The 285878-nt window shown below is 39.4% G+C and overlaps 2 protein-coding genes and 2 long non-coding RNA genes across 11 annotated transcripts; 1 reads left to right on the top strand and 3 right to left on the bottom strand.

Moving 5' to 3' along the window:
- Nucleotides 1-43411: 43411 nt before the first annotated feature.
- Nucleotides 43412-219735, top strand: LOC117238359 (mucin-5AC-like). The gene is made up of 11 exons (XM_033503216.1): nt 43412-43445; nt 121016-121131; nt 207570-211685; nt 212232-212546; nt 212668-212737; nt 213691-214106; nt 215040-217004; nt 217252-217374; nt 217485-217651; nt 217745-217959; nt 218348-219735. The coding sequence occupies exons 3-11, from the start codon at nt 207588-207590 to the stop codon at nt 218767-218769; spliced, it is 7791 nt and encodes a 2596-aa protein (XP_033359107.1). The 5' UTR covers nt 43412-43445; nt 121016-121131; nt 207570-207587; the 3' UTR covers nt 218770-219735.
- Nucleotides 178787-181464, bottom strand: LOC117238360. The gene is made up of 3 exons (XR_004494191.1): nt 180826-181464; nt 180171-180369; nt 178787-180100 (listed from the first exon to the last, which is right to left on the bottom strand). It is a non-coding gene; the product is annotated as an uncharacterized LOC117238360 (long non-coding RNA).
- LOC117238362 lies at nt 182291-190986 on the bottom strand. The gene is made up of 3 exons (XR_004494192.1): nt 190975-190986; nt 187603-187608; nt 182291-182668 (listed from the first exon to the last, which is right to left on the bottom strand). It is a non-coding gene; the product is annotated as an uncharacterized LOC117238362 (long non-coding RNA).
- A 4922-nt stretch (nt 219736-224657) lies between the features above and the next one.
- On the bottom strand, nt 224658-248700 carry LOC117238358 (disks large 1 tumor suppressor protein). 8 transcript variants are annotated; one of them, XM_033503213.1, is made up of 13 exons: nt 248600-248700; nt 232993-233206; nt 232631-232788; nt 231957-232206; nt 231641-231743; nt 230902-230940; nt 229740-229781; nt 228546-228644; nt 227308-227457; nt 226613-226785; nt 226400-226509; nt 226234-226325; nt 224658-226080 (listed from the first exon to the last, which is right to left on the bottom strand). In XM_033503213.1, the coding sequence occupies exons 1-13, from the start codon at nt 248689-248691 to the stop codon at nt 225971-225973; spliced, it is 1632 nt and encodes a 543-aa protein (XP_033359104.1). In that variant the 5' UTR covers nt 248692-248700; the 3' UTR covers nt 224658-225970. The 8 variants fall into 8 exon arrangements, with proteins under 8 accessions (XP_033359104.1, XP_033359098.1, XP_033359106.1 ...); XM_033503207.1 differs by lacking the exon at nt 248600-248700 and adding an exon at nt 241517-241782; XM_033503215.1 differs by lacking the exon at nt 248600-248700 and adding an exon at nt 241223-241242.
- Nucleotides 248701-285878: the final 37178 nt, after the last annotated feature.

The raw sequence follows: 285878 nt of genomic DNA, 5'->3' as shown, positions 1-285878 counted from the left end.
TTTCGTATGTTTAAGCCGGCCAGTTGAAGTAAATTGGTGAGTTCTGTTCTGAGCGTGGGGGCTTCGTCCTTCGTTTCAGCTCCGGTGAGAGCGTCGTCGACGTAGAAATCCCGCTGCAGTACCTGTGCTGCACGTGGAAATCGATGTCCTTCGTCCTCTGCCAGTTGCTTGAGGCACCGAATAGCTAGATACGGGGCTGCGGATAAACCGAACGTTACAGTGTTAAGCTCATATGTTTCTGTTTCTCCACTCGCGCTGCGCCATAATATCCTTTGATATTTCCGATCCTCTGGTCGTACGAGGAATTGCCGATACCTTTTCTCGATGTCGCCGGTGAGTACGTATTGATGAGCGCGGAATCTAATTAATATATAAAATAAATCTTCCTGTAACTTGGGTCCTGTGTGAAGTGTATCGTTTAAGGAGGTTCCGGTAGTGCTTGGTGCCGATCCGTCGAAAACTACACGGAGTTTGGTGGTTTGACTCGATACTTTGGTCACGCCATGATGGGGTAAATAGTATCCGTTGTCGTCGGAGTGGTTGTCATTGACCTTCGTCATGTGTCCCAACGCCAGGTATTCCTGTATTACCGTTCGATATTCTGATTCGAAGCGTTTGTCGTGCTGGAATCGGCGATTGAGTGAGGCGAGTCGTTTCCTCGCCAGCGTTTTAGAGGATCCGAGTGACTGAAGCTGATCGTTGAAAGGTAGAGCGACGATGTATCGTCCTTCGCTGGTGCGTCGGGTGTGGGCTTGGAAGTGTTCTTCGCATCGTCGATCTGCGTCTGAGATATGTTTAATTGAGGGTCCTTCATCGATTTCCCAAAACCGCGCGAGGTCTGCTTGTAAAGTCGTCGTGGATGTGTGAAATATGTTTGTAGCGGTTTGGGAAGTTGGACTCCCCCCGATTACCCATCCGAATCGCGTCTTTTGCAAACGCAGTCCAGGCTCGTCTGGCTGCGTGAGGTTGACTTGTCCCACACACATCGACGCGAGTGTTGAACCTGAGCTTAATAGTACATCTATCGGAGCTGGTAAATGAAATCGTGGATCGGCCAATTTGAGATTTTTTGGTATCTCAAGTGTCGAACGATCGATGGGTTCGCTGGGAATTAAGGTTGATATGATTGGAATGATAAGGAACGTTAATGTCCGCGTGTATGTACCGTCAGTGGAAGTGATCGTGGCCGTGATGTGTCGCTTAGAGGTCGTTGTCAAGGTATCTAGAGCTCCGATCGGGACCGAACATTTGTTTTGCCTTATCCTTAACGATTTTGCTAATTCCTCGGTAATGAAGTTCATACTGGATCCGGTGTCGAGCAACGCTCGACAACGGATTGGTTGCTGTTTATCATTCAAAATATTAATCTGCGCTGTGATGACTAGATCATTGGACAGTAATTCGGATGCTATTGGTTTGATATGTTCGGTCATGAACGGAGTCGTCGATCGTCGGCGTCATTGGTTGTGTGTTCGTTTGTCACTGGGCGGTGGACTTGCAGACGCGGCTGTTCGTGGTGTTTCCGATCTGTGGTCTGTTGTGTGCCTTTTGCGACGAGTGGGTGATACGTAGGGTGGCGAAGAAGGTGTTGTGGATCGGCTATTTGATGGGGAAGATTTCGGGCTGGACGTGCTGGAACGAGACCCTGAATGGCGTTTTGTCCTATGCAGCATTGTATGATGTCGTTCTCCGCATACGCGACATGATCCTACGAAACAATGCTTCGTTGTGTGCCCTTTCCCGAGGCAGTTGAGGCATAGTGATGCCCTCTTGACCTCCCGAATGCGTTCGCGAAGGGATTTGGTTTTGAAGGTGTCACATCTCCAAATGGGGTGTGGTCCTTGACAGGTGGGGCATGCTGGAGTAACCTGTGTCGCCGTAAGTGCATGCCCTCGTTATGCGCGTTGACGGACAGGAGTAGTTTGTTCCGGTGATTCTCTTGTTTGTCTGACTGTGGTGATCGGTTTGGAGCTTCGTGCTAATCTCTCTAGGAAGTTTAGTAAATGAATGTACGGAGGCACCTCGTTATTGGGCAGCGTCATTTCCCATTGCTTTTGGATACTTAGTGGTATTTTCGAGAGGATGAGGCTGTTGAGCATAGCACTGGTATCGGGGTAGGATTCTCCTAATTTGTTCAATGCATATATGTGTTGTTTAAATGTGTGGACTAAGCGCCTTAATTCCGTTGGAGATTCCTTGGTTATCCTTGGATAATCAATTATTGCCATGCAGTGGCTGAAAGCTGTGTATCGTGGACATTCGAAACTTTCCTTGAGAACGGCAATAGCCTGACTGTAGTTTACATTACTAAGGGGTAACGCGTTTAAACAATCGGCTGCTTCTCCTTGCAGGGCGGACTGCAGGTAATGGAATTTCTGTATGTCAGTGAGACTAGGATTTTTATCGATTATGGAGGAAAAGGTATCATAAAACGTGTTCCATTTTTCTAAGCTTCCGTCAAAGGTAGGGAGCCGAAGATCTGGTAATTTAATGGATATCGGATTTAAACTTGCGGATGATGCACAGGTTGGAGGGTTTATGGATGTCGACGGCGAAGCTGTTTGCGCGTTCCTCAGAAGATTTTGTAGCCTTGTGTCTACCGCGACGTACTGATCCCTTATTTCGAAGCCGCGCGCTTGTTCCTCCTCGTCCAATACTTCTAATTCGAGTTGAATCGCTTCGAATTGACTCGCAACTTCGGTCAGTTGTTTCTCGTAATTCTTTAATAAGGAATTTTGCTGACTCTCAGATTGCTCGTACTCGTCCAGTCGATTCGATAAATATGTGAATCGGCCGCTACAATAGCCTCGTCTCCGACGCAGAGAGATGAGTTGGTCTTCGCTCGTCATCGTTGCCGAGGATAGGAGATGGTTGAAATAAGGAACGAGCTTACCTTACTGTCGTGCGGCGTGAGGTCGCGTGTATGTTAAGTTGTGAAATTCGTTGCGTTGATGATTGTCCAGCTGCGACGGAAGGCTGCGTGGTTGCGTTCCCTTGCCAATGGGATGTGCTTCTTCGAAGATGACGCGCCTGACGTCACTGGTTTTGATAAAGTCACGTGGCACTGTGTGGTCACTGGTAAGTGCACTCTTCACTGGCACGTGATCCGGCTCGAAGGACCAAAATGTTTCGATCATTCGCGGAGAGACGCGATCGCGAGATATCACGTCAACGAGAGTTGTAAGTCCTCGTTACGATTGAACAATCGACGCCACGAACTGATCGATTCCCTTATTTCGATTATGATAATAAGGGTGGTTCAATGAAATCTCACAGAATCAACACAACTAAATTAATGTTTATTGCACAACTTATTAACTATAAAATATAAATGGGACAACAAAGGAAATGTTACTATGGAATGCGCGATACAAAAGATGTGTAGACAGTTTGGCTTCTCGAAACGTTCTGATTCTTTCTGGAAGGCGACCCCCACTACCTTCGGATCACGCCACCGTCTTTTACGCCAGATCAAATAACGGCCACGAATCGACGTTTCTGGAGGTCGCTCTGCTTAATGAACCATGCGCTTGCCACTACAATGTTTATTTTGCCGGGCAGCCGCGACGATCCGTCTGTGACATTATAGTGCCGCGACCGACAGTGAAGAATATGATCTATGGCAAGCCGCATGGCGTAACACATACGGTACAGTAGAATCCTGCTGATATGAAATAAATTGTAATAACTGTTCTAATACTTAAATTTTACAAATAATTGAATAACTTTGGCTTCGTATGGAAAGAGATTTTTCATTTTCAACTACTTCGTTCATGTTAACATACAGAAACATCTCAAACGGAAACAAAATTAATTTATAGTAATTTACCAATTTTTCTTACAAAGAATCATCTCCAAATTCTCATGTTAATGATCGTTTATTTTAAATTGTACACAGAGAAATAATAACTTTTGAATAAAATCGTAACGGGTTCCTAATCTCTATCACGAAAAATCATCGCCAAACAGTTCAATAATCTATAACTGCATTAATCAGATTTCACATTCGACCCGAACGATGTAATATCGATCTTGTTTTGCATCGCATGATTATTGGCCTAGAATGAGCATTCGATCGCTCGACGTGGATGTTCGGCGAGGATCTTGGATGGGGATCTTCGACGAGGATTTTCGACGAGACTCCAACGGCTGCGCTGTCGTTCACCTTATTACCCAGTGCTTTAATAACGCGGCTGTTTTCGCCATTGTGTCGGGCCATTGTTTCCCGCGATACGGCGGCTTCTATGCGATCGCAGTTGCATAACGAGTACCGGCGATTCACGACTTCGCCACCCCCGCAGCCCGGGCCCGTCTCGATGGATTGTTGTCCGGGAGACTACCAATTACCGACGAGTTTCCTCTCATCTGGCTCGATCGATAGCTTTTTGTCTCGGGAATTCGTCGAGTTGCGTTTCCCCCCTGGTGGCCAGCCGCGCCGGTATGCGCCAATCCATAAATTTGCGAAATGACGAACGCCCGGCTCGCATTGCCTCGACTTTTATCGCTTCGTTCCGCGTCGCTTCGAGTTTATTCCCGTGCTCTGTATGGCGATTTGTTACGTTCCAGGTTGCAGAAGTCTCGTTGAAACGGAAAAGGTCGAATGGTCCAGTGGAGAGTATTGTTTTTTCGTTTTGGTTTTCGAGAGGGATGTATTTTAACACTAGAACTAGCAGAGTGTCCTCATAAATTTCTAACACCTCATAGAAATTTCAGAGATTTACCACCGTTCATTTTGGATCGGGGATTTCAATGGCTTTTTTCTTTTCTTTTTAAATATACATATGGATAAAAGCTGGTTTTTCTTTTTACATTATACATTTTTTCATTTAAATTTTTGGAAATTTCATGCTGTACTTTAATCGTTGATACTTAGAGCATTAGAGGATTCCGGATATCTCTCTTCTTCCTTCTTCGTTCAAAATAATTGTCAAAATCTTGTATCCTTATTTGGTTTCTTTATATACTTTTCATCTACATTTCTTTGGTGCTAGTTTTACAGTTCAGCCATAGATAGTTCTAGCGTTACATCTTTTCAAGCATCTTTTTTTCCTTTACTCGGAATAATTGACTTTCGACCTCGTATATTTCTGTCGCTTTTGTCGGTGGCGTTGGCTGAATTAGACTTTTAGAGTCCGACTATACTTTTCTAGGCACCGGTAATGCCCGTTATATTCCACTAAATATTATCGTTATGAAATATTACGCTCATAACTCAGGTAAATAATAGGTTTCAAGATAGATACATGTAATTATATGGGGCAACAAAGGTTAAAAATAAATTCGTCTGGACTTATTGGGACGCAAGACGTTAAAGCGCAGACAAGCAGAACGATATTTGAGGCTGAAAACCCATCAATTTTATTTAATACCGGTATTCCCTGTCGATTAATTTCTTTGCTGGAAATATGCTTCCACTGAGTAGACGAGTCCTCTTGAACCGTATAATACCCGAAGATTTTTAATGATTCCATCTTGAATAGACTGGAGCATTGGTCGCAACCTTAGTCAGGGTTTCCCTTGTTCTCTCGAGCGCGACAAGGAGTAGGGAGTACAATTAAGCTGTGTAATTTATGCGACGGTATTGTCGCTTTGATCGACGCTTAATGAGACGCTGTAGCTATAGAACCAACGTCTAAACTTAGATTTGGGTCGTCGGTTTTATTGGCGCGATTGAACTTGAACGTGTTCTCGATTTGAGAATCTACCCTTACCAACCATTCGACAAACGATCATTAATTTATGGAAATGTTCGTGACACTGGCAGTTTGTACTACTAAGAATAGTATTATATGGACTTTATATTTAAGATTTATAAAGTTTATAAAGATTAATGAACAGAATGGACGACTACGGTCTTCGCGTCATTGCAAAGAAGCTAATTTTCAAAGTATTATACCAATGAAACTCGAGTTATCGTTAGGAATTATCGATCAACAAGCGAAGTGGCAGATATTATCTGCACTCGTGCCGCGATAAAGTACCACAATATCGGAAATCGATCGAAAGTGCCTGACGATTTGTTCACAATCGATCAACGTGATTAACGTTTCGCTTGGAACGTATTACAGATCTTAAATAAGTAGTTTTTTTTACAAATATGAATAAAAAGTGGCAATAATCTGCAGTAAAAGTTATCTAGGAATCTCTCCGTTAATTTCGTCGATTTCCAAAAAGTCTTACAAATCAAAATTATCAAAATTATAACATGCATCCACTTGAATCCTTGTGTCTTAACTTTGCTAACATTTCTATATTTCCAGTTCTTCTTTATTATATTATATTACTTTTCTTGTCTATGTATTGTATTACTTTGGAAACTTTAAACATTCTGAAGTATTGAGATTTCAAATTGCTGTCCACACAAGGGTTAACCGGCACCTTAGCCGCGTTTCCAACTGACAGCGATCTCTCCTCGAAAACGTTGAAGAATGAGAGGCGCGTCGTAAGAAATAACAAAATGCCTGGTTGGTGAACGTAGCGACGGGCTGGCCGTAACGGACATCTAATGGAAGCCAGCACCGGGAAAATTAATACGGACGGGTACAATAAGTAAGAGTTTGCTCGACGTTTCAATCTTTCACGTGGTAGAGGGTTCCGCACGGAGGATGGAGAACTGCCGCCGGCGACGCTCGATGTCCGACGAAAAGCGCGGGCTTAACGTACTTTTCTCCCCCGTTATCCCGCCGCCGACAACAGGAACATGAAAATAATCTCATTCTCTATTCACGCGCGCGCGCTCTCTTCGTTCCATTGACTCGTCGACGCGAGAGCACGTTGATGAAACTCGGCGAGAGGCGAAGGAGAGGAGAGATTGTAACTGCGCGTGCACGCGGAAGAGATCGTTTATTACTCGAAGCTTTTCAGTTCACTGCTTCGTCGACTGGCTGTTGATTGTGACATCTGATTCTAGCGTCTTTTAGAACCTAACGTGGATTTGGAGTTGATCTTTTGTTTTATTTGTATTTCAGTTTTCATTCATTCATTTTACTTGTTTCTTTTTTTTACTTTTCCGAAGGGTCGATCAGATTGATATTTATTTTATTTGTTTCTTGAATCCTCTGAAGAACTGATATTTAGATGGTTATGTGTAATTTATGTGGAAACTAATCGAAAAGGTGTATAGCTTTACGTTTGATGCTCGATCTGGTGCAATTTATGTGGTTTTCTATAGCACAGAATCAGACCTCCTCTTTGTATAGAGATTACCCTATCTGTATAATAAAAGGTAGAAATTTTCGCTTGAAAATTTAAAAGGTCAAAGCCGTCATCTGAAAATATAAATAATTATTGTAAGTAGAATAAAATTTGTAAAATAAACTATTTGATGTCGTAGTTCAGCTAAAAAATTCATCGTCTGATGAAATTTGATCTATTATTCAAACTTTCTACTTTTATTATGTAAATATCAAACTTATTCGATCTGTTAGGACTTTCATTATTCCAATATTGAAATTTTCTCTAAAAGTTCAGGATCACGGGTAAATATCAACGTAACAAATTTTTATCTCTGTTCGACGATATCGTTGATTCAAGCGACTGCTGGATGGGGATTACGATAGCAGGTTGGACAGGTCGTCGGAAGACATTTTTACTGGGACGAGAGATTTCAATTACGCGACACGGTGTAACCGATCGATCGGCGCGGGTGACACACGCGCGTGAATAGAATCGGTTAACACGATAGTGCGCGATCAATGATACACGAGCCGGCATTCGGGGGATATTAATCGACGTTACGTATGCTCTCCCTTACATCCGTCTCTGCTCGCCTTTCCGGTGGTTCCGTTGTTGTCCGTATACTAATCAGGTTATGAGGAAACCTGTACTCATCCTGAATATCTGCGCGAATCAACAATCGCTTTTCGTTTATACATACACACTACCAGTGAAAAGTTTGATTTAAAGAAAACATTAGTTTAGAATTCTGTTATTTTACAAAAGTTTTTAATTAAGAATCTGTCGAAATAAGGACAGTTGAAAGATTTGCAGCAATAAAGTTGACTATATGTTGATTATAAATTTGTAACACGTTTGAGAAAATGAGATGGTTATATATGATTTTGAGTTGGTTTTTGAGATTCTTTCAAATAACCTTCTACTAATTAGAAATATGATCTTTGACCTTTGACTTTTACTTGACGTAGTTTAGGTTTTATGTGATCTCTCTGTTATTTAAAAGTTAATTGTCTGCAGTTGTGTGTCATCTATGATTGCACTTCTTTAATTTTTAGATGCATGGTCAGGGTCGCAGTAATTATTTCCTCAATTATCTCTACTTATATGTCATTGACGATATTATCATTAACGCTGTATCATTAATTTCTATTTTATCTGTGTTTTAAGAAATGCGTGTCGTAAATATAGGGTAGATAAAAACAGATATTCATATTTAAGAGATAAATACCAAGTTAATTTTAAAAGCACAAGCATGTACGTGTTATTTACAAGCAAATTATCCAATCGTATTTATTCTCTGCGTAAAATACGCCTCGTTTACATGGAAATACAACCACTCCAATATCGCTATTCGCATCTGGCACCCATTATCAGATGAAAGTTCTTTTACCCCCATGAAACCCCAAAAACTCCCAAAAGGCACACATGTTTCAAATTTCAATGCCGAGCAACCTCTCCGTCTCTCTCTTTTATGCATCAAAATAGATCTCGGCGTATAACAAAAGTATGCTTAACCTTGCTGTGGTCCTCGAACTTTTTCGTTTCAATGTCACTCTTGCTTTAGCAAGCAACACTTCAAACATATTAAGCGTTATACAGTTAGGTTTACAATATTATACGGTATTATACACGTTATAAGTACCATTAGTATACTACGTTATAAGTATACTTTTACAAACTTCATGGATTTCGATCGATCCCTTTTTCCACTATTTCAAGTAAAGATGTAAAAAAATCGACGATTCTCCAGTGCTTTTCTGAAACTTCGGAAATTTGTTAACAACACAAGAGATGCGATTGGCTCTATGTAAAATGATCCGAAAAACGCAGCAGGTCTAAGAACGATATCAAGAAAGAGAAATTCTGTCACTTTTCATATTAATCTTCTTTTTCTCTCATCACAATTTGTGGTATATACATTTCTGTTGAAGCAGGCGTAAACTGGTTCGAAGAGTGGAGCATTAAGTAGCGAGAAGGAAGCTTATAGAGCATAATGACCTGCGTTTTCCTTGGTATCACTATCACCGACATCATCGGAACAGTTATTATATAATTTAAGGAGGGAAGGATGATAACGCGGGACCGATCGCTTTCTTCCGTGTTTCGTATCGATCTTCTCGGTTAGCCGTTGCCCAGACTCGCTTTTCTGCTCGGCGTTCGTCCGTTCACGGAAATCCGGCTTTCGTTCCAATTAAAAGTTTCGCGAGACTTAGCCACGTGTGCGCGCAATTTGAAGCGATCCGTCGTTTTCGATCGTTATCTTTCCAATTCGCTACCTTTTTCCTTCTCTCTTTTTTTGTTAGTGCGTTAAATCGCGCACAGTGTTGCACTAGCCGATGCGAGTTAGTCCAATTTGCCCGCGATCGAACGTACTTTTTTCACACGACACTTGTTCAAATTCCTGACGCGTTAACTAGTATACACATGCCACTGATTTCTCTCTGTGTCTATGTGTAACAATTGGAATAAATCCATTGGTAATTGGTAGAATATTTTTACCCCCTTTTTTACGCAATTAGATGAAGGTATGAGATTAAGCGTAAGTGATGTTGTAGATTGCATTTCAATCATACAGAAGTTGAATTGATCGACTTCGTTGCAAATATCTCCAGGGAAAGCCAAAATTTTTATTTTATTTCGAACTAGGTACATTATATAATTCGCATAATACAGTGATTTAATACATGAATTTGCCAAAGTGTAATTTCGAAAATTATACGTCTAGCAAAGATACGGATACTTGTTCATATCGTTTGTTTTACGAATTAAGCTATAATTATTGTACGTATTATAAACATTTCAAAAAAAAAAAAGAATAAAAAATGATAAAGTTAATCAGTTTGACTTCCGAATGGTTTACGTATCCATACTAAACAAAAGGTACGACGTTCCATTGGACGCAGGCAGCGATATGTTTCGTAAGGTTGTTTCGAATCAGGGCCGTAAATTGGTCTCCGACAAGGTGAGGCGGGATGAGGCAAACACTTTTAGAACCCGGTGCTCATTAACAAAGTGGAACGAATCCAGCGTTCCGCGTGAACGCGTCGAGCAAAAGTTAATCAGCGTTGGCTAATCGAGTCTGTTCGCGATAACCTTGTACTGATTCGACGCTTCGTCACTAGACCGTCGGAGCGGCGACGGTCGAACAAGCTAGGAACTCTTTCGTCTCTCGTGTCGAGGATATTGTCCGATTCTCTCTCCATCCACCGATCTCTTCAGTTCCACTGCAGAAAACGTATCCTGTTATACCAACTGTCCCTCTCTCTCTCTTTCTCTCTCTCTCTCTCTCTCTCAATCTCTCTCTCCCTCCCTCTGCACGCTCGATCCGTTGTGCAACACCTGTTGAATCGTTAGCCCGCCTAGCTTTAACGAGGATACAGGTAAGTCGGCGAATGACACGAATATAACGCGATTTTAACAGCTTTAATTGGCAGTCTCTTTCGAATCTTCCGCGTATACATTGTGTCACGAAAATCATCGTCCAAGCGGTACTGATAAGCGACACTACCTGATTCAAGATAAGACGAAAAAATGGAGGGTAATAAAATTTCATCTGCAGTTTCGTTTTTATAAAAAAATTCATCGAGAAAAAAATGAATTGAGTACGTTTGTAACTGATTCATAATTGATTTTATATTGTCAGAGCCTACTTGCTATTAATACTTAGCTCTTAATTCGTTCTTAAAATTCGTGAATGAGAAATGTACTGTTCTTTTACTATTTGTTATCAGAGTTCACTATTTCAATCGAGGTAACGTGACCGTATTACGATCGAGATCAGCGATTCCCATTTTCAACAAATTTCAATTGCAGCTCAACCTAAACGTATTTTCCTAGAGACGAAACCTCGAACAGTTTTATTTTTGATTTTCGTTTCGTTTTTGAATTTTTCTCATTGCGTTTGTATTATAATTTATAGCATATATATGTACATATGCATTTTAGTTTCCCTATATTTCGTAGCGTTTACATCTTCCTCTGATTTGACAAACGAGAGAAGAAAGACGAGTTCGAGAAAATGAAGCCGTGACAAAGCACGGCTTATCTGTCGTTGAACGTTATCAGGCGTCGTTAAAGCCTAACTGGCTGCTACTTCGCCTACGTAACTCGACACGTGCGCCAGCAGGCGGGAGTAATTATCGAACAATAAAGCGCAAGGTGAACGGGAATCGAGCGCTCGTGACCGTGCGTTGTCGGCCGCGAATGCAAACCCGTGGCTGTTTAACGAGCCGCCGCGCATTGTACGGTGAGCTAAGGTCGTGCTTAGATGTTTCGATCGGTCGTCGAGGGAACCATGTTGAGGAAAAACGCAACTGTCGCGTACATCTACACGCTCCCGTCAACTTGTTCGTTGCCGTTTTGCCGTGTTTCCTTTCCTGTTGATCTTTCATATTAAAATTGAAGACTACACGCAGAAAACATGATAAGTAATTTGAAATTTAATTAAACAATTTCATATGGCCAGAACTGTTGTTTTATTTGGGCGTGGAAATCATTCTTTATTTGACTATTCATCAAATTTCATAGATTTATCGGTTATTATTTTCAAGGAAGTATTTTACTTAACAGGTTTTCATTTTTGAGATCGTTAAATTCTTTTAGACATCAAAATGAGGAAATCAACAGAAACGTAGTTACTTATCATGTTTTCATGTCGTGACTTTCATATAGTAATAATCTAGAAATAATATTATATAAGCATATATGAAGTGATGGTGAATTGTATTTTTACATTTGAATCAAGTTCAAAATTTGTTATTTCTATTGCGAACAGTACGTGGTATTTCACGTCTTTTTACTGGCAATAAAATTTACTCGGAACGAGGTTTATTCGTCGTTGGTAATCAGCTTCCAACGCGCGACCACAGAGTCCACTTGGTCGTCGTTTGGATCTCAGAGACAGAAACAGGGAGAGAAAGAGAGAGAGAGAGAAAGAGAGAGAGAACGAGAGAGAGTTCGAAACTCAACGAAACCTGATTTAGAATTGTAACGAGCATTCATTCGAAACTCGATTGAATCGCTTTTAGAATACCGTGCAAAGTAGCCAATTAAATTTGAATAGCCTGCTCAGAGCTTCTACAATTCTATCATAACTTATAGTCTGTGTCGACGTTAAACACGCAATACAAATTAATGACGATGTTTTTCATTTATTACAAACCAACTCTATCGAGGAAACGAAGTACGTATATTTTTTATTTCACTTGTTTGCAACCAAGAGGAATTCAACGTAACAACGGTATAAATTTTCCGATTCCGTAACCGCGCGGAGAGGCGAGAATTTTTACGTAACCAACGGATTATCCGACAATGTGCCGCGGAATTTGTTGTCGGAGATCTCATCGTTCATTTTCTCTGTCGTATCCGGCCGCGAAACTTCGTTCACTTGAATTCTCTAACAAGCCTCGGGCGGCTGCTGAACTTTCGGCAAACATTACGATCAAACGTGGCGAGAACGTCACAGAGTCTCGAATAAACTGTTGATTCGTGCCAGCCACAGCTCTCTATCTTTCTCTTTCTCCTTACGACATCAACGAAACGTTCTAAATTTCTTTCGCGGATTTTTATACGTTTGTCGGAAATTTGAAACTACAAAAATGCACCGAATATACACGGAAAAATACATAAAATATCCAAGGTATAATATTAAAACAATTCTCTACCGAAGTTTACGCCCACGTAAATATGAATTTGCGTAAGTATCCGCCGTACATTAGGACAAGGCTCAAACGTCTGAAAGGCTTAAAAATCTTCGATCGAACATGTCGCAGTGTGCAATTCTGAAATTCACAGTTTCACTTAGACGCGCTATTCAACACCGCATGACTCATCCAAATCATCGTAACCAGCATTGGAAAACAGATACCTGTTGAGGAAACCAATGGAAACCGAGACACGTTAACTGGACTAAATTCTTTCACGTGACGCAAGCCACTCCTACCCTGCAATGCAGCTAAACCGAATGAAGACGCGTAACGACGCGTTTGACACCCGTGGAGGATCGCATGTTGCTGGTCTACCGACACCTCGAAACTATGTTTACCAGTTACCGTGGCCAGTTGTTGGATACGTTTCTGCCGAGACCATAGTCTATCGTCGTCGTTGTCCTCGTCGGCGTCGGTAATTTTTCCCCCGGACACGAAGATTCGTGTGGAAGATAAACGTTGGGGCGACATTGGAGAAACCAGAAGAAAGGAGCGAGGAGAAGAAGCCGGCGAGATGCAGCCCGCAGATAAAATCACATGGCACGCACGAGCCAACGTAGCTCGTCCACGCGAAATCACATTCGTGGAAACGAAAACGAGCCGCTTGTCACTGACAGTCTTGTAATTTTCTCGAGAGAACGGCCACCGCGCGGTGTCTTCGTCTGTTCGCTTCGTTCGCACCAAATATCGCTATTCTGAACGCAACCGCTTATTCGAGGAAACTCTATATGAATGTGGACGTTATGCCACGTCCACATTGAACGGAATTATTATTCAGAAATGGTTCGCTGGCTGTTTGTACGCCGATTGTAGAACAAAAGTGGCATAGTATGTTCATACTTGGAGCTTAGAAACAGAACGAAAACACGCCTGTCGTGAAGTAGGATTGTACGTTTAATGGTTTGTTGGTTGCAGCCTGATCGTACTTGTAGGTGGAAGAAACACCACGAGATTGTAAAATTGGTCGTATTCAAAATTTCATCTATTATCAAAGTACACCTTTCGTGGACCAAAGCAAATAATTTTAAATACTTTAGGAGACAGGCGGCCCTAGACTCTCAGTTTTGGAACTTTGTTTACAGCCTTACGATGTCAACACAGTTTTAAATTTGAATGTAAAAACACTTGTTTTTTGTAAAAGACAGTTACAATTCGTTTTCATTTTTTATTCTGGAAGCTCCGTTTTTTATGACATGTCGTTGAACTGCAAAGCATTATAAAAATTGATTTCGAAGAACTGATGGAGGTTGTTGCGTTCATGTGCACCACGCACTTATACGATCAGTCGATATTACCACTTAAAACATAACCAAACCTTTCAAGCTTTTCAAAATGACAGCTTTAAATTCTTTGTTTTTACAATTGCCAAAAACACACCGCTCCTACATCGTTATAGTATCACTTCCCTAAAATTACCCTAAATAAACAATATTCGTTATTCAACACGACTTCTCTACTAGCCATTCGTGAAATTATTTATGAAATTAATTCGTGAAATTTCCCTGTAGCAGCCTACTTTTCAAAAATCTATCCTTGCAAATCCCAGTGTGAACGCAGCATTATTTAACGAACCGCCGCGGAGAAGGAAACGAGAGAATTCCGGTGGTCGTTTTCGTGGTCGTCGCGCGAACAATATACGACGATGCGCCGTCGAATTTATTCGTATCGTCGAAAGGGGGTTGAAAGAAGAGGCACTGGGACTGTTAGCGTGTGTTTTCCGTGGCATGGTCCGAGCCGCATAACGACGACGTCGACGCGCACTCGACGTTCTCCCGCGTCGCGTTCCGTCCGACGCAACAAGTCCTCCTTGTCTGGCACGGCAGTTTCTCTTTGAGAGTTACTTTCCACCGTTGCCTTTCGAATACATGTGCCACCTCCGAGAAGGATCGAGCATTAAGCAACGTTGAACGAGTTCGTTAAAATTAATTTATCCGCGTATGTAACACCGGGGTAGTTGATGCGGTTGTTTCGGGCCTCATCGAGATTTCTTCTCGAGAACGTTCTCGTTTTGTGGATTGATTTTTGCGTATCGGGTTACCAGTCACTATTTATCAGTTAGATAAATAGTGATAAATAGTGATAGCCTGATACTGCGAAGAGTATCGTTGTATCTTTTTATTATTTTCAAGTCATCGTTTCGTCGTACACTTGTCCTCGCTTTAATTGAAACGAGTACCATTCGAGTAGGTCTCATTCTATTTGTGAAAACTAGTATGATATGCTGTGAAAATAGTTGAAGAGAAAATATCCAGGGCAAGAAGAAATTTAACCTAAATACATAATTGGATCATTTAGAAATCATATTGATTAATGGATTAATTTGTTATTACTTTTTAAAATTTACCTTCGATAAATTGTTTATTTATCTTATGATAAACAAATTTATGGAAGTAAATGGTTTAGTTTTCAAAAATTGATCATTAATCGTGTAATAGGTAATGTAATTGAGTTATCAAAAACGAGGCTAATCAGGTTCCCTTCTTAAGAGTTCAATTAAAAAATCGAAGAGTAGGTAACAAATCAATTGCATTTCAAAATCGATGTTTTAGTACGAGTTCAATCGGAGCGTCGATGATTGGGATGGGAATAAGATTCTATTCGAATTCTATTGCGGTGATCAATGCGCATTGACTTTGTAATTTCCCATAATTTCCGGTCGACACGTAAAGTTCGTAGTACGTTCACGCATTGGTTTAGAGGAATGTTTGCGAGATTCCCGTCGTTCCATTTTAAAGGCGAGGCCACCGGGAGGACTGCGAAATGGGTGCGTGATCACGTAGCCAGCGAGTTATGCGCTTGCTTCTTCGGTCGATCGGTATGTAAACGAGCCGTGCTCCATAATTCGCCCGTATCCGTTTACCTAATGACACCTGTCGTCGTCGACCGATTCAACTCGAGCCTTTATAGTCTTCCTGCTTCCGTCCATTAAGTGATTCCAACCGATTTGATCGATTTGTTCTGTTTCTTATTGTAAAACTTGCATTCGATTTAAGTTTCGGAAAAATCGATGGAGGAATTTAACGTTCAATTAACTCTTGAAGGCCATTGTAAATGGAATATGACTCTATCCTAATTTTTATTTATAATTACTGCGAACGGTAATTTTTGCTACTCTTCATCTGTTCTGGTGCTGAATAATATTAAAGTATCTAATTTCACTTGTTTCAGATAATTAATTTTTTTATCCATGGTAAAACGAATTTTTATCCATGGTAACCTGTCAGGAATAATATTGTTTGGTTAGGGGTGATTATAAAGTTTGAGATAAATCACGAAATTTTGAATTATTTAATTCTATTTCGTATTCTATATTTTATACGATAAAGAAACTAATAATATTCAAATGATGTTTTAAATAAATAATTATGTGTATAATTAATTAATTAATTAATAATATTAAATAGTATTTGAAACATTTTTGAAATTTGCGAGGCGTACAGAAATTAGTAAATTTTCATTAAGAGTACCATATTCAATTAGGGTATATTTTGTATATGACAAGAAGACGTTATACATAGTTAACGTTCTTGCATTATGGTAATGGAGACAGAATAGAGGAAGCTTCTCAAGTTGTACACTCTAATTAAGATGCTGCAGTCTTGCGTGATACACCTAATCCACCAACGCTATACAAGCAACCTGTAATATTTCACAATTTCTTGCAAACGTTATTTACAGCAAACACGGAATACCTATTTTTCATTCACTACAACACAAATATTATACAGGAGCACGTTACGCTACGTTTAACGATTTTCCAAATTATTTGACGATTATTTGATGTCAAATTTTCTAGAAACGGACGACTTACTACCACAGGTCCCAATTACGACACGAAAGTGGCATAAACGACAGTACGGTCCAAAATCGACATAAAAAAATAAAAATGTAATCATCGTTCTCTACATCTCGATTTATAAAGCTGATCAGTACGGCTTCTGAATGTTTCACTTACATATATCTCGAATGTTCACCGCGAAATTCTTCGCAACTCTTTGAACTCCATTGTACCATCAGAACAGACTAAAGCCTCACGGTTTTCCGGTGTCTCGTCGATCTCTCTCGAAACAATGCCACAGCCGCGTCGCCTCGGTGCGATAATCCAATTACGAGCGACGCCGTCGAGGGGCCGCCCGGACGGTCGAATTAATCGCGAGAGATAAATCGCGCGAAACGTCCCGACCGGCTGGTGAATCGCTTTTCCCCCTTTTGTCGCGGCTTAACAGCCTGGTCGTTGCCTGTTCAGAGGGGTGTCGGATTTTCGCGAGACAGACGGAAGAACAGAGGCCGCCGTTAGTTCGGTCGCGATAGTAATTGCCGAGGCGGGCCTGGAGAAAAGACGGTTAAATGGAAACTATGGCAGGGTCGAAGGGAAGGCTTTGCAAGCCTCGATGCTGCTCGTTACCGGCACCGATGACTCTTCGAACGTACGGTGGCTTCGTGAACGAGCTCGTTTCACTTGCACACGCGCGCCTCTCCCTTATTTTGCATCGGTGCTTGCTTACGTGTTCTCTCTTTGCTTCGATGTCGATGTATGTACACTTCGTGTTACTGTGTGTGCCAACGGTGTGTGCATGCAGCTCGTACGTATCGCATGGTAGATATACGTTGTTGCGAGCGCATCGCAAAATCCCAGCGGGATCGACGACATTAGAGCTCGGGTCACGACAATGCTCGTGCGGTTCAGCGGCACCAACGATGATGCGGTACACGTGTTCAAGGACGCTGATTTCGTTGGAATCCGTGCCGGTTCGGTCGGTGCACGGTCACGGTTGCGACCTTGGCAACTTTCGACACCTCCATTTTTCCACCCGCAAGCCTGCGCACATTCGTTCCGTTATTTCAGGTGATCTTGATTCTGTTTCATTTCTTTTTTTCTTTTTTTGTTTTTATCTTGGAATATCGTGGCTTTTTTCTATCGTGGCGATTGTCCTGCCTCCGCCGCGTCTTATCGCTAACAAAACAATTGAGTCAAGCGATTATTCGTCATGGTTTGCGATCTTGGAAATCTCGGACGCTGCCGTTTCTACCCGCAAGTCTGTACACATTCGTTTCGTTGTTTTAAATGACGTAATATTTTTTGTTCTCTTTCATGGAGATTTTTCTATTTATTTTCTGACGCGTCTCGTCGTTAATAAAACAATTGAGTTATGTTATTATCTAATGGTTCAACACGTTTAGTTCAGGGAAAGTTCGTGGTAGGGAAGAGCTAGGATAGACGGAGTTTCCTGGCTTATAGAAAGTTTGATAAGTAGGGAGCAAGTAGTGCGAGCGACATTTTTTCTCTCGAGGTAGTACCTTGTGAAACCTGCCAGACGATATCCGGATCAGGTGGTGATACGCAATTTACAGGACATAAAGGAACGGTCGAGTACAAGACTCGATTTCTTGATCGAAAGAAAAACGAAATAGGGTCGCGCTCCTTTCTAGCAGCCGACGAAATGAAAGGAACAAGTGGAACGGTCCCGCGTACACCACGATCCGTCTAGTTGATGCGAAATTTGGATCTGGAAAAATCGTCCAAGTTTCATGGTTCCATTCATTCCAAGGTTCAAAGATGATGCAAAGTGATTATGTTCGCTATCCGTTACCAGTAGAATTGTGTCTACTTCCACCAGACTAATTCGAAGATTCGTGTGATAAGTTTCCAGCTCCCAAACCTTAAAATTATCAAAAATCGCTGAATCTTAGATATTCACATTTTAAAATACAAATTTTAAATTTCCGTCAAACATTTGCTGGCAAGAATTTTCTGTCAGACGTACAATTTCTGCCACTGTTATCACTTCTTTTCACATTCTTCACGTTCAAGGCTCGCGTCACCATTTCCACAACCGCGAGTACCGCTGCAAATCCTCAAGAAGCGGCAAGTCCCCTCGAAGCTTGCTCAAAAATCCCGCGAACCTGCTCGGTATTCTCGTCTGGGTCCCGTGGAAACACGATTTCGTGCGTTCACCCTCGGCGCCCGTTACGGTGCTCGCCTTCCCCGCAATCGGCGTAGCAAAAGATTGCGGGAGGGTCGACGGTGTACAGGGTACGATTGCGTGAGTGTGCGTGTCCGGAGCGTGTGCCTGCTATGTGGGGGTGGGCTATGGAGGAGAATTTTCTCTCTCTCTCTCTCTCTTTCTCTGGAGGAAGAGAAGGGAAGAGAGAACGCGTGAGTGGGGCGCACGTGCGTGTGCGTGCGGCAAGAGGACGGGCGAGGGGACTACGCAAGGGTGAACGCACTCGATGCACCGCGTGCAACGAAGAGGGAGAAGCTAGCGATGTGAAGTGGAGAGAGAAAGGAAGGAAGAACGTGTGCGAGAGCCGGTGATCGTGAAAGTGAGGCGCAGCCATCGATCCGGCTGCGCTCGTGCGCCGAAACGGTAAATGGCCGTTCGGCAACTCCACTCCACCCTCTGGTTTCGGCTTTCGACTTCTCGATTCCCCCGCGTTTCGCCGATTTCCCGGAAACTTGGTCGCGCGAGCGTTTCGAGCGATCGCGCGTTGCGTAGCATGCCTGGATTAAGCGGTTCTTTGTTCGGCCCGATAGTATTGTTTCGCATCTTTCGGTCGGAGTCAAGATTCGTTTGCCTACTTCGTTGTTTTAACCGAATTAGTTCTTCCATAATGTAACATGACGGAAGTACGGGAAAATTGAACGCAAATCGTTCATAAGCATATTCACTAACTTTGACAATCGACAAGTGAAGTTACAGATATAATCTTTTTTTTATTTACTTTGGCATTTGGTATTGTTTATAGCATGCTTCTACAAAAAGCGAACTTATGGAATCAAGTCATTTATTTCAGAGAAATTAGACGCTGATTGTGTATCTCTGTTGAGGGCTTGTTGTTGATACGCGTAATTCCTTGCTTCAGTTTTATGCTAAGTACATTCTATGCAAGTATTTTCTAAAGCGCTAACAGTTGCTTCGTTCGAAAAATAGGACATAAAAATACAGGTTCAGAGACAGGTTGGTTAGGAAGAACATAAGTAGGAGAGATGTTTCGATATGTGGTTGGAGAATTGTATATTGTTATACATTGTTAGGAGGAGCTTGTAATTGGTTGTGGACTGGCGTTTGTCGCCGAGCGTATCTCGCCTTGGCCATGCATTAAATTCACGACAGGTGTCATTTACATTGGTTGCGACACTTATAATTTCATTACACCGAAGCTTAGTCTGTTGTCACGCGTATACGGATATGTATTCGCGTAACTGGAACACCTTGTTCGCCGACGCGGATGCTTCGCTGTAATAAGCATTCAACGAGCCCGGTTAGATAAATCAGCCACCGAACAAAAGTTTCGCCAGATAAATAGGGTGCAGTTAAACAGATCTCGCTCTGTAATTACCAGCTTGGTGTTTCTCGTTTGTAAGAACACCGGTTGCTCCGTTTAAGTTGAATCGAACCTTCTTTTCAAAGAATAGTCTCTGTAAATACACTTTGAAATAACATAAATCTTGACGAATACTTTGAAAAAAGTGGTTAAAATATTCGAGTTGCTGAAAAAGTTCTTATTTTCAGAGCTAATTTCTTTTAAGAATAAATTATAATTAATTACAGATTTTTAATAATAGTTACTTATTACGTTTATTTGTAGATAACGGACAAGAGGTAAGAGACTGGAAACAATTTACTTCCTGATTTTTCTTAACGCGTTATTACATCGAACGGGATGGCGTTCGAAAATAGAGCTTGCGGCACGCGCTTTCTACGGTAAATATTTGCTCAATGAAATGACAGTTATCGCTCTGGTTCCCGTTAGCGTAGAATAGATGGTATGAATAAAGTGAAATATTTACTCTCGCCTGGACTAGAAGAGCACGCGCGCTTAGAACGCTTATTGCTTCTCGTATAACGCGATCAGAAGTCGATCCGCGTGAAGCACGTGTTCCAACCGCTGCACGCCGCTTTTGTTGCTTTAATCGAATCACTTTGAATATCGATTTCTCCGCTTGGGTAATTATTTTCAAAAGATGAAAAGGGACATGAAAAAAAGGAATGGACGGTTCGTTTGTTACGAGAGATTACGAGAATCGTAATTACATGGCTAATAACGTTGCGTTGGTGCGTTATTCCGTTACAAATATCTGTCTGCGATTATTTAGCATAAAGGTCGAATTAACGTGTCACGGCCGGTTAAAGGATCAAAGCTATGCAACATTTTTGATCGTTCACCGTACAGTGAAGCGTGTGTTATGGAACAAAGCATCCAGTATTTAAAATGTTCGATAACCATAATTATCGTTAGCGTCGTCGGAACAAAATTTCGAAAACGATTCTCATTTTCGCTAATCCCCATTGTTAGTGTTGAAACGTTTCATTAGGTATTCGACAAACCGGAGGCCCGAGAAAAATAAATTTCGCACGGTCGCGTACAGAGCGTCGCGAATTGCTTGTATCTTTGCGTTTCATGCAGGTAGACTTACATACGATACATTCAATAACATTACAAAGCGAAGAATAGATATATTTTGAACTGCACAAAATGGTACACAAGCATATTACTTTATAAAAAATACGATCCTACCATATTTAATGGAAGATCACGATTCACGTTTAAAATAACCGAGAAAAGTTGTAAAGACGAATAAAAGTCGGACAAAGCTTTTATTTAAAATATAACCACCTTTCGATTCGTGGAATAACGAATATAAAGAAGCTACCTTATAATACCGCTGCGAACGATTCGCGCAATCGGACTAATTGCAAGATTACTTCAATTCATCCCGAACAAGTATAATATACAAATACAACGCTTCATTCCAATTTAAAACCACAGACCGCAGAAAAATTTCAATAGCCATCGAGTGTAAATACGTTTGAAATAGACCATCTACGCTTAAAACCACAACGTTTAAATTCAACGTTTAATCCGCACCTATCCGCAACTGCCGAGGGGTTAAACGGAAGAAAGTGTAGCGCGGTAAAACAATTTGCGGCGGAGAACGTTAACGGAAACGCGCGAGACCAACGCTCACGGCTGACGCAATAAACAGAAACGCTGACGGTCGTTGGAGAGCGTTGTACCGGTGGTGAACAGCAAAAGAGGGAAGGGGGAGAGGGAACGCGCGCGCGCGCGAGAGAGAGAGAGAGAGAGAGAGAGAAAGAGAGAAAGAGAAAGAGCATAGGGCTCGTTATTATTCCGTCGGTATCTCGCGGACGATAAATCTCGTCCCAGGGATCGTCGTCGTTAGCGGTGGGATAAAAAGCGTTTTTCGCGTTTGCCCGGCGCAAACGGTCCGGTGGACGGGACAAAGGAACGCTCTCTCGGGTCCAGTCGCTGCTGCGTCCAGTCTCGAAACGTAAACGGCTGTTTGCTCGGGCCGGCCGTGGAGGGTGATTAAAGGGAATGGCATCGAGAAACGGCCCCCGTGTAAGTTTCGAGTTCGAAAGCCGCCGTCGTTCGCTCTCGTCCACTCTTCCCCACTCCGGACCACGCTTCTCTTTTGATTCCCGGTGCTCGAGTTCCTGCTGGTAATTAAATCCCGAGCTCCATCACGGGTGCTCGCTCGTACAACCTCTGTACAGAGAGAAAGAGAGAGAGAGAGAGAGAGGAGAGAGAGAGAGAGAGAACTCTCCGAGCTTTGAGCTTGCAAAGTCTGCGAACTATCGAACGCGAACCAATTACCGTAACTAATTAGCCATTCGAGCTCTCTCTAGCTTTCGAGTTCGCTAAGCCCTGTTAAAGTTGCCGGAAAACGCGTGCCTCGAGCTGTGCACGAGAAGGTACGCGCGCATCGCACTTGGAAAAAGATGTGAATCGAGCGAAAGCGTAACCTTGCAGCTTTTCGCGACCTTGATTCACACCGCCGATCAACGTTCTATGATGGCAGGTTTCGTTCGTTCATTGTTGTTGGTATAGCCATTGGAGGATACGTAGACAAATGAAAGCATTAAGTGGTAATACTTATTAATTTAGTTGTATCTAGGGCTGTGTACTTATTGTGTAGAGATGTTTTGTATCGCAAATTGCAAAGCATAGTATTAAGCGATTAACGTATTACGTATATTATATATATGTTTCCGTGTAAAGCATGTCCAATTATAATCGGTGATTCTGACGATTAGGCCGTTTATTCACCAGCTTTGTCAATGACGTTAAAACACACAGGTATGTAGTTTGAAAGCGTAAAGTGAAAGAAATCTTTCACGAAGAGAAGGTCGCATGTAATTTAATATTTCTTTCTAGACGCAGATTAAAAATCTTTCTAGCTCATGCTTACACGGCGCTGTGAATTACGAGTGGTGTTCACGTGTATGAAAATGAGGTCCTTAAAGAATAAAGAGTATAAGTACAGTGAATAAAAATTTCAGCGTAACCAGAAGTTTTCAAGTAGACTAGTTAACTGTTTCTTTCGCTTCAATCAAACGCTCACACCTCCCTAATTAAAAACAAAGATGAAGGATTTTTACAAGCAAATCATATCAAAAAATATTCACCACAAGCTTCTTTAAAATACTCTGGCCCAAAGTTTGAAAGTTCAAAAACACGGGTATTCCGTAGATCCCAAAAATTTAAGAAGAACATCAACTTTCGTTTCTATTAGCTTGGAAAATTTTGTAGTCAAAAATCTATTGTAAAAAAAGAATTATCACTGGTATTAGATTACCGTTGGCAGCATCGACTTCGATTTGGCAAGAAAATTAGCACAAAATTCAGCATAAAATTGTAGCTACCAATAGAAAAGTAATAGCAAATTTTCGACCGGTAGCGTATCTTCCTCGATTGCTATGATTCTCTATACACGTACATTAGATTATATGCAATCGTTGAAATCGATGTTGGTCGAGCGTGTCGCGAAGTTTCTCCTCGAAGCGGTACACGACGTTTACCGTTGACCGCGTACATAGCATCATCGATACGATCGATCGGACCGGGTAATCGTCCCGGTGGAATAACCTTCTTTTCGTTTTCGTTTGTGTCGAGTAAGTCGGATTCACTCGCCGATCAATTTGTTACCGATTTCTCTGGTTCGACGTGCTCGTGGGAATATCGATTCCGTAGTCCAGCCGTGCGATCCGTCAAGGTATTTGGCAAGTTAATACCACGCGGTCTGTTCAAATTAACCAAGACAACGTTAAGCCCGTATTTGACTAGCCGACAACGGGGAATATTCGTTTGAATTAATCTGTGGCCGGAAGCGAAACTTTGCCATTCGCGCTCACTGTTGTTGCCCAGCTACGAATCCTCCAAATCGTTTGTAGAGAAATGACACGCGATTACGGGGTATCTCGAAAGTTGGTTGATCCACAATTACTCGATTCGTCGGTTGAATTCCCTCGATCGTGATACATTCGCAACTGGGGAATCAAAGCTATCTGATCGACCTCGAATGAGTTTTGCCACGGACGAATGTTTCGCAAAAGTTTAAGCTCGCTGAACAGTTTACAAGGTAACGTGGCAGCCTGCAACTTACGAGGTTTGTATAAAGTTTCGAACAGAAACGTATTTGCTGTAGTCCGTAAGCTTCCTGAACATCGAGTGTCGCAGCGGTTAAAGAGTGACAGAGATCGGTCTGTTAAACCTTATCCCATTCGACTTACGTACCTTTGTTAATGTGACAGAGTATCTTAAAATTTGCTATTGTAAGAATTATTGCGAAATGCTCATATAAATTCTATTTTATTGGCTATAGCTATGTATTACAAAGTGAACACGAGTTGTATTCAACTTCTGGATTGCCGACTGACAAAGCGTGTATTATCCTGTCTGAGACAAGGAAACAAGAAAGGATCGTTTCGTGATTCAGGAAATTCTGGTATACATCAGACGTGTAGCATTCTATGCTTGAACAGGCGATAACCCATCGTATACATTCTTCTAATATGAAATGTAACTAAAAACTATATTCATCTATGCCCTTGCAATGCGAAATCTTTATTCCTACATTTAAACGTGAGTTGAACGACGTCAATCCTCTATAAGTGAATTTCTCTTTGTTCGAGGAAATAGGAATTAATGATAGTTATCAATAGGTTATCTAATATCGATGCGATAATACACAATACTAAACGCGCAAAATAAATAAAAATGCGCAATTTTCAAAGTTACGTACTGTCATAGAGAATTAATATCTCGTTTCGCCTTTTCTTTTTTTTCTCAAATTACCGTTCCATTTTATATTGTCGATCGAAGAGAGAGAGAGAGAGAGAGAGAACGTAGAAGGTGGTAATCGTAATGCAGAGGCCGGTAAATCTCGCAACACACGGCGGGTATTACTCGAAAAACTTATGCGAGTGCCCATGGCGAATGACTAGAGGTTTTCGAGCGTATATCGCGCGTACAGAGGCAAGGTGGTGCGAGTTCGTGCACGAAAAAGAAGCAGTTCCGCGAGAATGGAAGCTGCCGGCTGCATAAAGAAGCGGTAGAAGCGGAGCGCGTGCGTCTATTGCAACGGGAACGAGGCAAAGATGAAGAGGAAGGAAGAGAACGAGAAGGCAGAGGTGAACACCGACGAAGCCGTAGCAATAAAGTGTGTCAGAACTCGGTAGCGTTCCACCTTCTCTTCTCTTCTCTTCTCTTCCTTTCCGTGCAGCTATAAAGTCGCCCGCATGCCTCGGGGATACGCCTTCGGCAAACGCTGTGCGAGTAGTCGTCTGCGATCAACTTATCCGAGATGAAAGAATTGCATTATGTTCGGGCTCTTGGTTCCACGTATTCTATGAATTTTACGCATTTTGGTTGCTTATTGAATACGAGTCACGAAAGAGATCGAGTCTATCGAAGTTAAACGGTTGGTTTCTGAAAAATTAACCTCTTTAAGGACGAATTTGTCAAGGCTAAAATATAATTAGCTTTTGTTTTTTCGAGGTAAGATTACGTACGAGGTAAGATATCTATGTAGTTAAAAGTTGAAAAGTTGAAAGTTCGGTATCTCGTTTCCATGTATTCGATGAATTTTGTGTTTCTCGCGTTTCGATTGTTTGCTGGATGCGAGCTACGGAGAAACTCGAGTTTATTGAAATTAATCAATCACTCGAATCAACATGATTTTGATCACAGAAAACTATAAATCAATCCACTGCTAATTTTCATGAAAAATGTTTCGTGTTCATTATTAGAATATGAATGTTACTTGCTTCGTTATAAAACTAGACTCACGATACCTTCTTGATATACTACTTTATGTACCTTTATGATATCTAAAGTGAAAAAATATGAACCTCTTATATTGTTAAAATTACTTATGGCAGCAAGGTAGTATGATTTTAAGAACGATTGGGTGAAACGTCCATTTGCGAAGATTTAGATAATTCTAAGCAATCTCTGTTCTAAATTGTTACCGTCCTTTCGTGTCATCGATCTTCAATCTACACGACCTATCAAGCAACACAGTCGCGTCCCATTTCTGTACTCCGCATTCGCTATATGTACATACGTATATATCCAAGTACGATCTTGTCGTATCGAAGGAACGTGTTCGGAGAATTCGATACCGATGTATCAATCGCTTCCATCGCGTCTAAACGGATATTTAGCCGGTACGATACCCCTTGCCGAATAATAACTAAGTTGTATATCCATAATCGATCGTGACTGATTGGGACGAACTAGTTTCGAGACCGAACAGTGTTGCTCCGCCTCGAATCAAGTCTGGATAAAGCAGTAATTATCCAATTTGTGTAACATGGAAGATTACGGAGCTGCGCGATCCATACTCATTTCGCGCTACGAACTTACTCTTTGTTAACCCTTGATCGCGCAAAAAGTCGGAATTAATTTCATATTGAATAATACAGTTAATTTGTTGTCGTTCTCGAAATTTGCCAGAGTACAGTTGGCCATTGGCGAATGTTTCTCTTCTTTTGATACCGTATTCGATGGTATGCGTTCGATGATAATTAATTTTCTCCCGAAATGGCAGATCACAATCGGTAGGGACGATGCAAATATCAAGAGGCATAATCGTTTAATCGAAACCATTTTGATGGTAGTTGATAAAATTGCTAGTTTTATCACGTGTCTAATCACCGAACGGTGATTCTTTCTTTCACGCTTTCTGTTTCTTCTATTTCCTTGTTTCGTCATACGTGCATACAACGACTCGCGGAAGTGTTTGACTACTTGCATAGGAAATTGTTATATCTATATCGTATGTATTGTATGAAAGAGTGATTTCAGAGATCAATTTAGTTTCAAACCATACCAGTATAATCGTGACAATCGTGTTTCACTACAGTGCTAACAAAATTCCAAAATGTTTCACATAACTCACATAATCTCTATATTCGTAAGAGATCTCAATAATTTGTATACCTTTGTGCACATATATCACCTTCGCTGTTCGCATTCTTTTTGCTTCCGTTTCGCTTGTTTCTTCACTCGAAGCTTCTAGCTTCCTTTCTCGTTCTCTCCATTAGCGTGCAAAATATACGTTTGTGCGGAGTCAGACGTAGCGTAGTCTAACCAAGCGTCAGTGTGTAACGTCTATGGCCTATGGTATGGTGCAGCCGGGCGAACCATAAGATCTATTCGACCAGACGATATTTTTCGTTGTAAACGCGATGCTACCTTCGCCTGCCTCCTACGTTCCGTATCCTCCGCTCTTTTCCAATGGCGGCCGCGGCGATGTAGCTGCTGCTGGAATTTGCCGACAAATTATTAACGTTCCCATCGGGAGCCCGCTCTTCCCAGTTGCTACCTTCGACTACGTAAAATTCCCCGCGTTGAATGCGATTTAAAAAAGACGACAAGTTTGCAGTTCCCCTCGGGATAGGGTTTAATCTTCCAGGAAGTTTCGTGGATTAAAGCGCCGGATCCTCTCTGCTCCGGTTACTTCCTACCGTGGAAAACGGCCTCCAAACTGCTGGAATTCCTGCGTGGATCGTTCCCTACAAGTTTTTAACACAATAACACTATCGTCGAAGCTTCTCCCCCGGAGATCGGAGCAATCTGTTGTTTTATCCTATCTGTCGCGTGGCCGGGCTAACCCTCGGGGGTTGCGGTTGTTTGTTTTTGGGTTGAAGGTCAAAGGAATAATTAACACTGAAATTCTCGAACAGAGTAGAGAGCATCGTGGGAAGTATTTATGTTTGTTTGGCAAGAAATATTTGGTTCAAAGAATCTGGTCTTATCTGGTATAACTCAATTCTTCCTCTTTCCGTGACCCTGAAACAACTTTTACAAAACCAGGGTTCTTTCCAAGTCCCAACTATTTGACTTTTACCGCGCCTATCGATTTTTTTACGACCTCTTCGCGTCGCTTGCAGCGATCTGATCGCTTACGGTTTGCAACTGGACTACTGAAAATGTTACGTATCTACGAGATTCGCTAATAGAGAGCTCGCCAGTTGGAGATAAGCCAGTAAACGACCTTTGACCTGTCGGTTACGGTACTCGATAGTCTAGAGTGACGTGAAAACGTAGTAAGTACAGAACTGTTACGGCAACTCACCGCGAACATATTGCTCGATGTTTCTAATAAGCAATAATCCCGAGTGTGAAACATCTGGTACCACTAGCCGGCTGGAAATCGTTTTAGAAAGTCACATACTAATTCCGTCGCTCTTATCCTGTCAGTGCAGGGACATAAATAATCCGTTTCTATACCGCGGTGCAACATGTTCTAACAATAAATAAACTCGTGTTTTTCGATCGATAGAAGGGAGGAAAGAATCGTGCTTGAGAATTGTGGGTTTTATGCCGCACAAGGAGATGGTCGCGACTGATGTTCCGGCCAGTTGGAAAATTTCTTGGCTGCTGGTTAAAGCCAGGATCGAGGCAATTCTTCAAGATATGTTCCAGGGAAGAAAAATGCGGTTCGAGCGGTGTTATAACGTGCGCCGCGTTGTAACCGACTTATACGATCTATCGTAGCAGCCGGCGGCCGCAATGGTGCTTACGCATCGATTTTCCGTCAGAAACTTACTTACTGTACGTCGGTGTTGGCTGACTGCGACGACTAAGGGCAGGCCACGACTGTGAGACACGACGACAACGACGACGCGGTAGTCGAGGAAAAGAAAATCGCCGTAAACAAAGTCTAGTGCCACGTAGTCGGAGTATTTAAGAGTAAAACGTGCTTCGACCTTAAAGAGGCTAACGACTGTTTTATATAATAATAATTATTATTTTTATGGACAAGCGAGAGAGGTAGTACATTTTTTATATCAAGCTTGTGTTTGTCATTTTTCTACATAGTGGTTTTTTTGATTCGTGAAAAAGATTCATTTGTTTATATATAAAATATGTTCATACGTAAAAACATTTGTTCATATGTTGAATAATACTATGTAGAGAGGAGCAGCTAGAGGGATTATGGTTTAAATTGGCGGAGTTTGTCGACTGCGAGTTTAAATCGTCGTATTTCATATAGAATATTTGGAAACACAGCCGTTTATATTCATTTATATTCGCTTATATTTGCTTTTATTTGCATCCTGGTTCATGGGCAAGATATTACGTAATGAATTTCCAGCGAATTCGGCCGTTCTTACCGGCGACACGTAATGAAAACAATCCCATTGGGAATGCGTTTACGTAATGGTTTTACTGAGTCAAAGTCGGTCAGCGTGGATTAGAGATGTAGCCGAATGCTAATGATATTGATAACTATCGATAATGTCGAAATTTTATCGATAATTTGGTATTTGGATGATATAATGCCGATAATGGGATTATAAGACAGAAGCAGATAGATTTGGATACATTCGAGGGTAGAAATTCAAAGCATAGAAAATTATATTCAGCTTCTGTAATAATTTATTCCTCCAAAATTGATATTTCAATTCTTGTCTCATGACGTTACGTTCATTTCATTATCGATATCTTAACCGTAATATCAATACCCGAGCCATCGATTTCGGTTGCATGATACAGGAATTAAGAAAGCCATTTGAAACGGGAACGATGACGAAGCTGCAATAAACGTACATATAGAACCTTTATATGCAAACAGGCTATATCGCACGATGGTAACAACATTATTGACTTCCCATTTCACCGTCTCGATTAATATCGCGTTGCAGTTAAATATCCTTTCACACAACGAGGCATCTACGCTCTTAAAATCACGTTTATCGATGCGTCGTAAGTAAGATTACGCTGAAAGACATGCAACGATTTGCATACTCGTATCAGAGCTCCCTGTTTTATCTCAGTTCACTCGCGATGATTCGTCGCGTGTACATTAATCGGCACGTCGACTTCACCTTTACGAAGACACGCACGAAGAAACGATCCAACTAATCGACTACAGTATTCAGCCGTCGCTGGTACTCGATACCCCTCTTTCAGTTAATTATCATTGAATACCAGTAAGGATGGCATTAATTACTGCGAATGACCATGTGGAAATCGGCGATGTCAACGGCAAGGAACGCGTAGGCGATGAGTTTACATACTACTTAACGCGTTTATTACGTTAAACGAGATGCGTCTGGATTATAATTTCCGTTTCTTTAATTATTCTTCGTTCCTCGTCCTCTCGTAAATATCATATGTCCCCTATTTTGGAGTTTTATTACGTTGAAACAGTTGCGGGATCTTATTAGATCGTCTAATGAGTTCGTATTACAGATACATGCCGACTTATTATAAAAGATACTTGTGTATATATAAAGAAAGAGTTTCATCGACATATACCTATATGAATTGATGTGACCCTTTGAAAATGTTCGTTTTGAAAAGGAAGATCCCGCACATCAGTCATGATATTTACGCCCATCCGATATAGATAAAGACAAAACGTGATCTGCTGGACGAACCAAAATCTTATCGGTTTAAGAGAAATCTAAAGACTTTGTTAAATGTTTCAAACTTAACCATTCATTGATATTTAAAGAGAACGAAACCAAAACTGGGTGCAGAGAAACAAATAGCATAAACCTCTCCGACGATTTAATAGCGATCGTGTTATGATTCACTTGGTTTGAAATCAATTTGGCTGAACTCCAAAGAGAAATTTCCACGAAGAAATTTCCAGTCGACCGAAAATAAAATACAAAAGAATTGGATGCATATCTGTGCCTATTCGACGATTTATCGAGTTTCGTGCTACTTCGCGGGTGATTTAACATCGCCGGCTTTTGAAGCCGATAAGCACCGAAGAACAATGACTTTGACGATTTGAAGGCCGAAAAGGATTGCAAGAGACGCACGAAAGTTAATTAACGATAGAGAAAGAACGTGGCGGCCTAGAGCGGGCGCCATATGCTTTCGAGCGGAACTGTCTCAACGCTCTTAGCAAAATTAATGAAAAATCGATGAAGACCACGGCACGTCGTAGCTGGGTTACCAACGCGAATTCCGTCGACGATCAGATGCGTCTTTTCTTTCCACTTTTCTCGGTTTACGTCGAAAAATTTCATTGTTACGTCCGGTGACTCTTTACATAAACCAGAATTCATCCCTCGCTTGAGGCAGCTACTAGCTGTGTAAATATAATTAGTCGGATCGCAATAATCGTAAGGAACTGTTATAAAATTAAGCATTTTTATTCTACCGTCAAGGCCCTTAATTGTTATGAGATATCTTCAAGTCAAGACGTTCCTTATGGTTATTGTTCAATCAGGTAAAAAATGGGAAGGTCGGGTTTTCCCATGTTCGACGGTCATTTCCACCCGCAAGCTACCGTTGGTGGGGCGACCAACACCCATCAATAGTTTTCCTCTGCGACAGCATCATTACCAAACTTCACTGGTTTTTCATCCGTTGACCAGTCAATATCTTGATTGGTTTTTCGTTCACCGATCAGTCATCAGTTTTAACTTACTATTTACACGACTCTGAGAATACGTATTTATATCTACAAAGTTGTTGGAATAAAATATATATTATAATCTGTTACTTCAGTGTTATAATCAGTTCAACCATCTCTATTATCCTAACCAAAATAGAGGATCGATTGATTCGTGGTGTCGATTATCAAATCGTAACCAGAATTTACGACTTTTGTTGACGCGCTTCTTCGCGATCGCGTCTCTCCGCCAACAATCGAACAATCATTTATAATAGATGAAAGATTATTTCTCTTTAAGTTACTTATGTTGTTGGAAGGGTAGTTTCGTTGTTTCTATCAATTGATGTATATTATATAGATTCTTTTATTATCAAGAAGCAAGAGGAAGAGCATAAAAAGCAACTTTTCTAATATTTCATGATTTCGACGCGTTATTAGCATGCTTTCAACACGACCTCGCACGTCTGCGAATTTATAGCTGCTTTAATGCTTCAATTTGTTGCTATTAATGAGTAATTAATGCTCATCGGGGTTTATAGGTCGAGCAGGCATCGCCCGGCAATAATCTCTGTTTGAATAATTCTATTGTTTTTATTACTGCAACTATCTGGACTTTTGAATGGTCACATGGACTTGGGAATGGTCACAAATTACACGATCACAACTCCCTGAAATTTTGTCTTATATTTGATGTAATTCTTTGACAGTAATTTATGTCAATCACTGTCGGAAATGAAACGGATTAACTTCATTTCTCAGAAATTTCTTGTAGTATCGGAATAATTAAAACATTCGACTTGATTTCAGGGTCACTTTACAATCTTATACATAGTCTCCTATATTTCTATCTTATAAAATTACCTAAGAATCGGATATTTCAAAGACATTTCGACAAATATTTACCGAGGAAACGAATAAATGGCTCGTTGGTGTAATTATTCAACAGCTTGCACGACAATAAAAGCGATTCGTTTCGCAGAGGAAAGTTAGTTAACGGAAGAGTTTCGACGCGTAGTTTCGAATAGAGCAGTAGGTCAGATCGCTTTCTATAGAAGGTGCGCGCGTGTATCGTTACAAGGTATTCAGGATCGATAATGGTTGGAAACACACGGCGCACATCGATAACAATGTGTGGTCGGGACTCGAATTATTTATTGAATCGTGACGGATTTTTAATGCTTGCAAAATTCACGTATGTCGCTTGCCTACCTCTTTGTTTTATTTATCGGAGTCTCGGATGGCTAGAAATCGGTGAATAACGAACACGCTTTTTTCTCTCTCGTTTCCCCGTCCCCTATTTTTTTTTTATTATGCCCAGAGAGTTCGTTTGGCAGCAGGTTTTTTCATCGTTCGTCAGCGATTAAACTTTTTGGTTTGATTTTGTGGCTTTTGAATCTCGTCGCGCAGTAATACGGCCAAGCTCTCTTGTTGGCGCACGTTTATCGTTGATTTAATATTTCCATTGAAAATCATTAGTCGCGGCCCCAGGCTCGATCGGCCTTTTACCACGCCCATGCTTGCATGTATTACGTTTTTACTTTGGTCGATTTAAATATGAAATCTCGTGACGCGATTGACAATGATTTTAACCATTAACTTCATAATCTCTTTTAAACGCCTTTTAATAATTATCAATGAATTATTCTCATTAGATTGGATGAATAAAACATAAGAAAGACTGAGCTTTCATGTATCAATGCGTTATTTATTACCATATTATATATTATTATTATGTTATATATTACTATATTATCGTATTAACATACTATAATGTTTACTACAATTGGCGACCATGGGACAACGCGGGACGTGAAGAAGACAACGATGATACGTCACAAATATGACGCGAAACACTTTTATCGATTATTTGTGTGATACTTGTATAAGAAATACTGCAAATGTCCGAGCAATTTCATTGTAATCTTTCGAATGTACTTACTACGAAGTACACAAGAACTAATTTATTACGAATTTCACGATTCTAAAATGCAACATCGACATTTCCATTTTCTCAAACCATCATAGAGAGAAAGCACGCTAGTCGAGGCAACAGTGCTCGCCTTATAATTCCTCGTATTAAATTCACGGGACTCTAGAAAGATGTCTCCTCAAATCGGTTTCCGTCGATAATCATGAATTTCTCGGTTCACTAGCGAAGATCGGTGATGGTTTTCTATCGACCGTGTCGCCTACCAACCAAATGGAAACGAAATCGAAACGTACGTCATCGGGGGAACGAATATAAAGTATACGAAACTTGGATACGTTCGCATATAAGTAGCCGATGGCTTGAATGTCCGAGGATGAAGACCCAAATTGACAGAATTTCATGATTTCGAGAACAGATTCGTCGTGGTTCGTGTTACAAGAAGAAACAAGGCCGGGATAAATTGCTCGACTTCCGGTTCGACGTGGTCGGAAAGAAGGGCGGAGGGAGGTAGTAGGCAGAGAACGAGGTCGAAAGGGAGAAGGAGGCGGAGGGAGGCGGGAGGACGAAGGCAATTGAGACTGGCGACCGCTAATAGGGAGATTAATTCGCTGTCTTCTCGCTTCTCCTCTCTCCCTGCTTCTCTCCTCGTCTTCCACCTTCCGTATTCTTCTTCAGTCTCCGCTCCTCCCCGTGTCGCTTTCCCATTTGCCTGACTGGCGATGCAGTTCGTTGAATGCATTCGACGAAAATCTCTTTTCTCTTACTTCGCTGCTCGGTTCACTCGGTTGTTCGTCTCTGTTACTCTCTCTCTCTCTCTCTTTCTTATTGTTTCTTTCTTTGTCCGTTTTTTTTCGCTGTCTCGTTCGTTTCCCACAGGATGCGGTCAGATTGCGAGAGCGGGGAGAAACCGATTTATCGGCCATTAAGAATCGAAGAGGTTTCGCGTTTAAATTGGAGAGGTTAACTGCAGTCTCTCGACGTCGCGGCATTCATCCCCCTATTTGCGAAATAGGAAGCGAAGTCTGGACGAGTCGAGGGGGAGCATTTGACGATCGACCTTTGTCCTTTTGCGCTCCCCGTGCTTTATTGCGCGACGCTCCCTCCCTCTCCCTCTCTCTCTCTCTCTCTCTCTCTTGCTCTCTTTCTCTCTGTTTGTCTCTATTTTTCTGTCCCCTTCTCTTTCCTTCTCTCATTCTCCCTTTCTCCCTTTCTCTCGTTTCTCTCCCGTGTCACGTTCTTCCTTTTCTTTGGTCTCGTTCTCTTTATCGGTTGTCGTCGTGATTGCTCTCGCGTTACCAATAATTGCATATTATGTATTATCTCTGTCCTGCTTTGTTACGACTACGGGTCACGACGATTTCGCGACTCCTTACAGTTAATTGATTCTCTGCCATACGTCATATCGATCCGACGATATAGTTGGAAAGGTTAGACTCGATCTCGGCGAAGTATCGTCGGTGTTGTTCTTCTATTGTCTGGCCAAGAAGAAAAGTTTGATGGAGAATGTACGCGTGTCTTATAACACGTATTCCGTTTCGCTTTAACGAGGTTGTTTCACGTATCTGATGGATACTAGGGTAATTAGTAACTATACGTATGCTTATCGTAATTAGTAGAACCCAGCAATTTGACAAATTAATGGCGATAGGAGTTCTTTGTGTAGAAGTCTTTTTTAATGATTTTTCTGTAGCGAACGTGCATTTGAAATTCCTATCTAACTTTCTCTATAGGCAGGTACACGTTAGTTATGCAGACTCAAATTTCTGCGAACATAACCTATAGATCCTAAGCAGAAATCTAAGCAAAAGTTTCTCTCATCCATTAAATATTATACCGAGTATTCTATTCTACTTAGATATTTTAAGTTATTACGTGCAATATATCTGTATATTTTTACACGTGAATTCTTGCGTATTGGAAGAAGCAATGTAGAAACAGGCAACTCGTGGACTATCGTCAGAATGAGAATTTAAACCGCTCGATGGCATACGGATTCCGGAAAATAATTTCCGTAAGGGCTCGTAACTCGTGTGGAATCCTCGGAATTGGATTCGAGAGGACGACGGCGAGAGGAAACGAGCAACGGGCGAGGTTCGATTTCACCTTCGAGACGATTTGTATCTCGCCGATTTCTGGCGCTCGAGTAAGAGAACACAGCAACGGTGTTCGATAACAGTCGTCCGTTCTCTTCTTCGTGCTCGTCCAGAGAATCAAATCGCTTTAATCGCCTGCACATCGATTCCACCTTCACTCGTAGTCACACTATTGATTCTCTTAAATTCATTTAAACTTTATCCCGGATCCTTAAGCTACGTCGACGTTCCGGTGGAAATGTTTTTCGTAATTCTTTTCGAGCCAATTTCACCCCCTCTATTCTATTATCATACTTCCACGTCATCGCCGACCAGCCGAGGAAACTTTTGCTGCGCGACAGCCGTAAAAATCACTGTGTCGAGGAGAAGTTGTTTTTGTCGAGCAAGACTCTCTGGACTCTTCTTCCCGGGGGTCTCCCTCGGCTGAGTTTGCTCCAGTTTCCCGCCGACATGGCTGCGGCACTTCGTCCCGTGTTTCCTTCTCGTTTGCCACGCCGCGAAGTACGTCGTTAGACTCGAACCCCTTGGTGGGTTCGTTCCGCGGGAAATTCACCTCTATTCACTGACAAACCGGTTCTTCGTCTCGATTTTGTTCTGCGTCTCAACGAGCGCAGATTATAAGGTTGAAGAGCAATACAGTTATTTTTTGACCATGATGATTTTAATCGTAGAAGTGTTGTCGTAATACGAGCACCCTTATGCGAATTGTTTTGCTTACTTCCATTTGAACCGTTGTCAATAACGTCAGTTCTCGAACGACACTGACTTTACAGTATATGTACACATAGGATGCATCAGGATACGTGGTAGAATTAAATAGTAAGTGATTCTGCGCACAAAAGTAAGTGGAAAATTTACAATAAAATCGTTTCGTTCGAAGCTTTGTTTTTGAGATGGTCGAACTTGAAACTTTGTCAATTAACGCATAAAGATAATAAAAAATATCGGCAAAATTAGAACAAGATTAGAATAAAGACAAAATTATTTTAATTAGCATTCTATATCCTGACACATGTATTGAGAAATCTGCATTAGATGTAGGTTAGTTATCTGCAGCCAAACCTTATGTAGCATTTACTGACAAGTACCAGTAATCGCCAAGCCATTCATTAAAACGTTCATTCATTGAAAACTCTCGATTTCTTTAAACAACTTCATCTCGACTTTCTTACCTAACCGCTCATAACCTAAACCACTGTCATCACATTTTACAACTCGTCGACCACCGACATTTAACAGATTTATATTACACCTGGCTATGAACGACGCTTCTCAAATGGCTGCGGAATGAGCTGGCAGAGATGAGTTTTGTCCATTTTGATCGGTTCCATTCTAGCATCCATCCGTTGAGTGAAAGTTCGAAGGGGTCGTTCAGTTCGAATGGAAATCTCGGTTCGATGCTTGTTCACTCGTTGAAATACGTGTAATATCCGGTACAGGTGTCGGCTGAGTGGGTATTAACACGACGGCAGTCTGTTCGCAGAGCAGAGGGTGAAATGGATTCGTAGAATCTACGCGGGGAATCTCGAGACGCCTCGTTTAGGAACGAGTTATTCGAGAGGCGCGACCGCAAGGGTACGAGAGATACCGCCTCCCTTGTAAGACGCTCGTTTTCCTCATTATCATACAACTGCATTCCGGTTATTGTGTTGCCGTAATTACGGTCAGTTACGCGCGACCAGCCGGAGCGCGTAAATAATTGCGCAATTACGTGGCCTGCAACTCTCTCGCACCCGCGCGAGCGTGGATCACGCTGCTTTTATGAATGCCCTTTCTTTCTGCTGCTCAATTGAAACGATTTCCAACGCGTGAACAATTAAGAGAGATCAGAGTTACGACTACCGATACACGCGTATGTAGAATGTACGCAAGATACGATCACAGTTGTGAAACAATAAGAAAGTAATATATACGTATCGTGAAATTTGTCTCCCCCGTATCGACGTTTAAATTGTTCTCTTTTAACCTTAAAACGTTCTTTAAGGTTTCGTTTGTGGAACGATAGATTAATCGCGATATAAATTTAGTAGATTGTAAGGAAACATATGATTTGCCGTTGCTTGAAGAAAGTAGTTATAGATTTTTATGACTACATAGTATGAGCGTTCATAGGTTACGGGTACAGAATTGTTCTCGTCAATTGTGCGAACAGTTAATACATTTTCTTACATCTTACGAATAGTCCACTTTCATTATAATAAAATCCTACAAGGATTCAATATGAATTTAGTATGCTCCAAGATAAGACAATATAAATTATACAATTTGTACTGCATCCAAATAAAGATATTTTTCGACGAATGCCTGTATGCCTGCATGTATGTGATCAGAGACCAATAGAGTGAATTTTTATCAACACGCATGATATATACACAGCATGCTCGGCAAAGGAATTAGTTATCTGCATTCAACAAGAAAATCTTTTGTCTAATCATAAAATTTCGCCCATTTAAACTACAAGTTGTAACAAGAACCAACCATCCATACATTAAAATTCACATTCTGCAAAAACAAGCAATAAGACCCGATAACAACTCGTGAACATCATCAAGAATCATTTCCAGGATAGTCAGTCGGTTCGCAATTTCTCAGTGTTCCGTGGAGCGTGTCGTATCCCCGGAAGCATCTATCGGAATTTCTCTCTTTTCATCCATCATTGAACGGTGGAGCGACGATATCGATAATGTTAGCCGATGGATCGGCTCGTTTCCGGTTGCGTCACGGAGCCGGAATATCGCGGGAAGACGGACCGGGCCGATGTCCCGTGGTAGAGCGAGCGCGATAAAGAGCGGTTTGGCTACGAGGCCTTAATTAGCGTTCCCGACAGGTAGGTACCTAACTGTAGATTTAAAGGCAAACCCGTTGATCCCAGTCGGTGGGTAATGAACTCCGTTGAGCTCGCCGGACGAAGCGTGAGAAGAAAGGAAACGAACCAAGAACGAAAGAGTAAAGGGGACGGAGAAGATGAAGAAGAAGAAGCCGTGGAGGACAAGGGAGAAGGAAATAGACAAAGAGATTGTGCGAGAGAGAGAGAGAGAGAGAGAAAGAGAGAGGGAGTACGAGAAGGTTGAGACGATAGTGGGGAAATGGAGAGAATCTCAACGTGGGTGGAGCAAAGGCGGGAAGAGGAAGTTGCCGGAAGCGGATCTTGCGATAGGGTTAACGGCATTAAGTCGTCGCTCAGTGTCGTCGCGTGACCCGCTTAACGACCCAGCCATACGTCGAACGACTCATTTCGACCACCCTTCCCGTTGACGTTGATCCTTCGTCCCGTTCGAGATGTCGACAGTGTTATTGGGTCAAGGTCTCAATGTCCTCTCGCCCGTGACTCCTTTGGTCGAACGTGTGTCGGGAAACCTGCCACCATCGTCGACTCGCCTATATGCTTGTATTACTCCGTACGTTAGGATTGCGGTCGGGAGAATGAATTCGAGTGGGCAACCAGTTTTTGCTGCTTAGTGCTGGTCTCTGGCAAGAAAATCCAGTACAGCGATCCTCTGATGGACGTTTACTTAGTGCACCAAGAGAGAGGTACACTTGTCGATTTACGGATATAATGAGTGTAAAATATTTAAGTTTAATTAATGTAGCGGATGATTGATTGTTGAAATGCCTTTCTGACTTCCGCGAAATATGTACCTATTTTGTACAAAATACCTTGATATTATGTATATAATACATGTACCATAATATATTTATGAAAGAAATGTTCGATGCTTACAAGTGTTCAAATGCTTCCGTGAATCTCTGTAGTTTTCTTTGGGACGTTTTGTTACATGGTCGTTGAAATAACGTTTTTGTATTTCGAATAGGAAGGGGATTTGGCTTTAAGCGATGCCCAAGTGGAGTTTGTACGGTGAACTGAAACGGTAAAACGTTGATAATGCAGGAAAGGATTAAATGTGTTCTGAGAAAGAGTATGTAAAAAGAAAAATGAACGCGACACGGAAAGTGTTTCAATACGTTGCTACGTGGACCACGTTCGTTTGGAAGCTAGGTCGAACACGGATCGCGTGATCGTTGATAAATATAAAAACGTTAACCGTCTCTCCGTGAAACGGTTATTTCACGGATTAAACAGCACGACGTTGGCCACTGTAAGCAGACCTTTAATTTAGATCAACGATCTCACGGGAGGCTTTCCCGAAAGTTTGAAAAGTTGTCCGTGGAACTTTTTTGGTCGTCAAACTTTTCGACTAGCCGAATCGACCGGTAACGAACGTATATGCGATTGATGTTACAGCGAGGAACACGCTACGAACAATTCTGAATTCGCGGGAACTGGCGTGGACTATTCCGAAATTGCATAGAAATTTGACTCGGACGAGATGGACATTGACGGGTTACAAAATGTAGGTTCGTGAGATTCAAAGTAAACAGCTTCGAGTTCATGAATTTACGGATCGTTACTAGTTCATGGCATTCCATGCAGATGAGTTTCGATCTTTGGAAGACAATACAGACATCGTATAGTTTCTGAGACAAACATTCCTGCGACTCAAAAGATTTCAAGATCCTTCACGAACTCCAAACACGTGGATCTTAGGGATTCAGAGAACTCTGTGGAATCTAGAACTCGACGATTCTAAAATTAAATACTGTTTGGCGAACTCAGAGCTGTTCTTAGTGGGAAAATTAACATCAAGATTCTTTGCGTCGAATTTTATGAACTTCAGAATCGTTTAATACAGTAGTTTACTAAGTAACAATATTAATGAATTGGCAAGTGACAAGTTGTAAATTATAGTCTCTTTTGTAACTTTACTCGTAAAGTTTCATTTCCTTCATTATTAAACTTCTTTCAGTTATGTAGGAGAATCAAGTGGTATTAGTAATTTATCAAAATATACAATCTTCCCAATGATATTAGTTCGACCGTGCGAAACGGTCCAGATCTTCTGTAATAAATTTTATAAAATACAGTATTTTCGTACTATCAATAAGTTCAGTAGAGCTAAATGTGTCTAAATTGATCAAGACCATCTATATGTACAGATCCACAATTCCGTAATCGTCTGGATCAGAATCCAATTAACCTGAGCTTGTTTACATCATGTCCTATTATATCTGGAATAATGTTCTACGTTAAATGCAATATCTCTGACGTTTCCGTTGATGAAATTGCGAGCGTGTTTTATCACATATCGGCCGGCTTGTTTTTGTACGTCAATTAATCAGACCGCTTTGTCGACAATTCGATAACATACATACCAAGGAAGGCGAGTTGCTTTGAAATTGAAGTTGCGAAGTATGTTGATCACGCAGGAAGCTTGTCGCGCCTGCTGAAGTCAGGGACGATTCTTAGTTGCGATAAACTCTGGCGAACGAACAGGCAAGAGTGCATTCGTGTTGCCGAAGAAATACGAGGGACAAGATTGTTTCGGTGCACGGAATAACGCCACAATTTCGGCCAGAATTAAGGACGAGACCGTTACGAGAGTTGGAAAGGTTTCCTTCTTATTATTTCGGTTATTCGACTAAATGGTGGTCACAGCAATGAGAGCAAGGTGACAGTAATAAAACTTATAGTTCAAACTGTAACGAAATTAAAAGTTAAAATTTGTTGTGTTTAAATTGTTTGTTAAATAATAATTGTGTTTTTAATGGTCAAAGCGAACTAGTAAACAGAGAATGTAATGCTAAATCATTTGTAGCCAATTAGATTACAAAATATCGTAAAATATGACTTTAAAGCACCAAATAAGACAAATTAAGATTTTATTAAGAAATTATTGTAAAAGATTAGAAAGTACTGATAAGTCCGTTGTGCTAATTACGTTGTAAAACGTTTGAAGTTTAAATCCATGCGGCAGTAAATATAATATAACGAAATAACTAATGTACGAAATAACGAATGTAATGGATAGCGTGTCAGACACACAGTGACTGTCCCTTTCTTCTAGTACATTATCTTCACTGTGTCATTAGGTCAAAAAATATCTATATCTTTCATAAATAACTTTAACTCCCTTCCTCGATATTTTATTCGTGCATCTCAACAAAATTAAACTTAATATGGATAAAATATTGTAAAAAATTCTGTGACAATTTGGTTGTGAGCAATAAACCGAATACAGATTTCCATAAAATTGGAAACGCTATTTACAAATTAATGGAATAAACGTAGCTGTACATGGCACGAGAACAAGTCAAGGCGACAGAAATAGTAAACGTACGAAGAAGAATGTCCCGTTCCGTGAAAGTATTTTCACGATCCGGAAAAGGAACAAATAAAACAGGTCTAGGTGATTGTATTGCATTTCTCTGTCTCTTTCGTTGCTGCTAAGGGGTAATAAATCCTGCGGAAAGTTGCACATGCACTCTGCTGAATTCGTATTCTCGTAAAACAAGGTCAAGCGAGGTGTAATTATTAACAGGTCGAGGTACAAATTTTCCGGACTTTCATCTGTTCAATCAGTAACTTCGATATACTCTGTGTAATGCGATAGAAATCTGCTTTTAAATATTAACACACAATAATAAGCTGTGCACAAGCTAAATTAACCAACACCATACCTGAACATTTTTAAAATTTTAGTATACTTATATATATAATATAAGTATATCAAAATTAAAATAGAATTTCAAATTTTTTAAATAAAATCCACTTGTGTCATATTCCTCTGCCCTTCAATAATAAATCACCATGTTCCATAAATAATTTCCTTCTCCGAGAATAAGCCCGTTAATCTAAAACCAACCTCAGAGATCGTTCTTCGTTCTACCCAATTCTTACTTAACCTGAAAAGAGTATGGTCGAGCAGAGGGATGGAGATATCTTTCCGAGACAGTTCAGCCAGCGGAGAATCTCGGGAACTTCTTACCCATGGGCTATCGGGGTTAAAAGTCGATCGACTTCACCGGGTTCGCTCAACTTATCGGGAAATTTCGTCGCGACGTGTACGCGTCCATTGAATCAAAGGGGTGAGAATTTGAGGGTTCTGTCGAAGACAGGGATCATACGGGAGGTGGAGAAGAAGAATTCGAAGTTACTTTGGCCAGCATGCAGGCATGTAAGGTAATAACGCGAGCAGTAGCAGCAGTTTCACCACTGTATTATGGCGACAAGTAAAGTCGTCGATGCTGGTGGTGGTTGTTGGCTATGCCGGTGATGGCGGTGTCGAGCGTTCCCTTAGTCGGGACAACTCGAGCCAAACCCCATACCATCGGTGTTTCTCGACTCTACGCTAAAATACCGCGATATGGTAGCGTTCTACCGCGTCATTTTCTTCCACTTTCCGCCCTTCGATCCCATCTCCCGCTTCCCTTTCAACCTGTCTCCTCTCATCTCGACTAGAGCTCGCCCCTTCGAAACTGTTCTCATCACGTCACCGCGTTCTTCCTTCCTTCTCGTCGCTTTATTTTTATCCCTTCGTCCGCTTTGTTCGGCTTTGTCGGATTATTGTGGTCACGGAAATACCAAGGGTAAGAAGCACCCTTCTTCCGTCTTCGCGCTTTTCCTTTCCGCCCTCCAGGAACTGCTCTGTCTTCCATCGTCTTCCCGACGTGTAGCGTCTGTTACGATATCCGGACCCTACATACGGACAATTTGAATGTGACAAGTTGTCATTTTTATCGTATATATTGTTCATCAATATCTCTGATTACGTTTGATTACAGTGGACTTTTATCTATCTGAACCTATCGGGGGACAAACACTGAACTGTAATATAAGTTCATTAATTTTTCTTAATACCTATTATTTTTTGTTGGCGTTAACTAAACGTTCGTTCCAATAAACGTAGTTCTACTTGGAATATATTTAAATCCGATATCGTGTCAGATATATTAATACATTTTATTCTGTCTGTTACAGGTAAGTGTTTCATCAGTGAAGATTAATGGGGCTGGCATCGAGCAAGTAATTCGTAAGTCAGTCACGAACGACATTGCTTTTTTATTCCGTCCGCTTAATCGTGCCACGGTCTTGGTTTTCCTTATATAAATCACGAATGAAACAAATACAGCTACAGATATAAATATAGAAGCCATGAAATATTTATGAACGACTCATTATAACGGGGTTAATGGTCTTGTTATTTAAAAGTTCCTCGTGTAATTCAAGCTTTAAGTACGACTTAAAACTCGAAGTAATAAAAGAGACGTTACTATTAGACATTATAATTAGCGAAGAATCGCTGGTAATTATCTACAGGAATCGAACCCTCGTCTTCTCAACGAGAACAAGGAAGCGAAATAATGGTGCGTGATTCTATTGACAACGAAGAGTAGGAGAGATGAGCGCCGAGGTGAAAGTCAAGCGAAAGCGAGTACGGGGCGTAAACGTTACACGAGGTCGTACAAGACTCCGTTAATCTTCCGAGACGGGGGCGTAACACGTGCGTGAGAAATAATAATATACGCCACGAAACGGCATTACGACTCTGGCGTGTTTAACTCACGAATACCGCCTGTCTGATGTAACAACAAACAAAGTGCTCTGCACTTTCAGCTCGCGTTCCCACCGTGTGTCTCGTTGTTTCGTTTAATTGCCACGTTTGTTAGAAATTTTTAGTGTCTTTTAAATGTACGAAGTTTCTTTTTTTTACAATCGACTTTAAGCGATTAAAAGAGGCTCTTTTAAATTAATAACCTTAATCACTAATTAACTTCTTGGAACGTTGTGCCATCACTATCGCATTAAGCACTCTATTTAGGCTAATTATTGGTTATTATTTCTTCCATAAGAACGGGGAATGATAATCAGTAGATTGCGAATGTTTATGCACATTTCTGGTTTTATGAATGTAGCTAGTGAAGTAGAATTTAAAGGCAGAGATTTGTTATTATTACTGAAAGAGTACTTACTGGGAATATTTTATTTATTTCATATATCCTCGAAAATTTCTTATAAATGCATGAACATCCGCGATTTAATAGATTACAAGTCTTGTTCTAATGAAAAAAAAAAAAAAATGAAAAATATGACAAAATGAAAAAGAAGTCTGATAACAAAGGGTTAAGTTTAGTTGTAACACGATACTCCAACAAAAAATCTTCAAGTAAAAGTATTAGGGTTGAAATCAATTTGCTGGAATCGATGGCTAGAAGAAAAACTGTCAAAGGCGTTTTTTAAATACGATCTAAAATCTGAAGTAATAGCTTACAACGCCGAGACTCCATTATATCCGATCGAACGGGCCGAATGATACAGAAGAGAGACGGTTACATCTCGATCGGCGGAACCTGACGCCGTTTTTGTTCGTGCCGTCGACAATCTTCGATTTCGGATAACCATTAGACCGCGTCCGTTCAGGTTTCTTTCATCGAGTGTCTTTCGACAATATATCTGCCGCGTTTCAGTTTTTGTCGGTTTGCTTGTTCGATAGGCGAGGAACAGCGAGAAATCGCGACGACACGCGAAGAGAATGACGGAGTTTCGTGCCGAAAATCACGTTCCAGACGCGATAGTTCGAACGAGCCTCGCGACGTGTACGTGTATATATTCTCATTCATTGGCCGTGTCTCGGTTCCACGATCGTCCTTCGTGAACGATAAGGATCGTGAACGCGCGCGCGCGCGCGCGTGAGCGAGCACGAGGTCTCGACCGCGGATGCACGAGAACCACCAGGACTGCCAGGATGACGACCGTTAAGGACGAGGACATTGAACCTCGCGGCGTACGGTGCTCCCTCTTTCGTAGCAGCCGCGGTTCTCATTCTTTTCTTTCGCTTTCTGATCACTCCACCGTCTGCTGGTTTTCCCGAAACGTTCCCAAGCCATCTCGAGCGTTCTTTCTTGAAGAATTATCCTTCTTGAAAATTCTCTTAGATTATTTCGATAGATCGTTCATATTCAAAATAGGTATTTGATAAATATTAAAAAATTCATGAACTCTTGTACAATTAAACTAATATTATTATATAGCGAAATTTTACTAATCACGTGTCGAATGCTTCGAATACTAATAAATCTCCTTTTATAACAGTACAAGGTTTGTTTAATCGTTTTGTATAATAATAAAGAATTATTTAAAATTTTCCAATGAAATTTTATATATCGCAAATCATCGTACATTATGTCCTATTGGACATAAAATTATGAAATTATAAAAAGCAAGTCTATAACCTGTAATTTACTACTTGCTGATTCGTTAACATTACTAGTTAGTATATTATTATGACGTTATACCAACTAATAATGTTCAAGCAACTCGGCCCCTTGATAATTATAATAGATAATTTTGCCTGGAGAAATTCGAAACACCGAGGAAATGTTCATTTTCACGTTCAAAGCTCAACAAGTAAACGGTCCTGCGATAATTTCAGTCGTATGATATTTCCGAGGATACAAATTACGTCGTCGAGAACGGGAAGAAAAGAAGGGAGGTTGAAAGTTAGAGCGAGGGGGTTAGAGTCGAAGAAGGGTGTGAACGAAGTGAGAAGCTCTGCCCTCGAGACACGTATCGTGTTCAAATACACGCGTCCCGAGCATTCACGTTCGTGTCTCTGGTTATTGTGTCGCGTGAACCCTTGGCAACTATAGTCTGATGGGGTTTCAGGCGCCCCACGATCCATTCGACGCTCGTGTATCCCGCTTTCTCGTCGAGGGTCATTTCTTCGTCTTCTTCCCGACGTCCATAGCCTTGTCCCGACGATCGATGCGCGACAGGTTTCCGTCACGTGCTCGAACATTAATGCCTTTCTCGTCGATGTATGGATGTACGGCACACGTTGTGGCTCTTTACACTTGTTCGTTATTGTACAGTGTCACGGGACGAATGATTAAGCGATTTTTTCGATACACTTTTTTAGTTCGAACATTCGATCAATCTATGAAATTTTTAACTCGATCTTTCGCTCGTTACGTAATTATTTAACGAGTTAACGCGTGCAAGAATGAGATTTTCTATATTATTTTCTAGCTTTCATAGAGTATGATTTTGAGAATTTAATACACTGTCATCGAATCCAATATTACCACGTTCACGTTGAGATATACAATTCGATAAAATGACTTGGAAAATTGAAGAAAGTAATGGACACTCTGTTTTGTAGAATTTCAGAGATAATATAATTGTACTTTAGTAATAGCGAATGTATTGCCAAGCCTGTGCAGTTATTTGCTTTTGGAATTATCTACGTTTACCACCCTCTTGAATATTCTAGAAATATTGATTATCATAAGACTAACTATGTCACTGATCTTCTGCAAGACTTCGTGCACATATTTCTATTCCAAGAACCTTCATACTCTTTGGGCCCAAAACAGTACAGATAACAAGTCGCTTCCTTTCTCACCTCTGTCATGCTAAACTACTTCCTCTCAACGATAATGGTCTTCATTATTCTCTTCTTTCACATCTGAACTACTAAATGAAAACATACAGAGAAAAGGAAGAATAGAAAGACAAAATAGATTTGTATTTTGGTCGAAGCAAGAACATCGATTGAGCTCGCCCGGGAATTTCGGGAACGCCCACGCGAGGAAGATTTAATCGAGTGTTCAATTTTCCCCGTCGGGGCAAGGACCGAATCAATAGCCTTATCGCGCAGGCATTGTCAGCGGGAAGAAGGCTTCGTGCGGCCGGATGTTGGAGCGTCGTCAAAATTTCAAAGTTTATCGGGCCATGAACGTCAGCCCGAGCGGAGCGCGTGAAGACACGCTCCCGCTTTGTCATCGGCATCTAATTAATCTTGCTTCTCTCCGGTTGGGGCCGCCCCGCGGGTTTCGCTTCTCGTTCCGTTCGACGTCGAGTTTCAAGCTGCTTGTAAACTACTTCAAGGCGTCCCATAATGCTCGCGCGACGACGAGCGATGCCGTCGACCGTGCCAACGGCGAGACGCGACGCCGGGTCTCTTCGAAGGTTTCCTTTCGTCTGCCTACGACGTTTCGTCGTTGCGCATTTTCATTCTCACTTCCGTAAAGGATTACGAGTATTTTCGATAAGCAGATAAATCGAGTCGAAATGGCAAATGATGTAGGCGTTAAAGAAACGAGTAAAAGACTTTTTCTTAGTGAAAAGAGATGTAAATTCACTATATAGCGGATAAAAAATATTTGTACATGTGTACCATTATTTTAGAATAAAGCGTTTTTTTTATCAGTGATAATCATTGAATGTTCATAGCGTTCAAGTGATGAATGAAGTATCAGAAATAAGTTAGAATTAGTAGAAACGCAGTACTTGTTTCTGCTGTAAATCTTCGCTTCCGGCACTTACATACACCATTTATCATTCTGACTCCTAGAGTGGTTTTTTTAGATAATTTATTTAAAATTTTACTAAGTTTTTTCGACGTTTTGAGGGCAATTGTTTATCGTTCGAACGTTTCCCTTAGCTTCTTGTAGATTGAATCTTCGTGTTTGAGGGCGTCGTGTTACTGTTGCAGCGTTCTATTTTTGATGGATCATTCTTACATTTTATAATCGATAGCCACATGGTCGAGGAAGCATTACAAGGTTCCCTCCGTCATTATGGAACGTCAGCTCGTCACAAGTTTGATACTCAACCATCGATTTATCCGAGTAGATCGTTTTCGCTAATATCAAGTTTCCTCAGAATTCGAAAAATAGGTCATTCAGATATTTGTCTCACTGTACCAGCTACTTTTGAATCTACGAAAATAAAGTAATATACACATGTTACTGAATTACGATAATTACAACTAACAATATTAAGATTAGTTACTTTTCGTTTTGATAAATAGAAGTTTCTCGATAAATATGAGCATACGATATATTTCACTGTGTTTGTCACGTCAATCAGTAACATCGTATTTTCAAATGTAGATTTCTTAAAAATTATTTATAATCGTATTTTGCTCGATTAAAGTATTCCTCTGACTTAAAGAACCCTGCTTACCCTATAACCTAATCGAATTAAGAAAAGAAAAGAACAGAAACGTTGATTACAAAAACAATCGTGTATATCGAATAGAAGGTCCCTTCCAAAATAAAGAAATAGAAAATATAGTGGAAGACGATGAAAAAACCTGTTCGTTTTAGAAATTCTTTGAAGCTAGACAATTTGAGAACGATGCAGCCGAACGGGAGTGATCGTGATGGTGAAATAGCTTTCTCCCTTGTCCGTGGCACGAGGAGAGAAGAGGATGCCGCGCGAACTAACGAAATTACTCGGTCTGAAAGCAGGAGAAACCGGTTTCAATCGTCTACTCTCACTAGATACACTGTGCTCCCACGTGAATCCGTGCAGATGATTGCTGGTGTGCACTAGTGTGCAGTTTAGATTGCGAATTAGCCGGTGTGTCGGTCAGATATGCGAGAAATTTGTCAGCGGCAACGAATGCCTACGACTCGATCGAGTTCGACACGATGCAACAATAATATGTAGTCCATTTTCCGAACATGGACGGAATAAATTGAACTCTGTCGAGTCATTATTTAAACATGCTGGATGAATAAAACATGAAACGAGAATAGTTTTTACGTACTTCTTTCCGAAACTTCGTGTTTACACGATTTACCTTTTCTTAATTGCATGTATTTACTTTCACTCGTTGGTTTAGAAACGACATAATTCGACTATTTTAACCGTTATACGTGATTGTAATATCTGGGAAATTTGAAAGAGAAATTCCAACAACGTCACTTAGTCTGGAACCATAAAAAAAGATATTTCTAAATAAAAATGAACTGAATTGTAAAATCAACTGAATCTTTTAATCTTCTACTATACAGTTTAATTCATTTTATTTCTTCATCACTCGACTCTGTTATATTACGATACTATGTTATTCTATGAATACTAGAGAACAGATGGACAATCCAGTTATGTCAATCATTAACTCATAAACTCTTATGAAAAACCATAGTCAACTGGAACTTCTTTTCTCATAAACAAATAAGATTCCAGTAAGAGAAGACTAAATATCTCGCTCAAAATAGCTAATTATAGAAGTTATATTAAAATATCGAGTCCTTGCCACGTAACAAAGACGCGCGATTGTCAATTCTGACGACAACATACGCGATTACTTCAAAAATGTTTCCCTCGTTTCAGCGCTCGGCCGGAAACCACGAGCTCCCGTAACGAGCGTTAATTCGTACCGAACAATGAGAGGGAATATTCGAATAACGAGTATTTATTGGAACAAAGGGGACACTTTTAAATGGATCCCTAATGGATCCGTGGTTCCATCGTGTTCGTGAAACTTTCTGGCTATGGTTTGAGAGCAACCAGAATCAGAGGCAGAGGCTCGTTTCTCATTCAGAGTAGAACTGTTACGGAGCCATCATGGTCGTGGCCGATTTTAGAGCTGCCTAATCGAATGCAGCAACCTTGGAAAGGCTCGAAAAGAAGGTCCGTAGCAAACCTCGAAGTACATATCTCGCTGTAATAGGGTCGTGGGCGCACGCGAACACGTACAATGTCGTTCTCAAGTTTCCGGACAACTTGCTTAGTCTGCGGTAATAGTGCTCGTATTGGATTCAAATGAATAAATTAATTGATAAATTAGTAATTGGTTTTAGCATAAGTGACGAATAAAAGGAAGTTTAAAATTGGTATTTGCGTGCCCGAGTGTTATTAATTTTTATATTAGATATTTTTTACCACGTTGATATAACTTGTTTATTGTAGGTTACATACAGTATTTATTTTTTGTTCTTGTCTATTATAATTCAATTTTATAAAATTATGGTGTTTTTCCTCTCTACCCTTCAGCTTTTGTTTTTTTCGCAAATGTACTATCTTCTTTTTGCAATCAGTAGACTATAAATTGAAGTTTCGAAAAATAAGATATTATTGTCTTCCAAAAGATTTGGAAATATATATATATATATATATATATATATATATATATATATATATAGAAAATATATATATATATATATATATAGAAATATATATATATATATATATATATATATATATATATATATATATATATATATATATATATATATATATATATATATATATACACAATAATATAGACAATAATATCTTATTTTTCGAAACTTCAATTTATAGTCTACTGATTGCAAAAAAAAATATATATATATATTAGCGAGCAGTAATATATAATTATGTGTATACGGTAATATATTTATCATGTATGACAAACATAGATAAACATGACAAGTACATTTCTCTCAGCCCTCGTCTATTCCACGCGTGCGTTCGCTGGTATTCCACGAGGAATCCTTCTATAGCGTTCACCAAGAAAAAGAGGTTCGTTAAAATTGCAGGGATCCTGGTATTTTTATCGTTCGCAGGCATAGTACGTAGCTCCGTTCGAACGTGGACGGGAGCGGCTCGAAGGTTGCTCAAATTTCACTCGGTATCCCCGTGCCATCCGAAAAAAAAACGTATCCGATGGTGAATTTTACTCGTAATTCGAGCTATTGCGGTCGCTATCGATTGTCCAATTTCCGCGGCACGGAATGGCGAATATTGGGTTATAGATGAAATATGTCCAACGTAGGGTCAAAACAGAGCAAATTGCCTGGATAGCGAAATTGTGGCTCCGATTTAAGGACAGGAAAATTGTCAAAGTGAGAAACCAGCAAACAGCTGGTAAAAATAATAAAAAGGTTGGTTACGGTAATTGAGCTGAAATTGAGCTCGGAACGTACTGGGACGCTGAAAGTCCCGAGGACTCATTCGTTTGACTGTCCGTATTCGAGACGTGGAAAAACTCGGCTGGTGTTTTCTTCGTCTTTCGTATCTGTCGACCGTTGCACGAACCGCGAACATTAACTTCAATCTCTGGGAGAATTTCTCATTTCTAAAAAAAGCGTGTAATTATTCTCAATGATGAGAAATTTTCATCAACGTTATTGTAACTTCGTTAAAATGTACGATGTTTAGGTAGCTATATAGCATAATTGGCCTTGATACAACATAACACGGGGATACGTTCCGTGCTATAGGAAGTTACGTTTTACGAACCACATTTTTGTACCGATTATATTTTATATCATTTGCAACTAGCCTGTATATATGAAAAATTTAAATGTGTTAAAATGCCACATTGCATATAATACAAAGAAATGAATATCGCATTTGCAGAATAAAAGATTAAAAGTTGTGTTAGCTTGATCTACATATATACGCTATACTGTTTATCGCGTTTTACAAATACCGTCGCAATATTTTGTCAGCCCGTGTAAATGCGTATTATAGAGGAACGCGTTATACGATTCGTTGAATAGTATTAGTACACGTAGTTAAATTAGCCAGAGAGTTTGTTGGAAAATGTCCATCGTGGGAGGGAAATAGGACAAAAGGATCCTGGTGAGATATCGTAGGGATCGGATGGGATACGATAGGAAGCAATCGAAGTACGGACAGCGGGAGGGTGAACGTTGATTGTATTCCGCTTGTAAATAAAAGTCGACGTAATTGGATTCATGCCCTCGCGCTCGAAGATGTCCGTTCGATCGCCCTTGGCTTCTACGACGCTGCTCGCCCTAATTTCGTCGAGTAAATATCTCTTGCAAACTATAAGCCGTGAAGGCATCATCGTCAACCCCCTTGAATCCCGTGCCTCTGTATTTTAATCTCATTTGCATGTCGTTTCCTAAATGCTGCTTCATTTATTCGGATACCTTTTATCTGGTTCTTACAAAGGAAGATAAAAGCTAAAACGAGAAAAATATGGCGTTGCTTGGATAAATACGAATCTCTCGTTATTGAAAAAGGTGATTACAGGAATTGTGAATCACAAGAAATCCTCGTCTCTTTCACTTGGGGCATGGTTGGCAGAAAAGTTTAATTCGCTAATTGGTTGGCCTAATTAGAGGCGAGTCGATATTAATTTAATAGGGACGCGAAAGTTGTTGTTTTGCGGATATTATGTGCATCGTCGCAGCTCAGGCTCGAGCGGAATTCAGGAATAAGAAGCAGAAGAAGCGGACTATTCACTATGGTATGCGTGGAACGGGCAGCGGCTGCCTTAGTTTACCGTTATATTTCCGTGAGAGACTTTGCTTCGTAGAAGACCCTCTGCAACGCGCGCGCTCTTTTGATTCCTTTCCAGATATTCGACTTTTGCAATTTTCTAAAAAAAGGATAGCAAAATTGTCGAGCTACAAGATTCTCAAGTACATCTGTATATTGTCAATTTGCTAGCAGTTAAGAGAAGGAGAGAGAAAAAAAACAGATTTGTCCAGAAAATCGGTTTGAGATAGAAAATTTGAAGTTGATCATACGTAATTACTCTCTGAGAATATCTGTTTCCTTTCATAATTTAGTTAATAATACTCTTTAGCTTCCAAGTCTGCCAGGGAATGTCGTTTATTTATATTGCTTACTTTGCTTCTAAGATAATGAGTTAAAATAAGCCTATTTTGAATTGTGAAATTGTGCGCAATATAAAAAATTAATATAAACGTTAAATTGTATAATTCTAATTTTGTCTTCCATTCTATTAAATAGCTCATATTTAAAGTAAACTGCACATATTTCAAAACAGGTAATTTTTTAGACCTGTCACTGTCGTAGCAAACCGACAATATAAATTTTCGTATACACATAAATCTTTTAATTCAGACCTGTCACAAACGTCGAACAATTACGTTTCATTTCAAGCCCTATTCCACATTTGTCATTTACGAAGATTTATTACGCGGGAAAACTTGTTTTATTTTTTCGCTCAATGTACAATATACAGTATAATATTTCGTGAACTACGGTCAACACTAGTATAAACGATAGAACAGTTCGATACTTGCTTTTTATCGGATTTCTTTCAACGATCCCCTCTTCCCACTGTGCCGTATCTCTTTTTTTTCAGCGTCTCCGTAGCTGTGCCGCGATTCATGAATATTCTAGCGACGATTACCGCGGAGTAGTGTCTACTATTGTCGTTTATCGGAGTATAGCGATGTCGTTGCATCATTCGCATCGAAACCGTTTCCCCGTGTGTCGCGGGTATCCGATGCACGAGTCTCAAAAAGATTCGTGGGAAATGTAAAACGTGCTTCGTTGTCCGACAAGAGCAGCAAGATTGTTCCACGTTAAACTACCGATTAATGCAAGTTAGGATGGAACGAAAGATTGTCATGTGAAACGTGTTACGTTTGAACTATGTCTCTAAAGACGTCTTGTGTGGTTTATTTCGTTCGATTTGGTGTATATTGATTCGATTTAATATGATTTGAGATAAGGTTTGAATTCTCTTTAAATGTGAATTAAATCGTAGACTATCGTTTTGTTGGCTCGGCTTGGTTTCGTTTAATTTGGTTTGGATCGACCTGATTTCGTACGATTTGAGTTAGGTTTGGAATTTTGTCCATATCTGAATGACATTTTACACAATTTTTTAGCCATGTCACTCTTGTAGCAAACTAGTTTGGTTTTATCCGGATATAGAATGGTTGGATTTAATAGAGTTTAATAGAGTTAAAATTGGATTTGGAATTCTTACCAGAGTTAAGGATTTTGGTGAGGTTTGAAATACTGATCAAGCTACATCTGAAATAAAAATGCTTGAATCATAAGAAAAGTGAACTGAGACTCAGCTTTTATTTATTCAGATTTTAATTCTCTTTTGATTCAACTGGTTGTAGGTTCATTGGATTCAGTTTGGTTTCAATTCTATTCGGTACAGTTTGGTGAATCGACCACGATAGGTTTAGTCGGACTCACTTTATTTCGAATTGCTTTCTCGTGTGTTTCCATTTGTTTATCGTATTTTGGTTCCACTAGTTCCAGTTTGATTTCATTTAATCACAATTCTTCCTTTTGATATAGTTCATTAGTATTCGTTTTAATTCGAGCCTGCTCAGCATGATGTATTCAATTTAGTACAATGTAATTTCATTTAATCAACCTTCAGTCGAAGGTAGATTACTTCTGAAATATTTCATTCGCATTTTTATTTATTTATTATTTGTAATAAGTAAAATACCGGTTTTACGGCTACCAGTGCTAACTCTTGATGCAATTTTATAGAAAACAATTCTCCACGGTAAAAGTACAATTTTGCTGACGTACAATTTAATGAGACGTATTTTCCTAAACAACAACTTACGCTTTTTGTACGTCAATCGTTTGGATTCAATCGTACGAATTTTTATTCATTAATAACATGCGCCAACAACGTTTAATTAGCCTCGTTGCATATCTGTATGCGAAACATTCACCAGTAATACGATGAAAAAGCTTTTCCCAAAAAATGAATTATTGCATTTCTACATTACGACTGAAACGCACAATTATTCAATCTTTTTCTTTGTAAAAATGAATGTCGAACTTTCTAGATTTTTACACCTCTGAATACCAAATCGAAAGATTTGGCAATCACCATTCCACAAATTAATTTCAATGATCGCAAGATTTTGGAACTCACGTAATATCAGCGATTACGAAATTTCACAAGTTAAAATTCCATACATTACAAAATTTGACAAATCACAAACTTTCGCAAATAAAAGATTTTACAAATCAGAAAATGTCATTCGAAGAATTCAAAAACATTGCTTACAAATGCCACTGTAAAAATGTAAAATACTCACATACTCGTTTTAAATCGCGAAAAACGTCAGCAGGATTCCAAAATCCAAAGTTAATCCTCCGAAATCGTTTGAATTTCAAGGATCCGAAATCCGCAGCCAATTAAGCGCGATCGTAGACACAGGGACGAGTTACGGGTGCGTTTCCGCATGCAAGCTCTCGGAGAAGCAGCAGCTCGCCTCGTATGACGTAAACGTTATACGACCGACTCCCATATAAACTGTACCCGTAGACTACGTGGTGTAGTTGTCACGGTATATACTGCAGCGCGATATAGTTACCCGCGTAGTTACAACCGGGGATTATCATTGCCGTCGTACATAATTGCTTCTCGGCCGTGTACTGTTGCACGCACGGCTACGTGACGCGTCTACGTGCACGCGCTTCGTGTATTATGCACAAACATGCTCACGCGGACCGTGTGTGCATCTTGTACACGCGTTATCAAAGGTAGGATACAGTTAGATCATCGTCGACGTCGACATTTTGTTTAACCTGTTCTGTTCCGCGAGTCAACTTTGACATAAAGTCGAAAGTATAGGACATACGGAAAATTTCAAAGTCGTTTTTTTTATTTCTACTTTCTTTTGCGAAAGTTTGAAAATGTCGGAGTACCAGAAATAATTAAAATAATCGCGACACATATGGTTGTTGTTTGTACGCTTTGAATTGTTTTTTGACAGTCCTCCTAGTTAGGACATCTGAGGAAATTTTATCGTCCAACTACAGTTTGTTAGGTGGTATCACAAAGAAAATTTTCATACGAATTATTTTGTGAAAGGAGGAAGAGAAGTTGAAGAATGCCGGTTGTCACTGAATCTCTTACGTTTGCGAAAAATAATCGAACGATTGGGCAATGTTTGACAATATTTGTATGAGACGTCAAGGAAACAGATAGCAGTTCAGTTAGTTCTGAGAATTTTAGTCCGAGCTCCAACCAACTTGGGTATAGTGGTTTAAACGTATTTGCTTGCGGTGCTTGCTTACAGTACACTCTTGGCACGCGTTCGAGTTGGAAATCTGGTTTTGTCGGTTTTAATGGTAGATTGTAGGGACAAATGTAAGGATCAAAACTTGTAACGCGAATATAATATTATCTTTCTTACACGACCCCGCTGTCAATTTCTTTAAATAAACTAGTAATTAAAATGAAATCTGTGATCGTGGGTATTAATAACTTCTTTCAATGAGATCTTCTAATGATTCTTGGCCTTGAGCGAAAACGTTCATAAGAGGGAAATTAACATAAAAATCAAGGAATGACTAAACATATTTGCTGAATTGATATGATCGTATTAGAAGTCGCGAAAGTTATCGGTGTTTACAGTTTAAATGTTTACGAACATTTGCAGTTTCAGTTCAAAGAAACAGAAATGCGCGCATTAAGACGTTTCACGTTCGTTCGCGTTGATGTCATCGCGCTTTCGAAACGAACGATTTTCTTTTCCCTCAGCGTTTATCCCGTGGCATAGGAAGCGCCTCGTATAGCCGCACAAGATGTTCGACTTAAGTGGGACATCCTGTGCAGTAATTCCAGCAAAGCGTACGAACCACCTTTCTCTTTTTCCACGGATCTCGACATAGCATAGATAATCTTGTTGGACGACCGACCTTCCGTTAGCCTTAAGGTAATGTAAAAGCTACTCCACTTCGTTGTAACTTCGTTGTAACAATTACGTCCGAAAGTATTATTCATCACTATGCTCGCTCAGGGATTCTTCCTTCGTCAGAAACGATACCGCGATGACCTAATTATCTTATGACCGTCCTGCGAATGATGAGAAAACTAAATTGTAATATTGACGTTTTCTCGTGTCTAGACTGCGAATGTTTATGTAAATTTGTGTTTTTATGAATGTAACTAAAGAAGCTTAAATTAAATGGAGATTAGTTTCACCTTTCGATATTAGAACGAATACTCTGCTTTGAGTATTTTATATATTTTTATGTATTAGGTGTATTCTGTACATTTCTGCATTTCTAAGTTTCTCATAAATATATATACATCTGTGGTTTATTTATGGCATAATATGTTATAATCGCAGGAGTGAGAATTTGATGCAAGTGTTTACGGCAGGTAACTAAGTTTCGAAAGTTAGGAATTTCGAGAGGGACGGATTGAATACTTGAAAGGAGCGTGACAGAAGAACGCATGGCCATCCAAGGTTTTCGATGAACGTGACTGAATGTGTCCTGGGAATTTCTGTCTAGTTTACCTGAATCGAATGGAAGGGACTCCAGAATAGAAAAAGAAAGAACATATATTGTATGGAAAACGTGTAGGCAAGGTAATATTTTGTGCGAAGAGAGATAAGAATTCCATATTGTTGAGTAAGAGCAAAAATTTGTATTTGCCGACAATTGTCTTACAACAACACCTTTTACATCTAGATGAGTTAAACAAAATTCAGATAAATTACACAGAAACGAATCCATAAAGTTTCTCCATACCGTAACACAACATAGCATAGTATAAACCCGATCGTTCAAGCGATATGTTAAAAATCATTTTACTCTCGATATATTATTCAATTTGCACGACACACTTATCAAGTGGACGGAACAATATCTAAACTTCGCGACATTTCGTTTTATTTTAAAGAAACTGTCGCTCAACTGTTATTTGTCTTGGAGTTTCTCGGCCAGATTCCAACAGTGCCGGACAGAAATTATCGTTGCCCCGTTATCCGTGACACCGTCTACTTGTGTACGATTTAACGTTGCCGCAAGAGCGGACTGCTTCCTTCGCGTGAATGGTTTCATGCGCAATCGGCCATGTACACGGCACGTAGCTACGCAAGATACTTGGGTACAACATACACCTACGTCGAGAATACGACGTCGTTACTTAGCAGACAAGGGTGAGCGTGGTAACGACCTTCCATGGTTCGCGTTACCGCGAACCTTTGTAAGGTCGACTCCTATCTGACTGATTTGTTCATTGCATAAAACATTTTAATTCGCACGTGGAATATCTCTGAATTGAAAAGTTTATGACCATATGGCGGATTACGCGTCTTCCATCTTGATTCGTTGCTATTAATTTTACCGCTGTCATCATAGAAACTTTTCCGATTACGAGGTTCATTTCGATTGGTGATGATCGTGGCATAATTCGAGAAACTCGAGTTCAGTTATCTGGTCATCGTAAACTAGCTCGATTTCTCTCATCCACGGATAAATTTTCATCACGTTTCATCATGGGACTCGCTGACACTTAACAACCCGCATTTAAATCCCTTAGCTTTGTTTTCTGACTATCAAATTCGTTCATAATTGTAATTAGGATTAAGAATCGACACGCGAATAGTTGGGATTCCGACTATCGAGATCACATGTTAATATTATCATGAAGACATATCAATTTTTGTTGTCTTGACCTCAACCCCTTTGAGAGGTATGAATGTTAATATACGTTTTGAATTTTGCACCAACGTATCGCAGTTCTTCTTTTATGCGGATTCTTTCAGTATATCACAATTCAGTATATTTAAACAATTGCACTCTGAAGACCTACAATCGCAAATACGTAAAACAGATTCATTATTCTAAAATACAGATATAGGAAGAAACTCGCCATACCAGAAACTAATATGGAATCTATTCTTTCAGAAGAATAAAAAAGTAAAAAAAGTTGCTTTTGTTGAAGCCATACGAAAAAAGCATTAATTTTAAGTTCAATGATTGTTATTTGCAACACAGAATTTTTATGGTTTCGCAGACGCACTTGTATAAATATTAGCGTTAAAAGAGATAAACGGAAAAACGGGAATTGGAGCGCGTTTCGTCGGAAATTTCGTTTCATGTTTAACGCAGGAGTAATTTTGTTTCTGGGTCTGTGAAGCGTTTTCACGTTGGTTTTTCGGCGCCCGGAAAAACCGTGCCGCGATTCCGCTAAATATCCGACTAATTCGTATGTAAACTTATGTGAATCCATTCCCGTCCCACGTGTACAAGCCGAAACCATGAACGTTTAATTTGCGTTTTTACTTTCTGTCTGTCTGTCTGTCTCTCTCTGTACCATTTGTCGAAAAGCGGTTTCCCACTCATTATAGTGGCGATAACGAAAACTTCTACAGCAAGAGACGATGTTGTTCACGGATCCTTGAAAATCCTTCGCGCAGCCTGTTATCGAATAGGGCGTGCTCGTTGGAGATTAATCGACCTGTTGGCTTAGTGCACCGAGTGCTCACATATCCAGTCGAACGATGTTCGCGCGAGTATATTTGAAATTTAAACGATCGCGTTTTGAATACCGTGAAAAAACATCTATCGTGGTGTATGTATTTTTTATTGAGTACCATAGCATACGGTAGAGTAAATACGCGGCTATATCGCGTCTAAATTTTAGTCACGTAATGAAATTACCATTCAGAGATTGCGAAATCCTATGATTCTGGTCTTATCATCGAATTTCACTCCATAGAACGCTAATTTCTGATACACGCGATAACCATTTTCAAATATTAGATTCTTCGAGGAAGTACCTGTTGAAGATCTGGATAGCTGGATTGGTAGAGCAAATAGAATATTCGGATTGAAATCTCCAGTGAGTTTGTTCTTTTCCTTCTTAGGATAGTTCTTTACCAATAGGTTTTCGAAGATTTTGAAACGAGGTCACGAAACGTTCATTGTTCACGGTGAATAATCAAATTCTCAATAATATTGAACGACAAACTTATACTCGGAAAATGTGAAAATGTCAAAGAGTATACATAAATCATACACAACCAGCGTAGTGAATATACCGACATTACGACCAATAGAATGAGAGTAATGAATCGAATTGGAATGAAGTGGTTAGGTGCAAGTGGAACGAGGATAATAGAAGAGGGAAGCGTGTTATAGCTGGGATTGAAGAGTGGTCGTTCGAGGTCGCATCCCCCACTACAAATTATACTAGTCCCCCACTTTCATGACCTTGTCATAATATGACATAACATAATATATATAAACTTTCTTACTGAAAATGTAAAATTCTTTTTATTTCACTTCCAGTATATTTTAATCCCTCATTCTTTGCGTATAATATAATCTTTTCTGAAATAATATATCGCTGCAGTTTATCAATTTCTTCCTTCTCTTCCTTCCTTTTCCAATAAAATGGAAGAAACTTTTCACCTATGCTTAAATCATATTACTCGAATAACAACGCTTTTCACAAACATGAGATAGAATCATGATGCTCTCATACCATTGGCTCCCACGTCAGCCACCCTCAGTTTTCCTCGAAACACTTCCTACACAGATTTAATCTCTTCCTACACAGAATTCCGTGTACCACCTGTACACGATACATATAATTCTCTGCGTGCACACGCGCGTGACGTAAAGCAACCTGTAACCGCGGGCGTGCACACATGCGCACCTATCGCAAATTCGTCGGGGTGCGATGCACTTGGCGCGTGTATATCGCAACCGAGAGATCCATGCGTCACTCGGCCTGTGCGTAGTTTCTATTTATGCGCCCATCTATGCTAACGAAGCATCAAGGGGAACACGACGACGTTGTGGAATGCGCCTGGGATGCTTCTCCGCTCCCATTGTCGCAATAATCGCGTGAAATCATACACCTCGAACGTTTTCATCTTGGTTAACTCTTATATATATAAGCAACCAAAATTTTGGGGTTATCTCATTGTTACGTCCGGTGACTCTCTACGATCGAGGTGTCCATCAGCTGTATACATATAATTAACCCATTTGTATCCAAGCGCGGATTATTACGCGCGCTGCGACTGCTTTTTATTTCAGTTGCTAAGTATTCTTGAGATGTGAAAGTTCACGTTTAACCCGGTTGTCAACATCTCGCCTATATCAGTTTATTGTATTGACCATTTTGAAGAACTTCACGAGAAATAATATGATTTAATTTCTTATTTCTTATTTTTTTTAAATAAATAATTTTTTCTTTTTTCTCTGTTATAAAGAATGTAAGATGCGATGTTTGCGAAGTAACATTGTCTACCAATCGTTTTGAACAGTAAATTGTCGATAAACTCCATGAAGAATTCGGATGTCATTTATTGTACCTACGACTGATCGCGCGCGGTGATAGAGACCAGTCCTCTTAAGTAGGGCCATGATGCAAATGGGTTAAGCTGGTCGCAATAATCCTAAGGAACGATAATAAAACGAGGCTTTTTGGATTTACCGTTAAAACCATTAAGTGGCTTAAAACACCTTCAAATCGAGACGTTCCTTATGGTCATTGTTCCATTGGGGGAACGTGGGTTTTCCCATGTTTCCCGGAATTCCATTCGTAAGCGACCAGTAGTAGGCGATCACCACCGAACAAGAGTTTTCCTTTGCGACAGTATTGTCGCCGATTCTCACTTGATCTCCGCCTATATATATATCTATAGATTAGTCATCATCTTTACACTGAATCTACGACTACAGATCAGTCGACAGCTCTGCACTGGGTTCACTATTTTAAATCAGTCAACATATATTAATTAACATATATATATACACGCAATGAGCGTAATCATCGTGTTGTTGGAAATATATAATATCTTTGAACTGTTAATCAAGTGCTACTCATTAAAACCACCTCTAATCGTAATCGGGAATTTACGACTCCCGTTGACGCGCTTCCTCGCGATCGCGTCTCCCCGCGACTGGTCGATAAAACGCTCATAAAAATACAAATAACAGAAGTTCGAAGATTTAACATTTTAAATTTTTCTATAAACTTCGATATAAAACTACATAATGCATATTAGGATCAGGATCGGTTTTAAGATATATTCACTAGGAAGTACAAAAGAAACATAGAAATGCGTACAAATTGCTGCGATTTCCCACGAAGTGTATAAGTAAATTTGGTAATTTGACATTGCAAAGATTTGTATAAATTTCGACGTAAGTACATATACTCAAAGAACAATAATCCAGAACTATATTCAAATATTTTCGCTAAGCTTCTCAACGCGAGAATTGATTGTAATTTTAATGAATATTAAAAAAAAAAATTTTTTTCGCTAAGCGAACGAAAAGTTGTTAGAAGAAATATAAAAATAGATACCTAGGTAATTTGAATAAACCTGGTGTAAAATCACGGTAACATAATACTTGTAAGTGCGTTTCTGAGCACTTCCCAAAATTTCTAAACGTTTGTGAAAATATTAGGGGACGTTTTACGACCATGGAAATTGAATGGAAGTTCGAAGTATTATTTTATAGACGATCGAGCTATTCGAAGTGTTAGGCCCATGATGAAGGATGAGTTGCTGAAAGCTCGAGCGTGTCAGGTAGCATGGACAGGTTAGTCGAAGTAGTATCCGTGTAAACGAAGGGTTTGGAGTGAAATGCGAGGTAGAAAATGGCCTTAGTACCTTAGAGCTCTCGTTTTGTGTTAATGAGTTGTGTCAATGGCTTCGATGAAGTGAATGGTTTGAGCTTTTTAGATGTTTTATTTTGTATATACACATATTTGTATTCACAACAGATGTTGTAAGTAAGAGATTCTGTATATTTGAGAGGAAGGTCTAATTAATTGTTCCACTACTACGAGATCTGATAAAGAGATAGTGATAATAGATAAAGTGTACGAGTATTTATAGATAACCTAATTAGCCGTGAAATTACATAATACGTAAACACTGTTAACTCTCTACTTAAACTACAGACATGTATTTAAAATGAGCTTCAAAATTATTGTCTGAATAGCGGAAAATTATTCGCCAGTCGCTAGAAAATTAACGATCTTCTATAAGTTTTCTACGTATGGTAAAATGAAATTCTGCTTCGTTGCAATATTATCTCGAGTTCGTATTATTGCGATTCTTTAGGTACGCTCATTCTTCCGAAGAACCTTCTAACAATATTTCTGCACCTGACAGCCAAAGTAATCAAGGTCGTTTGTTATTTCTTTATAAGAAAATAACAGTATTCACATGTAGTTTCGTATAGTATAATTTATTGTATTGTAATTATTTCTTCAAATTATTTGCACACACAAAAGGGAAGGAGATACGATAGAAACGAGGTCAAGGAAGAAAAGGAAGAAAGGGGAATAATCTCCTTTATTTATAACGCAACATAAATAGATCTCTATTATTGTGATAAAATAAAGAAAGAGCACCACGTAAGATAACACACATGCCTATAATTTCTAAAGAGATAGACCTGGCTCTTCAATACAAATTCGTAGCCGCTACACCCATCGTTGTATAGAGACAATTCAATTACACACACGAGACAAAGGATCGATTTCTCTTTACTGTTACATTGGTTGCCATTTCAAACGAGACACGAAAGATAGAACCTCTAGTACATATTCGCAACTTCTGTCGTGTATCCCACAAGGTGCAATCTTAATCAACAACTGCTGGTGGTAATTCCCTGTAAAATCGCGAGTGCCGTTTCGCGAAGCGGTTTAAGATCTCAGGATACAATTGTAGGATGCGCAATGGTTGCGGACACCGCTTCAGATAGCAACAACGGAAGCCTTTGTTAACTCGACCGCCGCCTTTATCTTCCGTTGTCGTCGTTGTAACGAGTTATGACGTAGCGTCGCTTTTTCTTCTGCACCTTCATTTTTTCTTTTCCTCTTGCCTCCCTCGCCACGTGCAAGTGTTCCGCTTCTTGCCTGACGATGTAACAGCACGTTATTCCAGGCAGAGCATCTTTTTTTTGCTACAATCCGACCGTTTTATCGTGACTTTTCATTTGTTTTGTGATACGATTTAGCTGAAAGTGCCTTGGTCCATCCGGATGTAATTCTCGTTGCAGAACCTTCTCTCTCGCAATTTCTGCCTCGTCTGGTTTAATCTCTCCCGATAGCAGTTGAAGGGAATTGAATGTTTCGAGCTTAACGTGTTACGTGATGTACGAGGATCATCGAAAGGATAGTTTTTATCAAGAGAAAATTCTTCGAGTTGATATAAACTCGTTCAAGAGTAAGGAAATCGAGCAGTTTTTTTACAATTAATTATTACCAGTACCCTTAAAATATAACGTGCAATCGTTTTTCCCATCATTTTTAATATACCAAATCAATAATATAATTTAATATACCAAATCAAATATTGTACTTGGTAGATGCGTGTATATCTGATTTATTTAATATATATTTTCTAGATAAGTAACAATAAGCTAAATAATGCTGGAATTTTACGAAAGTCACTTTCCTTTCGCATGTGACTTTCCTTTCGCCGGTTTCTTAACAACTATTTTGCGTTGAACACGAAAGAGACGATCGGTAACGATGTTTACACGGAGACTGTGGTCGAAAAGTTCGTCGATTCCAAAAATGGCTGAGTCGTGGCAAACGATTGATCTCATACGGTGTGGCATAGAGGATCGAATAGGCTATGGAACGAAGGGTGGGAAAGGGGTTTGACGGTAGCGTGGACGGCAGAAATTGAAACGTCGCGCGGAAATTGAACGGTACGGTCGAAACCTTTTCTGTTGCGCGCGCGTGTGTATTCGCTTTCGTGGCCGCGGAAATGGGAACGTTGCTCGTAAACGTGAATCCTTGCGAATCTACTCAACGATTTTTCGTCCTGGTGGCACGCAACTGTGAGCGCTTAATACGTCCACGAGTTCTAGAAACTCTTTCTTCCGGAACGAGACGTGCACGATTGTTGTCGAAATTGAAAGAAACTCGAAGATTCTTTCCTTTGGTACTTTGGTAATTTGTGGAGGATGAAAGAATAGAAGGATTTAATTAAATTCGATACAGATTCTTTCCTTTGATACTTTGGTAATTTGTGGACGATAAAAGTATAGGATTTAATTAAATTCGACACAGACGTGCCATGCCGCATTCTGCTGCTATTGTACGAAGGTTAGGTTAGGATTCAGAAAATACTACCTGTTTATGTATAGAAGCCATATAAAACGATGGAATGTATTTATAGAAGGTCATCTAGTTTCATTCATGTATTGACGTAAGTCGTACCAAATTTGTTTAATGTGTTTAAATATTTAATATTATCGTCATATCATACGTTTAAAATGGCGATGCGATTTGAAAATCTCGATGCTCGCGCTTTTATACTTTTCGAACACTGAAAACGTTCTTCCAAAAGGAATTCACCATCTAAATACAGCAGTTTACAGTAATAAAATAAAATTATGGACGTAGTATCATTGACACGACGATGGGTGTGGGAATTCAATAGGGATAGAGAAACTGTATAATTGATCGTAAGTGTTCGGGTCGCCCGTCTCTCGTTACAGAGAAGCTGCAGAACGTGTCTGCAACTTCATTGCAAATACTAGACGCATCAAACGATCCAGATTATCACGTTTTCCCAAAACTCAAAGAGTTGTTTGGTCGATAACGCTTCATAAGAAATGATGATGTAAAGGACTGCGTAAGACGATGCTTATGTAAACTGATGGCGGAAGTTCATGACGAAGGTATACAAAAAACCGTATAACGTTACGACGAGCGTTCAAATAGAGCTGGTAGCTGTATCAAAAAATAACTTAGTTATTTAATTATACTAAATATTTAATACATAATTACACTAAAGTTACAAATAAAGAAAATCTTTGAAAATGCATTTATATTGTTGTTATTTCAAAACGGGTGTTATTTTCTGGGCGACCCTCGTATTTAACCGTTTGAGTCCCAAGCAGCGCAATTGCTTAGAGTTGGTGTCAAAAAGTCCCAGTACATTTGAAGTTCAGCGTCTCCGTTGTGAAAAATTGTATATGTGGAAATATGATCAACGAATAAACGACCTCGTGATATTTATATTAAACGAAGTAAGACCTGTTTGCGAAGGTCGTATGGGTATATTCCGAGGAAGTGACGTTCTTTTATAAAGCATGTACAGAATGTGCGCAGGAATCAAGGCGAGACGTGTTTATCAGATGAGGAAACGTGTATGAACATTCGCAGGCGATTGATTTAGGATGAATGTGGCATTTGTTTTTTGTAAGTACAGCCCTAACCATTTATGGATGATACATATAAATATGTATGGATAGATTATATACATAGCTAGAAAAATCATATACGTATCAGACGGAAATTGAAGTAGTTAATATACTTTCGACGTAAATTAAAATTATACGTATTTGCAATAAATTCATAATTTAAATCTGTTTTTACTTCACCAATCCAAAGAATGTACGTATAACCTGTATTTGATTTCTAAATTAAATCATTATTCCACAGAAACTACCTACACTATGCATAACTTATACATTGAATAAATAATCAAAGAAGAAAATGCCCTAAATCATCTGTTTTTGTATCTCTTCTAAAAAGTCCCTACGAAAAGTGTTTATCTTCAAACTTCTTCGTTCGTAAAGTACCTTCTCTAAAATTAGAAAAGCTTCTTCAAGTGAGATCTCTTTTCCTCAAAGATAAAGACTAAACATTCCCATAAACAAGAAACAGCTCGCATGGCTCACGTTTCACAACGTGGTTTGGTTTACGAACGAGTACAGAAACTCTACACTTCAATCACCATTCAATCAGATAAGAATCACCTGGCGCTTACTACCTGGCTTCGCGTCGACCTTCGACATCTCGATCAAACAGGTTGCAGCGGTCGGGGCGGTTGCCGAACGAAAGAACAGTGAAAGGAGCTGTCTGTCGTCGCGGAATCGACGAAATCGCGTGCGAAACGGCGAATGTTAACGAGAGTAAGTCGAATCGGGCGAATATGTCGCAAGAGGCAAACTGTTGCGGAACCGTGAGCGATGAAGAATGGGTAGAACGGACGCAACGTCGTTGCCACTAACGACGGGCATTATATTCAAACGAGCTTCTCTCGCTGGTTAACTCGCCTCGATAATCCACTAACCGAAACGAATGAATAGGGAGGTTGAAGTGAAACTGGACAAAGTAGAACCTAAGAAGAGGATCGACGAGAGATGACTCTCGGACAAAATGAGGTGTTTGATGGAATGGAAAGATGGAAATAGAGGAATCTGATGGAGAATAAGTGTTTAGATGTGTGTGTACAACGCGTGTATACGGGGTGTTTCAGATCTTTGATATGTTATGCTACTAGGTTAATTTGTAAATAAGAAAAATGTGTCATACAAATGTAGGTCTATAAATACTTTTTTAAAAAGTTGTAACAAAAATGGAACAAGAGGGGATGACTCTTTCTTTAAGCGTAGAAATAGATGGACAATATTTAGTAGTTTAGTATTTAGTAGTAAATTAGATAGATCTTTTACATACAGGATTTACATTTACAAAAGATTGAATTTATTATCTTATGAAATGCTCGTTGATTTCTTTTAAGTTCAGCGAATATATTAAGAATTCTTCGTGATTATTAATTCGTAATACGTATTGTTTCTTGCTTAGGTAGATATTTACTGATCATTTTGAGGGCCAAAGTGACCTGTTCGGCGTTAATACTCGTTTAATCGTTACATCAGATAAGAAATCAATCCACGTTATTGTTCTATATATTTGTCATAACATTTTTATAAATCATTTATCGTATAGCTTTGTTTACAAAAAAAGAGAAAAAATAGGAGACACTTTGTATACGCGTGTGTGTATATGTAGCGAAGAGAGCGAGAAACTGTGGGAACTGAGAGGATAACCGGGAACTCTGGCTCCTCGTTTTCCGGGAAACGCAGTGGCGCTTAATTGGTTTCTGCTCTCGAGACTCGCTAGTCGAATGCGCTCCTCCCACCAGAAGCACCTTGATAGGAATCGCATTGAGCCGCGTCACACGAAAAGCTTTCCAGTTAGAGATCTTTGTCTCATGACCTTTACATCCCTTGCTGTTCTTCCAGTACGGTCGTATTTATGGGTTTACTTGTTTTGAAAAGCTTCATTCTTGTTCTCTATTTACCGGTACTTCTCCATTTTGGTAGTCCAAAGCCTGTGAGCGTCTTTTCTCCACAAATGGGAAATACAAAGGGGTCGTTTACCGGAACGCGTTGACAGACAGGACGATGAGAAGCGTTTAAACCCGTGAAAGTTTCGGTTGATGAAAGAGATCGTGGAGAAAGTTGGTGAAAAGTCTCTTTTAACAAAATGTTCTCTGTCAGATCATGACGTTGGATGTTTATTTAAATTATAATAGTCGGTGTACATAAATCAGTGCAGATAATGTATCTCGCGAAGAAGTTTGTCGAAACATTCATTAGACATCCGTTTAACGTTGAATACGAAAAGAGAGTCATTTACAACCGAATGTCTGCAAGCAAAGAGCCAAAGGTCCCGTCTTCCGAATCGATATATGTGTACCTGTGTAGAAGTGACGATCGAACATCGACGATTCGCTCGGTGCAGCTGCAACTCCGTAATCGTCGATGCATCGGCTTTCGTGCGTTGCACCTGCGTGCTGCGCTAGAGCAGACTGCCTTTCTTAGTGGGCCGCCGTTCTACGATCGATATGTTCACCTTGTTCAGACGCTCGATTCGCCCCAGTGACCTAGCGTCGTTTGCCAAGTAGGAGGATGCACTTGCTCTGAAAACCGTGCACCATTTCCTCCTTCGATCGATTTACAAATATGCCGATCGTATATACATTGTCATTGACAATGTCATTTGAATTTCACGATCATGATATATATTATAGGTGTGTTAATCGCTTATTCTAACATTCCCACATCTATAAATTCTTAATCGCTCAACCGTGATTTCGAAATATATAATGACCATGAATGTGAATAAATATACCTAAGTTCATAAGATCGTCTCATTAACATTAAAACATACAAATTGTACACTAAGGATATCAAAATGAAAGCTACGTGGAAGAATACATAATACGTAATGCAAGAGAGAAAACAACTCTTTATTTATATAGTTTACTATAAATCATGAGTCTCGAAAGTGCACCGTTGCAAATCTGCAAATTTACTATGAAAAAATTACAAATTGGACATTTTAACCACTCTGGGATTTCTGGCATAAATAATAAACCTTCGCGCCCAATGGCTGCACAAATACATATGTCGGGTTAATGTTGGAATTTTGGGCGTTTGACAAACCTTCACTCGAATTTGCCATCGTGGTTATAGCTGATATTTATTGGTACAAATGTGATTATTACAAGAGGCTACGAGTAATAGCAGCGATCGAATGGTCGAGATGTCGATGACAATGAATTCAGGTTCGATAACGAATCCACGGCCAACAGGACGACGAATGCGATGTGATACACGATCCTGGTGTCGCTCCACGTGCAAGTGGATGTTATGTCACTTCGAGCCCAAACCCATCGTCATTGAGCAGCCATAATCGAATTAGAACATTACAACTATTTCTTAGTTTTATTACTTAAGTGTAACTATAGTAAAAGTCTGGACTAGGGTATTAGGGTTTCCCCAACATTCCAAAAGGCAGGCCCCGATGTCCTTTCATCTCCGACACATATAGATTAATTTCTCCAGAAAAATATAAAATAACGATCTCTCTCAGTGCCTCGATAAATTTATTTCTGAAGAGATTTAACGTCAAAGTTCCTACTCCTCCACTGAATGAAACTCAGTTACGTCAGTGTCATAGATCTCAAAGCCGATACTTGGCAACGTGTTAGCAAATTCACTGGTTCCATCAAAGTACGGTTGGCTAGTCGGTTGTTCTCTTATTATCCGCAATTATACGGTGTCCGCAAACAGAGATTCGCAGCGGTGGCCATTAGAGCGGGCGTTCGCTCGATCGGGCAATTCGCTCGTTCCTATAAACGAGGTCTGCGATGGTAGGTGCTTCGGTTCAGCATCGGTAATCGACCTCTAAACCGGTACCAAATTACGATGTAACCGTACGGGACGCGACGTCTCGCGGTAGACCGCAACTACATACCAAAGCGTCCCGGAAGTGGGACGCGGTCGAACGTGGAACTGTTGTGTACGAATGGTTGTTGCCCGATGTCTTGGGCTCGTGCCCGACAGCTGGGCGATAGCCGATCCTCCAACGATGAAGCGACACGATCGCGACGATGATTCCAGCAGACGGCTCGTTAACCGCTTTGACAACGCGATCGCGGCCTGTGGTTAAGAACGATACGCTCACGAGGCGGATCATCGTTGACGACACGCTAGAATTTGTTTCCGCATTGCGGACACACCAAGCGGATCTTCAAGAAATGAGAGGCGCGGTTCGCTTCGTTCGCTATAAATGTAATTGGACATTCATGGTAGATACGATCGAAAGAAAAAGGGGAGTTGATGCGAAGACCACAGGAGGAAGATATGATAAATCACGATAAATATATTTTTGTTCGTTTTCTGATTTGAATGACATTTTATATGACTATGAATAAAGAAAGGATCGTGTTTTAATACGATGTACCTAGTAAAGAATAGGAACAATCTGTTAGGTGGCGTAAGTTTCTTAAAAATAGCTCATAAGCTGACGAAGGTTTATAAAAACCAGTAGTACGAGTATCGAGGCAAGCAACATTTTAATATCTTCGATATTTTAAGTAATATGACAAGCTTTTTCTAAATATACGAGGTATATTATATATAACCTCGAAACCACATAATAAGACAATTTTGATAATATTTACAACAACGTATTGGATTTTTGGATTATACTCCCGTAGAAAATAAAAAGTACGATTTATTGCGTTTTCCCGTAGTTTTCATGTGTAAGAGACACTTGAATTTGTTACTTTTTATCTGGAAAAGGTCCTTTTTGAAAAAACCTTGTGTTGCGGATATTATGCTGTTTTGATTAATTGGAATTATTAGACCCGACAGAATGACAAGTTTTATATAATTTGTTTTTGTAATTAGTACAAATATAAAGTACTGATAAAATTAATGTTGTCTTTTATTAAGATAGGAATATCGCTATACTGTACTGTCTGTTTGTTTTCATAATGTATAATATATTTAAACATATGCAAATTATAAGTCTGTAATTCTAGTATTAGAATGTTATTCTAATTCTCAGAATGCGTTTTCTTATAGCCTTCGTGAATTTGCATTTGACAATAATGAATTACAAATTCCTGGGAACAAGCAGCGATTTGCAAACTCGTCAATAGTGTTGCGTAAAAGCTCGATCAATTAAAATTACGTTCGATGATATGTAATTTGCATCGATTTCCATTTCTTTTAAAGCGAGACAAATCCGGAAAATGGGAAATGTGAAATATTGTTTTCGACTCTTCGGAGTTTCTCGAGCGTGCGAGCTCGTCGATGCCAGATTTTACGAAGTGAAAAACTGTGACGGGACGAACCCGACGTATTTTTGGAAATTGCGTTTGATCCGTGATGACAAACTGCAGGACGGCCGATGGAGGAGGAAACTATCCATTTTTCAAAGCGAAAAAATGTATCGGAAACTCGTGCCGTTAACGCGGAATCGATGACATCCGCGAAACTTTATTTTTCCACTTAGCGAGTCGTGCATCACTGTCCTCGTGGATAATATATTCGCCAGATTCCACGCTAACATTTTCTTCGAACGTTTCACCAAGTTCATTCCTCCACTGCCAGGTACATAATTCAGAAAACGTCGACATGATTTCTCTTAGGAACTTTATAAGACGTCTACCTTACAGAAATTTATATCGAAATAGTGGAAATTCCGTGTATTGCATATTTCATTCGTGTTTGTTCTTTTAAAAAGTCAGTACATCGTCAGTTTTCATAAAATAATTTACTGCATCCATCGTTTTAAAAAGGATCATTATACTTTTTTCAAATCATGAAACGTATCACAACAGAGAATCTAATTTAATTATAAAACCAAGGAGATGATACTTTTAAAAATTGTAACACGCGAGTAGATTCAAATTCTAAAAATCTTGATCAACGCCATTATGATTTTCAATCTGCCGTATGATCTTCCCTCCACATAATTCTTTTACATTTTCTTTGAAGCTATGACAAAAGAAACGACCAAAATCAAGTAACCAATAAGCTCAACAACTTCTAACCATAGCGTTGCGCTTGCTGTTACAGTAATTGCACCTAGGATTTCATCGGCTCGAAAATATTCTTCGCGAGAAACGCTCTTCTCGAGAAAATGAGTAAAATTAAAACGATCTGTCGCCATATCGTTCTTGTTGGAGACAGCATGTTTCCACAGAAGGTTCGCGGAACAGTGGCAAAGTTTGATTAAGGGTAGCGGTAAGAGTTAACGTGACATCGATCGTAGGGTTAGCCTCGTTCGTTTCGGCTCCTCTGGTTCCCCCTGTCCCGATTTTCTATATGCTATGAACGGAGCGAACTGTTCGAGACCCGTCACGAAGTTCTACCGGTTTACCTACATTATTGAATACTCTTTACCACAGTTATCCACGGATAATTTGTATCCGGTAAGATTGCGCGTGAATATTGAACCATCGGTTATCGAGCAATACTTGTAATACTTGTTCTCTCAAAAAATCATGAATATAGATATGCATATGCGATGAATTCTGTGAAACTTGAGCGGTGAATAGCAGTAAATCAATGTGTCCTTCGAAAGAGGCACTCGTAGTTTCTGAGAGATATCGAAAATTACGAGGTCATTCGATAAACCATTCAAATCTTTGTAGTCTGACTGAATTACATTCAGTATCTTATCGCGACTAGTTCATATTCAACAGGTTAAATCCAAAGACCGTTCACAATTTGGTTATATCTAAAAATAGGCTTCGAGTGTTACGCAAATTCTTATTTTTAAAATCACGATTAAGGCGCTAGATCTTAAAAATAGAGACATGTTTGCAACGTTGCTAAGTATTATCCCATTTAGATATCTCATATCTTTTTGCATCTTACGTGCAGTTTTGTATATTCGATAAATTTATAAAAAAATCCACGATCTAGTAATAAATTATCTTAAGTAATAACGTGTTTACTTTGATATTTTCGTACTGTTCTATATCTTTAACTCTGATACTTTTCTATTTAGGTACAAAATACACGATTTTACATACTAAAAGTAAAAAGATATACAATAAAATACAATGTTCAGAACCGCAAAAGATTAACGGGGCTTGTATTCTTTGAACATTCTCTTCTTACGTCGATTCAGCTTTAAAACGTACCACGTCCCGAAACGGTAAACAAAGACGTAAAACATTGTTCGATCGGCTTTAAACTACTTATTAGACATGCACGATACTTAGCGTTCGATCGTTGTTGATGCGACGGTCGAGATGTAAATCACTTTTATGCCAGCGATTTACATATAATTCAGTCGAATTCGGGTCTGTTCAGTTTTACGAGATGGTGGGCGCGCGCGCGACCGCGAAGCTTGCTTTAGACGCGCAATTATAGGGAGGCGAATAGAGCGAAATTATAGGGACCCGCGAACCTTACGGACGAAATAAGGGATTTAAGAAATTACCGTTTTCATCTAACCCCCTCGGCGCCACTCACTTTAAACACTGTGTCAAAGAGAATCGTATTTCAAAACGATCGTTCCTCTTTCGACCATGCGACACGATTCTCCTCGCGGCGTTGTTTACAATCTTTCTTTTGTTCATCAGACATCTCACGACCGTCGTTTGATTTAACGAGTCATTTTCCGCGACCCATTATTCTTGACGATTTAATCGGTTCGCTGAGTTCGTAACGAAAATTCGATTTCTAAAAATACCTTTGATTGACGTCAACTCGGTACACGGACGACGTCGAGTGTCATGCGAGCCAATTAAGTCGAACGTCCCGTTTTGCTTTTTATGCCGGGCCACGTAGAATTTTAGCAAAAATTTGTCAGATTTGAAATATATTATGTTCTCGTTACTTTTAATATTTCAACGTAAATAATAAGATGAATTGTATTCCACATCAATGTGGGACTTATTGTAGCGAATAATGACAGAGAAGCTTCGAACTAAGTATAATTGTTCGTAGTTTTAAGAGTGATTGATTTATACTTATATGGGACAGTAAATACGATGAATATGCCATTCCATGTTATGAATATATGTCCATCAAGTGAAGTTTATAATTCATAAGAAATTCGCATAACGTTGTAATTAGTCCAAATTCACAGTACAGATTGAAAATCGATTGACCCAGATCCACGGAATTGTGATCGCGATATAGACGCGTTGAGCACGAATCGGTGTTGGGAAAACCATTCTCGTTTATTAATTTATCGTGTAAGGCTGCGCGCCATCGGCCGAGGGACCGCAATTCGGTTTCGAACGAAAGTCAATTAAGAGGCGGGCTACTCGCGACCGTGGTCGATCGACCTGGAAAATTTCACTTGGCCGCGTGTGGCCGTATTATCAATGCTTTCGATCGATCGAGCCGCTGTTCCACCTGTGTGCGAAGAAGAAAATTTGATAGAAGGAATGATATAGACTTTTTCTGACTCTCGTTTCTTCCCGCGCAATACATCAATATGGAATAATTCAACTCATGGAGTAAGAACAGGCTGATTAGAAAGTTACGCTGAGGGTTTGTTGAATGTATGTTGCTTAACGTTTCATGATTTTCCGGCTGGCCGCAGAATATCCCGGCGAATCTGCTCGTAAACTCTGCTTGAACCACTGAAAGGAGGATAGTGATGTTCGTCGAACGGATCAAGCAGCGATTCGCGAGGTTTGTTGTACGCGATAAAGTGTGTATAAAGCGCTCGGTGGAACGGCGTAACGAAAGGTAAACGTTGCGGGAGAACGCGGCCTGTTCGCCGCGATATCGGATCGCAAGCGCTTAATTGATCGCCACGTTTTTAACTCTGGTTCCCTCTTTATTTCCTCCGTTCTCTGTTTCCTTTCGCGGCAAGCGTTATCGAACGCGAGAGATTAAACTGGACGAAAGAGTACAAGGATTAATTCGATAACATCGGTAAGTGCGTTTCTACGTTCCAATATCGTGTTGGCGAGACACCGTTGGCGAAGTATTGTTCACGAAGTATCGTATACCAGGCATTCTTCGCGAGATTATGCATCCGCGTGACAGATAATTAAAAGCACTTTAATTAACAACGAGGTATCGAGGCGATCGAAAGGCAAAACTGACTTCTGGAGACGAGCCAATTCATCGGGAATTCCATATTCATCGCGCGCTCCATTAAGCCGCTACTCTGTCGCGGCTGGGACGGGTCAGACTGCTGGTTACGGCCAATTCCAGCCGCAAACTTTGAAAAACTGACGCTTCGTTCCCGCGCCGCACCACGTCGTCCCATTTATTTCAATGCCAGCCGTGATTATCGATGTTCGATTTCGGCTCTCGCTAGTCATTAATATTTACGCGTCCGATATTTATGACTGCGACCATGCTTCTTCTCCGTCTTTCGTTCCTCCTTTCGTTCTCTCTTGTCCCTCCCTCTTGTAGTCAATAGTGAACGGATCCGCTCTCGATTTTCGCCAGTAACTTTCTTCACCGCCGTGCATCATTTCGCGCTGCTGAACTCTCGTTACGGTAGATGGATATTTATTGGTCGACTCGTTTAGGAATGAAACCGCTGTAATTGGAAATATGTCTTTAAATAATTTCAGCGCGGACGTACTCGTTGCCGCGCGACGGTAAATAAAGTTGAAAAGAATCGACCAAATTCATTTCGTCCATCTACAGTGAAATGTAGATAGCACTGTTTTATACAAATCGGAATATTTTTTTCCAGCGTTACCACGCTAGGAATCAATGCAAAAGATATTTCCGTGAGAACGAGCGTACTCGATTTCCCCGATAATTCGGTCGACAGGCCACGCTCACTCAATGACGCCACTGTCGCCACCAAGAATTTTCATCGGTATCGCATTGAATTTTTTATTTCGCCGAATTTACGATCGTACGCGTATCACCACCTGTGGAACGCTCTAAACAAGCCACCCGTTGTTTCCTTCTCGCTCAACCGAATATCATCACATCGATCGTTGCAGCAGCGAAAAAATAATTACGTACCTCGCTCCATGTTCGCCGTGTGTAAGTCGCTTTTTCTCGACGACCTCGTGGGAGTGCCGTTACGTGGAATTTTACGACTAATCGATGAAGCTCCGGGCAGAACGAAGCGAAAAGAGGAGAACGATGGAGAAGGGCGGAGATAGACGACGCTTAAGGAGGATCCGAGTAATTGGCGAAGTCATATTTTCCTTCGTAGCATCGAGAAACGCTGCCTCGGCTCCGGCCCGGAAAACTTGCTCGCCAGTTTTACAGGGCAAACTTCCCATCCTCTGCCGGTTTGAAAGTCGAATTGCGGAAACGGCGTTCGACTTTTCGCCAGGGCCGAGAGGAGACGAAGACTCTCTTTTACTTCCCCTTACCTTTTTGGTAACGATTCATCCTTTCTAACTCGCGGAAGCTAACGGGTGGAGATCCCGCTTGTAGCTGCTTGCCGACAGATTCACGTACAACTTTTATTGCCTGTCGAATTTATGGGGTGTTTGCCTCGCTACGGAAACTCGCGGCAAGTATAAATTCGTTCCGCACTGGCCGAGATTTCTGCCCCGCGAATTCCGTGAAATTTGTCCCTGCTCACGATTTGTTGCCGTTTTTGTCTCCTTCTATCTTCATGAGATAATCTCACTTAATCGTATTTGGTTGTTGTTCTTCTCGCAGTTAAGATCTTTAAGATTCTTAAGTGAAAAATCGTAATTGGAAATGTTGGAATATTTTTGAAACTTGTAACATAAAACAGATCATGACATATCGAATTTTTAAATTGTTCGTCTGTAAATTCGGAAAAATATGGCTTATTCCGTTTTTCTCCTGTGATCTTTCATCTTCCGCTTCCACTTCATGTACTTAAGCTTCTTTCATATTAGACGATGCAAGCATTTCGAAAAAAAAGAGAAAAAATATTCGAGTTACGTAAATTCAGTTAATTTCGTCATTCTAAATAAGGATTTAGTGTATTTTGTTCCACAGAATTTTTCGTTAAATCACAGAAATCTTTCCGATATTTCCGTGCGAATCTTTGATTTTATTCTAATCGAAAGAAAACATTTCAAAGTTTCCAAAGTCATTTCTTTAAAATGCGATGGACGTCGAGTGGATGGCGTGACGAAACTCTGTATAGATAAGTTAAATTGAGTGGAGTATCGACGCCGTGGCCGAGCTACTAATAGTTAGGTGCGATTTCCAGCTTAATTCGATCTGTACGGTTTTCCGTCATGGTCGGTGTCCCAGAAACCAAGCAAACTGCAAACACGGCAAGGTTGGCGGACCAATTAGCTTCGACCTTCACAGCGTCTCGAAACGAAGCTGGAGGCCCGGCATATACCGGCAGGCCGATTTACAAACGTTTCCTGTTTGCCCCGACTGAAATTTCCCTGAAATTGAGATCATGGCAGACATCGACCTCGCGTTCGCCCCGTTTGCTTCGAAAACGCACGGAAACATCGACGGTTCGCTGGATCGTTAAGTGCTCGCAGCCAATTAATACTGTACGCATTTGCTTCGATTCGAAGCTTCATCAAGGTGAATGAATATAGAATATCATCGTTTACAAATCGAATTATCATATTTATTAAAGACCACGTTCTTTCGCTTTTCATTCTTATTTTGTAGGAAATTGTCTTTACTAGTAGAAAACACTTTTTTTAAGTTGGTTTTGGATGATATTTTTACTGATCAGATGGCTCATTGTTTGGGAAGGAAATGTGAATACGTAGTTCGAGTCTTAATAACTGTTCACAAGCTTCGTCTGTGGTTAATTATACGGAAGAGGTCTATTAGCATTGTCCGTGATAAGAAGCACGAGAGTAGCGTGAAGTTGATTAGGCGATTAAGTTTCCGCTTTTCCAAACTCAATTATACGTCACGATGAACATCCTTATTCGAAGTATATAATACTGCGTCGCTATTGAATTCATTAATTCTCTAATAGAATAAAAATATTTGAAACTTCTGAAAAAGAAAAAAAAAGATATATAAAATTATAATAGAATAACCGATATAAACGATCACAGATTGATAGCTAAATCGACGGGAAGCTCCGAGTCTTTTTTCCTTTTTACTATTTTATTCTTCGAAAATGTCCCGACTTTCGCATTTTATTGATGTCACGTGCATCCATCATGTTACGAGGTTCATGGGAAATCGGATAGAGGATCGACGATCTTTATTTTACGCGCCTGGGTTGGAAAGACGTAGCCGATTAACCCGATACACGAGGCATTCTCATCGAGGGATGCTCGTAAAAGTTTCTCGACGGCTGAGAGTGCGCACGGGTATTTGCAATATCCCGTGTAGAACGTGTCATCCGTGTTGGCGTCAAAGTGGCTTCATCGATCTTACACAACCTCTTACCACCTCCTCGAGGGCTGAACGAGCCGCGTGCGCTCTGCTTCATAGCTTGCCTCGAACTGCTTATAAAAGCCTGCCGTCTCTACCTCCGTTCTCTGTCTTTCTTTCACTCTGCTAGTTTTATGCTCTTATTTGCTGAACAGAGTCAGCTATGGATCGACTAATCTCTTCCATCGAACCGGATAGGCCTCTTCTTTTTCAGCTTCCTCCACGTAAAGCAGGAACCGATTATCCCTCGTGAAATTTAGAGTACATTTTTATCCTCTTTAACGTAACAGTTAACACTTTACGGACTGCAGACGCGAATTCGCATCCTGTATACTTCGTGCGGTATCCTATGAAAATATTAACTACTGTTAAATAAAACAGCGAAACAGGCAATGGATGCTGTAAACAAAATGTTATAAATGTAAAAAATTAATTTTTACATTACATGCTTGAATAATACGCAACCGTTATCAGTATATTAGATATAATGTTTTTGATATATAATGATATATAATGATCTTTAAGGAATTTAATAAAATAATTTTGCTTAGAACCTCTCCATCGGGCAAATTGTTTTCAAGCACATCGCATTAAAAACCGTTATCAGAAATATTTTTAAATATGATCATTGGTTTTTAATAAAATATTACATATGTTAAATGCTGCTTGGAAAGTGTGTTCCGATTTTTAACTCTTTGGACAACATAAAGAATCATAGTGAAAAGTTCTTCGCCGAAAAACCTGAGAGGTTGTGGAAGGATGGACTATCCAAGTTGCGTGAAAGATGGACAAACGTCGTGGAACAAAGTGGCATCTATACAATTCAATAAATGTATATCGAATGGAATTGTAGATCGGAACGAATTTCCCGAACGAACTTTTGTATCTTTTCAATTACTTCAAAAATATACGGGAATTCACGCTATATGCTTATCAGAGCATACGGTCCTCAAAGTGTTAACAAGTCTTTTGGTTTTGTAACCTAATATCTATTGATGTGTCAATTAGTTATCGAATTAGTTGTTTATATTTGGTAGTTTTTTTTTTTAATTCTGATTATTTGAAAGTTGGGAAATATCGACGTACAATTGAATTTGAAAAAGCGGAAGCTTAATTTGACTTTGGCAAAACAGAATGTTCTTGGATTTACGTTTTTTTGAAAGAGAATTACAAATGATACGCGAGTGAATGACGTACAATCATTTATTTTCGTCCGTTAGATTTGAGTTTTCTCAATCGCGTTTGAATACCCGCAGCTCGTGCAGCGGTACGATTTGCAACGCAGAATAATTTTACGGTGACGCGTTGATAGCGTCATCTGGCCACGTTAAATTACACCTGTCCCTATGTGCCGGCGTAATAAGCCGTCAACGTTCGTCTCGCAACGTTCATTAAACACGGTTAACAGAATGTTTCACGTGAGCGGCGTGGAGCGACGGTGAATTAAATCCGTCGCTCGTTTGTGGCCCGGAAGTCGCATGATGAGGTCGTCGAAATTCTTCGAATCGCTATTTTCTCATCATTAAATCGTCAAAGATCGATCACGTCGTATTTTTTCCTTTCCATTGGATATTTCATAATCGTTTATAAATTATACAATCCGCAGTGGGATAAGCATATTTGCGAACAACAGAAACGCAATTCGTAATTCTTTGAATAAATTAAACAATATATTAGAAATATTTAATATAACCTTAATTTTAAAAAATGGTTACTAAATAATTTGAATGCATTGCACTCGATTTGTAATCCATTGAATGCACCATGCACCTGACGCACCATCGTCAGTGTACATTCTCTTGCTTGATGATCGAAATGTCCTTCTGTGTATTATTAGATTCGGGGTGAAAAAATATTCTTGTCTTTAACCTATTGAAAGTCGAGCAGTGAAGTGATACGTAAAAATTACGCAACGTTATTAAATAAATATGAAAAAATAAATTGTTTGCAAGGAATTTTCAAGGAAAAAAAAAGCATGTGACCGACGTCGGGGATCTTTCAATATTTTTTTCTCATTAAACTGTGAAACGTTAATCACTTTATGTTTCGCATGCTTGTTCTTCTATTTCTATCTAACAAAGTAACAATTTGTTGAAAATTTCACGAATGGAAGAAAAAAGAGAAAACGTTCACGAGAAAACATCGACGTCGAAAAGCTTCCGATATTTTTTCGTGGCGAAGCTCTGCTCATCGGTGAACGAACGGTATTATAGGACGAGGATGCTAATCGTACGGAAGTGGAATCGCGTGGAAAATCGCGAGCTGACATTGCCGAGGCAATTCCATTACCGTTGGCACGTCAATTCGACGCGTGCCGTCTCTTTCCATTCCTCCCCTTCCGGTTCTCGTCGTTTTTGCATGCTCTCTCGCGCGTATTCCTGAATTTTATGAATAGCCAATAAATGAGCCCGCTAATCGAAACGTAATCAACGGCCGAGCACGCTCGACGGGAGTAGGGGAAGCAATTTTTTAAAGTTTCGACCCCATCGGTGTTCGGTCTTTGCCCTCTGGTCAACTTGTCTTTCGCCTCGTCGAGGCAAATTGGCCGAATTATTCTATCGGTGTTATCCGGCTGGCTCGTTGAAAACGAATCGTCTCTGAAAGGATCAGCCGAGCACGGACGTGGAGAATTCGTTGCACGATTACTGGAAGTGATCTGCTTGGATCGACGTGATCGTTTCCTGGATCACGGTACGAATATCTCCTTCTGAGATGATTATTTTCTTGTCTCTACTTGTAAATTTATCGACATGGTTCAGAATAATTAAATATGATTTTGTTGACATTTTTATGGACGTCGAGTAGATTTCATACGGATCCGCAATATTAAAAATTGATAGGTAGAGGAAGGTTGTTCCACATCAACCAGCTACATTAATTTAATTTGGCTGTCAATCTATACAATTGTAATTATGAGATTGCGGATGTTTATGCATTCGGAAAACTTGGAGATTTCTCCATTACTTAAAGATACAAAATTGTATAAATATTACATATACGATATTCAAGGAGAAGTTTTTGCGAAACTTAACAGATTAAACAAATTTCTACTTAAGATTTATCCTTTCAATAATTTTCATAAAAATACGAATTTACATAAATATCCGTAAATTTATTAATTACACCTATAATCTATAAAACGGTTAGTTTTCAATGTCAATGAAATGACTATTCTAACAATGTTCAAAAACCAAACCCAACCCAAAAGCTAAGCTAAAGAAAGGCATAAGCTCTTCGGTTCTAAAATAGATCGTAAACGAGGTCTGTTGTATCGTCTATCCGACGATAACCGAAATTAAAACTTATCGTGGCAGTAATCTGGATCCCCTGTGTGTTACGGCTGGAAAATCCGTTCCGAGTTGCTCGCCGTTAAATTAGACGGAACTCCCCGGGATAAGTCTGTAGTTAATTTTATTCAGGCTATCGGACGAAAAGCGCCGCGAAAATCCGATATTTCGGCATCGGGCATCGTTACGTTCCGGTTTATACGGTGAACGATGACGGCGACGGCGACAGCGACGGCAGAGGCAGGGGGCGGCCGTAGAAAGCCGGAGCTTGCGCGAGGCAGTTTCACCCGGTGGTTGTAATTTATGGGCAACCTCGATCGTCACGATCGTCGAGATGGATATTTTCCAATATTAATAAACGTTCACCGGCAAAGTGCTCAACGTAATATACCGCTTATTCCGTGCATTATTAGCCGTGTGTACGCGTTCCACATATATGTGTGTGTATGTACGCGGGGCCGTGCATCGTGCAACTGGCCTCTAAAAGAGGAAACCTTCCGGGTTTTGCCTTTAATGCACGCGTCTGCTTCGCTCCGTACGGCAATTTTCAACCAGGTCCCGCTCCAACATGGGAAAAATTGCCTCGAAGGTGAGTTTAGGGAGTCGCTATATCTGGCCGATTCAAGCTGAATGGGTGATCGTGATTACCTGCACCGGCTGAATTTTCGATTAGCTTTTAAAAATAGCGTTGCTCGCTGATCGATTTTCTTTAAACGAGAGACTTATACGCGTAAAGCTATGGTGGATGCGTGTTTTGTCATTCCGATGAATAGGTCAGATATGTGAGAAGAAGCAAATGACAAAAGAAAAAAATGATATGTATATCTTTATTGCTTTGCCGATTCGATATTATGACAAATAATATTTTCAAACTTACGAAGAGAATAGAAATCAAATGGAAAGAAGATTTGGTAATATGGAAATCATTAACAATGTACTGAATTTTAAAGCTGCTCTCCCATAGAAAATGGAGGATGTGACTTATCGTGTTCTTTGCCTATAATCTTCTTATTATGTGTATAGATTATTATAAGTGTATGTACATTATTCCTCAGGACACCTATCCACTGTAACCATAGCCTCATGCGAGTTTTCCAACATTTTGTAAAATCTTCGTTCCTCAAATATTTGCTCAACGTCATTAAAATTGTTACTACCAAGTATGTGTCGAGCCTCGTTCCTCGCGGTCTCCTTATACAAAGAATCTATATTTTTTTCTCAGAAAATTCTTCCGCGAGCCATGTAAGTTTGCTCGACGGCGTGGGGGACGAAAGGGGATGGATAGAGGTTTCCTCGAAATCACGAGTTGCGCGATTCTCGAGAAGGAGCTCGCAGCGAAGGGAAAACTGGGAAACCGTGGGGGCGTGCTTCGCTTCATCGAGAACGAACGAGCTCCAGTGTCTCGTAACTTCGAAGCGCGGAGGTGTTATACTACTTTATCCTTTAACCCGTGACGTATAAAACGAGGCTTGATTGCGATAATTCATCGAATCGGGCCGTCTCATAAGTTACCAATTAGCGCTCCTTTTTGCTCGATATTGCTTCGAGAAACGATGTTATACACCGAATCGTAAAACTTCGTATACCGTCCTGTGTTGTTTATTTATTCCGTCCGTTGCATCTTCTTGCCTTAGCCAGGCGTTCTCGAGCACGGCCATTTATCGGGCAATTTATAAACGTCCGCGGCATCATCAATCACTTTCTCAAGCGCTCGAACAATATTTAAACTTTCGTAATATCGACGCCCGTGGCTCCGATAGCAGAGGCGCATGTTTTCTCGATCGTCCGCGCCCGAACGATCTTTGCACAGCCGTAAAACCTATCGGCTAATAAACGCCGGTATCCCTTTGCTCGTTCGCGGCCGAATTACAATCGAGGCTTGTTTTCAGGGCGAGCATCAACGATCTCGCGAGCGCCTTTTCACGACTTAATTCGAGAGTGATTTACGTCGCTTAATAAAAAGCGTTTGCCCTACATTCCGTCGACGACGTAGTCACCGAGTACGTTTTCTCGTTGACCTACGACCTTCTTTTTTCCCCTATCGTTCTCTGTCTCTTTCTCTTTATTTCTCTCGTTTTCGCCCTTTCTGTCTCCCTTGCTCTTTCATTAAAAAACGATACGCGAGGGAACAAGAGGGAAAGGAAAGCAGCGGAAACGACGTTGACGGGCTTATTAAAATACCGATCCGTAGAAACGCGGCTGGCCGCGATCCAATCCTCGAAATAATGTCGATTTGTAACGACGGTAACCTACCATCGCGTTCCTTCTAACAACTACCAACGACATTAACCCCTTAACCTACAACTACGAGCATAGCCCGTAGTACGATGATCGGACCAAACGTAAATATTACGGGCATAGCCCGTAATTGATGATCGGACCAAACGTAAATATTACGGGCATAACATGTAGTACGATGATCGGGCCAAACGTAAATATTACGGGCATAACCCGTAGTAGATGATCGGACCAAACATAAATCGGCCCGAAATTCTCGAATGTAAATCGTAGGTTAAGGGGTTAACAGCGATCCAACCGGTGGAAAATCAAACTGCCTTGTTAGTCGACGTGACGTGAGCGTGTCGCGTCGTGGTGTGCCGCCGGTGATACCCGTTGTCGCGATGAAACGAAATGCCAAAAATATTGAATCCAGTTCCGCTCGATGGATTTCGTATCGTGCTTGCTTTGAGTTGTCTTCAATTTTAGGAAATATACGTGAGGAATACTTTACTTATTGGTTTTTCTTTTTTCTAGCGATTATGTGATATGCTATATCACGTGTGTATGATGTTGTAAATACAAGTGATTCGTTAATAGCTGTTCAAGTATCATTAATCACTCTTGCAGATGCATTTTCGTTTTCGTCAGAAATGTCTTTTTATTAAACAATAATGTGCGTTCGAAACGCAAAAAGCTAAAACGAAACGTCAGAAATTACTTAAATAATTGAACCAACGCACCATGTACGTTTGTAGTAGCGAATATGTGAATTTATCATGAAACGTTAGACTGAATATTCGTGTAGTAATAAACACACTTTTGTAATAATGTTCTAACAATAAACGCTTAATGTAAGAATAAAAACTAGCCAATCTTATGTAAGATGTCGTATCCTAATTACAATTAATTTGAAAAAAACGTTTTCTCAATTATACCGAGAAACTACACTGGTAGACCTCTGTCAAATCATCTGTATCCAAAGCTGGTTCGCTTCAATAACCATGCACGAGACAAGCCATTGGCCACGCTATATCCTAATTAAAGTCTGAAACGTGACCGTCTGGAAATGATGCTCGAGCGGTGCAAAATACGAAGGCAGAATGTGAGAAACCAGAACCGGTGGGCCGCGTTGTTCGGTTTGCTTGGTTACCAGCAACGTTCACCGCAAAACGACCGCCGTGGAATGAGAGTCTTGCTCGTGATTTGATTGGATGTCGTGTGTTCCGCAAGATTACAAGGTTAAGTTCGCCGTTACGCGTGCTGGTGACCAGATACGATAAATGCCGGACTTCGCCAACGTTGCAGAGCTCCAAGCTTGGAACGCTCGTTGTTTCGGTACTCAAAGTGTTGTGAGAAGACGAACTTTGAACATCGTAAAATATTATAGAAATACGATATTCCTAAATATTGTTTCTCTATATATACAGTGTATCATAAATGCAGTTATAGTGTCCGTTTTAGATAACAAAAGGGTGATCACACGCTTATACAAGAGCAGAAATTCTATATTCTTATAATTTTATTATAGAGTAAGAAACGTAATGTGCAAAACATGGTCAATGAATGTTTTTCACTTTTTTGATGTTTAAAATCGACTGTATAAATATCACGTACATATTTTGTGATGTGCTGTATAAAGTTACGTGATCAAAGTCAACAAGTATGGTTACTTACCGTATCCTTTTGCACGATATTTATATACGTTACGTGTCTTATACAAATTCAATCTTCTACAGTAGCCAGCTCACGAGCTCTTTAATTGAAATAATACATATATCGTTTCATTCATATGTTACATAATATTGATCTGACGAGAGCAAATATTAAATATTAAATATTAAATATTATATTACACATAATAATATAGTAATTACGAAATTCCAAAGACTGATGCAGGCCATTTTGCAGCGTCATTATTCCCATCATTTTCATTTTTCTAACACTCCACGGGACATTCTGCTATATTTATTTCGATGAGCAGTGTTCCTTATGCCGAAGCTCAGGGTCGTTCATTTCCCACGAATATTCGTTTTTAAATAGATTCTAGAAGTAGCAGTCGATTTGCTGGCCGATCGAGCATTCTGATCGCGGTGACCGCGAAAAATAACGGATAGAAAGAGGAATATTTGTAATCAAAGAGCTGTATTGCAGGGAAAGCTCGTAAGTCAGAGTCGATTTCTGGTAAACTGCCGGAGGGTAGGAACTAGCGCTCGGTCTCGTGCTTTCGTCTCGAATGAGATCGTCTCGTCGTCGCGTTGAAAATGGTCGGAACGAGGAGAAAAGTGGGGAAAAAGAGGAGCGGATGTGCCGGTGAACGAGACAGCTGAAGAAGAGTCGGAGGAAATACGTTCAAATAGAGCATTTACATCGTGGAAATTCCAGAATCTATGTTGATAAAGAGAAAAAAGAGAGGACGACGAACACATTCTCGAACGGGATATCGATCGATCAGCTGAAGAAATTGTCGATGGAGTAACATTGGAATTTGTGAAAGCTCGCGTATTTCCGGCTGTCTCATCGAAGGAATAATTATAGCGCCATCGAGACCTACACTGACTCAAATTGCACGAGGATTCGACACGATTAAACGAACTCCTCTGTATGCGCGTGCGAGGCTTTTTGCCCGAAAATAGTTAAATTCGTCACACGTGCATCGAGTATCGTACCGAGCTTTAAGAACCGTTTCAACCGCGATGGCGGATGGCATGCGTGTTTATTATCCGGCGATTACGCTCGGGCATTGCTGCATCCCTTCGTCGTTAACGACTGATTTCACGGCTCGATTTATAGTGCGCAATGAAGTGGTCGCATTCGATAATTGTTTTCCAGCGTTGCTAATGAATTTCATCGCAACGGTGCAAACTAAGCACGGCCAGGGTTCGTTTTATTCCACTGGTACGTGTAGTACTCGCTTTGCACGTTGTTTTGTTAATGGAATTAACGAGTTTGAACTTTGATTATAGATTTAGATGTTTGGAAAGTGCACGTCAGCAATAATAAATACATTGTTCTTTTAAAAGCGAACGAGAATCAATAATATTTATATTGTTCGTCCAGCAATAATTATATTAACGATATTAACTGTATTATTGCTTGAAAATAAAGTTAATAAACATCCCGCAATCAACTTGCTCGCTCCATCAGCCATATATCATATGACAAAGCACATTCTCGTATTTGAAAAAGAGAGGAAAGAAATCGAGAGAAAAAAACTACAATTTTCACACAACGACAAACTAAAATGACAGAACGAGGTAGCTCGCGTGCAGGGACGGGTAGAGCGGACACTTTTTCGTCCGTTACTCCCCGACAATCGCAGATCGAATCGTTGTGTTGCGCGTTACCGTTAACCGTTCGGTGCACCGATTTCCAGGGATCGCGTGCAGTGTCACGCGCGAATGTTAATGACTCTCGTTATTGACACATCGCGTGTCGACTGTGACGCTTCCACCTGCGAAACACACGAGACACCATGGCGTGTTATTTTGTTTCACGTTTGCACCGCGTTTGCGGCAATTACGCGATCAGCTTTCCTTTCGCGGGCTGAATAAAACATCATCGTGTTTCGTCGTCTAGCGGTTCGCTAGTTTCAAGTCAGTCCACCCTATCGTCGGTAATTACCGCGATAATCATCAGCCGGTAATCGTAAAGAAAACGTTGCGAGGGGATCCATTAATCCGCTATTGTTCGAGAAGTTATTAAAGACGCCGGCAAAGTGTGTCGAGTTGGTGGATCCTTTCAAACAGTCCCTATTCGTCCGTTTTAACCTTTCGCATTTACGCGGTTTTCTTGCCGAGTAGCGTGATCGGTTACGTAATCATGTTCCACCAGCTTTCTAATCGAACTACATAGAACATACAGCGTGAAAACGGATCATTTCCGGTGTACGCGCGCTAACGAACGCGTTAATGACGTTAATAGAAGGTTAAAATACATTGGCGAGGCATTATGCCGGGCGATAGTGGGTCAGGATATTCCCACCGATTGTATTTATCGTAAAAACGAAATTAAATTTCACTGGAATTGATGGCCGCCGTTACAAAGACAATTACGATTAACCACATATATGATAACAATGGATACGCTATTGTCAACGGGGTTTTTATTAATTTAAATTCCCTTTCGCTGGTGTATCGAATAAATCACACTTTGTCTTCCCCATTTGGTGGATCGTTATGGTGCAATTCATTTCGAAAAGTTGCCGAGACTCTTCCGCGGAGTTAAATTGCACCACTCGTCGAAGCGTGAGCTTCGTTCTGGCGAGTCTCGTCTCTTCGACGAAGGAGTCTCTCGACTTTCGAAAGTCGTGTTCGAGAGTCGTTCTGGTTTCGAGTAAGTCGAACAAAGCCGGTAGAAACAATCGTCCTTGAGGCGAAGAACGCTCGTCGCCGATTAAAAGGCGGCTGAAGCGAAGACACCGGCGATGACGATGGCAGCGCTTCTATAGGAAAAAGAGGGATGATCTCTGTCGATTGGCGGCACCGTGATCGTCCTTGGGCGACGATCAGACGATTAACCGTGGAATTCGCGAAGAGTATCTGAGGCCTAGCTGCGTTAATTGAGATCCGGACGCGCTTTCCACTCGGCGATTTCAATTTGTTCGACACGGATAAACGGCATGCCGAATCGTCCGCAGGAAACGAGAAATGGCCACGGGGGACAAGGATGCGTTGTCCGACACATACGACGGATACACGTGCGCGCGCGCAATACGCTCGAAGGCGCATCCGAGCTATTTATGCAACGATCCTTGGTGAGATCCTAGCCCTGGAGACTTAATGGCCAGAACAGTTCCGGTAACTCAACGACGTCGAATAAATCTCGTGGGTAACTCGACGAGTTAAACGAAGTTAAGTATGATCCTGAACCGAGCGTATCATTTGCGAGAGAGATATTAACGAGTGTTCTTAGTATTGGAAACTCATTCGAACATGTAGAAATGTCCCATCGGAGGATACGCTTTTACGATCTTGATTTCTATTTTGGTTAATCATCAAGCGAGCGCGGTCGAAAATCGAAATTTGATCGTCGTACACTCGTTTCGATGCTTCGTACACTCATTTGGTACATATCGCAAAACGTATTATGCAGTTCTTTAGAAATCGTTATTTATAAACTTACAGCTTCGTTCTTATTTTCCCTAGAGATCAATGGACTTTGAAATATTTGAAGTTTTATATAGATACTTCGTAAACCTAAACTTCTTGTTTGGTGAATCACGAACTCGTTTGTAAGTAAGATAGATGTCCGACACGTGGTTAATCTTCGAGATTGTGAAATTTCCTTTCTAAAAGCAGTCAAATCACCATATACAAACACATTACGATATAAAGTAAACACTTTCTTCTAACAAACTTTATGGAATTCATATATACACGAAACCTCGAAAACAAATACACATTTCACTCGCGGCTCACGACTTTCCAGCATATATATATATGTAAAATTTAAAGAACCTACCATTTACTAGCTTTCTTTCTTCAAACATCACTTCCAGACTTACCAAGATCATGTAAGATTATATAGTCATTTCGATGGGTTATCTCCCTACGTTCATAAAACACGTCATAAACAGTATAATTGCATCACGATACGAGCTTCTTTAACGATTTAACAGCTATTAAACCGCCTACCTTCGTTCAATCTGAAACTATATTTATTCATCCTCTGCTCCCGCGATAAAAAAAAAACTTTTCTGGCAATATACACGAGATTAAAACAAGTTTTCAGTGACCTGTTCGCGGTCCATCGTGCCGCGTGTATCGCGCCGGTATCACGGGTATCGATCTCTCGGTGCGGGCACGACGCGACGTGCCGCGACTTCGAAGGCTGCGTTTATCGTGGCCGCGCGCGTCACACGGCCGTTCGACACGCTTGCCTTGCTCGACCTCGACAGAGGAAAAGAGAGAACGCGGTCGAGCACGATATCGATTGTGCGCCTCGCTCCGCGAGAGACCAGCCACGCTACGCAATACACTCACGCAATCTGTAGATCCGCGGCCAAACATTTCCTACTCCTATCCGCTGTGTCACGCGTTCTATCCTGAACTTCATGCACCATTTTCATCGTTCCACGCACAGACTCAACGAACGCAAGTATGTAAGTACATAAGAATTATATCAAAGTGTATAAATTAATAGCAAACTAATAATTAGAAGTGCTTATTGCGTTGCGTATGAAATTATCAGACTATAAATGTAAGTCACTTGTTAGATAAATATATCGTATATTTATAAATGTACTGTTTAACCTTTTAAGTATTTAGTGCGTACTATGAGCAACATAAATATTCAAAAAGAATGCGTTCTTACTTAATAAAGCAATAGCATTCTGCGCTTGATCCTTTCACTGTGCATTAAAATGATTATGTGTCGCAAAAACTATGTTGCAGAACTTGAGGAAAAGTTATTTTACGTATATTTTGTGTATGTAATCATGTACTTATATTCAACATGCAGGTTTCATTCTAAAACATGTAGGTAGATTTTAAAACAAGGAATACGTAATTGTTCATCGAAACAATTACAAGTTTTAGCATAGCTTGTACTCAGCGGCCGCACGACGTGCGGATTCAACAGTAAATGGATTAAAGAGCGGAAATATATTTTATAGAAACTTTGCCACTAAGATGATTTTATGGAATAAAATCTCTACAGTTCTATGTATCCGTAATTTTGTAATTAAGGTATATTTAGTCAAAAATAAGCAAGTGTCTGGATATGTAAATGGCGTGTCGAATCATTTACTCATGCACAAGCCAAAAAACAGCGGAGGCGTACGCGTATTTGATCGGCGCGTTTTTCGCTTCGATAAACACGCGTAACAACGGGACGCGTAAGCAACGTCGTACTCGGTGTTTCGTGCTCGTGGAATTTGTTGCGCGGGCAGAAGGTGCTTTTTTCTTCCTCCTGACTTACGGCCTTGATAAATGAAAACGAGGGATTTCTCTTGCATACCGATTCGATTCGGTTGAGTGACTCCTCGGAATCACTTGGGTCGGATCACATTAGGTACATGCAAGGAAATTTTTCCGGAGTTTAAGTCATATAGAAAAGTGTAAGGTTGGCATTCGAGTGTTAAACATGCATAGCTTGTTGTTACTTCCTTGATTCATTGACTCGGATAGACTGGTTGAATCATCCAACCTGTTCTTCATTCTCGGTAGTGAATAGGTGATTCTCAGGGTTATTGACACTTTGTGTGACCTTGATCGACGAATGATGTGATCTCGATGACCTTGTGTAATCTTCAAATGACCTTAATTATCGAAATGAAACAACTCTGATGATCGAAACAACCTTGACCCTATATGACATTCAGGCAGCCTTGATCGCCACTAATGTCATCTTGATGACCTTCTCGTGATCTTTAAACGACCTTGATTACCAACAACTCAATAATATTTTTTAGTTTTTACATGACAGAACATACGTACATCAGTTTGATTATATGATATATACGCGGAGGAACGTAAGTATTCGAACATCTATTGATAATATTTCATGTAAATTGAATACTATTCACCGTTTATATTTTCTACTTTTCTCATAAATCAGTCATTTTATTCGCAAAATATGTGACAGTAATACGCAACTTTAAATATCATAATTCACTTTAGAAATCATGAATTATGCTTCTCTTAAGTAAAAGTATAAGTAGAGATATTTATGGGAAAAATATTCTTCCAAACGACTGGTTAAAAACTGTGTGTTTTTTAAGATGACCAGTTGATCAAGGTTCCGCCGCCGAGTCCTTCTAAAATTCATTGCCGCTAATCAGTGGCAGAGGCTGGTGTTGGTCTTGCCCGTATGAAAATTACTTCGTAGCACGAAAATTGGGTTCACTGTTTGCCCGCGAAAGAAATGCCAAACCTCGTTTTCGCTGGAACTTGTCGATTTCTTGGAAAATTTCGGGGAACTTTCCGCCAGAGTCTGCCTCGATTAAAATACAAATCGATTGTGAAAGTTTTGTGTCGATGTGGTCAGTTGCGCGAGGAAGAATGGCACCATCCGGAGAATAAATTTATCCAATGTCACACAGCTGGTTTCTCCTTTCGATTTTACATGACAGGTTAACTAGCTCGATCGATCGAAAATCACGCGACTTGCCTATCCTTCGTGATTGGTATCTCGCGCGCATTAGCGCGTCGCATTTCGCGAACCAATTGTCCGGTTACGACGCGAGTCGTTTTATCATTCTGAACATTCGAATCGATTGTTATCGAAGTAAATTTATTACGTGTCATATGATTTTGCCACAGCTTTTGATAGGAAGAACGGCACTGTTGGAGGATGACGTTATTAGATTGACGAGAAAGTGCAAATGAATAGATTCTTTTCCTCCCAATGGGTAGGTCGAGGAACGAGAATATTAACGGTGAAGGTCTTTTAGAGTGATCTGCAAGTTTTGATACTTGAAAACAAATATAAGAATCATCGATAATCTAGTGTCTATTCGAATCGACATAATCTATTAAAAATTAAGATACACGATGCTTATCAGAGATTAGAAACCTCAATCATGTACAATCTATTATACAAAATATTATACTTGAAATATTAAGACTTTTATTATATTCTAGGATTTGAAGGTTTAATTTTCTATGCGTGTTTATTATGAAAACAAAAATTGACATAAAAGAGAACAAACGATAAGGTCTTGGAACTTTTTGATATCGTTACAAGAATGTAAAAATTCCTTAGAGTACATAACTGAAATCTCAGGTTATCGGTAGCCTTAAAAGGGCAGAATTAACTTAATCTGATAGAAAATGTCTTTGTGATTCATAAATCACAGTACCCTCAGACCTGAAATTTAATCTTATCTACCTTTTCCACTTTATTACTGAAACACGAACGAGGAGAATGGAGAATTCATTACAAAAATTAAATGTAAAATCCTCGAAACAATAAACTCGATGCCAGAACGCATTCCCCTCGCCGACGAAGCAACAATGAGATGCACGCCAGTTTGTTTTTCACGGGAACGGAATAAATAGGATGTCTCGTTGAAACGGTAGGCTGAAAGTTTCACAAAGCGGGTTACGGGTGTTTTAGAGTTCATGCGACGCTTACGCCGTTCTGGCTTATACTTAAATATCTGTAACTTTTCTGTGGAGCGTGCTACGTACCGCGGCCGGAATTCCAAAGGTAAAAAGCCAAGGGAATATTTTTAGTCGGTTAAACGGAGCCGACGAACGGACACCGCCTCCCGTTGCCTAAATAACCGATGACGTCAGGAGCCCGGTAGACGATGGCCTTTGTGTTCCCCGGCCTCGAGAAATCGGAGAAGATTTTCTCTTCCTCCAGATTCTCTACCAGTATAGTAAGTCAGAGATGGCTGGGAAAATCTTCTCGCCGAACTTGAACTTTTCTCCGAAACCTCGTTGGATAAATTTACACGATCTGGTCTTTATTCGATGGTCAACTGTTCCAGAATTGAATTTTCTTGAGTTTGTCAGAAAAATTATTTTTTATCAATTAAAGGGTCCATAATAAGAACGGCACTTGTCTTGCTTCAGTATTTAATTTTTGTTTACATTCCAAACTTTTTAAACAAAATGTTCATTATGTTACTTAATATTTATTATATCTGATTGGATCGTGAATTTGTGAATCTTGTGACACAACTTTTATAGAACCAATTAACTTTTATTTGACAATAAGTCATGATTACAGATCATCTTTTACAGTATCAACTCCATCATGTTATGAATGTAGCTGTTCATTAGTGCACAGCATTATCTAAAAAATTAAAGGATTTGACACAAAAAAATTCGTTTTTTTATGAGTCTTTCGGTTCTTAATTAATTTACTAACAACATTTTTTCGAATGTTTTTATAAAAAGACACGTTGTATCAAAATACACCATTTTTACCGAGAACAAATATATTTGTCATTCAGTTAATCAGCAATACGTGATAATGTTGTGTATCGAGCACGAAAGATTTCAATTGATTCTTTTTGTTCTTTAAACAAAAGATAACGATATTTTTATCAACACGGTGGCACGATCATTTCTTCCAGATTAAAGCACGCAACTGACTTGAAATCTCGGATTCCACGAGAATGCGTATGTTTGAGAGGTTGAATGGGACTTTAGAGTGTGTACGTTCGGATGTTTGTAAAGAAAGGATGCTTTAGAGTGAACGGTGCGTGGTAAGCGAAAGTTTAAGAGAGGAGGGTTTTTTTCGAGAAGTCGGCAAGTGATGTTTAAAGGGTTTAAGAAAACAAGCTTTAGCATGGAACAAAATTTGTTACGAGTTTTTTCCTTTTAACCACGCAATATCAACAGAATAAAGAGAACATTTAAAACGTTTAAAATGAAAGATTTACCTACTGAAGCCTACCTAATAAACTTTCAAAAGAACAATTGCACTTTTGTGATTTGTAACAACACTGTTTATATTTAATGTTATTTTATGTTTAATCGGTTGTTTAATAGTATCTTGGAAAATTAGTTGATGATAATACAAAACTTCAATTAATCCTTGGAACCTTATTATCAAGGAAATCATATTTACCATATTATAGTTAGTATTTTCTGCTCCAGTAAACTATATTCTTTCGACACACACCACAAAAAGAAATTGTGTATCTTTTAAAAGTAAAATGCATATACAATTTACACAACTTTATTCCGTTTTTATTGTCATTCGTTATTTTACATGACACTGATCTATACCATGGGAACAAAGAAACAGCACGAACAAACTCCACAATTCGACTCGAAAGCACCATCATTCGAAACCTTTGCGCACCGATCCTTCTACGAACGATTCTTACACGCGATCGCCGTAAATATTGTCAAAAAGTCCAGGTGCGAAGGCACGGTTCACAACATTATTCGTATTCCTCGAGTACACGGAACTCACCCCTTCCACTATCTTTCCCCTTTCAGACGATAAGATTTATACGCAAAAGTTGCACGCGAAATCGGCGCAGCCGCGAGCGAGAACACGTATGCGAGCGAATCGATGGAAGTTTTCGAGAACGCAGTTTGCTTCCTCGTGAACGTTTCGCGGTTCCAGATTGTCAAACGAAACACCGGATACGCTACGGTATACGGCATACAGTACAGCTTTGTGCTATCGGCAATTCGGTTTGGCTTCTTGTAAGCCAACCCGGCTACGTTCCGGGGATGCTAGTCGAGAAGCTTCCCGCTTTGGAAAATTGAACTCTCTAGAGCGCTCTCACCGGTCGAATTTCAAAACGAAGATCGCAAGTTCTTTTTGGTTTAGCTTGGGAATGGTTCGTAAAGACTAGAATAGTTTGCATAAAATGTGCAGTTTGTACATACATAAAGGTACTCAAATATATTTGCAACTTTTAATAGGGATTGTAAATGTTATTTAAAGTAAAATATTTAATCCTTTCACGGACAATGTGAAAACATGTTTCACTTTCCAGTACGCACTTCCATATACAACAGCTGTGGAAAAAGAAGATTTGAATTTATTAAGTGCTAATTTAAAAATTTAGTTGTCAAAACGACGAAATAAATTCTGTATCAAAAGGAAGATTAATTTTCCACGGCTTGATATCTTGTTGATACAATACAAGAGCAGGAAACGACCGAATTTCATGGAATATGAAAATTAACGGCATCGGTTCCACTTTTCTCGACTTCCGAATGAGAGATGGATATTCCGGTCTTAAAAATCTCTAGAATTTCCACGCGTTTCTTGCTATATCGCGCTCCGGATCTCGGTTACCGCGGCAACCAATCCAATTTTCTTTTGCGTCATCCTACCGTGTATTCATCAATTCATTCTCTTCGTTACCTGTTTTTGTACTTCGTAAGCTGTTGTACCGATTATTAATTTGCACATGTTTGTTTTTCTAATGTGTGCTTTCCACTTTAACGCGAGTTTGTTGGAGAAAAAGCAGATTTCTTGGTAAGACATAAAAAGAGACGCTTATATATACGATCACGAGACGTGGATCATCGGCAAAAATATCATCGTATATCGATTTATTTCGTTGAAGATAACGCAGTTGAATGCATTCGACGTGGCGTGAACGCGCCTTTGTTGAGTTTTAAAAGTAGGATGAGGGTTGCTGTAGCGTTTAAACAACGAGATATTTAATCCTGTCGCTGTGACCATCTCTCATGAAAAGCAGGTCCATGATATTAGACCATATGGCTATACGAAGATTTTGTTATACGCAGTTACGCTGAGAGCATTTTTATCATTTTTATCTTAATATACGAATAGTGAGGCAATCACGATTATTCCTGGAGACTATAGTCGGTCGTAGTAATAAGAAGATTAAAGAACACATTTTGCGTTATAAATTTTAAACTTTATCAAAACTCGAATCGTTAAATCATATCTTTGTTTCTCTCTTAACACGTTGATTGCCACGCGTGCTTTCAAAGAAATCTCCGTCAGGCCATGCGTACAGCAGTACCAAGCGTTCTCTGCTAGGTGCTCCCATTGATATTTTAGTAATGCTAGTCGCTCATGTGGTGGTCTCAAGAATACTCTTTCGTTTCGTTTGTTCGCAACATTAAGAACACTAGCTGTTGTTGAATATAATGAAGGAAAGTGTGGTATAGATTATTCCGACCAAATGGTTTCTTATGCCACCACAATTAGAAAAGGAATCAAATGGTACAGAAAACTTGGCATTCAATTCCTTTTGGGAATTTCTGTTGTAAACACTTTGACGATTTACAAAATTGCAACAAGGAAGAATATAAATATTAGAATATTTAGACAATTATTAGTTGCAAAATTATTAGGGTTGTCTGAAAATACAAAAAATCCTCGTCTTCGACGGAATCAGCATAATATCGCCGTTCGGAAAAACGATTCCGGAAGAAGCATTAGACGCGCAAGCAAACTATGTTATGCAAATAAAAGACGTCGAATGGGCCGAACAAAGGCACAAAAGAATTTGAAGAAAACAACAACTTATTGTCCAAATTATCCCGACCAACCTCAGCTATGTATAGAATGCTTTAAAGTTTTACATTCTAAATAATTTTTTTAATAAACCATTTCCGTATTTTTATTTTATAACAGTTCAACAGTTTTATTATTATGGAATATTTTTCAAATACCTACGACGATCCTTAGCAAGTAGTCAAATAAGCGACACCCGAATATGGGTTACGTGGCCCGACTAGAAACTTTGCTGACACCCGAATACGGGTGTCGTGGCAGTCAACGTGTTAATCCTTTAAGTACGAGTATATTTTCGCGAGTAGTTACATTCCCGAACTCAACGAACGACGAAGCTTTACAATTATCAATACGATACGTCGTCGTATATCAAATATGAGGAACGCCAGGACGCGAAGAAATTTTAATTCATTAATTGTTAGAGCGTGGACGCGCGATAAGCAGTTCCTTCGGAACGTCGACAAACTACTGACTAGGATAAAAGACGGTTTAATAGGTGTGGGAAGGCAGCCAGGGTTTTAAGGAAGGGAGGGATTAAAGCAGTTTAACAAGTATTCGCGCAAGTTTCGTTCTGGCAAGATGCAGACTGCGATTTATCTGCGAACAAGTTGCCTTTATTACCGCAATAGCCGCGTGGCGCATGAACGACGGTGCGATAATACGTTTATGGCGGCATTAAACTTGCCACCGTGCTAACGTTTACCAACTTTCTTACGCGAAACTTCGCTGAACTCAGACGACGAAGATTTGCAGGCTCGTTAATAATGTTTGGACGATCGCCTCGTGCCGAGAGAGAGCCGACGTTTCCCGTATTTGATCGCGTCAAAGTCGCTTTTGGATCGCGCGAAACGAACCGGCAATCCTGAAACGCCTAACAGGCTTTATTTGCCGAATCGAACGACTCGATTCCTTAACTGAAATTCGATATTCCGCTCTGTGGCGGAGCGTAAGCGCCTCCAGCAACCAAATTGGATGCAACAACTTTCCGATATCATAGGCAACTGAGGTTGCTCGTTTACCGGACGATTCGCTATTCGTCGTTTGCCAGGATTCCTATCGTTCCAGATTGCCAGCCAATTTTGTGGACAGGAAATAACGTGTCTTTGTGTATTCTGTTAACTATAATCTTTTTGCGCCTTGTTAATGCACGTCACGAAGGATCGTTTGTTTCGGATAATAGTAAAACAATTGTTGAGTGTTCTTAGCACGTTTATGAAAGGTATGTTCTTTTTATTTAATGGATAATGTAAGCAAAAGTTATTTTTTAGTAAGAAATGTTGTACCAAATAAGATCTAGGTAATAATTTTATTCCTCTGTTCGGAATTTTGAGCGATCGTCCGTTTATGGCACGGACAGGCCCATTTCCTTCTTTAGGAAATTCCAGATTATATGTCCTCCCCGAGCTGTAAACCTAATGACTTCAAGGTCAGGTTAAAAAGCCCCGGGAAAGGACCAGCCGGAAGGGCACGATGGACAGACAAAACACAACGGCTGGTAGCGAGAAACAGCAACGTAGGAGGACAGTTCATCATCAGAACATCGTACCGTACGGGTGAAATACTTCACTCCCAACGAGATCTTACCACCGCCGTGTTCCTAACATCACACTTTACGTTTATACAACAAGTGCAAATGCAGTGTTGGATTACTCTAACACTCGATCTATTAAACGTCCTCCACCTTAAACGTTAATTTATTCGAGGTACGCGATATCGACCGATCGGTTCGACCTGACCGGTTGCTCTTTAGTCGATAATTCGCAACATCCTCCAAAGTGCGTAGAGATCGTGTATTTTGATCTTGAGAAACGTAGAAGTTTGATATGACGCGCTGAACCAGTTAGTAGAATAAGTCCGTCTGCATCAGACACAAGTAAGAGACTCGAAAGAGATGGTCGAGTTTATCAACTTCGCTCATCGTTCTATGACCATAAATCACGTTTGGTCTCTTTCTGGGCTATCTTGTACTTTATTTGAAGCATTAGATTTCACACTTAATTACACTGTTTCTCGAAAATATCACATCAGTTGTGTTATTTAATAATACACATGCATACGTATATTTTTTCTTAATAATTATAATAGTATCGTTATCTAATTTTTAAATATACATATATATGTTACCAGATGCGTCAATAAATACTTCGACGATGAAGAATAAAGCTTTCAACGTGTCACGGAACATAATAGAAACTTACGCTCACCTAACAATCCTGGGACAGAGAGTACGAAGCGATTTGTCTTTCCGCTCGAGTGGTTGATTTTCATTCGTTCTCCTCTCGCGAGCGATCGTAATTACTAAAATGGACGAGAGTCATTTCTCCCTCGGGGACAGGTTTGATAAAATCGGCTGGTAAAGGGAGAGGAACAAAGAGACAAAAAAGGTAGAGAACGGCGGTGCGTTGAAACGCGATGGTTCCGCGAGGGAAAGGAGGCGGAAGCGGCCGGAAAAAGCGGCAAAGCGAGAGTTGAACGATGGCTGGCTCTATTATCGAAAGGACCATATAATATTTTCGTGTCCCTTTGTACGTGTGCTCGATACGATTTCGAACCCCTCGCGTCCCTTCGCCAACATTTCCGTCAGCCTGGTCATCGTTTGCAAACATTTTGCATCGATACCGTGCTTTGAGTCGCCTGTTTTTCCTCGTTTCCCCACTAAGTTCTCGCGCAATTACCGCCCAGCGTTCCTCCGCCCCCGCCGACGCCCGCCACTCGAGGAATTAAACTTTCTTCTCATCGGACGCTCGCGTAATGAATCATCCGACGCGACCGAGAGTGGTCCCTGAGACGAGCTTCAACGTCGCGGAATCGTTATCAGTGGGTGTTTAGTACGGTCGTAGGTGTGCTTCGTCCTTTTTTGGCTATGTAAGTTATTGCTAGTTTCGAAACTTTTCTCGGGAATCTGTTTTTTCTTGGCACCTTAGGAACTGAAGATCTCCATCCTGCGTATCAGGAACTACTAGAGCTCTTCAATATTTTTTTTTAAACGAGCTATTGGAATGCCTCGTCTAATGTTGGGTTAGCTTTGAATTTCTATGTCGCGCGTAAGATCAGTTTACGTACACTAATTTCGAATGTGGTTGAACATTTTTTATAGTGATATTCTATACAAATCTATTTATTAAAGGAAACACAGAATACAGGAGATTAAAGTTGAGATTTGGCCAACCTCGACCTCGATTTTGGAAACTTAGAAGATTAACGCGAGCCTCCTCATTCATGAAATGTTCTTCTTCCTCGTAAATTACAATTCATGTAAGTAGCAGCGGACGGTCGCTGACAGGCTGACCGCGCAAAAACCACTGTACCAGCCATTCGAAAGCAATTCGATCAATTTCCTAAATTAAAAACTACAGAAAAGTAACGAAGATAAAAACACTATTTTTTAAATTTACGTCATTCTTGATGAATGAACTTATGGAAGTAGGTAATTGGTTTCTTGAGAACACGCTGGATGTTAATCAAGTACTTATGAAACGAAATTATGAAATTAATAAGAAGTGGAATGTTGTTCAATTTCGCTTCTGAGAAGCTTATATTAAGCACATTTTTGCATATTATTTTCATTCTTCTCAAAACCAGAGCAATTCAAAAGGGGACAATGACTCGTTGTTTCAAGATACTTTGGTGTAATCGCGCAAGTAACTCCCGATCATTCTATCTCGTAGCACGTGATCGTGTTAAACGATCGAGTTTATCGAAGATCGTGGATCGTTCAGATCCACCGTCACGAACTGAATTTTTCCATGATCCAAGCAGCGTGTCCGATCTGTTCCCGCCAGATCGCGGCCGATCGATTCGCCATCCCTTTAACCTTTAATCCACCGACTCGGCGTTATCGAGTCGATCGTTAATTACGTCTTCTTGCTCGATCGGAAAAAAGGGAACGGTACCTATTCGTTGATTATTAAGCACTTAACGCGAACAATGTCGACACGGTGGATCGAGATGGAGATAAGAAAAAGTGTAAATCGTATCTTCAGAGGTTTCCGGCGCAATTCGCATCCACGATCGTTTTTCACAGCAACCGTGAAATATTTATATTCCTGCTCGTGAAACGAAAGTTTCAACAAGCAGAAGCTTGGAAAATTATTTCTGTCGTTGCTCCACGTTTCCGACGTGGCTCATGATTCTGCGTCGCACGAGGTTTTCTGTGATCGATCGCGCAAAGTAGTCGCTGATATAGTTACAAACGTCGCGTTCACCATGATTTCTCAAGAAAAATCTACTCGAAAACAAGTTTCCTTGTGGGAATTTGAAACGACAATAGAAAGCAAATATAGTGGAATTTCATTTATCCGAACTGTATCTGTTGGTAAGAAATTTTAGTCAGTGAAGTTAAATTATAAAGTTCTGCGGGCTGATTTTTATTATTCCGATATGAAATTTTATGATATGAATGAAAAATTGGTCGATTATGGACGTTCATGCATCCATAACAAATTTATATGTTGAAAAATGTGTGGAAAAATATCCAAAATATTGGAAGTAGATTTTATTTAGATTGTGAAACAAATGTTTCGTTGGCCGTGTTCATAAAAATACGAGCTTGCATAAAAACCAGAATCAATAAATTCCTATTATATGAGCTATTTGTGCACGGGTTCGGCTAAATAAATTTCCACTGTGGTGTAACAAAAATTGAAAGTTGAGCGATTTCGGTCTTTTGGAATTTGTATTCGCTAATACTACACACAAGAAGCGAAGTAGAATACAGTGATCGATGTAGCTAGGACGAGCAAGAAGCGTGCCACGATTCACAAGGTGTTTACACGAGAACTCGTGCCTCACAATCTACGATTTCTTCCCGTACACTGATTGTAATCCCTTCTCTCCCTTCTTCTTCGTTGGAGAGAGAATATAAGAACGGGCGCTCGTGAATTTCCAGGCCAGCAACACCGTTCACCGAGAAACGCATTGTCGTCCGTGGGATCGAAGGTAAAAACCATAATCCACGCGGAACAAGAGTCAACGAGTCAACGTGGGTGGCTCGAACCGGGTCTTTATACGGGAGGTCGTTTACTCGCGGATTCAGTCGTGGATTATCCCCTGGCTGGCGCATACTAGACAGAAAGCTCTTCCGTTTTGCTCTGCTCTCTTCCCTTTTCCATCGAATTCTCTCTTTTTTTCTCGGTGGAAAGAATAAAAGTGAACAGAAGTTAGTAGAAGTTTTGCATGTTGATAATTAATGGAAGTTGGAGAAAATTGAAGATATTGTTAGGGTGGCTGCTCTCTTCCAATTCCAAAGAATATATTATTTATTTACACGAATATACAGAGGCTCACGAAAGTATTTGAACACTTTCTATACATTTCTGTTTATATTATATGTGTTATTATACCAAACATTTCGAAATTTTATCAGCGTTTTTATGAGACTATCTTGATTATACCGATAAAGTTTGAAACAAACTTGACGATGTTAATGTTAATAAATGAAAATGTTTGCATTAAAGTTGAAAGAAAACTATAAGATACTTAGTGCAACACATGATTTGTTCATAACAGTTTTCTTTGATAAATATTCAAATATCTTCATTGTATGTAATAACGATTAGAGGCAACTTATGAGTCGTAATAATCAGTAAATCTCTTTAGATTATGAGAAAGTCGATTGCTTGCTTAAATCAATTTTGCTGATCAGCAAAAGCTAGTGCTTCTTTTCAATTGAAACTATCTTCTACGTGAAATCCACTTGATTTTATTTAGTGAATTTTTTAGTTTGCAATAGAAATGACTTTAAAAATTACGCTTGACGCAAAACTAGCTTTCAGAGAAAAGTTCTTTCGAAGAGATAAAGCATCCGTTATACGGCTACCAGTGGTTTCAAAGTGACTCACACTGGTCTTTCGAAGCGTCGTGGAACGTTCGTTCTCTCTAAAACAAATATTTGCGAGGCTACTTCATCTATCGAGGTTCCTGGTTACTTCCTTTGAGGCTTGAGTACCTAATTTCACGCTAAAATCCTCCAACTTCGGTCACATTCAAAGCGATCCAAATTCTGTATTAGCCTTCAATTTCATTAAAGAGAAATCTTCGTGAAGAACGGATCCTTCATTCGAGTACCATTAGAGAACGAAAAAGAACATAAAGAGAGAATGGAATCGGACGTTGGCAATTTTTTACAACGCGATAGAGTCGCGGATTAGTAAATCGATATTCGATTTACGGGGAAAATTATGACCACGCAAAGAAACGAAATTACCGAACGAGTATGACTCGATCACTGTTCTCCTTATTTCTACTACACGCTCAAAGAATTCTATAAACTTTTCTTAGCTTTCACAATCCTGATTTTCCATGTTTTACCGCAACAGAAACGCCATTAAAAGCCGAAGCTGATCGATTTTGTGGCTTTCCACGAAACAAGTCGTTCTCTCGACTGCATCGTCGTCAAACGAGAATATCGACGGTTGATGCTTATTGTATCTGACTTCCTTCGAATACAAGCTCGGTCTGTCGATGTCTATCTTATCGCGCCTGTCGGAATCTATTTTCGGATTTCAGTCAGTCCATTTTGAACCGCTGTTGTAAAGCTGTTTTACGAAATCGCTGTTGCGAAACGACTCGTCGACATTTTTACAATTCTTTTGCGGATAAACATGAACCAATACTTTTAGATATTTTTGGTATTTCTGTTACCATGTATCTATACCTGTCATTCTGTGTACATATTTATCGCCTGATCACATTCACTGCGAAAACGATTTTCGCTGTTATTAACATTATTCATTCGTCCCTATTTACGGGTCCTGCAATGTTGTATGTTAACAAATAGTTTTCACACAATACTTTTCTGTACATTGCGAAATTTCACCTGTGTATTTAATATAAATTAATATGACACTTTTCTACAATTTCGTGACTTTTAGTTCTTCGTTCCACAATGAATTCGATACCAAATGCAACACCTAAAAGTATGTGCTAATTCGTGTTCATATCATACATACATATGTATATAGCGAATATGTTAACCTATTGGTTTGCACTGTATATCGAGTTGATTCAATAAAAACAGTTCATACTTTTAGCAAAAAGATTCTAGATTCTATTCTAATTTCGCTTTAAGTTAGTCAGACTGAGGACTATTAAGCACAAATTACATAGAACATCTCAATGTTACATAATCTACTACGTTGTTGCAATAACGAACATTTAACGTTCGCTGAAGTTTCTCTAAAGAAATCAAAAGGCAAACGGCGAAACCTTCTCGAACATCGAGAATTAGTATATCACATTACCTTCGATTTGCCTTATGAGAAATGTTGCTAACGTTTAAGAATAGGCGTCAGTGATCCTTCGATTGTAAAATAGCGCAGACGATGATTAACGAGCACCGATCGTTGAAGTCCTTGGCTTTGCGGTGCCATTCGAAATCAACGTTCTCGAAGCTCACTATAGTTGCTCGGATACAATTTATGGCGATCACCTGGTGAACCATCTGCCCCGCACGCACTGTTGGGAACCTGCGGCTTTTCTCGGACATTGCGCCATCGTGTATTTTCCTATTACGAAGAAGTAGATTCATATATGTATCACGTTCCTCGATTTTGAACGAATTTACAAGGCAATTGTCATTGTCAATAAAGGTAATGCTTCAACCGGTGAAATCTATTTCACATATTCCGTTAATTTCGATAATTTCACGTTGTTTGCAAGTTGTACGTTAATAAACAAAAATATTTCCTTCTCCTTCACTTTTCCGATTTTTTTTATATCGCATTGAATACCCCCTAGTGATGGACTTATACAAGATATTTTCAAACTTATACAAGATATATTTCGTCCGCAATTTTGTAGAAAGTAGAAAAACATGAAAATCGCCCGCGGCTGAAGAGTTAAATCCATTTTATGTCTGCTAGAATATAGAAGATGGAGGAGATTGGAATAGAATACTATTTATAGATGGTATTTGATATAGATTTATCGATTAAAATAGTTTCCATTAAATAGAAATTTCTAAGAACATAGAATCCAAAGAGAGATACTCCTCTGTGAAAAATACTAACGAAAATTCCTGTGCATATAACTTTTCTCGGTATATGGTATCGATGAAAATCGATTTTAAAAATAACAGGCAAGCTTGAATAGAAGTTTGACTGAAGCTCGATGGATCTGGTGCGTATCTGTCATGTTTGTATATGATACAGGTACAAGCTTTTTGTCAAAAATAACGAAAAACGCTTTTCAAACTATTCGAGCCGATGGAAATACCAATGATGTTAACTCGATAACACATCGGCTAACAGAACAAAGAAATTACGTTTAATCAATACCATCGTAACTCCCGGAAATGTTTCTATGCATACATATATTGCATGTGTTATTTAAAGCAGTTTGAAATTTCATCGGCACTATATTGAAACGCAATAATCACGACTATATTAGTAAAATTTGAAGTGAATCTGAAAATCTATATAAAAGTTACCAGATACTTGTTGCAAGCGTATACTTCGCAAAAATCATCGAAGTATTGGAACAGTCGATTATTCAATATCATTACTAGAAGGATACAATATTTAATGAAACCATCGTTAAGCGTTACTGGCATGTTTACGTACATTCTTTATGCTGTAATTTTTTATCAACAATACGTGCATAATACGTACACTACAGACACTTTCAGGTTCGTTTTATAGATTGCCAATATAACCACGATAATTGTATCTCATTACAGTGTCAATGAAATTCAAAAAAAAATTCCATAACGCATACAGCGTATTCATAAACATTTCCTCTGGTAACTAGTCGAATGTTCACTTTCCACTGAACATGACTTGTAGAAGACGAAGAAACGTTAATTATTTCGAAGGTTTTGTAACTTATGGTACGGTAATATATTATTTACCGGAGATGGAGAACGATCGTTGCAATTATTGGCAAGGAAACCTTTCCCGAAGTTTGAAACGCCTACGCGTGGAACTCGAACGGACATGGCGTATTCGTGAGGAATCCTTCGCGAATAAATTCATTGACTGGCATACGAAAGGGCAGAAACGTGCACCGTCAGCGCCGTATTTATCGCGTTGAACGTTCGCTTCGCCGCTTCGTCGTTGCACAAGTCCCGAGGAAAGAATAGATCCGCGTGCCCACGAACTTGATGGAACATCGAACGAGTGACGTCATTCGACCTCGCACCCACCGCTCTATTCTCGACTTCTCCACGCGTGTGCGTGCGTATACACACGAACACGGTTGCCATACATTCGCGTGGTTAGGTAATATGTACCTAATGGCATACGTGTTAGCGAGCAGCCGCGCAGAGAGGGTGACGAGAACGATTCACGAGACTCAAGTGTTCGTTTCTACGTCGATTAATCGCTTCCGAGGCGGCAGCCGCATCGCGATGCGCGAAATAACAGCATCGTTAACGCTTGATTCGAAGAAATTTTTCATGCTGACTGTTCTGTTGGAATGGTTGCAGTTTCATGTTATTTAATTACACGGATTCCAGCGTGAAATATGTAGCTCGATTTTTATATTATTCGAAATGATGTTCTTTCCTTTGTTTGAAAAGGTTGAATATGTTAATTAAATTTGTGTATTATGCGTCAATTTTTTCATATACATTATTTATTTGCTATTCGATTTTTCCAAATTAAAAGATTACATTAAATATGAACAATGCTGGTAAAATTCGCGAGATGATCTTTCTGGAAGAATGAGAGGAATATTCACTAGTTTATTAATTTGTTTGATATAAACAGCATCTTTGGTTCAATTCTATTATCTTTCCAACCATTAAGTTTTTATGCTTTATGAAATTATGAATGGAAATTTATAATAGAAGAAGGGACAGATGTAAATATCTGTTGGAATATTTAACGAGACAGGACGGATTCACACCGCAAATGTAACAATAAATAACCATAACCAGAGTATCCCAAATTCAGTTACAGGCATCCTTCACCGCAATCAAATTCCAGTCATCCCATCTCTCCGTTTTCCAAAATATTGTACGTTACTGTATTATTACTAAACTGTGGATATTTATAGAAATTCTTATTTTGAAGAAATGCAATTACGATGATTACTATATTTTGGACGTTTTGTCTGTTTATATCCTTTTGCATTAAACTCCTAAAATCCCATAGTAGTGATTGTAGAATAACAAACGCTACAAATAATATCACAATAACAATTTCTACAATTATACACCTTAACACTGATGCGTTAATCGTTATGATCATCAGTGTGGCGAGCTGCGTCGCATAATCAAAAGATTTATACTATAAAACTGCAAGCAAAATAAAATACACGATAATTATAATTCGCAGTTTAATTATGCTGTGTCACTGACGATGTTTTGTCCCAGACGAGCATGGTTTCGCAATGTACGATAGATTATCGGTCCGAGTAAAATAAAATGACATTATCGCGTACCGGTCGATGAGTCGAGACGAATAAATCCAGTGATACGAAGCTCGACCTCGATCGCGGCCCTCTAGCCGGCGTCGGCCGAGCTTTATTTATTGACAAGGCACAGACGTTATACATCGAGCGTTAATTAACCGTTGGAAATTACCGATTAAAGGCCGATCGCTGGCACGCGCGACCGCTTTGAAACGTGGCGCTATTGCTCGCCAGGCAAAACGCCATCTAGCTTTTGTGAAGTCGCTTTTAACCATTGTAATTCAATTTCGTAGCCCGACCATATCGCGGCCTTTGAATTGCCCAGTTGGGAAAGAGTTTGATTTTTCTCGTGTGCCGATAGTTAATTAATTCGAAACGAGACTCGGCAATTTTCTCTGATAAGTCGAAATCTAGAGCTCTTCAAGATTTTTTTTAAACGAGCTATTGGAATGTCTCGTCTAATGTTGGGTTAGCTTTGAATTTCTATGTCGAGTGTAAGATCAGTTTACGTGAGGAGTACACTAATTTCGAATGTGTTTGGAAATCTTTTATGGTGATATTCTATACAAATCTTTTTATTAAAGGAAGCACAGAATACAGGAGGTTAAAGACGAGATTTGGCCAACCTCGTCCTCGATTTTGGAAACTTAGAAGATTAACGCGATTTCTTTATTCGTGAAATTTTCTTTTCCCTCGTAAATTACGATTCATGTAAGTAGTAGTGGGCAGTCGCTGACAGGCTGATCGCGCAAAAACCACTATACCAGCCATTCGAAAACGATTTGATCAATTTCCTAAATTAAAAACTACAGGAAAGTGACGATGTTAAAAACACTGTTTTTCAAATTTACGTCATCTTCGATGAATGGATTTATGAACGTAAGTAATTATTGATTTCTTGAAAACACGCTGAATATTAATCAAATACTTATGAAATGAAATGAAATTAAAGAAATTAAAGGGAAAAGGTTTGACTTTCTTCGTGTGCCAATCGTTAATTAATTCGAAATAAGACTCGGTAATTTTCTTCGATAAATCGGTTGATGAATACTGTCGAGAAAATAATTTCTATCGGTTATTTTAGTTTTATATCGAATTTTCTCTCATTCATGATTCAATCGATTAATTTCTTTGTGTAGTTCCTTGCATAGTTTTAGTTTTCCATACTTTGCTTCGTTTACCTGCACTAAAATAATGTACTTATAAATGTTCATGCAATAAAAACATTTATCCATCCTTACGATTGTCTACGTGGGTACTCGAATATACTTACTAATTTATACTATTTATACAATGAAAACTATGCTATAATACATATTAATATAATTATAATAATAATATACCTACTAAACGAAGTTACTAATATTCATACAATAACAATTATATTTTGAAATTTAAAAGCTGGATAAAAACTTCATATAGACACAAAATCAAACATTACTCTACTCATATTAAATCAACGTTCTCAAGCTTTCAATGAAATATAAAATATGAAACATCGTCTAGTGCGTGCAAATTATCCCTCAGCAACCTTATACATAAATTAATCTTTCGCCCCACGAAACACAGTTAGTACACTGAACCTCCACAAAGAACTCAATACCTAAAAAGCAATTTTTCCCTTTATCTCCAACTCACCTTTCTCGAGCATGTCCCATGGGTCAAAAAAGTATTGACACGCTCTCCTGTTTTAAATATCTTTACATATTAAAGTGATGCAAAGATATATTAAATATGTAAAGATCATAATATGTAAAGATATTCTAAAAAAGAAGAGAGTGTGTCGATATATTTTTCATCCATTGTACTAAAAACTTATCGAGCTCGTGCAAAGGTATTATCCCATACCGGCATGGTATCACGTATACATTATCGCCGCAATTGTACGTGGAGGAGGATCAACGGTACCAGATTGAGCGGGACCAATAAATAACGCTTAACATACCATTAATAAAATGATTTTTAGCCCGGCGCGCGGTCTCTGGACAGCGGGATTTACCGGGGCCTTTGTACGCGGCCGGATCGGGATGATAATTTCTAGTATAATTTTGGAGCATCGTTGAACAGCGATCGCAAGCGCGGTGGTTTCTGGCATGGATTGGCTCCGGCGTGGTTCCATCGACGGGTATTTTGATATATGGTCCGGCCAAATCGTATTCAACATTAACGTCGAACGCCGTTTCACCACGGCTCACGAGCACCGTCGCGGCGGCCGGCGTCGCTCTCGTGGATGAGCGCGCGTGCCCGTCCCGTTAATTCCGCATTACGCGTGATTAGCGCGACGTTAACATCCACGTCGGAACACGGCCAGCGTTTGGCGACCCTCCGACGCGATTCAATGTTGGGACAACGAGTTGTTCCTTCGTTGTTTCCGTTTTAACGATATTTTTGTCTGCTCGAAAACTTTTCTATTTTCTGGATAGTTAGAATGATGTTTACGAGCACAATAAATTTACTCTGGTATTATTAATCTATATTATGGTTTATTAAAATATAGATAGTTTCTAAATATTTCATTTTAGTACTATTGAAGATACAAGATTATCCTCGATTTACGATACGGACAGCTCATTTGGTATCTTTGAGAAGTTTCCACATTGCGCATTATAAGGTCTACAACTTGGACCACGACGACAACTTGATTAGCATCTTAAGCGCTCGACGGGTCCGCTCAATAGCGAACGACTTGTCATAAACTTCGACTACATCGAACTACAGACCATCGGACAATGTCGCTAATGGGACGTTACCCTACGCACCCTCGACCAGGTACGCACCAGACGCACCACTTGCGAGACATTTAGACAGTCACAGGATTGGATAGACACACAGATTCCCATCTCATAGGAAACGTTGATGAAAACCCATCCCCTAGACCGACACCTAGAATGTAAGCATCGGCCGCTTCGAGAAAGGATTTATGTTCAACACGCTGTCGCTTACGCTTAACCTGTCTTACTTACGTTTCATACTTCTGACGTTTCATACTCTTACGTTTATACTGAATACTTTAAACAAACGTTCAAAGCACAAGCATGCTTGAAATCTTGAACCTCCATTCACCTTGAGCGTTAATATCGTTGAAGATTCGCAACCGAACAGTTGCAATTTAACTGATCGCCACCTAGTTGAGAGATCGAAACAAATATTCAATTCATTCTTTGCGGAATAATCTTCTCGCGGAAGTTAAAATTGCGTTAATGAAAAAGGTCGTTCTTTGCTTCTATTTTTCACTCGAAAAGTTACTATGAAGTGTTAGACATGTTAGAATCATTATATCAATTACACGATTACAATTGTAAGAAGCGCTGAAGATTTCAAACGCGGAAATGTTACGATTTTTCCGTGATAGTTCCCGGATCAAATTTCTCTATCCGGTTATCAAATCGATTTGATCACAGGAGCTCTGCAAGAATAGACACGATCCCGGAAGATGGAATTTTCGGATCGGAGTCGAATCAGCGCGAGAATCCAATTCCATCGATGGAACGAGGTGTGCAAGAATAATATTCTTTATTTCGACTATTTCTCGACGGGAGAATTATAGCGGTGGATCACGAATGCTATTATACAACGAGGGAAACGGCTATGTAAATCGAACGAAGAAACGCCTCCGTTTCGTTCACGACGAGGAAACGAAGCGGAGGAGTTTTCAAGGCTGCCTCGGAGATTTATCGAGCGTCTTGATCGATCGACAAGTTGCTGCTCGAGGTATCGTCGAGCACGGACTTCACGCAACGACAGAAACGTCGCCACCTTTCCAATATACATGGTCGCACATAAATCATGAAAACGTGCACGTTTGATGTTTAAATTTTCAACGACCGTTTGTATATATACAATTACCGTATGTATACTGTTAACCTTCGACTAGTGGGTCTTTATCCTCTGGCACGTGAAAACATACGTTCAACCGTTAAATTAAAATTCGAGTAGATGCACGATCAAAAACCGTTTTTCAAAGCATTGTGCCGCAGACAAGTTTTTATCCAGTAAACGTAAGGTAAAATAATAAAACTGTGTTTGCACGTATTGTCACTACAATAACACTGATTTTTACTCTTTTAAGAATACACTTCTTTTCTTAACTCTAAGATTGCATCGACCCTTTCATTTCAAAATAACAGTCGAGGATGTAACTGTAATTACATCAACAGTAATCACCAATAACGTTAACACGACTTGATATAAATGAAGTAAATACAATAATACGTATCTCTGTTAGATATAATTTCCTAAAACAAAGAAGTTGTCAACATTGAGAAAAATATCAGCGAACAACGTAAGCAACGCAAGGAACGACGATCGTAGACAGTACATTAGCAAGCACCTCTGGCGCGTTTCGTTAAACGTCTCCGGCGAAGTTGGCCAATTGAATTTCACGCGGAGGTCGGGCTTGGAATCTCGAATGCCGGAGGATCGCGTTTACGATTCCAACAGCGCGCACGCGGATGCTGCCCGTAACGATTCGACTGGAAGAGCAGCATTGAAATAAATGTAAATTGTAAGGTGACATCGCCGGCGAAGTTTCGTTTCGCCCCTCGCGATCTCCCGTCGTCTGTTTCGCTCTCTTCGTCTGTTGCTGTCGGATCGACCAATTAACACTGCTCCATCGTCGAACTTAACTCGACCGCTGTTCGTTATCGTCGAGTTAACTCCGCGCGCGTGAACCTCTCCTTGTCGCTGAGAGTCAAAAAGCGAGATGGACAAGTTGACCGGCTGGAAGCGACGCTTGAGAATCTGCTTTCCTCTTTCATTAAGGTAGGTTTTCCGTAGAAGGAGAACCGGATCGCAAGCTACGGCAATTAGCGAGACGATCCCGACGTTGGACAATGTAACGTTCGATAATTCGTGAAAAGCTGTCTTTCGCCGCTCCGCTATTTACAGAAACTTTTTTGGCGTTCGTTCGCTTTAGGATCTTTGAAGTGAATAGAGTAAGTTTGGAAGGTAATTAAAGGACCCGGAAGTTTTAGCGAGAAACATGGGAGTTTTATACGGTGAATAGCTCGGTTCGTTGATTGACGAGAGAAAACGTTGTTTTATGGAATATCGTGGTATTGCATGGAAACTTTCTAGACGAATTAACTCCATGAAACTGGTCACACGAGTGTTAACTATTAATGTACGATTACTACTAGATTTGATAAAGTCACGTTACGTTTTGCAATCTGCAATATACAATAAATAAAAGCCAAACTGATCAACTCCACCTTTCGTAAGTTTCTGAATTTCATTCTCCGGATACGTAATTAGTATCGATCGTTTCAAGGAAACAAACTATTTACTTCCACAGTAAGTTCCTAAAAAACTGCAACATTCAACATACTTTCCCTTACTCTTGGATTTATGAAGTTAATCAATCCTGAGCAGCTGATATGAAAATAAAATATTCAAAGTATTGTACCAGACATAACGAAAGCCGTATTTCATTAATTCTTTACAAAAACAGCTAACCATTGGTGAAAGTTATTACTCCAAACCAGCCGATCGCCACAGTATTAAAACTTGGATTATAAATCCTTCAATCGTTTTCTCACACGTTGAAAAATGTCCATCGTGTTTCGCTGATTCAGCGCGAATTAGCGATTTGCTTGGATCGTTGTACGTTTTTTGATGGACGATAGCGATTTCGACGGGCGGTTCTCCGGCTGGTTTAGGAATCTCGAATGACAAATCGAGTACGAAAAGGAAGACGAAAGGGAGAACTAAGAGTTGTGACGATCGATCGTACGCGAAAGGAGGAACGCGGCGAGCAGAGAAAAGGAGGGCTGAAGGCAGCCATGACCGTTTTCTTTTCTGCGCCTGACCTCTGCCCCCTGACCTATTTCCCCATCCTTAGCGCGACGATTTTCCCTTTCCCTCGTGCATTCTTTAATGTCGTGATCTTGAAGGATCGTTAATATCGATGCGTCGAGACTTCTATATGCCAATTATTGAGATCGTTCCTGAAATCCAATAAAAGTGACGTTACAAACGTTAGTAGCTGTTTAACCAGCCTTTTTCTCTCATTCGTTTGTTTCATTCATTCTCCGAGAATCGGTTTTTGTATACTAGTGAATTTAAAGGTTTGAATAAATCGTAGCCGATCGGAAGCGCAATTGGCCGCTTGTACTGTGCGCTTTTTTTCACTAGGTTCCTTTGTCCTTCTGTTACTAGTAAATCCCCCGTTTGACCGCAACCACGAACTGGAAAACACGATTTCAATGATCGAAGGTTTATCGGTGCAAGCACGACTTTCCTGGTGCAATCAGTACAGTCTAGTTGCTCGAGGACATCAATCAAATCGTTTCGAATCGCGTGTAGCATTACTTTGAAAGATCCGATCACGCAGAATAGTTTCGTGTGCTTAAAATCGTCCTTGTGCTTTCTAACAATTTCACGAATTGTTCTAAACTAATTTCTATGTGACACCGTTTCAAGGATATGTCGTTGTAATCCTATTATAGAATAGCAAAAATATATTTTTCTTCAATCGCAACAATAATTTTCCAAGGAACTTATAACATAGCACATCATAAATAAAAGATTTTATTCTTGCAATACTACCATAGAAATCTTCTTTTTTTTTTGTAATAATGTTGCAAACATTCCATGATAAACTCGACGATATGCTTTTAAGAATATGTTTTTAAGCGCTGTAACCTCGTAACAATTACGTCGCGATTGCACCGCTGACGTATGTTTGTTTTGTAACGATGTTACAACAAGATCCCAAAAATTTCCGCACGTAAAATGAAATAAAAACACGGAATAGACTGCAAGCTGTAAATTCGCATACGGGCGTAGAAAGTTGGATATTCGTAGTACTAAAATATTTGCAAACATGTCGCGAAAAACCGTGGTGTGCAACCATCGTGTAACACGTAACGTGAACCTAATTATACACTAGACCAACGTTACCATTATTGTTACGTTTCTACCTTGAGTTTATTTGCGTTGGTAAAGCGAAGCTCGTTCGGCGCAACCGTAGTAGAAACTTTCGTTTTTTCTTTCACCGACCGCGAAGCTGCACTTCGCTTGTATATTCGCGGCTTGGCCAGGACTATTTGTATAATTCCCCACGTAAAGACAATGAAGATTACTCTGTCGTAATAATCTACTGTTGCTCGTTGCCTGACGGTAATCAGCGGCGGCCCAGGTCAGGCACGGGGAGAAAGTAGTTGCGGCCGTTTATTGTCCGGCCTCGGGCTGCCTGGAACGTCCGGAGCTACTTGATAATCGACCTCGACCAACAGTTACCGGGGAACCTATGTTACGAGGCTCTTCAACCAGAGATCTTTAAGCAGGCATACGTAGGAATTTGTAATTATAATGTAAACTACTCTTGCTTCATAATTCTTTTGTGCTTTTAAGCCTGATATACTCTGAGTTATTTTTTATTTTATCGTGTTTTGTGCGTCGTTAACAAATGTTTTAAGTTCGAGAGTGAATAGAATATTTGTTCATTTCCTATTAAAGTTTTAGGTCAGTCGTTAATGAATTTCTGTTTTAATTTTAACTTGTTTACTGAAATAAAACCGAAATTGGCACGTACAATTTTGAAGATCTCAGCAAACATTTTATTTTAAACCTGGAATATTATTTACTTACGAGGAGGAGATTGTATCTCGTTAATTCACGATTCCTTAATCGATGAACTTCACCTATAGATTAGAAAATCTTAGAAATTCAAAATAAGATATTCGATGTAATAAAATTCGAAGAAGAAGCGAGTATCCAGTTTGGTTCCATTTAATAAAAATGTGAATTCACACAAATGCCTACAGACTACTGACAAAATACATACACTACTACAGCGATACGTGTATAAAGTAAGATACAATAAATACACGACAGAATACTAATAAAATACAATATAACTGTACATAGATACCTACATAACCCCAAACTCGTGTCACTACAGCAGAATTGCAACACAAATTGTCAACTCACATTTTAATCGAGCAATAAATCGATTAGCGCGTCGATAGTTCCGCGTACATACGTCCTTTAATTCGAAAAATATATTGCGACCTCGCTAAGCAATTTAAAGAACCTAAAATCGTCCTCCGATTCGATCGGAGCGCGCCATCAATTTCTTCGCACTGACGCATATTCGTGTCCGAACTACAAATTGTTAGGTGTTTCGAACGCGGCGCGGTATCCGTCTGTTTCCGAGCGACAACGAGCGGCTCTGTCATTGCCACGAAATATCAGTACGGTTGGCTGACCGCGTCATAAGCGCGCGTCACGCTCGTCGAGCGAACACGCGTCGCTCGTGCTTGCGGCGCCAGCTGATTTTCGCTAACCAGAGGATTTGGATTCCAATCGACATTCTCGCGGAAACGAGCTTGCCGCTCGTTTTCGTGCTACCGTATCGGAGAACCGATTCAGTAGAATCATTCAACGTCGAAGCGGGATCGAAATATGCTTCTACGTGGCGTGACAAAAGTTTTCGCGGACAAAGATAAATAGTAGAAAGTTGCTCGAACTATTGAAGGTGTACGTTCGTCGTTCATACTATAGGATCCGGGAATTGGAAATGAAGATTTACTGTTACTTACGGACGGACTATCAATCATACTTGCTGCGCTTGTAGTTGGACGTCTGATCATTAGGCGAGAGATGGTGTTGAATTTTTTAAAACTTGGATTTTGTTCAAGGGAATATTTTTGTGGTTGATGTAAAAGTTTGTATAAGTTCGTTCCATGTCCCAAAAAGGAACAGGAATTTCTACGGTATCTTTCCATGCAATCTGAGGTGCCTGAATGCACGATGATCCTGAAAGTGTGATACAAATTAAAAGAAAAAGATTTCTGATATTAAGATAGATCAAAGATATAAAATAGAATATTCTCTGTTTGGCGTGTTTTTTTGAGCAAATCGATTTTGAATATTAAATAAATCTCCATTCAATTGACAATTAATTTAGTGTACATAATCTAGCTGATCATCGCTGTTTCTATTTATATTCGTAAACAGTCAGTCAACTGAAATAGTTCCTGGATGAAGATATATTTAACAGATGTAAATCAATGCGATGTAAAATTTCTCAAAATAACCCAACTGAATGGACAAATCAATAAATATCTGGAAGAAACCGAGTCAAGAATCGTTTTAATTTTATCTTCCTGATTAATATCAAATGAACAGGAGGTGATTATCGATGAATTATAATTCATTATCGATGGCCTCATTCATCGTTTGCGTGAGAATCGTTCCCATTGTTTACGGCTCGACAAAAAGGAAAACTACGAGACTATGTTCGTGTAATCGTGCAACACTGTATACTAACGATCGGTATTCGATTCTCACGTTTGTGCAAATCAATCGTCGAAGCTAGAACACAGCGAAGAATATAACGTATATAAGACATCCCATCGCGAATCTAGGAAAATTAAATAAATCGAAGCGACGAGTTTCCAGGAACCGTTCAGAAATATTAGCATATTTAATGGATAACGATTCTCTGTCTAATCTGTTTAAAACACGATGAGAAGTTCAATCCGGTGGAGATACGACCTCGCATGAAATGCCATAGAATATTGAATTCGACTTCGCAGCCGAAGCACTTGCGGTCTGTTAACTAATTAACTATTAACTGATTAACGCGTTGGCTATTACGGTGGATATCGGTGATTCTTTTACTAAATTTTTTAGTACGATTAAAATAAGATAAATTTCACGAACTAAAAAATGTTCAACGACATGAATGATCTAAATAATATTGTCAGAGAAAGTTAATGGTATATTTAAATCTATCGTGGCCCTTAGGCCAAAATATATAAAGTCTGCGCAGCAGTTAACGTGTTCGCCAGGTTAATCGACGTCACTTTCGAAGAATATCAATCCTTTGTTATAATATTTATATGTGCTCTTCAGGCGAAGCATCCGAAGAAGAAATCGATCAACAGTGACCTGCGAATCGCGATGAACCCATAAAAATTCATTTTAACGTCACGTTCACTTTCTTCATTTGTTCGATGTTTTACACCTCTTTTTTTAATCGTCCTTTTATCTTCCTCGTACTTTTTCTCTCGTGAAAAGGTATGAAGTGAAATTGCGAGTTGATATGCACGAGACGATTAAGTCCTTATAGACGCGAGTCGTTTCATTTCAACGTATCATCTCTTCAGCAGATAATAATTCATGCATTTCTCTGACGAACAATTAACGCGTCCGTTAACGATCCTGCGATTTTTATGACTTCCACCATCAGTTGCGAATTTCTGTTCCCGTACTGTTATATGCAAATACCTAAAACGGGCAAGTTTTAAGGACAATATCGTTGAAACTTGTATACGCAGAGTTATAACAACATCTCAGAAAGTTCCGAACTGTCAGAATATTACGTCATCGAGCCTCGGATATTCATCGTTAAGCGAGCGTCTGCGTCAGAATGCGCGACTGCTTATTACGTCAGACGCTTGTCGTCAGACTGGCCACCGCGTGATAACGATAGCTGTTCCTAACGTAATTTTGAACCACGATATCTCGTGCGTATCATGCACGTCGTTTTACAGAAGCTATTTACAGTTGGATCTATCGCTGAACAGATTTTGTCTTTTTTAAAAGTACTTACATGAGTTATTCACAGGCCAATATGGTTCATTCCACCTTTTGAAATTTTTAAAATATTAGTGCCGACCTCTTAATACTAGAACTACCACATCAGTCAAATTCACTGGTTTTACAATTTTATTTTAAAATTCCTACTTCATGTTATATTTTTCTTCCGCAGTGATATAGTGACTTTCGCAACGATAACTAAAAGAATAATATAATGAATTTTATTTTGTTTTTTATGTATTCAAACTCAAAATAATTTTGTATCAAAGCTACTTATACCAATAGCAGTCAACATGACTGGTACTTGTTAAAGTGTAAAAGGGTCCTGCAGTCTGTTTATCGAACCCCAATTAACCAGTTTTCTCGTTTTGTACAACTTCTCACACATTTTTAAAATATTTACTGCGTATCATTCGATATGACGATATCAGTTATCAGGAAAATTCCGGATCGATTGCCAGATCGGTAGATGCTAACACTAGAAATGCCACACCAATCAAAATGTCTGATTCTACAATTTTATTAATGTGTCAATCCTCGTTTAGGAATCATGGACCCAGATAAATTAATAATACCAAAAATGTACTACATAACATGGAATTCCTTCTGTAAGAAAATAAGAAATCAATAAATATACAAATATTCTATTATTACGTATTTTTTAAAGACCAATCATTTTGACTGGTTTTGGTAAAAATAGCTTCGTGTTAACTATCGATAGTTCCAGTGTTAAGATATATTTATACAATTAGCTTGTTTTATATAATTTCATGAATTTTCTCTACTTCTTGATTTGTAGATTTAACCGATTTAGCAAAATCGAGGCTCGCATGAAAATAACGACGCGTAGAACTTTTAACGTGGGAGAGACGTTATGGCACGTTCCGTAATATCATTCGTATATATCGTTGACCCATCGACTCAGCAAGATTTCATCGTAGTCGTTCCCCAAAGGATGGACGGTTTTCGTTCAGATCGGAAGCTTATCGCAGTCTCTCGACGATCATCCCCTATTTTCTCTCCCTCTTTCTTTCGTGCCTGATTCTCGGTCGATGCGGGCCAACCCTCGTTCGTCGGATAGAGACAAAGCGTTCCAACATAAATAATTTATCTGGGAAGCGAGCTTCCTCGTAGCAACGGTGTGCGTTGCATTAAATATGAAATCCAATATAAACTTTTCCTACGATGGCAAGCAACTTGGCTTTCCTCTCTTCCAGTGACCATTACACGAACGTCTGTATAAACGAAAATGTTGAATCCCCTAACGATCGTTGTTCGATTCGACGAAAAGCATTAACCGTTATCGTTAATTAATCGCGGCCGTTGTTCCAATCGACTGTGAAAAGCAACGACAACTCAACAGTTAATGAAAATATTTAACCATCTGACTAATTTGTAGCTACGTTATTAACCAATCCGGTTATTTGCAGCGTTGCTACACTTTGATCTGTTGCATGTCAGAGAATACGAATTAATTTGGAAAACAATTAGCGCTGTGAACGCAGACGCGTTCACGGCGTGACGAGTGAAACGACTCGTTTCCGTTGTGAATTATATTATTTATGCGGGGTGCGTTGTGCGAGCTGGAATTAAACACGGACAAAAAGAAACTGTACGTTTACTGGTCGCTGGTAATTTATTTAATTAATCGCGAGGGTAACTTTCATTTTGCGATCAAACGTATACTTTTTATTCGTTCTTGAATATAAATATAAACATATAGGGAACAGAGACGAAAAATTGAAATTATACTTTTGTATTTAAAAGTTGAAAAGCTCTACCGTGGGTATAATGTAAAATGTAAAGTTTATATTTCGATTTATTTGTCACAGCTATAGTTCTCAATTATATTCAAATATATGTAAGATTAGAAATACCAATATTTATGTACATACATAATTTTCGAAATTTAACTTCTTGACGCCAGATTTCGTATCTTCGTACCTGTAGATTATGCATTTATGTACAATGACAAGCGTCACCTATCTTATTCATTCTTTTGGAGTTCGAAATGGGAACGTAGAGACATTTTGAATTTTATTTTATTTGTATTGACATAGGAAGAATTCGTCGTTTTTCTGACAATTTGTGACAATTACCACTTCAAAATTTGGCTCTATGCAAACTACCTGAAATCGACTGACATCAAAGGGTTAAGCAGTAATTACCAACCACCGAGGACTCAATTTCTGTCAAAACTATCAAACTCTGTCAATTGAAGAAACGACGCGCAGGAATTACTTGAAATTACTAGAAATTGAATCGAACTAAATTCTGGGACGTTTGAAAAAGTTCGATCGTACGCTTCGTGCCATAACGGTTACCAAGACTAATGGCAGCAGCCACTTATTGTTGGCCGTTTTTCCGCGTCGATCGTGCTTCCTCCGCGTGACCAAGGCCGGACGAGGGTAAAACGTATATTGATGTTCAATCGTACACTCTGCGCCGAATACCGATGCGCTGTACCCGCGGGGTGCAACTCTCGCCCATCAATCCTCGGCGAACCGCTTTCGTTTTTCCTTTTTTTTTCAATATCAAACTTCCAGCGTGTATCTAAAAGCGACATTGTAACAGAAAAAAGGTTCGGTCGACCGGGGCAGAATTTCAAAGCGGGCTTCGAGTATCTACGCGCGATAGGAAATCGTCGAACCGACAAGGAATATTAATAACATCGCGCTGGTATTCGGACCTTGCGCTGTCGCTTTTCGAATTTGACAAACGATCGATTTTAGTCGGGCTAAACCGTTGACTTGGACGCAGACGTATATCTGGGATACGGTGTATCATGTGTTTCCGAGTATATAACGTGATTTCGAACCACAGAGGGTCGCTGGAATTCAGAACCCTTGCACTATGTATATTATCCGAGTTGAAGAGCGTCTTCACCGACGAGGGTGGGCCGCTGATTTGCATGTTTATTCAGCGCAGAGTTCGGCCCGTTCATTACAGAAGTCATGTTTGTTAAACGTCAATTTGAAAGTGTTCCCGCCCGTTAGAATATTATGCGATTCCGTTAAGTGTAACTATACTGCAACTCAGAAATGATTGCACGTATGTCTTATCCGTAATGTAATCGAAATCTATATAGTATAAAGGAGGCTGTACTTATTCGTTTAATTGAAAATATTCGTGATTTCTTTATTATACGAGGACCAGGACAAATTAACAAATCAATGCAAGCCAAGTATTACATATAAAAAATGGTAAAATTTCATTCTACTGTATTTTACAAATGTATTAAAATGTTGAGAACTGATATCTTAAATATGTGAGACGGTTGATTATCCTGGCGTGCAATAGACTATACCAAGCAACATAGAACACGACTTACAACCTCATTTTATTCTGAATAAGGTTCATTACCAGTTTGAAGTATGAATTAATCCTTTTTCATTTTCCATGCTATAAATCTCGGTATCAACATTGAAACAAAGCAATTTTCCTATGTATTGCACGTCAGTCAGAATAACGCAGGCGATATAAATTTCGTAATATCGTCGGGAAAGCGAACGACAATCGGTCGCTGGTCCCGAGGATGACGCGTAAGTACTTTGTCACGCGGTGGCGCGACGCACCACAGCATAAAACTCATTTCGCTTATTTCTCGCTTTTTCAGGATGCAGAGTCAAAGCCGGAGTAGCTCGGAGGTGGAGGTTGCGCTTATGCGCCCCGTAAGCACGGCTGGCTAATAGCACACCACGGCCTATCCCTGACACCCTGCAGCCACACCAGGTAAGATTCTCTTTTGGCCGGGATTTATGTTTGTCTTCTATACATCGGTTGTTCTATACGTCATTTTACGCGCCGACTTTACAGCAAATACCCTTTCTGCTTGCCTTTGACGGCAGACAATGCCGAAATCGAACTGTGGCCACCGCTATTTTCGTTCGCGTACGATGCGCGATCGTGTTTCTGACATTTTTGTTCTTGTTGTTTATTTATTTTTAGTCCTTTACAATCCCTCTTAATAGGGAACAACGATAGTTTTAGATTGGGTTAGAATGAATAAGAAGGATTTGTTTGATAGGATGTTAGAAGGAAGTATCGCTTTTATGAGTCAGCATGAGGATCATTTGCACTGTTTCATCAAAGAGTACGAGATTACGGGTTGATGAATATAACGAGGTAGTAGTATGTTCAGAGATTCGATGATCACGTGTAATGAATAATAGCATCAACGCTGTCTGCCGTGGGATTTCAGGAACTAATGAGAATACAGATATTAATTACATGGCTGACTGTTACCGTTAATAGCTCTGCCGTCAGAAACTGTTACATTTAATGACAGCTTCGCGAGAACCAGAGCGATCTCTTAGCGATTTCTTATTTGGTCATCTATTTTTAAAAGTACTATATAAAATTCTATCAAATCATCGAAGTACGTGCATAAAGGTTCACAAAATATTCCTATAATTGTTTGCTGTGGTCATTCAAAAAGATCGTAAAAGAACGTTCAAGGTCATTCACGTTAAGACGAATTACAAAATCACGTTAAAAATCATTTCAAGATACTTCGAGAATATAGAAAATTTACATGATGCTCCGATTCGAAGTCATAAATCAGCATTCTTTCATTCATAAGAAAATTAACAAGTCTAGAGTCCATAAAAGGAGAGGAAGGAAATCTTTACAATCTAGAAAAGAACGATCCATTTGCCCGACAGAAATCGAAATATAACTTTCAAGCGCGATAAACAGTATCGCCGTCAATTTCAGCTGAATGTATCCTCCTTTATTGCAAACCATCGAGCAAGATCTATGGACGGGCGGGAACGCACGAAATCGGTGCCGGCATTAAATCGACCGGATTGCGTAATAAAACGTTTTTACAACGAGATAAATTTATAACGAAAATTACGGTAATTGAAAGGCGTGCGGGGGTGAGAGAGCTGGCGGAGAGAAGGAGAAAGAGGGGAAAGTGGAGCAAGGACTGCGTGAGATCTTGATACTCTCGAACGATTTGTAGTCTCTGGAGGAACGGAACGAGCCACGGTATAATTTCAAGCGGAGGCGCGTGGTACGCTGCGCCTGCGTTTCCCGCCGGCCGATATCAAGGACGCGTATCCCGATTAAACTTCCACCACCTCTTCCCAGTAATTCATACGCCGCGCTCGAACTTCATGAATCTGAAATTCTAGACGTTTCGAATATTTATCGTAGCGCCAGGGTCTGCTCCGCGTGATAATCTCTTCAAACAAACCATTGGATCTTTGGTAATATGGATAAAGCACGACGTGATTTAATCTTTCTCGTGCCAGTAATTGCGATGCAACTTTGAAGAATTATAGAAAATCAAATCGTGTATTCGGCAAATTCACGATCTTGCGATTCTTGGTGGTTCTTGATGATTCTCTTAATGATTGCGATATTGAGTGTTCCCCTTGATATATAATCAAGTATTTTCTTTCTTCTCGATTCCTTGACATTTTAGTTATTTTCGTGATACAAAAAATTGTGTCAAGACAAAGTTATTTGGTTCAGGGCAACCGATATAACGACTCATAACTTTTCCCCTGTACTGTTTTGAGTTTTCAAGATCGTTGACATCTTTCTAAAGATTGTTAACGTTTTCCTAATAATAGACAAGAGTCTATGATATCTTGAATAGAGATAAAACATCGTAGAATATACCTTCAAACTTGAAACGAGCCAGAAAGACAAACATCCACCATCGTGACTCCAAGTATACACGCACCACAGCAAGAAGTTAATCTTCTCAAAGTACGCAGAACTTCCTTTCCCAGTTTGTGATCTGTCTTTAGTTACATCGCAGCGAACAACGCTTCTCGCTCAGCTTCTCTGGAAAGATTCGAAACAGCGTCGCCTCTGGCATCCCCGGCGATCGAACATGCGTTCACCGACCGGAATGGAAAATCGTTTGCAGATCGTATGCGTTTAAATCTCGTCCGCGAAGATAAACGCTTCGCCGGGTCCCCCCTACGGTGAAATATTCTCGGGCAGGATAGGCTGTTTACGGTAATAGTGGGCTCGTCGATTTACAGTAATTTTACACGCGCCTAATTAGCAATTCCGATCGGGTCGCCCCTTCGTTCGGGCTACACGTCTTTCGTAACCGGTTCGCCCGACCGATAATTTACCTGGATCTACCTGGATCTATAGTGTTTATGCGCGTTCATAGTATTTGTGCACGTTCATAATGATGCCAGGACAGCGTGTTGAATCAGTAGATACGGAACGCGCAGATATAAGCGGGATAAACTGAAGCGGAATAGAATAAAGTCTTTATTCTCGTCTGGGAAGAGAGTCGCGAAACAAAAAGCGTGAGCACATGGAAGATTATTTAAAACGTAAATATGCAGAAACCGAGTAATGAGAAAGGGGTGGCTGGGGGAGGGGGGCTAAACGTAAACCGAAAGCGAGAGGAACGAATAAGAACAAGGAGAAATTAAATAATAGAGAAAGACTGGGATTACGGAAATGCTCGCTTATACGGCAACGACGCAGAGAAGAGCAGCGGAAAGAGCGCTCGGAAAAGTGCATTCTCCCGGATGGCAAGTTTCAAGTGCGTGACGTTCTAGGGCGTTACTGAGAATCAACTATTTATCCGGAAAAATGGTGCTTTTTCTTTGAAATCACGTACTTTGCATTATAGCATTTTACTAGGTTAATCAAAAAATTTTGTTCTCAGATTACGCTTGTATATTTACTATATCATTTTTTATTGTATATTTATCGAAAATCACCAGATAGATGGTTGACGCTAAGTAGAAGTAACAGCGAATTAGAAAGATTATATTGGAAACTACTTCGTAGAAATTTCATTTAGAACAACTGATTCCTTTCTCTTTCGATGAATAAAAACGATAAAACTTTCCGTAACCTCATAATCATAAAATAACAGTTCTGTATAAACGACAACAACATATATAACATACATAACACTTTTCAAAAAGTTAAAGAGGAACATCGAACTTCACGAAGATACCAATCCAGTATAATGAGCTAACAAAGCGGCGACAAAACAACCATTCGGTGATCAAACCGCGTGTTTGTCCCATTACGAAAATAAATGCAGTTTGTAAGATTGATAGTAAATGTCGAGGAAAAACATTCTGATCGGGTTTGTTCCCCAATGATAAAGTTTCGTCATCTAGACCAAGGTAAAAGGACATTTCATCGATATGTTTCATTGCTTGTAAGACGCGAATGCCATGGAAACTGTGCAGAAGTGGCCTCGCACGCTCGTCGAATAACCGTTCGCCGATCCATCCCTCGGCGCCGCCTTTTCATCTTCGCTCCTATCGAGTATACTTTTGTCGTCGCACTGCCATATCGATATTAACTGTTCGACCATGTGCTGCGAGCGGTCGGACGGCGATCCAGTGTGACCCGAGGAGGATTCACGAATGTAAATTGCATAGTCGATGGGTTCGGTTGCTTTATGGGAGTGGCAAAGTGGTATTGGTCGCGTGCTACGATGTTTCGCATCTCTATCAGCGATCCTTCGGTATTTATAGCACAACAGATCGCGACACGCGATTCGCGAGCAACATTGTGCGTCAGCGATGCTCAAATTGGCTGCTGCCTCATTTTCTATCGTCCTGTTTTTAGTTTCTTTGTTCTTCATGTAGCGAGAATGTTTGCCATACTTTATTAAGTGATTCAGAGTTCATTTAAGAGGCAATAAATATTCTCCTCATTTTGTGGTTATAGCAAATAGAATATTTGTGTACTGTTTTATTCTATAGAATCAGTGATTTGTTATTCATTAAACAGATATTGAATATATAATTCATAGTGGAATGATATATCGATCGATTAATTTCTATTTAAGAGATGAATGGAGAGTCTAGTCCTAAACAGAAGATTTTAACGAACGGAACGGTTAGCTACTTTCGGTAATTAAAACTAAACTCTTGTCTTTCGGAAGATATGATACGATTGCGAGTACGATTTACAGAAATCTCTACAAAGATTCTCGTTATTTCAATGATACAAATAACTGTTTTCAAAATTTAAACGATCGATGTCTTAAATGGCCGTAAAACATTAGAAACAAGCCAAAATCCGAGAAAACGTTTCGAATCATGAACAAAAAGATGCGCGTTTATCATTCTATAAAGCAGTTCCTTTTACACGTAAAATCTAACCCAAAGAGAGAACGGTCGCATTTATGGAGAGCGTTCTCGACCTCACGGTTTACCGACATTGTGGCCCGCAAGCGTAACCAAACATTTCACAAACCTTGTGTATAAAACTTTATGTTCTGCCATCCCTGAATTTATTTATGTTCGCCCTATCTTCAGAGGGTCAACGATACCGCTATGGTCTCGCGAACTCAACGAAACGGTCTCGTAAAAGAGACACTCAAATCCCATGGACCTAGGCCATGCATGGTAGCTCACCTTGTCTCTCGGTATCTCTCGTTCTTTACTTCTTTCTTTTTCACTATGAAATAGAAGGTTAACCGGAAAATGACTGGTGTAGCCATTTGATAGGTCACTCTGAAAGTTCTTGCAGTCACGAAAGCCTCTTGTTGAAACCTGGAACGTGCCCTTTCAACCCAGTGTCCCCCTTTTCTTTCGAATTCTCCGCAACGACAGTTCGTTGCACGCACCAGACTCCTATGCTTTTCGAGGTCGAAAACAACCAACTTCTTTTCCCTCTCTGTGAAAGTTTATCGGATCGTAAGTACGTGTCGGGTGAATGTTGGGGATAGGAACGCGGATGGTATGCAGCGAGGGAACGAGACACGCGGAACGCTAAAGCAATTACGTTACACGCTCGAGCTTAATGAAAAGCGTCAAGCGGTGTAAGCGCGGATCGCCCGCCGTTTAATTATTGCGGCCGGCTTTCTCACGAGAGAAAAATGCCCGCGGAAACATCGAGTTTCGTTGAATCAATTAACTGTTCGCTAATCGACGTCCGAGTAATTCGATCATCACGCGTTTTAGTCATTTCAAACTATTAAATCTGTATTCTCTTTCTGATCTTATTGAAATAGAATACGAAATTGTGTCTAGATTGACTTCGTTAATCTAAGGGTATCTGAATGAAAAATGTGTGAAACATAAGGGAAAGGTGATAATGGAAATCTACCGTAGGAATTTTTGTTACACTATGGTTAGATATATGAAAAATAATTCTGAAATTTAAAAGTACGGTATGGAAATATCAAGGACGATACGATATGAAAGAATTTAAGAGCTAACTTAAGAACACATCTTTCTTTATTTTACAATTTCTCTTACTTCGAGCAAACTGTTCCTACATGATAATCTCGGGACATATTCAGTCACGCCTACTTCTCCTACGCATCTCTAGCTCTCGAGATCCATTCATAATACGCACCACACGAAATCTTCATTCTGATATTACATAATAATTGTATAATAACTTGGTTTACCATTAATGCATAAATTTGATTGATTTTAATCTAGTTTACTGATTGATTTTAATCGTAAAGAGCAACTAAAGAAATTCGATAGCAGGTATCTTAGCTCTATCTTGGATGACGCCCCTTTAAGATATTTCTTGGTTTTCCAAGGAGAATTCTAAGCTGAGAGAGAGTGTGAGATAGATAGAGAGAGAGAGGGAGAGACAGAAAGAGAGGGAGAGACAGAAAGACAGAGGAAGACAGAGAGAGAATAAGAGCGGGTCTGTGGCGTTTTCGTATCACGAATTCAGAAGTCAGTCGCCACCCTCGGGGATTCACGGCTTTTCTAGGTACTAGCGAAGAGAAAAAGGATTCGTTCCATCGTTTAAACCGTAGCGAGAGAACGAAGAACCGGAATTCCGGCTTGAAAGGTCGCCAAGTTTTGTTACATGGCCTCGCGTCCTCCTTCTTGCCACTTCTCGCCATGTCCGGGGAACAACGCTCTTCCGCACCCTACGTCGACCCCCACGTATATGGCGTGTGCGAAATTGCTCGGAAACTCTGGCAATAAGTCGACCTTTCCCGGAAGACTCTCCCAACAATTTTAAAGCAAACATGTGTATAACGGGCTACCGGCATGGGTAATACTTTAATATACAATAGCGTAGATGTATTAGGTTTATTTGTGTTTATCGAATTATTCATGTGGGGTAATTACGAAGCAGACTGATGAACGATATCTATGAAGTGTAATATGGAAAGTTTTGTAGATATTAGTTTATTGATAATTGGTAAAAGTTGATATTTATGTGGGACAGCAAGAAGATTGTGTTTAAAGAGAGTTAAATTGATGAAGGATACCAATAAGTACCATAATATGTGCATCCTTCGAGTGTTAAATCTTCTCAGGAAGAAACGTGTATTCAATGTAATACAAGTCATTCGGGATAATGTATAGTGGAGTATGCTAGAACGAACGTAATTGGTTCTGGAAGTTCGTTCGTTATGGTAACTGTTCATTCTAATATACATTGAAATATGTATTCGCTCCAGGCTTGCGATCTAGAACAAAGTTACTACCCAATACAGATATCCTATTAAATTAATTTATCTATTTTTATTTGATTTTTCATTTTCATTTATTGATCTTCGAGTGAAATTTTCTTAATAAAAATCCTAAAACTTTTCTTATAAGACACGACGAAAATCGCTGTAGCATCTTAATTTTACTGATAAAAATTGCTGTAGCATCGTTCTTTCTAACATACCTCCAGATCTCCATTTGATTTGATACGAATAATATTCCGATTTTACGCGTTAGTTTGAAACTTATCTCTCGATAAGTTCAACAAAGACATTTTTCGATCCCCGCACAATTCAAAACATATAGCTATTTTCAATCAATTTTTTAAAATTTACTTGACACATTATCAAGCACTCGGTCCCTGTTTCGGCGTAAAATCGAATCTTCCAAGTCTTCTCTACATTTCAGAGAAAGTGTTAGGAAGCTCGAAGCGTACAATACGGATAATCGACGCTCTCGAACGTCAGGACGCGTCTCCGTCGCCAAAGAGATGCTCGATAATGCGTTCCAGCCGTTCGCGCAAGCATAGACCGTATCAGGTGCCAACGTCAGGATTGGAGTCGAGCTCCGTGTTGGGGAGACGACTGGAAAGGGAGGCGACTTGAAAGGGACAGAGAGCGAGGGAGAGAGTTGAGACTTCTCTCTACATGAATATTCAATCGCCTTCCAGCTTGATTTCGCAACGACGACCGTCCTACTCGTTGCAGGGACTTTCTCAACGGCTGGTGACGTTGATAACCATTTGCGAAAGAATTCTCCGTGGCATGCTCGATTCGTCGGCCCGGGACAATTTTACGAGCCGATAGAAAATATCTTCTGGAAAAGAAAACCAGTCGTAATTATAATTTAACCACGCACATTGACCATTTATTTAACCCTTCAATAACGTAATATTTAATGTCGATTTGCTCTAGTTAATCTTCTCTCCTTATTAGGGATGCGTGTTTGGTGACAGCACTACTTATTTGTTAAGCTAATGAGAATATATGTGTTTCCTCGACTAGTTACCTCGTTATATTTTAATCAACTTTGCATATGAGGCTAGTAAATTTAAACTACATTAAGTGTAGTCTTCTAAATGCAAGTGGTATTAGCTTTTATTCAATTACTTTTGAATCGCGGTTACTGTACGCAAACATTGTATGCTACTATGTATGTCGCTATACGTTGTTCTCATCGAATATTTTGTACTGATGCGTATTTGCACTAAAAGGAGGAGTTATGTCTCAGTAAGTTGAAATTGATTTGCAAATTGTTTCTGAATACATTGGTTACTAACGAAACTGAAAAACTGAATCACCCCTGGGAAGGAAAATGAAATTTCTGTAAAGTCTTAATCAACAGATCTTAATGTACCTACACGCATCCTAAGATATGAAGTTAGAATGATAGCGATTGACTTGCTTGACATTTTACACGGTGTAACGCACTGTAGAGAAAGTTATTGCAAACGGACAAATCTCCAATATTCTGACAAGTAGGTATCAGCACTAGATATCGGGTAGGTATACACTTTCTATTTTGCTTCCCTCTTCAGAGATAGCTTCATCGGGCATATCATTTAAGATACAGAACCGACAGTTTGTCTATCCATTGATATCTCTTAAGAGAACCAGTGTGCTTGTAGAACAACCGTGCAATACCATTCAACTAAAGACGTCGGTTCGTAATAGAGACTCTATTTATCATAGATATCTACATTAGAACATGTATCTCCGAGACTGACTATCTCTGGCTGACTTTCTGAGTATCACTATAGATGATTTATCGACATACCTATTTCGACAGCTAAGCGTAACAAAAGTTAACAACTAACTCCATTCAACTTACAATTAGAGCAGTCAAGATAATTAATTCAAAGAAACAATTTTTTTTAGAGAAGTTTTTGAAAAATGTTCAGCGATTCCTCTTTACGTGTGAATGAACAATCCCACTTTTTATCAGGTCGACAATTTTGTTGTTCAGGTACATAATTAATGTTCAATTCGTCAAAGATATAATACTTCCATACGTTCCTGGAACGTGTAACAGTATGAGATGAATTGCAAAATAAATTTAAAAGAATAATGCTCGTAATATCGTCACACGTTTCTACTTTCCTGTTTCGTAGTTGATCAATGTAGTTTTCGAATGGCTTATATATTTGTCAAGAACACATTGAATCGTCGATAGCACGAGCAGTCCAATCAGGTACATATAGATCGACGATTCATGCGTTAATTACTACTACAGTAACTCCATTTATTTGAACGAAATTTTAGACCGTGCCCAATTAAATGGACTCCAATCGATTGAATTCATTGAACGTGAATCCCTATTATATGAACGAAAAATCATGGATGGTGAGAAGAATGAACTCCTATTACGTGGACCCCAATTGTATAAACTATTCATTTATCTTTCGACGAGGTCATATAAAATGATTTCTATTGTTAATTTTAAACATTCACAACGGAGCATTTTTGCAGATTCGAATGATTGATTTGTTTTCCCTTACATTATATATTTTTCGTACACCCTCCATTCTCAGTTCTTCTGTTCAAATTTTGTGCTATTGGTGTAAAACTTGAAAAGCAAAACTTAGTAAATGTGACAAAACATTTCAGGCAATTGAAACAATTCGTCCGCAAAGTTTCAGTTACCATAATCATCAATCTTCCTCCAACAAAGGGTGTGTTAGCCAATTTTGCAAAAGCAATCGTTAATGGTAACAAATTCTCACTCAACTTTCACAAACGTTAATCGACCATTGTTTCATCGTTTTCGTGACTGTCTTTTCTCTCTTCAAGTGTTCTGTCGTCGGGACTTGCCAAAGAGGACCGGTTGGAGCGTCTCGCGGACGCGCGAAAATTATTCATGGAACGCGAAAGCTAGTTTCGCAAATTTTAATCCAATCGGAAACTCTGGCCGGTGGTGGAAGAAGTTTTTTGCGCGTCTTGCCGCGCGTTTCGGAGCGGACCGCGTCAGCTGCAGCTGCGTGTTTTTACCGGTAGCTGCATGGTAATAAGGCAATCGCTCGCAGCGAACCCCGCGATTTATAGGCCGGCACACGGCCGCGATATCCCGCGATAATGGTGGCGGTAACGGTGTCGATGAACGGCCATCGAAACGATGCAACCCGTGTTAATGAAATGATTTCGACGAAATAATGAAATAATGCAGCGGGAGCGGCCGCCGCTGCTCCGCTTCCGATTTAAATTGCTTTTTCCGTTGTGCGCGACCCCTGTATCTCCTGCTTAATTATCGAAACTGCCAACATGCCGTGATAAACACGGAAACTTTGTTACATTATATTGTTATGTATATATATTTCTTCTGCTATCTCTTCGTTGTTGTATCGTAAACGACGATATCGTGTATAAGCTGTTTTTTTTATTGGGAATGGATAATTATTGTGAAGGTATGATTGATTTTATGCTTCGACTTTAGCTTACTATGAACCGAATTGATCTCCATGATTGAGTTTTTGGCTTTTGATAGCGTAAATTTGATACAATTGGAAGTTTTTATTATTGAAAGAACGTTGAGTTGTAGACAGGTTTGATTATGTGATATCCCTGATATCCAAGAACGTAGACGTTCATTTTAGACTCTGGATACTAATTAATTTACACACGCATCTTTCTTGACCATTTGTACTAACAGGCACACGCATTTTTTCTCTTGTATTTCTGTTTCTTTCGTTCGATGCGATTATCTTCAAGAGACAGTTAGACATTCAGATTTCTACGTAGAATCTCAGATAGGTATACAGTCGGCATTTGCCCGATAATCTCAAGTACTAAATCCACAAACACTCTTCTTCCACACCTCCAACACTTCATTCCAAGTATCCTACATTCTCTCATTTATCAATCTCTTCCAAACACTCCCGGCTGGACCGACAAAATCTTATCATTCCCATAATATTTGCTTTCCAATACTCTTACTATTATAGGTTCTTATATGCATTTCCCCAGTATTACACAAATTCGATACCTGTTTAATTTGTAAAACGACGTGATGCTACAAATATTTAGAGCTGTTACTCCATCCTAATAAGGGAAAGCGCAGACACTTGAACATGCCATAAATTAAGCGATACTGCGTTCTGTACTATGAGATCAATGATTTTATAACTGCAATACAGAATACATACATTCATTGTTTGTACAATCGTTAATGAATACAAAAAATTCAAGAATATCGTCTCATACGTATTTACTCTAGTTTTATAAATAGATTGAATGGAAATCTGGAATGAGGATCTATAGTACATTCTAGTCAAATTTGAATTAACAGTAAAGTATAGTTATACAATCCCTGTCAATCGTTTTAGTACGCACCAATTCCAGATATTTCGTCACAAAATAATCCAATGTTGAACACAAGAAGCTTGTTAGATGTTTGAAATTTATATAACAGCGTAACTTAAAAATCCGCAAAGTGTGCTAAATGTACTTTAAATCCTTATGCGAGCTTCCCATTTAAGTCTACGTGTTTTTATGAACTGTAGATTACGTTTGCATTCAGTTTTACAAATGATTTGTCCATTTTAATGCGCGGTATGTCGGTATGCAAATTCTTGACGGGAGAATCCAATTGAACGTGAACGCACGCGTGCCAGAACACCCGAATAGGGAGTTGGATGTAAGCACGTTTGTCATATCTGTTCGGACGTGGATCCCTTTAAACAACGCCGTGGCAATTTCCGCGCTTCGCGAAATTCCGATTACAAATTTGCGTCCCGCGGGGGATATTGTGCCCGGTACTCGCACGGATCCAGGATAATAAATTTTATAGGTCGCCGTGGCCCGCTAACGAGTCAGCCACCGTTCCGCGCGAACGTATAATGGACATTCGCTGCTAATCCAGCGACGAATCGATGAACGAACGATAACTCGGGTCGTGCGCGCGAGTCGCAGTTGCCCTGTCGCGGTTAGAAGCGGCCCTGTCACGGTTATCGATGATGCATTTGCCACGGTAAATACGGCTACGTGTCGTTGACACACGGTAATTATTTACGCCGTCGAAACCGTAAATGGTTTCCCCGACTTCATAATTTCTCCGCTCGGTTTTCATCGTAACTGGTAACCCAAGCAGACCTCGATTGCTGTTTCAACCGGCTCATTGTTGTGTTCTCGTTCCGTTCGTATCGTTTAAATGGTTTGCTTGTTTTGTTTTATTTCGAGAGAGAATATGTCTCGTGCAATTTAGATATTTTTGTGATTTCCACGAGTTAATCTTGTTCCTTTGAATTTTTGTTACGTGTATTTTTATTCTGTACAGTACGAAGCTTATGTAACTGAATGTTACGGTTATAACTTTGTTAACTAGCCAGACTTCAATTGACGCTTGTCTGATCACTTATCAACGGTGATACATTTCTAGGAAAGCTTGGTTAAATTTTATTTATTATATATACATAACACTAGAAGCTAACTCTGGTAAGGATAGCGACGACCGCATAACGAAGCAAGACATTTGTTCGGTATTTGTCAGTTAACGTGGCATTATTGTTTTTGTAATTATATTAGCCAACAATTCGGAGTAGAAGGCCGCAGAATATAATTTTCAATTCTTCATAAGCTAATTTCTAAAGCGTATTTAGACACGGTTTGTTAAGTAGGATAATTAAAAGTGCATGCTGTACGAGGAACTACATAATGTGTTCACAGAGTTAAGACTCTCAAGTTGGTCTTCGGTTGCGGAACTTGTCTAGCCTTGGACTTGAGTCATCAACTCTGTCCCAACTTCTCAAGACTGAAAGCACTCCTAGTCAGTTCTGAAACGACTGCCGCATTGCAGCGTGCAGTTCAAGTAGTTTTACTTTTGTAAACTTCTACGGTCCGTCCGTTTCAGCCATCTTAAGCGTTCGATCGCCGAGTGGAGTAGAAGTTTTAATGAATTTTTGTTTTAATAAAAGCGCAGCTTCTACTTTCCCTCGGTGGATTTTATCATCGAAACGCTTTGATATCTGTCAATCCCAATAGGACAGATTAACCGTAAGCAAAGTAAACGGAGAATTTCCACTCGAGAAAGAATGCAAAAGCGATCTTTTTTCCGGTGTTCGTAGTTTTAATTGAAAAACAAATTTGTTCGACGTGAAGGGGATGGGAACACTTTCGGAAATGTCTAGCGGCAGGAAAACAGAACGCATGGAGCACATTGAGCAACGCGGAGTGCCGAGGTTAATCACGAGCCGCGTCAATATCGACTCGATAACTCGAACACTCGCGTATCCGTGCTTTTGTGTTTGGATATTCGCAGAAGTGGCTTCCGCGCCGACTAGAATTAATTCGTTTTACGTCACACGCAGGAATTAATGACAAATATCGCGTCTCGCGCAGCGGTTCTCGCTCGAAACTGGCCCCCGTGAAAACTCGCATAGGTCTCGAGCCGCGTAGCGTGGCAACATTTATACTTCGCCAAAACGCGATTCTATCGGCGCTGCGTGATCGACGAACGACGAGTGTCACAGTTACACGCGAGTTAATACGGCTACGAGAGTTTGTCAAGTTTCAGGAATAACAGAAATTACTCGCGTGAATTTGACCAAGAACATTTACATGAACTAGTCTTTTTTAAATACTGGTCAGGAAAATCAATGAATTATAAGGCAGAGCATTTACAGTAAATGTTATACACTGTTAAAAGTTATCCAAGTTTCGGTTTTCCGTAATCTTGAACCTCCTTGCACGCAGTTGGATTAATATTATTAGCGAAATTCTACGACTCGCTGCAAGTTAAATTTTCTTAGATAGCAGCAACAAGTTTGGCGATAAAATAAGTAAAGTTCTATAACTGCGTTTCATAAATGACAAGCTAGCTAATTATGGAAACTGTTTATGTAACGGTAATTCGTGGACTGCAACTTGTTACTTACAAATTAATACTGTTACTTAATAAATTATTATTTATAGTTAATAAATGATATTTATCAAGAGAATTCTGACTGCACATGAAATCATAACTGTATCCATTTATCGCACTGCCGTGGTAGTTACGATAAGTGGTGCTACTCTACTCTCCATGATAGTAACGAATCGTCAATGACCAGCGCGGTCAGAATTGATTAAGATATTTGAATAAAGCGAATCGTTATTTTTTGCAAACAAGCCTAATCCAACTAGAAATAATATTTTCAATATTAGTAAAAGGTTTACAACAATTTTATTTTTAAACATGTATATTTTGACATTGAATTATACATAATTACAATCATATGATTCGAACTTTAAACTACCAGTCCCAACATCAATGAAACTCTATAAGTGACAAAGAAACGAAAAATGTATGCTATATTAGTTTTTATTCGTTTCATAACAGCGGAGCCCAATGGGATTATTCGTTGCGGTCGCGTGTGTATCAAACTTTTTACGTCCCTCGTACGTATAATTTACAGCGAATTTAGTGTACGCCGAGGACCTGTGACGGGACACGCAAATAGAATCGCGTTTGCTTTGAATTCACGAACGTTGCACGCACGCAGCGTACAATCAACTCAACGAAACGCGATCAGTAACCAACTTGCTTCAATTTTTGCCTCGTTCTTTGCTCTTATTTTCTTCTGCCTTTGCCGATTTCCGTTCTGTTTCATTTATATGTCGGCTACGGATCATACCGAACCAATTGCAGCCAGAACACGCCCCGCGGTTATAATCCTGCCCCCACGTGAAATAATTTATCGGGTTTCGAAGTATGGCTAGAAACGAAACGATCGTGCTCGGCCTGTGTATTTACGCCGGTGGCTCGTGACGAAACGGTCGGATAGCTCGTAAATCCATCGAATAAGTAATAACGAGAGGGCCGAACTGCGCATGAAATTCTGTGATGGCCGGTTCGCATCTGTCTAACTCGACTGACCGAGACGCGTAATTGACTGCAAGCTTTTTCCTCACCCTCTCGATTCAACCGATTCTCTCGCCGGTGTTCGACCGCGAAACGGCCCGATAAAGAAGACGAATCGTTTTCCCTTTGCTCGGTTTTTCGGTGTCCAATGGACAGGGTTTTTTGCGGCACGTGCCAGCTCCCTGGTTCCTCAGAGCGGTTGTCGAATCGACTCGTAGAACGATGGTTGCTGGATTTTTATGGGATTGATGTCTGGGTTATGTTTGATCGGTTCTAGAGTTTTATTTGAGCGTTGGTGAAATCTGTTTGCCATTGGGAGTATCGGTAGAGTGAGCATGAAATTGATTGGCCGTATAAAATCAGTGGAGGGAAATGTGTAATATCGGGTTTTATGCTTTGTAAACTCATCGATTTGTTGGCAATTTGTTTGATTATCCGAAGTATCGAAATTATCGAGATCCGAATTATCGAAGCTACTATTGACAGTTTAAATATAATTGACGATTTTTATTCTTCGGATGTTTCTCTAAATAGGCCCTTATGACGTCTTATTTTAATATAACAGAAAAGTCAGATATCGTATAAAAGGTAAAGCTATTTGGGTGATTACATACGAGATAAACAAAAGAGGAAGAAAATTAATGACCAAATGCTTCTGACGAAAGTTCGTTTCAAATGACAACAAATAAAAGACAAATATTAGCCATGAAGTGTCATCGATCGAATCGAAAACTTCATCAGGATGTTGAACGCGTGTTCGGCATAGCACGCTGCATTTCACCAATACAAATGACATTTCAGAACTACTGATAAACGAGAGATACGAGTCCCTGCTAATTTTGAACTATGTGGCCCAGAAATGCGAATAGCACCGTATATCCCGAACATCCATTACGGTTAACCCTATAATGGAAGGGCGAGAGCCGTCACAGCTGCTCGTCGATCCTAACGATAACGCCCCTTTTCCGCAAATTAAGCGCCGCTCGAGGGTAGCTCGCTCGAAAGATAAACCGTCGCAAAAATCGGGATTAAATCGCCGGAACATATGGACTTCTCGAGGTTCAGACAAAACGAAGTAACTTAAATTCGAAAGTAGATTTTATTATTGCTGTTTCGAAAGCATCCTGATGAATTGCTTATAAACATCTCTTGTCTTCAGTAAGTGTTTGCCGATCTAGGTTATAAATTCTTAACCATACATATGGATACATGGCTAGCAGTTAGAATTGATTTAGTAAAATTTAGAGAATGTATAATATTGTTTTCATTCTTCTACACTATTTTTCAAATGTATTTTTCTTCGAGAACATACAAATTCGCGTGCTATGACGCTTGTTAATTTATATGAACTTTTTGATTCACCCATACTATACAATAGACCTTAGGTTCAAAAGGCACTGAAATCTAAACAAAGAATCTGTTGCCATACAAGCAATGCGTAAACTGACCAAACGGATCGAATAGATCAAAAGGAATCCTCTAAATCCTGTTACGTTTCCAACGCCATTCTGAATGGGAAACAGTTGTATTGTAACCGAATACTTAGTTACATTTCAAACGCTATCCGTTACGTTTGAACCATTTCAAGTTAAATTCAAACTTTTATATAAACTCCACACATGTAATATTATACAAAACATAAAGATAGTTCTCAATTGACATTCTATCAGAGGTACACCATATCGTGATTTGTAAATACTGAATATGCAAAACAATTTCAAGAAAACAATCCATCATTCTATCCATTTTCTCCCTATTTCCATCTTTTTTCCTATCTTCTCATAAAGTGTTAATTATTTCTTGCCCGCATCGAAACGACTGACCACTTTCATTCTTTTAATTCCAACCATCTGCACGGATTTCTCTACCAGTCAGTAAACATCTGTTTTCCCCTATCTGACCTCCCCAGTGCAAATCATTAGCTCGACCTCGAAAGATGAGGGAATCACCTGACAACGTTCGATCGACAGTAGCGCGCGAGTCGCGACTAACCGCGTCGCGTAATGAATTTACCCGCGTAAAACCGATGATCGAATTAAACGTCGCTCGCAGATTGTTAGCAACGAGAGGTTAATCGAGGGTATTAACGGGCGGAAGGGTAGCAGCGACCGCATGAATGCGTACACGCTCGTTGCGCATACGCGCGAGCGTTGAATCCCGGTAAATGGGACGCACGTGTTTGCGTTAGTCTCGCGCTAATTCCAAAGTAGACGCGACGTCGTCTCTCTTCCTATCGTTTCGTCTCCTTTTACCTTCTGCTAATCTCATTATATATATCTTTTTCTATGGTCGATGAAATTGAATCGCATGGCCTCTGTTTGCTTGTGGAGAGTAACATATACACGGGGATGGAGATTGGTTGCGTGAAACGGCGGGAAACCGGTTTGCACTGAAACCAGCTATACGTTGCTTCTCTCGTGCGAACCTATCGGCCACGCAATTCGCGCGAACGCGTGACTCACGATGCAAAACCGGCAACTGTTATCTGTCATCTCTTCTTGCGTTAGTTTGCGTCCGCGATTACGAAGCGTTTTGTTGGCAATGTTTTTCTAGGTTAGCCTTGTTCGAGGTTGTTTTCGGAGTAATATAAATTAGGTGTATACTTGGTACTCTATTTTTATTCTGTTTGGTATCGCTATCTCTTTCCAGTGATTTATCGTGAATAGATACACGCGGACACTGGCGGTGGTAACTGGTTGTCGGTCAATTAAATTCGATCTTGTCGTATTAATTTTACCGATCAATATCACGCTCGTCGATAATCTGAAGACCCGTGTACACTCGTTACCGTCGAATGCTCTCGGTTTCGCGCATGCAACAACTCTTCCTTGTTCGTGTTGATCCATTTTGTTGGCTGATGCCTTTTCGAGATGCGCGCGTCTACCTACTGTGTAACCGCAAGGATGAAAATGGAAGGAAATTTGATACGTAGCTCACCGGAGTCGGAAGCACAGCCGCGGCGGATACAATGAAATTTTAACTTCGTCAGGCTATTTCGCCGCGCAGCGAATTTCATCCTGTCGTACCTACTTTTCGATATAACGAACAATATTGCACGCCTTTTCGAACTAGACGGTAAACTGTAGCATTAACGAAACATCGATGGTAGAAAATTAATTATCATATTCGATTTGACCGCGTGTGTATTTCTTGTGACAGCATCAAGCTCGCCGGACGTTAATTTTCGTATCGCTTAGAACGCGGCCCGGCTTTTATCCAACGTTACGTCAGACTTGATTATTCATTCGTTTCAAAGGGATTCCAATGAGTTGGCCGCGCCGTCTGACTAATTCGCTGCGCATATGTAACCTTTCCGGAAGAGCTATTTTCAACCAGCCATCCATGATTATACCCTTTTGTCTGTATCGCAAAGAGATTCGTCGCTACGAATGTGGACAATGGTTAAGATATCGTGGTAGAGAAAATGACTGATCTCTTTGCGTTAGATATCAAAAGTGTAATGGCCGGAAAAAAGAATAGTTACTCGTTGAGCGGTATGAGAAGACATGATAATTTTTTATGAAACGAAATTGACTTTGACGAAACTATGGAATAGATATAATATAGACTCTAGGATATTGTCGATCTAGTAAAAGAGTTACTGGTATTATGCGTACGAGTACCGATTTTAAATTCTTGTGATTTCATGGTAAGATAAATAGAACCTTTGAATGTAGCTTATTGAACAGACATCAGTTAACAGTGAAAATGTCGAATAACTAGAGCAGCAGACGATTAACCTTCCTTTTATCTGCTACTACGTATACCGCTCAGAAGCTACATCGATCAACACTATAGATTAAAATGTACAGGAAACTAATGATGTTACAGACACTATTTTTTAAATTTATCTTAGAATTTAGCATCGTTTTTGTCATCTTACGATGAATGATCATATGAAAGTAATTTTTTCCTTGAGAACTAAATGTTAATCGTGTAATCATGTAATGAAATCAAAAAATTAATAAAATGTGGAATTGATCAAGAGTTATATTCGACATCTATCGAATCCCAATATCCGAGGAACTACATATTTCATATTGCCGTATACAATTATTTCATGATCGAATCGATTCGTTGCTGTACGCGCACGAACAATGCAATATTAATCCTCGAAAAAGGTTTTCGAAATACGTATAATTTTTGCGTAACGACCGACGTGTAATATTCCACTTTTAACGCAAATAGTTTACACATGTGGCCGAATGTGCCCGGTTCAAACTAAAAAGATATCCTATCAAAAGGCTATACGCTGGAATAATTAAACGCGGACTGAGCTCGAAGTGCGCGAATTTTAGTCATAAACATTTTTCACGAGGAATTCTGCAAGGCATTAAGTTTCAATTAAGGGAATCCCGACTCCGACCTGTCGTTCATAATTATTTATTGTCCCCTTCTCTTCGGTCGACTAATTTCTGTTAATTAAACCGCATTTCGGCAGTCCCGCCGCGTTCTATAAAAGCGTCCGATTCGAAGCGTTGTCACAAGATATGGATCTAACAAGCAAACAAAGCAACCGTGCTTGGCTGGTTCCCTCGTTCTCCGTGTACCGCTACTGAGGACGACAAGTGTCCACGGAGCCACGGATAGGCTAGACTATGGTCAATGAATATTCACGGCCCGCTTTTGCGACACAACGACAACCAGACATTTGAATTTATGCGCTCTGCCTTCGAATTGTTCTTTCCTAAACTCTCGTTCTCTGACCCTCGCACACACGAAACACAGTAGCTCAAAGTATTTGAATAGTTATGGAACTCTTTTACGATACTTTGATGATACTTATAGAGCATTATGTATATTATACTTATGTATTAGCATTGTAACGAGACTCGACTATCATGGTTATATTGGTAAAGTTTGAAACAAATCGAAAGGATAGAAGCGTTCAACTACTTTCATTGTACTATAAATGTGAATTACTATGTATATATTATCGGAACTTGTAGGGCAGTCAAGTTGGAAAATAATTAATGAAGTGACTTGCTGGAATTTGACGTGAAGATTTGAATTGGTAAAAATGTGAGTTTTGAGAGAGACATTTAGAAAAAGAATTCATCGGGAGAAAAATATGTATGATATAGCCACGGCAGGAACAATGAAAAATTCAGTTCTGAATTTGTGAGATGATTGAGTTGGCAAGCAATTGCGAAAATGATTCGTGGAAATTCGATGTAAAGCTTTTAACTGGTTCGAGAGAAATTTTTTAAAAATGTTCGTTGCGAGAATAATATAAAACTTAGTTAAAAATCATTTAAAAATATCTTGGTTTTACGTGGAAACAGTAACTTGGGTACATTACAATGTGTTACGCCACGAGGAGTACCACAGGCTGTATTTTCTAACCGTCGCTCGCGGTCCTATAACGTCGCAGACGGATCGTCGCGGCTGCCCGGTAAACAAACATTGTAGTGGCAAGCGCATGGTTCATTAAGCAGGGCGACCTCCAGAAACGTCGACTCGTGGCCGTTATTTTACCTCGCGTAAAGAATGTGGCGTGATCCGAACGTAGTGGGGGTCGCCTTCCAAAATAAACGAAAATAATCGAAGGGCGTTCAGTTCCTTCTGACGAGTCCAACATGACACTTCGACAAATCTGACGAGCAAACGAATTTATCTAGAGATCAAAGTCGAGTCAAATTTCTGTAACATCTTCATCATATTATTGTAAAATATATTGTTCTATGTTAACCTGTTAATACAGTGTTACATTCATTAAACCACCTCTGTTATCCTAACCGAAACAGGGGAACGACTATTTCGCGGCGTCGATTAACATAATCGTAGCGAGAATTTACGCCTCTCGCTGACGCGTTCTCCTAGCGACCGCGTCTCTCCGCGAACGGTCGTAACACAATGCATGAACTTTTTTCACTCTAATAGAAAAGCGTCAAATTTGATATATTTTCACTTCGTTTATACAATTATCGTGTTTATTCGACCATTCGCGGGGAGATGCAATCGCGAAAGAACGTCAACGTGAGTCGTAAATTCCCGTTACGATTAGATAATCGACGCTACGAAATGATCGATCCCCTTATTTCTGTTAGGATAATAGGGGGTGGTGGTTCAATTGAGTTTACACTGAATTAACAGATATAAATTAATGTTTATTCCAACAACTTTGTAAAGACGATAGTTACGCTGGTGCGTATGTACAAGTTAAGTAAGTGATTGATCTAAGGGTGGAAACCCAGTAAAGATATGTTGACTATTCTAACGATGAAGAATAAGTGAAGTTTAGTGACGATGCTGTGGCGGAGGAAAGCTAGTGATGGGTGTGTCTAACGCACGGGACCATTGGATTTGTTGAAAACAATTTTGATTAGGAAAGTGAGGGCACTTGAAATAAAAGATATTTGTTCAGTCTGAAGGACCTTAGCTAGAAAATTCCTGAGATTTATGGTGGGTCCTTAAAGCTATTGAGGGTATGCAGTAAGGATGTGTAGACATCTGGTTGCCATCTTGCCCGCGGTGTGTGACCTGGTTTAGGTAAAGAGTCGTCCGACGGAATACATCGGTAGTCTTTAAACGATACCCAAAATGACGACTTAACATCGTGTTTCGCTTCAAATGGTTCTGATAGAAAGTCAATGCAATTAAGACTTGTTGTCACGGTGACAGCGGCGACTTCGAAACAAATCAGCCGAATATTCTTTAACAAGATGATTCATTAAAAAACCGGCAACAGAGCGAGAAAGTTCGAAAGTTTTTGCAAATTTAGCCGGGCGAGAGCAGTCCACGTCCAATGGCAAAGTTTGGAAATGCCGCTACTGATCTTCCATCTGTCCTTCTTTCTCCCTCTGTATATATTTCTCTCCTTTCACCCTCTTTCTCCCTCTCGCGAGGAAAGTAAGACGCCGAGCCGTCCCATGGCAGAAGGGTGGCTTACCCAGTTTCCCGAGCGATCCTTAATGCGAACTTCATTAAAGATTTCTACCCAGCAGTTGGATCCTCTTGAACTTCTATTCATATAGATCTAAGGCTCGTTCAGAGATTTATCGTGCAAACATTTGTCTCATTTTGAAAATGCACTATCTCCGAGGCGTTTTATAATCACCGATTCTAATGAAATTCCATCTCGAAGAAGACGAAGGAGCTTATCCCCTTGGGTCGGGCTAATGTTCACCCCCTCTTGGCACGTCGTCTAGAAAACCAGGTCGACGGTAACTGCATGCAAATCGATCGTCATGTTTTTGCCTTACCCTCTGAAACTCACAGAAATTTCTAAACCGTCGCTTTACCATTTTTCCCACCATCGATTTGTTGTCTGTTCTTTTGGAAAACAAAGTCGATCGATTCAACCTCGAGGGTACTGGGCTAGCGAAAGGGGAATGAGAAGAAGTTGCTGCTCTTTATTACGACCAAGTCAAAGGACGATGGAAGGCTGAAAAAGTTTCTCGGCTCGACTTTCTCGTCAACCTAATTTCGACAATTTCAATCATGTTCCCAGATTGCATCCATGAGGGCGCAAGGCGCCGGTTTCTTTGACTCGCGAATTATTAAACTGGCTGCGACATTCGCCGACGTCGTCGGGCTGATTTTTAAACATGCATAACGCGACCGTGTAGTCGAGCGAAGAACTGAAATAGAGAAGCGCAAGGATATTCGAGGGAATTTTCGTTCTCGACAAGTTCTCTTTTGTACCGCGTGGCGTAGCCATTGTTTTGCTGTGTAGTCTTTGTATAGCATGTTTGGTTAGGAACTTTATCTTCTTTGAAATAATTAACTATTGGTGAGTATACTGATTGGTTTGTACCTTGTAGGATCTTGCACTACATACTCGTAGTCTAATGCCTTTTCAAAGTTGTTAAATATAATTTTCTACATCGCAAACATAGAAGGATTGTGTCTTGAAAGATATCTCATTGATTCGTATCAATAATGTTAATATATCACTACGACACAATTGGGATACTAGTCAATAAATAATATCTTCATTTTTCCAAAGTATTTCGAGGTTATAAAAGAAATATCTGTGCGTTCAGATACCGTGTCTTATGTAATTCTTCTTCATTCGTTTTTCAAGTATTACTAAATAACTTCGTTTCATGTATCATGATCTACAATCGTTAATTTATAGCCAGTTACTGTGATGTTCTTCCTCATAGCGGGAAATCGCAATGGTGCACGCACGATACTCTGCATTCTCCACTACAGTTACGAAGAGAAACCCCCGTCGCTTTGAAGTCGCTCGTCGGCCCCCCATTTTCACCCTACGGTGCGATTGTTAGTGGAATTCTTTACAACCCTCCTGTTTGTAAATCTTTGCGCGAGGGTCGTCCCGCTCTTCCCAATCTTTCTCGTTCCTTAACAAACGGAACACAACTGTGTATGGTTGATCACGAAACGTTTCGTTTTATTTTTAATACGATCAAAGCAAATACGAAGCGCGGTAACAAAATATTTGATTCATATGTAATTGTTTCTTCTTGAATGTTATCGGACAAAGAATAATATATGAGAATATATATGGATTATATATTTCGTAGATTTTCTTTCGTAAATATGTTCAATATAAAAGATTTTAATGTTGTTTGTAAATATTTTATTTATTCGTAATATTGAGATATATTGTCGAAACCAAAATGTATCTTCCAGTTGGATTGTAATGCTAGAATACGCGAATCTCTCCTTTCTCAACGATTTTGTCGCATTCCTGGCTCCTTTCTTCCGTTCTATAGTTCTTATGTTCAATCTTGAGCAAACTTTCAGCCCTGCTCACCCCTATTCGACCCCCCTCATCGTTGTCGACCTTCCGTCTGGCCTGTTATCGAACGACACGAACTTCTCGGTGAACTTTATAAGCGGGGTCATTCTGGATAACAAATTTCCATGGTTTCCGCCATGCCTCTCTTCTCTTTATTCTCCCCTCCCGCTCGCCACTCTTTTGTTCCGTCCGCCTTCCCACTCCCGAGATCCTTATAATTCTATTTTCGGTTAGGCTGTAATCGAGCAAAAAAATTGCGAACTTCGTCCTCGTGTTTAAGAGAGTCATTTCTATTCAACTTTTCCATTCTCAAACGGGCCTTTCTTATCTTCGCTTCATTTTTCCTGTCAGCGGTCCTTAAACGTTTCTTTTTAATAATTGTCTCGTTGTCTAAAGAAGCATCACAAGTATTGAGAAACATAAATTTACAATTAATTCTTTGGCTGCGTAATAAAATGTCAAACGATTTAGGAAATATGTATCTCTCTATTCTCAAGATTTGCTGCATTTTTGAAGGTGGAAAGGAGTACCTACAAGAAATAAGCACTTCCAACTTTTCATTTGAGATAAATGTAAATAATTTCGCTATGTGCGATAGCGTTTGAAGTGAGAAAGGTATGGTATTATATTTAACAGCTGGTTCAAGCTTGCTACTGTGAAATGCTTAAGATACAGATCCAAACAAGTGACGTAAATCTCAACTAAAGTCAACCCTGCTCGAATCCACGACGATAATAAAGTTTTCATCACCATTCGACAGCAAATCGTAGGATTTTAATTTTCCGATATCACCCCACCCGCTGGAATATCCTGCTCGATCGTTCCGTCAATTATAATCGAATTGAAAAGTCCTGAAGCCTTTCGAAGGGACCGAAAGCGAGTCACGATTCTTCAAGGTAGCTCCGCTGTGCTCTGGCATCGAGCCGATTACCACGTCAGTTCCTCGCAGATTTAGTTTCCACAGGCTTAATTACATATCGGTAAGCCGATCGCCGGCTAACGATGTTTACCGGCACTCAGCGAACTTTGAAACTGCAAGCTCGGCCGACCGGAAGTCGAGGATCGCGGTCGTGCGAGCAGCATCGGGGAAATATGCTCTTTAACCGGTAACAGTTTCGATTCACGAGCACGAGACTCCCTTTCCTGTTTCTATCGTGTCGACCACCCCCGTTTATTTTCTAACTCGCTATTCCGTTTATTCTCCATCCGCCTTTCATGTTTCTCGTTCTTGCCATGAATCTTTCGCTTCCGCCGCGTGATGTCGCCGTGAAAGCTCATCAAATGTGATTTAAAACGTTGTTAACCTATGGCACGCTGTTCAAGTGGACGTCGTCGTTTCAGATCTTTCCCCCGTCCTTTTTCTACCCTTGTCCGATACACAGACGTAGGTCTTTCGTTCGATTTACGTCGATTAGATTCGATTCGATGCGTTTCCTCTGCAACGCAGGCCGTTCGATCAAAGGGTGTCATTTCTCTCTCCTATCGTTTATCCTCGAGAGTCAAAGGAGAACAAGAAACAGGGAAAACAGACGATATAGCCGCTATACCAGAGTTCGCGTGGAGTCGATGTTTAATATTTAAACGCCCTAGAATGGTATCCTACATATTTAGATTTCTAGCTCCTTTTTCTCGGCAAGCCAAACTGACATTTTACCTTTAGCACTATTTTTCCTCTTTCTCGCTCTTTCCTTCTCTTCCATTCTCTTCGTCTCTCATGATACCGTTTGTGGTTCGTAATGAAATTGCTAGGTAGAAAGTCTCCCTTCTTCACTTTTACACGTCTACCTTTCCCTTTTCTTTCCCTCTTGCCTGGTCTCTTTCTCTTTCTGTCCCTCTTTTTCACCCTTTTCTATCTTCCTCCTCGCTCAGGTTTGTCATGTCTGTTTATTTTTGCGTCATAGTCACGGCGGAGAACCTGCCTTAATGTTGTTCCTCTTTTGTTCTTTTAGAATCTGACGAAAGTAGCGTTACTTTCGTAATATCCTTTCGCAAAAACCATGTTTTCGGCGGGAACGCGGTTCCTTTAATTTGCATTGCCGAGAAACCGCTAAACCCTCGATTAGCCTTCCGCCAGACGCGACTTCGTGCTCTTTGAAGTGTCCGCGAACGTTCGAAATGACGAAAGTAATGACGTTGCTTTTAACCAGCTACCACTTAGAGATCTCTCCAAGGTATCTCGTTTAAGAATTTAAAAATAACGAATCTTTTTACGTCTAATTTTCTCAATCCTTTCGCTTCTCTGAAAAATCCACGTCAAAGTATATATCTTCCTCTTGCAGGTATTTTTTTTATTCGATTTTCTGCAAACAAGAGTCGTACCAGGATATTAGGAATTCACAACTTCATATCAATTTTACCTGTATGGACGCGTCTGTCTCCAGTAGTTCATCGAATACAACAGAATGTATATATTTTGTTGTTTGTACTACGACGTCCGTGCTAATCGACTGTTAGAATATGTATACTGATCGAAGAGTCGAAGATATATGTATTGATGGAAAGCTAAAATATGTATATTCCGCTCAGATTTTCCCAGCTCTCAAATTTGTTCAGGGTACACGTTAATTGGTTGTTGTCAAAAATTACTTTTCCAATCAATAGCATCCTGTATGTCACAGCCACCTTTCCATGCGTCCTTGACACGTTTTCTCCTGGTAAGGGTGGGATAATATCCGAATTGACGTAAGACGTTCGATCTTTCGAAAAGGTAGCGGTACCTCTTCAGATCAAAAACCTCGTCAACTTGTATCGTCATAATATAATTTCAAAATATTCTTCGGAGATACCGAGTTTATAACAGGCCCTAAAGTATAATAACCACTAAAAATTCTGAATGCAATTGTTCATACTCCCCTGATAAGCTCTAAAATTTCAACTCGAAAGTATCAACTCAAGATTACCAACGAACACCTCACGTGGTTCCTTAAGTGTTCCGCGCCATTCGCAAAAGACGATAGACGCCGAATTTTTTCGTTATCGTGTAATATTGTATTATTCAAATCTACAATAGTGATTTGTAGTGCTATTTGTTCGTTCCTGAAAATCTACGACTTAGGAATCTGAGATGTTAACATACCGATTTGTAATCTACCTTATGACGTATATTGTAGAATGTAACACAAAATAATCCTAATGGAGATAAAAATCTACACTTAACAGTGTTATAGAAGAACATTGATGACATTCGACCCCTGATGAAGTTAACAACAATGCTAGCGAAACGTTCAGGATCTTTTTCTCTGGAACACGGCCTACACCTGGAAGGCCCAAATAGCGTTGAACGCAGCAATGTTATCTATAATAGTGCTAATTGTAAACAGTATTGGCTGTAACAATCCAAATCACGAGAGTCTGAAGACTTTACGATTAAAATTATTCTATGCAGAGAAATTTAAAGGTCGTCTTGTGTCATTGGCTTTAGGATTTTCTACTATGATTTCTCGTCGTTTTCCGCTACATGATGAATAACGTCGAATTACGAGCAACTAGGAGTCCTCCTTGGTAAACGATGGTTGAAGGTGACACAATGTTCGATATGGAGCGGATGAGAAGATTAGAAGCGGGAGGACAGGGAAGAAGCTTTGTGGTAGTTCGAGATCTTGTATACTTCACGCAGATTGTCGTGCATAGATTAAGGAATTACATAGGTATATAGAATTATATATATCTCTATACCTAAATACCTATATTAACTACCTATAAATCTATACATCAATATATAACTATATATCTGTATACCTATACATGTACATAACTATATCTACTTGCGTATCTATATATCTACGTATCTATGTATCCATATATCTATACATATATTTATGCCTACAAACCTATATATCTATACCTATTGTATATATTACAATAGTACTTCAGTACTTTAGTACTTCATGTAGTAAAGGAATATACTCACAATTATGCGGAACTTGCTATATATCATGACAAAATAGTTCAGGGACGAACGTCGTTTTTTTAATTATAAGATCCGGAGCAATGGACACTGATTGTGTTTAAGGTTTGTGGATTGATCAATGGCGATTTTCAGAAGAATAATCGTTCTCTCGTTTATTGTATTAATAGTAAATAATAGTAAATTGTAATAATAGTAAAAACAGTATAGAAGATGCGGGTATTAAGCATGGAATAATGAAAAGAGGAAGATAATGTTCTCGGCAATGATAGAATTTATTTATGAATTGCGAATTGTTTATAAAAGACGTGAACGTTTTTTGTGGTGTAGTAACGTAGTAATTTATCTAGTAGTATATCTGCGTAATAACTTATCTAGTAAAGTAGTAACGTGAGCCGAGCGTAAGAATACGTGACATTATGAAAAAATATACTTACCAATACGTGACTTCAACAAAGAACGTAGTAGGTACTTAATACATAAACATAGTGACGCATAGTGCTATAAAAACGCACATTAATACGTAGAATACAAGATCGATGACTTTCACCACTCATAAATTAATACATCGTTACGTCGTGTTTACACCTACTAGTTCCTCGCTTTACTTCATGGATCAATATTCCTTACTTCGTATCATCATGAATTACCACGTTAATCTTGCCGATCTTTTTCCCATCTCTTTTATCTTTACAAAATTCTTTAGATTCTATGCGATGCGGTTCGTTACCGAGATGTGTTCGATATTTCTCGTGGCAGTGAAAGAGAGAAAAACGATTCGCGAGTTTCGTGACAACATAACGCTGTGTTTGCTTTACATAATTACAGGCCGATTCTGAAACATGTAAATGCAACGAGTCGTTATCGCGTCGCGATGAATGCAGCGCTTGGAAGGTTACAGGAGTACGCTTGCACAACGTTTTACATACGTACACGAGCAACGCTGATTCGACTCGCGCAGTTGAATTCGAAACGCTATTTAATATTTAACAGTCTATTATGAATCAATCGGATAGCAGAGATCGTCCATGTAATCCCGTATTCTATCCGGCAGATATACAGCGTGATACGCACGTTGATTAGAGCCGATTACGTCGTTCCCCGGCGGTACTTCGAATTTCTATCGGCATTCCTTCGTGGATTCCTTTCGTCCCTCGATTCCAAGCTGCAAAATCGGCCCACAAATACCGAATCGATTTACCCCACTGTATTTAATCTCTTATCCAATCAGGAAAGTGATTTACGTACCACAGTATTATTCATTATAATGTATTGTTTATTTCTTTCTTTTTCTCTTCTTTTTTTACTGATGATGGATGGAATGTAATTACGTTATCCGTTAGGTGGAAACAGAAAAATATTTGGATAACGTAGAAAACGTTTAATAAATGTTTCAACGGCGATTATCAAATTTATCCGTTACGCTGTCCCCGATAGGAATCCATTAATCAGAAATCAATTCCAACCGCGTCCGTTAGCTTGTTTGTGGCGTCTGTTTGTTGTAAGCCAATCATTCTACAAATTGTCCTCGAGTGCTGAATGGTTTCGGTATAATTGACCAGAAGTCTCTCAATTTTCATTCGATACAATCCCCACCGAATATCGATCACGTAAACCTAATCTAACCAAAGTTTCCCAATGATACTGGAACTGTCAACTTCTACTGTCAGAAATTTTGCGAGCACTGTAAGTAATTCTACGAAGCTTCTCTAAAAAAATAGCTATGGATTATCTGATTTATCTACTCTGGTAGTCTTTGTAGCCTTTATGTTAAAAAAGAATTAAATACCGAGTAAATACACGCGAAACATGAAACTCTCCGAGCTATCTGCGCAATGCTTGTGAAAATATAATTGGCAAACGCGAAGCATCCTATGGCAGAGCTGTTGTGCCGCTGGTAAAAGCGAAAACCCATCGATGACAGACGCATAAAGGATTACACGACGAGAATAATTAAGTCGTACAGTCAACATAGATACGTTCGAAACGTTAGACGTGATTGATCCATGCATTCGATCAATCGTAAATATAGCTGAGATTCGTAGCTGGACGTGAGTCACTATATACAATGTGGAAAGCGTGCCACCATGCTCGTTTCATTCGGCTTTTAGTTCCCCTGGAAGGTCTTGCCGCGTCCGCGCCGGCGACAGGTACGATAATTCCGACAACGACACGTTTCCTCACGCTTGTCGACCGGCGAGCCGCGAGCGAATTCTGCGTTTCGCATTCGGAATTCGCTTTCTCGGTCGACCTGAATTTTCCCACGGATAGGTTTACCAGGAATCTGGGTCTCCGGCCGATAAACTCGTTATTCGCGGTCGACGTGTCTCGTCCTCGGTGAATATCGATCGCATTACCATTAGAGAAGGACCGAGACTGGTTAGCGGTAATTCGGTGACCCGCTCGAACCCGATCCGTTCCGGTACACGCGGAACTATCGCGTTAAACGTCTCGACGATGATATTTCAACGATGTTTTAGTGATATTTGAACAGTATTTGGAACATATTTGGATAATATTTTGGTGATATTCTGATACTGCTTCCTTCGGATCGATGAAAGGAAAATAAACATAGCCATTATTGTTTATTTTATTTATCTATTTATGTGTTTATTAATCAAGGAAGACGAAATACTGTCTCTCAAATGACTAGATTGCGAATTTCTTTTAGTATTTGTAAAAAGTTTTGAGCTGCGGAAGTGCATAGAATGTATACAGTATGCGATAATTTATAAAATATTCATAGTAGAATTTTGATAATTTTATGATCGTTATAATTTTTAATAGGTAAAGCAAATCTACATTTAGTTCCATTTTTTTAGCAGCATTCATAAAAATATAACTTTGAACGAAAAACCTGCACACCACATAATATTTTTGACGATATTTCAACGATATAATAAGATAGGATTATTTAAGTCACATAAATTTCAACTTCAATCTTGGGCTTCGCACTGAATAATCAAATTCATTATTGCGTATTATAAGACACCTTTGTTTGTTAAACTGTTTATTAACCGGGGTAGAAGTAATTAATCATTTAGATTATACTATCGTTCACTTATCACCATATATCACGTTCCAAAAATAGTCTATGTCATGTATGGACCAGTGACCAGTTTAGTATGGTTTTTTTTAGTATGATGGAACATTATCCCACATTCCGTTTTAGCTTCGTTCCCTCTACACATTTATGTACACCACTGTTGATTTTGATGAATTTGTTATGATAAAGCAAAACACTTCACAAAGGTCGTATTGACGATATTCTATCTGTCGAAGCGGAACGTTAAATTATCGATTAATTGATGCAAATTAATTATTGAGCGACTTTTCGATCAGTGCGAATCGTGTACTGCATGGTTTCTGTATTGTAATATTTACAATATGATCGAAATATTGTTTCGGTGATTGATTAATATTTTAAAAATCGAGAAATATAATACATATTGAAGGTACAATTTATTATACAACGGAAAATTTTTGCCTCATTGGAAAGACAACTTAGTTCATCACTCTCAACAATCTCACAAAGTAAGGACTAATAATATCGAGTTGGAACGCCGAATTAATGATTAATTGATGCAAATTAATTATTGAACATTTTGCGCTCGGTGTTGATCGTGTATTACACAATTCTCCAATTGTGATGCCTATATTCTCGTGATATTCTCATTATTATGTTGTTAATGACTGATTAACATTTCAACGATTATAAGTTTATCAAGAAGATATAATTTATAATAATACTCACATATTAAACAAATTTCACGTTGAAAGCATAATCTACAATAATATTAGCGTATTCAGAAAATGTATGCATCATTGAAAAAACAATTTGACTTACCAGTTACGTGCTCTTAACTTATCTGTTTCTGTCAATAAGGTACCGGTATTTACTTCCTATTAGAATAAAGAATCCCTCGTGTGTCATCCAGTTGGGCAGAGTCACTGCCTATTTTCAAGGCTTACTTTCTAAGTTTCAATTGGTCTTCTTACTTGCATTGCTTTCGTTACATTTGTATTCGACTAAGAAAATAGCACAATTTTCCCATTTGTTTAACGTTGCCTGTCATACGAATTAATCGTCGTTTCTTGGCTTGTCAATCATATAACTGGTTCCTACTTTGTATTTTGAACTAATTTACAATTTTCTTCTTTTGTTAAAATCTCCTTCTTAAGTTAAGTTTGATTTTAGTAGAAATAGAAGCGGAAATGAGAGAATGAAAGGTGTACAAAATACTATTAAAGATATTTAACTTTTTTCTCGAAATTGTTATTGGCATATTATCGTTAAATGATATCGTTTAATTTTCAGGACAGCCGTGAAAACCTCAACCGTGACTATGAATTCACCGTTGAATTTCTCGTTCATTCTTTATTTCTTTATTCACGTTCGAACGTTACAAATAACGCGAACAATTAAACCCGATACGTTTATATCCTTTTTTTTTGTATGGTTCGTACGTGCAAACGCATGGAAAATAACGGGGGAATTTTTCACGGAACAGATGAAACCGAATTGAAAAGGCAAGGCTCGCTCGCGTTTTAGCGCAAATTGCAACGCAATTGCATTCAATGGCGTGGGAGTTAATTTTAACGAATCCCTGTTTTTAACGCGATGTTCAAATTCCGCGTCGCTATTAATTAAAGCGGATATTTTTAATTCCGGTTGCTTGCTTCTGACAGAAGCCGGCGGCATACCAGTCGCGATTACATTTAAAAATCCGTCTTTTTTCTTTATGTCTTTCTTTCTTTTCGAAAGTCGTATTTACATTAAAACGGTATAAAATCGAGAACGTTCTATTATGCATAATTTTGTGCTACGTGGAACGCATCGTTCAACGCAATGTCCATTGATTAATAATTTCGCATATGTTTAAATGCAAATCCTTGTGATCTTGGTGTATCAACGCATTTGGTACAAAACAATTTTCGCTGGAGATTAGAATTATTAAATTAATGCGGCATTCAATGTTAAAAACACCTTACTTTACCACTATACACGTCTATGTTTTATCGTTTAGTTAACCTTGAATGAATACTCTAAATATTCATTTATAGTGATACTTTGATTCAATATGTCATGTACGTTGTATAAAAGTTGGTATGGTACTATCATGGTTATAGTGATAAAATTTGAATCTTGTAATACCAAATGTTATAAACTTACTTAAATAGTCGATTATCTGTTGTATTAATAAATCGTGATATTTAGTGAGCCTACGTTTAGAACTAATTATGTTCTAAACGTAAGGAACTAATTAAGGAATTAGAACTAATTATGTTATAAATATGTTCAAGGTACCTATTTATGCTATATATATTCTAATTTTTTACTAAATATGTATCTGCAATAAATTTCTTTTAACTTGTACTTGTGTGTTTGACTAATAATGTTTCACGAAGTTTCGTATAACACACATAATATATTCGTAAAATTTCCTAGTATGTTTAGTGTTCAAACATTTTCATATCTCTCAATATTTTTTTATATTTCCTGGAACAGTTTTTCGCTTGTGTTTACCTACTCGCGTATAATTTGCTTAATTCGTCATCCTATTTGTGGCTGTCCTGTCCACGCGTTTGTGAAACAAGGTTCGAGTCTAGGAGTTTAGGCACCCTGCGTCGAATCTACCTGCAAATGGTCGAGTCATTCGAAGTACAAAAGAAGGGGTCGTTTATAATGTAGCATTCAGTTGAATGGCAAACTTGTGACCGCTAATTTAAAATCTGCTTTCACCCCACAATACGGTTAGAAACAAGGCAGTTAAACTCACTTATCTTATTCTTAAATATCACTTAGCTTATTCTAAAATATCATAATACAATTTTAGATTTTTAACACAGTTAATTCAACATCTCTATGTATAGTTTCAGGAAAAATTGCAAAATTTCAGCTTTCAAAGATAACATAGAATTTTTTAGCTTATACCAAATGTAAATATCGCTTTGTAAATTTCACGGATAGAATTCACTGCTATTTTCCATAAAACAGTCTTCTGCTTATTATTATTATTCTGCTGTTTATTATTATAGAGAATTTATTATATATTTCTAATTCATGACAATGTATCGCGGCAGAGAATATTATATTTTATAACTTAATTTAGCAGGAAACTAAAAGGATGATACCTTTAAGATTTGAAATACGAGATTAAATATAAATTCTCCATCTTTCAACATTATTGTGATCTTCAGCTCGCAATATGCTTATTATCCCTCGTAAAGTATGATTTTGTAAGATAAATTTATTTTTGTAATACATTAAAAGCCATTGAAATAACGCGAAAATATTACGTAAACGCAATATTACTACGATTTACATATTGTTTTGTTAAAGTAAAACAAGTTAAAGTAAGCACTGAACGTATTATAATAATAGATAATCTGCAAAAGTACATTACATAAGTCATAAATTCAAATAAAATTTGCGTAATTTGAAAATAGTAGTTTATTAGCGTTGCAACTACGTCGATTCTTTCAAATTTTGTAAAATCTTTTGTATTTAGATAGAACCACAAGTATGTAGCGGCTAAACCCTTGGTATTTCTTTTTCTAACCACAACGTTAAAAAGCAGATTTCAACCATGTAAATTAGATAAAAAAAATTATGAACGAAATGTTGCTTTTATTCAAAGTTGATTCTTAACTTTCATCTGTCCCTCATTTTTGCAACTTTTAATGTGTCCTCGTGTATCTAATTGACACAATGATATGTCGATGAAATGAAAAAGCAAGCAATTAATGTTGCTCTTTATCGTTTGCATGTATTCGCATTAGTTTTACTTCGAACGTATCGGACCTCATTCGCACGTATTTGACTTTGCATAGCTTCAACCTTCTTACCATTCTTAGCTGTGCGTCGCAATGAAGAAAAGAATGAAGTAAAGATATAGCGACCTTCTTCTCTTCTTCATATTTACACCACATTTTGATAGTCGAAGCTATGTAAAACTATACATAGCAGTTACAAAACTGCATTTTGAATAAGTTGTACAACGAATAGATAATTGTCGTGCAACAATTATAAAGTAATGAACTACCTGTCAATGGACTTCATAAGAATTATGTGTATTACATTGACATAGTGTCCTTTCTGTAACAAACGTTAACACATCTTTCTGTCGCGTATTTTGTCATTGACAATAGCAAAAAAGTATATATATATTTTTTATTATTATATATATATTGTACGTTGAAAAAATAAAAATTACAAAGTCTTAAATCAATTTTTCTACAAATGGCAGAATAATATCATGTATTACGCGAAAAATGTGTCAAATTGACACATGGTACGGATGAGAGTTAATGAGTTAAACATATCTATGCAAAGATACAACTTTTCGTTCCCCACGCATTACCATTTTTAACAGGAAGAGCGGAATGAAGGCGCGCCAATCAGTTCCGGCCAGGAATCGATAATCCTGATCCATTGAACCGGCGTTTAACCCGTTCGTGTGGATCGCGTTACTAATAATCCTTTTCAAGAACTAATACATAGGCCGTGACGCGGATGCCGCTTCCAAATTAACAAGATCATCCTTGTTCGGCCATAAATCCGTGAACAGCCGTTGCACGATAGAGCCAGGGAGGCAGCAGAGGCTAGATGGTCGGAGCGTGTGTCGTGCGTGTGTCCTCTCCTAGTACGTACAGTATATAGTATCGTACACGCTCTGCAAGCTCTAAGTAATTACGTTAGCCGGCGAATTAATTAACCGGCAGGCGACGGTTATCGATGCCCGCTCGAAGGCGCTGAACAGCCGAGGGCAACTATCGATCGATACTCGCCGATCGGAAGGAGGACACGCCGGAAGCGTCTTCGATAAACCCGAAGGATTATCGATCCGGGATCCTTCGTTGTCATCGACCGTCCGCGCATCGTCCTTTACTATCTGCCTAATTATCGATGGTAATTATGTCCTTCGATGATCGACACCTTTTGATCGATCTACCAGATGACCGACCGTGTTAATATTAATACATTGTTGATAATAGACATTGAATCTAGTTTGGTATGATCGATCAATGTAACAGCAGTCTGAAGTGTTCAGTTGTTAGTCCGTTTTGTTACTAATTCAAGCGACAATGATGATTAGAGAAGACCTTTGAATTTCCAGGTAATCGTTCACGTACTAATTACACTCGAAAAATAGTGCTTCCTACGCAAACAGAGCGTGGGAGATTATCTCTTGCCACAGAGAGCGAAAGCGGGATTGGTAACAATGCTAGAATCTACCGTTTTCTGTCAGCTGTTGCGCTTAAACGTCGGCTAATTTCTCTAGCTTTAAACGATTATCTAACTTCCTGCTCTAGTCTTCCAGTTAAGTTATCTCGAATGCTATCACGTTCGACAATCTCGTGGCTCCTTTCAACCAGTTCCGGTAACGAAAATATTCAACTATCAATCTCGATTCTCGTGTTTCAAACACTGTCGACGTCTCCACCGATTACAAACGGGGAAATTGGTTTCGAATATCGATAAAATGAAATTCAGAGAAGCAGTGGTTCAGGTGAGGTTTCGTGATCTATCGACTGTTGGAAGTGGCACAGTCTCTATCTCGAATCTGGAAGACGGAGTTCCCAGAGTGTAACGGTGAAGGCTGCATCCGGTTTGAAAGCAAAAGGTCCTCCCTCTGTATCCTCGGGGCAAAGAAAATAAGGATGGTCCGCTGCAACACTAAGGAAAGTACCGACTGAATGCGAAGCCGAGGCATCGATCCTTGCCATCCCCGTTTTAGAGATAAGACCATCTTCCATCGTCTTCCCCAAGAATTGCATTCGCGGGAACGTATTACTTCTTGCATTTACGATCGTGGACCATCCCTACGCGATATCAGTCGGAAAGTTCATCTTACCGTGGAACATTGAGATCACTGACTCGAAATTTGATCACAATCGTGTATTTGCTTCAACAGATCGCCCTACTAATTCTGGTTTATTTAACTCTCCGGGACGTTCTGTTTTTTCTATATCGATCATGTAATTAATATCTGATTGACATAATCACACAGTGGATTTTTATATAGTATACGTGCATATATTTAATCAAGGTGATTTATAATGAGCAACTAACTTTATTCAGAATCTGTTATTTTCCTTTAAAATATAATTTATGCATCGAAAAATTGTATAGGTGGAGTGGAGGATGTCTGTATACTCTTAAATGTTAAATTTATGTTTCCAGTTTGTTGTTTAATAGCTAAATCACGCGAATACTTCAAATATTTATGGCAACTAATAATAAAGTTTCCATATTCTTATTATAAATCTGAATATTCAATACATGTGATTTATAGCGACTTTTTCTTTCGTAATATATTCAGTAATTCACGATGGAAAAAAAATTCGATGAACGATACTGATTCATCAAATTTGTTGATGATAGATATAATCTCGCAAAAATATTGTTCAATTTAATATGCAAATAGAAGATCGAAATATCCGCAGTATACTAATGACAATGGTATTAGAGATTCGACGAAACAGTTGGTGTCGACACGAGAACTCGATAATTCGTCTTTGAGTTTTGCCTCGTAGCAAGTTCATCGACTATTGGAATCTCTTTGAAAGATGCCTCCCGTCGAGACAAATACGATTGAAAACGCTATTCCGTTTGATCGATTTTATCTGCTATTATCGGCTAGACACAATCTGACAGTACGTTGCGGAATTTCTAGTTACAACCATGACCAACTTCGCTCGTTGTCCTTAAAGTAGAGGATCGTTCAGAATGATTGACTGATTGCGATGGTTTCAACGTAGAATTTACGACGCATCTAGTTGCTGCTGCTCGAAATAAAGTAGACGAGCAGACCGAACGAAATATTCCGTTTTACCGTTGACAAGTTTCCAATTTGATTTCGAATGTACCTACCACTACGTCAAACCTGCACGATTTTTGAACTTTAATATCTTTAACGGAATTACCAAAGTTGTCAAAATGATTGATTTCCAATTTTTCACAGAAACTGTAGATTTACAGCAATGTGTTTTTGGTGACTCGAATGATATTTTATATACACTTTTTCATACAACTTTCATTTTGATTTCTTATGTAGAAGTTCTATTGTGTGCATTTTCAATCGAAATTTTCTACTTAACTCATTCAAAATGAAGCCATTTTAACTCGTTGGTAGTATTAAATATTCTTTTAATATCACATTTTTTCATGGAATTTCCGTGATCATTTGGAACAAGACAAGTGATTAATTAGAAGTGCAAACGGCCAGAATAGAGCGAGTACTTTTCCCAACGAAGTTTTCTCAACGGCGATCCTTTTTTTTGTGCCGCTCCATTTTAATTGATTTTACCGATTAAATTTCGTCCAGCCGCGGTCCTCGATTGAATCGGGTTGAAATTTAGAGGTAGTCTGAATAATTTCAATCCAGAACTGTCTGCCGTTCTTAATTAGATCCAGTTGGATAGTTTAATTGCTCGATACTAGCCGGAAACCGTCGTTAGAGGTAGCTCTATTTACGATACTTTCGGACCACCTGTTACCAGCTGTGAAACCTCTCGTGTAATCGCAACGGGAAGTTGTCGCGTTCCGAGTGCCGTCGATTAAGAACTATCGTCCGTGCAGCAACGCGAAACTGCCATTCCACATTCAAAGTAAAACAGTGACATATTTCCATACAAGTATATGTAAAAATATGAAACTTTCTTATATTACAAAATTAAAACTTGCTCCACTTTATCATTTCATTCTAAGGAAAGCTTATTTTCAAATTAGAAGTCTAAATATACAGGGTGGTTGGTAACTGGTGGTACAAGCGGAAAGGGAGTGATTCTACGCGAAAAAAGAAGTCGAAAATATAGAATAAAAATTTTTTCTTTTTAATTTTTTTTTTTTAATTTTTCCATCGAGACAACGATCTACAGTGCGATCCGTTATAACGAGAAGTGCACGCGTACCAAGCGAAAATTCAAAGTCGATTTTCTCGAAAACAAAGCCTCAAACGAAAAATTTTTATTCTATATTTTCGACTCCTTTTTTTCGCGTAGAATCACCCCCTTTCCACTTGTACCACCAGTTACCAACCACCCTGTATATATAATTTATGTAGATATATAAATACTAGAAATGTTCTTAAATATTCTTAAAAATATATCAAAGTCTTTGCTCCTCGTTATTCGAATGAACCATTATTAAAACGGTAACTGTCCAAAGCAAAGATCTTCGATAGGAACAACGAATACATTTCTACGGATCTGACACTTACATCATTTACGATTCGAACACGTTATGGGCTTTTTACATATCCCATTTTTTGCATATTTAAGGAGAAAACAAATAGTAAAAGACATATTATCGTATCAGTTATATTTCGCTATTTATTCGTATGCACCCTATGCTTCCATCTTTTTTAACTGTAGTTTAATCCAATGGACACTTGCCATTATAGTTCCACCTCGCAATAAATTTAGTAATTAAAATAAATTCTAAATACAATAACAATCGCAACATTTTTTTACCGTATTCCACATAGAATCTATATTATTTTTCACCGAGAAAATATCTTATTTCTCTAACACCTGTATTGTTTATTCACTTCAACTCTTCAATTTTCCATCAAAATGAATGAAACCATGAAGCGTCGCGTTAATTGAAAAGCAATCACAATCCAGTAGATATAGAATGAGCATACGAACACAACTCCTCCGTTCCTGAAAGGCATTGTTTTCTTTCTTGACAAGCAGAACGGCGAGATAAGTCCGTAATACGTTTTTCGAAACGGCGTATTGCACGGCTCATGTCCCGACGCTGGCCCGGAATCCTTTGGACAAAGAGGAGAACGGAAGGAGTTGGGATAGAAAACTGGAGGTGGAGGAAAGCAGACGGGGGTTGGACGAGATATTGCCGGTGCCAAGACTCCGGATGTGTAAGCTCGTGAACCACCGGAGAAAAATACTGCGATGACGGTATACGACTTTATTTCATCCCTTTTTCGCCCATAGCGATACGGTAGTCCCAGCCAGTTTGAAACTATGGATATTTTCATCCGTGTGCTCCCTTGGAAGCGTTTGCTTCCGATCCTCGAGCTTTCATTTCTCGAGGATGCTCGTACATAGAAATCCGAACACGCTACCTTTTCCACTATGTTATACGTACGATTCGCCTGCGAACTGTTTGTGGATTTGTTCGCGCTAAAAAGCGACGATATATTCTTCTTCTTTAGAGGAATTCCAGAAGTCTGATCTGTAAAGAGATTGAGAAGAAATTTTAGTAATATCTCTGAATTTTTACGAACAAATTTGGTAATATTAATGGTTCTCTGGTACTACGTTCATAAATTATTTATTAGAACAAAATCTGAACATACTGTAGCTGTATCTCTAAGTTGCATCGAGTGTATCGAAATCATTAACTATGGAAATAATCGCCTATTTGAAATTTATCTTTCTTCCTAAATTTAATTTGATACGTACTTTCTGCAAGGAATTTTTAAAAGAAGGATCCTGAAATCTATATCTTCCGAAAAAAACTAGCCTTTCTATATACAGGTACCATTGAACGTAATAAAATTTATTATCAAATGCCAGGCCTATATATCATCGTTCAGCTTTCGTTGCAGGTTTGAAGCGTTGACGAGCGAAAAAAATTGCTTTATTATCTCGAGCGACGACGGTCGCGAACAACGACGAACCGTTGAAGCTTTTCTTTTTTGTCGAATGAAAAGCGGTCTCATTGGCTGTCAGAGTGAAAGGGAGCCGGCAATTTCGTCGAGGAATTTTTCCCGTGTTCCTCGACAGTCTTGTCACACGTTAGACTCGGGACCCCTCCTCGTCTCTTCGTCTTCTCGTCTCCTCGTCTACGCGTCCAGCGTAGGGGATTCGCTGCCTTTTCTCATCCTCGTACTCGCCTTTCATTCCGCCGGCTCTGTCACTGACTTGGAAACTTTCTCGCTCGTCGACGCGCCGCGTCCACGAATATTCCGAGATTGAAAAGCTTGATCTCATAGTTGGAAGACGAGACATGACTCGGAGGTTTGTCTTCTCTCGCGCGAATCAACGATCCATTTGAGGGATGAAATATTTAAACATGTGAATCAACGTTGATACGTTTGCCATTAAAATGTTAGCGAGAGAACAGTTTTTAAGTGAAAACGGGAATATTTCTATAATTTAAAAGAAATTTTGCCCTCTCTCGCGCGAATCGAGGATCCACTTAAGTGATGAAATATTTATCTAAACGTATGTTTCGATATTGATACATCTACGATTGAAATGTTAATTAAAAGATACTTTTTAAGTTATAAAGGGAATATTTTTACACGAATTTAAGAAGAATCTTTTTTACGAGATTTTTGGGGAATAGTTTGTAAATTATGTCGTGGTCGTGCTAATCGACGATCTATTTAAGCGATAAAATATTTATCTACACACGTAGTTCGTCGTACGCAATTAAAATATCAATGGAAAAATAATTTCTAAGCGGGAAAAAGAATATTCTGTGGGAATTCTCTAGACAGTTTTTTTGATAGATAGGCTATAGATTATGTTTTAGTCTCACGTGTAGTCATCATTGTTATTTTTTCTCAGTTTTAATAAATATTAATAAACATGGATTTTGCATCGCAAGGCTTCGCATGGATGTTCGTCAGTGTAAATCGCCTTTCCACGAACACGAGGTCAGACGACGAAGTAGACCTCCAGGGAAGAACGCAATCAGTTGCATAACGCGTCGACGGACGCGACCGTTCTATGAATATTGCATAGACGCGCGTGTCCGCCGGACCGTGGATGTCCGATTTAATTGTAAAATATTGCGCCGACATGCTCGCTTTCATTGATATTCTGTCAATCGATGCGTTATCGAGTAACGACTCTCTTGTACCATGGCGAGCTTTCAAGCTCTGTTTTTTTTTCTTTTTTATTTTCCGCTACATTCGTTATCCAAATACGCATCAACGTATCGTGTTTCCTTGCAAATAGCAGCAACGTTTAAAACTTCCTGAATCGTTAAACGCTTGCTTATGGCGGAAAGAGGAACTTTCAAGTAGAAAATACATCGCTGTACACCCTTTTTAGCTTTGACTTTTTTAACCAGTCACGTTGCGTCGAATATAATTTCCGCGTCGAGGCTGGAAAAAGGCAGGCCCATTCGGAATTCCGTTTACGTGCCGATGCAACGATCTCTCTCGCGGCCGAGTGATTCGCGGAACGAGAGGGCGCACCTTCGACACGCCAGTTACGACCTTGCCCCGATTGTAACTGCTCGTGCTTTCAAAGCTCTCTCTAACTCCTTCGCAGACACTCCAGCACGTTCTCATTTCACGCTTCACCGGCACGCCGTACCGACTTCTGGTGCAGCGTTTCCATTCTTTCGAATTCCGATCGTCTTTCAGACGAATTTCTCTACAGGTCGGCCAATCAAGCGAGAACGCGTCGCAGTTGTCGCGCGTTCGTTCCACGATTTCTTCTATCGCTCATTTTGTCTCCTTGTTTTGTGAAATTGTTCGATCTTAAACCTTAAAGAGCCTGATAAATGACACTACGTTGCTTACACTGTTGCTAAAAAATCGTAGGATACTTCTTAGCTTTAATGAATCTTATGTATTTTGGTGTAAATTGTGTAATTTAACACCAAAGTTAACACCAAGTTAAATTGCTCGCTTCTTCGTAAATAAAATTGTTACTATGTAAGAATGTGATGTTTGCAAGAGGTTTTAAATCCTGTTTAACTTTTTCTAGCTTCGAAACACTTGCAATATAATTACATTAAACGCGTAAATGTAAACTATAAAAACGATGCAATGTAAATGGATGTGTCGCATTACTTTTTTCTCATAATTGCGAAACACGTTTCTTTCGTATGTGACGGTCGAGGAGATTGATAGAAGAAAATGTCAACTAGCTTAATGAGCTCTGCGTTTGTAATATGGATTATCAATCGTGCCACATCTTCCTTAATCGTTCGATTCAGTGTCATTTAGAAACGTGTATACAATTTATTTACGAATTTCAAGACTACGTGCTCGCTACATAAAAACTGCAAATTAAATTAACCCATGTATTGACTTTTAACTAAAAGAAGTCTTCAGGATCCTGATCTTGGACTATTCACTTTTTCTTTATCTCCCAGTTGAACTTCACGTAACGTTTTCTATAATATTCTCTTCTTTTTTCAATTACTAACTAATCCCGATAACTGCAATTAATTAAAGAAAACCTCTACTTTAAAAAATTCGATAGGTACATTATCATATTAATATTTACTAACTCATTATATTCGATAGGTACATTATCATATTAATATTTACTACGTCTCTGATAAGTACAAGGTAAGAAACATATTATCTTAGACTATCTTAGGCTATTGCCTAAGCTTAGAAGCTTACCTACAAACGATCTCGATAACAGTGCTCAAACGAACACAAACATTAGTTTGCAAACTCAATAACAGTTCAGAATCCGCCATCCCTTTCTCCAAGCGGTGTTTCGTTTTCTCGTACATAGTCGTAGGCTAACAAACAAATAATGGAGGCGATACGAAAAGTGCGAAAACAAAAGAGTAAAAGGAGAAAACGGGCGTAGCTCGAGCACGAAAACGAAGTGCGTGAAACAGAGAGAGGAGAGGCAGAGAAAGCGAGGGAACTACATCGAAACTACCGAATGCAATATGATTCCCACCTCGACGTCGAGTCCGCGCCTCATGGAATATGCATGACATGCTAATGCGACTTGTACCTAATCTAATTATACAGTTCCACGCGAGCCGCCACCAACCCCTTTGGCCTATCCTATCGTTTCTTCGAGCGTACGTATACGCACACGCGCGGCTCCGTCTTGCTATTGCATCGTCGATGATTCCTTTCGATGCCTCGATCCAGCTTCATGTGCGATTTCCCATGCTCAGTTCGGGACTCTACGTCCGAAGATTGTACCTGCAGATTGCATTGGAATAAACAGATAGCTAAAGAGTAGCTTTGGATGTATTTGGAATACGAGAAATGGAAGCTCTAGTTGTGATTTCTGAAAATTTATTCATATATTATTTATATTAGATCTGTGTCAAAAGAAGTTGACCGTGCTTATTCAGAGTGCTTTTCTTGTAAAGTAATGATAATAAAGTAGAATCAACCGTATAATTTTGTGGATATTAACTTTATTGGAAATTGTCGTGAACGCTTGCGAGCTTTCGTGTTCACACCAATTATTCAAGGTCAGACGGACTCTGCTGATAGGACTAATCAAAATTCTACAGATGACTTTCATCTGTCCAATTTCACTTCGTAAAGTCAGGTTAATACATCCACTTTACACGTTCGGTTTATTGTTGACTCGATACGATTTCAAGGTCCGCCGCGAAAAGATCGAAAATCATTGATCTTCCTTTCAAGTCGAAATGCCCACGTAAACACAACGCATGCAAGTTTTTCAAAACGAAAAATATTCTGTCTGTTCTTTGGCACATATACCATACCATCTAAACAGTCCTCTTTCTCACACTTTTCATCTTCCACTTTTACTCTCGAGTCCTTTTTCTTAACTTTCTCCGCAACTTCCTAACTTCCCGAGCAAAATGCCTTAGCCGAATAGCATCAAAAGTAAATGATTGGTTTCGTCGCTCGGTAAACCTTGTAATTTATACTAGAGTAGAAAGAAAGCATTCAGAAATGATATTGCGGTTTTAAACAACGCGGTTCGCACGTCCTAAACGTTTCGATCGCGACTATTCTGAGCTAATTGTCCGATCATCGAAGCCGAAATCTTCAATTTTTAGCTTGGACGATTTCTTTCTTTCTGCTCCGCCACCCATTCGCCCGGTTGAATCCGCCGTGGGTTATGGAGTTCTTGCTTTATTTTCCCATCGGTACGAGGACCCCTGTGGCGTGATGGCCTCGTAGATGGCTCATTTTGCACGTTTCAATGTTTCGACGTGACAGGAATCCGTGGCTACACGGGATCCCGATATAAAAATAATTCATCGCTCGATATTATTTATCGTCGGACGCTCGCTCTGCCTTCGGGATTTTCAACTCGGGGATAATTCTCAATTGTCGTGAGAACGGGACGGTAATTCGCACTGGACGGTTTGTTCGTTCTTTTACCTTGTTGCTTAATTTTATACAGCAGAGGATATACAAGTATCAAGATTTATTGCTCAGCCCCTTTGCTTTACGATTTATTTCGGAACAAACCTGTTTTGACTATCCAATTCTGTTGCAACTGTATACGCGCAATTGGTATGAGGAGAACTACAATATTTTAGTTCGCGTTAGATTTATCTATGTAAATATCAAAACTAAGTTGTTTTTGATAGATTTATGAAGCAGATTTGTTAGATTTATATAAATAAATTCTCAAATGTCGTTCCTGTTTTACGTATCGTGGCCATCGCAATGTAGTCTGCTAAAGACTAGTCGTTTCTACTTAATCTCTTTCTTTACGACTTGTTTTTAACTACACCTCTTAAAGTAATTATTTACTTTGAAAACTCTGCAATTAATACGAAAATCATCGAGATACTGTATGAAACTCAGGTCTATTGATTTTCAATTTCATAAACTGAGTGAAAATGTAAAATCAAAGTGGAGGCTCAGTTCGAATACGACTCTTGTTTGTAACTCGAATATAGTCTGCCACGACTATAACTATATCACAAGAGAGGAGATTAAACGATTAATACGACTAAAACTTTTACCTCTAACGAGTAACATAACATTCATTGACCATCATTTCTAATTCAACAAACATGTGCAACAGTCGTCACGAACTTTCAGAATACTATCCTATTAAGAATACACTGAAACCTTAACAAGTCGATGCAACTTCACTTCCCACGTCGCCTGTTAGTTAAACACCTCAATCAAGCAACTTCACCAAGATAAACAATCGTCCAAAGTTCCATTAAAAGTTCAACTGGCATTGTCACGTCCGAAAATTGGTTGAAAGGAGTCGGACGCGCCGACACAATACGTGATTAGCGCGCGATCTCGACGTTAAACGATTGCCATTGAAAATCGTTGGTCGCTCGCCGGCTGCTGTAGGTCGCGATGACTGGGTAACGCTAAAAATAGTCCTCGAGAACGATGCCGCGGCTATTATTAAGCTCCGATCGATGCCGAGCCAGTTGTGGCGAGTTATTTCAAAGCGGCTGGTGCGAATAACGGGAAGAAAATGCTCTACGACCGTAGAAGGAAACCTTTCTTGCACCAGGAAAAATAGTATTTCGAAGGAAAACCGAGTAATACGCGAATCCTTGGTGAACGAAGCATCAGCGTAAGAAACGGTCCCTTCACAAGCATAAGTCGATCGATTTCGATTGAGTCGATGACGATACAACGCTAGAATGTCGTTACGGACGACGAAGACACGGAAAAGCGGAATGTGAGCGGATAATAAAAGAATAATTAGCCATAGTCGCTTGTAAATGCTAGGAATTTGCAGAGAACCTAAGATTCATGGCAGTGATTTATTTTATTGGCCGGTGGTCAGAGAGCAGTGTCGAATGTCTTTGAAGAAACGCAAATGGATTTCACTGTGCTTGTTGTTGTTGGCGAATAATTGATCTTGGAGAAAAAGGAAGAATTATTGTTGGAGCTGAATCTATTTAAGGGTTTAAGAAATTGATATCCTGAAGGAAAATGTCTTACAATGTCGGCTAAAATAAGCATCATTTGAAAGTCAAAGTGACAGCTGAACATTTGATTAAGAATTGAATGTCTTACTATTGAAGCTACAATGTTTGATAGCTATCCGCCGCCGTTATAAGGAAAGGATAGTTGCTTCTGGTAGGACATAATTTAATTACAAAATTACGGATAAAAGGATTTACAATGATTTTATTCTTTTTCATCGTGAGATCTATGTATAATAGACTATCATGACGCCGTAAGATTGATCTTCTTAAAGATACTGTAAAATAAAAATAAAATTGGGATCAATGATCGCTGAACCTTGTACTTCAAATTTAAAATGGGCGCAAGAAATAACTTACAATAGAAGAACAATTCTGCGTTCGACGAATTCAACGAATGCGAATCTCTGTATTTTCACGACGCGACGCGACGCGACGCGACGACGCGACGGTCCGATTTCCTGGCTAAATATGGTGCTGATAAATCTCGTGGCCGGTTTATCGGGTTCCGTGGCATTGTGTCTTGCGGTCTCTCGAACGCGAAACCCACGATCGAACCTTCAACCTCACGCCTCCGACCTCATCTCCCGTGCGGGAAGCCTGTGAATACAGCGAGCGCCGATACGCCGCGCGGTAAATAAGCTGATACGCGTCCCTATTATCTATTATAGGATATGAACCGAAATAGAACCAGGGTTTATTCCTTCTCCAGGGAGAATAACTTGCAACGAGACTACACTGCTGCGGATTTATCCATATGACGGCTTCTGCCGCTCGCAATTAGAACGTTTCGTATTCCTGATCTCAGCTGGGCTGTTTTTCAGAATTTTTTAGATACAGAAGAAATTCGAACCTTTGATACTTGAGGATCACAAGCAAATGCAAGAAGTCACGTAAGATCGTTGAAGTAGTAGGAATAGAAAATTGAAGTAGTAGGAATATCGTTTGACTTATAATTGAAGGATTTTGAATTAGTCAAAGTACAAGTACGAGTAAAATGGCTACAAAAAATATTTGCACAGGTTCTTATCGTCCAATGATGAGTTTCCCTTCATCAAATTCTGTATCCCCTTTTAATGGTAGCAAATTTTTCTAGCCATATGGAAGTGGTGCTAAATGATATGAAATTTAACATACTTGAACCTAATGAATTAGCACGTAAATGCTACAATAAATATAATAACGTGCGAATATTTAGTATAACTACTGAAAAATCGCGCAAATGATTTTCTCACAACACTAACTCGAACATACAGATTTTTGTGCTGAAGTTTAACCTACCCGCGACTTATGACGCTTGTACCGTTCTTCAAACTCCTCAGTCACTAACACCACTTTCCAATCAGCTTCTCCCGATATTTCTCAACAACGTTGGGACTGGCAAAAAAATAATGATCCCGACATCGAGCAAGAATTACTCGAAGTAGCGCAGGGTGCCGCGAGCGTGTTTCCATCGGGCGGTGATTTCCTGGCACCGGACCGGGAACGATAAATCTCGGACCAGGCTGTTTATCGGCTTCGTTCCATTGTGCCTGGTGCCGAAGGCTGCGTCGTAGGGGCCGAACATCGGGGGGCGTGAAGTGTTTGCGTGCACCACGGACACACGCCGGGCCACGGCGTGGCAAATAAGCCTCACGATACGTTCCGGCATTATCCGCCACACCCGTTATCCTACATTATCGTTTCGCCCGATGGACCTAACGATCCGCGTGCACGCGTTTATCGAGCAGCCAGCCTATTTTTCGATTCGGATAGTCAGCCTTGGAAGCGCTCACTTTCACCCGCGATTTTTATTATCGACGCCAGATATTACCACGCGTATACACACACCGTCCGCGATACCGTTCGATATTTTACGAGCGCAAATAACTGGTGCCCAGGTATCAAAGGTCGGAATAATCGGCGGATTTGTGGCCGTCGGCGATTAAAGGATCGGCGACGGATATATCGGCGAGCTCTCTCTTCTCTGTCCCCTCCACCGCCTCGTGTACAGGGCGAAATACGTCGCTCTTCATCCGGCAGTTGGAACCACTTCAACCTACTACAATGCAGTTCGCAGGTAGTTAAAACTAACTAGAGGATTCTCCCTCCGTATCTGGCCCCCTTGTTCGCATAGTTTACGAAATTGGCCGACTTCCAGTTCTTCCGACAAACTGGATTCAATATAGCGCAAGGAAGCGGGGGATGTTCATGGAGAGATGGAGGACAGCACGTGTGTATTGCAGAGATACGGGCACGATGTCGGCAGATTTGACGTTTGAGAAATAAAGGCTGATACGCTTTGACGTATACTGACTCGCGAAAGGACTTGAACATTTATCATAGGAAACTTTTCTGAATATATTCTGTGTTAGATGAGACATTTTGAAATGTCATTAGCGCCGTGATGACAGATGACTGCGATATGCTCAAATATTTTAGTCAGCCTGTGTAACACATTTAGGGAGTGTTTAACTTGTTTGATCTGACACTATTGCAGTGATTAATTGGTATATTCAATCCGACCGTCGTCCTAATATAAATGGTATCGTATAATATTGAATATTGATTGAATTGAATTGGAATATAGTTCGTATATAATGGTATCCTATAATATCGTGTAGAGTATCGTTTGAAGACACGCTTTAAGGAAATTGTTACGTTAAAATAACGAAACCTATTAGCTTGATCTTACCATCCGATACTGAAGGTACTGCTTTCCAAGGGTCAAGTGAAGGTTACTTAAGAGACAGCAGTGTTTGCGTTCCTAATTGAAGTTTAACTAAGTACAGCGTAGTACGATCCCCAAGTACACTTTAATTCAGACGATTCTAAGATACATCCTACAACAACGATCCCTCGTCCGCAGGAAAGTAATCGAAACGATGATACTTAGATGAATATATAACGATCGTGTTCAGGATCCAGAATAGTCCACTCAGTTCTCTAGATTTCGAATCGAAAGAAATCTCTTCTCGATGGAACAATAATTCGCAGTTAATTTGCTAAGAAAACGCGCAAGGAAGATTCTGAAACGGTCGACTCAATTACGAATGAGAGAGAACCAATGAAATTTATCGGTGTCAGCAGATCGGTAATGATCGTCGCGATCAACGAAGGATAGAGAAAGAGGAGAACGAGGGACAAGGTGGTGCTGCTACTTCGCCTACAGATTGCCTTTAACTCAAGTGCGCCTTAATGTTCGTCGCACTGTAGAACAGCCGAGTCGGAAGAAGCTCGAACTCCAAGAACCCTATCGCGCTTAATTATTTTCCAATGCTGGCTGCTCGTTTAATCGGATCTCGACTAATCGTCCCCTCGTTCTTCTCTCGTTCGAGCTGTTCTTCTTTACGGTATAACACCCGTTCGACCGTGACGAGCGGCTCGCGACGCGAGAGAATAGTCGTCTGTTCGTTCGTGAAAGCCCATTCAGGAATTCCGATCGATCCGCACTTGAAGGAAGCGCCAGGAGAATTGCCGGTCTCTGGTCCAACAGAGACGAATACGCGTTTCCGATTCAATATCGAAACCACGTCCGTTTAACGATCGAATCGCTGCCTTGGGACTGGTACGCTTTCCTATCATATTCAGTTCTTCGGACTGGTACGTTTCTCTATCCTATCGAGTTTCATGACGATCTACTTTTACGAAAACTCGGGCCGACAGGATAGTGACAGTCTTTCGAGTTGATCACGATTCCTGTTCTTTATATTTCAATCATCGATGTTTTGTTAAAAGAGATAGGTATATAATACTTTGTTGTTTCCTTCTCTCTAATTGTTAATTTAAGAATTCTATAGTAGAATATTCCATTACTCGCTCATTTTTGTTTTCTCTTTTTCTGAGACAGTAGCTCATTGGTATTTATACTTTCTGTTTACATAATAGGTGCCGTTTTACATAATAATTTACCAATTAATAAGACTATTAGTAAATTGACAAATTAGTCTGACAAATAGGATAGTCAGATAATCTATATTTTGTAAAATTTAATCGTAAAGTTTTATTTATTTTATTATCAAAGGGGTATTTATTAATATAGGTAGCGTGTGATTGTAGAATTTTATTAATATTGCAATTGTAAAATTCTGTGTGAAAATATATGTTACTAACATGATATTTTTCATTTGTATACCTAAATTCTACCTTTATTTATTTTCGTCATTAAATATATATTTCTCCGATATGGGTGCAATATTACTAGGTAAATCAGAAAAATGATAAACAAATTTTGTAATGGACTCGAACATCCCAGGCAGACTTTAGACTCGATCAAAAGTATAATACAGAAATTATGTATAAAAATTCCATCAATAACTCTGACTTAAGATTTCTTCGAGTTTTTTGAACGTATAACTCGAGTGGAAAAGCGAGAATGCCTGTACACGAGAAAGTGCAGCGCGCGAATCCATGAACGCTGAGCAAATCTTGACGCGGAACGAGCGGCTAATTATCTGTCGCCGAAGCTTATGAATTTTAATGTCGTAAATTTCTAACTCGATAATCCCATTCCGTCACACAATTAATTGGAACGATACGTTACCTTCGTCGCCGGAACACCGGTTCCGCGCGCCACCCCCGAGTTAAAAACCGAACGCCGCCGGACGAAGAGCTTGGGGGGTTGGCCGGGGGGATGAAAGTTACTAACGACGGCTTTTGTGAGCCGGCCTCGCTCGTAGACTGGCAACCATGGGGTGCAGGGATTAAACTACACCCCCGGAACGTTTGTCATCCCTTTTGCACGCGCGTGCACGTTGGTCGGCACGCACGAACGAGCCTGGATTTTATCGGCGGTCCCCTCCGATCGCACAGAGATCTACGAAACTGAATTGGTTTCTTGTTTCACGCGATCGTTCGCGATTGTGTCGTTCACTGGGCAATCATTCGGTAATTAGATTCGGTTATTCTGATCGAACTGAGGCGTGTTTCGAGCTGTTTTTAGTGGAAGGGTTACACGAAACAGGGAATCGGTAATTGTTCGTAATGCGATTGAGAATAGAATTTCAATTCGTTTCCAAATACTTTTGGTTAACAGTAACAAAAACGGCTTACGCCACATTTCCTGATTTCTTTTTTAACTTCCTGCAGTCAGGATCTAGAGAAAAACATGGCGAAATAATAATCAAACTCTTCGTCATGAAGTTTGTCACTTGATAATTTAATTCGACATAGCTATTCTCTGATATAATTGCAGTACATTATGCAATATACTGAATATTGTGTTTAAAGGAATCGAGAGATATCTCTCTAATGCCAGAGTATTTGCTTACTCTCCTCGGAAAAGTCAAACGAGTGTCGTTTTTTGTCACGAGTCCTTTAGTTATTCGACGATTGGAATATCAATTGTGATAAAAAATGAATAACTGTATTCTCGAAGTATTTTTTGATTATTGATTTTAGTAGGAATTCGCGAAACAGAAGCTCGGCGAGGCCGATGAATATTCTGGGCAGCATGCTGGCAAGCCGGAAAGGCAGGTTGAAGATCGCAAGGTCGGTCAGTGCTCTCGAGTAGCGTACGTGCGATCCAGCTAATCGAATCCAGTTGGCTCGAATACCGTAGAACGGGTATCGCTGACGATCCCCGTCGTCGCGACCTCCATTTTCCACTCGATGGAATATTTTTTATTTTTACTACCTAATTTGGTCGCTTTCTAATCGCCGTTATTAACGGTACCGTTTTCGCCTACCGTGTTACGGTTCAAAGTTACTCGCTAACTGAGAAAGTTTAAATGCCTTTCGAGAGTGATTTATTCTCTTTCGAAGAGAAACAAGAAAAATTACTTTTCAAACACTCCATAAAACCACCTACCGCAGCTTCTATCTACGACCACGCAATGGTATTTTAAATAGTCTAATCAAATTCAACGGAACTTCGAATATTACACTTATTAAAATTGTATAGTATAAAAAATACACCCCTACGCGTTAATAGATAAAAGTAATCTTATCTGGTCCTCTCTTTTTCTTTTTATACGTTACCGTGTATTTCTGAAAAGTAATTAAAGCTCGTTGGTTTCGCGATAACACTTAAATCCCGACGAAACGATTCAACCGAATATCGGTCAAAGCTCTGTCAACAAGACGCTCTTATTCTCGAGGCGCTGATTTTCTCGGAGAGAAGACCTTGAGAGAGGCTGGTCGAAGAAAGAGGGTCGGTTTCGTGTCCGGAAGGGTGTAAACTCGGTGTTCTGTGTAAAGGGGGTGAATGTCGGCGGGCTCGGTGCAGCTTCGTCTTCCGGCCGTTTTTCTTCGCCCGTGAAACGAGTAACCTGCTTTTACGACGATTCTCGAGACACGGGAACGGGGGAAGAGAAAGCAGTCGAGAACCGAAATCTGCGAGACGTCCCAAGAAATTTTCCAGGCGTCTCTATCTATCCGCTCTGTTCCTTCTACAGTTTCTGCAGCATTTTGCGCTCGTTCATTCGCGTCGACCACTTTCACGCCCCTCCTTTACAGCTCGTACAAGCCACCGCTTCTTCCACATCATTCGGATAGCGTCCATCCTCTTCTTCTTTTTCAAGATGGACTAACCTTTTTGAATTTCATCGCATGACCCATTCGTTGTTCCGCTATATGAAAACTACTCTCTGGTTATCCGTCTATACGGCGCCCTTTCGAAGTTTGGGATTTTGTTTCCATTGTGGAAAGGATAATTCGGAGCGTCTCCGATTTGTTCGAGGGGTGAAAGATACTGGAGACATATAGCGTTTGGTGAAGTAAACGAGCGCAAAGAGTTTATGGGAAAACGGTTCGTGAGATTTCGAGATACGAAATAGCAGATCGAGAAAGTTTCGTTCATCTTGGTAGAAAGTTCTGTACTTAGAAGTTTGAGAAACGAGTACTACCGCGCGGAACAAATACATTGCTTTCCTCTGTCTGTCTATTAGGTTCTTTCTCCAACACCTTTATCGATTCCTTTATTTAATCGTAGATCTTCTTGCACGTTTGAACTAATATTATTAGCGAAATTTGACAGGTCAGAAATTACGAATTACCAGTGCCAATCGATTTTCTTGTGTAATACTAACACGTTTTACAATAGAAGTAGCGACGTTATTGTATATAGCAACGTATAACTAACTCGTATAAACTACTTGTATAAGTGATCTAATTGTTCTGCTCGAAAAAATTAGAAAATTAGAATTGGAAAATTGTAAAAGTTGTTCATACGGTAAACGTCTATAGCATACATGTATCACTTGCCAAATCAATTAATAATATTAATTAGCAAATTAATAATAATGTAAGAATTCTAGTATTCTCTTCATAATTTCGCTAGAACGATTAAAAGAAACTACTACTTTGCAAAAGAAAAGCCATAAGTTTGCTATTTGAAACTTCTTTCTATCGTTGTATGCATTTGAGTTAATATCGGTTTTATCAATTTATGTACCTAACTGAACTGTATCTAAATAATCAAAAAGTTTCTTACACAAAACTTGGTTTACGAGACCACAAGTGTGACATTTACAGTAACTGTCATAGAAATATTCATGTCGAGCAATTATAGCATTAAACAGTTTAAAACGGGAAGACTTCTAAAGTCAATCTGCAATACCTCAGCCTCAAGTCAATTTCTAAAGTCAGTCTGCAATCCCCAGAATCTCTAATATCTAAGGTACCGTTGTTCAACCAACTTCAACAACACCGAGGCTACTAATTATCTTCAAAGAAGTAAAAGTGTACAGGGCAACAGAAGCACGTGCCGATATTCTAGATACTAGAGAATTAGCGCGCCTCATGCGATGGTTCGTGAACAAGTTACACGTTTTCAGACCTTCTTATTTGAAAATATACGTGTAAATTCGTCGCGTTGAAGCGTATGCACGGCGCTGTGTGGCTATTCGCTGTCCGCGCTAGAGTATTCTTGCGGCCACGACAGAATACCAAGCATCGGAGCGAACTAAATTGCTATGCAAAGTTTATCTTCAGACGTCAGCCAGAACGGGCCTGTATCGCTTCTTATTTCCTACATGCGATGGTTTTCAAAGTTGACAGGACACGATCGACACCTCAGAAGATTTCCTTCGCCGCTCTTTTGCGCTTACGGCGTTACGTAAGCGATCGCGTACTTTCTATCCCGCTTCAGTCGAGGCTAGATCAACGTTGCACTCCCGATAGCGGGTTTCTTCCAGGCTGATCTTGCGAGCACCTGCTTGCTCATTGATATGCGTTGACCGTTGATTTAACACGCTTGTGAATGAAATCGTTTTTGGTAGATTTTATTATATTTTTATTAACTGCACGATGTCATAACAGTAAAAGAATGTTTAGGAAGCATAAGATACAAATGCAACATGAAACATACGATACAAAATATTGCAGATATACACCAAATATCTTTAATCTCTTCAACTTGATAATCGTGTCTCTATTTCACCAGTGACATCTATAATTACTGAATTGAAAGTTAGTAGAGATAAAACAATTTTAATTCGGTTAATTTCAGTGCCGACAACCTTTGTAATTTGTTTTTTTGTTTCTTTTTCTTTTTTGAGAGTAATAAAACAACACGAAAGACAGAAGGGGATTTGTAAATAAAAATTTCAGAAATTAAAACTAAAATGTATGACAATTGTTGATGCGATGCGCATTGCTTTTCTTTTTGTATAATTCCTTTAGATCCCAGAAAAATGTCGTAAAATATGTAGGTCAGAGTTTTCCAATATTTTCTGTAGTTTGTATTCCAATATCCTTCCTTGACAATATATGATCGTATTCTAACAGTTCCTATTGAAATCTTACCCAAACGATAACGACTATGGTTCGCTGCTAAAACTTCGAAGTTTGAATAAAAAGATAGAATTCTAATTTAATAGTTCTTCATTCCGCTGTATCAACCCTAATTTTAATTACTGGACACTTGCAGGAGTTAATCTGAGACCACAGGACGCCTGCGAGTTCGAGATATCTCCAGCAAGCACTTCAGTTTTATTGGAAACGATTTCACGGTAATTTTTACGCGTTCTCAGAGCAGGTTTAAAATTCTTCTTCGAGCAGAATGCTAATTTGGTGAATGTTCTCTCAAGAGTTGGACCAGTGTCGCTTACATATCAGCGTTATTATCTTGGTCGTCTTTCTGTCGCACATTGACGACACGCGAGACTGACCATCCTCTTGTGCCAAATTACGTTTCACGTTGGTTTCCGTTCGCGAATTCAACCGCTGGCCTTCCCTCTTTACGGTTAATTGTTCAACTCGTCGGTGAATTCAACCCTTCATCGCCTAATTGCCGTCTATTGCCGTCTTAATGTACTATGCGTGAAGATCATCTTTTTAGATGCAAACAAAACCGATAATTCAACGGTAGTGCTCGTTTTTGACTCTTTTCTTTCCTGATTTTTCTCGCGCTTTGCTTCTTATCGGTTTCTCGTTGACGAATACACGCTTCTGCTTTTTTCAAGCTGCGCGATGCAGCTTTTCGCTCATTTGGTCGAATGATTAAGAGAGATGTAACGACGCTGCGATGCTAATGGACAAACACTCTTTTACATCGCGAAGCAACGTCGACAACGACGTTTTTTATTTTTGCGCAACACGTTTCACCTCCAGATCGCGATGCGTCGAAAACACATTAATGTCACCCACTTTATTAACGCTTTCGCAACCGATGCCTATGTTTTTGCGGCTCTCGAGCCTCCGATAACCAACTTGCTACTGACGAAACGTGTAGTTTAGCAGGGATATCGAAATTCGTTGTGGTGCTTTTAAGTAATAGGAGCTTTTAAAATTTATTTCAATTTATGGTAATGTAAATTGTTAACCCTTTCATAGTTGATGTTTTATTTTATACTATATCATATATATACAACAGAAAATCGATTACTGCAACGAATTTTTATCCTTTTTATTTACATAAAACGACTTTAGTATTTTCTTATCTTATTTTTCAAAATATTTTAGAATATTTGAAGTTCCCGATGCTTTTCTAAGTAAAGTTATATTATACAAGCTGTTAAGAAGCAACGATTAAATATTTTAAATTGAATGAAATGAAACAAAAATGAAAAACATAATAAACATCAGTTTTCTTGAGTGTTTCGACTTTTCGATAACTAAGAGCAGATGCATTAAAACGAAGCTTCAGTTAGTGTTTGATTAAGTGATTTCCCGCTGATTGGATTCTGTTATGTGAACGAAAAGTCATAGATAATAGGGAGAATCGATAAACCGCAGTTATGGAAATTATTCATTTTCCGATAATAAATCGAAATCAGATAAATGGAGTTCTACTGCAACGTATACGCTGTATATTAGCAAATTATTTTTTACGAGCGCATTATATCTTCTTTCGAAAAATAAATCGTATCGTGGCTTGACAAATTTTCCATTCGAGTTAGAAACCTCGGTGTACTATATATTTTACTATTTGCAATCTTCGAGATCTGAGGTTCCAGCGACTGTAATATTGCAATAAGCGTTTCTTAAATTCAAACCAAGAGCCTTGAACGTGGAATTGCATGTATGTTTTTGATGTAGTAATACGTTTCTCATGAACTAAAATTGGAAATCTCTTACGTAATATTTACGTCTTTTCGCATCTTATCTCCTTCGTCGCATATTTTATCTCTCGGATAAAGCCGTATAAATATTTCTACGGAATACTTAATTATTCTCTTGCGTTTACACGTATGTACATATTTAGATTAGATTTTAAATGATATATACCCTCTTTCGTTAATGAATAACATTCGTATCATCGAAACTAAACGTTCGAAACTAAACGGTTTCCCTACATATTTCAATAAAAGCGAATGAGCAAATTCAACTTATCGTTGTCAGACGATTCAGTACAACAAGAAGAAAAACAGAGGGATGCATGTCGCAATTCTTGTGCAAGTCGAAAGCGTAGACACGGCGTACCGAACGTAACGCGTTAACCTTTCACGGTCGAAGGCCAAGATATTCCTGTCGACGCGTTTCCACCGGCAACGCCTCCATCCAAATCCATTATTCATTACCTCTCGAACACGAATCAAGTAAAACACGAAATTTCGTTAATCGTCGGCTATATAATTCCATTCGATCCCATATACACATATAACCTATACGTACGTATAATCACCTGAAAAAGGTGAAGCAAAACCACGAAAGTGGATGTCAAGCAATTATCAAACTGATATCGCCGTTAATTAAGCCGCGACGTTCCATTACATTCGACATATCGCGTTAAGCATTTTAACGACACGAGCATCCAGCGAATTAATAGCCCTTTAAAATTCGAATACGTTGTTTCACGGTATGGCTCGTTCGGTTACGATCTCGTTATCCGCCTCGAATCGCCTCTAATTGCCGTCGTCGAGCTCTCTTTCGTTTCAGTCCCCGTCTGCAAACGCGGCCGTGAACAACCTTGTCGCGAAACAATAATGAGAATCTGTGTAATTGAACATCCTGGTAATTCGCATTCGCGTCCCCTGCGTCATAATAGATTACGTTACCCGACTTAATCCGGCGAAAAGTTGTACATCTAGCGTTCTGAGCGACTGGATTAGCGTTAAATCTCACCGCGGAGAAATCGTGCCTCGAGGAGGAAATTTCATGAGAAGTTTGCGATGCTAGTTTGTTGCTAGGAATCGACTGTGTTCAAAGCGTGGTATTTATTTCTATTCTATATATTATATTTCTATTATATATTTATTTCTACGCTAAAAGATCGATTTACGGATTTACGGAGGAGTCTCTTTTAACCCTTCGTAGGGCAGCTTGGGTCATTTACGTTTGAAGCGAGATTTAACTCGTTACGCTAATTTCTTCGAAATAACTTAAAGACTGATTGTATAACGTAATAAAATGCTCCGATAAGATTTCAGATTTTTCGAAAGCTTGGAAGAGTAAAGAAGTTAGGCGCGGACACAAACGATTTGGCTTGTCTACGGAAAGTGCGAAAATATGCTTGCCCAATTACCCGTAGAGATTTACAGATGGTGGATCGAAAGAAGGGATTGAAAGTGTTATTCGATAAAGAAACTATCGTAGATATAATCGAATATAAAGATCTTATCTGTAATGTAAGCTGTAATAATGGTTACGCGTTCCATAATAGCATTCCCACGTGCGTCCGTGAGAGAATTGTTTATAATAAACCGCTTTCTCTTTGTGTTTCAGGTAAATTCATATTGGATTACAATCTACTTTCTATGAATCGGACTTGGATCAGTTTTGGGTAATATGCTATCAATCGTTGGCTCGTTCGTTGAATCGTCGAATCATTCACTCGTGTAAATTTATGTTATTGTCCGAATATTCTTCGTATTGATCGTACAATAGTATTGCGAAATTCTCCAATTATTTCATTATTTCCATGATGTTGCAAATATATAAAATGCAGGTCTTGTAATAAAGAAGGAAACTTGTAAGAAAAGAAGCAATCGATCACACCAAATTAACTCTGAATCACTATCGCGAGAGCGTGATTAGATAACACGATCCTTGAACTTGGAACACAGTTTTTCGTGTAGCCACGAACAAAGAAGAACTGAAAGACCTGTCTCGTTGTCTCTTTCTCTTTAAACATCGATTGGATATCGTGATCGGGAACGAGGCTGATTATTCCGATGCAAATCGTCGGAAATTATTTATTCGTGGACGATGAAAGGGAGCTGTTCTGGCCGGGGAGAGGATAAGAGGCGACAGCAAATCGAGAGAAGCCGAAGCGAAGAAGGAACGGCTGAGGCAAGATTAAACCGAGTGCAAATATTTAATTAAATCTGGCGAGCGCGCATGCCTGGCAGAAGCAGTTTACGGCCACCGTCGTAATTTCTTCTCTCGGGGTTCGCAGTGAAAGTGGATGTGCCTCGATGCAATCTGCTTTCGAATTAATCGAGAGTGCGTAAAGAAAATGTTGTATCGTATCGAAACTCTATCCTCCATGTATTTTGTGCATTCCGTCGCGTTTTTGTTTACTTTTCACAGTAATCGTTCTGATACTTGAAGTCATTTTTTCTCTCGAGTACTTAAATATGTATTAACACCATGATGATTGGTTAGCTTTAAGCGTAATTTTTGTTAGTGTTCGGCTAAAAGAACATAATATCCTCTGTACAAGAAGAATGTTTAATTCAATACAACATTCACAATCATTTGTACGTTTTTCATTTGATTTTGGAATTAAATATATCTCCTTAAATTTGTCAGGTTATTGCTGTCTGCAGCTGCTTCGTATTAAACTTCTTTTTGTTCATCAAATCAAGTCAAGTATAGTTTCTGTTATGCTTATAGAATGTTCAGTAACTTTATCTTTATTTTATAACTTATTTTCGTATGGTATGCTGCAAATCATTTTCCTAAATTTGTAAGAGATTGTTACTAAATTTAGTAACAGTAATTATACGGTAATACCTAGTTGACATCCATCCGACGCCGATTGTGATAGCATCAAGGAAGATGAAAAAGGAATGGTGATATTCTATGCGTCTGGAAATATTCTGCTTGGTGATGACGCCCGAGAGTAGACTTCTGTGCGAGATCCGAGCATGGTCCGCTTGATTCGAGTAGAACTCGCGAGGATCTTCTGACGTGTAGACGCTCTTGACGTAGTCTGGCAGACAATAGCCGGAGTGGCGGTAAACTTTTCAAGAGAATCACTGTGTGGCTGGAAGTTCGGTTCACGGGATGAGATTTCCCCGACGACGTTGTACAGGGAAGAAATCGTCGCGTTTAAATCGTGCGCGGACGTCTGCCGGGGTCACGCAATTTGAAAGTTAGATTGCTTAAAGCGGCGTTTGACGCTAGTCAAAAGAGCACAGCCCTCTACCTTCTATCGTGTCCCGTTGAAATTTAATCAACGAGGAATCCGTTCTTGTCGATCAATCATCGATCTTATCGATCCTTCGATTACCAGCCCACCGAAGGTTCAAATATCAACCAGATTAACCATCGTCGAAATTAACGGAATATCGATTTAGAATGAATAACGCTCGAGTAATACCATATATTTTACCAAGTTCATCGATCGCAAAGGGAACCGTGGCAGGAACCGCGGGGAAATACGTACCTCCTTAATCCCCCGCCAGGATTCTAATATCCATTAGTCCACCTGACGTCCAGCTAATCCATCTCACGGTCGTTTTCTCGATTTGCATAGCTTCCTGGCTTTCTTCCGTGGCAGTGCTCGTTCGTCTCGCTAGGAGAAAACTGCGGTTCGGTCGTATATCACGGCCTCGCTGCCTGGTTACTCCTAACACGTTTAACTGGTGTAAGATGCCAACGATAACCGACGCTAGCATAATTTGAGAGGTGTGTATTGAGTATCAAAAACGAGCATCTCCTCGTTACGCGCTTATTTCGTTTAGACTCTCCGATTTCCATGTCATTTCTACGCGTTTTAGATGCTAATGCAAAGGAAACATTTATTAAATGGACTGTTAATATCCGGTGCAATAAATTATCGTGGCAGTCGTGTTAAATGTTACTGATATTTCTAGAATCTAGTTTTTCTATCGAACTGAAGCAGAAATTGAATATACTGAGCAGAGTGTTCAAGTATTGATAAATAGTGGTGTTTACTGTTACAATAGAATAGATAATCATCAGCAATGTGTAATTTGTCTGAATTACGACAATGAAAGATTCGTATGTGCTGTTGAAAACTAACCGCTCTGAAGTACGAACATAAATTAATGATTTTGTTAAGTCAGACTACGTCTCAGCTCCTTTTTCACTTACTGAATTTTCCATTTATTTAAGATCTAAAGACAACTGCGTCGATGGATACAAAGATTAACTTGGATCGTACAGTAGCCAGGAAATGATCCTGCATAAGTAATTCGCCGCGTTGAGAGGCCAATTAACGTATTTCAACAATTGCATGTATGGATTAATCCATCTGTTCCAAGAATTATTTATATAAAAAATCCGTAGCCATAAATTATCGCGTATGGGAGTCGCTCAGTTAGGAAAGTTGTCTCAACATTGTGTCCAAACATTTTCTATTATTCCTCGAAACTTGTCCTGGGAGATATTACGTAGCTGAATCCAGGCAGGAAGAAGACGAAAATCGAGAAATCTTAGACGGTCGATGACTCCCTCCGGAACGCTCGAGGCACTCATATTTGTCGGTGATTCGAGCGATCGGATTCTCCTCTTTTGTTGCTTCTCCTCTTTTCTCTCCTTGTGCCCTCCTCCTCCTTCTGTTTCGATCTGTTTGCCACGATTCTATTCGCCTGGCGCTCGAAATTTCGCATGCTCAGCAGCCTTGAGGACAGGAACGGATGAAAATCAAGGCGGAAAAAAGGAAATGTGGAAGAAGAGAATGGAATTGTTTCGAACGATGAGGTACCGGGAAGACTTGAAATAAGTGGATTCGCTAGGACTCCTGAGACCCGAAACAGATTGTCTAAACTGACAGAAAAAATTGATCCGTCTTCATCGCGGTCACGTTTCAATATTAACCTTCCTTCTTTTTAACCTTCTTTTACGGCGACGTCGTTGGTTGATTTAATCTGTGCATCTTCGAACTAGGGCGTATGTTTCAATAATTATCATCTCAAGCTTATAGTATGAATGATTTGGTTACTTAAAACGTCGTTTGAGTAAAAGATCTTGTCAGTTTAGAGCATTGTCTTTTTTATAAGAGAAAAATGCTTTTGTGTCTTGAATACAAAGCAATAATTAAAATCTGCACAAAATTCCAATGTGCTATGACTATCAGTTTATAAATTATATATCTGTATCATTGTTATTCTATAACTGTTAGTTTCATCAAATATGGTCTAATAAGCGTCTCTTCGGTGCACAGACAGTGACTTTGGTCTGACTTTGTCATCCGTTTCTATTCACAGGCGGTCGTACCTCTTTTGTTCAAGATGTCTTTAGCCTGGCCACGTCGTTCATTTCTACTTACATAGCTGCGTCTTCAACACGCCGCATTTTCGATTATAAAAAATTTATTTTCTTATATATTTCTTTCTTCTTTATTTATAAATTTGTTGTCCATATATAAATCAAAATCCGAATTAAATGATAAAGCTTTTTTATATACGATTCATTATAAATTACTATTCTATTGGGTAGAACAAGTAAAACAGCATTTATGTGGTTCTCCATTCTAGTAATCATCTTCCAAGAAAATCTGGAACCACCGGTCGATCATCTACCAAGAAATAGTCGGAAGCTAGCATTAAGACAACAAAATCTCACTTGAAGCAATCCCCGAAACAAAGATATTCGCATAGGAGTTGATCAAACACAATGAGACACGCTCTGTATAAACGATAAACTTCATATCCAAATACAACCTCCTCCTATATCGCTAAACAGACATACCAACTCCTTGTTTTCCTCCTCTGTTCCATTCCCCAAATACAATTTGAGCGAGTTTCCCTCTTTGAGTCACCTAGACAAACCGTCCCAACCAGGACCGAATTGGAGACGCGACTATGAGGCCGATTACTCAGTGTGCGTGAAAACCGGGAAAATGGAAGGAAACGAGGAAGCATCTGGTTGCACGGGACCAACAGGCAATGCATAAAGTAAAATAGTACGCGCAACAGGGCAAGACACGCACGGCGCCGCGTCCCTAAGTGGGCGAGGCATTGTTCCGCTCGGCCTTGAATCTAATTATTCCGCTGGAAACGGCTTTTCCACCGAGTCGCGGGATCCGTTGTGTTCCGCGCACTTTCGTTTCTGCATAGTCAGGATGCTCTTTTGTTTCTAACGCTCACAGTGGATGATCTGTTCGAACCGAGTTCTCCAAGTTTTTCGACTTCTGAAACGTGGAATATGATAGAGGTGCACTTTTACATTCGGGGGACGAAAATTGCATATAAAAGTAGAGTAAAGAAACTCGATAGGTTTCGTGAAATATAAGAATTATACAAGTAGAGAAGTGGAATTTGGGAATTTTAGTTTTTTTTTTGCGGTTCTAAAGGATTTCATAGAGTTTCAGGGAAAAGATATATCTAGAGTTTTGTAGATTTCGAGAATCTCAAGAATCACAATAGGAGTGTGTAGAGATTACGAAGAATTTCGCGGAAATTCCTATGAATCCTGATACCTTTCGATAACCTTGGATTTCCAGACCGCCGTATTGAAAACCTATACTTAGAACTCGAACGATTTTTTAAATTCTTTAGATATACCTTGTTATATTTGCAATCCTGTGGATCGTGTAAGCTGTAGTAATCTTCCCAATCCCTTAGAATTCGCAAAACCTAAAAGTTTTTAACCTATTTGCAAGATTATTGAACTTTCCTAAGAATCTTCTAACATTCCTAAAAACGCATTAACATATCTTTCTTTGAAATTCTTGTAATATCGCAGCCCTTAAAATAAGGCATTGCAATTCATATGGTAATTCGGGTTTCACGTTGGCCGCATTTCCAATGTCCGACCCTCGAACGCCCAGTGATAAGGAACATGACGGACGTTGATAACAGGCATCGTTTCACGTACGATTTACGCGTGGCTCCACCGTCCGTTTTATGATGCTCGGTCAGTCACGCTGCAAACCAGTCCTAGCCTTGTCGCTACAATGAGTTTCCCTTTTTACCAGTGGCGCATTTATCAAGCGTTCTTTGAGAATCATTCTCCGCCACGCGGACTACAGGACCTCGTTATTTTCCCCGATTATTTCCTCGGCGAACCATACTTCCAGCCAAGTTCGTTACTTCCGCAATTGTCCTAACGCAAATAGAAATACAGATAACGATACTATTACTAAATCAGATTTCTTGCTTTGTAATTTAAGAAGATATTGAAAATTCAAATCCTTCGTGAAACAGTAATGTTACGTCCCGTGATCCTACTACAAACTATAATCCATCTCTCGGGCAAGATGGCCACCATCTGTATGTACTTATTCGGACCCGCAATAATCCTAAGGAACCGTTATAAGATTTAGCATTTTTTACTTTACTGTTAAAGCCCTTATTACTACAAACATCTTTCAAGTTAAAACGTTTCTTGGGGTAATAACCCTATGGATTAGTTCAATAGTGTAATAATAATATTCAATAGTGTAATTCAATGGATTAGAACAATAGTTCATTCTGATAAAACACGCGAAAAGCGGGTTTTTGCCATGTACAATATTCAAAGGCCATTTCTACCCTCGAGCAACCGTTGATGGGACCACCCATCACTAGTTCCTTATAATTGTCACCGTCACAGAAGACACTTCACTTGCTCAAGCAGGAAATACCTTAATGAATCTGTATAAATATTCTCGAGTTGTTTCGTCAATTGACGACCATTATCCCTTCCATTACTCTCAGCTTGCAGGCCACTGAGCCTTGTTTTCCTAACTGGTCGCGAATTCTCAGATGTATGATGCGTTGCTTTCGACCAATAATATAATATATAAAAGTAAGGAAATATAAATATAACGCGTCTGCCCGCAAAGCGGTCGAACAAGTAAATATGATTCTTAATTTCAATTTTGAAAATGATACTAAAAATCCTTTTGACTATTCAGTATAAGTATTACTCAACCGTAAAATATAAAATATTGTTGTTCACTATGATGTGAATATTCGTACGTCAGGATAGGTATAGTTTAGAGTATATTGAAATCTGCAAGAATTTTCGAATTCTTTAGCATTTTAAAAAATTAAAGTCACGAAAGACAATTAAACATTCAATTTCTTTACACAAAGGAGCAGGGTAAGAACTCATAATATATTGTTACAGCGATCTTAATTTAGATTTTAAAAATAAATAAGATATAATACTCGGAATAATCGAACTAAAAGGAAATATAATGAACTGTTTACGTTTAAAAGCCCGCGCAGTAGATGCTAGTAAATTAACCTCATAAATTCTTTAAATGAAAATCATTTTAAAAATTTCGTTAAATAATATTAAGTTAAATTGGAAATCACACGCTCCCAAGGGAGAAGATCGATTTGTCGCGTTGTTTACCTCAAACAATCAGCGAAAACAGCGATCGTTCTCAAAGGCATGAATATCCTGGAAAATCGGTGGTAAATTACCGCCAAGCAAGAACGTCGTGCATTTAATAAGTAAATCCGTGGGGTTCATGAAGAATTCATGAAGGAGTCGTTGCGCCACAGAACGACGACGACTTGCGAACGCGCGAGGACGACGTTTTTCCACGTGCAAGTCGTGCGAGGATGGATCGTATCCCGAATCGTTTCGTGAATCGTCGATTCAAACTTTTGCGAAAATTTCGCCGTGTCGTAATTCTTCGCGCGATTGCGTTTATTTGTCCGTCCGTAATAACCGTAAATTTTCCTTTATTCTTTGAAAAGACAGACAGACAGAGAGAGAGAGGGAGAGAGAGGGAGAGAGAGGAAGTCGGGAGATCTCCATAACGGAGACTTTGCGCAGTCAGCAACGACCGAACGAACCATCGGTTTCGACGCAATTCGGGCATGCGAAATGCAAGCTCTTAAGTAATAGTACGTCCGCCCTGGAATTTATTATCGACTTATCTACGCTTGTGGAGGGTCACAATATTTTCCGGTTCAAATGACTCCGAGAGTTGCTTTTGTTCGAGTGTATGTTGAAACGCTTCATTCCGGACGATTAAAAGTTACATTGACTCGTGAAACTATTTGGATACTTTCACAGGAACTTTCATATCCATATTGTATGTGTTGTATAGAACATTTTGGGATTTCATTGGTATGTATATGGAAATTGCATAATATTTTTATTGTATTAGGTTGTTCCAGAAGCTTGTTTCGTTTTATAAGGAAATAATAGATGCACAACATCTTTTCTTTTATATTAGTTTATTATAATAAATATATATTTGAAAAAAATTAGTACATAGCATAAAGAGTCGTCTTAAGTATATAATAAATGTTAGGTACGGCCTCATTCACTGTTAACGCTTTTTAATATAATGGATAATTGAATGTTTGTAATCTTTACAAAATATATACTTGCTCTAAATATTTTCCAACTTCTATGTATAATTTCAGACATGTTTTAAATTTTGCCAACATAACCGTAATTGTTGAATCTCATAATAGAGCGAGTCAAATTTCAAAATATTTCGTATAACACACGTGGTGTATTCATAAAAGATGTGGACAAGTGTTTGAATATTTAGGTTTTCATATTTTCGAAATTGCATGTTGATGAAGGATAAACAATAAATACGAAGAGATCGATAAACGTGGTCTTCCAATTACGAAAGGATTCGAAGAGATTGTGATGAGAAAATAGTAAATGGAGATCCTGAAGAGATACACGAGTTCGTATCAAACCGTAATATTTAATTTGAGACGGTGATGCTAACTCGTTGCTCTTTACACTCGCTTTTCATTCTTGCTCTTTTATATTCCGACTCCGCGCTCCCTCTCGTTGACCCCTGTGAGGCTTCTCATTATCTCACTACGAAATTGCACCGACGTAAGTAAACGTATACTTTCTCGTAATCCAAAACTCCACATCGGTTTTCCGCATACAACCGTGTCACTCTTTTTCCTTCATTTTATCCGACACACGCGACGAGCTTTGCCGGCATTCATAATATCGCCACATTCATGTTTCAAGAACTTTTAAAACAACGTCGTGTATTTACGAAGAAGGAGCGCTATCAAAATCAAAATTCGGATGCGTCGCTTGTTAAAAAATAGACTGCTTCCAGAAAAGTTGTAATTAACAGTACGAGTAAGCTATAAAACGTGTGTCAAAGGAATCAAAATGAAAGATGTATGAAAAAATATATAACGCAAAGAGAATGAACCATTCTCTATCCATTTTTAAATCTATCAAAATACATCGCTGTTAATTTATAAAATTTCTATGAATAATTATGTGTCGGTTGCTTTGTCTGTTCTGGTATTTTTAGTTTTAAAACTTGTACCTCTTGTGGACAAGAAATTACATCAGTTTTTATATTGAATGGCACGAATAATATATAAAATAACAACAACAACAAGAACACCATTTAAAGAGTAACAACTGAATGAACTGCGAATACGGGAACGAATGGAACAGAGCAATCAGCTCTGAACGATATCAAAAATTAGTGAAATATCACAGTGTTGTTAAAGGTGTACGAAACGATGATTGGCCGAGCATTTAAACAGAAAAATCATACAGCAACATAAAAGAAAGTCACGGAACATCGTCCCTGTTCTGCATTGTCGCGTCGTATTAAGTAACCTCGCGGAAAGATTTACTCACGGCGTGGGCGAGCAACTTTAAAGGCGAGAAGTTAGCGTAGTTAGGAGTTTTCATTACGATATCACCGGCGCGGTGCTCGTGCGGCCGCCGGAAGCGCTGTGTAATTTTGGCTCCGCGTTCTTCCGCTAACATTTCTATCCAGCAGCCGCTTTTCCAAGTTTTGTTCTCCGTGATGTTCCTGCGTTCCGTTTTAATTCCATCTAGACGATCTCGTCCTTTTCTCTCTCTTTATTTCTCTTTCTTCGCCCTCGCGTTTGCCATTATTTTGAATCTTTTCACGTGAAGACGAAGAAACGTTTGTGCGCGGAAAATTTGCGAGTTTGACGGATTAACACGTACAATCTTCAATATCTATATTTAAATTTTGTACAGTCGCTTACGCAAATCGTTCATTTATCGCAAGTTACAACTTGTCTCGTCGTTTGGTTTTACCGTTCACCATCAGCCTTTCAACATAATGTTTGAATGAGAGATACTGGGGTTGAAGTGGTTCGGCGATTATAAATGAGACGGATTTATGGAGGAACTTGTGTTGCTATTCTCTGTGAAAGAGGTTTGTTTTAGTGGTCTGTTTATTGTTTCTTCCTCTTTGTTTTTATTTCAAAACTGGTTCGAATTTATGATTGAATTTAATGCGATGAAGATAAGACATGCTATTAAGCAGTCATTTAGACGTTGCTTGAAAACTAGTTATCTAGTTTTTTCCATTTTCAATTAATCGCATATATCTAGATAGAAGATTTCCGTTGAAAATCTTGAAAATTGTGTTGCATCTATGTTCCTATATCATAATTATGTATCAACTCTATAATCTGGCTCAACAATGTCAATGAAATATATATAATTGTAAATATCAGATCCTGAAAAATTTACTTGTTGCCATATCCATATATCTTAAGTATTAAATTCTCAAACTGAACGGAAGCAACTTTACATTTTCGTCCTCAGAACTTTGACTTACTTGTTTCAAACAACAGAAAAAAAGGTAAAATGTTGCATTCCTTCCAACACACTAACGATACATACTCACCAACATAATACAAAAGAATGTCTTTTTTCTTGGTAGTATCGTCGTCCAGGATTTCACGAATTTTTCCAAACGTATCACATTCGAGGCATCAATCCGTGTCGTCAAATTAACATTCGGAATTTCTGCGAGCGATATTTTTACGGTCGAAGGCTGCGGTTGCGCCATTATATTATACGCCCCTTCAATTTTCTCGGTTAAAACCCTGACAAAATGGAACGAACACGGGGTCGTTTGTTTGTTCTCAAATAAACGTTTCCTTCACCCTGTTTTCCGTTTTCGGCCCGTCAAATTAATTCGACGTCGTTTAAACGTCGTGACTGCCGCGAGATATCTTCGGGAAAAAACTACCGCCCATCGGACCGCGAGTTTGCCGGCGAATCAAGAGAATGTTAACGAGCTCCGGTTTTCTCTCTTCCGTCTCTCAGTATTTACTTCGTTCGTTTCTTCCATGTCACGTTTCGTTTTATTGAGACATTGTATTGTACCGGTCTGATCAAACGTCGTTCGAATGTCATACAAACCTACAATTTCTACCATCTAGAAATTATGGATTTGTAATGTGCATTAAAATGTACTATAGATAGAAGATTAGAATTGAAATGTTTCGACAATAAATAGATATCTGTAATCATCATCCCTATTTTAATAAACGCTGAAGTTAGTTTTATGAAAGGTCTTTCAGTTTGATGGGTTTGGTAGTCGATTTGATAGTGCAACGTTTCAACTTCTATTGATGCGTCGTTCCAATTATCTAAGAATCTAAGATCGTGTTTGTAACCGAGGCTTGCTCTTCCTCTTATATTTTGATACAATCTTTTGGAAACCCAAAAAGAAGCAACGAACAGTATGTTAGGAGAATAGTTATCGCTTAAAATAAAAAAAAAATCAAATTTAAAGAATGTGTAATTTTAGAAATGGGATAGAAATACTTTAATAACAATAAATATATTAAACAATAAATAGTCATCGTTGTCGACAAAATATCGTTAAGAAATAATCTTATTTTTTCTCGTAGGCACAAAAATAAAACCAAGAAGCTATAGAAAAACGGTGAAAGGAACATTTCTACGATTTTCACGTTTCCCTTTCGCGAAATAGTAATTTGATTCTCGTCTGTCTCGATCTTCGTGCAGCGTGCTGCCGCAGCAGGTGATTTAAACCGCAATTCGAATCTCCCGGAGGCCATTCCCGGGCAGGATACTTGGCCAAGAGAGGATAGATAGCGAATGGTGCGCGGTCCCTTATAATATAATTGATTCATTGTGATTCACCGTGCACACGCCACGCCATGGACTCCATCCATCGTCGAATATAAATTCGCCCCGATACCACGAAGTCAGCGATTAATTTGCCTTTGCCGCTCTGATTCCCTGGTATTTCCACGCGGCGCGGCATTCCCTGTTCCATACATGCACGCAGGATTACGCGTACAGAAAACCGGCCCGAGAGCTGGGAAAGTCTGGAGAGAGCGTAAAAGGGAGCGTAACCGAGAGAAAAATGGTCGAGCTCTCTCTCTCTCTTCCTCTCTCTCTCTCTTCCTCTCTCTCTCTCTTCCTCTCTCTCTCTCTTCCTCTCTCTCTCTCTCTGTCTCTTCCTCTCTCTCTCTCTCTTTCTTTCTCTTTTAACTTCTGTTGACGTCCATAAGCAGTCATGGACGTTTTCTCGTCCCCTTCGGGACTCGTGATTCTGTGTCCTCCTGCTGGATTTTGGTCACTGAAATTTTATCAAGCTCCTCGCCACAGCAATGGAACACGATGGAGAAAGAAATAACCTCACTCTTTAGCACAGCCGACGTTTACCCTTTGTCTCTCTCTCGTGTTAATTAAAATGTCAAATATATCGTTGTCAAATGGCGTTCGAACTATTGACGTGCCGCACTGACCTCCTGTAGCATTCGTTCTCGTGATTTCCTAATTGTACTTTGTTCTACGCTTATTCTTTTTGGAATTCATTGAATTCTTGGAATTTCTCAATTATTAAAGATCTTCTACTACAGTCGATTAGCCAAGTTACTATCGCGAAATTGTTAGTTGACGAGGAGCTCCTCTGCGACTGATTGCGCATAATACTTTGAGCTTTTTAAATATTGTTAAAGAATTTTTGCAATTGTTCGGGTAACTATTGCGAAATTGTCGATAGGCAAGCGGAAAAAAATTGTGCAAAGGTAACGAGCAAATTAGAAAATAGAGAAAGATGAGAAACGGTAAAGTGACTTATAATTATAGTTCTGATCAAAATAAATGTAGCCGTATCAACGGTGCCGATGCAATATTTCAACTGAGAAGCCGCGAGCGATCGAGCCGCGTGCACTCGCTGGCCGAATTTATGCGAAAAAAAGCAGAAATCGACAAGGAGAGCGAGAGCAACAAGTAACGTATAAAAAGTAGCAGATAGAGTGAAGCGATTTACGGTAAACTCGCGAGTGCGACAATTTATCACGCCGACAGGCTCAAGATAATCTCCGATGAACCTGTTACGCTACAAATTAAATTAAAAATGATTAGAGCTAGCATCCTCTCTCCGCTCTGCCGCATTCTCTGACCACGAGGCAAGCGTTCATCGTCTGCTACAATCACGGAGGAGCTGATTGTTTAAAGAGGTTCCTCAAAATCGATTAGTGTTTCAATGTCCTCCGATTTTATTGCGTTTGCCTTTCGCACACTATTTTCACCTTGATTATATTTACTTTCATTTTTCGAATGTTAGATAGAAATATGAAGCCCGATCAAAAAATACCCGGATCACTCCTTTTTTTACTTACGAATTTATTGTTTACATTGTAATAATTACCTCCAAGAGAGTTTTATTCAATGTTTATATATTGTTAACAGCAACTTTTCTATTTCTAGGGAACTACTCCTGATGAAGATTACTAAAAATTGATTATCTCCGTATTTTCTGTTATTTATTCGATATTATAATTCGCTAGCCTGAATTTGATTTCTGATTGCACCGATTCATTTGAGTAATAATTCATGCAAATTGCGAAGGAAATTAACAAATGAGAAATTCGAAGCGTTTCAAAACGTAGTTGAAGAACAAAAAGTATCTGTTATAGGACTTACGTACTTAATTAGGTCCAAGTACATATATTAAATTTCGCATTATTTTCTAGTACTTGTATATAATTATATTAATTTGATACTGTGAAAATGAAATGTACAACTTGATCAATAAATTACTGGGTAAGTACTATATGCAAATACTTTCTGTAGCCACGATACACGAAAAGAGTTAGAAGAATTTATTTACACAAAAAGAGAATATTCACAATGCTATTAAAACTTCGTAATTTCTCGTGCTAAATTTCGCTTCCACTTCTATTAATCTACTATCTATACTATCTATGCTATAAACTTCGTGTTCCAAACTTGCTCTTCGTGGTATAATTTCTCAAGACGAATCGACAGGAGCTGACGCGTGTTGGAAAAACCGCGAACGAGCGAATCGACAAAGGTCAGCGAGACGGTTGCGTCGCTCCGAAATAATCCCGCCGCTCTCATTACCAGCGTCGTTAATCTCCGCCTCGAGCAGCGGGGAACGAGCCAATTAATCTTGCCCGGCAAGAGCGGCGAGTGCTTGTAAGCAAGCAGAACGCCACGGATGAATAATTAAATCTGTCCCCGGGCCCGATCGCGTCTTTCGAAAGCTTTCGTCGCGCCGTTTCTCCGGGAGAACCAACGACTACCGATCGTTCCTGCACGAGAAACAGGAAGAAGGAAGAGTCGTACCAACCGCTGTGCTTCTTGCCTCGATCGTTCTGAACACGGTGTACCGTTATGAACAAGGGAAATCGAGAACCGGACACGATAGAGCGTTCACGAGGGAACGTGCTCCGAGATGGTCGGATAAAAAACGACGACAATAAAGGCTTTATTAATGACCGCAATATCGATAATTATGGGTATGGATATTAAGATCATGGCGAAAAGCTCTGTCTCCTCTGCTGGTGTTTTTAGTGTAAAGTGATCACTTGTCGATGTTAAATATATAGTGTTAATTAGTGTTTGATTCTTGATCACAAAGATTGTATCAGAGAGTATATTTGAAATTGTTTGTGAAGTAATATGTTCTGAAGTTTATGATCAATGCTAATAATTTTGCTATAAATGTTTTGTATTGGAAAATAATTGTATGAAAATTTCATTCACAATTCATTCCTTTCTTCAAATTTTTTAGAAGAGAATGCAAGAGCTACAGTTTAGTAGAAACTTTATATATTAATAAATTTTACCATTCTGTTCACAAAAATATTTTATTGTAGAATTAACCAAACACTTTTCAAGTTATTCACGATTAAAGTTTCATTTTAAATAATGTTTGTTAGTAATACATGGCGTACGATTATAACGATTTGGTCACCGACGCGTTACGACATTCCAATAATTTCAATAGAGATGTATATCTCTGTTTACTGTAATACATGGACATCGTTACTGAATCACCACGTATAAAACAGATTCTAAGTGCAGTCAAGTCAGGACTTTAAATCTTCCAGTACTAGATCAATCTTTCTTTCCACTCTACGTTATCTTCTAAAAAGATAGTGATTTATCGACGACGAAAGACCAAGAAGCTCGTAGTAAGCAAGAAAGAGCTCCTTTTCTTGTTTCTTCCTCCCTTTCAACGTCGAACAGACGTTCGACTTTGATATCGAAGAAACATCATCGTTCACAGGCGATCTTTCGTCGAAACAAAAATAACATTGGCCGTGTGTTGCTTTCACCGTGATACGAATAACCGCGTGGGCGATGACTCGCCGCTTGGAATTTATTCGCGCGGATACGCAGCTCGACGCTTGACCTACTTCTCGACGCGGTTTTTCAAATCACTCGTACATGAAATCATGGGAAAACAGCAAAGCCGCTTGCAGATTTCAAAGATAAAAAGAAGTTTCCTGTGTCGGTGGTGTAACGTTACTTGTTTCTCATCCCCTTGACACTGCCGTTGTTTCTTCTTCAAGTATCAAGCCGGAGAATTTTCAAGTTGTGAAACGGGTCAAGGCCGAGAAGTACTTTTCACCGGGTCCGTACGAGGTCTGCGCGACATTAGACATGGAGGTTCTTTGTAAGACGAATTTACGTGAAGAGAAGGAAGTGTATTTTCCACGACATAACATCTTTTGCACATTAACGTCGATGTAAAAGCAGTTTTATGCAAAAAGAGCTTTCGGGATACATTCGTCGTACTTTCACTGGTCTGTCATACGTAATCTCCCATTGGTATACTAATCGGGTTAGTAGAAAAACCTCAATATACTAGAAACCATTAAAAAAGAGAAAAAGAGAAAAAGTTTGGCAGTACGTTTAGATGAACTTCACTCCGCGTTATCGGAGAGAGCAACCACAATATTCAAAGGTTAAATTACTAGAATCATTAGAATATTCAAAATAACCAAACTCTCTAGAAATTTTCTACGATTTACAATGGAATATCTTTTAAAATCCTCGTAATTTTTTGTTGTCTTTTGGTCGCTTTTTCCGTACATTATTTATCCTTTCATAAACCTCTTATTTAACTTCGTACAAATTTTAAACTTTACTAGTCGGTAATTCCAGCGTTACTAACAGCCAACAGGAAACGATGTACCGCGAATGAGCACTACCGTCGATCCATCGACAGAAAGAGCAGCGTGTAGCGGCGTTAGACCATCCGCGTCTAAATTCTGGCTCTCTAGGGTCGCGCGCAATTGGGTTGGAAGGTTTTACATGCAATTTGCTGGTGTGGAAGCACCTGCTGAAACGGCTTTAAACGGCAAACAAACGGGCGACGGGAGAGCGGTTCGCGTAAAACTTCCTTTTATGGAGGTCACGTTCTGTTCGCGTGCACGCACACGCAGCCGTATAAGGAGCTTTTTCGAAGGCCTTGCGAACCCCGGAATCAAACAGCAACACGACTCGTCGCCTTTTTGATGCTTTCGCGGGGGTCATTTAATTACGTACCAGTCGCGTTGCAGTTTTCATTCTTAATTTTTCTTTTTCTTTTACTCCTCTTCCTTTTGCACTCTTCTCTTTGTTTATTTTCCTCTGATGTTCTTATATCTTTCCTTCTTTAAAAAGGTTTATTCCTTTCTTTCATTAAAGTTATTTAGTTCAGAGAGAATGGAAGCTGATCCCTTTTGCAAGAACAGCGGGTGTATTTTCCTGAATCAATGCAAAACCGATGCTGCTTTTTTCTCGAAGAAAAAGGCTTATTAGTATCCGAGCCACACGTGTGGTACACGTGTACTCCGCTTGGCACGTTCTCTAACCATGTTAAGCAACGAGATTTTCAACCTTCTCGCGATTTCCTTGCCTCCCGTGGTGAAATGGCCCTCCATTTCGTCCTCTAGTTACGGAATCTTCTCTGTTCCGTAATTTCACCAGTGAAACGAAACCAGCGTGGAGGATTTCGAGCGTGCAAATGTAGCTCGAGAGGCAGAATCAGGATACGATCAACGAGGCACAATTTTAAATGCGATTAACAGATCCGAAACGATTCGAAATGACTTGTTATGTAACCCGTGCTCGTTGTATTATCGCGATATTATTGTCACGTTACTGGAGATGATAGAATTGCAAAATGTCGCGTCTGTGTAGAATAAAAATCAACTAAACGATTTGATTGTTCGGTGGAATAGTGGGGATTCGTGTCCAATAAATATATCGACGCTGTTGCATCTCTAAATTGCCAGTAAAAGACGAAAGCTTTTATCACGCTTGCATATTACATTATGCTTTGTTTGGAATAATTAGAGGATCATAATTATAAATGATTCTATTACACTAATGAAATCGAACGAAAGAGATGAAGTCGTATAGGTTTGATAGACTGGCACGTTGTTCGTATGATTCTGTGATAAAGATCGTCTCAGAGATAATTATCGGGAACAAAGATATATACAAAACATAAGAAATAAATATGAAAATCATTGTACAATAAAAAATCCTCTAACTGTTTTGAGCGCTGCGTGTATTTATATTCGTGTCCTCTTATGTATAAATCAATCATCTATGGCGTAATTTCCAAAGTAGCTTGGTATTATCCTGCAACCGAGTAACTGAACTACGTATACAGAAGCCAAACTCTTCAATTTCATCAAATTTAGTCCTCCTGCTACTAAAGTCGATTAAACATTAATTACGTACTCTGATATCAAAATAAAGAAATTTCTTGACAAATGAAGTCGATCAGTTTGACTTCTGAATAGTTGAATCGTTACAGTCACGCAAATTCACGCCTCGATAAATCATAGCTCGTCGAGACGATTTCAACTCTCAGTTTACGCGTTCAACCCCTCTGATTGCTTCGAACAGTCTCTTAAAGTTCACCTTTCGACGACTGCTCGTTGTCTTGTCTGTGAATTTGCAAGCATGTTCGCGTGACTCGAGAGGGTAGTAATCCCGTTAGGAAAACTTCGCTCGTTTCGTTCGATGCGATTTGCGAAATCGTGGAACGTTACAGTACTTTGAGATACTTTACAGATGGAATAGCATTGAATTTCGACCAGGACTTCCGTTTTACACTAAATTTCATCGAAGTATCTTAATTGCACGACTTTAACGTCAGATTAATGTCATACTCGCCTATAAGCAGACTGAATTTTTCATTATTATCACGTTCTTACAATTATCGCACAAATTCCCGAACTTTATACGTATTCTCGAAATCCACTTGAACTTGTCGGCCACTCGATGAAACCGAACTTTATATGCCGAACAGGTGCTTAAATTCTTTCCCATTATCCCAAACAATTGTGATTCGCGTATAATACACTGGAAGTTCATTCGCACTGATTACAGTTTAGAGTTCGCTGTAACCTACAATTACTAAAAATTCATAAAGAATTATCGTTCATTTTTTATGAAAATAAATATGAATATAAATTCCAGAAGAGCAGAGATTTCAAATTGAAAAATGCTTTTTATTTCTAAATGTAGAAAGACTCGAAGACTATAGAATCGTCAATCTAAATACATCAATCGATTATGTCATCCACGTATTTGAACCGTTTCATGGCGTTCTTCATCTCTATTTCTGCTTTCGCGGTTTGCCTCGCGATATTTACGAGTGACAACGTTTTCGACACCGAACAACCAGGGAAAACTGAATTTTCCGTCGTGGCGTGTTTGTCTTCTCGAACGTCTCTCTCATCGAATGTATTGTTTACCTGCGCCTCTACTCGTGTCTTGCCATACACAGCCAGCCACGATACAGTTTCAACTTCGATAAAGTAATCCGTTTAAGCGATTCTCGTTTCCAGCCTGCTGCCTACGCGTCGATTCCCATGATACCGGCCACTGATAGAGCTTCCTACGCGTAAATTAGTCGTTTCACTCGACCAGCTCCTCTTTGTATACAACCATCTGCAAACCAGCACGATATTCCATATATCCATTTAACATTGATTCGATATTACTGTTGGATATTGAAATTAGAGATATGTATGTTTTGTTCAATTCGATGGACAGCCAATACAGCAGACTGAACTGTATATTCAGATGTTAATTATTTACAAATATATTATATAAAGGGTTACAGGAAGCAAAATGTTTGGATGTGGTGTGGATAATGGAAACGTAACGTATTGAGGACACATCGTAATGTTTTATAATTGAGAAAATCGAAATAGTAAACGATGTGAGCCTTAAAAAACAAGGAAATGTTTTTTGTAGAGAAAGATGTTAATCTCGTGCAGAATACAGTGAAAATATTTTAGGTATTGGAATACTGTTAGACTATTACAAGAATTTGCCAGACACAACTATAAATTTTAATTAATTCGATACACCTTTCGCTATTTATTCTGCCTCTGAATCTGTGAAGACTTTAAACACTGAAAATCTACACTGATAAATGACGTACATTAATTCAACATTTTTCAAAACTCGTTTCTTGTTTTTACTGGAGATCTTTAACTCTACCACTTACATCGTTTACCATTTTAATTCTTCAATTAGTCTTTTTACACTCGTATAAGAGATAACCCACGGCTTCTAGCATATAGCGCTTACACACGTTTTACCAGTTTGTATTAGCTTGTTCCTTAAGTCTGCGAAATTCCCAGAGCTTGCCTCTCCAGCTTTGATCATCGGCTTTTTTCTCCCGTTTGGCTTCCCTGACCTTATTCCAAGCTCGCGGCTCGAACGGTCGCACGATATCTATCTGCTCGCTTGCACCTTATTTTTAGTGCCCTCCGGGGAAATTGTTTACAACTGACCGTATTATGAAATATTACCGTTGTCGTATCTACGAAAGTCGTTGCGAAACAGCGCGTTACGAAACGTATGTTGCTCGAGTTAATGGACAACGCGAGTGATCTTGAATAATGATCGCGGACTAACTCTGCTCGGTACATAGACCGCGGAGCGATTTAACATTGATCCTGGACTCCAGTAAGAAAAATAGATCGTGTAGATCTATGATTCTTAACCTGTGGACCGTCGACCACCAGGAAGCCTGTGATGTTCTCGGAAGAGATTCTTCATGGACATTAATTAATAAACACTTAGGGAACATTTCAAGGAAGCGCATGAATATTATGAAAAGGTAGCTGTATGAACATGACGTAACAAAAAAGGATTTGCACGAATGTAATATGCAATGGAAGTCGTATTACAAGAAATATTTGATTTAAAATATTTGTTTTACTGTAAAACACTGGCGCGTAGATTGTTCACGTTATGTTTGTTTAATGATAGGAAGAAGAAGGGAAGCAATTAATAGTTTTTACGGTCGAAGATTATTCGACTTCGACCGGTCGATTTTGTTTCATTTTGCAATATGATTTAGTAACATATTATTAGGTATTAATGAAGATTAGTGGTAAGGCACTGGACAATGTAAACTTCTAGGGACTCATACTTGCGATCTTCAAGTTCACATAGCAGCACTGATCACCACTTTAGCTATAATAATTACGTTTTCCGTTGTTCTTCCTCTCGCTAAACCCTCACGCGAGGAAGAGAAATCCATCAACGGTTTAGATAGACAGTAAAGTAATCCGATAGACGAAAGATCTCGGCACGAAACGTCGGCGAAACAATCCAATCGATCAATTCCTCTTCTTTCTGTGCTCGTTTCTTGAAAACGCCCCCGCACCAGACACGACCAGTCAACTCGTTGTCAAAGTTGAATAATTGCACTTTGGGCCTCGTTTGTTTCAGCTCTCCGCTAGGCAAGCGAGGCCGTCATTACTCATTTTCGAATTCCGGACCAAACCGGACGACTATCGATCAAGACGTGATCTGCTTTACATGCTTGATAATAGACTGGTTACGCGTACTGTACAATTTCATAGACAATCGATCCGAACGTTCGAACGAGTCGAGAATTCAATAAAAAGATATAATATCGAACTTGGTCCTTCACGACTAACAATAGTTGTATATTTATATCGATTCTAAGTTAAGAACGAGCGTCTCGTTTAAAAGTTAAACGATTCCGCGTTAAAAGTTTAATCGTGTCAAAAAACGATTGATCTACGATCACGGTTTCAGAAAATAGATTCGACGTTGCTGATACAGGGCACCGTGTGGATACGGTTAAAATTAAAACGGAAGGGAGCTGTAATTTTCTTGTACGCCCAGCGTGGAAGTTTTAGAGTAATAAGTTAATAATAGGTTACCTTGCAAGATCCACGTGGCGGTAACGAAGAACGGTAGCGTAAAAATCGATCGAAAGACTTGTACAGAGGCGTATAATGCAGTGTAAAGAGACTTGATGTAACGAAACGATGAAAGAGGTAAGTGTACTTTGAAAAGGCACGACAGCTATACGTTAAAACGTTCTAAAACAGTCAGAAAGGAAAACAGATCGTGGAAACACGAACTAAAATCCCTGTTGAGAAATCCCGGGCGAGGGAATATTTATGTCCACCAATCCTATGCAATCGTGTCATCCGCAGTTTGTGTGAGATTATATTTCTTACAGATAGGATCTTCGATCATAATTTTCTATATATTTTCCGCGGGTCCTCCGCTGACGGCTATTCGCGAAATTTATTGCACGCGAACTATCCCGCTTGTTTCGATGTCAACCGGTATAAAATAGAGATTAAAAATTATACAAAATATTTGCAGTTCCTCTATATTGGAAAGTTTGTATACATCGTTAAATTAGGCTAAAACTATGGAGCAGAAACTATTTTATTTTTACGAATGGATCGTAAGATGTCCGGATATACATATGCTTTTAAAATTATTTTAATTCTGTCATTATTTTTAATGAGTATTCACTGTGAATGTTGGCGAGAAATAATGATTAATTACATTCTGAGTGACAACAGGTTTTCGGAGGTAGACCTTTTTAATGTACGTACTTATTTCTGCTATTCTTCATTCGATATTATTAAGTGTTATTGAAAAATCTTCCTGATATCCCTGATTGGCATCAAATTATACGCATGTAGTGTATTGCAAGAACGAGATCTACTTCTTTTAGTACTTTTAACAAATGTTTGAAGTACGACAAACGACATAAAGCATATAGAAATATGATGCTTCGTTCGTTACTAATTGCTCTCACAAGATCGATATCGTACTTACTTTAACACACTTGCATAATACCCTGTATTCTGCATATTCTATATAATAATCGTATTTCGTCAATTCAAATGTCTCTAATATGTCTCTACAAGCCACACAATAACATTCACCGCATTACATGACGTGTTCGTTCTTCTGGACACGACACGAATCGAAGACAGTTAGAGAATTAACATTTCGCCAACAAGGGATGTCGGTGGTTCCATGAGAGGGTAGGATCGAACGGGACCCAGGGTTGCCGGTTGGGAGGTGTGAGAGACGGTGCGGTGCGAACGACCGTGAAGTGGCAAAGGGTGTTGGCCTCGTGGTAAGGGCTTGTTTGAGGTACGGATGCGTTTGTTGGGAGAACGGATGAGAGTGGATGCCACGCCAAGGTGGAGTGGGTCAGCCGAGACTGTTTCTCTTCTCTCTCCCTTTCTCTTCATTTCTCTCCCTCTGTTCCTCTCTCCCTCTTTTCCTCTTTTCCTCTACCTCTGTTCCTCTATCTCTTTCGCCTTCTGGTTCGTACCGTTTATGCCACGCTACGAATATACACGGATACACACGTACAGGGAACGTATATACACAGCAGCTGTACACTATACACACAAGTCCGTGCCCGCATTAGTTTTATTGCTCGTAACGGAAGGAGGGTTTAAACTGCGAGTAGTCTGAAAAAGCGTTGTTAGGATGATCAAAGATTCGAGGCTTCTTTGGACACGCCCGGCCGCGACTCTTCGTCCCTTTGACGCCATTGTGGGCGAGTTTGGTCGGTGGAGCGCTTTGATTGCTCGACTACCAAACGAACTCGATCGCCTCATCCCTCATGGTACCACGCACATTGTGAGATTTCTATGCGAGCAAATACACTCGATTTCTGTTTGCATGCGATGAACCTTTCTATTAGAAGGATTTTTTCTGTCGACCAGTTCTGTCGATATATTGCCCAGAAACCAGTTTGACGATACGGAAATTGTTAGTACGAGGCGGCAAAATGTTTCTTTGCTTGAAAGCAATCCGACTAAAAAGAGCTTTCTTCGAATCACAAGGCGAACCTTTCTTCGTTTCTGCGTTTTCATGTCAGCTGCGAATGTTGTTGGCTCGTAAGGTAAGTCCAGGAAACAGGAAAAACGAGTATTATGATGAGGTGAAGATGAAAGTATTTTGACTTCTCAACGAATTCAAGGCGCGTCGTTGGAGCAAAAAAGTTTGTTCAAAGACGTATGTTCGTGGCGTGAGCGAGCCTATGAGGCCTCGGACGAACAAGTTCTCGCCGTGTGGCGAGCATTTAAGCCACGGCTTAACCCGGCTTAAAGCGTTACTTGGCTCCCTCCTCGTACTTCCGCCACGTTCCGTTGGCTGACCGCGCCGCGGCTTTTAATCGAGCGCCACCGGATTATCGTGACTCGCAATCTTTCTCCGGCCTTCGAACTCGTTCATCATTCGTATTCGAGCCTCGATCGCGGCTCCAGGATCGTGGATGCGTATCTAAGAAAATATCGCGAGGCATTCTTACTTCTATGGCTCGTTGCCTCGATGAGTTATCTTTTCTTAATTCTTATTGTTGGAATTTTGTTTGTCAATCTTTTCACGCTTGACGTTGCATATATGCAACGATATATACCGTAAGAAGTTATTAATTAACTAAATGATAAATTTATATATTATTTTTTATGGAGCCGGTCTTGAGTTTTAGTGTTTTCTATATAAAAATATGTTTCTATTATTAATAATTGATGAAAAAGTACTTTCTCACGACATGAAACAATTCAGTTCAGAAAGGCTTATCTCTGATTATGAAATTTGCAAATATAGACAGATGAAAAATCAAAATAAAAATGTAATTCATTTTTGATTAATGTATAATTTATATTTTCGTATTTAATTAATCTCACAATTAGACGCTAGAAGAACTGTGTACTCTCTCAATTCCATTCAACCTACTAACGAATTATGCAATCATTCCTGAGAAACATTCGATCACATCCACTCCAAACTTTGAGTGGCCAATTCTCTTCTTTCACGGTCTAATCTCGAGTATTCATGTATCTAGTCCTTCATCGTATTTCTAATACTCGAGGTCCGATCATTCCGTATAAACGAGTGTCTAACTGTGCCTCACATGTTTGCGACCGAAATTTCCATTTTCAAATTGCCTTGCTTTCTCATTTAACAGCTCTGAATTTCATCGGTTTGGAAACCTGTTGAAAGTTCCAAACTCTTCGTTGTCGTGAAAGCAACCGGTTTCGCCATTAAAAAAAATGCAGTATCGAGGGATTTAACTTTGAAAAACGTCGAATAGTTCCTCAAAACTTTCTCATAACTTTGACGATCTACAAAATTTGTAATCATAGTAAATTTTCTTATTTATCCAATAGTCTCGAACTCGAGATGACACGAAGCAACTCTCGATGTGGAAGAATTCCAAATTTTCAACCTTCTCCCAGTTCCATAATTCTTAAGTTTCCACGGAACTTTCTATGACCTCGGAAATTCGAGTCCTTCGAGGTTTGCGGTAAAGTTCCATGTTTTTGAGGGATCCAGGCGACTAGATGCACTTGCTGTTTATCTTCTCGTCATCGCAAACTAGAAATGTTTTGATGTTTGGTCTTGGCTTGAAACAGACGAGTTTCAGAGATTTCGAACTAACCCGCGAACTTTCCGGAATCTTGATATTCTTGAAATTCCGGCAACTTTCAAAGTCTTACGAAGCAACGTAAGACTTTACCAAGCTCGAGACGCTTCGTAACAAAAGTGTGTCGATTTACAACCATCTTTAACTCGTGCAATCGATTGAAAACTGATGTTTGGAATGCAATTAGAATTGATCTTGATTGATAAATTAATTTCATTCCCTTCTAAAATTGTGGTACAATTTTCTTACGATTTTTATTAGCTACGAAGCTAAAACCCAACTTTTATAAACGTTGTAAATATAAACCAATCTAGATATTATAAATGTAAAATTACTTGCAAAGAAAATATACTAAATTCGACTATCCTTGTCGTCAAAAATGTTTATCAAAAATGTAGAATGCAAAACATTTGGATTTAATTATTTTTGATACGATTGCTTCGGTTTAATCAATTCTAATACGTCGTTTGCTTTCTGAAAGAGATAAAAATTTAGGAAATAACAGTAAAGTTGATGGGATAGGATAAGGTTTATAGAAGATGAGTACATTGCCTTGTAATTACGTCTAATTATAGATCGATAGTGGCCGCGTAATGGTTGCGTAAAATTTTATCTTATCAGATCCAAAAATGTGTCTAATTAGAAACTAAATGACCCAGTTAAATAGTGAACAGTTATTCAAGAGGATTCCTGACGAAATCAGGATGTTTCTGTTTCGATGATCGAACTCAACTGCGAATAAATAATTATATCGGAGGTGTGATGGATTTCCAAGGGCCTCTCTTATCGAATTCAACAAGCGAGAATTCCCTAAGTCGACTCGCCGGAAGCCGTGATTTCTCCAGAGACTCTGACAAAGGGGGAAGAATCAGATTGTCCGAGAACGTTCGAGTATTGAAAGGTTTCGCTATTTTCTTTACCGTTTGAGTATTCATTTCCGCTTGAAATTGTTCCATCCATTTATTCCATTAACGCAGTGCGTCTTGATTTTCTCACGACTAATGGAAAATAATTCACGTTTCCTATGAATATTTCTTGATGTAATATGTCAATTATACGAAAGAAACGATTCAAATAAAGCGTTTATAGAATTTGAATAATTTATTGCACATTCATTGGAATTATACTCGTTATCAATGCGGTGACTCGCATAGTTCGATAAGAAGCATTAGAGATTCTAAAGGTTCGGGAAAGTTTAAGGAGATTCAAGTAAGGATGACAAGAATAATCAAATTTAAGAGTTTTATAGTGCACATCTAGGATATGGTGACTTAGGGGTCGTAGAGCAAGAATAACGCTGGCTAAGAAATTGAATAAGGATATTGGCTGCGTTTGAGAGACAGGAAGTAGAAGTATTCTGAAATTACAGTTATCTAAAATTACTGCCTGAATGTGAGTACATTACATCACAGAGAAAGCAAAGATATTTAAATGCTACAGTCAATTACAGCTGAAGGAAACTATTGTATTTTAAGAAGATATGACGAGTTAGTTTTCATCATCATATTCTGAATACGTTGGAAGTAACGCGAATAGCTTGAACGATACATTTGAAAAGGTTAGCTCGGGATGACTGAGTTCTAGATATGCACGTGGAACTTGAAACATGTTTCTATTACAAATGATTCTTCTGACACAATCATAAGAATTTAAACTCTCGTATTCCACAACAGCGTCCTTCACAATAAAACGCGCAAGAAACTTGAGTAAATAAATCAAACAGAATATACGAAGCGTTTCATCTTATCGCATTATTTCTTTTCATTCCGATCTTGTCCACGCGCATATCTTTCTCTTCCCTATTATTTTATCCACCTTGAACACTCCATCATTCTCATACGTTCTCTAAAACGAATTGATCAGCATCATGATATTTAGCAGTTAAATATTGAGCGCTATCCAATAGATTACTATGGCCAAAGTCTCAAAAATTCCATTAAAACATCTCCCAAGACAGGCGTATATTAGCGACGTCAATTTTTTAGACCCTTCGAGAGAGTTTACTTAAAGATGACGAACATTGTTTTTAAAAGAGCTGACTATTAAATAGAGAAAGCAATTTTGTTAAGAAGAGGATTATTATTATCTTATTTATTTATTTATTTATTACTTATTGTTATTACTTATCCCATAACTTCGAACTTACTTCTTGAGTAAAGGTAGATGTCCATTCGAGAGTAAAATTGTCGCGAGTTGCTCTCGAGAGTATTTCTTGCGACACTATTGAGAGTTACTATTCGATCTGCATTGACGGTAACTCTGATAGTCGCTCTAAACGCAGTGTTCGCTTACGAGAAATACCCTTGAGAGCAACCCGCGATAATTTTACTCTCGAATGGACACCTACCTTAAGACTGGTTACAATGGATACGTGTTCTGAAGAATGAAACATCTGCAAACTAAAATGCGTGCAATGCAGGAGATAGATAGAAATGAAACGAAGTAGGCGGAAGGAAATCGCGGAAGAAGGACAGAGTCGGAGGGAGTCGCGAGGGTGGTTCGAGAAGGGCCTTTGACTGGCGCACGAAGGGGGCCAAACTAACCCCTCAGGTTGCTCGGTCTGCAAGGGTGCGCGATATTGATTCTCGCCTACCACTTCCACCATCGTTGTCCTACCTGTACACGCGACTACCGTCGAATCATGGCGGTGGTGGTGGTGGTTGTCTCCCGTGCTTCGCTTCTCTCCCGTACACGCAGACGGACGATTCGTTACACGTCTCAATGAGCCACATCGAGCGATCCAGCCTTTCCTGGCTGTGCATCCGTCGTATCTCCGTATCCCCCTAGATTCGATAATCGATAACGATCACCGCACGAGCGACTGTTTCGCGAGGATAAGATCTCTGACGCTCTTCCATCACCAGCTTGCCGATTTGTAGGATAGAATAGATTTCGATAGGATTCGGAGACGTTGATGCCGAGTTACGAGGGTTCCGCTGGAAATATGAATCGTGATACGGACATTGATAAATGGGAGGCTTCCTCGCACTCCCTGGAAGTCGTTGTGTTCCGTTGGCGTTTCTGCCGACACTCGGAACATAGTTGCGAATGACGTAGATCAATAACGAGCTTGAATTAGTCATTAAGGAAGATGTAGCTGTAGTCAGTGTTGGTATGATAATTGATATGCGACGGTGTGGTAGTTACCTGCAACAATTTTTCTTCGCGTAGATGCAGTTTCTTGTCGCCGGCATGCTATGGTTCTTATAACTGGCTTTACACTACGGTGATGAAGCATTCGGCTATTAGAGAATAGGGCTCGTTTGTCTGCAATAGCTTTGGGCTTTCACAGTGAGGGATTTTACGTATTAAATAAACTTTCTCAGCAATTCGCTTCTATTTGATGCTGTTAATTGTAACTTCTAACTCATCGAGGATTGAAGAAAAAAATCCCTACAATACACATTACACCGATCACATTATTCTGAATTATCGCAGTTAAGCGAGAGTAGTGCTAATTTAAGAATAGATTTTTTTATTCGAATCTACAATAATATTAGTTATATCCCAGATTAAGTAAACTGTCCATCGAATGAAAAATAATAAAGTCGATGGATCGTTGTCCCCTGACGAGTTCGGAGAAATGAAGTTCTACGGTACTTCAACTTCATTCTGTGAGCGTTGTCGACGGGTCTATCTTTCCGCCAGTGTTTATCAGGTGTACTAGCCGAGTTGCGTTTAATTGAGCCACGTCGCGAGGTTTCTCTATCAATCCGGACCGTTTAGGATCGTAACTCGACGTCATCGGTCTCTCTGAAGAATCTCGTTTCGTTCCCCTCTGCAGGTTGCTGTTCCGCGCGATGATCTTATCTTTCACGGAGCAACGCGGGCCAACGAGATTAATAACGTGAGATCAGGCTGCCTTGCGCTTCGAGTTGCTCATTGTAGAAAATAGAAGCGTTGGAAAGCCAAAGATGCAAGAGAGTAAAATAGAGAATGAGAGGGAGAGAGAAAGAGAGAAAGGGAGAGAGAGAGAGAGAGAAAGAGAAGCTGCGTCCGCAGCAGACAAATACAAGACAATGAAGATTAATGTTTCGGCCTGGTTCCCTGACGGTGCTGGTAGTCTGCAGCACCGTGTGAACTGAGTTTTCGTTAATCCGCAGGGTCGCTGCTCTACTCGCTGTGGTTCACGCGATGCACTTTAACTATAAATGTCTCTTCCAAATATAAGATTCATAGAAATAGAAAAATGCGTTTTACTCTCTACAGTAGAACTCCATTTATCGGAACGAAGGTTTATTTAATGTCCAATCAAATAAAGTTCTGACGATTGAGTTTCTTTTTCTAAACGCGAGTCCCTATCGTATGATAAAAAAATTTAGAGAATGAGGAGAATTATTTCTGAAACCGACGAGTTCGTAACATGTAATCTTCGAAAGATGAAGTACTAAGCTTTAGAAAACCTAAAATCGAGATTCTTACAATGAGGTTGCAAAGAAATAAGGAAACTCGTTTTGTTCTGATTTCAGACCAGCAGTCGGCGTGACATGGATGTGAGCTTCACGAACGTATTAGAGGGGGCTCGCCAGTACTTTCAGGGACTGCCGGTACCGAGTACAGGTAGTGCGACCGTGTCAGCGGATCACAGTCTCGCGACATCAACGAGTTCTGCTTCGTCCATATCGTCGTCGCACGACCATGGCAACACCTCGTCCGTGGCTCCTTTGTCACCGGCACCATCCGTATCGCAAGCACCACCGTCACTATCGTTACCGCCGCAATCGACTTCGAGCGGAAACACAACCGGTAACGCTGGGAACAGTGGGGGCAGCGGCGGGAGCAACGATCAGGAAACGAGTCGATATCTCAACGACATCAGACCGTCGTCGGCGGACAACGCCGCGGCCAGTTCCAGCACTTTCTGGAGCCCATCCGTCGAACCTTATCCTCCTCAACCAACGAGGGTTGAAGTGCCGGATACGAGGCCAGGCGATGACGGATCCTCCATGGAGGCGAGCTCATCGTCCTCGAGTATCATCACTTTAACGGAGATGCAGCCGTCGAGCAGTCGATCCTCGTCGACGTCAAATTTCTCACAGAAACAATCGACCTCCTCGACATCGTCGTCCAACGATCTTCATCATCACTCGCAGCCGACGACAGCGACAGCGCCAAGTTCACCGCACTTACATCAAATGCAACCACCTCAACAGTCACAGTCCCCTGGTCCGGTGTATCAACAATTAAACCCTGTCACGAGAACGTCGTTCTCTACAGCGGAAATACTCGCCTCGTCGCACCAAGCAACCTATCAAACTGCCAGTGATCGACAATCGCAACCGAACGCGCCGGTCGTAGCACAGAGAACCCAATACTATCCCCGGTATCATCATCCGGACATCACGAAGAGCGCTCCGGTTCCGTTCACTCAGAATTCGATCTATCAATCGTCGAGCGTAGCTGCAGCTACATCATCGGGAAACGTGCAGTTGGCTACGAGGCCGACGCCGATCGAGCAGAGCAACCCGACCACCGCTTTAGGTCAAGGACACGCTCAGGAGCAAAGAGTGCCACCGAGTTCCTACGGTAATAACGCTGTGCCGCCATCGAGCACTCCTTCGATTTACGGCTCGCCATCATCGCAGACTTATCGCACGCCGCAACAGCATCAACCGCAGAATCGATTAAGCTCATCGAGCAATCCAGCAACGGACAGGTCGTCGCATTCGGAAAGATCGTCGCACTCCTCGCGCGTCTCCTCGTCTCCGTCATGTTCGTCGTTGAACCCGTGCAGCCCTCGCCACACAGTCAACTTAAGTCACATTCCTTCGTCGTCTTCGTCGTCGTCGTTGTCCTCGTCACCGTCGTCGTCCTATCAGAATCATCCGGCGCACATTCCTTCGTCACACTTGCCATCCGCCGGAACTATGATTCACCCGCATCATCAAGCTCAACAGCAGCAGTCGCCGCAACAACAGCAACAATCTCAGATTCAGCAGCCTCAGCAGCAACAGCTTTCTAGTCGAATAAATGCGTCTCCGCATTCTATGGGGCAGAACTCGTACGCCAGTCGAATGATCGTTCACGGGACGTCCGCGGCTTCCTCATCCTCAAACTCAAATCAAATGCCGCCACCGGCAGCGCTGACTGGTGGTTATCATCCTATCGCTTCTCCCCATGACGTTCCCCGTCACGCTACCCCGTCGCCGCATAGACAATCGCCCCACGTATCCACCCTGCACACGCCTCACGCCTCTCCTCATCACACACCCTCTCCTCATCACACTCCCTCTCCTCATCACACACCCTCTCCGCATAGCAGCTTCCAGCCGCATTCACCGACTTATCCACCACCACCACCGGCTTCCTCCACCCCTCATTCGTACAACCTTCCCATTACGTCGCAGCATTATCAACCGAACGCCGGTGGGTACGCGAATCCGTACGGGCTGCCGCCTCAGTCTTCGTATCATTCCTTCCAAAAAGGTCCCCAGCCGCCGCACACTCAAGCAAACTACTACTCGCAGTCCAGTCGATCTCAGAGCCAGGCGTATGTTCAGCAAATGTCTATGGCCGGTCCGGCGCCTCGAACAGAATCTACTTGTTCCGGAAACGGAAACATTAACGGTGCCACCAGTTATCAGCCGAGTAAACCGGTGACGTACAACGGCGCCGATTCGAAGAGAAACTCGATGGAGGTCCCTTATGCCTCTTATCGATCTCAGCAAACGTCTGTCCCGAGAACTAACACGCACAACCTTCCACCTATCGCCGCTCTCTCGTCCTATCATTCCAATAGGCGAGAATCCGCGAGCAAGGCGCAATCGGTGCAACGGCAACGCTACTCGACTAGCACGGCGAGCAAAGTTTCGGTCGTTGCGCCGCCTACTTCCTCGATGGCCGCGCCTCAAAGGGTTCCCGAGTACCCGGTCACTTTGTCAACTATGAGTCACGCCATGCCGGTCAATGGAAGGACGAACACGGTAACAAATTCCTCTTACAGTAGATATACCGCTCAACACGGATATCCGACCTACGCTACCACCATGGCGCCTAGTCATCAGGGGAGCAACTCATCGAGCAGCACCACCGTTACGTCTATCGGTCAAGTCGCTCCGAGGTCTTCCGTTCAAACTACCACGGTACATAGTTATCAATCGTCGGACACCAATCGTACGGCATCCTCTTATCATCACCAGCCTGTAAGAGCTACTGAGGACTATGGATACAAAGAGTATCCGTACCAGAATTCGACCGCGTCTACGGTACAGTCTACCGTTGCTTCCTCTATAGTGACTCCTCCTTCTCAAACAAACGGAATGCGAAAGAGGGAATCACCTTTGGACCTCTCTGTTAAAACGGTGAAAACATCCGCCGACTCGACCGCTCAGGACGACATCGAGACGATCGCGCCGGAGAAACACGTCAGTAGTTCCACGGTGATCTCATCGCGAAGCAACAATTCGCGAACCATGTTACCGCCTCCGGCGCAGCCTCCTCCACAACCAGCCTCATACCCCGCGTACGACAACCGATTGTCTAGCAATAACGGCAGAATCTTACCGCCAACGAGCGGCGTTCGAGCACCGACGCCTCAAACGGTGTGCGCACCGAAGGTCGACTTTCTGCCAGACTTCAACTCCGCGCCGCTGCGTCACCATCACGGCCAGTCGCACGAGAATACTCTTCAGCGGAGAAGTTCCGCGCAACAGCTGTATGCTCCGCCTCCGCAGTCTCTTCCTCCTCAACATCCTAATAATACCGCTCCACTGCCCCATATGTCCACGTTTAAAAAGACTTCACTGCCCACGACGCAGGTGTACGACGCGGTGACTACACCAGCACCGCCTCCGCCGGTCCCGTCGTCTTCTTATCTGTCGGCCAACGACACCATCGCCTCCAGAACCTCCAGGTATCCGTCGTCGATGATCGATCCTGCAAGGATAGGACCGGCTGCGTTGCCTCTTCAAGATTACCCGTCCGACCCATCGAAATATTATCTGGACAGTAGAAATAAATTTGGCCAGCCATCGCCGCAGAGCGATCGAAGCCCTTCGAAGAGGCCTGGCGATACGATTTACGGCGGTGGCGGTCCGAACAAGCAGCCGAGGCTCGACACGTGGATCCAGCAGAGATTGTCAACGGCGAAAGCGTTGTACGAGCAACAGAAAAGGCAAGAGATGAATCTACCGGTTCCTTTGCCGAATGGCACCCTCGTAGCACCTAGCACCTACGAGCAGAGATCCGATAGCGGATACTCGTCGTCCGAGTCCGCGAGGTATCAGCAAGCTTACTGTGATAAGAGAAGCTACGTGGAACCTAAGGTCACTCATAGTTCATCGTCGTATGTTCATCCTGTGATCACGAAGCCCACGAATGTGCATTCTTTGCCGCAACAGGCAAACGCTAGCCAACCATCCGCGTACACGAATTACAGACAGAGTCAGAAAGCAACCGGACTTGTGGTGCCTCCTGGAGCTACTTCCGGTGGACAGGCCACGGAACCACCGAGCAATACCGGTGCTGATAAACGAGTGCTTAGTTTGCTGAGGAATAGCCTAGAGAATAAACAGCAAAGGGAAGAGCAAATGAACAGCCAACAGCCTATCTTAGCCAATCATAGTCAACAAAGTTTTCAGAATAAGGTATGTAGCAATTGTATATTCTTGTATGTTATATCTTACGTGCAAGTTCGATGCGTTGTTTCATTCTTCGATAACTACCTCGATATGAAGTTTTGATTAATTCTAGTTCAATTAACCTGTAACAAATTATGTCATAAATACGAACTATGTTGCAAATATCAACCATGTCTGTCGCCTATCTCAACCCTATTACGATCTTAATAATTTCACACGTACGACACACATCGCATACATTCAATGCAGAGATCTCCAAGTGCATTCTTCGAATCTCTACCATAAATATACATTCAGCTCTCAGTCATTCGTTGTTCATAAAAATTCTCACTCGCACATCTATCTAAATGTTTAACTCTACCTTCTCTTCTCCCCTGATCTCTTCACAAGAAACGCTATTAAATACCAGAAATACTTTATCTTACATTAAAATCAATATCTTACACCAAATCCTATCTATATCTTAGCTGTAGGTAGTATTGAGAGATCATAAACGTAAGCAGCGAGATACGTCTATTATCATGCTAACGCCAGTGTCCTCTATTCCCAAAGGTTGTTGCTCCGGTCGAGCCCAAAACGAACATCGGAAGACACAACCTGTCACCATTCACAGCAGCAAGCTTACTGGAACGAAACAGCAACACACCGCCCCATTACAAGTTCCATGTGCCGAGAGCGGTAGACTCGATCACTCAGGAGGCCCCCCGTAGTTTGTATGGCTCGAGAGTAAATTCATCCGCCACGCTACCTGGCAAGGAAGCACTCCTGGGACCCCGAGGAGCTGAGAATCAGATTCACCGTGACAAAGACGATGGCCTCGCAGCTATATTGGCCGCGAAAATTAGAACCAAGGCGGAACTGAAGCAGGTGAACCGAATGAAACATGTTGTTCCTCTGTTACTTTCTACGAAGATGTTCTCTTTTTTGGCTTCTATTGGCCGAATTGTTAATATATGATATTTTTTATTTTTGGTGTTTGTTCTTAAAGGTGGGAACCGGTCAATTTGCAACGAAACCCACAACCGTACCCTCCCAGGATACGTCGACTACTCCGAAAGGTAAATTTAGTTTCTGCTGGTGTATCGGTTTTATGTTTTCGTAAAGTTTTTCGTGATTAGGTAATTTGTGTTTTATGATTTCAAAGTTAATGACTTCTTTAATGTATCTGTCATACATGAATTTTATATCACTTCCATTGTGGTATATTATTGTCTTAGATTGTAGTTAAAGTGTTTGAAAATTTCGAATAGATATACAGTTTTATATTATATTATAATGGTATATAATTTCTATATTATTAGTACATTATTTTAAAAATTATGTTATCGTTACATCATTTTAAAATAGTACAAAGATCGCTCTAACTAGACATTTGCACGTTTTCATATCATATTATAATAGCATACAGGTTTTTATATTATATTATTGGTACACTATTTTTGAAAACACAAACAGCACTTTGTCCAATCACAGTAGTCTTATAAACAACGCTTTCTTCTTTCTATTCATATTATACAGGGTGGTTGGTAACTGGTGGTACGAGCGGAAAGGGGGTAATTCTACGCAAAAAAAAAAAAGTCGAAAATATAGAATAAAAATTTTTCGTTTGAGGCTTTGTTTTTGAGAAAATCGACTTTGAATTTTCGCTCGGTACGCGTGCACTTTATCACGTCTCGTTATAACGGATCTCACTGTAGATCGTTGTCTCGATGGAAAAATTAAAAGAAAAAAGAAAAAAATTAAAAAAAAAATTTTTATTCTATATTTTTTCTTTTTTCGCGTAGAATCACCCCCTTTTCGCTTGTACCACCAGTTACCAACCACCCTGTATATCACCAATTCCTTCCATGAATGTTAATTACTATTCGCAGTCTATATCTTAATTACTATATCGACAAACATAAAAAGACTCTCATAAACCTGGACAACCATAAACTAAGTAATTATTACGAATCAACTTCTTCTTCTTGCAAACTATTTCTTAATAACACATTTAAATCTGTGCTTGTAGAACTAGACAGTACAGCTTCAACGTCAACTCCGCAATCCGGTTCATCGGCGGGTAGTCCGCCAAAGTTGACGCGCGAGAAGGTAGCCTGTTTACCTCCCAGAAGACGGTTGTTCTCCAGAACGGAAGAGGAGAATATGCCGGTGGCCGCGACTGTTCCAGTTCCGGCGCCAGCGCCGGCGATTGCCTCTAGCGTGCCAGCACGCGCCAGCGGATTTAGAAGCTCCTCCGAAACATCGGTGTTCGACTTCAGGGAGAGTGACTCCGAGGGTGAGATGCCGGTTCTCGAACGGCAAACGCTCGAGGAGATGAGGAGGGACAGAAAACAGCTATCGAAAGTGCAGCCACCCGTTCCTCTGAACGACGCCATGTGCATGGGCATGACCTCATCGACGGACCTCGTGAAAATAGAACTGAAGGTAACGTTATTTACGTAAGGTTGTTTCTCGTGTGATTCGTTCGTGCTCGCGAATCAACGGCCTTCAGCGTTCGAGCTCTCTTTACGATTTTTATTCTGGATTTTCAGCGGGTTGCGTGTTTTATTTTGAGTCAAGGGGACTAGAGTTGCTTCATATAAAATTTAGGATATCGCTGTTTTAACTACACCTATTATTTAACTTTGTGCTGACTTTGTCATTATTTTGAAATTAATATTTAGTTTGATATAAGTTTTCATGAATGAATTTTTTGAGGCGATTGAAATTTCAAACTGATATTTTTTAATTCTTGTGCTGCGTGGAATGTGTAGTATATGTAGATCTCGAAGTTTAGGTTAGTGGTGTACGTGAATTTGCCACCTCCTCTGTTGATGGTGTCTAGTAGTGGAAATTGGTTCACGCTTTCTCCCCAGACAAAAATAAAGTAATAGGATCATCGTCTTTTACACAATCATATATATAGAGTCCGCGAAGTTTTGTTATTGGTTGATAGTATTATATCGTAGAAATTGGATTGTATAGGACCGTGTGACGACGAAAGCAAACATCGATTCAAGTAATCCACACAAATTCTTGCCGCTTCGGATCAACTCTAGTTGTCCCGATTATAGATGATGTGAGGATAGTTCATTCGTGTTGGGACTGCTTAAATAGTCTCTAAATTCTTGATCTAAATTCAAGCACAGTGAACTCACGTATAACACGACAAAAGAATTGCGACTAATATTCATAGAACGCGATAAACACCCGTATAACGTGTTAGATAAATTTAACATTTTCATACACTTTCCGCGACTTCTTGTCTAGAGAAATATTGTTCCACGCGTGATTCGTATAATGCGGAAGTAGTATCCTCTGGATATTATTTGGAAAAAATCTAATTTTTCTCATAAACTCTTGGTTTCTTATATTCAGGAGAACGACAAGATTACCGAAGTGGACACGTTTTGGTCCACCACGTGCGACAAGTTTATGGAACAACTACGAACAGGAGACGCGATGAAGAAACGCGGTCGTAAGAAGAAGGTCAGCTGCACGATAACATCCAAACTCGATGACACTGGCAACGATAGCAGCAAAGAATTAGACGCTAACACATCTCAGATCAAACCAGAGGACATCAAAAAGGAAATCCAAGATGTCGATTCACCTCTGGACAATAAAGACGAGTCTCCGGAAACGAACGAAACGAACAAGGATGACGAAGCTTCTGTGATGACGGATATCAAGATAGAAGTGAAGACCGAGCTAGAGGTGAGCAAGGATGATGAGAAAAATTCTAGCGATGATTCTGATGAGGTGCCGCTAATTCGACGGGCAAAGAAAAAGATGAAGAAGGATGACAGTGATTGCGAGGAGGAGATAATATGTAGGAAGAGAAGGATTCGTAGAGGAAGCAGAATTAAATTACAGTCGTCCAGCGGCAGTGATTCCTCTAGCGAAGACAGCGATGCTAGTACGGAGTTTGGTCACGGTTCTTCAGTAGCTGATAGGCTAAGAGCAAGAAAACGGTGCGTCAACAGCAGCACTGAAAGCGAAGGAATGAGGCTGAGATCCAGAGATACGACGCCACAGAAGGCTAAGAATGAGAAAGAGTCGAAATGCTCCACCTCGAAGACTTCTACGTCTCAGAAAGGGAAACCGAAGCCTTTATTTGGCGATGGTAGCGATTTCAGGCCCGGATGGGAGGAGGAGGTGTACGTCTACAAAAAATCCTTGAGAATGCCACCTAGGTTGATCACCGTGTCGAAACCATCGAGGTTCCACAGGTTGTCCACCTCGTTGCCTGATTTGGACCCAGGATCTCCAGCTTTGTCAGTCTCTATGGACAGTTCCGACGTGTATTTGGGCAGAAAGAAATTGGTAGACAGCGATGTAGAATCTAACTACAGCTTTAGTACCACTGAGATTGGGATAGGAAGTAAGATCGACGATGAAGAGGCCACGTCGTCTACGACAATCTCGTGTCCTCCTAAGGGTATGAAGCATTCAAGATCGGAAAACAGTTCCATCGTCGACGTCCTAGCTCAGAGGGTAGGAACTAGTAAGAAAGAACAGAAGAGGAAACAGAAAGAGAAATCGGATAAAGGTGGAAATAAAACGTTGCAGAAAGGTAACAACGAACCTGAACTGCTTCCGACTCCAAGTTTGATTCCTTTATTGGAATCGTCTAAATCACCAAAGGGCAAATCGCCTGTCAAAGATAACAAGGTGAAGCCTATCAAGGTGACAGATTCGTTCCTACTTGGTTACTTCCGCAAGGAAACGGTGAACAACTTCCGCGACACGTTTAAAAATAATCATGCTCTACCGAACGAATTTTCAACATTCGTGCTGAAGAGTAGAACGAGAACAGAAACGCGAGTATTGAAGAAACAGGCGACCATCAGAGAAGTCTTTGGCGAAGACAGGCCAGCCTCAGCGCCACCCATGCAGAACCACGACGATACTTCTCAGGACGACGACTCGCAGACTGAAACCCCAGAGAACAGGCTGAGAAAAGAGAGGACCTTGAAGCAGAAAGTTGTTTCACGATTGAAGAACGCTGGAATTTTGAGGAGACACAAGGCGATCATGAACTCGAAGCAACATCATCTTTTGATGGAGAGGCGAAAGGATTTGTTGAAATCTTTGGCCGAGAAGAAACTACGGCGCTTAAAGGCGGAAGCGGAAGAGGAACCGGTGCAGGAAGAGACGAACGATGCGCAGGAAGCGGAAAACAACGAACTTGACGACGAGACCAATGAGTCAGAAGTTCCTAATAAAAAGAAGCTTAAACTGAGGACAAGCAGGCGGAAGTTCCGCTCCGGATTCGATTATATTCGCAAAAAGAAAAAACCGTTGAAGAAGGACGAAACGCTGCCTAAAGAAAGGAAAAGGGTGAGCTTTGCGTATTTTTGTAAACGATCTTATTCTCAGTGATATGGATCAATGATATCGCACGTGTATTTCGAATGCGTTACAAAATTATTAAATTATTTTTTTGTAAGCTTCGAAATAGTTTTTCACTTTTCCTGCAGAAGTTCGTTGAGCTGTGTTGTGTCATTTTTGAAATACATCCACGATCTATTGTTTCATCAATATAGAAGGTATGGAAGATTATCAGTGTGGAATATTTGTTTTACAGCAAGTTCTAACAAGGCCCAGTCCAGAATGCGTAGCTGATATTCAGTCGGAGATTAGAACATGGGTAATCAAGAAGGGTGTGGGCGAAACAATGTTGCATCGTGCCGCCAGACTCGGTTACACGGTAAATATTGAAAAAAACATTCATTCATTGAAAATTCAATCTCAGTTTAGTGAAACATATTCATTGATAAATATTTGAATACAAATTGCGTTTTTTCGCTGTGTTCGTAGGATGTCACTGCATACTGCTTAGAGAAGCTAAATAACGCGCCGAGCCCAAAGGATAACGCGGGATACACGCCGCTTCACGAAGCATGTTCGAAGGGTCACCTAGAAATCGCCAAATTGTTGCTCGCGTATGGGGCGAATGCAAGTGAAAGTGCCAACGGTGGAATAAGGTAATATTCATTACTGACTTCCAACGTGTGTTTTGGAATTCTAATAGACAATTCTTCAGAGACATTAAAATACGATCTATTTCCTTATTACAGACCACTTCACGAGGCAGCAGAAAATGGTGCTACCGAACTAGTACGCTTGCTACTTTCCTATGGCGCTGATCCTCTATTAGCTACTTATTCTGGACAAACCCCACTGATGTTAGCTGCAGATACCGACGCCTATTCGATTCTAGAACAACACTTAGATGATATTCAGGGTCGTACGAGTACAGCTTGGTCGTTTGGTGGCCCGTCTTCTATCTTTGGTAAGTTCTCCTAAAAATCTAAATAATATCCTAAAGTTTTCGCAATTAAGTCATTACGAAAGCTTTTCCGATTTCGTTGGCAATCAAGGTCATTTGAAAGTGAGGAGGGTATTTCAGGTCGTGTCCTTGTGAGTTAAAGTCCAATAAAAAGCTTACAGGATTATCAAGATGGTATCATTAGTGATTAAAGCTATAAAAAAGTCTCCAGAGATATATTTTCGATATTCAGAGTCATTTCAACACCATTATGTCATTGTATACTCAGTTACCCTATATTAGTTGAATTCAAAAACAGTTTCGATTATCAATCCTAAAAGTAAAGCTGTTATCAGAATGATTTGATATTTAAATATTTGCAATTAATTAATCATCGATGAATTTGTTTCAGACCCAGAAGAAACTGGTTACAATCCCCTCGACGATCCTCCTATGGACAGTCCAGAACCCGAATTAGATGAAATCGAGATAGAAATGGGCGACGTGAACCTGCCAGTTCTCTTTTCCCTCGCCAACGATTCAGACAAGTGGGTGCTCCTCCAGGATTTGATGGCTGCCCTAAGAATAAAAAGCAGGGACGCGTTGCTGCGTCAAGTGAATCCTAAAGCTCACGCTGGTCCACCAGCGATTGCTCATCGCGACGTCATGAGAGAACTGAAGCTGCAAGATTTCCTGGAACAATCCCGTTGCTGCCACCTGCTTAGCGGTGGCGAGCGAATCAACGTGAGAGGGTCCAAGGTAACTCTGATTAAGTACAACGAGAAAGTGAGATCCCTGTTGAACGTAGAGAAAGTGGTCATCAACCTAAGGTGACAAGAGGCATCACTGGGGCATTCATCACCCCAGGCGAAACCGTCGACTTCCGCCTCGAAGGAATCGTCGAAGAAGATCTCCAGTGTTTCGCCTAAACGCGAAAGGCAAGCCAGAACGCGACAGGGTAACAAGACAGCTGTCACGGATTGAACGTGAATCGAGAGATATCGTTAGCTGTGAAAAGTCACTGAGCGGCTAAGTGGAAAATTTCATTCGATCAAGATCTAGTGTTTTACCTTGACTCTGTTCAACCAGGATCGAATGAACAATTAAACACGAGAAATATATAGAATTAGTGGTTCAGGTACGATCGAAGAGGAAGATAGTTCAATGGCAGTGCATTTGACGCGTTCTATTAGCAGTATTTATTGACAGATGTTCCAAATGGAGCACAGTGATATTTTATCGATATATTCGTTGGGGGCTAAAGGATGATGGCGTCTATAGCAATGTTTTCTAGATGAAGATCGTCATTCTGATCGAACTTCTTGTTCTTTGGTTTGAACGATTTGAGATAGAAAGCAGAGAGAATTCGAACAATCTTTGTGAAAAATCGGAAGAGAAATCTTTCGTTCGAGCTCCAGTCGTGTAGATTTTAATCGTAATATTGGAATCTGGTGAAAGTCCACGCGCTTATTGTCAGTGCGATTATTTGTTGAAGGAATCGATGTTCACGGAGAACTTGAAACTCCGCGTGAATGGACATCGTGTGTGTCTCACGTTCTCTGCTCATCGATGCGATTGTTTTAAGTTAGCAATGAACGAACGTTGGAACGTACGAATTATCCAATCGCCATCAGCTTTGTCACGTTACCACGTTATTAATTTAAATAATTTCGTTTTGTTTTTCTCTGTCTTTGTTTCTCTTTTTTCTTTTTTTTTTACAAGGTACTAGCGAGTCGATTAAAAGTGTAATTCGATTATGTGTTTACCGTTGTAGATTTAAGTAAGCGTTTATTAATCGTCTAAAAATATGGAGCATTTACGTTTCTTGTTATCTCCCCTTTTTTCTTTTTATTTTCTTCGGGATGTGCAATTTCGCGAGTCTGCTTTCCATTGAACGATTGCCGACCGATAAGCGCGATCGATCAATGTTTGTTAAGTCTAAGAGATATAAGGAAACGGATCGATAGTAATATTCAGTGTGCAATAAGTTTTATCGAACTCGCGATGATTGATTCACGAATTAACGGTTTCCATTTCAGATTATATTCAGATGTTTACTTGTTGAAACGGTGAGAAAATACAATCGACGCGTTCACTGTTGTCTAGTTCTATTTGTTTCTATTATTACTATCACGCTCGTTAACTAGTATGCTCAAGTTGTTTCTCGTTTAGACTTTAATCCGTCGAATTGACAAAACATTTTTCGTTATAGGATAAATGTAAGCGGTTATTAATTTCCTAGCTGTTCTTTAGATTAACGCACGGGAGACTATCAATAGTAAGTCTTTTAAAGGCTACAAATGTTCAGCAGTGAACGTGTTCAAGGATCATCGACGCATCCTATTTACGAAAGAATTCATCGAATGCGATGATGGAACGATCTCTACGTACTTATATCTTTGAAAGCGTGTTAAATGTGTGCGTCGAGAGGGAAGGTTGAACATTGAAAGGAATAGAGAGACTTCCTACGTATCGTAGACAGAAGCTTTTACAAGTTTTTTAGCAAAATCTAAGCACGCTCGCGGGCGCGTTTCATTTTACTCCGTGTGTACAGAGATTATCCAATCGTTCTGATCAGTCTCAGGGAAATATCCGTATGCGTATTCTCGATATCCTATGCGTTGCATCGATTTGAATAGAGACGCGACCAGGCATCTCTGGTTGATCGACGGATGAACGTTCGTTAAGATTTATGTTATACCGATTTCTTCGCGATGTACAGTAGGCATAAAGAAAGAGGGACACCGTTTTAGTCTTCGTACGTTGAACGAACGTTTCCAGTCTGTCGCCGTGATCGACCGATGACTGGTGGCTCGCTCGCTGCTCGTTTTAATTTTATTTAGCTGACGATTTCAAAACTCGAATATATTACCGAACAATACCGTGGACGGGGTGCAGTTTATACGTGTACATAACTTATTTTCGAATAAAAAGCTAGTGTCACCTGCCATGCAAATGTATGCATCGAAGGATTGGATTCCTTCGCGGTCAGTGATCCTATATGCGATTCTTGTTAAAAAAATAATCTTTAACGAAGTTTAGGACAACATAGGGAAAAAGAAAGAAAATAATATAATATATATATATATATATATATGTAAATATATATATATATATATATAATATATATTATATATTGTATATATATTATATTATATATATATAATACATATATAATATATATAATATATTACATATTTATATATAATATATTATATATTATATTATATATGTCACATATTATATATATATAATATACATACTTATAGTAGAAGTAAAATAGATCGAAAGGCGCATTGGAGGGTGGCGAATCAAGATAGGAAGGGCAAAGTAACTGTACGTATTGTGCGTGTGATGTACCTTTTAAATGTAAAGTAGATACCGAATATAATAGTGTAAGTAGTTAAAAAGAACACGACACTTGTTCATACAAACTATAGGGGCGTATACACATATTTACGCATGTGTAATAGCATAAAGCATAAGGAAAAGGGAAAAAATCCGGCGTCTTAGATTAACTCGAGGCAGAACGTTGTAATTTCAGCGAAAAAGGAAGCCGAATAATACGCTGTTACAGGCGTATGTATATATATACACACAACACGCAGATACTTTCTTGCAATATAATAGGGGCTATTGCAGTTACTATCGCTAACTAATAATAATAATAATTATTACCAATACTACTACCGGTCACCGAATACTATTACGAATACTACGATTACCGCTATTACTATTTACTATTTGCCACTACCATTACTATAACTACCACAACTACTATTACTACCACTGTCACGACTATCCGCTTTTTTTATTGTACGATATATACATAATACCGAACTATGAATGTACATTTTCTTAGCTGTAACGTCTCCTCTTCCTCCATTGTAATTTATATATTATATTTGAGGAATACTTCTAAATGTGTTGAGAAAAAAGAAAAAACCGCTGCTGCTTTAGGAGAAGAAGGAATTCTATGTGAGAAAGAACAAAATATATTATATATAAATATATAAATATATAAATATATATGTATATATACGTACATATATATATATTTTATTTCAGAAGTTTAGTTTAATGGATATATAATGTTAAAAAAAAATACGCGAGGAAGGATACAAATTAAATTCTCTCTGTGATTCGTCTAAACAATGGAACTAAGTAAACAAAAAAAAAATGAAGAAAAACAAAAAAGAAGAAAGAGTTATGGTTATATTAATTAATTAGTATTATTATTGTCATTGTCATTTATCATTGCTCTGTACCGCAAGTTTACCGAACAACAAGTCACAATGGACCGACAAACTCGATTTTCGTAATGAACTCGACTCGTGATTTTCTTTTCGCTAATAACAGTAACGAGTTATCCTATCGATGTAATAAAAACAAGTATTTTTACCGATCTCTGCGACTTCTTGATTTCTCTAAAACCTTTCCTCCCCTTTGAGAGCTTCGAACTGAAAAAGTATAATTTGAAATTTTTTAAATTTATATTTAAATTTTGAGATCTGAAACTCTAAATTGAAACCAGTCAGAATTAAGGGGAATCGCGCTCGAAGGAAAGACAGGTAACACAGATTTAAAATTGGTAAAACGTTTATTAACTATTTAAAAACGATGAAACAAGGTGAACATGAGATTGACAATTCAATAAGTAATATTATTAAATAGACTATAGAGATGTATAATAAGTGTCTGTAGTAATTATTCTCTTTATACGTTCCTTTACATCGAGACAAACGTCTTTTTCATCATTTTACTTCCTCCACTTCTTCCTCTATTATTTTTTTCTAAAGGTTGTCTCATTACTTTTCGGCGAAGCCAAACCTTCTCACTTTTCCTTTAATTTTTCTGTTTTCAGGCACGTCCTGTGCGATAATATTAATACGTCAACGTTTCTTGCCATTCGATTCATCCTTCAATTGTCGATAATACGACTCCCTTTTTACTTATTCTCCCTCTCTTTTTTTTATTTCTTTTTCTTGTAAATGCGTGTGACGGCTGTTGCGTTAACGACTCTAAACACAGGATTCTGTCGTAGGAAAAATAGCTCGTAGAAAGCGTACCCCTGCTAATTATTATTATACCCGACAGTCAATCGATGTCGTTCGATCGCGCGAATCACATCCTACGAATAAACTAAAAACGGAAGGAAAAAAGAACGCGAAATCGGCCCTTTTCGCTCGTCCAACCGAAGGAAAGGCAATTGACGAAACGATCAGCGAAATCGCTTGCACGATCGGCGATTATGAAATAAGAGATGTAGGTGTGTGGTCATTGCGACGATATACAGTTTTAGCTACGTACAAGCTCTGACTAAACGAGCATTCTCTCCCAAACGATGCATCTTGCGTTAAACTCTCTCTTTATTTCATAACCCTTGCCACAATTTCATTACATCACCCTTCCTATACCATTTCCTCGGTGCGTCAAATGCTCTCGCATTTTTCTATTCACTCATAAGTACTGTGTATTTCGATGAGCGACTTCCTTCGTCATTTCGTATCCACTCGTCCAGATTTAATGCTCAGATATGCAGATCTGTCTTCAACACAGGACACGTAACGTGATCGAAATGATGCCATTCGATGATTCTTCTCGTGATTTTTTTCATTTTTTAATCGCCTGTGTGAAAATGGCTGAATAACGGAGGCGTTTCGTTAATCTAGATAATGCTGAAAGTTATTCGCAAAATTTTTGCATCAGAATTATTATAGAACGCGGACTGTTTGCGAGACCTGTCCTTGTTAATATCTGCTCCGTTTTCCTTCTATCTTTACGCATACGCATCTAGCTTTCTATAGATTAGCACGGGCCAATCGTAGAAAACGAAACTCGAAAGTAACGGTTCCTCTTTGCATCGGATGTGTACAATTCGTCGCGTCATATCCTTGTTTCGATACGCTCGAGAAATACTCGCTACCACCGCTTCCTGATCGGTTACACGCTACCACCATATACCATCTCGATTACCCGGATATAGATATTTACAATAATATATATATATATATATATATATATATATGTATGTATATATATACCTACTATCGTAATAATAATTTAGTAGTGCTATTTAAATTACAATAGCGTTCATTCTTTCTCTCCTTGCTGCTCGTTTCTCCCTCTCTCGCGCGCTTTCTATTTATATATATTTTTATTTATATGTATATATAATGTTGCACATAACCCAGTACTGGCTTAGTAATCTAGCTGTACAAAACATTATATATCGCTATTCTAGCATCTAGAGATTTGTCCTGTGAGGTTTGATGAATCGTGAGGTTCGTAACATGCGCCTGGATCTTATCGCTTCTTGTTCATTTTCTCTATTTTATTTGCTTTTTTCTCTTCCTTTTTTCGCCTTTCTCAACATAGCAAGAAAAAAAAAAGAAAAAAAAAGAACATATCGTGGAACAGACTCTCAATAAGAATGTCCCATTATCCTGCTTTTCTATCTATTTCTTTTCCTTTATATCCTTTATATCTATATCTATTTCCTTTTCCTTTATATCTATTCCGTTTGTCCTGCCAGTGCATTCTAATACGTTCGAATTTCATCTCGTCAGACAATGAATGTTTTCGATTCCCTTCTGTCTCTTGTTCGCTTCTTATTGTGATTAAGTACATTAAAAAATACCGCGCTACTTCGCTCAGAATTAACCGGACCAAGCTATACATATATAGTATGTTCGGTGAAGCCAAGTATTATGTTTTATTGATTCTTTTTTTCATTTACTTTATTTTTCAGTATATTCTCGTACCTTGTCTCGTTTTCTTTCTTCATTGTTACGCTTTCATCGCCGTAATCGTCGCGATTTGCGCGTGGAAAATTCTTTGTTTAAGCGTCTAACGTGCTGTGCGCGTCATACAAATAATCGCGACGAAAATCTATCTTAAACATCTATTATCTTTTATTATTTTTTTGTTTTCTCGCTCGTACCCTCTCGGTTCACCTCTTTCTCGTTCAACTTCGGCCAAATGCCGATCATTCGTTTATTACTCGCTATTCTCGTCGTATTTTCAAGCAATTGCGTGAACTGTATACATACAACATAACACACACAGAACACGTCGCGATTCGATCAATCGAAGAACCGCGACGCTAGTCTTTCGGTAAAACACACGTCTTCTCGACGAATCGGCTCCGTTGCGCCGGTCGAGTCGTCATGCACACGCGTTAAAATCGATACCGAGACGAATACACGATACAGTCCTCCGTGCTTTTCTCTTACGTTGCAAATTACGAAGTAACTTCACATTCTTTGTTGCGACAAGGAGGTTGATTCCTGTAAACGATCAAACTGCCGTGTATTCGTGCTTGACGTCTTAACACAGTGATAAAAATTTAACGTGATGACAAGTACGCGACGATGCTCGTAATCTTGCTCAACAAACCCACTCGTCAAGTGGAAATCATGAGAAAACATCGTAATACAACGAAACACTTCTGGTATTAACATTATAACATGTATCCTTCCTCCTAACAATCTCTCGGTGGAAGGATCCTTAAAACGCCTTAAATATTCTGCGATCAGATCTCTCGTCGAAACGGATAACAATTACAGCTGGAACACGCCATTGACTGTTTTATCCTTATATAATCAACAATGAAACCTTTCTCGCGGCGTGAACGATCGCGAGTTACAAGTTCTCGCGATGGAGACTTCGAACACGTTTCGAAGCATGCTCAATTACTATTATCCTCTGCCTATTCTCTTAACCTAATCTCCTCCCATGAACGTTCTACTCCTCTAAACCTTCACATACTGTCAGCTTTATTTGATGCGAAGTCTTCTTTTTTCGACGAGCTTGGTGCGCGGCTAACGCCTTAACTGGAACATTGTGCTACTCGATTGGGCGGGTGTGTGTGTGTGTGTGGAAGGTGGGTTGAAGTGAGGTGGAACGGGTTTTGGGACAGGGACGGGGAAGGCATTAGAGAGTTACTCGATTATTTTATTAAGAGTAATTAAGCTTGACGCCTCGGAGGTAGAGTCCAAGCGTTCGGACCGGGCTGAGCGTGGGGGGCAGGACGTCACAGTTGCTGATCTCTGCACGGTACCCAAATGTTCGGGCCTGACTGCTCGGCGATTACCTCCTTTACCTTCACGTAGATCTCTTCGGGCGTGTCACCTTGCACCACGGCTGCAACATAACGAAGGTTTCTATATCAATAACTCAATCTTATAATTGTCGTCGATTGCTCGTTGTGCCAATTAAATTATCGGACTTATCGACAAATTACTCGTTTCCGAGTTTCGTAATAAAACAATCATTATATTATTGGAAATCACTTACCAGTAAAGTATTCTCCAAACTCTTGCTCCATTTTCAGTGCTCGTTCGTACGTTTTTTTCGCTTGCTCTTCAGTCATCCTCTTGTTCATTTCCCTTTAAATACGAACAATCGCTCGTTAAACTACACTTCAATTTTCGAACGAATCGCCGAAAGCATTGTCACTTACATAACTGATTCCACGGACTTCGGTTTAATGAAAATGGCGATGGGATACAGCTGCGCCACTTGTAACCTCTTGATGGCATTTCCGCTCACGTCAAGAATACAGTGTTTCCCCTATATTAGTCGCAGATGAAATTTTTATTAATTTATAATATCAAACATCGTTATTTGGTTTTACGTTCGGATTGATTTTTATGAATAATTTGCTTCCCCTTACCTTCTCAGCAACTTCTCGCACGGACGCCACGGACGTGCCATATAGATTATCATTGTACTGTCCGGCCTCAATGAACAAGTGATTCTGAATATCCCTCTCCATCTGTTCCCTAGATGCGACGAAATGATAATCACGCCCGTCCACCTCGTACTCTCTTCTACTCCTCGTTGTATCTGCAGAAATAAGAAACGTCCAATCATCTCCATAAATTAATTTTATTATTCGCATAAGTAATTGATCAAACGAATCTTTGAAACTTCGAATATTTAACAAATATTAATCGTAAAAATAAGTATGCAATTACATTGGAGTATTAACATAGGATATAGTAGCATTCGTGAAATTTCGTTTCACGTTTTACTAAATTTTTCGAAATAGTTAAATTAAGATGAATTTCATGGAGCAACAAATTTTTAACAATGTGAATGACTTAGGTAACAAATATGATATTTTGCAGAAATTAAACGTTATGATGTAGAATATTTCAATTTATTGCGACTGCCAGGGTAAAACATGTACGTTTTCAATGGTAGTCAACGTGTTAACTTAAAAAGAAATATACTACAGTCGTAATGAAAGAACAAATTGTATCCGACGAGCAATGTTCGCAAAATCCGAGGAAATCTCGCGATTCGTGGAAGCAACGCGTGACCCAAATCGCCAGGCGGGCTAGATTAAACTTTGTTTCAACTCACGTGGCACACAGCTGCCGAATTTGTCCGGGAATTCCGAGATGAGGTCGTCATTGATGCGATCCTTGAGAGGACCGAGGATAATGACAGGTCGGGTGTACTGTATGGTGAGCTGCTGGACTGCCTCGTACGACAGCACGTTTTCTTCGCTGCCTGTAATTTCCAGTATAAAGTACACTCGTATTTCCGTGACGACGGGGCTTGTGGTAAAAAGCTTTTGTTATCCTCGGTTAGATTGTTTGCACTCTTTCAAACAGCTATGGGAAACAAATTAGTTTCTCTCTCGATTTAAGAAACTTTTGATCTATTCGGACGAGAGAGAACGACACGGTCGATTTCGAAATACTATTTTCGATTACAAGAAACTTTCATATAAGTAGATACGAGTATACATATAACTATATGCTGGTTATGGATAATACAGAAACGCGACCGGGAATGATTATTATACTTTGCTGTTCACCTCGAACGAGAAATGATCCATGCTTTAGCACCTAGGAAATCGAAGCAAGGTAAAAGGGACTAAAAAAGGTTGGTAAGCTCCCTAAAGTCTAGAAACTTAGGCGATCGAAAAGTATCAAGGTCGACATGGCATTAGTTACGTGGTGACTATGATAATACACTCGATGGCGATAGAGATCGTGTTTTGTAATCGATACTCGATACTACGTGATTACAACGGTTTTAACACGATTACGAGGACGCGTCGCTTCTCGTTGTTACCGACGTGCTTCTTTCAATTTTCATTGAATTTTCCTTGGTAAATGGTTTCAAACTTGAGTCTGGAATCTCTAAAATATGAATGTGTGATTGGAAATTTTAGAGAAGCGACGCGATTTCTCGTGCTCTACGCAAGGTTTCTGTGACTTTCGTTAAAAGTCTACACGAGGATAATTAGTATTACAGAGAAATCAAAATCGGCAGAAAAAATAGACAGACACAAAGCACGTCGCGACTGTCCCAATTGCGCGGAGCGTTTTCGGCGTTTGGTCAGTGCTCGTGGGCAAAGAGTGGTGAGAATTAAAAAACAGAGAAAAAGGCACAAAAATTAAAAAGAAAAACATAGAAAAGTAAAAAAGAAAACAAGAAACAATAGTTGCTATTAAAAAAAGAGGATCCGTACGACGATCGAAATCGCGTTTCGATAGCTTGTTAGTCAAGGACCTAAATTGGTATCTGTTGTTCACTCCTGTTTTTTCACACACTATGACTCTTTTTTTCGTGTATTGTGCATCACTTACTACACTCGTCATTATTCTTATCGTCCTCCTGTTCCAGATAAACTAACGTCAGTTCCTCCATATAAGGCAGTTCGACACGATACAAAATTTCTCTACTCCCTGCGACGTAAGACAGATATCTTTTTATGAATGAAACAGGTAGAAGAAGCGCGCGGTGAAATGTGAGAGGAGATGAGAATGAACGTGTAGTAACACGCAAACGGGACCGCGGGTTTCGTTCCATGACAACGGATATTAGCTTCGAAGAAATCTAGCGAAGCTTTACACGTGGAGGACGTTTCATTGTACCGTATGCCGGCTTTTGCTCGTTTTACGATTGTTGAAGGGATGAAAGTTTGAAATGTAATTCTTTGTAAATGTCATGGATCATTGATGATTCGAGCGAGGTACAATTTGTTAATGCAGCAAGGGATGGTTATAGTGCTACTGATATTTTGAAATTTTATGACTCTATACAGAAATTTCGACTTGTTTACCCATTCCAGATGACCTAGTTCTAAATTTAAATTTTTGTATTCTGAATTGAAATTTCAGCGTTGAATATTTAAACCTACATTTGTAAATTTTAAACTTAAATTCTTTAAGCTTAGACATGCATCCCTTAACTTGAATCCTTCGTTTCCAAATTTTCAAACACTGAATTAGAGCTTCGAGACTTTTAACTTCAATTTCAAATAAATTGATACTTCATAATGTTACAGAATATATAAAAAAGAGAGAGAGAGAGAGAGAGAGAGAAAAGAAATAGAATATAATGAAGACTAAAACAAGAAAAAGGGTCCATTATTCCGCTAGTGAAATCAGTTCGATTGCTCGGCTCGTAGTTTCTCTTGGAAGTCGGTGGGTTCGTTAATCGACAATGCGGCGAGAGGCAGAACGCGGTATTCAAAAGTGACAACGCGCCACGACAAAAGGACGTTGTCGAACAATGCGTTCGTCCCGCGAACGGATCGTTATATCGCAGTAATGAACGTGTGCTTTGTTAATTGATGCGACCGAGATGAAACGAAGAGAACGAGGGGTTTGGGGAATGGAACGGTAGGGGGGAGGGGTCGGAATACATAATGGGGACTGGAATGAAAGGCAGGCAGAGAGTAGGGGAACAGAAAGAAGATACAAATACGTATGTATATAGGAACGGATGAGACAGAAAGAGGTGGCAAAGTGAAGAGAGAAAGAGAGAGACGTGATTACCTTCGGTGTTAGTGTCGTCCTGGGTGTAGCACAGCATGAATGCTAAAACATAACAAGTTCAATATTTCAGTATACGTTGCGTACTAATAAGCGGCCGTTAATAATTGCTAGGATTAATTAAGCTTTAAGCATGAGCAATCATCTTCCCTACCGCGCGGGGCTAGCTCGAGCTTTTCGAACAGCCCTGATTGGCCCATCGTGATAGCTCGCACGATCGCTCGTTTTTCCGCGGTGCACGAGAGTTTCGCTCGTTACGTTTTATTCGCTTCGTTAAACTTATAAATTCACGGTGACTATTTATTAGTACCGGAGAAAATGTCAGTAAAAGGAGCGAACATTCTATAAAGTAAAACGTTTTCAAGTCGTTCCGTTCACGATAGAGAAATGATGCAGCTACAGAGTTATAGAGTGATCGTGCTTTCACTGAGAATTCTAAAAGTAATTAGAATTCTAAGACCTACTTCTCTTGAAAATGGTGCCAGATATATCTTAACAGAGATTTGCTTCAGAACAATGAATATAGTATTTCATGATTTTCACGTAGGGACAACTTTCGTCACAAGTTCAATAAGTTTCACAATTTTCGTAAATAAAGTTTTCCACGTACCAATCCTTTTGCACTCGCGCGACGATCGGAAGAAATGTGAACGAGCAACGTCAAAATTTCCGTTCACCATCGATCACTACACGTGCTGATATTTCTACAAGCATTCGAGGGTGGCTCTACCATTACTACGATCCACCATAAAAGGTTAGCCAGTTAGAAAGCGAGTCGAGTAAAGTGTCACAGTTTGCTCGATCGCGATGTTAGTGACCAAACGCATGATGCGAGTATAATTGGTGCAAAGATGAGGTTGCAGAGTGCTGGGCGCAAGCATAGAAAAGGATGTACGAAAGAAGAGACCTCTCGAGAAGCGTAACTAATTCACAGGGTCGCTGATATCGTTTCTGTCTTTCCTTGAAAAATCTTTCTTCTTTCTCGTCTTATCGATTCTTTTCGTATATTGATTTCTCGATATATTTTTTCGTATTAAAAAACCAAATAGAAATGTACGTGCACGCGCGCTCGTGTGTTTCGTGTATGGTATAACGTATGTGTGTATGTGGGTGTATCATGTGATTGTATCTTGTTTCTTCTTGTTGACTAACTTGGAATACTTACGTGTAGGATCGTTTTCGTTCTCGGGTGTCGTGGGCGACCCTACACAAGCAGGCAAAAACAAAACACATGTCACGTTTTCACATGGTAAAAACACAAAAGCTCAATCGGAAGTTGGGCGTATTCGTCGTACTTGTCACGAATTACTAAATGACCTTAACTTGCCAACGCACCTCTAAACGGGCTTTCAGATTCGAAGAGATTGCGTTCCATTTATTTTACGCTTTTCCCGTTACGTTCCCGATACGATTCTTTTTTTTTTTTTCTTTTTTCGTCGAGTTGACTTTGGTGCATGTTTAATAAAAAGACTTTCTACGTTAGTATCGGTCAATCAAAGGGAGTAAAAATAAAAAAAATAAAGAACGATCAAACGAAAGGGTAAACAATTGAGTTTATAAAGGGTTTACGAACCTCTAATAACTTCGAATCGTTCGAGAATTAATCTTTATCGAGGTCATCCATTCGATAGATTAAGTTGAAGAAAAAAAAAAAGAAAAAACATAAAAAAAAGGACATAGAATCATCGTTGTAACAGGGGGATATCAAGACACATGTAAAAAGTACTAATTATAAGTTCAAACATAATATGATCTAGATAATATATATACATATATAGTGACTGAGAAATACGACGACAATTAAAAAAATTTTCACGTAAAAAGACCACAATAGGTAATATATACGGGTCTGAACATGCACAGAACGTGCAGGATACGAATTGGTCATGTTTCAAGACACTCACGTTCCTGATCTGAACCATCTTCAGATTTGTCGTCCTTACTCTTCATGAACGGGAACTTCCTACTGAATGAGAAGTTCTTCTTCTTTCTATCCAGTGTTGATTGCTGTGATAACATAATTATATCTTCTTGTTAAACACTTTTCTTTTACATTCTTTTTAATAAAAATATCATATAAATACTAAAAAAATATCTATAGTCTATTCTAATTTTAATATTTTGCTTCAATTTTTCTAATTTTGATTTGTAATCAATATATTGATACGACCTCGTCGTCCTTCTTCTTGATTTCACGCGCAGCCAATCGAACGAACTCACCTTGTCGAGGATGACCGGCATGTGGCCTTGGAATTTGACGGAACGATCCCTGGCGCGTTGCTTCCGTTCCCATCGTCTGCGTGACGGTATTATGCCGAGACCCTCCTCTTCGCCCTGAGGAGTCACTCTTCTGGCTTGCCACCATTCATCGTCGCTGGCATTCGTCACGTGTAGGATTTCACCGTAACGGAATGCCAAACCGCGGCTCGGCAGGCCGTCGTCCTTGTTAGGATCGTAGTCGAACAACGCTCTGTGAAATCGGATGGAAGTCATTTACGGTGTATTCGTGATTCTTTCGTTTAAGACTCCCATCTTTACTTATATTGACTTAACTTATAATAGCACTACCGTTAAGAGATGTAGGTTTGCCTTTGGCTATACGTGCTTTGAATCTTGGCGAGCGAATTATTTGAGAAGAAAAGCTTCGACTCTATCTAAAAATGTACGAAGAATCTCTGAACTCACAACTACAGTTCGAATTTTTATTTCATTGCCAAGATTCGTTGAAGGATTTTAAATGTCACGAACGTGTGAGGAATGTTAATAGTGGCTTTTTTAATAAATAAAATTACCAAGTAATCTGAAATATTACACATCTGTGGCGATAGTAAAAATACGAATGTCCGTAGTTATGAGTTGAATTGATATCATTATCTAGTTCCTCTTAGTCCTACCTAACGTAAAGCGATTTCTTTTGCGAGGTCCTCATGAGGGTGCCTGTCATCAAATTCTGCTGAGAGATCTGTTGTTTAAGATCATGGATCTTAGCCTCGAATCTGTTGTAATCTTCGGGCTTATACTGCACCACGATCGTCACTGTCTGCCCGGTACCCTGGATACAAATATAACAAAATTTTCAGTTACTAAATACGATCGAATCAATTACGACTGGCACAGTTTCATTCATTTCTTTGTTCGGAGATGACAATTCTTAAAATATATCAAAAAATTTGGAAGTATTTCTAGAATTCGATGATCGAACTCGATAATCGAATACGAATATCTAGTAAGAAATATAGAGATGTTTTGAAGATACCTTAAGGGCCGCGGCGGCCTCTTCATGGGTGGCTGTCCGAAGATTAATGCCATTGACACTGAGTATCTGATCGCCGCGACGTAGTTCACCGCTGAGGTCGGCGGGACCTCCGGCTAGGATGAAGGAAATAAAAATTCCCTCGCCATCTTCGCCACCGACAATATTGAAACCCAGGCCGGAGGAACCTTTGTTGAGCACGACTGTACGTACCTCTCTGTAAAAATAAAAGATGCTATTTAATTATCACATTCAATTTACCTTAGTCGTTCACTACTTCCGATTATCATGTAAGTCATTTCAGGGTCACATTGACCAACTTCAAAGTAAAAGAATTCCTAAAGACCAACTTCAAAACTAAATTGAAAAGCATAGAATAGTGATGATTTTGCGGACAATGTTTTTTAAATTCATCTCAGAATTTACCAGTGTGTGTGTCATCTTGCAATGAATGAATTTACACAAATAAGTCATAAGTTATGTAGTTATGTAATGAAATTAACAAATGAACAAAAAAAATCAGCTTGATTTTAATCGACTTCTTTAGATACGCTGGTAAAATCTCTTTATTTGTCAGTAATGTATATATGTTATTCGTACATATATATCGTTCTCTAACTTTCACGAAAACAAACATCTTTTTCTTTACTAAGAAATATTTCTCATTTTGAATAAAAGAGGCAACATGATTTTCGAGCCGTTCTTTTCCTCCAGTTAATCCTTAGAGTGCTATGGACGCATATATGCGTCTGTCAATTTTTCCGAACACCTACGCAGAAGTAATACTATTACGTTTGTGTGAGATAAATATAAATGCATTCCTTATATATATGCATATATTTTATATCAAAAATCTACTGCTTCCAAACAAAAATTTAGTGAATTTCATTTGGCGTTGATAAGAGTCTTTTAGGAAAATATTTCCGACGTAGAATCATGGTAGGAGAAGGAAAGAGAAAGTCTGAAGATATATCATTTCGTTTAATTGATAGGCATTTTCCATCAAAATGCTCTAATCGTGCCGGTACAACACAATTATCAAGAAGAAAATGTGTTGTTTGTGTGAAAAATAAGAGAAGGAGCGACACGCGATACGAATGCAGAAAATGCGATGTCGCATTATGTATCGATAATTGTTTTGAAATTTTTCGCACACAACTGAATTATTAACTTGTGTTATATTTACTAAATTTAGTTTTCTAGTTTATTACCCAAATTCTAGTTTATTGTAAATTTCAATGTTTATAATAAATGATTAATACCAAAAAATAACGCTCTTGAATCATTTAATCTCGTGCAAAAGAATTACTATAACTTATTACGATTTGCGCTTTGAATAGTCAATCAACAGAGTTCAGTCTAGCGAAGAAGTACTTCGTCCACAGCGGTCGTCAGCGCTGGCCGCGCGCCGTCCGTACGGACCGCATAGGCCGCGAGTATTCAGCACTCTAAGGGTTAAAGGGTGAAAGTCTTTTCACTATGGACTCAAGTAGTATCGAGGTCTTAAAATATGTCGCCAGTCATTAATTGCTTCGCGTCTCTACGGTATTTTTAATTAAAGTCATTGGTTTAGAAGAACAAGCCATGCGCGTTAAAGTAGTTCTTCAAAGTAGCATGATCGCGACACGGCTGATCTCAAGGTGTACTCTTCCAATAAAACACTTGAAATCATCATATAATTCCGATATATCTGATGAATTCATAGGTTAAATAAATCGCGAATATCAGGTTAAAAACGAATGAAACGAACAATTCAAAGGGAGAAATTCAATTTATTTTCTTTCCCTTCTTCCTCTTATTTTCTTGTTGAAAAAATACATATGTATATAATTATGTACGAAATTCCTTGCACATTTTACAGAAGAGTCATTTTTATTAGTAAGTAATATAAAGTTTAAGTAATATAAAGTAGTATAAAGTAATATAAAAGTAAGTAATATAAAGTTTTATTGCGAAAATGTTAGACATTCTACCAAGATGACTAAGCACTATATTATTATTATTTTATATATTAAAAAATAATTGTGTTATAATAATAAATAATAATTATTCATTAGTGAATGGAAGTTTTTATGGGTGGATATTAACATATAAACCAAAAATAAAGCAACATTTTTTGTTACCACATAGAATTCCGCTGTGAAATTTTGTAGTATTTTATTTGAATAAAAATGACCTTTCTATATGACGAGTGAAGACCTGTTCACAATACAATTATCCTGGAGAACGTACTAATTTCCTATTCAAATTTTGCAAATTTTCTATTTAAATTTTATTCGAAGAACAGAGAGTTTAATTAAGATCGGCGAGGTTAATCGCAAGACAGGTAAATCTCACTCGACCATCTATTCTCGTTACGAACACACTAGATACGAAGAAAAGAGGAAACGCGAAATTCCTTGCTCTGGTCGAGAGCTCTGAAAGCTTAGGCAGTTAATCACCACGCAGTCGGAATCGAGTTCCCGTAGGCGTCTCTCTGTCGCGGAACACACAATTCCCGCATCGACAGACGGAACACGAAACAATTTGTGAACGGAACCTCGTTTCTCCACCTGGTCGATGCATTGTGTGTTGGATGACGCGATTTTAAAGGCCGAGACACGTACAGGGGCTCGTTTGTCAATATTCTATGTTTGAGCTACCAGTTTATATCAATTGCACAGATACTCGCGCTTGAATCGAATTGGTGTAAACGAGGAGTGGTAACACGCATAAAGAAACCGTATTACCATGAATAATGTAATAAAGTAATAAAAATTTCTGTGTAGAACGAAGAGAGAGAAATTATTATTATTATTGTTATTATTGTTGTTGTTATTATTATTATTGTTATTATTATTGTTATTATTATTGTTGTTATTATTGTTATTATTGTTATTATTATTACACTTAATTGGAAATCGTGTGGTTTAATAATCCAATTTGTCTCGGATTTAACTAAAAATACTTTTAATTCTTTGGGTTTAGGTTAACTACAAGTAGGAATTCTTAAATAGAATTACTTTATCGCAATCTATCCCGCTATGCTAGTTAATTTTCATGGCATTAATATGCGTAGGCAAATATATCTTTTTATATATCATAGAGAAATTGGGTCATTTATGTCTGTTTACCGCTCTGCGCTTTAAGAAAATCTGAAAAAATCACAGACAATTAACAATGCCTTTACTACGTTATAGAATCGTTTCTTAATTCAAATTCTTGAAACTTTCTTCGTTAAAAATAAAATTCGAATTCAAAAATTCTAATTTAATTTAGATTGTCAATGTCTCAGTTTGTTTATGGATTATTAATTTGTCCCAAAAAGTTATACCAATATTATTATTTAATTATTTCTGTAGCGGCACATGAGCTAGAGGACAATTCGAATCATGTTGTTGTTTCGCCTCGGAGTATCAATATCGTTAGGATACACATAATGTAATAATAAATAAACTCCGTGCAAAACAATGTCGCCGCTACGTGCAACCGTCAAGCAAAGACGACTTTAAATTTTCCGGTACTCCCCCGACCAGTATAAATAAACGAACGCGATCGCAAGACGAACAGTTTTATCAGTCTCAGTCTCGAGCGATCTTATTAGCGATCTATATACAGTCTTTAGCGAATCAATTTGTATCAAGCGTCTTAGTGAACATTCTTTGTATTTATTTATTATTTTAAATACACTTGACGATTTCAACATCGAGTTATCTCGTCATTTAAACCTTACAATCAACCATTCACCACATGTCTAATCACATTTCCATAATTATTCCAATTTTCCTTGTCTTACGAAGAACGACTTCTTATCTACAAGGTGGTTGGTAACTGGTGGTACAAGGGGAAAGGGGGTGATTCTACGCGAAAAAAGAAGTCGAAAATATAGAATAAAAATTTTTAAAAATATACACAATTCTTTTTCCCTTTAAAAATTAAAAAAACATTTCTATAATTTAACATCAAGACAGTAAATTATGTATACTACTAAATATGACTGTTTCAAAAGGCGACTTTAGAGCGTACGCAGCTACGTCAATCACCACACAAACACGAGTATCATGTTGTCTCGAGATTGCTTTACAACCCCCTCTCTCTTCGTAGCAGAGGGCGGCAGATTTCCGGAAATATTCCACGACGTGCATAATACGCATTCACGTGACAGAATTCATAGACGAGCGAAATTATCGCGTTAATTAAGGTTCCTATTGAAATTCGACCGTTTCAGATCGCCCGTGCAGCAGAGCTCGAGTATCTGTCGCTACGAACAAGCCAAGGATTCACGAAAATGACAAGTAGTCGAGAACATGTGTCGTCGTCTCAAAGATTTCTATGCATCTAACAGACTCGAATTTCGTGAAAATGGATCTTACATACGATATCTTTCAGCTTCCTCCTATTTCGCTCCTCATCATGCTGAGGGTCCATTGTAGTTGTTCGAGAGAGATTTGTTGTTTCGTGACTGGTATCATGCGATAGGCATGGTATGATATGCATGATAGTATCTTAGCATTCGTGAGATTGAGTATGGAATAGCTTGCATATCGCGCGAGCTGGTATTCGAGGCAATAGTCATTTGAAAATGTGTTGCTTGATTGTTACAATTACAGTTCATTGTTCGTCTCGAATATACAGACTCAGCGTTATTAAGTTTGATTAATTAAAAATTGTCGCAGTTCAATTTTATTCCGGAACGTGATTTTGTTAGAATTGCTATTTACAAAATTTCAAGATATTTAGAATTTTATGTAGGATTACTATTTGCTTAATTGCTATAAATTAATTGTGACATCGTCGAAATCGGGTTTGTGATTGAAAAAAAATTTCCAAAATTGAGTTCGACGAAGAGTAAGTCATCCGAATTCCACTGTCACAACCAGGGAATTCAGAATATTGGTTAGCTGATTCGGGAGTTGTCCGTAATCAAGTTCTACAATCAGATACTATCGGCAGGATTGGGGTTGAGTGTTCGGGACACATCGTCTAACACAGATTCGAGACCATCGATATTCACTCGTACCACTGTATGCCTAACAGCACTACAACACTACAGTGCTACAGCAATATAAAATAGCACTAATCGTTAATTCGATTGCTTGGTCAACTTTTGTTTTAAAATAATATTTGCTCAGATTCTTTACGAATGAGAAATTCACGATACACGACTTGGAAGCCGCGTAAAGGCATTAACGTTGCAGCGAAGTCAACAAAGCACGAAGCCATAAGGTTTTCACAACTGCAGCCCGGTCCTTGACGTTTCGTGGTATAAAGCTCATCAACGAACACTTTGTAAATATTCTACGGTTAAATGTCATAGAACTAAAAATGCCGGGAGGCACGAGCGGAGTGTAAGCGCTGACTGCACGAGTCGCGAAACCTCGAATCACATGCTGGCAACTGGATAGCCTTAATTAAAGCTGCGCCCGCAAAAATCTCAACGAACCACGAATTTTCGCGAAACTCGAGAGAGACACGAGTAGTTCTGCACTCTATTGCTAAAGGAAAATGCTCAGTATCCTAATTAAGATCTCAACATTTTCGAGTCTATTCAGCCATTGCTTATTGCTTTACGAGAGTAGCTCCACCATATCTCAAAGCCAATTGAACTTCGCATCAAAAATCTAGGATTAATCATCTTTCCTTTCTACGAGTTCCACTGCCCTATTCCTCTCTTTGTCTTTACGTTCGCCCAGAGGGAGGATTTCATCCCTGAAAGGTCGATTTTCATTCCGTTTCAGTGGAGCCACTCAACGCACCAGCTTCTCGCTTGCGTTAACAAAGACCTCAAATTAGTGGTCGGCCGGTGCAGCTGCGTTTCCAGGGCTCCATTAAGGTCACGTCGCAATGCACACGTCGGATAAACTGAGGGGCGATACAGTGCACTAGCGATGCCAAATTGAATATGAGTTTTGGAAACTCAGTGTATATTCGATGATCGTCTAAAGTATTTGCATTAGTAATTGTATTAGTAATACAATTAGTAATTTGTATTAGTAATAAAGTATTGTATTGTACTTTATTAGGTTTATCAGACTGATCGACTGGTGCTTGTTCGAATAATTTTATTGATTATTAAGAAGTTTTATGGAACGATGAACAATGTTGGGGAAGCTTCAACGTATTCTTGTGTTGGCGGGAAATGACTGACATTAACGGGGAACCAGTTAGGAAACAAAAGAAAAAAATACGAGAGAGAGAGAGAGAGAGAGAGAAACGGCCGCAGTGCAAGTCGGTAACGATTATTCCATAGAGCAACTATATTTAGCCGGTACCACAGCAAAGCACGAAATGTCAATATGTTGCGTGGTGTACCATACAGTATCGCACAAGAGTTCGAAACTGCTAAAACTGTTGAATGTCCGACATGCCTTATTCTTTTTCATTTAGAAACCTATTTTGAATAGGTATATGCTAAATAAGCACACATAAAGGAATTATATGTTTTCATAAAAGATATCCTGATAAATATGCAATAATGTGTTCTTAGTGGCTAGATTCACTTTTCTATAATAGTCAAAAGAACAACCATTTAATTGCTTTTCAAACGATTTAAAGAGATATGAAAGCTTTGTGCAACATTTCATCAGAAGCTTCTGCAACTCGGGTGATCACAGTCACGGTCGAGGACCCGTCTGACCATGAAATATTTATGACAACGTTGACCAAGAGTACGATTTCATGGTTAATTGACCGTTCACGAGAACGGTCAGCCTATCGCCCTGCTAATCCATGAATGACTTCATTTCGTTAGCTCGACACGAGGACTACCTCGAGAACGTCGGCTTTAAACAGCGACGCTTCGTACCCACCGAAAGCTTGTCCTTCGATCCAAAATGACCACATCGTCGTTGCAATCCCTGTGGAATGCAGCTTGACGAGAATCTACGGAGTTGAAACTTCGGTAGAAGTGCATAGTGGCTTTTATTAAAAATTGTAATTCGAAGCTTTGTTGCGTCATTACTTGAAATGAAAAATGGCTTCATTTGAGAGGTTAGAATTGTAAAGGAAGAAATGTATTCCTTTGAAGTCTCAATTTAAAAGCAGCTCTGACGTATCGAATTTCTGAATTTTGTCAAGGATCCCACATAAAATGACGACACATTCCGAATAATAACCAACATATTAGGAAACACGAGTTGCTTCTATGTTGTAAAAGAACATAGAAGCAATTTGTATTCTTTCCGAGAATACAAATGTTTATCCTTATGGACTGTTCAGAATATATGAATAATAAACTTATTTATATTAAACTGAGACTATGTCTTCAATTCTTAAAATATATATTAAAAACAGTTTCAATCTCTCCTCGAATTTCAATTTCATCTGTTCAAATATCCTTGACACGCAATACAAAAGTACCTTTCAACTATTAATAGATCCTCGAATGAAAATACCTATCACCTATTTTTGCTTCGTTCCACGCTCGATCTGTCCTCGATTAATCGATCTCGGTCTACAAAAACAATTTTCCACATGGATACCTGCCTCGAAAGATTTCTGTGGAATTGTATACCCGTTTAATTCGTGGGTAGAGACGTCACTGGCGCACGCGACTTTCAGCTGATCCAGGCTTACCTGCGCAATGCGTCCGAAACTGCGATACATGCATGTTTCGCACGCACCTGTTCGACGCGGTTCCGCAGTGACGCGATTAACACCGGAAACAGAAATGTCACTGGGTCAAGAAGTTTCGATTCCAATTCGAATTAAATTCAATTTCGTTTCTTAAAGCTCCGTCGGTTCTATTGCATGGATTCTACATATTGATCAAATAAAAAATATCTACGCGTTCATCTTACAGACGTTTTTAAAGCGATCGAAAAATAAACGAGCACGAGTTGCTTTCTCTGGGTTCATTTCTCTATCCTTTCCACGAATCGATAATTTTTTAGCAGTCTGACCAATTATTGGCTTAATCAGCCAGCATGGCAATTTACATTAATCATTTGTACGCCATGGCCCAGCAAACGTTTGTGGGTCAAGGGAGCCGCGCAACTTTCGACTCGACGGTGCAAAATTCACCTCAAGCTTTATGAATAGCTTCCAATGATGTTCAGGATAGTTCTCCGTGAAATAAACTTAATTTATAATTCTTATTAATTTTACACGACACTGAGCTTTCCTTGAAGATACGTCGAGGAGAGAACAAGAATCGAACGTCGAGAGAACGTCAAGAGAAAGTGCCAGTGCAATGACGATCCTCAACTCGAGTGGATGCAACGTCACGGAAGCACTTTCATTAAATTACACGTACTTGCTGGTAGAGTGGCTGATTTATAGTATGGAAGCTTGTAAGAAAAGCAAGATCAGCACGATCACGTAAAGCATAGAAACGAAGCATATCATCGGTGCACACGATCCAGCTGTCAGCAGCTGCTCACCTCGAATTACTTTCGTAAACGAGCACTGGTCACTCATCCGATTCAGTCAGTGGCAGCTGACCAATCGGCGATTCTCCATTAAAAAAAGCACACCGTGTTCGAAAAGCTGCGCACACCGCGTCGCGCGACGCACGCTGCGCTTGTGCGTGTTCGCAACTGCGACGCACCTGTTCCCTTGGCAGTGACGTAACACAAATCCTGGCCAGGGGTGCCCCGATTCAGATGTCTCCACTAAAACTATCTTCGACCGTAAACAGAAAGACACGGTAAAAACGACGCGATACTTGACAACCAAGTTCGAGACTTGAAGAACTCGCGAGAGGATCCTGCGACAAACACGGTTCCGTCTCAAACACGTCCCGACGTCGAGGGCGTCGCGACGGATTAAAGGCCGCATAGGTGGCCGCCGTGTCGCCATGCGCCGCGCCACCAAGCCGGCCTCCGCGGGCTATCATCAGATCGATAGAAATAAGCTGACTCTCGTATGCTTCCACCACTCTCGCCACCGTCAGCCCCCGATCTCTCTACAATAATCCACCCCTTAACTCCTACTCGACTTTTCCCCTATCGTGGAAACGGGGCCAAACGGAGGGAAGTTTTCGCGGAAGGGCTGCCACCCCTCGCACTTTCCGTTTTTCCGTACGTCTAGAGCTTCCGATGTTTTGTCTCGTTTTTAGGGTGGTTTATTTTAGGCTGTTGGATTTCGGAGGGTGAGATGGGGGAGATTAGAGAGAGTATTCCGTAATTGGAGGGTTGATAATCATAATGGTGTTACTCAGCCTGTTGCGTGTTTCCATGAAATAATATTTATTACTATAAAAAATTGGTCATATTTTTTCAAATTATGAAAACGTATCGTGGTAGAGAATAAAGTAATTCTCAAAATTTTCATTTACATTGATTACGATTGTCAATTAATTTGTGGAATTTGTGGATAGAGAATTATTTGAATATCTAGACAACTAAATTAATGTCTGCGCAGTTCTGATAAGGTGATTGGGGAAAACGGAGAATTTACAAAAAAAAGGAGAGAATGAGTTGCTTTTGTTCGACTTGATTACCCAATTGTATATTTTGCAAATTTTCATTTAGTCATCGTATCGTATCGAATGAATGATCGTCTGCTGATTCAGCATAGTAATCAAACAATACTTGTCACTGAATATGATTAACATATCACATAGGTGTCTTTCTTCGTCTTTACAGAAAACATTCTTGATCCACAACAGGATACAATCGTGTTTTTCAGGAAATTCAGTATACTCTGGATTAATAAACATAGAAAAAAGTCTGTTCGTACAAGACAGCTATTGAATGAACGCGCCAATGAATAGACACACTTGACCGACATTTTGACGGAACAACCTCATATGCATCTACATCCGCTCGCTTCAATGACGAACTCTGAGACAAGCGTGTATGGGATTTGTACAGGCGTGGATCGCAGTTAATTGCAACGGCGAATGTAATCGCTGACCAGCCTTGCGAGAATGGAAATTTCACTTGAAGGTATCGCTCCTTCCATTGACCTACTTACACACCGCACCATATGTCGCACATCCGCGTCCGTGTGTTTCAAATATACATACATCATCTGGTTTTCCAAAAGTTCCTCGTCGTGCACGATATACGTGAAATATTTTTGAAAACCGAACGTTCTCTGCTAGAAATTGCATTATAGAATAGCGCTACCGCAATAGATGTGCAAACTTCGCTACTTAATACGCGAAATACTCGTTCTTTTTTTTTTGTACAAATTTGATACCGTAAATTGTTAATTTGAAATTCAGAGTTTGTGATTTTATAGATATCGAATAATTTAGTTTTACTGCAAAATGTGCAGGTTTTCTTGCAAAACAATTACCTTTTATGATTTTCTAATTAATTTTTCTAAATTTTATCTAAAAGGCAACGAAGGACGCATCGAATGACGAGGCGTTAGCGAAACACGTCGAGCAAAAGACGTTTAATATCGGGATCAAAATGTCAGCGTGGAGACCTCGTATTATCAGGCAAACACTGGAACACGCTTCAGGGGGATAAAAGCTCACGAGGCGTTCCACGTGATCACGTCCCTGATCTATCTCAAATCTCGTCAAGGAATCACGATCCCCCACCAATATGCTGATAAACGAAGGAAGTCTCCGCTAGTGATAATACAGGGGTAAGTATTTAGAATGCTAATAGTGCAAGCTTTTACCGATAAAGTAATAAAACATCTGCAAGTATTATATTAAACAAATTACTCGACGATCATCTATAATATAATATAAACAATTTTTCCATGTTACTCTACATACAAAAAATTAAAGAAAAGAACTTCAAAGATCTTTAAGATATAGTATATTCCAATATAATAAAAATTTCTACAGTAACTGTCAAAAACTTGTACAGTATTCGATTTCTCAACAGAAATTCTCAACAAACTTCGGGGGAACACAGATTGTTGGACATTATCCTCAATCAGCTACGCGTTAATGGCACTCCTTGGAATTGTCTTAGGAAATCCGGGGAATCCGGAGACATTTGGACCCGGTTGCCTAGCTTTCGTTGAAATTAAAAGTACCGACGAATGTGAGCCGGCAGATTGTACGGCGTACTTCGGAAAAATGGAGAATTACCGTCGAAACAAACTTGTCATTTCATTAAGCAAATGAGAAGGTTCCGTTTTACAAGCGTCGTCCTTCCGGATTACGTTCGACCGGCCGTTTGTGTATTCGTTTAATTAAAAGCATTGCCCAGGTGGACCCAACGACGGCGCCGTCAGTCGACGAACTTTAATCAAGCTGGACTTGACCCAAAAACGTTGAAACAGCACGGCACTAGAGTCACGGCCGTGAAGAGCAAGGAGTGCCATGCCGACCATGCTTTTTGTTAAAAGCACGCTCTACTCGGACAGCCTACTACCGCGTCCTTGAGCCTCCTTCGACAAACTATCATTTCTTCTGGATCCCCTTCTCTCTCTTTCTCTTGCTTTTTTTTCTTTCGTTCCGCAGACATTGAAACGCACTTAGCGACACGTATGAAATGAACACGTGATGATATCGCGAGGGAAGAGTTAAAATAGACATAGGGGTTGGACGCGCGCGAGGTCGGTCATTTCCGGTGCTAGGTTCTTTGTTAATTGTGGAAAACCCTTGACCTTGTCCTCTTGGACACGTGTATACGAACGTCTATTTCGACTAAAATGGAAATAGGAGAATGCAACTATGTCGTAGATTAAAGGTATAAGTTTATGTTTGAAAATGTTAATTTCGCTTTTCTTTATTTTTCTTTGTATTTTCTTTTTTATCGTTGTACAAGTTACAACTGGCTCTTGACCGTAACAATCGATTTTCGTTGGTTGATTATTTGTAAATTTGCGTGCATCTATGGGAAATTTAGAAATGCAAAAATGCATAGAACGTACGATGTACACGGTATACAAAAATATATAAAGTATCCAAAGTACAGTATATATTATGATGTATAATGAAACTTATCATCACTTAGGTTTCACTTGTTTAATTGTTTTTATAAGAATATCAATTTGCACAAATTTCCTCAGTATACTGATTATGCATGGTGGAACTCGACTAAATAGATGGTATCGACTTTATCCAACGCATAGTTTGACGGAAGAAGTCTGTTTAGATTTTGTGTCAAGATTTCGCAAAAAATACAGCTACTTTATTTTCTAGACGCGTAAAGTTTCGTAATCTCGTATAATTGGTGGAGATTGACAAACAGCTAGGAGAGAATTTTATTTTTTGCTGTCGAGCCACGGAAATAATTTGATCACGTTTTACACGACAAACTGCGGAAGACGTCTGCCAGCCAGAAGATGGAAATAGACCTGAAAATTCGAGTTCCGTGCCAGTTTCAAGACTTTAATAGGATTACGGGCGGTGTATCCTGAAGTTCGGCAACGAAATACTTTGACGATCACTGTCCCCAAGGTACGTCTACAAAAACTTCTTCCTGGTTGTGTGTAAATTATATTGATTAAAAATCCTGTTTTAAAAATCTTTGAACCAAGATTAAAACGACGTACGTTGATCTAATTTCCATTTCGGTTTTTAAAATTTTTTTTCGTTGATTTTTGTATTTAAAAAAAGGTATGTCGATCTTTAAACTATATTACACAGAGGTGATTTGCAACGATATTGGAAGAAATTTTTGTAATATCGAGAAGAGATATATACGTTTGTGTGTAAAAACTAACAAAAAAAAATGTTATCGATTTAAATAAATGAAAAAATATTTCCCAAACATCACCAACGGATTTAATTAAAAATTTTGGAAACGAAAAAGAGAAGAAAGATTGAGCGTAAACGTGGAACGAATGAAAAAGGTGCGCAAGAAAGAAAGGATTGATCACCTATTGAATATATTGCGAAAATATAACTATGAAACGTGGAATTTCGCCACGACAGAGTGCCACTCTAATAAACCGCGATTACGACTAAATTGATCGCAACAGACGGCCGTAAGTGAATTAAAATATAACTACAACTTCTCGTTCCGTTTATATGGTTCTTCAATAGGAAAAGTATTAAAATACACGCGAAATGTAAGGAATACCGCGAACAAAGATATTCGATATCTATTGTGATATAACGACTATATTTATCACGGAGCAAGAATTCAGATTGGAAATTTAAATTATAGACACAACAAAATCGAGTTGAAAAGTATATAAACCCCTACGTTTCGTTTCATTGAATAGAAAACGCGTGTGACATTTATCGTACGAAGAGTGTATAACGTAAAATGGACTAAACGAGGGCGAGACAGATGGGGATATAAGAAACGAACATAAATTCGAGTCTGTTTTTACCCGCGTGGAATCGTTGATAGAAGTAACGCCCCCTAAAATCCAACCTAAAATCCTCTCTTGTCTACCCTCGTCCGAGGCTTTACGCAACATTTGAGATGTTTCCTCGATTAAGATGATTCACGTTTCTTCCCGGGTTTCTGATCTGCATGTTTATAACAGACATTTCATTCTCGTCTATTATACGCTTTTGTAGATCCTTTCGTTACGAATTAAACGGAACAGGAAATATCTTCTGAAACTTCCTAATATCTTAAGCTATTACAAGCTTACTTTTACCTATTAACTAACTGCCATTATTTTATTATCTTTCATTAACTAATACTTAGTTTGTAAAAAAATAAGGAAAGAAATAATAAATGGAAAAATAATATTAAAATTTCTATTAAAGAAACAGAAAGATCTATGGATATTGTGATTTATATTTTTGATTAAAAATTTGTTAGAAATATGGTAGTATATGCCTTTTCTATTACTACAAGTTTACTGTCTTTTTATAGCTGGAAGGATATAGTTTTGATCCAAAGTAGAATGTTTTACGAGTAAAAGCTTGTGAATGTAGACATTTTCCAGTTGAAGGACCTCGGAATAAAAGACTTTTCATGGTCACCGATGTCGTAAGTATTATACTAGGTTTGTCGATGTGGGACGGTGTCTCGAATCCCATAAAATCACGAGCGTAACCTTAAGCGAGATTAGGGGACCGGGTTCCCGCATTTTTCTTTCCTTTTGCGATCCAGGGCAAATATTTGCGCCTGACCTGGGTCAACCGATTCTCGTATTGAATAGGATATATCTGTTAGCTCAAGTTTTTCTAACCAGAGATATTTCTTTAAGAAACTTAGCTTTATCATTATTTGTCACTCTTTCACTCTTTTATTTTATTCATATCTGATCATCTTGATATGACGTCATAATATGGCATTCCGTTGTTTGCAAGTATCGATTAGTAAATCTCCTCTCTTTTTAATGCTTGCGTAATTTTGTTGTATTATCCTTCTAAACGCGATAAAAGAAGAGAATCAGGAATTTTCTGATGCGTCACGAAATGTCCCGTAATATAGGAAATTCTCAAGTTCAGCTATATTTAGAAATTTAGTCAGTAGTCTATGAATATTCGTTTGAGTTCAAAGAAACCAGACAAAGATGTTCCGTACTTTATTCTTTTTCTACATAGCTCAAGTATCGTATCCCAAGAGGAATAAAGTCAAATCTGACTGATTCAATTGAACTAATGAAACTTAATCCGCGATAGTCATTCAAAGGGTCCAACGAAACAATAAACGTTAAATAGCCGTCAATAGACCAGAACGTAACGTTAACGAACGGTTTGAGAGACAAGCGTCTCGTTGACGATTCAGCTGTTAAATCGTTTGATCTCGTTTTTGTTAGGGAGTTAGATTCGAAACGCTGAGAGAATTTCACGGCGTGACACACGTCGAAGTGGTATTGCTTGGAGTATCTAGGTTAAACGGTTGCCCGTGAAAGGAGAATGATTATTAGAGGTGAATTTTCTCAACAGTACATCGATCGGAGATCATTACCGGCCCTCGCGTCATGTAACTCGAATCTTCTGCAATTATTTCGCGACAGCAAAGACAATTTCACCCGGTTTCCTTTGGACGAGGAATCTCGAAAGCGCGTCATTATACTCTATCGTGTTCGTGAATCGCGGTTAATCTCGTGAAACTGTGCTGCTATACCAGGCCAATCCGAAATCAGAGTCAAACGTTTCAAATTCAAAATTCTTGAAACGAATTAAATTTAAAAGATCGCAAATTCAAAATCTAAGAATCTAAACGCTCAAAATTTAGAGGTTCAAAAATTGAAAAATTTGAATTTGAGCAGAGTATCTAGTTAGGTTTAATGACAATTATATAATGAGTCTGACCCAAGTCTTACGCATAAATCTACGATGGTCCAATGAAATTTCAAGCTCCAAAGCGATATTTTTTGAACTTTCACAGAAACTACTGTATAACGAGTTTTAAACGGTATTCTAGATAACTAATGCGAACTTGAAAGCGACGTTTAATCCCGGTATTAGAGAAACGTCTCCAATCCCAGGAAAAAAGGGTACTTTCGGCAAGGACGTAAAATATCGACGATCCAATATCGGCGATCCAGAAAGCCTAATCCAGAATTCACCCTGAAATCGCGCGTAATTTCTCAACTTGTCGCAGCTTTCCACGAACGTCGATCAGTCCGGTAAAAACAACGCGTGACACGTGTAAGATAGGTTAACGACTGCTCAGCAGTTAGCAAGAAAACGTCGCTTCGCGAGCAATTACGATGGCACGAAAATGGTTGCGATAGCATCCCTTCCGGGGATTAGATTCGCGGAAACCATTTCGTTTTGATTTGTCGCAAATAAAAACTGTGTCCTTTATAGAATGGAACAACCAAGAGAAGAACGTTAGTACGTTAAACGTACCTTCTGTACAGCTTGCCCCTGAGAATTCTACGCCCTAGAGTGGCGAAGGGTCGTAGCGGAAAGATCTGTTGCTTGTTCCTCGTCATATCCATCGATCTTCGACTATTCTTCGATCACTAATCACACTTCGCATAAGTATTATCCATTGTAATTTAATTTAACTTTGCGTAATTGTTCATCGACACTATTCAGTTTTTGACGCACGTTTTTCCAGACAATCGGTAACAACAGAATAGGGCAATTATAGCAGATGGCTTTCCATCGGCTATTCCTTCAAACTTTTCAGTCCAGCAACCGGTCGATCGTAAATCTTGCACGCAATCATTGGTAGTCTTTAGCCGACTAATCACTGCGGACACATGTGGCTCTCTTTAATCCATCGATTTATACCGTCTCATTAAATCCTGCTTAAACGACCGCCGCTATGCAGTTTCCCTATTTGCCAATACAGTCACCACATTTACTATCCCCCCGCGAGAGTTCGATTCTTCTCTCTTCCTCCGCTTCTTGTTCCTGTCGGCGCAGCTCGTGCCACCTCCGGTTTCGCGCTCTCAGTCACGTTGCCACCGTTCTTTTCCTTCAGCGAACTGGTTCGTCCGGAATGGGTATTTTTAGTTGGCAGCCACGCCGAGCCTGTTTATGGGGTCAACACCACGTGAAACACGCGCCCATGCGTTCATCGACTCGTGGAATCTCGATAGGCCAAATTCTAGATGAATCCATTTTCTTGGATCCTCTTGTTACCGATCGTTCTCGTGACTCATTGACCTCGGGACTCAGAATTTCACGCTTTGGCTGTTTCGCTAGTCGTTTTGCTGGATAATATATGTTCTCTAGCAATTTCTATGCAAACACTTCACGGTGACACTCTCTGATTGATAATCAAACACTTTGCAACTGTTTCTCACTGGTTGCCCGTGCAACGTGATATAATAAAAGGAAATTTTAAACGAAAACGTTTTTACACAGAAGCTTCGTTTCGTACGTCTGTTTTCAATACACGGTAGCCACAGTTAAACGAGACAAGGGGACCTGGCTGAAAATTGAAATTATCCGTAACTCCTTTGTACTGAGGGAAACTCGACAGAAGGAAAGGTAATTTTGCAGCGGAGATTAAAACGTTTACTCGCACGGGTATTGTTGTCGTGCGGCGCCACGCCGATGGCGATTTTCAATGCGCGATCTGTTACGACGATTAATTGACCGCGCGAATGGAATTTCAAGTGGATGTTGCCAGCAAGAAAATTACACGTTGCAGAGGTGCGCGAGATTGAAAGCGCGCGGACAATATCGAAAGCTCTTTCAACGGCTATTTGCAGTTAACTAAAGTTCCGATACATCTCTGGATTTTCATATACCTATATTTTATAATATATAATATTTTTCCTATTTTCTAATTATTGATTTAATTATCAATCCCTGACGAATAATATACAACAATCATAAGATTCGTTTAAGCAATGGAACCTGATCAATGGTCCTATTCTACAGATTAGAAAGTTGATATTTGAAGGACTTAAACTGTGACGGATTCAGACATACGGTTAATGAAAATTTTTAAATGAAATTGTGTCGCTAAGCCCAACGCGTTCGAGTGTTTCGCAAGTCGTTTCCTTGCACGGCAAACGTTGAAAGAATTCTAACCACGAGCAGACAGTCGAAACGTGGTTTCCGATTTTATTACGACTGCAAACAAGGTGTCGAACTGCTGACGTTTAAATAGAAGACGTTTGTTCGATTTACCGTAAATTTTTCCGTGACACCTCCATGAAACGTAGAAGACGAAGAAAAAAAAAAGGGGGAAGGAAAACGCTTTCAACGCGTCGAACTCATAGAAATTACGCAAACAGAATGCAAAAGCGGGAAAATCCGAATTGCAAAGCGACCAAAGGCGATACTTCTGGCGTCGAAGCGGAAAACGAGTAACGTCCTCGTCGAACAAATTGGAAAAGCAAATACGAGCATTCAGTAAATTCGCCAGAATTTCATGACGCTGTTTTTCTGCTACTCGCGTGAATTAGCTGCGTGTCCAGTGATCGTACTGCAAGAATTACTCTAGACATGAATAATTAATGGATCAACACGTATTTAATTGATAGTTTTTACGACCTGGTCCCATTTGAAATTCCAAGTTTCATTCACGTGATTCGAGACGTTCTATAGGTTGTTAATTTTGAAAATAAGGGCAAGCAGGAAGGGGGACGGGACAAAAATGCACGGTTTTAATCTCGTCATGAAAGATTGCGAAAGTTCGATTAACGAATCAAAGACGACAACAGCTATCGAATATTAATTAAATATATCTAGATCTCAAGGTTTGTCAGCGAAATCGATGACTAAATTTAGATTGATTAAGGACAGACACCATCTTGGCGTTGATTAACAAATTTCTCCCCTCACTACTTCACTCTCATCCATCACATTTCCCAGACTACAATAAATGGCCAAGGATCACTGAAATCACTGCAACCTTAATTTCCTCTAAACACGCTGAGAAAACCTAATCCCACCCTGGACCCTCTTCACACTAAAACCATTATCAATCTTCGTCCACTTTCACTTGCCTAATTTCCTCAGAAAATCACAAACAGATCAATCACTCAATTTGCATGAAAAACAAGGATCAACGAACCAGTTCTCTAAGTATATAGAAGCTGGCACTGCAGTCTTTAAACAAAAGAACTATTCTCCGTTTTCACCTATTATCACTCGACGGGTTTCCTGGTGTTTCGCAATACACGCAGCAAGATGATTTCGCGAATTGTGGTGCGATCGTTTGACACTTGGTCAAGGAAATATACACGACGAGCTGTTCGAAGCCGGCTGAATCGTTCAAGGACCCTCGCGGCACGTCGGTCGTTCCTCGAATGATAGATATGCCTGGCTTTCCGCTCTTTCTCCCTTCTCTTCGACGGCAAGAGGGCCACGCGGCAAGGAGACGAGCGCGTCTTACGTGGCTCTCGTTCCTTCTGCTCGAGCGGCTTTCCTATGCGTCACCAGTACACGACCGATCTCCACCCACGTTAACCGGTTCACGGGGAACGCCTAGTGTCCCGACCTCTCCGACTACCAGCCCTGTCATGACAACGATCTCTTCGTGTCTTTGCTCCGCTCTTTGTGTACACCGCGACATCCAGTAGCAATAAAAAATATTGGCACACCATTGTATTCATTATAGCAGCGTTTACATACTAACTAATTAGGTTCAAGTATATTACATTTTGGATTATTTGCCAAATTTGCTAACTGTACAAAATAAGAAGTAAGAAAAATTGATGAAATAATATGAAAGAATCAATTGATCAGCTGAGTCGAATTTAAAAAATTTAAAGAAGTAAATTTAGCGACTTCGGCTTGTGAATGGCTCGTATTAGTACACAAATTTCACTATATGCACCTTGAAAAAAAAGAACGCTTCGTTGGAAATAATAATTGGTACCATATAAGAGTAATAGTTTTTGTCTTTCTGTTTGTAATTCGTTTGTTGAGAAAATTAATAGCCAACAGTGATGCAGATTAAATGCGAAATAGGGGTTAGAAAATAAGCTTTTTCCTAGTTCTAATTTGTAATTTATAGAATTAATCAGATTGGAAAGGGCGAATGCAAGAATAGGGTGAAAAATTATATACAGGAATAGAGAAATCACGGGAAGGAGAAGGAAAAAGTGTGAAACTAATGAAGTTAGGGTCACTGTACATATAACTTAAGAAGTAACCTTGAATTATCCGGGATCGTTCAAGGCTGTCGATGGTAAAAGTCATTTCGTACATTTTTCGACACCTGACTGATATTTATTACAATCGATATCCTTGATCTTAACTGCAATTATCGAAGCATAAAGATATAACAAGGATAAATCAATGGAAGGAAAATAGAGACATAAATCCGTTCTTTTATGTTTCCGGAATTTATTAATAACAATTCTATAAAGAAAATATGTATCGGGGAATATTCTTACCGCAAATATAGTAGAAAATATCACTCGATTATTCTCGTCCTCACGTTGAATATCCCTCGTTTATTTTTATTGTGAACCTCTCTTCAAGCATCGAAAATGTCGTAAACTTGAAAAATTCTTGTGAAACTATCTAAAGAGAAGTTAACCAGTTGCTCGACGACAAGATTAATATTAATTTCTTGTGTAAACGGCGTAGATAAGTGAGAGAATCTTCACTTTCAAATCAAGCGGGAAAGCGTTCACGCGTGTTTAGGAAGCGATTATGCTCGCAATGGACTATTGGCAAGGAGGCGAAAGGAGAGGATAGCGCAAACTTATGACTCTTCGTACAATTTTCCCGCATAAACGACCGCGACGAAGGTTAACCACGAGGCATACGACTAACTGGTTAAACGTAGGCAGAGATCAATGCAAGGCGCGGCAACTCGCTTACAAATTTATGAGATTAGTTTCACGTTGATTAGATTGCGCAGCTTCCATCGTGTTTTAAAGTAAATCGAAGTAAGTGCTTTCGTTACGGATAATGTAACATCATAAACCTTAATTTCGATGTCTACCGTTCATTGATGAAGTTCTCTCGTAAGATTATTAAACGCTACTTGCGCCTGCTGGTAAACAATTATTTGTAGCAATTGAGTTTTATCGTGATTTAAAAACGTTTTTTACTGATGTTGATGAAAAGCTGTGAATTTATAATTTAATTATTAGGTCGTCCGAAAAGTTTGTTTCGTTTTATAAGGAAATAATGGATGCACAACATTTTCCGTTTTATATTACTTTATCAAATTGCGTATGATCCATTTTGTTCTATCAAGATAAAGATTACAACGTTCGACGAATTAGGTTTCATGTTTGTATAAAGATGCATCGTTGTAAAAGACGAGTCTGTAAAAGAAAGACACTTTTGATGAAACATCATTGTTCGAGATTTTGAGTGATGCTCGGTTTATGACTCAGACAGCATATTTACTTATTTTGGCAAAGTTCAAAGTCCCCACCTCTCAAGTTGTAAACGATACGGACTTCATCAAAAGGCTAACACCTTAAGTGCTCGATGAGTCCGCTCTAAAGTAAACATCGGGTATGATTTAGCAACTCCAGAGAAGATTGAAAGGAATTCATTGACAGCTCATAAAAACCATTGTGATAAGGAAAACCCCAGGACAGAGAGCTAGTATATAAGGACCAGGCGAAGCTTCTTCAGGGAGTCTTCAAACAGTCTTTACCACACAGTCATACTCTTCGTGTTATAATAAACAGTGTAAATAAATCAACTAAACATAACATTACTCTATATCTTTAATCTACCTTCACCTTGAGCGTTAATAGCGTTCATGATTCGCGATATCAACCCATCAGTTGCAACCTGACTGATCGCCACTTAGTTGACAATTCGCAACAATCATAACGTCAACATTTTATTTGCGAAAAATTAAAAAATAAAGGAATTGTAACACACGAATAATGTTCTTAGAGTTTAAATACTTGTAATTAATGAAATATAAAAGAGATAAACTCTTACTTCAGAAGAATTGAGAAAAGGTTTAATCTTTCTTTAATATCCACCCCTGCGGTATTCAATAAAGATCGTTATCACAAAATAAATACAATTTAAATTCCTCAATAATATAAGATCTGTTTCTAAATAATACAAAATATATCTACAAAACATCGACGTCCATTTGCGTCTGCAAATGCAACGAAGACAGCCAGAAAGTCTAATTCAAGCCCTCTCGAGCGAACTTCTACCCATGAACCAGTTCACGCTGCGGTTCAGTTACAAACCGTTGCTTCTCGCGAACGATGAGACGCGAAAGTTTCGCCGCGTTGCAAATCGGCGCCGGCTGTCGATGAGAGTGAAAGTGTATAGAAGCGTAACAGAGCTTGGAGGAAAAAAGACGCGAAGAAGCTCTGTCACGCTTGAGGGCACGTCGATAATTCACACTGTACAGGTTCTAGTTATAGCTATAGTCCATGAGAATAATTGATAACGCGGTAGACAGTTTTCACGGCCTGTGCAAGGATGAACCACGATGAGGGAAACGCCAGACTCGTCGAGTGATTTCGAATTTCACGGAGCGTAATAGCGATGTGCTCGTGGTTCGCTGTCGTGAATCGCGTACTAACGAGACCATTAGACGTATGTATGTACAAAACCAAGCAAGAGTTAGCCGGCGTAATTTCAAGGAGAAACCTCGAAAGAGTAGAAATCCATCATGATCTCGTTCTCGTTGCACCGTGCGACACACGCACGCTGAAAATATTTCGTGGTTTGGAATGTATGGAATTTGCCTCGTTACTTTTGCATTAGGATGAATGATAAAATTTTTCAAGCACGTTACGAGTAATTTCCCATCAATTTCGTTCAGGTTTGTACGTTTGAGAATGACTAAGCTGAATCTTTGTTTCCTTCATAGAACTCTTCAAAATAATATTGTATAAATTTTGATTTGAATTAACTTTCATTCCATTTTCATACGACTCTTTATTACTTATTTGTCATTATATGTGTTGCTAGAAATCACAAAATAAAATCATCTTGCAAAAATCCACCAGGAAAAATAGACATATTTAGGTTAATAGGAAAATAAATAATCTTGTTTTTTAATAAATGCCATAAAAAAATTATTTCTCCGACATCTCGTTTTACAACAACTCGTAAACATCGTTGTTACAAATGTTTCAAAACATAGTAACAACTATATGTTTTGTAGCATTTCAAGACTGGCACCGAATGAAACGCGGGTGGCTAAAAACCGCTCGTAAAAAACCGTTGAAAAATTATCGCCACAGCGCGAAGAGCTCGCGAAATACCGTGTTAAATAACGGCCAAAACAATTCCCGCAAAAGAACGGATTAAAGGCGATTCACATGGGGTGCGTAGCGACTCCACGGCCGAAAGAGAATTTCTCGCGAGAGCGGAACAAGAATAAATGAGAAAAGGGGGCCGGTGAAATTTTCACCGGCGATCGCGATCCTCGAAATCTTTCGTGTTGCTCGGACGCGACTTCGACTCGTAAGCAACGCGTAATCTTGCCCGGTGATCGTTTCGAGGCTTGTTGGTGGTGCGAAAAACGCAGAAAGGCGGAAGGTTAAAAAAACAAGAATCGAGAAGGGGATCGTAATGCTTTGCTACCATCGCGCAATAAAACGAATGCAGGTACATTTGTCTTTCGAAATTTTTACGATTACCAGGAATGCGGAACGCGTCTTTACGACACGGAAAATTCTCAGATTTGCGATTGCAGTGTCAATTTGATACCGATTGATACGTTTCTGTTAACTATCAATTTGAAGAATCAATGTTTGAGATATAGATGGCTAATACATAATCTTCTGCTAGATCTAGATTCGGCAAGGTGATAATTTGAAGAATGGCTTGTCTTCTGATTTAATTAAAAAGTTCTAATGAGAACGAATTCGAATACTTGAATAATTAATACTTGATCGAGTTGAATGCTTGATTAATCTAAATAAAGCATAAGGGACAAAGGATTAAATTAATAAGAAACGTGGTATTTTAAGTAGATTGTATAGCTTTCTAATTTTTTCCCCTAACATTTTCTTCGCCTTCGAGAAAAGAGGCAGCAGAGAAACCGATCGGCGCATATGCGTTTCCGAATAGAGCTAAACCGTTACGTATCCAACTATTTTCCAACCAACTTGCTCGGCTCACGATTACGCGAAAACATTTCGTAGGAAACGTTTGTCGGCTCAATGCAAACTGAGTTCAACTTTCTTCCCACTAGCAATTGCGATAAACAAAATGCCCCTGACTCTTCTATATGAAATACTCTCGAACTCGCGAATAGACAAAATAAACGATTGGAAGAAGTGTCATTTCAGCAATTCTCCAGAACCGCGTCGAGATGAAACGAATTCGAAGATAGTATTACCGCATGCCTTGCATCAAAACGAAACACATCGATGCCATTCTTGCAATTTTTCCTCACGTATTATCTTCACACTCGATTAACCACGCGTTGCTGTAACGCGTCCGTTAGCGTTAAGATCGTGATTACGACCCGCCTGGTTGGGTGAAAGCTAGGAAAGTCACGCGACCACGCCGAACACGAATTCGCGTAGTATCCCGTGCCGACGAATTTTTTCAATAGAAAAACAGAGGTACCGATGGCGCGACGTGGCTGTAATACCGGTCGATTCTGTTACCGCGGCGAGACTGCGTGTGCAAGTAGTCGACAAACAACCTTCGTCTCGTTCCATCGTACTTTCTACCTTCGAGGCGATCGAAGGCTCGCGTTGCCGGGACTCTCGCCTCGTCATCAGGCAAGGTAACGCGCGTCGAACGTCTGCCAAACGATCCTCTTCGTCGACGCGGTTATAGCCTCAGTGCACATATATATATATATATATATATATATATATATATATATATATATATATATATATATATATATATATATATATTTAGAGTCGAATGTGAAATATCGATTGTATGCTCGATGTGGATGGGTATAGTCCTGAGAAAGCCACGGCATTCTACTTTATTTGAGAAGCATTTCGAATATGGTTTTAGAATGAGTTTGACTGCGTTCAATTAACTCTGTTGCATTCTTTTGTTCGTATATTGGAAGATATATTTTATTTTTTTAATTTTAATGTTTGAAGAAAATTATTTTGATAAGGGTTACTTGGATTTTATGTGGTTTATGGTGTACACATATAATTTTTGGAGAATCACGTTCTGGTAAGCATTATTTGGCTTTTATATAGTCTATATGCATACATGTAATTTTTGTAGAAACAGTTCTTGGTAAGGGATGGAAAGACATCAATTTTTCAAGACATGGTGCAGTTTGTATAAATTAAATGTTGAAGACGATGAGATTCAGTGAGTAAAGACGAGGCTAAAATTGATTAAACCGCGCATGAAGGAATTTTATGAACAACGAACACAGTGATTTCATTATTCCGTTGCTCATAAGAAACGAATGATAAACTGCATCTTTATGTGGGTGTCGATTATATAAACGCAGTCCGTAACACATGAAAAAAGCCAGGTGTTGAGTCAATTATATCCTTTCCGAAATAAAATACTTATTAATTAATAAAATACTTATAAACCCAGTTTGTAACGAATGTAATGTTAATCTTATTAAAATTAAATTAAACGTCATAGAGTCTGTAATTATTGCTATTCATCTACGAAGACCTTGGCGTCAACTAATTACTTATTTGACCATTTTACGCCGTAAAACAGTACCATTTGTAGGCAAGACGAACTTGTATTCATTATAGATAAAATCAAGTTTGTCGGGGGATTCACGATGTCAGATACGGTCGCGCGAACACGTCAAATTAATTTCTCGGTGTTCAACGAAGAAAATCGAGACAACAAAAGCAAGACGGGAGCCGCCGTGGTGCTAGTATCGTGCAACATCGCGGCTATGCATTCGAACGGAACGTAACGGGCATGACGGGAAATACCGTACGCGTACGTGTGCCGAGAAAGTGCAGTTGCAACTGCAGCTGACGCCTGCAGTGGGCACCGAACAATTCCCACTGTTCTAACGCGGTGGCTCCGTTACAAGAAAGTACAAGATATCTTGAACGTTCTGCCAACTATTTCTCTTTGATGAATTTCACGATTATTCTCATGTATTTAAAATCTGATCGAAAATAAACGCAGGTCACAGGAGAAATGTATGATAAATAACACTTTTGTTGATATTTTGATTTTATTGTCGTTTTATGGTTAAATCACAGCATTTTAATGTAACGCAATTGAAAACAACCTGTTGGAGTAAATGATGTAAGTCTTTTAAAAATAGCCAATGATGAAGTTTTGTGGAAACCAAAAGTGTGGTTATTAAGACAATACTTTTAAATTAACAAGGTATATTTCTGATGATGAAAAAAACACATGAATAGTTGTAAAAGCAAATATGGAAAGAATTGTGGTAATGTGGAATTGATTGACAACGTATTGTAATTGCTTAAAATTGAAAAGAATAAGGTGTATGATTTATAGCGTCTTTCCCCTGCGATTTTCAAATAGTTTAGAAACAGTCTATCTACAAATAGAATTTAACAAATTTATCTATCAAACAAACGAACACACTTCTATATATGCTCGTACTAACTCCATCCCAGTATAAAAAAGAAAAAAAATTTCAACGAAGGAAAAAATAAAAATTTTCGCGTGGTTTTACACAATTCACGTGGAAGCTCGTCATCGCTGGTGAAAAAAGACAAAAACAAAATGCACAAAATGGAGACAGCACTTTTTATATCCATTCGCCGTTTGTTAGGAGATAAAGCTCCGAGCACGCGTTCGTTTGTGTTTTCGAACGGCCGTGAATAAGTTAATTAGTGTCCGGGAAAAAAAACACGGCCCGGTAAACCGAGCGACGGTCACACGGATTTTACATACACGACTTTTTCCATTGCTTCCTTCCTTCCTTTCCCGATATTTCTCTCTTTTCGTCTCGATACATATCCCGGCGATAAAAAAAGTTAATCTCGCTCCGAGGAAATTGCGATCGAACTCTATAAAGTGACTTACGGCCTCCTGTCTCCATTCCTTTGTCTCTTGTTTCTTACTCACTCTCTCACTCTCATCATCCTCTGTATAAAAAATTAAAGACTAAGAGAAGAATAAAAAGAAAACAAGAGGCTACAAGAAACAGAAAGATGGGCAGGAAGAAAGTAGAGTGGTAATTCTGTGTCTGGTACAACTGTGATTTGCAAAAAGCGCGTTAATAAACTGCGACGCGAGCAGTCAACCCGTAGATTTATTCCTTCTTTCCCGCGGAGGCGTAATCAGTTCTGAGTTATTGTTTAAACAAGACTGGTATTAAACGTAAAACGCGTTAATAAACTTAAGGAAGACGGTTCTAATAACTCTGCATTATAAACTCGTTTCCTTGCGCGGCTACAAGATTTGCTCGCCAGCCATTACGACTCTAAGCTGATAATATTTCGATGCAAAAACTGGACGTTCGTATCGGTACCCAAGATCTTTCGACCGTTAGAACGGTGGACGAATGATCCAGCAAGTTGTTCGGACTATCGTGTTTAGCAGGCATTTTTCTTCCGTGTTGATCTCTGATGCAATTAGATAAAGAAAATTCGCCCTTGGCGTTTACGAAGGAACGTGTGAAGAAAAATGTTAGTCGTTGGAGAAGTTCATAGATCTAATTGATGTAGGATTACACAACGAATTTTATACCGACGGGACTTGCGTAGCAAAAATCATAAGATTTGAATAACTTGGAATATGAAACTGTACCTTTTACCAATTATCGTTCCCTCCACCGCTTAAATGGTATTCCTTCGCTAGCTAGGTGTAACAAATGTTTGTTCAAAATACATTAGAGGACGAATCTTATCTATTGAGGAATCAAGATATCGTTTCTCGATTGCAGCAATATTTTATTGCTAACCACAGACACTTCGATTAACCTTCTACAATTTTTGCATCATAAGAGACCAAGAAAATTGCATAATACCAAAAAGACGTAACTTCACACGCTGCATAAAACCCACATAAACGCCTCTCGTTAATAATAAATTCTTGGAAACCGTCGCACTCAACTATTCAAACAATTATTCTACCTTCGTTTAATGGTTTCACAGATCGATTCTTCGAGGTGTAGTACCATTCACGACATAGGGTTTTCATCGCGCGACGCACTCGCGATCGAGCACTTTCTTCTTCGACACGTACGCGATTATTTTGCGTAGTTTCACAAGCCACGCTACAAAGTTTCGGTCGATTGTTGAACGACGATCCAGCCGGCACTAACGTACGCGAACGTTGGCAAGATGCACGCATAGGAGAGGGGTTCGCTCGAGGTTTCACCCCTCGTGCACAGTCGAGGGGGGAGAATATTCGTTTCAACGTTCTGAACCCTCCAGTTCGACTGACTCGTTCCACCCTCGGTATGGCAGCCCTATGACAGCAGCGATCTTTCCACCGATCCGTTGTTCAGCCGTAAAACCTGCTATTTGTGCGGGCTTCGTTTCGTTCTAGCGCATCGTCGTCCGTTGAGGATCACGCCGCTATTCAATAAGGGATGCAGTTTGATTTTTATTTGGAAATAATTCAGCAAGATCGAGAATAAATTATTTGAATAATGAATTTGGAGAAGTTTGTTCGATAAATCATTGATTTCCATTCGACTGTGTTCAAGGATGTAAGACTATGATAGAATATGTTTATTGAAGTTGGAAAGAATGTAACAACGCTTAAGGTATTTCTTGTCTCATTTTTATTTTTGACAAGATCTGTCATGATAGAGAAATAGTTAATTTGAGTACAATGACAGAATACAAAAGATGTTTTGTTTAAATATGTTTAATTTTCCAATATACTGTTGTAAAAAGTGTTTGGAAGGGTACAACAATGAAGTCGCGGTTTTTCGACGGAACAGGAAAGCATCGATCTTAGGGATTGCGACGATACGATAGCGAGACAACCAGTAATACGGTCGCCATTCGAATGCTAAATACACAGGCATAGGAGCGGTGTGCCGTTAACCTCAGCGTCACGTATAAAACGCCACGAAGTCATAACGGTTACAGGGACCTTTTCCACCTTGTAGAAGGGGAATGAATTCCGCTTCGAAGAGCTACCAAGGGTTTTCGTCGCAACCGCCCTTTTTATCTCGGGGAAACAGGAACCGCCTATCTTGTTCTGCCAGCTACTTTCGTCATTGGTTCGGAAAATCGATCTGACGGGGCGCGAGGCTAGCATTTTTAATAATCAAATCTGCTGTGATACAATCTGTCTCTCCTGGATTGGCAGTTGAACCGATAGTTAGTTGACGAAAAATGTCGAATATCGAAAATTTCATACAAAGAGGAAGAGATTGTATTACTGTATTACATCATTCTGCTATATTTAAATTATATTATAACCAATTATAAAAGATAGAAAGTAAATCGATGATTGAAATAATACACAATATCTTTTTGTCGTTCAATGTGCTTGCCATAGACTCTGATTGTTAAATTCCAATGTTTTGCGCGCCGTGAAATGTTAACGCGGATATATACAGATACAGATCAATAATTAAAAATCGATATTAATCATCTATATCGGACGGATTTCAACTGTAGATATTGAAAATTATAATTACGCTGGCTGATATGTACCGCGTATCATTAGCATTAATATACGATTGATATTGTTACGGCAACGTTTCGAACACGAACCATCGACTCACGCGAATCATGTCGACATGCAATAAGTTTCATTGTACACATTATACACATCCGAAAATCAAATAAGAGATAATAAATAGATTAGCTATTACAATTTCAATTGCAAATCTTATATTTCAAATTCCTCCAATCTCAACATTTTAATCTCAAGATTAAATCTCGGAATTTCAACAATTTCAAGTTTTTAATCTTAAACTGAAGCACGTATCGGAGGTTTGATTATGAATTAAAAACGAATCGTGTCCCGTTAGTATTTCACGCTGGAATACTTATCTTAATGGCAAAACCGATGTAATCGAGAAGATACGCGATATAAGCCTTTTTATAACATTATGATAAAGTGTAGCTTGGCTCTTAATGCGCCGAAGAGAAACAAATATCTATCGAAGGTCTGGCCACGAATTAGAAACGAGTACGTCCCGTTACTTTCTCACGTTGGAACATTTGTCGTGATGGCGAAACCGATGCAATCGAACGATGTAAGCCTTGCATGTACCTTTATACGCGTGGCCATCGCCTTTGCGCGGTCCGTGTTGCGCTCCTGTGGCATGCCACACATTGTTAGCCGCAGACAAAGCCGTACAACTGGTTCCCTGAAATACCAGGCAGAGAGGATGCGTTCCAAGACTCGTTCGAGCTGCGTAGCGCCACAGTGGCGCGTCGAAAAACGATCAAGACGACCGCCAAGGTCCGTCCCGCGACCTCCACCGCGTAATTTTCAACCCGTTTAATTGGACAGGAATTCGACGCCCGTTTTTCTATCCTGCCCTCCATTCCACCGCTGTTATACACGCGTTACCAATATCGGATTTCGTAGACGTTCCTCACGGGCTTACAGAGTTCGAGTGTTTCGGTCTGAGCCTTCTATAGCACTAGAATATTTCCGATTGTGAGCTCTATTTGCTCTGATACTCGTTACTAATTTAGATCTTCTGGATTCTTAAGTAGAATGTCTTTAAGTACGAGTTATATTCGGGATTATAGTTGGTATTAATTTAAATGAACGACTTTTCTAAATTTGCAAATAAAATATTACGGATTATAAACTCTGTTTTTGATTATGATTAATACTAATTTAGATCAAGGGTTTTCTATCTCTTTTTAATTTCATCTAGTTTGATATAGGTACTATTTCTGGAGAAACGACGATTTTTAAAGATATCATAGATTGCTTCTTTATGACACTTTTGGTATTTTTAAATAAGATAGCCATTGTTAGATTTTGATGTTCTTTGACGTTTAATAATGGGCGAAACGTATTCTTAATCTGTTTCTGACATTCGATAGTAGGACAAAGAGAGTTTACGTTGATACGATCCCCTTGCTAGTCGCTATTGATATTAAATGTCGAAGATGGATTTGCCAGAGACAATGTTACAGAAGCAACTGGATCTGATTGCTTTTGAGACAATCATTTGACGTATTCACTTTGTACCTTCACGTACGTAAGTAGCTATTAAACTGCATCGTTGTGTGATGTATTAAACGACCGGATATGGATGACAGGTGCTTAAAAGACGATCTTAAGAACGATCACATGTTCATGCTGGAGTAGTGGTTGTGAGTAGAAAACGATTTCGAAAATCGTTCACCGAAGGGCACAATACCACGTGGAGACTTGGGTGCACGTGGCAAGATTATGTATTACATGTGTGTGAAGTCTTTAAAAGTGTATTATGATTGAGGAGAAACAGAATTAAGTGTGTCGATGAAAAATCGTTTCTTTGATACATTACGTTTAATTCATCTAATCCACTGATCCTATACCTATAAACAGTAATATTATTCTCATCATGAATCTTATTGACGTACTCTATCTTAATGAATAAACTTTCAGAAAAACTATTCTACACATATCGTTTCGGTAAATAAGTAACAAAAAAGCAAACACTTGACAATAGAACAAGAATTGAAATTGAAATGTTTTACATGAAAATTGAACTTTTCCGCCAACCTTTTTCATATCGCGTTCAATCAATCAATATTCAACCAAAGCACCGCCAGAGGTTCTATTTAAAAAATTCTCAACGTTACTCGGGACGTTTCCCTTTGTCGCCGTTGTCGACCATTGTCGCCGCAAAACCGTTCTCCATTCTGTCTGTGAATTTTCCAACGGCGAAACTTCCTTAAACGCTTTTAAATGCGACGTTGAAGACTCAAGCGCTCGCGCCCATCTCATTTACAATTCAAATTGCTGATACATTGAAATTTTGAAATCTAGTTGGCCAAACTTCTGCATGTATCGCCGTAGGCGATTCGAAACTCCGCGCATAGTCTCGCCACAGACAAATTCCACCCTCCGCTGTTATTTTTGCCACTAGTTTTGGTCGGTAATTAACGTTCAACGGAAACACTGGCCTACCGGAAGAGATGCGCGCGTTACAACGATCCTAGCTGTATTATTTCGCGCCGAAGTCTGGTCGACAACTACATTTTCTCTCTAGGGGTGGAGAATGTACAGTTTTCACTATATGATTATATGATTTAGTATGATACCATAATATATGATTTAGGTCGAGAACTATAAAATGTAATTGAACTCTACAGTCGTTGTAACGGTTATCGTGGAATTTTACGGTTGGAAAATGTCAGTGATTCTTTCCTTTCCTTCTTTCTTTTTTTCTTTCTTCCCTTTTATCTTTTCCTTTTTTTTTTTTGGAGAATAATACTTCAAACGGTTGTACATTTTTCTGATATATTTTAGCATTAGGAATACCACACTTCCCTTTTTTCATATTGCTTTTAAGAGCACATCTTTTTTACACCTTAAAAGTAATTGTTAAGGGACAATTTGCTACAATAATATACTTTTACGGTACAAAAAATATATTTATCGTTTCTCGATGTTAAAAACTTGCAGACAATGGCACATTTTAGAGAAAACACCAACTTCTGCTGATCCTTTAACCGTTTGAGTCCCAAGCAGCGCGATCGTGCTGTTTAGGTTTTGTATCGAAAAGACCCAGTACATTTGAACGTTACGAGCGACTGACGGTATTTTGCATCTCATTGTCATCTTGTCAATAATTTTTATTGAACAAAACTTGAAATATTTATAAACTAATAATACGCATATACAGGGTGGTTGGTAACTGGTGGTACAAGCGGAAAGGGGGTGATTCTACGCGAAAAAAGAAGTCGAAAATATAGAATAAAAATTTTTCGTTTGAGGCTTTGTTTTCGAGAAAATCGACTTTGAATTTTCGCTCGATACGCGTGCACTTTATCACGTCTCGTTATAACGGATCTCACTGTAGATCGTTGTTTTGATGAAAAAATGAAAAAAAAAAAGAAAATGAAAAAAAGAATTTTTATTCTATATTTTCGACTTCTTTTCTCGCGTAGAATCAGCCCCTTTCCGCTTGTATCACCAGTTGCCAACCACCCTGTATAATAATATAGATGTATTTCATAAAAATAACAAATATAACGAGCGCTATTGCGCCGTATGTTTCTCTACGCAATTGATTACGACAAGCGCTACCGCGCTGCTCGGGATTTTTCGACAGTGTTTTTTCAAAGACCCCTGGGACTCAAACGGTTAATTGGTTGCAATTAAAATTACTCAACTTATCTTTCCAATATTAAAACGCTCACAGAAACATGATTGTATATAATTATTGACCCTCATTATACATATTGATTATAATCAACTATGTACACAATATTATATGTATATCGCAGGTCAAGCGTTAAATCTCAGGTTTTTTGAAATGGAACTGTGTTACGATCGCTATAAACGAGTGGTGCACGAAGCACTCAATTATTCAAGCAACCGGTCGCAAATAATCATCGGAAAGCGGACTAATTCGCGTGTGCAAAAACGTTCGAGCGTGTTTGCGTGTCGGTCTATCTTGACAAGCGTTTCTCATGCCCCTTTCGCGTCTTCGTTCCCATTTCCATCCTCTACAATCGTTCTATTAGCAACGTAGTACTCGATTGCTCGTAAACTACGCGCAACGAAACGACTCGATTCTTGAGGATGATAAGTGCTAAGAGACTGCAGTGTGACACGATACAACGTTGCGTCGATATGGTTGCAATCGCTCGGTTAAATTCCGTTTAAACGTTCCTAGTTCCATCACGATTGCATTTTGAAAAATCATTTAAATAGATACACGTTATTCCTCATTTAAATATTAAAATGGAACAAAAACGAGGCAGAACCGTTGAAGAATTCAATTCACTTTTATATAGTAGCGATGCAAGTTTTTAACCTCGTTTTGCCGTAACTTCGGGAATCTAGCAACGGTGCGATAAATGTATTAATATTCATGACTCGAACGAAACACGCGTAACCGTGAATATTAATCACTGAAGCTGCATACGATTTTGCATTTATCACTTTCATTCCCATGTGCAATATTTTCTCATTTCGATATCCTGAAATATCGGCAGGATTTGTCTTTTTAGTTTGCTTTGGCTAGAACGAGATCTATCGAAGATTTTAGAAAGCGGCTGTATGCTGTTCAGGATGGTGAAACTTGGGTGGAAAAAAGGAAAAGAACGTGCTCAACTTGGTCGCGTTAATCCTTTTTTCCTGTTGTCGTGCATAAATTTCAATCCAGAGGCGCGGAAATTACGGGGATGGATGGATCGAAGGCATCCCCCTCGTTGGGAAGTCATGAAGTTCCGCCACCACGAAAATTCGTCTACGCGCGTGAACCCGCCCCGTCCACCCGGCCAGAGGAATTTAATTATTAGTTTCGCAGCTTAGTTCCACCGTTCTCGGCGTCCCCTTGATTCATGTTTATGTATGCATGTCTAATACAATTTTCCATACATGTATATCGCCAGAGACGCAACGACGATATGGTCTATTTCCACCTCTATCGTTTCCTTCTGCTATTCCAGCTCCGTTTTGATATGTCTGTTGATAATTAAATTGTTCAATTAAGGCTCGAACAAATGAGCAGTTAATTATTTATCAAAAGAATCTGTATGATAGGTAATTTGCAAATAAGTCAAACCAAAATTATATATTGAATTAGAATTTCAAATCTGAATCTTCGAGGTGTATGACGGAATGGAAAATGCACTCGCAAGAGCAAACAGCTTATAGAATTAGCTGTGCAATTTTAATATAAACAATTAAATCAGTAGTTGCTCACACTCACATTTACGAGAATTAAGACAACAATAATCTACATAACTGCGTCTGGTCTTTAGTCCTCCATAAAATTCACAATTTCGCATATCTATTTTTCTATCTTATTGTTGTCATCGTCTCGTGCTTAATTTTCGGAATAAAAACCTGTTGGAAGCCAATCTAACGCAAGTCAAGTATACCCTACAGGTGTTTGTTATGCAATTAGGGAACGATAATATGACTGTCATTGATCATTCGCGAAGTGCGCCACGTAACAAGGTCACAGGCAGTCGTTTGATTCGCAAAGGGGTTGTTCCACCTTCTATAACGATCGTCTTTATTTCTAATCAGTTACGTGATGCGACGAGCAAACTATAGCGTGTCCCTCTCTCTCCTTCTGTCACAGGTGTTCTCCTTCTCTGGTAGACCAGGAATAAACCAATTGCCGCAAATTAATTGGTAATTTCGTAGCTTGTCATTCTAATTACTTGCCAACCGTTTACATACTATAATAATAGAGACATTCGATAATTGTCCGATCATTTCCAGCTGTCGGATCATTATGCCGTCCGGAATCATTTTGCGATACTTAAAATACATCATCGGCTATTTCTAGGCAACGATATTAATTAATTGCTGTTGATTATTAATTTGATGCACGTTTACCGAGCGCTCCGACTCGTGCTCATCGATCCCCAAATATATTTTGGATTAACGGTCCGTTTGTGTTTCTAATTAGCTCTAGCTTTGATAGCTTCTACGGAAAATTCTAATCGATTGGTCGAATAGCGTGGCGAGATATATTACTCTTCAGTGATCCTACGTACTTTATTGATTTTTGATCAACTATAGAGGTTCGAATCTGTGTTTCAATTCTGTTTCCTTATCAAAGTTTATCTAATACGTAAAAATTAGAAATTTTGAATATTTTATTTTTGCAATGACTAAAGATATGCACCTGCTTTAAGCAAAACTGATATTGTCTCTTACTGAGATTTTGACGATTATGTATACCTCCATTCAAAAGTATTACGATATCTACTGTTTCTAATAAAACTTTGGCGTTTGATGTAGATTATGTATCTTAAATTGCACCCATCTTTCAATAAAACTCTAAATACTCTATTAGTAGCGTAAGCGTATTACTTGATGTCTTCAATACGTTCTTGATTATTTCCAATTTTGCAGCTGGTATAATTGACCTAAGATTTTTGTATGTGCGATATATCTGTTCTATAGTATGTTGCAAGTCAGAATTCCGATTTCTAACATGCCTTTCCAAAATTAGTCTCGCAGTTGCCAGTCTTTTTAATAAATTCTAATTGATATATTTTCATTGGCGAAGTATAATAATTTCACTGGGAACGTTTACTTGACCAATTCTACGTTCCTATTCAAATTTTGCATACCTCAATTTCACACAGCTATTACATCTTGCCTCGATTTAATCGACCGTTTCTCACGGTCTGAACGCGGTTGGGAGAGCTTTTAAAAATGCTTCCATCATGAATGTCGCTTTTCTTTGTGTATCAATCTGATCCGAGAGACTGTCAGGGTGTCCCGTCCCCTCAATGGAGAACCGACGAATTTATCTCGTGCCTGTTCCTGTCAATTAATAAAGTCCCATACTGATCCGACGTCCGGCAATTCGACCTCTTCTCCCCTTCCGTTTCGCGTGACAGAAAATTATATTAAACCGCTATTCTTCTTTCCGGTGTCGTTTTCGGTCAAACCTCAATCGAAAAATCGAAATACGATTTAATTGTAAATGTCGGTGATTGTAGATTTGGGTCACTTTAAACCAGAACCGAAATCGTTTATAAGTTTGGAGATGATGAATTCCGATAATTTCCTTATGTTCTTAGCAATTACTACCGTTATTTATTTTTTATTTCGAGTGAAAAATGAGGATAAAGTTAAATTCTAATGGAAAAATCTGCGAAAGTTGAAACATTTGATGTCACTATGAAGGAACACATATTTTTCATCAACGTAGGCAAAGATATTATGTATCATTTCCTGTGCTTATTTATTTTTTGGAAAAATATATTTGCATAAGTATTAACTTGTACTACTTTACGTTTCCACTTGTTCTACTTTTCCTTCAAATGACATCTAATATTACCATTCGTGATTAAACTATCACTATAAAATATAACATAGAATACTAATAACATTCTGATTCATTTCTTACATAAAAAATTAATATCGAAGTCATAAAATGAATTATATTATCACGATTCGTTTTACCCATTTCCGATTTTCAATTGCTTTTCACATTGATTTCGGGCAATTAACTCGAAACGCGACGAGTCGGAGTTGAAGATCGCAACTTCGCCACGAAAAGCAAATTGAACTATGATGAGCAGAGACTCGATACTTGGCAAACGTGTGTGTCTGCGTGGTTCTCGCCGAGGGGAAACGCGTAAGCAGTTAAATTAGATCTATTAATGGTTAAGACGTCTAATTACAAGAAGGAAGCGAAGTGTCGTTAGGAACGCTCCTGGATAACCGCCAAGATGTCATTTTGCTACCTTTAACTTCCGATTAGCGGAATTGCTTTGAGTCGAGATTCCAGTTTTTCTCGTGACGAGTTCTTTTCTCCTAGCGCCTCTAATTCCACCTCTATCGAACTTAATGGCGTCAAACGTTCAAGAAGTAAAATTCTGCGAAGCTCATTTCATATCGGGCATCATAAAACTATGTAATAACTAATAAAAGGAATCGAACAGCGTACTTCAATCTCGTTTCTTCAACGTTGTATCCTGTTATTTCTCACAGCCGTATGAATACAAATTCAATAAAATACGAAAGCAAAGAGGAATGAAAAGAGAAGGACGCATGGACAGGCCAATTTTGAAAATCCAATTTCGTACGTTGAAGGCAAGATTGCGGCCAGCAAAAAGCGAAAATTGTTTGAATTATAGAAACTTCAGGCAAGATAAAAGCCGTGCTCCGCCTTTGGCTATTGAAAAACTTTGCGGGCAGTTTCAGCGAGTGGGTTTTGAACGTCAAAAAGAGAAAAGAAGGCCAAGGAAAAGGTGAGAGAAAATTTGGGCGCTGAAATGGTGGAAGGAATATTGCTTGTTTTCCAGTTTCCTGAAGACAGGTCTAGCGAGTAACCTTACAGAAGTGACCGTTTTCTTCTGGCCACAAATCGCTTTCGGATCTCCTCGAGGGATTCAGAGATACCGGTACGGAATACGCGCATGCCTCTACGGACTCGGAAAATGGCCCAACTTCCGCCACTTTACAAGTTTCCCGTTCAACGAGAACAAATTCTCGCCCGAGGGAGAACACGATCGCGCAAATTCTTCGATCGTTTTGTCTGTCGCGTTTTGTTAGCTCTCGCGGAAATATTTTGTTAGGATAAATAGATTGATGGACCCATGCAACTAAATTACTTCCATTACATTGAACGGAAGTATGAGTAATATTTGATGCCAATACCTTGATTGGCAACACTATGTGTAGTACATGTACATTACCGTTCGTGCTGGTAAAACCATTTCTCCATTTATAGATCCATTTTTTAATGAGTCATATTATTTCCGTTCGAGATAATACATTATGTCACATCTATATTTGTGAGGAGTAATCGACCTAGTTGGAATTTATTATTCCTTACTAACTTTTAATTCTATAATTATAGAAGTTTTTGATTAACAAGTTAAGATAAGCACAATTTCTAAACAATAATATTATACAATCGAAACAGTATTCGCTACTCCACTAAAAAAAACCTATTAACATTCTGATTACGTAGAAGTATTAGCAATACTGAGAATCTCTTACTTGTCTTTTATAGTAGAAACGAAATAGGATACGAAATGTATATTCAATAATTATAGTGGTATTGTAGCGGTACTGTACATTATAACTTTCGTATTTGCATTTTGGATTTTATAAAATATTGTGTAATATTATATAACATTATCAGTCAAACAAGACATACCAGAAAAGAAAATGTTGCCTCAAAGCAAAGATGAATCACCAGCACTTACCTGTAACAGAAAATGAAATAAATTGATTAAATATAATAATCAATATCGAAAAATGGTATCATTTCTACAATGTAACAACCGTAAAATTCATTTCTTTGGATTGATACGAGTTTGAAAGGGCCATAGTTCGGTTGTTCCAGTTGGTCGTGATCATTGATAGGGAACTGATCGAACGCGTTGTGAATACGCGTGTCCCAATTAGCCAGCGTACCAAGTTTCGCCCATCTATTAATTCCAATAAATGGATATTTTCTCGTGAAAACTATCCCGGGCTAGTGGAAATGTCGGATCTGCGTATCTGATTCGCAAAAACCACATCGATTTTCACGAGTGGTGATTGAAGTGAGTGAAAAATTTCATCTCTTTCCTCGTGTTCCTCTGTGCTAAATGTAGTATGTAGTTCACTCTCCCAGAACAAAAGACAAGGGAATACAATAAATACAGAGGAATCTAATGTCAGCTTTTGTTCAATAGAACTGGTTGATTTTGCGGAATTGAAACAATTCGCCGATATACATTAAACGAAACGTAGTTCAGTCGATCGCACGACATCAAAGGATACTGGAGAATGTATCGCCAATAAATTTTACAATCCGTGACCGTCGCCTGTCGGATTCGACAGGGAGGAAAACGCCGCGTCGCATCGAGGCACGTGTAATTTCGATTGCAACGGAATGCGCAATTAATATCGAGCTACGATTAAACCAGCGTGCCATACGAATTAATGTTAATTCTATTCATTTCATTCCTGATTCTGCCTCTATGCAAATAGCGTGTAACATTCGTGTCATGACATTTCGCTGCATCTGTTCAAGCGACGACGAGCTCGAAGAATACATCGCCGTTTTTCATTCTCCGCGTCGTTTTCCTCGTTTTCCTCTCGCACCCCGTGGCCGTCTTGTTTATTTATGACTCGAATGCAAAATGAATGGAGCCCTTGATGTGAATTTATTCGCCGCCGCGGTGAACAATTCTGCGCTTATACGGTATAGAGCGTTTCAAACTATAGATACGGTTGCTTTGACGAGTTCCACTGTATCGAAGGAATGCATAATACGACATTTGAATCAGGATTCGGGACAAAAATCAAAATTCGCGGGCCACGTGCGTAGGTTAGGCTAGTTTCGCAGGCATGTTTGCACATTCTCACGTTGCACAGTGCGGCATTTGAATAAGGATTCGAGACAAAGATAACAAAATGCATATAACGTGCAGTTTTGCTGAAACTTGATATCAGGTGATCCGAGGTGAGTAACAGTCTGTTTATAAAATTTTTGTTAGTACTTTCCCTGGCTCAGTTGAAATATTTTGAATATTTATTTCTTAGTCTAACTACACATGGCGACCTTTTAACTAAATAATGCCGATACCAAGTACAATTTTCACATTTTTTCATAAATGTCACACGGAAAACATTTATCCTCTCTTCCGTTTCGTCAGTTACTATGCTGAGATTTAGTAGAGAACAGATATTTTATGTAATAAAAAAATCTTTTTTCTGGATGTATGATTATAAATCTACCTCTTCAACCAGGTTACGATTATGAATTGATTTTACTTTAGAAAAGAAAAGGATATCTGCTGTAGCAGTTTGTAATAGAAAAAGATTATATAGCAATGTAACACGATACTTTCTTGATACAGAACAGTCAAAATTACAAAATGTTTTGAATAATTTTTTTTTATTGCTCTTTGAAGATAGAATGAAATTTTTAAATTGGAAATTAAAATTACACATATTTTTGCTCAAATTCTCCACATCTAAAGTGTTACACACCTCATCTAAAGTGTGTAAAGTGTGTGTAAATAATCGACAAACAAGAATGTACAATGAATGTGTGAGCTAATTTTCAAATGATTAGATTTTGATATACAAATAATTTATATTAATCTTTCATCGATTTTTTGCACAATTACTGTTTCCGGTTATATTACTTACAGGCTAATGATATCACGTAATAATAAGATCAAATTCGAACAATATTTATTTCAATCCTTGTCCACTGATTATAAAGCGTTAATCTGGAATAGAAAATTACTCAAATTTTGAATATTAGCTAATGGAATATTTTAAAGTGGCGATAATGGTACGCTTGCTGACTCTATTCGAGTTTCAAAATTTATTTTATAGAGAGAAGAGTCGGCAAAAATTTGCATCTCAACGAAAATAAGCGAGAGGATATTTGTCATGTAATTCCAGGAACAGGAAAGTAATTTTTCAAGTGGAATTGAATATTCAACTTTTTGGAGCCACTTTGTAACATTACGTTTCTCTTTATTAGTTCACGAGTAGTTGAAAGGCAAATTTGTATTTGTTAAAATCCTAATAATGTTTAATTACCAACATCGATTTCACCAGTTTATTTCATACTCTACGAACAAGTAAAACATACCGGATAACACGGTGGGATGACTTGTTTAAAATTCACGCCAGACTGACGAGATTTTCGCTTATGCAAATTTCTGCATCGCCGCCGCTGCTCGTAATTTTCAGTTAAAAGTCCACAGATAGCAAATTACTTCTATACGAAGAAAGTGTCGTGAACGCGAATAAACACTTTAACTTAAGAAGTAATCAACATGTCCAGCTCTTCGGAACACGAAGGGTCAATGGTCCAATAACATCCAAGTTCGATCTGAGAAACTAATAGAACATCGATCACGATAATTGTAAACGGAGAGAAACGAAACATTTTCCTTCGTTCTGAGAGCAACGTGTTAACAAACCATTCTTTCCACAATTAAAACTATTGCAATTATCGGTTCGTTGCGAAAAAGGTAGAGGCACACGGGAATTAAAGGCATCGGAAACAAACAGAAGTGGAATTAAAAAGTTTGCGAACGAAAGAATGGAGGAAAAGGCGGAAAACGTCTCGTCCACGAATTGAGTGAGAATAGTAAACAATCTAACTGGCAGAAATGGAAATTTTCGCTAGAAATAAGAGAGACATTTCTATTAATTTTGACACTTACATCGTTTATCACTTTAAAGCCGTAGATATTTAACATTTATCAGACTTTGTAGATTTAACAAGAAAACATATGGCTAAAAAGTAGTTAAATCTTTAATCATAATCATTGCTTAATCTTGCTATGACCCTAAAATGTAAAATGTATAAAATTATTCTAGCGTTTATAACTTTCTCACTGCATTTCGCGCAAAATTTATTTTTAATTAATGGAAATATTTTTTACTTTTTTAGTGTTCACGTGGTTTACCATTCTAGATCCTCAATCTGAGATGAAATATACAAACATTTAATAGACGCGCTGAAACAAATTCCTGCGTTTTCTCGTCGTGCGATCTCGTTAGAGTGCTATGAAGGTCGTGATTAGGGCTGAAATCGTGTCTGTAATTAAAACAGTTATAAAGGTCCGTTTGCTGGATAACCAAGGCTGTCGCAACCACGGTCGTCCGAGACGGAAACGTAAAGGAAGGATAATTGGTCCCGACCGAGGGAAATTTAATTATAATTGTCTGCATACAGTAAAGCGCGTAGTTGGATCAAACGCAAACAGGATATCGCGTTGATTGAATCTTAAAGGATAGACTCGCAATATTAATTTGCCTGCCGGTTCTTTTGTTTCGAAATTAGTCGATGACATTTATAGTTTTCGATTGTTTTATAATAATTATCAAAGTACAACGACCAATGTCACTTCTCGGACAGAGTCTATGAATTATTTTAACATTTCAATAAACATATTGTAGATTAGTTCTGAGTACACTCGTACTTTTATATACAATGTATAAGCGTATAAATGTATAAATAATAACAAGTAATACATAAACGTATAAGTGTTAAATTGTTAGTTGTAAAATTGTTGAATCACAAAGTCGTGTCAGTTATCATCGTAATATAGTGTGACACGTGTTAGTATACTTAGATGAAATAGTTGGTCACCAATGTGTTAACCTCTTAACGTGTCGTGTAACGTATACATATGCACGTTACGTAACAAACATTTGCTTTGCATTAGGAGATTTGTAGATAATCCTGATTAGTCGCCGACTAAATATTGTGCTATATCTATAATATATCTGTATACTAGTCATGCAAATGTCCGTTGTATTAAACATATTACAAACACCTACTTGTCACCCTTATTACAAAATCTCGTTTACATAATCCAAACTTTCCTTTAAGAGAAAGTATGCAGATACAAATTCACGTGGTTATCTTTCATTCCTTTCCAACCCTTACATCAACTTCCGCGCTAGCTGAAAAGTAAAAATCGCCAGGAATCCTTCGTTTATCAACATCGAGAATAAATCCTGGCACGGGACAGAGCAGCAGCAAATCGCGAAGGCGAGAGTTTCTTCAGTCAATATAAGCGAGTAGAACGAAGTGTACGAAGTCGAGGAAAAACACGTGGCTCGAAAGAATCCTGGTTTATTTTCATAAGAACTGAGGGGCAGATCCAGGCACTACGTAGCATCGGATGCAAGTTTAAACCACGACGAAGAGAGGAAAAGTCGCGCGGTGTAAGGCAAACAGACGCGGCCGGCGCGAATAGAAATCTCTCAACGATGGCGGCCTGTTTTCGCCCGTTCCCGTGCAAATATTCCAGCACGGAATGAAAAACCCGTTGAAAGCCGATGTCAGAAGTCGTAGCCTCATAACGCGACCCTTCTTTCGGAATGAACGTGCGCGTAACGTCCGTAATATCGATGGAAGAGAAATCTTTGTGGCGACTGCTGGGCCAAACTGTACGAAAGCATCGTCAAAATAGCGCTCTGTCCCTTTGTAATCATCTCTTCCTTTCCTTCGTTATTGTTTATGTGGTGGATGTTGGTGATGCAAGTGTGAAGATGTAGATGAGATGGGATGCAGATTATTTGATTCTTTGACGATGGATTTTTAATAGTTTTAACTGTCTATAACGAGACGTGATTTGAAAGTCGCATACTGTTTGCTCGACGAAAGGCAGGCATAACAGAGAATATTTTTTCAGGTAATCAGTTTGAAATAGAAAATTGTTAATCAGTCAATTATTTAAAATGGAAACTTTGTTAGTCATAGAATTTAGTTAAGAATCTTCAGATTTTGGGAACCTCGGATAAGATATCATGTAAATATTTATGTGTATCGTTTACTGTTAGAAGAATGATTAAAGTACTATTTGATTTGTAATATTATCCTTCTCCCATATAGTTATGTTATTATGAAATTATAGGAGATACATTTCAATAAATAGCTCAGTTTTAGGGTTAATTTTTTAACATCTCACAAGCGATATTTTGTACGTTTTACTTCACATTTTACATCTTATTTTGAAATTCTTTGTACCTTTATATATCACTAATTGGGTTACAGATTATGAGCATAAAGCCTAGCATTATTAGATATGATATCTGTATTTAACACCTTCAGTTTATTATCGAGTTCGCGATTCACTTAGAAACCAAGAGGCTGATATTCGACGATACGTCAAGCTACAAATAATTACGCTCGATATCGTTCAGATAGACTCGTATTATTCATCAGACCAATTAATTTAACTCTAATGAACCATTTCGATGCTTGGTCGATTGAAGGAGTCCACGATGAAACTCGTTCTCGCGTCAAATACATAGACGTGATTTTTAATTACGTTCTCGATTATTGCCTCCGCTCGCTGAATAAAGCAGGTGCATTTTGAATGCGCAATTTCGTCGACGGCTTGTTTATCGCGACGCTCTGTTTGCAAAAAGAACCTGTCGCCGCGTATTCCGTGTTCAATCGATCTCGTTTATCGTGGATCGCCATGCGAGAAAGCGACGACGATATATTCAGTCGCGGTAAAAATTTCATAGTAGCCGACATCGAGTTTCCACGAATTTCATAATTTTGCTTGAACGATTTCGGGATAATTTTCGTAATAATTTAATTAAAACGAAACACATGCGTGAATACGGTTAATTAAACAATTGACTATCCTCATCCAACAAATCTCTGGTACCTTCACTGTATCACTATGGACGATGTGTCAAACGCATGTTAATTAAACCCTACATTCTATCGTTCGAAAACAATTAACTAAAATATTTCTTTTGCTTCCTTTATCGTAACGTTTATGACATTCGCACTCGCGATCGATAAACTGAATGTCGTTTTGTTTCCGCGAAAGAGCGTAGAAAACGTAAATTCATATCCGTCTCCAACTATGGTATCGACGTTCCTGACAGCGCAAGAAGCTCAAATTTAAGTCTGTGCTTTACGATATCTATCGTAGATGGAGCAAGTTGTATTTCCTGTTTAGACGAAGCTTACAAAAAAAGCGGTAAATAAAATCGGGAAAGTCTGCTATGCTATAACTTCCTTTTATATAAGGAAACACAGTTTGTATGAATGTGTATAGAAAAATGTACATATGTGTACTTGCTTAAATAAATAAAATAAAGTAAGGTAAAATGTAAAGTAAGATAAATATATTGCAATAACCTTTGAAACGAGAATATTACTACAAATTCTAATTATTACAGTTACATGACACAAGTTTATGCTCACCTAATAAGAAACAATGGACTAGATCATCGTGAGGTACACAGCTGCCATCTCGTCGACCGTAAATCGATATCGCAAGAATAGGAATCACGTCAGATGTATCGAAACCTATTGAGCACCACACGATTCGCCATAGGACAGTTGTAATTTCCCGAAGGCTGCGGGCAGCTCCGATAGTGGACCCACGATGGCCACTTCCGTCGGCAAATATCAACGTAGTTTCGCGTTGTTTGCACGGCTTTCGGTTCGTTACCAGGTGAGATTATCCGCGGCATTATTCAGGATATAGACATTACGTTCGTGATGGAATATCCAAGGAATGCACGTACTTGTTTGCCGCATGAATTTTCCAACTGGTTCGCGATATTTAGCCCAGCCTTGCTCTCTTCCATTATCGATGTCGATGTTTTTCTCGATCGCCTGCAAATAAATTGCATCGCTCGCCACCCAATATTTACCGCGCCTCGAGGACAACCCAGTCGTTTCTCATAGACCAGAAAATCTTGAAATGCAACCCATCGGGAAACGCGTTTACAGAATTGTCGAAAACCGAGACATTCGCGCGAGCAACGACTCGGTTCTCTGGATTATTTCTCGATCGTCGTTAACTCGTCTCGAGTAAACTCGACACACGTTCTCTAACCATCCAAAATTTTCATCCACAGAACCAGATGACGACACTGCCGCCGCAGCTTTCGTAACGACGTCGTAACGACCGAGGAATTCCGACTATACACCTATTTCTAGCCCCTCCAACACCGGAATGCTGATCTTCGGGCATGAACAATGATGCATCCTTCGGCGTACTCTAGTCGAGTCACATGGGAACCCGGCTGCGATCGTGCCCGCGCGGACCCAGCGTTCTACACACTACGTTTAGATCCATGTTATTACCGTTAACGACGCCACGAAAACAACGGACCTCGTAAACGAACACGTATGCACCGAGTTAGCACGCCAGCAAACCTCGCGCCGTGTCGTTAGCTACGCTTCATAAAACGGACCTCGTGAGTTCTCGTTAACGCAGGATATCTCCGGCTGTTAGTTTCAATAGCTGTCTGCTGCTACCTGCATTCATGGCATTACATTTTGACGTGAGTAAACGTGTTGATACGTTCCACGTGTTTTCTTCAATCTTCTATAATCCATCGTTTGGTAATATCAGAGACGTTTCGAGATCAAGAATTTAAGTCTATTGGGATTTTTTGTACTTTTAATGAGTAGGTTTTTATCACGATAATTTGGTGATTCGAGCGAAACTTGACGAAGAGAGGAGAGCTGATCGATACTGATGATGGAGGTTTCCGTTATCTTCGACGAAACGTTCTTATGGCGAGAGGAGAGTGCTGTTGTTACTAGAATATTTTTTAAATTGGTAAAGTTATAGTTGATACTGCTCCTCTTATGGCACTACCGTGGATGTGAGTTTCTTAATGAAATATAAACTATAAAAAATAAATTCTGGAGATGACGAATTAAACTCAGAGTATCGTGTTATTTCATTTCAGTATGTCCGTTATGCTGTATTTATCATTTTAAATGACGTAATTAACAACAATTTTTCCACTGAAAAAATTAGAATTTTGACATTTTTGTTTTCTAATAGAAATGTTACAAGCACTATCTTTGAGGCGATACACAGAACTTAATGAAACAGGGTCGTTTTGATCGTGAACATCGTCGCCTCGGAGCTTAGCAAAGTGTTATTAGGCTAATCCTAGTAACACCTCGAGACCGAAATCACGATTTAAGGTAGAAACTCTCGGAAACATTAATAGCGACAGCTACACGGTAGATCTTAATAAGAACGCTCAATTCATAAGTTACGTACTTTAATTTTATCGTAGTTTTGCTTATAATGGAATAAAGGCGTTATAGCATTGCAGTAAACATTTTTCAACTCGATACTTTCTACGAAGAACGAGCAAGTAGTTAATCTGCCAAATACATTATAAAACAATACTCTATAAATATTCTTAATTGCCGATCTGAGATATAAAATCCTTGCTAGACATATACGTTTCGTTCTTGTCGATATTGTAACCACACGTCGAGATATTTTGTAATCTACTACCGATGCAAAATGTCCTAGTGTTTCGTTATTACGATTATCGGCTGTCCAGGTAGGAATGAGATTAAAACAATGGAAGAACATATCGAACGATACAGTCGTTCATAATCAGAATCGTGGTTTTTGCACAATCGACATGAAAGAATCGAGTCACGGCTGCCGTATATCGTAATGGACAATACGTGTCGAATAAAAGATTTCGTAGCTTCTCAAATTGCCATCTAAATTTTGTGTCTTTCTTTTTCAAATAAAATTTACTTATGTATTCATAAAAAGATTTTCTAGAAAAATGATAAATTTAATAAATCTAATCTAAATGATAAATCTAATTCAGAGTGATAGTGCCATATAATTATCGAATAAAATTATAACATTTTGACAAGGACAATGTCAGAATATTTTATCAAAGACTCAAGATTTAAAGCCTGTCAGCTAAATTTTAAAATAAGTAAATTTAATCAATTAATTAATTTTCTACTTCAAACTATCTATTTTAAACGTAAATTGCCGAAGAAAGTATTTTTCTTGTGTCAGTCGTCTAACAAAACGACAGTATGATTTCTAATAAAATACATTTACGAAATTAGGATTACGAAGAAAATATACATTCCATTTCGCTAAATTAACACAATGTTTCAACCATACGTAGAATTTATCATTGTCATAATTTCCAATCTTTTTTTTTAATCTTGCGAATCGAAGATTTATTCTCGTACTTTATACGTTACACGTCCGATTTCCATGCGAAAATTGTATTATGACTGACGATGCAATCTCCATCGAAATTATTGCGAATCATGCTTTGAATTAACGCGAGTATTGTTGATTGGCTACTCGAACCTTGCGTTGTTACATTGTAGCGTAATATTTTTTGAAGCTTATCGATTATCGATTCGATAACGCATGAAAGTTTCTTCCTTAATAAATTTGATGGGCCGTAGCTACGAGAGTTTACATAACCAGTAAATCGAAAAAGCTAATTTATTTTCTTTCGTGTTTGATATTCGCACCATGTATGGACGCATTTGACGCGGAACTTTTTAATCACTAAATAGTAGAATCAAATATTAAACTTTGCTAATATTAACATTCATTTGACAGAGATACTTACCAATGGCAAACGTGAATAATTTTATTTGCTACCGTAAACCGCAAAATTAATATCGGAAAAATATTGATGAATATTTAATTCGTCTAATATGTATGCATTTTACTTTTATTTTTCTCCACGATTAATTATCTGACTTCTCTTTTACACATTTCAATTTCAAATATTTTACGAGTGCAACATATATTCGGCGGAAATTTTGTATGCATTTCAATTCCAAATATTTTATGAGCATAATAGCTGTAGCTTCGTCCCTAGAAAATATCTAGTGAAACGTGTAGACAAAAAATACAATTTTTAAAGCAAAAGTCTCTACGTTTAAAATTCATGGATTGAATTAATAAACACAGAACTGTTGAGATGCACAGCTTCACAAAGTCTCGCTTTTATATCCCAAAACCGCATATCGAGTCGTTAATGGGAGCAGAAGTTTGTCTCATCGAGTCATTGTTATTTTCGAAGCAACTCGAACAGGAAGGAAACTTTCAAACACAACGTAGCCTAGAGCGGAAGATTTCTATGACCCAGTTGGAGCATGCAGCAGCATCAGCGCCGCATCCTCGCCCAAGAAGCGCAAACTTTTTGCGAAAGTTTTGAGCGATCGTGAGAAAAATCTTTCGATTTACGGCTTCGTCGAAGGTCATGGTCGAAAAGAGGCAAATAAATCTGCAACTATGCGGTGGTAGCGGGCAATAAAAGACCAAAGACTATCTAGAAGTTATATAAATCTACCTCGAAGTTATTAATTTTGAGGGAAAGATGGCCGATATTCGCAGAATTGTTCTCGTCGGACTCTTTGTAATCCGCTGGAAAAGTGACGCAATTAGAAAGTAATAAATTCGAAGTAGTTCCATCGATTCTCAGTTTGTTGCCTTTTCTTCTTCGGCGATTAAACGTGACTCGTGCCAGCGAAGTTTCAATTTCCAAAAAACTTTCGTTCCTTTTTCATTCCTCGAGTGCGCTCTCCCAACTTAAGCAACGAATCCAAAGTGAAGCGAAAGGTTGCTCCTCGTGATTCTTCACTTCGAGAGTAAACGCCGCATCCAGAAATTTCAATCGTCGAGAAAATGCAACCGACTTATGTAAATTTGCACGATGTCCGCCGCAAAGAGTGTTTACCCTCGGTTCGCGCAACCAGACTATCTTTACACTTGAGAACGCACTTCGTGCGAGCATATTCCCAGGAAGTGTACCGATATTGACAGTAGCATCGAGAAACTGTCTCTTTATATCAACAACAGCCTCTGCTGTGGTCCCGGTTTTCGATTAGTGTCGATTTCTCAAGCTCCACTGTTTAATTCTCAACGTAGACTGTGTACATATGTGTATTGAATCAGACGAATAATTATAACTTATTCCTTCATCAAATACTATACCATAATGGAAAACTAAAGTCAGCATAGTTAGAATTGATATGCATATAACCATTAGGATACCATTGGTTTCATTTATTGGGAAATCTGAAAGGTTTCACTTCATTTAGTATTTTACGTTAAAAACCTCATAGCGATCAGTGAAAAAATTCACTTTAGAGTAAATAAATATATCAATTTGCTTTCGACTGTGTACTAATTTACCCGTAACTAAGGAAAACTATATGCTATTGTACCGCACCGATACATTTATTACATGTGTTATAATATCCAACAATCTTATAATGTATTATAATGCTCAACGTGATATAGAATGCTATACTTGAAATTGTTATGGACAATAATGAAATCATTATCGTCGTAATTATGGCTAACAGGCATAAATATAAAGATAGCAAGCCGATTTCCTCTTGTCACGATTCTCATGACAGCAGTAGCACGCTTTTCACAACTACATTCTCATCCTTTATAATAGTGCTTTCATGCTCTGTGGTCACTATTATCGGACAAAATATCGCGATATTTCGCAGGCCCAGGGGCAGCTGCGCCCGCAGAGATTGCAGACTAGTTTTGCGGACACAAAGGCGAATTTACAGGAACGAGACGAGCATCGGCCGTGCGATTCATTCCCCACGAGACATCTTTTCAACATCGAAACGTTGTTGCGACTGTTATCGTACGACGAGTTGGCTGTCATTCTCTGCGTGAAACGTCCACGCTCGACGATCTTTTCTGTCGCTCGCCCCTTCCTTCTTTTTTTCATTTCTTTTTCTGGATTTTTTATACGCTAACTACTACCAGCGCGGAGGAATTTTTTGTTCTTGACATCTATACGGGAATCAGTACCAGTCGAATCGAATCGATACTTTTAAACTAGACTTTTTTTCTATGGAAACGTACGATTGTTATCGATTTATTTCTCTGATATTTCAATCGTGGGTAGTAGAGAAAATATGGTTGATCAGATTGTCGCTCGTTAAATCAGATTATTCCAGCGATTGGAAAGAGGGTAAAAGAAGCTAAATATATTTGGAATTGCTAAATGTTACTTGAATTATATAAAATAGGGATCGTATCTTTCCGAATCTTTCTCAAGCGTACAATATCGCTTCTCCAATTTATCGTACTTCGTGATAAAGCTCTCAAAGTGGTCAAGTATATCCTCAAACAGAAACTTTGAGTTTCACGATGGATGAATTCGTTTATATTTCTAGAACATGTTGGAAGGCGGGAGACTTTTTTGCGCGGTAAATTCAGAGAAGTGTTAGCAGGAACTTTCGTCGCGAAATGGCCGTTACTTTTCAATATTTCTCATCACCGTGCGCCATCGACGGTCGTATAAAGGAAGCATATAAGAAACCGCGATAGTGAGAAATGTTGGAGCGCGAGGGTGCGATGGTTGATGGCCCTGGTATTCTCGCGCGACGGGCCAACTTTTCTCGTATCAAAGACGTGGAACTTTCTTATCGGTTCCTGTCTCCTCTTGGCGCCTACATCCGTGAACGATGTATTAGAACTCCCGAGAGTTTCATTCACAAAAATTAATTTGCGAGCTGCGTTTCACTCCTTCGATTTTTGACACGTCAGATTTTTTATGCTGACGTGTTCGGTAATGAAACTGCATGAATTATGCATTAATTACGAGTGTCTCGAACGCAAAACTTTGAATTTCAAGTACTACTTTAATAAAATTCAACTTGTATAAATTGGATTATTAAAGAAGAATTACATTGATTTTTATTCTAAAGAGAACAACGTTTATCTATGTCAAACCTTAGATAATAAATTCTTGACAACCCAACCTTCTCTATGTACGAGAGGGATGTTCATGGAAAACACAATTCTTGAAGGTGTTTGCTTAACTATTCTGTCTTACGAATACCTGACCATTATTCTCTTGCCTGGTTTCTATCATCTCAGATACATTTTTTAAGATACGAGATATGTTAGGTAATCTTATTGCTGAATACACTAATGGATTTTAAACTCGATACACTTTTCTATCCTTCCCTTTTCCCCTCTTTCAATTATAGCATCATAAATTCGCATCTATTTCATCAATCATTTATAATTTCATTAAACCCGAGGATATCTATTTTAATATAGAACAACAAAATTGAACATTTTTCATATATTCGTATAGTTTCCAAGCAAAAGCTGATACTGTGTCGAGGATTAAAGTTTCTGTATCTCTCAGATAGAGAATGATCTATGAGAGAATCTTTAAAAGCACGACCTCAACACAATTAATCTTTCCAAATAATTCTTCCCAATAACATAATGTGCGCTCACATCCATAAGACGCTTGGCATTTGTTGATTTAGAACATTAAAATATGGTAATATAAAATCTTCAAAACATAGTAAACTTAACTTGCCTTATAATCAACTAGCATCGACTTCATTTCACAATTAGAATATTCATTCACGCTTATGCCAACTACAATCTCGTTACCTATAAAAGGTAACATAGAGGAAAAGTATTGTGTAAATAGATTTTTCAAGCATCAATATATTTGCAAATGATGACAGGGAAATCGTGGTTTCTGGGCGTTATCCTCGATACTGTAAAAGGGAAACATCGCACGCGATGCTATGCGCTCGAAGAAAAGACGAGGAGCAGCAGGAACGCGAGCCTCGGCGTATACGAGGCTCCACAATGTTGGCTAGTGGCCAACAATGTAAATCACGATGTCGAACGTGCGTGTCGCACGCAGCCACTTGAAACACGCGAACGACTCGCATCGTCTAACCCAAACCACACGTATTTTTCCCGGCTGTCAAGCGCTTTTATCCCGATGCAAAACCCGTCGACCCCGTGCGTCCTGCCAAACGAACTGTCTGATTCGTATATCGGTTGCCTTGTTTCGCGGCGAATTAAATACGGCTCTGATTCGCCGTCATCGTCGTTGGTTATTTATCGCGACGCGACGCGAACGATTTTCACGTCCGGACCGGAATATCGTCGGTATGGAACGATGAAAATCGCGCGTGTGAAACCAGCAATGTTGTAGAGCATTTCGTGACTAGCGTGACTGACAAAACCCTGGGCATTGCGCGTTTATCATTTATCGCGAATTATTTACGACATTCCACGGTCTCATACGCCACGCTTGTTTGACATTTAATGTACTCATTACGAGATGCGTCTCCCATGATATTCGATGCTTGGATAATGTGAAATACGTATGCATCACACAGGGGTTGAAAGATTTGGAATAATAATTGTAAACGTTTGGACGATAGAGAAATATCTAACGAATGTTTTATGTCTATCAGGTGTAGGATTAGAAATGCCTTGCAACTCGCATTTTAATCCTAAAATCTTAAGATTTTCACGGTATAGTAAAATGGAGACTAAAAACGAACGACTTAGAAAATATGTAATTATTTCTTTGTCATTAAAAAATATGTAAGTTCCTTCGACTTTTCGTAAATAATAAATTGTAATAATTTCGTTATATATTATAAGATTCAAAATGTGAAATTCATAGTACTATATTTGACGGCTTGTTCGAGGCTCTCTTGTGCTATGTAAGAGTTAATCTCTAATCCCTCATATAAATGAACCATAAGGTATATGAACGAGCACGTTACTTTTAATCGTTTGTACAAACCAGTAAGGCGCTGATCGTGCACTGTTACTATCAACATCAATCGAGTTGTAGATATGGCTTTCGCTCTTTATTCGGAAACGTACATAAGTATATAAACAAAGGATCTTGAGAGGAAATGACCAAGTGATTTCACAAGCGTGATACAGAAGCTGTGACGTAACGTAGATCGTACTTCGCAAGGCTATCTCCTGTCTCGCTAATTGACTCTTGACTCCTCGTTAATTGCGCTCATTTTTCTTTTTCAAGAATGCGATTGCACGCGGTCGTAAACACGGATTCACTTGTACAACACCTACCAAAATAACAAGTACATGCATTTCTGAAAATGCTAATTCAAACGTCACGGAAGTTTCGCTTCTTTCACAACATCAGTTGAGATAAT

The sequence above is a fragment of the Bombus vosnesenskii genome, unplaced genomic scaffold (assembly GCF_011952255.1).
Source record: "Bombus vosnesenskii isolate JDL3184/JDL3185 unplaced genomic scaffold, Bvos_JDL3184-5_v1.1 scf7180000013455, whole genome shotgun sequence".
NCBI lineage: Eukaryota > Metazoa > Arthropoda > Insecta > Hymenoptera > Apidae > Bombus > Bombus vosnesenskii.
Note: the sequence above shows the minus strand (reverse complement) of the source record. Positions and strands in the feature narration are given on the sequence as shown.

What these genes read in the sequence shown, in the direction of transcription:
- LOC117238359 (XM_033503216.1), top strand. Translation starts at nt 207,588, where the DNA reads ATGGATGTGAGCTTCACGAACGTATTAGAGGGGGCTCGCCAGTACTTT. An exon ending in CCGCCAGACTCGGTTACACG is followed by an intron (nt 217,375 to 217,484) that starts GTAAATATTGAA and finishes CTGTGTTCGTAG; the next exon opens with GATGTCACTGCATACTGCTT. An exon ending in TGGCCCGTCTTCTATCTTTG is followed by an intron (nt 217,960 to 218,347) that starts GTAAGTTCTCCT and finishes AATTTGTTTCAG; the next exon opens with ACCCAGAAGAAACTGGTTAC.
- LOC117238358 (XM_033503207.1), bottom strand. Translation starts at nt 241,767, where the DNA reads ATGGCGACACGGCGGCCACCTATGCGGCCTTTAATCCGTCGCGACGCC. An exon ending in AGGCCGCCGCGGCCCTTAAG is followed by an intron (nt 232,789 to 232,992) that starts GTATCTTCAAAA and finishes ATTTGTATCCAG; the next exon opens with GGTACCGGGCAGACAGTGAC. An exon ending in GAACGAAAACGATCCTACAC is followed by an intron (nt 229,782 to 230,901) that starts GTAAGTATTCCA and finishes GTTATGTTTTAG; the next exon opens with CATTCATGCTGTGCTACACC.